Consider the following 282,422-nt stretch of genomic DNA (forward strand, 5'->3'; position numbering starts at 1 on the left):
GATGAATGAAGCTGTACTGCTTGCTGTGTTATTGTAAAATTTACTAGAGATTCAGCAATTATTACGTAATTTGCACTCACATCTGGACTGGTAATTATTATTATTAACATGCGTGTCAATCGAAAAATGTTCATTACATAAAATGACATTAACTTTTGATGGCCTTAGCATGCAAAGTGCAACATTTAACTAGGGTGTAATAGTGAAAAGTCACGCTTACGTGTAATCATTGACTTCGGCTTCGCCTCGGATTAACAAAAATTCTCGCTAAGCCTGGCTTTTCACTTTTCCTCCCTAGTTATATAAATGACTATAAATAATCCGACAGTAAAAGTTCTGCAGTGGGGTGGCATGTCATAAAAAAATCCTTTGCACCTATCCCGTATTCCGTACTATATCGACTCTTGCTACTACTTAATATGACAAAAAAAATAGATTTCCATGCATGTGAACAATGAACATAATTCAACAGTTCTTTCTGTAAATGGACAATGTATACAATTTAATAGAGTTTAATCTCATAAAGGCATCGAACCGCTCTATCAGCGACCGCTTTAAACATTTAATCTTCGTTTATTGAATGGGAAATTCCATGGTGCGATTTTTATTCGGAACAATACAGCGATAAAATCGCGTACATCAACAATACAATGTTATTTCCTAGCATATACCTTTTTATGTTGTAAAAAAAACGTGAAAAGAATTCGATGGGTCAGATGTAGGATCGGCGTGGAAAGACAGAATATGTAAGGAGCGATTGTTCAAAGACTTTTTTGTTTTAGTTAAACAGTTTAACTTAAACTCCCATTAATAAATGTTAGGCTTCACCGTTTCGGTCGTTATTACATATTGAAGAGCTAATCTTTCACTGATGGGAAGTAAATATTAGGATAGAATAGAATCTATTACTGGAATTGATCAAAGTATTTTCAACAGATTAAATAAAATCTTTTACTTCATTTAGTCTAACATATGGATTTTTCTGTACAAGATTACGGGCGTCAGAGCTCGTTACTATTTTTTGTCTTCTGTTAATAACTGAAGGCAATGGTGTGTAAGACTTTACCTGACGACTATCCAATCGAAACAAGGTTGCACCCTTTTCCTCAGCCAAAAAAAAGTCAGAGAAAGTAGGAGATAATGACTACTTTTCTGCACCTTCCGGTTAAAATGTTTATCAAGAAATGGTTACACATAACGAATAAGTGATTTACATAGCCACAAGTCTTTAAACCCTTATGTAGGACGATAATGTTAGTGCGGCGGGTCCATGGCTTTGTAAAGACATAAAAATAGTGCAAATTATAGTACTTTGAACCAGTAATTAATGTTGAAACGTAGATTTTAAAAACAATTACTAGCCCTTAAAAAACCCACCGTTAACCCCTCCACCCCTTTTCAAAGTTTTCTGTGCAGAGGCAACTTTAATGAATTATTGTGAACTGATTTCTTCACATATTATAGTGATATATATAGCTCAAATGAAATCGGAAGGTTCAAGTAAAGGTTTTTTTCAGGATCTTAAAATTTTCCAAAATTTTCCGATTTTCCACAGATTTTCCAATTTTTTTTCAGAGATAGTTTTTAATTTGAAGGTTAAATTTAAATATCTTCAAAAAAAATTTGAAAATAAAAATTTCTTTTTGGAGTATTGTTTAGTATTTAATTCGCCACCACTTTCCCAAAGAAACCACTCTTAGATTTTTCCAAACCTAGCTGCCAGCTGCCATTTTCGTGTTAAATTTGAGCCATTTTGAATGAATTTTTTTGGTCAAAAAAACTTTTTTTAATTTTTTTAAGGTCGAAGCATTATAATTTGATCGATTCTATTCATTTTTAAATAATTGTAGTTTTTCAAGAAGTCATTTCGAAAACATTACAGTATAAAAGCTTACACATGCGCATTAGAGCTGTTTACTCGCGGTATACCTGCGGGTAATCCGTTCAAATGCACGTGTCTAAGCTTTTATACTGTAATGTTTTCGAAAAGATTTCTTCGAAAACTACAATTATTTAAAAATGAATTAAATTAGTAGAATCGATCAAATTATAATGCTCCGACTTTACACTGAAAATTTTCTCAAATTAATTTTGGACCAAAATGCACTGAAAATTTTCTTATATTAATTTTGGACCAAAATGCAATAAAAATTTTCTCATATTAATTTTGGACCAAAATGCACTGAAAATTTTCTCAAATCAATTTTGGAACAAAATGCACTAAAAATTTTCTCATATTAATTTTGGACCAAAATGCACTGAAAATTTTCTTATATTAATTTTGGACCAAAATGCAATAAAAATTTTCTCATATTAATTTTGGACCAAAATGCACTGAAAATTTTCTCAAATCAATTTTGGAACAAAATGCACTAAAAATTTTCTCATATTAATTTTGGACCAAAATGCACTGAAAATTTTCTCAAATTAATTTTGGATCAAAATGCACTGAAAATTTTCTCATATTAATTTTGGACCAAAATGCACTGAAAATTTTCTCAAATTAATTTTGGACCAAAATGCACTGAAAATTTTCTTATATGGTTTTGGACCAAAATGCACTGAAAATTTTCTCAAATTAATTTTGGACCAAAATGCACCGCAAATTTTCTCAAATTAATTTTGGACCAAAATGCACCGAACATTTGAACGGATTACCCGCAGGTATACCGCGTGTAAACAGCTCTAATGCGCATGTGTAAGCTTTTATACTGTAATGTTTTCGAAATGATTTCTTGAAAAACTACAATTATTTAAAAATGAATAGAATCGATCAAATTATAATGCTTCGACTTTATTTAAATTTAACCTTCAAATTAAAAACTACACCTGAAGAAAAATTGGAAAAACTGTGGAAAATCTTTCAATTTTGGAAAATTTTAGGATCATGAAAAAAAGCTTGGACTTTCCTTTTTCATTTGAGCTATGTATCACTACGATAGGTGAAGAAATCAGTTCACAATAATTCATTAAAGTTGCATCTACACAGAAAACTTTGAAAAGAGGTGGAGGTGGGTTTTTTAAAATCTACGTTTCAACATTAATTACTGGTTCAAAGCACACAATTCTACTATAATTTGCACTATTTTTATGCTATGGACCCGCACTACCTAGTCTTGCTTTATCCGTGGTACAAAAAGCTCTGATGAAAATATAGAAAAACGTGTTCACCACCTCTATATCAACTTTGAATCACAGATAGCTTCAATTTCAGTTCCATATAACACATTCGAAGTTTAGTGGTTTTTAGTGATGTGGCAGAACATTTTCACATGTATGAAAGTCTTTATAACGTCGTCGTTAACGGTCGGTGTACCTAAGCCTGGTGGAGCCTGGTGGCTAAATGGGCCAAAATGCAGTCAGCGATTTCGACATTGCACAGAGAATTTTCAGAGACTTTGACGATACAGTAAGGAATTTGTTATCGTCTTATTCCTTCGTCAAGCGAGTCGCCACCGGTCAGCAGTGGGTTTAGATATTTTAATTTTATAAGTTGGCACACATGCATTGGTACATTACACCACCTGAAAACCCGTGGTTCCACCTACGTAATAAGTGATCTATCCTTAATCTATTTTCAACGAAGGTTGAGGCGCTTGCGGAAAAAATGTCGATACTTAGAAGAACAAATGGCACTAGAAAGTGGTAACAACAAAACGTAGCAGAAACAATATCCTTCTTATCGTTGAAAAAAAGCGAGAAAAGCGTGTTAGTTAGTTTAATGTGTGGAGATGATGCTACATGTAGCCGCCCATAGATTCATATAGCAGCTACAGATTAATTTAATTATAAAGCAAGAAGCTACATTTTGCTAATAACTTACTGTTGTCGATAACAGACGAATACTAGTACAGCGATACACAAACAATAAAGGGTGTTTGCAAATTTAAAAAAAAAAACTCGTTTTGCTAGTTTTGATCTTTATCTATACAAAATCATCCCAACGGAAAAATATTTCAAAACATTTCGAACAAAAACGGCTATATGCCCAAAGGAACGCGATTTAATTAAGAAAATTATTTTCGGTGTAATTATTGAAACACTTTGTTAGCTACCTCCAAACATGATGTTGAGTGGAAGAACGCAGCTGTGTAAAAGAAACGAAAAAGGGTTGTGAAAATGTGAAAGCCAAAAGGAAAAACTGTGGGGGATGGGGTGGTGTTACTACTGACATTAATTTAAATGCGGAAAATACGTTAACGAAAGCAAATGGAAAAAGGTTGAACGACTTAACCGAATTAGACTGTTAAATAAATAAATGTTTTTGTTTTCCATTTAATTAATATTGACGATGTTAATGATGTTTATTACGGCGATTAAAATCACAATTAAGTTTCCTTAATAATGTTTCACCCCGTACAGCAATGACACCCGCGGAAAAGGAAAGTCAGACCAAGAGCACAACTGAGATGTCACACAGCTCGAGCGGAAATAATGATTACAAAGACGATTTAACATCCGAAACATCATCACTTCACTTATATCATAATGAATGGGATGAACGGCAATTAGAACCGGTTCAGCCCACAAAATTTAATTTTAAAGACTCAGTTCCGCAAGTAAATTTCATCATAATGAGCTGAATGACCTGTTCTAAGAATTAAATTAAATTCAGAGCTTAGCCACCGGTATAGTCAATTTGGTAGTAATTCAAGCTGGATTCAATATGTCCTATTCAGCTATTCTTCTACCACAACTGTTAGATCCAACGAGCGACATTCATGTAACACGAGATGAAGCATCTTGGATAGGTAAATGAACATTGCGAACACACATGAACAAACGAAATTCCAAATCGACCATGTAACATTTCAGCCTCGTTGGTAACGATATCACTCCCAATAGGCTCATTAATCGTCGGACCGTTAATTGATCGATTCGGTCGTAAGCCAATTGCAATATTAACAACGGTACCATTTCTAATTAGTTGGATATTAATTGCTACATCGAAAAATGTTGGTACCATTTACGCGGCCCGTATATTAGCTGGCATGGCTGCAGGTATGTAAATACTTTGCAAATTAATTTAGAACCAAAATTCAGTTGCGGTTTTTTATGATTATCCACAGGACTGACGACAGTAGCTCTAATTTATGTGAGTGAAATAACTCATCCGAAAATTCGTCCAGTTTTACTCTGTTTGAATAGTGTGTACGTTTCGTTGGGGATTCTGTTGACATGTGTATTGGGTATGTTTTTTGGTTGGCGTGCCATAGCTGGGATTTACGCTGCTATTACGGTAAGCCATTCTGCAAATGAAACATTTCAAATTGTAAAGTTATTTCGGATTTTCCATAAGATTGTCAGTGGTATGCTGATGTTTGTTCTGCCGGAATCACCTCGGTGGCTGTTTATATTTCGGCCGAATAATTTTGAACGGACAAATAAGTCATTACGATGGATTTATCGACGGTATGATGTAAGCAACGATTTTTGTTTGTTTATTTTTCGTTTTCTATTTGATTGGTTTTATTTGTTATAGTGCGACCGACACTTTTTGCTTTTTCTATAAATATTTTTACTAGATTCACAGATAAAAATAGTTTGTTCAAATTCTATCAAGCAGACATTCAAATAGTATATTCGCTCATTCGGGCGAAGGGGGACTACATATGAATAGTTAAATACAGTAACGGGATGTGTCACATTAGCGAATTATAATAAAAATGAAATTTCTTTCGTTTATCTACATTTCGAATAGTCTTCAGACATGTCCCGTTTCTGCATTAAACTATTCCTATTAAGTCGTACCCTAAGCTTATTTAGCACTGTTTCACATACTTCTACGAATGGTATAACACTATCTTGTGTACAATTTGACTAGCCTCAGGTAAATCACATATAAGCTGAATAATCCCTCGTCAACGATATAAGAATGAAAAAACGAATGAATGAAGAATGAACTTTTGGCTAAAATACACTTCTACCTCATGTGACCCTGATCCCATATGAACCCCTATGTTGTAGAAAAGACAATTGTTTTGTTGATCGGCGAGCTATGATTCACTTCAGCAGGTCATACTCTTCAATGAGTATATAGAAAAGAAACGGGCAAGATAGGCTTATCCCCATGTATACCAAGAAAGGTCACAAAAGTTTACCTAGACAAATGAATTCCAGCTAATAAAACTTTGATCTTTTGTGATAGAAGCCTACTCACAAGTGTTATTTTAGGCAACAAGCCGAAGGTATTGAGGCATAGAACTACATTTGTTGAGAAGCAATTACCGAAGCATGTTGCTCAAAAACACTCGAGTGAGCTGTCTAGTATCACAAGGTTGTTTCCATGCTATTGAAATAGCAGTATCTAATGTATTCTGGCTTATTGCCTGCCCCATGCGATTTGATTTCGAGTAGTGGTGCCCGAGCCTCGCTTGTCCTTAGAAGTCGGCGCCCCTGATCATAAAGTAATTCACGTAAAACGAACCGAAAATATTCTTCAAGTAATGGATCATTTTCGCAGCGGGTAAACTGCTGTCTAATGGTCAACTTTCGCATAGGGCAGTCAATAAAAAATATTTCTTTGTGAAGCTTTCCGAATAAGTGGACCAAAGCCGAAGTTGTTTGAATTCAATTTTTTTATTGTTTTGGGAATTTTGTTAAAGTACAGCTTTTAACGATCAATCAGTACACTTAAGGGATTTTGGTCCCAACCCCATTAAGTTACAAACAATCTGAGTAGGTGTACACGGTGTACACAAACAATGAAACAAAAACATTGCTTGATTTACAGATGTACCAACAGGAATTGGAGCATGTGTATCAGCAACCATTAATAAAAGAAAATGCCGTCAATGCTCCCAGCGAATCTGCATGGTACGAAATTTATTTGCAACCTCGAGTGTATAAGCCGCTGATTATTTTACTGCTGATATTTGTGTTTCAACAAATGTCGGGAGCGTATGTCATCATATTTTACGCCGTGAATATATTTCTGGAAATTGGGGGAAATTTCGGAGAAGGCCTTAATGAGTATGGTGCTCTCGTGCTGTTGGGTTCGGTTAGATTTATTATGTCAATAGCAACATCCATGTAAATACCGTCGATGGGGAATGTTCACGAAATTTGGTTTTATTATCCCAAAATTGTAATCTTAGATTTTCACGTAAATGCGGCCGAAGACCTTTGCTGTTCATATCCGGCATTGGCATGTGTATTTGTACACTAGTTGCTGGTCTGTATATGGCAATTAAGCGAGAACTGGGTAATAAGTCTAATGAAGCCGAGGATAAAGGTGACAATGATATCATCTTACTGGTCGCCGTTTTGGGCTATGTCACATTCAGTGCGCTTGGGTATTTAGTCATTCCGTGGACATTAATTGGAGAACTGTTCCCCACGGAGGTAAAATTCGAGTTTGTCTGTCTATTGCATTTTCGGGGAGGTGTAAAATGTCAATGTTATAGGTGAAAGGTAAGCTGGGCGGTTTAATCATTGGAGCAAGTTACGTCTTCATGTTCACAATCGTCCGAATCTTTCCGTTTGCCTTGGACTGGCTGGGAATAGAAGGACTTTTTTTCATCTTTTCTGCAACAAGTTTGGCTGGTGTCATTTTCATTTATGTTTTTCTGCCGGAAACTGCTGGAAAATCACTGGACGAAATTGAACGTTATTTTGCTCATGGGCTGTAGGAGGACTACAAAAATTGATATAACCTGTGGAGATAATAAAGACAGATTGAAAAGAAGCATTTAGTGTTGATTTCAAGTTCATTTTGCGGTCACCAACAGCTGCGTCGAATCTTTGGTTTACCTTTTCTAAGAACTTTTTCTATTTATTACTGAACTTTCCTTGGTAAGGGTGGTTCTTGTCGTGTCATATAAAAAACGTTTGTCATTTTCAACAATTTAATGCGAAAGTTTTCAGTGCTTTGGCGGTGCCATACCAGTAAGATTTATGAATAATATTTGTTTGGAGTGTGAAATTGTTATGTGAAACTGCCTAGCCACACATTCAACGAATATATTGAGTTGTAACCTGCTAAAAATTCATCGAAAAATGTTTGAATTCCGGCTGTTTGCCTTCCCATTTTTTCAACACAGAAATGTAGAGAAAAAATTCTTAGGGTGGAATGATAACAGACGAACGAGCTAAATAACACTTCTTGGTTGGAACATTACATTCGGAGATATATTCAATGTTTCCAAATACTACACAAGTGAAATGAAGTTCATTTCCATCAGTATAAAAAGCATAAAAAGGGAAATGTGGTCGCTTGGTCGCTTCACCCTAGTATGTGTCGACATGTATTTTCTGAGGAATGTTTGGCAGAATTGCATGAGAATGGGAAACGAAAGTGGAAATTTGTTTTTTTTTTCTCTGAATAATTCTGTGATTATGCGTCGAGAGACATTGAGATAACACACAAAATGAAATGCTGTAAGCAATTTTCAAACTGAGACTCTGTTAAGAACAAATTCATCCATCAAGTGTATATACTCTTAACAACGTTATGAATTTGCTTGGTAAACACAAGGAAAGAAAGATTTATTTTAGTTTACTCCCTTCCTGCAGAGCCGTCGAAGGAGCTTCGCTTATACACTGGGCGCAAAAAAATTGAAGTAAAAGATTTAAAATCAACCAATTTAAAATACTTTGATCGATTGAAGTAATAGATCAAGTCCAAGCCAAGGCACTTTGCTCATGTTTGAAAATAGAAACAAATGTTTTAATAATTTCACCTTTTACACATTGGAAATATAATAAATTAAACGTTTTTGTAGATCCGGAAAAAACATAAAATTAAACGGCATCTCAATAATTTCAACTTTTTTCACCGAGTTGAGGTTAGAGTTCTCTATGGATGACGTTGCAGTTGTCAGTGTTCGGATTTTCAGTTACTCGGACTTGATCTATAGACCCGATAATAATACTGCTTTTATGTTTGCCGTCTGTAACAGGTTAATTTCGAAATCCGACCCGGTCCAACCCGAAATGCATTTTTTGAAACCGACCGAGAGATAAATATAAAGATACGACGAGTTCTACCACTTAAAACGAATGAAACCGAGCGGAAGGAGTCGCTTTTCCGCAACAACATTTGTATTAAGTGACGTTGGTTAGTTGATTTAAAAAGAAGTTCAAGATAATACTTTGGTTGAATTCGGTTCAAAATAATAATTTTAGTAAATGTCATTTATTCGTCCACTTCCGACCCTTGGCATGCAAAGGTGAGTAACTCGTTGGTCGTAAGGTTTTTTTGGAAATTTAATTTTTGAAAATTCTGAAAAAGTCGAAATTTTACGAAAGTTTTTCGAAATTTTCAGAATTAAAATTCTCAAACATCTGGTGCGATTCCAACGGTTGCTATGAATCTCGCGCCGCGTCATTCACAATAATTCACATTTCGAAACATTTTGTATAAGGAAGATGTCACTTTGTGAGTTATTGTGAATGACGCTGCGCGAGATTCCCTAACACCATTCCAACCAAAGTATATAAACACTGAAGGTAATGCAAATCCACAGTTACACACGGATCCAAACTTTCAGGTGAATTTTAGCTCCGTCATGTTGCACACGTATTGAATTCGTTTGCGTCAAGTTGCATCTAGTGGTGAAGTTGGAACGATTTAGCGGCGTTATGTTGCACACATATAAAATTTGTCAAGTTGTATTTAGTGGTGAATTGGAAGGATTTAGGGCCGTCATGTTAGACAACATACGAAAATGAATTCACTTGAAAGTTTGGATCCGTAATTTCTCTGATCCGCTAAGGGTCTGCATTACCTTCAGTGTTTATATACTTTGCATTCCAACACCACTACAATCGAACAATTTTTTTGTATCAACCAGTCTGAAAATTATGATTCCGACTATCTTATCAAATGAAGTAAAAGATTTTGAATAAAACATTTTTCGTAGCCTTCAAACAGTAAGCAGTAACAGATTCAACCAGGGCCTATTATTTGGGAATCGATTTTGGGAATATTTGGGAATATTTGGGAATTTTGGGAATATTTGAGAATATTTGAGAATATTTGAGAATATTTGGGAATATTTGGGAATATTTGGAAATTTTGGGAATATTTGAGAATATTTGGGAATTTTGGGAATATTTGGGAATTTTTGGGAATATTTAGGAATTAATTCCAAAAAATTGATACTTTTGAATATATTCTGCCAAAATGTGAGGTTTCTTTTTTTGTATTGTTATCAACCAGGCTTTATGAATCGTGTCTAAATGCCACTGACATTTAATGACATCCATCAGAAGTTTTTTTTAGAGGGTATTCTTTTAAATTTCGACTGACCGAAATCAGCCCCATTTTTTTCGGAACTTTCTTATATGTAGTGGTAGTATAATAAGAAAGTCCCGGAAAAAATAGCGCTGATTTCGGTCAGTCGAAATTCAAAAGAAAGCTAAGAGTAGCTGTTCACGAGTGACTTAGGAATATACAGCGACATTACAGCAGGTATTTTCTATCGTATACATTTCTTCAATCTTCTACTTCCCAAATATTCCCAAAAATTCCCAAGTATTCCCAAATATTCCCAAATATTTCCAAATATTCCCAAATATTCCCAAAAATTCCCAAATATTTCCAAATATTCCCAAATATTTCCAAATATTCTCAAATATTTCCAAAATCGATAACCAAATTATAAGCCATGAACGACATCTATTCGCGAAGCAGCAAAGCGTATTTATATCGGAAGACTTGATATGATAGAAAATAATTGCCGTTCTACGGACTCATCTCTACTGGATAATCTCTTTTCTAGAATCACGGCCGGCTAAAACCAGATTAATTTATCAGAAATCAATTTAGGGACTTAGATGACAAGGTTTTTGAAGTTAAAGCAAAAATTTGGAACCTCGGACGTAATGTGCATGACGTGATTAGGCAATGTCAATGCATATTCCTTATGAACAAAGTGTTATTTTCATTACATGATCAAACACATCACTTTTCCAACATGCTAATCTCCCCTAGTAGTGTGGACTGTCTCCGTTGCCCTTGTACTAATATGGCCCTGTGAATGGTGTGTTTGCTGTTGATTTTTTTTGTTTCTATGTTTGTGAGCAGTAAACATGAATTGAATATATAAACAAAATTGTGGAGTAGTTCAATCACGAAATTGGAATGGTAAAATAAATTTCTTATGGATAGCGTAGCTGCCGATTCACACAAAAGGAAATAATGTCAGAAAAAGAAAAGAAAAACAGACTCGTATAATGTAGTCAGAAATAAAGTTAAAATCCCACAACATTCTTATTCTCCATTGAATTTACCTTTAGCTGAGACATCAAGTCTGGATCTGGTCGGTTATTTTCATTTTCCTCTTTATTCAAATTTCGAGGCTGATTTCATTTCCCTCATGAAAAATGTTTTATTCAAATTAATTTTTCGTTTGGATGGACGACGATGACGGTATTTTTCGTAGCACAAAATGCAAACACAAATTTCAATTTTCTTCTTCTCAATTTTTTTTATTATTCTCTTCATACAATATCTCGTTCATCTAAACTGTACATTTGATTAAATAAAAAGCTGAAAATAGACTTTTTCTCTTTAAATTTTCTTACGTTGAAAACTTCCAAATTTATTTACATAAAGCACCCTCGAACGAACGAATATATCTATCTAAATAGAAAAACAAACAATTTATTTGCCTTTACCAACCGCACAATTTTTTTCATTTTTATTTTTTCGTTGGAGTGTAAGCACCCGTCCCATTGCAAACCATGTTTTTAGCCATGGAAAATATGCAAATCACTCGATTGAAAACCAGCACCTTGCAAAAATTCCAAAGCCAATTCGTTGAATGGTTGCGGTCCGCACACACAACAGAATGTGGATATATTTGCCGTTGATGGATCGATAAGTGTTTTGATTACATCAGAAGTTATGTGGCCGGTTCGACCAGTCCATGACGGTGATGGTTCGGATAGATAGTATGTGATTTTTAAGCTGGAAATTGAATTTTATCAATTATTTTATTATTCCATGTTGAGAGGAGGTTGAAGAATTTATTTATTTTTTTTTGTAAAATTTTATATTTTTCTTCGTTCAATTTGTTCAGTCTACAGTCAACAAATTTAAATTGAATTTTTCCTCTATTTAATAGAAGAACATTGCGGATTAAGTGAATAATGCTACCGGCGACACGACATAGAAGAGATGTCTATAAAAGTGATTCTGTCTGGGATAAGAGAAAAAAAAATAGAACGTTGGAAACGTCTGCAGGAAAATAAAATGCAAAAATTTCATTTAAGTACCACCGGTGAATGAATACATGTTTTCCCTGTGTGTGCGTTACGAAAATTGTCTTTTCTCAACTCAGTGACAAAAAGTAAAACTTTTGACGGATTTCTTGAGAAAACTGTTGTATGCAACTCGGTGCTTATTACTTTCATAACGTGTGCCTCAATGAAAATTTTGCGTTTATAGATGTGAAATTTGTTAACCCGAGGCGAAGCGTAGATTAGCAACTGAGCGGAAAGTTCATCAAGCTAAGGCACAAGTTAGGAACAAGATTTTATGGAACTCAGCATCATAAATTCGCAAACTTTAGATATCTCAGTTGCATCAAAATTGTCAAATCGTCAAAATTGTCCAACCGCCTCGAGTGAAAATTTACACAAAAAAGAGAAAATGTTTATTTGGAATCATTTGTTCTCCACTCTGAACTCAAATTTATTTTTTGTTAAACTGTCAAACTTGACAGCAGAACAAAAGAAAAATTTGAATTAGGTCTCTTTCGCGTCGCTATGTGTGGCTACCGTAACAGTTCAGTAGTTCATGATTTTCTTTGTTGATTTTTTCCATCCTTTTTTCGTAGACACATAACAATAGTTATTTGTTAATCACATTCGAACGTTGTTTTCACATACTCGCTCCTTTGCTCTTGTTGGATTTTCACATTTTCTTCCCTGGTAAACAAATAACTATTTCACCAACAGATGAAGAAAATTCCTAACTCGAGTAAATTGCGGCTTACACCTAGATCAGTCTGCAATCGCTTGGTAAACAATAACCTATTTTGCCATGTCATTATTTCTTGTCGTGCAACTAAATAATGCGCTGGATCAGAATTAAATGAAAGTGTCGTGAGCGTCTCTCACTGAAAGACGGTATATCGCAAATATTGCTAATGAGTAGTCACAGTATTAAGGGTAAGATCCACTCAGTGCCGATACAATTAATTATTCAAATTGACAACGGTTTTAGGAAATAACAGGTCGGAAGTAAAGAGCAACAGATTCATATTGCCATCAGCCAACGCACTTCAAGCATGAGTGGTACTTTAAATAGAGATGGACATGGACATCGACAGTGTATCAAACAAATGACACTATAAAAATTTGTTTAAACATTGAGACAAGTGATCAGAGTGATTTTAGATTTTAGGAACTGATTTCTCTCGTATCTTTCAAATGTCAATGTTGAACAACATATTTGCTCAAAATGCATCTGTTAACGTTAACGATGATATAAGTCTACCATTCTGTCTGATTAGTGATTCCTTGTGAAGTAAAAGGTTTCGTTGAGCAGTTTTATTCAAAATCAAGTTGCTAATTTGAACTGAAGAAGTAGTAGATTTGAAGAAATATAATCGACAGAAAACGATGAACAAAAAGCAAAATATTTTATCAACTCACCGCTCATTTCCCTCTGCTAACAAATCCAGTCTCTCACGACACCAAATGTTTTCCTCCACTTTATTGAAATAACAAAAATTTATTGCTTCACTAAAAACGACAACACTGGTTAGATGTAATTCATACCACAACAATAAAAGGTCACCAGTAAACTTACACTTTGTTGCTTGTTCGTTTGAGAAGATAATCCAACAAACTTAACATTGGTGTTATACCGCTGCCAGCAGCCAGAATACCGAAACGATTAAAGTTGCTTAGGTGTTGAAGCACAAAATTGCCTTTGGGATACGAAAGGAAAAAGGAATTTGCGAGAGGGTCACCGGTTGTTAGGAACTTCGATAGAATGCCGGTGGGGTAGGATTTGATGAGAAATGGTATGCAGGAACTCGGGCACGGTAAAGTCAGATATGACGTAGGTACTGGTGTATAGCTGCGACTCGTTTCCGATCCTAGGTGAAAATTAAAACAATTTTTTTTCGACTGTTAGTGCAGACCTTAAGAGTGAGAACATACCATCAATTTTGGCCGTTACGCTGATATGATAACCAATGGGAAAATGTTGTAAAATATTCTGTTTGGGTTTGATAATAATTGCATAAGAATCGTGCGAAATTTGTACTCTTGTAATGACATCGTATTCGACAAAGCAGTTTGTCAGCTCGGTAGTTTTCCGTCGATCCAACAGACCAAAACTAGTCCACAGAGCAGGTGCTGCTTTCGTGAAGCACAGTTCAATTTTACCTGTTGTTAATTGCACAAACGTTAGTGTGAAAATATCCGTTGATCCATCAGACACACAATCGACCGTTACCTGTTTCGCTAGACATTTTAATCGAACATGGCCACACCACCGGATGGGTGAATTGAAACGAACAGAAATGCATAACTCGATCAATAAAAATCCGAACGACCACCTCACATTCGCCCATACATTCGACGCTGAAGCCGGGATTGCACATCGATTTGGTATAAAAAATCACAGTCAAATCAGTGGTCTTTTGAATCCAATCGAATCGTGGAATCACTTCGATTGGCTCCGACATTGCATTGGTCGGTGGTTTTAGTGTCAATTGGTTCGTGGCCACCGTATGTGGTGCTTTGAACGAATCCGGTGGTGCTTTGAACGAATCCGTGTTTGTTGATGATGCATTGTCATCACCAATTGATATGGTTGCGATATTTCGTAGTGGTCCCACATAGCACTTTCCCAGCAATTGTTCGTAATTTACCCATGCATGTACTTCGTCAAAAATCTTCGTGGCATCTTTGCCGACACCTTTCATCAGTTCGTCAGTACCTGTCGGTTTGAAAATGTTATTTAAATGAGAGTTTAGTTGTTTGAATTTCCAATTATAAAGTAAAGTAGAAAATGGAAATTGAAATTACGTAATGCTTGCTAAGCAAATAATGTTCAATCCGAGATGGCATGTTGCTAGCATTACATATATACACATAGCAGCACCGAGTAAGTAACGAGTTGAATGGAGGTTTATTTGTACTTTATAATTGAATTTGTTATAAGAGTATCTCATCATGGTGAGATTGAACATACAGCCATGGTATATTAGGGTGTTCAATTTGACAATTTTGTGAAAATATCTGAGTTTCACATCGAAATAAATATTTTGTCCGTGAAAAAAACATGAAATTTCCTATTCCTACTCTATTCCCTCGGTAAACAAATAAATATTTTCGATTTGTTCCCAGTCCATTGAAAATTGTTGTATTATGAGTGAAAATTACCACACTTTATTACAGTCTTTGATAGGTTCCGAAAGAATTTTATTAGGAAGACCTTATTGTTGAGTAACTTTGAATGCAAACGCAAAAAATTTGGTAAAGTTGTTAAGAAGATACTGAGAAAAAATGTAATTTTTGAGGCTCGGTAACGGTTTTTCGAGTATCTTCGGCGGTACGTGTTAGAGAACATTAATTCCTACGAACTGTGGAAGGGGTAAAAGGTTTATGAAAATCGGCTGAATGTATACAGAAATATAAAAATCGGCCAATTATGGTCATCGAAGTGAGAACAAATCGGCGGTAGTCAAAAAACTGTTGAAAAATGAATTTTTGTAAAAAAATGAGTTTTCTTCACTTATTAGTTGCTAAGCTCAGTTACAAGCTTTAAAAAAATTCATTTTTTAACAGATTTTCGACTACCTTCCTGTTTACGACCGAGTTGCCCTACTGGTCTCACTTCGAGGACAATATCTTTGGATATATTGAACTGTTTTTCATAAACTCTTTCCCAGATTGGTATGATTGATATCTTTCACATTTCGTGGAAATTAATATTCCCGAACACTCACCGCCAAATACCACTCTTTTTTCTCAGTATCTTTGGAATAATTTTATCAAATTTTTTCGATTTGATGTTAAGGTATTGGGTATTGCTCAACAATAAAGACTTCCCAGTAAAAATGTTTCAAGGCAAGGGCTTATTATTGAGAATTTAAGCTCAGTTGAAGACTGTTCTGTAAAGGATTGCGGTAATTTTCACTCAGAATCCAGCGAATTTCAATGATGGGAAATGATGAGAAATTAAGAAAGTTCTACACAATTGTCAATTTGAGTGTCACCCTCATACATAATATTAGGATGGGTGTCTTATTGTTTACTCGCAATAATGGTAAAGATTTAAATTATCTTGAACAGGTTGTTGAGAATAACAACGGAATTGGTAAAATATAATCTCGCCTGTCTAATATAGATAATCCACTTCATACCCAGTCCATTGATCAAACGTTTAATTTAAATATAAATCAGCTAAAAATGGAGGGTGATGAGTAATTAAAAACAAAGACTACGCAGCTGATTAAGTTTTCGTTGTGCTCGAAACTAATCTGTGAGCAAACAATAAACTTTCTTAATATTACAAACTCTCGTTCATCATTCAGTCGTTCGAAATTGAAAATTTCATAAGCGAGAAAGATAATTCAATTATATTGCGCTTTTAGTATTTCCACCCAGTGCACGATAATAGACGAGATAGAGTTGATGGGATATATGCTATTTAACATGCAACTGAAATTTATTTCCCACTTTTTCATATACAGAACGTAAACTCGACGGTTTCGTCATATTTTTTTCAAAATGCTTTTAATAAATAATTTAACCTAATACACGTGCTCGTTGTTAAAGTGATTCGCAGAGAGTACACGCTTTTCCTGAATGTTCTAATAAAATCAATTATTTACGCTGTATATTTCGGTGCTGTTCGCTTAACTGTGTACACATACACCGTTTTCTGCTGGTTGTAAAATATTATGGAAATGGTTTTTATTTGGCATTTAAAAGCTCGGTTATATTATTGTTTATTCGTATATGGAATATAGATTGAGGCAACTGAGACTTCAATCAGAAATTGCAGGTATACAATTTAATGAATGAGAAAATATTAGTGTTACAATTAGTGGGGAACGACAACGAAATGACGTGGAAAATTCAGGTTTACAATTTAATTGTTCTGCCGAATTTTCTTGAATTTTTTATCGACGAATTAGTTTTGGGTTGAGAAGTTTATGATGGCAATGAGAAACGACTTTAATTGCATTAATTACATTCTCGTCGGCGTCAGCAGCTGGGAACAGATCTATGCCTCGAGGCTAATTTATTTTGCTGTTTTTGACGGATACAATTTATCAGCGCTGATATTCGCCACTGTTAACGACGGAAACCACAAATTAAAGCGATGCACTGTGCTTACTCCAATACTTTGAATTGGGTGCGAGTGATACCACTAGCTTCAAGCATATAGTAAATGACTTTTATTATTATTGAAGTAATAGATTTTGATTGAATCGGTTGAGAATAACTCAATAAAAAGACGGAGCAGATTCGAAAGCAATTATAGCTGTGATATGCTTGCTGTCTGTGTAGAGGTGTTTAACTCTAGTTATGCTACGCAATGCATTGTACAATGTACATATAGGTAATTCAGAGCAAAGAAAGAAATGTAATATTTTGTGGCACGTTTGGTTTGAAAGAGTCGATATAAAGTGGAGTAAATTTGTGTCCATAATTGCATGAACTCGGATTTGTCGAGGAGCTTTTATGAAAATAATCGGAATAACTGAAAAAAAAATGAATTTGGAATTCTTGGAATTCAATTCCAATTGGCATTGAATATTCCTGGAACCACTAAACATTTGTTTCAAACTAACAGTCAGTTATCTCAGCTCCATTGTTTGTTGTTAATTAAATTATTTAAAATTTTCCTTACTGAAGTATTCCGAAAAAGAAACACTAACAAGCGTCCCAAGTACGAACAACAAGTTGGAAAATGAATTTAGCCTGTAAAAATGTTCAAATATGTTATACCGCGATCAGCTCGGACTACAAAGCTGTCACTTGTTAAACTAAAAATGAATACAAAGAAGGACTGATTATTCTCTACTCTAAAGTGTCTCTTACTCTCTCACCTTAGAGATGTGGGGCAGCTAAACTTCAATAGATAAAAATCCAAAATGTAATCTCCAGATAGAGAAGCTTCCGATTTTCCGCCTTTGAATTTCTTTACTGTTTATAAACACATCCGTTATAGAAAAAGATGATAGAAATAATAAATGATGACCTCTTGCTAGTGTTGTATTTATAGCAAGATGAATGTTGAAACATATGAAGTACTAGATTTTTATTTCCGGTCAATTGTAGAACGAAAACTAAGTATGGTTGCAACGCGACAGATTCTGAATCATTCTGTTTTTTATCAATTATTATTTGCATGCAACAGAGAATTCATTGACCCAATTTTGTTACAAGAGTTACTCAGAGTTCACAAAAGCCAAACGAACAGAACTTATTGTCTTTGCAACGAACGAAGTCTCTTTGAAACCGAAACTGCACAAGTGCACATAAGAAAAAAAAAACGGAAGAACACAACAGAGCAAAGGGCATACAATGTGCTTTCAATTTTCGTAATTATTTATACTTCGAAGTATTAAAAAATCTCCGGGACATAATGTACGAACTCTGAAAATGACTAGAAAAGATGCATTAGTCAAGGCATCATTAGTCTTTTCGCTTTACACTTTGTTGAGTAACAGTAGCCGGAGAGTGTTTCCTTTATCTTCATCTACTTTTTAATTAAAGGATTTGTACACTGATCAACGAGCATGCTATTAAGCTCAGAAAAAAAATTAAAACTTTCCATCAAGACACAAATTAACTTGATATAATTTGCTTTCACTACAAGACGCTGAAACAAAGGCAGTTCCATTTACACAAGCAATTTCATTGCCTCAAAACGCGAGTGGGTTGATGCTCTGATTTTCTACGAGGAAAATAATATTTTTTTGGCGACAACATGGCAGGATGTAAATATATGGTAGTTTTCGCCCACACTGTTATGCATACTTGATAGGTATTATGGCAATAGCTTTGACTGCCATACATACATATTCTCCGCACTTATGCAAATCTTACCTCTTGAGATTGGTATTGTATAATTACAAATAAAAGGAAAATATACTTCTCTTACGCGGCGAGATGTGATGTGTACAGTTTCGTGTATACTCTCTCAGTGATATCAAGTTGGAAAAGGTTTTAACAGTATTCAGTGTTATGGTTGCGTAATGACTTATTTATACACAACCATTAACCGGAATGGCATGGAATGAGTTTGTAGACGATGAAATAACAAAGCTTAAATTTCATGAGATAGACGAGCCTTGAAGTTATATTTGACGCAAAAGTTTTAATTCCATTACATTAGAAGGAGGCGAAAAAGGTGATTTTTTTCACTTAATCAATTTCATGGAATCTCTCACAGTTAGGTTTCGTTCAACAAAATATGTCACGCACAGAGTACCGTGACAGGGTGTGGAGGTATAGAGTTATGTTGCGCTAATACAAACGTCCGTTCATAAAGTATGCCACCAATTATAAAGTTTTCATAATTTTACAAATCGAAACTCAAATGATTAATCAGCAAGACAACCAAAGAACTTATGGTTATTTACACAACTATAAACTGTCGGTGGGTGTGGGTACTTGTCACTAAAAATCATATTTCCTATGGGTAAAAAATAGTAAAGTAATTTGGCGCCCAAGACTACATGAAACGTTTCTAGCCCCGTACGAAGTACTAAGGGACTTATAGGATTACGATGCCGTGTGTAATTGATGGAATTCGAAGCAGACGGTAAGGGCAACATGTTCGCCTATGTTCATAGAAGACGAATCCGCAATACAAATTTTGTCTATCTGTCACGTCGAAATCTTGAGTAAATCGAATCCAAGTTTTTTTTTCTCTGTAAGGCAGTCGAAATAGTGAGGCTAAGTTCGAAGATGAGCATATTCGGGTCGTCCCTTCGTGAGTTAGTCCTAAGTTTTTTAAGGTCTTTTGGAAATATTTAAGGCAAAATAAACGATGGAAATGTAAATGAAACGGCAAAAGATAGGTACGATACCGATCCGGAAAAAAAAAAGTTTATTAAATTCGGGTGAGTTATGGTCCTAGAAGTGAAAGGATACTCGGCTCTAAGTGTATTTTGCATATAATTCGAGTAAATCTCATCCGTTTTTCCAAATTTTTGTTTCATTTGGAAGGTAAGGGAAGCCCGAATAAACTGTCGAAAAACGTTTCAAATTTGGGTCCTTTTAGCCTGAGGCTGCTCAACAGCCCTAAGTATATTTTGCATATAAATCGAGCAAATCTCTTCCAATTTTGCTAGGGTTTGACTTATATGGAAGGTAATTGAATACCGAGTATAATGCGGTGAGAAAAACGTTTCAAATTTGGGTCCGAAGACTAAGGGTGCTCCTCAATCCTAAGTGTATTTTGCATATAACTTAAGTAAATTTGATCCGATTTTCCTAATTTTTGATTCCTTTGAACACCGAATGGAATGTTGTAGAAAAAAATTTGAAATTTGGGTCTTTGGACTAGGGCCGCTACTCGTCCCTAAGAGTATTTTGCATATAACTCGAGTAAATTTCATCCGATTTTCCTAATTTTTGTTATAATTGTAATGTAATTGAAGGCCGAATAGAATGTTGTTGACAAAATTTTAAATTTGGGTCCTTGGACTAAGGCCGCTACTACTACTACGACCTACGTGTATTTATACTTAATAAATTAAAATGTTAGGTCAATTTCAAATTTAAGTTACATTTGAAAGGAACGTCGTACGGGGCTTCGTAATTGCGCTATGTGCAATTCGTGCAATTTCTAAGATGTACATATTTCATGCAGCAAACGCTCCGATTGTTCTGACGGCTCGTTTTAAAATCAATTTGTATGTTCGCACGGTGAGGCTGAACGAATTTTAAATAAACATGTCGACTTCCATATCGGTTCTTTTCATATCTGAGTTGGTTACTTCCATACCTTGCCGGTTGACAAATTTAAACACGAAACACATTGATAAAGTTAGCTTGAAGTCTAAGCTTTCCAATGATACAAAATATGTCATGTATGATTCTCAGCAAGAACTGTTTATGATAAAGATTTTGCAACGAGGTCGGGGTACTAGCAAATTTAGGGTCATTGAAAACGAAATTTACAAATATTACAAATTAATGTCTTTGAGTTATGTCTCATCGACTAACGTGAGTTATCCATTGTTTAATATCTGCTTATTTTGCCATAATAAACATAAAAATAGAAATTTCGTTTTCAATGACCCTAAATTTGCTAGTAGCCCGACCTCGTTGCAAAATCTTTATCATAAACAGTTCTTGCTGAGAATCATACATGACATATTTTGTATCATTGGAAAGCTTAGACTTCATGCTAACTTTTACAAGGTATATTGTGTTGAAATATTCCAACCGGCAAGATATGGAAGCAGCCAAAGTTCACCGAGGGTAGCAAAAAAGTGACTTTTCTGAAAATGTTCCAAAAGAGACCACTTTCAAAAAAAAAATATTACCATTCGAAAGAGCACATTAACCTTGTCTAGAAACGCTATTAAAGTGCTGGATCGAGAACTTCGTCGAGGAGGCATCACCCCTTGAAGAGGTGGAATTTTCGACTTTCAGCTTCTATTGCTCTGCGACCAAATGACCGAGAGCAATAATTTTTACATGGTTGTTCTTAGAATTTGTCCCTCTACCAATTACAGTTTCAAACACTGGTCCAGCAACTTCCACTGGGCCAGGCGACGATATTCCTAGTTCTCAGAAACGGCTCAGTGGTTGCGCCTGCAGCATGTGCCGTTGTATAGTACATGTCTCCCCTAACTCAGATATGAAAAGAACCGATATGGAAGTCGACATGTTTATTTAAAATTCGTTCAGCCCCACCGTGTTCGGCGCCTTCCAAATTTACAAATACATGGAGCGATGGCACCCATTTAAAAATTACCCTTGGGACCAAAAATCTAACTGACTTCTTCGTATGTGATTAATTTTTTTTTAGTTCGTTTATTTGTTAATCAAGAACAAATAGATCTCCTATACATGTTGTGCTATTTTTTTTGTTGGGCTACAACCATTTGAAAATATAGCATATGAACGAAAAAACAAGCAAACAAGTTAGAAATTACAACATCATCTGTTATTCACAATAACGACAAAAATAGGAGTCGATCTCTGGACCGGTGTCACGGTTGGTTTGAAACGAGATTAAATAGGGACCGCCGACCACCAATAATTTTTTTTTCATATTTATAATGAGTGATGGACAAGAATATCACACAGGAAAAAATTAGCCCGAACCCCTGAGCCGTTTCTGAGAACCAGTGGATGCGCTACCACAAGCAGACAGACACAGCCTGATCACAAATTTTAATGGGGATCGGTAGAGGGAAAAATTCTAAGATATACTGTGTAAAAAATATTTCCTTCGATCATCTGCTCTCGGAGCAATAACTGTTGAAAGTCAAAATTTCACCATTTTCGAAGAGTATCTCGAAGAGTATATCTTTGACAAAGTTTCCGCGCCAGCCAGTTAAGATTGATTCTAGACGCGGTTAGTAAGCTCTTTCGAATGACGAAAAAAAAATTTGAAAAAGTCCTTTTATGGTACATTTTCAGAGAAGTTAATTTTTCCGCTACCCTCGGTGAAATTTGGCCACTTCTGTACCTTTCTGGTAGCCTTATTTCAAACTTATTTGCCCGTAATATTGTAGCCTGAGGAATAAGCTTTTCAACGATACCAAACATGCCATACTTGATCCACAACAAGTACTGATGATGATTCAGTTTTCAATCGAAGTCAGTCTACTCGAAAATCCGGAGTCCTCGAAAACGAAATTATTAAATTTCAAGATAATATTACAATTGAATGTCTTTTACTCAATTATCCACTACTTTTCAAAAAAATCTTGAAATTTAATAATTTCGTTTTCGAGGACTCCAGATTTTCGAGTAGACGACTGACTTCGATTGAAAACTGAATCATCAACAGTACTTGTTGTGGATCAAGTATGGCATGTTTGGTATCGTTGAAAAGCTTATTCCTCAGGCTATAATATTATGGGCAAATAAAAGTGTAATAAGGCTACCAGAACGGTACAGAAGTGGCCAAATTTCACCGAAGGTAGCGGAAAAATTAACTTCTCTGAAAATGTAACTTAAAGAACATTTTCAAATTTTTTTTTCGCCATTTGAAAGAGCTTATTAACCGCGTCTAAAATCAATCTAAACTGGCTGGTTCGGTCACTTTGTCAAGGATATATCACTCTTCGAAAATGGTGAAATTTTGACTTTCAACAGTTATTGCTCCGAGAGCAGATGATCGAAGGAAATATTTTTTACACAGTATATCTTAGAATTTTTCCCTCTACCGATCCCCATTAAAATTTGTGATCAGGCTGTGTCTGTCTGCTTGTGGTAGCGCATCCACTGGTTCTCAGAAACGGCTCAGGGGTTCGGGCTAATTTTTTCCTGTGTGATGTTCTTGTCCATCACTCATTATAAATATGAAAAAAAATTATTGGTGGTCGGCGGTCCCTATTTAATCTCGTTTCAAACCAACCGTGGTGTTCTATCATATAGCAAAATTTGTGTTAAATTTATTGAAGTAAGAGCATGATTCAAAATCACTGGGCGAAAGTCTTAACAAGAGAAGTAGCAGATTTAATGATTACATTGCGAAACCTATAGCAAATGTTTATAAGATTCTTTTGGCCTCGACTTTTGCTATTGATATTGAAATGTTTGAAATGTCTTCATTCGACAGAGAAACAGAGATGCTAAAATTTACATTCTTGACTCGATTTAGCTATAAATGAAGCTTTTGCTTTACCCACTTATGAGTTTCAACAGCAATTACGTCAATTTTGTCGTTATGATACAATAGATTATTAAGGAATCTCGCGTCCATTAATTTTTTGCAATTTCGAAATTTTTAAAACGGGTGCGAAGCAGGGACTATCTTTGGCAAAACGTTTTCCTAATGTTCACAATGTTTTTCAAATACTTCCGACTTTTCTAAATTTTCTTTAAAAAAATTACAAAAATTGTCCTAGTCCCTGCCGAAGTGTTGTTATCTTGTGTCGGAGTGTGCGCTTGTCCAATATTCACATTCTCTGTACATACTCTAGATCGAGTTCGGACCCATTTTTCGGAAAACACTCTAGGTCGAAATCACAACAGAAAATGTAGTCTGAACTCAAATAACGTGTTTGAGTGGTCACCAATAGATGTAAAAAGAAGTAGCTCCCGAATCAATCGTGTACAATTTCAAATCGCTACCATTAGACTACTAAATACCATCAATTTTACCAAATGACGATGTTGAATCGAAGATAAAAATTACTTCAATTAAAATAAAAATGTCAGCGTCAGATTGAAGAGATGGAGACTAAGGAATCACCTCATCAATACACTTGATGATATACCAAATCTCAATTGTTGGTCCAATTTTCAATAAATTATCGGCAAATTGACTTTCCCAGTTTTTCATGTAGTAGAAAAACCAGCCCCGTATGAAAATTTCTGAAAATTCGAAACGATGGTATGCACCAGCACCAAAACCGTTTGAGTCAAAACAATTTGAAAACTTTTGCGAAACTTTAATGCGATTAGCAATGACTCCAGTTGTTCACGTACGAAAACACGAAAATTTTTAAACTTTCAAATATTTTGCGATTTTTCAACACAAAAAGCGAGCTATGTTCATAGACATAGCGAACACATTTTATGTCGTTGTATCTGGCTGACGATAGGAAAATAAAATTAAAACGAGAGGGAGGGTAGACCATAAGCCTGTAACATTCCTTTGTTAAATTTTGTTACGTTTTTATCGTACTTTTTACCTCCATTTTTGCCTTCTGTTCGTGTATAATATAGGGAACCGAGGGAACCAAATAAACACGGCTTGTTATAAGAACTTGTTAGTCAACTTCCTGACAATTTCCTCAGACACTGAGGTGTTGATATCTTGATGTTACACGAAATTATACTCAAATAAGTCATGCATATAATTGTTGTTGCAGGTTGATAAAACAATGCGAACACCCCCAAAAAATAACGAGCAAACATTTACCTCCAGGATGAAAGTCCATGTACCGCGTAACATTGTACACTTTCCCTCGAATGGCCAGCCAAGCGTCATCACATTTACAATTTTTCGCCAATTCCTTATGACTAACAGCCGAAACTACACCGCCAGTTCCAGCTAAATCACAACCAGAGCTACCTAATCGGATCCAGTCCATCAGCGAATGACCGGGTTTCAGGGCACATTTGTTGCGTGGATTGCCTGTAAAAGAAATGCCGGGTTCGGAGTTAATTAAAAAGTTTTCCGATCAGAGTTTATTATTGAAAAAAAAAAGTTTCCAACGAAGACGAGAAACTATGAAACTTTATGTATGTGAACTTCAGTGCCTTTTTCTGCTTTAATTTTCTTTTCGAATCAGTAAAGCGAAAGAGCAACATGACGAGCTTAGTGATAAGGTTTTTAGAGATATTACACAAATGGTTAATGTGGTATATAGTTCGCTCGGCCACTCATTCTATCATTCATATTTGAGTGTTCAACATAGGGTAAGACTACAAAATACGAGCTTTATCTGTAATACGATCCCTCTATTGTTCGTTCGAACGAAAGAAAAGACAATAGACTCTATTGAATAGAGATATCGTTGATCACAAGGGTTCGTATTTGGTAGTTTTACCCTATGCAACAAAAACTAGACAAGTTTTTCTTGCTTTCATAATTACACGATGCTGTCCGCTTCGACACAATTTTCAGAAATTGACAAATTGGAAGCGTTCCATTAAATTGGAATTAGCCAAACAAACGTTATTTTCGTCATATACATATGTACATGTACGTTTAATCATAGCTAATGTTTTATCAACGAAAATAGTGTGATTATACATCATATGCGCTGACAGAAGAAAAAAAACTGTGCGATTGTCGACCATTACACCGCTACCGAAAACTGAAATAAATGAGAAAACTTTTCCGGTAAAATGTGAAATGTAAAGCTACGTCGTTCGTTATCTAAATCGTTAGAGATATTTCAATGTTCCCATCCGTACGGTTGTTTCGAAAAATGTTCGACAACTCATTTTGTGACAGGCATACGACAGAACAACGTATGTACTGGAGAACAACTTTATAAATTTGTGTAAATTCGAAATAAATTGCAGATCTTTTTTGTCTTCATCTGTTTCCGGTAAGTACATTGTAGAAAACGTATACGACAACTTTCTCGCATCATGTTGTGTTACGTAACAAATAAAACTATGTAAGTATCCACTTCAACAACAATGCTTCTGGATAATGTATTTATATCACTGAGATGTGTAAGCAGACCGAAAAACGTTTTTGTCAGCTCCAGCAAGCTGACTTCAAGGAGCTTTTGATTTCGGAATTTTGAATTAAAACAAAAGATTAGAGACTGTAGAATAACGTAATCTTAAATTGTGTGTTTTGTGGTTTTACTGGTAAAGCCACATAGAAAGTAAGACGTGAACAGAATATTGTGTATGCAAGCACGTAACATTGCGAGAAATATACTCCTTATCCTACCTACACGTAAGCACTGTATCATAGACATGTAAAGTAGAGATGAGTGGGTGTACGATTTTCGAAACCCGACCCGACCCGAACCCGAATTAAATTTTGAAAAATCGACAAGTGATAAATACAATGTGATTGTCGCATGTGTTTATCGGTTAAAACTATATTTATCTGTTGAAAGACGTTATTGGAGTTCCATCTAAAAACTTTTATGTAAAATTCCACCGAAAACCCGACCCGACTAACTGGAAACCTGAAACCAACCGAATGAACATTTTCAAACCCAACAACCCAAAAGCACTTAAAAGGGAATTGGGTCGGGTCGGGCTTCTTAAAAACTTCGGGTAACCCGCTCATCTCTATTGCAAAAACAGCATGTTCCGTGAACCCGCTGGGCATACCGATTTTAAAAATGTTTTACTGGATACGTGCAGACAGTTTGAGGTAAAAACGCCAAGTTACCACAACTGGAAAGGTGTTTTTCAGAAGTATATGGATTGATATGAAACCATTTTACCTTTCATTTCGGAGTTAATGAATTACGAATATTTTACATGAAACGGTCCATGAATGAATAATAATGTCGGAGGTCGAACACGGCTGCAATGTCTGTTATTAATAAATCGAAGAAAAATCGTTTCAAATGAAGTAGCAATATTTTATTGTCTACCTTCTTCTCGGAACACTTAATAAAAAGCGAAGGCGAAGAACATCTTTGCGTTTGGAAATAAGAATTGTTTTACTACTAAAAGCAGGAGATTTGTTTAATATTCGTTCGTTTGGAATATCGTTTGGATTATAGCAGAAGTTTTCTTAAGATGAAAAGAATGACAAGGAAATATCAGACGATTGCAGGAAAAATAAATTGAGTGAAAGATTTGGAGAGTACCCTCTCTGACATAAGTAATATAGCGTTATATTGTAACAGGAAAACCCTTTCTCGTCGACATAACATTCCATGAATTTCCATTAAAGATTTATTGTTTCATTTATAATTTTGCTAAGCAATGCGAAAAGCAGCAATTTATATTTCAATGTGGTGTCGAAGCGATGCCAGGCAAAGTTTCAAATTGTTTGCAGACGCTTCATTGTTGTGTTTTAATCGAAAATTATTTCTTTATTGTACTATGGAACGAAAGTTTTCGAATTTTCTTATTGCTCATTCAAGTTTTCGTCACTTTTCCTTCATTCTTCTCTAAGCAGTTTAAAGACGATAAGAATCTTTTGGGGGCAGTCAATAATTTCACATAGAATCAGCTAAGTTGTTCAATCAATTTATTAACAATGCAGAAATTGTAGCATTATTTCAAACAAGTTTTCTGTTATTGAAAACTTTTTTTTGTCGTTAGTGACGTAAAAGATTATAGAAATGCTTCAACCTTTTACAAAAGCGGCAATCAGTATTATAAATGTCGATTCTACTACTTCGTTTGATCTAAGAATCTTAACAGATTTGAAACGAAATCTTGTACTTCACAAGCATTTTGAGTTATAATTAGTTATTATTAGACATTAATCGACAATAACTTCTGTGAAGTTACATCAACATTACAAAAAAAAAGTTGAAAAACTTACCTGTAGCAGGTATCTTTGTCTCCAGATAATCTAGAATAGCTGCCACAGCTGTAGCGACTCATACAAAAAAATACTGCTCTTCTAAATTTGCTGGAGACAAAGTTTCCTGCTACAGGTAAGAATTTAAACTCTTTTTTTCAGTGAACGACAAAAATTATAATTTTCACTTCTATAGTGAAGACCACAGATTGGAAAGTACTTTCACATATTTCATGACCAGGGATGAACAACTTTCCACAGTTTTCTCGAGTTTCGTACAGCGTGTGAAGTTGTACCTTTGACTGATTGACTTGACTTTGACATGATGACCTTATTCCGCTCGAGCTAATTCTCTAAAATCAATCGTTCACGAAGATAAGTAATTTTAGTTAAAATTCCTATACTGGTATAATGTTGGGGCTCTTGCCTTTGGTATCCAGTCCGACCCTGGTAATGTCAATAATTTTTCCGACCCCCACTGTTTCTGTTTTAATTGCATGTAATTTTGATCTGTTGAGTTCGCGAAGCTAAGATTACAGATAATATTCGTAATAGGTATGTTCTTCGTCCTTATTTGATCATTTTATTTTGACAAACGAAGTTTTTAGCCCGACTAGAAGTTAAGGGCTTTAAATCGATAGTTAGAATATTAATGTTCAAACAATTGCGAATAAAATACGAGTGACACTCATACGCCAAAAACACACATTGCACATGTTGAATTGATTTACTGAAGCTCTATGCGTCTGTCACGTATGTAAGAGATATCGGAGACAGGGCCTATTTTAAGGAATTTAATTTCCAAAAATTTCCAAAATTTCACAAATTTCACAAAAATTCTTAAAATTTCCAAATTTTGTTTTCTGTTAGATCTCATTCCGAAGTAATCAGTTAAGCTCAAAGACATGAAAAACAACTAAAAAGGCAGTAAAAACAATATTTATGATGCAATTTATTGTGTTTTTAGATGAAATAACGAAAAGGGATGGAAAAATTTGAGAATTTTTGGAAATTTAATTTCCTTAAAATAGGCCCTGTCTCCGATATCTCTTACATACGTGACAGACGCATAGAGCTTCAGTAAATCAATTCAACATGTGCAATGTGTGTTTTTGGCATGGGCTGCACTGATGATATTTTTACCATGGCTCCTTGTGATGCAAATAACTATTCCCAATTTTCATAGTTTGCATAAAAATAATTTGAAAATTTCCGAATGGTTACGTTTCGATTTAATTAAATTCGATTTCATTTGCATTTGTCGCAATTTCTTCTTGTTTAAAAAAAATAAATTGAGTTTTTTAAACCGCAAACATTCGAAAAGCTAACATACTTGACCCATTTGCTGATTTTTTTTGTGGATTGGGACGCTATTTTTTGTGAAAAACTTTTCGTCAACCAGACAATGGAAATAAAAATGTGACTGGAAAATGTTGCTTACATATTCAACACAATATTTACATTTAAATCGAGGAAAAAAAACTTTTCTTTTTTTAAATTTAATACACAAAATCTAGAACAAAATTCAAATTTAAAATGTATAAAATGTTTGCAGTAAAAATGTTCCTAACTTTGATACGAAGAAAATGCAATGCCGGGTGGATCGTGTATATAAGGGAGAGAATAAAAACTACAACATTGTTTATAAGATGATGTTATGAAACTTGAATTGAAGCGTATAATAAAAGATAATGTATGAGAGTATGATCTTAGCGGAATATCATGAATATATATTCAAGATTTAAGAAGAGGGCTCATCGAAACATATACCTCATACTTCAGTTGTTCCATTGCCGGTTCTAAGAAGAGCTTTTTTGGAGATACACACACCACGTATGAGGTTTTAAACGAAGCTTTTGTACAGTACTATTGATCGGAAATATTCGCAGAAAGGTAAGTGTGTATGAGAAAGTAACAAATTAGTTTGATTAATTCATAATACTTCTTATGGGCATGGTACCTATAGAAACTGTGGTTATTATATTAGAAATGGCAATCGTGTCATCACTAGTAATCATCGAATCTATTACTTCCTTCATTCCAAATATCGCTCAGAGTTTGGCTAAAATTGTGGATCTTACGAAAGATTTTGGAAATTTTAGGATCTTAGGAAGTGGTACGTAACATTAATCTTTTAAAAACGACATGTCGGTAACAGCAGGGTTCTCTCAATGAAAACATATCAATCTTTTACTCAAAAACATGAGGTAAAGTGAACTTTACTTTTGGGCTGAAAAACGTAACCTCAAGTTTTTGAGTGTAATAGCTTACTTTGCAATTGAACAAATGTTGGAAATGACTTCTTTTGTGAAGTTTACCGAGTCCAGGCGAGGCCCAGTACTGTACAGTCAATTGCTATGTTAGGGTACTTATACATAAGATTCAGAGTAAACACTGTAACCCTATCTTCCCATCCTCGAACTGGTCGAAGAACAACGAAATCGTGTACAACAAGTGAGAGATAAAAGAAATCAATTGTATTAGTACCATTAAAGACATTACATATTAAAAACATTGTTATCTGCCGCTCCCTTCGGTCATTAAAATTTTTGTTCTTTTATCACCGAGCTGTGTAAATAGCGCCCATGCTAACAAACATTGACGATATACATATCTACAGCAACCAAAATGAATTACAATGGAACGTGAAACATTCCTTTCTTGGCCCACATTTTTGAAACAAAGCGAAAAAGTGTAACCAACGAGTGTCTGCAAATAAAAGCGCTGTTACTGATGTATAGCATCGTACGTACCGTATACATTACATTGTGCTTTCCAGATGAAAAAAAAAAAACATTTTATTGGAGTGTAATACGCGAAAATTGAAAGAAATACCCTTTTCGGATGTATACAATATGAGGAAAATATGAAGTCTATCCATGTATGATGTAAATAAATATTGTATAGGGGACCCATCCACATCATCGCCAGCATAAACATTTTCAATCGATTTTCGTCTCATCTTTCACTTTATAGAAAATGTTTTATAAATAAAATGATAAAGTTAATCCATCCGTCATTATGGTTCGTTTAATGCGGGATTTGAAACACGAATGTGCTTGAGCTTCACGTTTTTAAATGGTTCAAGTGTTTTCTATCGGAATTATTTTTCTTCTTCTCCGAAACCGAAATAAATTTGTTGGGGGGGATGCAGGGATTTTCTTTCGCAGAAAATAAATCCTACTATGCGGACCGGATTGTATTCGTATATTTATAGAAATAACAAACCGATGAAGCGACCTATAACTTACTTGCTAACCGTAGCACAACAACGGTGTCATAGGTCGATAAAGAAAGCAATTTAATTTAGGATTCTGGAAAACATTTCACCTCACAATTGTTATCGAACAAAACAGAGCAATAGATCCATAATGTTTGAGCTCCAACATTCTAGCTGTATTTACTACCTCAAGCGAAACGTACTGAATCCGAACCATATCATGGATGAAAACACAGTGGAGGAATATATATTTATATATAATTGGTATGGATGGTAAGAACGTACTGTCGGTTGTAACCTTTGTGAGTTCAACAGAGAAAAGGAAGATTTTGTTGAATTTCAGGTAAGAAAGATAATAATAGTCATTTATGAAAGTACAAGGAAAAGTTATTTGTTGGAAATCGACTATTCAATGAAATTTATTTAATTTGTCTAAAGCAAAAGCAACCGCTTTCTTGTTCTTGTCTAATTCATTCTGTGGAAATCTACTGATCAATAAATACGTGTTTTATTGTATTGAGATATTTTCCTGAATCTCGAAATACGCACTCCGCTAACAGGTTATGGGCACCCAGCAGGAGATCCAGAATAAAGAATAAATGCGTTTGAGCATTTGATCGAAAAAGAAAAAGGGAAATGAAAGAAATTAAAACGAAAAAGATTTACGAGAATTATGATATCCACGCCCAAGTAAAAATAAAAGGTCTCCTTAGTATTGTGAGACGTGAGACGTCTCTTTTCGAACCTTTGAGACTTTTACTTTTACTCGGGCGAAGATTACTGTTGCGAAATTGAACTCAATGAATTATCCAACATGGAAATTCAAATAGGAGCTTTTGCTAATAAGAGACGGATTGTGGAAAGTGATAAAGGAAAATGCACCCGATCCAGTTACCGAAGCTTGGACTGAAAATGACGATAACGGAAATAAGTCGAATCAAACGATGGAAGGAAAATTTCAAGAAACGAATATACCCGACCAAAATGCTACAATTGTGGAATCGATGGTCATTTTGCAAGAGATTGTTATAAGCCGACACCACACATTTAATTTAAGAATTTTCCGACAAAAATTTGTAAATCGGTTGAGCTGGAATTTCCTAGGTTTCTTTATGTGTTTCTTATGCTGCAGTTCAATAATTTAACTTATTTGAAAAATAAACGGTAGGACTTTGTTAACTGAATTTAGAATACTCCGAATCTTGTGTCGACGTCGATTGTATGTATCATTGCTAATTCAGGTTTTAATAAGTTAACCTTTCGGAACTATCAGTAACACCAGAGTCAGCTTATATGACAAAACGGATGTTAAAACTAATAAAGTAACAGACCTTTTATCTTTAGCTCTAAAGTCAACTGAAGTAATAGATTCGACAATTATATTGGTAATTCACATGCGTTTGTTCAAGTTTAGAACACTACGACAGCGGCGACAGAAGTAAAATTTGATTTTTATCGACGCACTTCAAGCAAAAGTGCTTAAAATGACAGCTGTCAAATAAAGTACAAAAAATGTGTTTGATCACAGCAGAGTAAAATAAACCAGGCAGGAGCGGTTCATTTTCGAAACGAAAAATTCGGAAAATTTTGTTCTCAAACTACTAGATTATTCAGGTCCCTAGTCAAATCAGCGCTACTGCCTGGTTAACTTTACTGTGTCGTGGTTTGATACATTGACGATTCTCAGTGCTCTATTTAAAGTACAACTCATGCTCGGAGTGCGTCGGTTTTATTGTCATCTGCAAAACGTTCAGTAAAACTAATGAAGTAAAAGATTTCTTATCTATCTGCTAAAAATACAACGGCTTCTTTCCGAAATAAAGACTCATTCGAATACAAATTACTTTTCGGTCTTCATTTATCTTTCAAAGAAAATTATCTACAGCGGAAGCAGGCGGAACACTTAAAGTCCCAACTTTACGGAATATGCTCATCATAAATTTCCTTTGCTTTACCATCCGTAGAAATCTATAATTTTCACATAGAGTTCATTTAGAACTCAACTAAATCCGGAACTTTCACACATTGGCAATTAATCTTCGGTCGTCATTTATCTTTCAAATAAAATTCCTCTATTCTCCACCATAATACGATATCGTCTAACGATGCTCTAGCTGAACACGCCGAAAAGTCTGCCCCAGTGGCTATATTACCGGTGATTTAACATTTTTCGTTTAATATCCATTTTTATGAGCTTGTATGTATCACGTGACAGTAATAATGTCGAAAACTTGTCGTAATTAATTGCCTTGGTCCGGCAATAAATTACGTTTGGGAGCATGTCTTGCTTTAAGCTGTATGATAACGGAACGTGTTAAAGAGATGTGAATGTTGCACCAATTGAGAGTTTTCCGATTAACCAACCCATTTCATTATAAATCAATCACAAACAAATTCGATAAGGGTTCATGTTTTATAAGATGACACTTTACTGCCGGCTTATGAAAGCTGTCGTCTACAATTTTACGATTTACTTTAATTGCTTAATTTGCGTTTTAAGTGCGACTTTGGGCGGTTAAAGGTATGAAAACATTCATTTCAATGTGTTTTTTCCACCCAATGTTTTTCTTCTTATTTTTATCTGGCGTTGCTAACGAACTTTAATCGAAATATTCAGACATTATGGAAATGAGAAAATTGTGCAATTCTGAAAGCAATTTGATAAAACAAAAATTAAAATTTCAAATTGCTAATCAAAATTTGCATTTTAATTTAAAAAGCAAAAAAAATCTACATTTTTAATGAGCTAGATGTATTTGATGGAGTGGACATATTCATTGCTTGGTTTATGCAAATTTTATGTCCGTAAGAGACTGAACCAGACGGTACGATGGTCCGGTCAATGACACAACAACGAACAACGTCATGTACAATAATGATGCACGTTTTGCGCGAGATGCATAGCTTGGTTCTAAATTTTATGCGAATTGTGACGAGATTCGTATTTTTTTATTAACCTTTCTGTGCCCTCTTAGCCTATAAACATAGTTGGTATGCAAATTTGTCCAGGGGAGAAAAATTAGTGCCATGAAAGAGTACTGTTCTTGATCATTTATTGAATAATAGCTAGATTCAGGTAGTCGAACACAAATAGAAATATTACAGAAACAGACTGTGGCTATGTAGAAAAGTAGGTAAACTGTAGCCCTAACAAAATAACCAACGATAACATGTATCGAACAACTCCGCACAAAATCTTCCGCCTGAAATGTTAGGTCGTTCAAGTTTGAATTTGAGGAGGTTACGCCGACGACATTTCATTTTTCTTTTTCAAAAAGTAGGTCAACTTTCGGGTGGTAGAACATATGAACGAAAATGTCATTAAATCTATTTTATATCTACGCTGGTATTAAGAGGGTGTAAACACCTTCCAAAAATAATAATCAGTTATGACCTTCTACATTACTTGATTACCACAGGGACATTTCAATTTCGGCGTATTTTCACCTTCAACGGCTTCCCATCTGGTCGCAATGTAGACAATTTTTATCAGTGAGACATTATGTCCTGTACCCAAACTAAATTTCTTCATACAATCTATCAGAGGTCAGTGGTCGACAATCTACGACAAAGATAAGCAATGAAGCCGCTATCAAGTGGCCTAATAAATACCAAAATGTATGTTCAAACAATTGAAGTAAAAGATTTTTACATCAATCTACTAAAAATATTTGTATCAAAAGAAGTAATAGATTTCAAAATTATACAGCACTTTGTCGCTTGTGCATTAACCTAGCAAAAATTATCTTATGACCTCCACACATAAGGGTTGACTACTCTCTAAAGTCATTTAGCCTTTTCAAATAGAAATAAATTGCTGTTATTGAATTGAATGGCCATATGTACTGTAACATACGAAATAAAGAACAACTGACCTTTCCATTTTAAAACCAATTTTCTACAAATTGCCAGAAGCCATCCATGGTTCAACTGAGTAAATTTTGTAAAGGTCGCCGAAAAATAAAGGAAATTCATTTCCGACAAAACAGTTATTTTCTTCGTCGGAATCGACGAATTTTGCGATTCTTATCTCACAAACGGTAAACACCACGTATGTTAGCTTAGTGTAAAATGGAACAGTAAATTTGTGAACGTGTTATCGGATTTGGGTTGATGGATGTCAATTGCATAATTTGTACCTCCTACATGATTTTCATTTTACTGCTTCTACCGTTCTACATTGTAATGAGTGTATGTATATACCATATACCACCTGCGATATAAAAAAAAAGAATCGGAATAGATTTTGTGCTCTTTGTTCGACTAACTCTAAGTATTCAAATGAGGTTGCTGGTGAATAATCTAAATGATTTTAATGGAACACCAGTCTGCTCGGAATATAATATTTGAAATGAATGTTCGAGATAAATTCAAGGTGTATTAACCTAGTTTCCACACTTTATAACCCCCATCACTAGATTAACATAGCAAAGGGTTAACATTATTGGTTGTCCATTCTGGACAAACATTATTTTCAATGTAATATAAATGGCTGGGGTTTATTTTGAGTTACACATAGGTTACACTACACCGTAAATCTACAACACAGCTCTTCTGATAATGCCCTCCACTAGAGAATCGACACAACAGAACAGGTAAATTGAAAACATTGTTTGATAAATTATTCTATATACGTGTGTGGGGGATGAAATCACGAACAGTACGTTTCAATTTATACAACCAATGGTCAAGCATTTTCCAATTATGTTTGAGGCTTTTGTTCCATTATATAATGTGATCGGAACATACCACACATGTTATTGTTTCCTACACACAAAAACCCAATGCTGTCCAATGTGTTTAAAAAATATTGATACACGTTGCCGGTGTATAAATTCCCAATTAAATCAACAAAATAAAGTGATTCAACTCAATTTCAAATTGACTGTATAGAGGATATTGATTGGCAATAACCTTTTTTTGTCATCTCTTCAAAGCACAATAAATGCCAATAAAAGGAAAAAAAATATACTGGCGGTGGCAATGACGTTATATTATATATATTGACACGCAGAGATAACAAGGGAAAAAATGCTAAAAACTTCAAAACACAATGGGGAAAATGCAAACAAAGCAAAACTGAATTGATAACTTCCGGCTTCTATGAAACAATTTTACTTCCGCGGCTTTTTGTTTGGTTCGCATAATTTGATCGGGGAAATAAATTTGGTTTTGTGGGTAAATAGAACAGACGTTCTTTTAATTCTAATGATCTGTCACTTCGGATTTTCCAAAACCTCCTACTTCAATGAATCTGTTTAAATGTAGACTGTTGCAGTGTTTCAAAATTCGTTGCTCACTTTCTTTTGCTGGAGCTGGAATAAGTAGCCATGGTAAGGAGTTTGATAATATTACTTTTGTCACCCATGACATCTGTTAACGAGAGCGATGGCAAAAATAATCAAGAAATAGATCTGTGTCGTTTATATAATCACAATGTTTGGTTAAACTTTTGAAGTAAAAGATTTTATAACATTTTGTTGTAGATCAAAAGATAAGTTAAAGATTCAATAGCTTTGACAGCAATATTTTGATTTGTTCTTTAAGAGACTACACTAACAGCCTTTTACTGCAAAAATAACAAATGCAGTCTGGACCACCGGCTTGACGTGACTTCAGAACTTCACCTCTAAGTATGCAAATATTCTCTGAGGAAAGTTAGCTGCTTAATTGATATATCGCCTAAATGTAGGCAAGACATTATGCTCACAAATTCATCGTATTTGGTTTATGTAGTCATTCAGTGTGCAACGATGTACAGCTACTAAACACACTGCAACTACCGAAATTTTGAAGCTTCAGTGAACTTTAGGACGTTACCAATGCGATATAATAATCGATAGATAAATTCCATGTGTAATTATCTGATATGGGTTTCGAACCCAGGTCATTTTGGTGGAAGGCTAGTGCGTAACCACTGAGCCATCACGTCCGTAATGCTTTCTAGTGTCACCTCCATAGACTTTGAAGAGAACGCTTTGTGTACTATAAATTGTAGAGCGTAGATTAAAACTGGGTTTATTATTTTGAGCTCGGTTCAGGATGAAATTAGTGATCATTCATAAATTATATGTAACATTTTGTCAGTTCTGTCATAAAATTAAAACTTAAATAACGCGAAAAATGTTCTACCCCCCAATATACCCCATAATTGGACAGGCGGCAATAATAGTTTCAACTTTGCAGAACGCCTATTTCTCATAGTAATTTTAGATGCAATTAAAATAGTAACCTAAGTATGCCCATTGGGAAATGTGGCTATAACTGATTGTTCCATATCAATATTTTAAAGATAAATATTTGCTGACCTGATTGCTGCATTCAGGTATCGGATAAGATCAAAGTTGATCGTGTTAAGTCAAAACAGGTTCAGGTATGCCTAACCTGTACCAAGCTGGAATTTCTTATTCCAATCATTATTGTGTCCTTCACGAACTGTATGAATAAAAACTCAAATCGTCTTCTGTTGTCTATTGAAATTCAAAGTTTTGATATTCTACCTACACCGTATCAAAGCCATCCAAATAAGCCTCTGACTACTAACAATACAGTAAAAAAGTTTTGGCAAACTAATAATTGAATTCACGTAACAATAGTTAAAACGTTACACAATTCAAATAAATTATTATAACAATGACATCCATGTCTCCCCTACAAATACGTTTCGGTTTAACATAAGGATTTCTTTTTTGCCGGTTCCGAAAATCAGTGATTTGGTATGCAAAGCTCATCCATACACAGCATAAAACATAATGTGTTTTTCAATCGAACAAAAAACGCTCTTAAATATGCTTGTGAGGGTTGGTCAAATAGCTCGGGTTGTTGTTGTTGAAAGCTGGATGGTGGAGGGAATTCAACCGAAACAACTTTTTGGATTGTAATGATGGATTTAATGGGTGCGGATTTTAAATAATAGCTTCGCACTGATTTAATTAGTAAAACTTTACCCCGAATGCATTCTAGGAACTTTTAAAACTTAATTTACTCTGTACATTGAAAAACTACATCAAACTAATTGAAAAGCTATTCATATTATGTGGGTTTGTTTAATGGAGGAAAAAGTATAGTGAATAGTGGAACACGTATGTAAATTTACAAATGAAATGTGGATTCACAAACTGAAAGCAATTGTATGGAAATGTGAATCATAATTGTAAACAGATCTAATTAGCGAAAAGTGAAAAAAATGACGTGACACCGGTACTGTTTTTGGGAAATCATTTCCTTAAATTTTCCAACATTTTTTATTCCCGAATTTTCCTACATTTTTTCAAATATTAAAAAAATGGGAAAATACGAGAAAATCTAGGAAAATTGAAGAAAATATTGAAAAATGTTTTCCCAAAGATGATCCAAGATAATTCACATTCAGAAATATCAATTTCCTTTATGTAAAAACATACAATTTTCTTTGGAAGTGGTCGAAGTTACTTCACAATAATTTTTGACTTTCTTAAAACATCAACTGAATTTCATTAATAATGCTGCAAGAGATTCCAATAGTAAATCGAAATATTTAGGATTATCCTCGGACTTATCCCGGAAATTTCCATATTTCATTTTGCCAAAAAAAATCATCATTTTTCAAATCCAAACATATTCAATACTTTTCCGTGAATCGGATTTGTACAGTGACGTCGATTAAATGGACTGAATGAAAGGCAACCATACAAGGTAAACAAGTTAGTTACGAGTATTTCAATAGAAGATAGAGCCACACAAATATGTGCGTGAAAAAGATAGAACCAGGGGCTTGTAGAAAAAATAAATGGAGGCTCGTAATCTGATCACACGAGGCAGTCCAAAAAAACTTCGAACGTACATAAGATCAGCTGCTATCGACAACTACGACAAAAACAAGAGATGAGCTCTAGCTGGTGTTCTCTTTTAGACCAAAACGTACAGTAAAACTGGATAAGTAACAGATTTTCTCTCAAACTATACTTTAAACATAAGAAGTAGCAGATTCATAATGCGTTACATTACATAGTCCCTCAGCTATAAAAGTGGGAAATAACTTCTTTAATCATCATTTTCTCTTAAATTTATCCGACAAAATTTACTTAGGTTGACTTCTTTCTAGTACACAGATCTCCTCAGATAATATCAAGGGAAACTTGGATTTAGGTCAAGCATAGAAATGTTCATTTCACATTGTAGATCAAAGACAAAATCTTTGGAGTAAAGTTCCCAAATAATCTTCCCCCACAACAAAAGTCAAAGCCGGTACCACTGAAAATACACGATTTACCAAGATGTTTCGATTGTAAGAACTCTTTCAATTTATAGTTTCCTTGCAAAATCATGAACATCCGATACATGTGGTAGATAATAATGTCTGAACAATTTTCTCCCATTTCTTATTTCTCTTCTAAATAAATCACTGAGTGGAGCTGTTGCAAGCATTTGTATGAATGTGCGGTTCATGCACAACTAAATTGAATGTGGATTCTAGCCATAATCCGGTAACATCCGTTTATGAAATACCACCCCATTAAAATTTTAATCACCGCACAGTTTTAATGGCATAATCGCAGATTAATTAGCAAACCTGTTTCTTGGCAGGAAAAATAATTTTTGATGCTAAAAATAAAGCTTTCATGGCGCTTTAAAACGATGTAAAAATTGAATAGTAAATTATGGTGTGGGTAGGATGGAAATTAAATAACAATTTCCTTGATTATTTTGCATTTAATCATAAAAATCTGTTTTTTTCCTTCTTTCTGTTCCGATTTCTTATAAACATTGTCGACTCATTATTATGATGGCATTATTAAAACTCATCAACAAAAAAAGGTCTTGCCATTTGTAATAAAAGGTCTTCGGTAATTATAATGAATTCATTACGAATTTTAGGTTGGGGCTTCCATGTTTCAAATAAATAAATAAAAAGACATTTAAGCATGGCAAATAGGTCGAAAAGGGTACAACTTTTGACCATGAAAGGGAAATTGAAGTAGAAGCATATCCCATCCCGTGGAACTTCAAATCAAAATAGCTCGAAATCTATTAGACTTTTCTTTTTTTTATTGTTTCACTTCTTTATTAGCAAAAAAATCCAATCTAAAACATCGAACCGCATAGCTATGTTGATTATTTTATTAGACTTTACTTGGTATATTCCTATGGATTAGGTCCACTAGAAGATGAGATAAAGTTCCATGAATATTGCTCCTGGAAAAGTTCTACTGAGTTCGAGGTATTTCAAAACGAAATTTCGTTCGTCACGGGAAAGTTAATGAAATTCGTCATATATGAAGAAGAGGTTTGTGTGATGATTGGGAAGATGAAGATGTGGGATTAAAATATGTTGCCAACATTGTTCTCAACAGTATAGTGTCAAAAGACCATTGTTAAATATACAGTTCGAGGAACGAACTACTCAGAGAAGTGACAAGTCATTTGTTACCGACAACAACGACAAAAATTGAGAATAGCTCTGACCAGCGTTATATATAGCAAAATATGAAGTAAATCTAAAGAAGTAAAAGATTTCTATTCAAACAAAAGATGTGACAGACTTAAACGTAATGTAGCGATACGCTTGCCGTTTATGAACGGTTATTGAATGGATGGTAATATTCGAGCGTCATTAGTTTTTAGATGAGCGTTACTAGTATATTACTTCCGAGGTTCCAAGTTGTGTATTTGATAAGTGGGGTGTTAGAGCCCGACCCGAAGTGGAGGGCTGTATTTCCCCACTTGTCAAATAACAACTTGGAAACTCGTAAGTACAATGCTCTACGTGATTAGGCAATGTAAATGAAAATGAAACATGCCGTGACACGTAAAAATAATTATTTTACCAATATTTTCGACAAATTGGTGCCAATTCCGACCTTATAATGGTAAAATGATTTAAAATATTTGTAAAAGGAAAGTTATATTGGTAGACCGGGCAAGAAAATAGCTCGATTATAATTTCCCGTTCATGAATACAGGCTACAATTAGACCTGTAAATTTAAACTAAATAATTTCTGAAATAGGTTGCACAAAATCGATTATTTTATGTCCGGGCCAAGAGGTACAAAAACCTAATGAAAGATTCTTCTTCTACAGCCTGAAAACGCTGAAGAAACACGTTTGGATACAAAATCTATTACTTCATGAGATTTAACATAATTACAGCATACTAGTTTCTGCATGGTAATGAGCATCATTATGCGTCATGCAGAGACATATATTTCGAAAGCCAATCGATATAACATCGCTCTGTCATCAAGCGTTAAAAAATCGCCTAATTGATGATCGATCAAAACTTACCAGATTGTAAAGCTCGGATTAATAGGAGTTAGCTCTAGAAACATTGATTAGTCATCTGTGCAGTTGTGTCACGAAAATAGGGATCATAGTGAAAATGTATAAGGCAAATCCGAATTTTTAGTATGCAATCGTAGAATTGATAGGGTGACTATCACATGTAAAAAGTCCTTCATTGCTCTTCATTTATACAAAAAATAAAAATCCATTCGAGCTTCGCTTGAATGCCCAAAGGGCACATAGCCCGAACCTCAGATCATGGAATATAATGTCAATAATATTCCAGTTAATTATATGTGAAACTTTTGTGATTTTATTTAAATCCAATTTATTCTCACGTAGAATGAACTGAATTGAAGTGGTATGAAAACGACAGCAGTTATATGTCGACCTCTGTAAAAGAGGGAAATAATTTATTTATAGACATGACAGAACTTGCCGCAAAATGGTGTGTAAAATTTCAAACGTAAATGCCATCCTAAAATTCATCTAAATATTTTATTACTTTTACATTTAACGGGTCTGATTATGACCGAAAACAGATGGATCCATTAAAATGTATTACATTTGAACCGGATATTGTGGATTTGTGTCTGTGTTACAGTTATTGCTTACGAGGAAATTATTCCCTTTAACGACACCATCAAATATATATATGCTATGCTGAGAAGTAAATAATGCAAAGGCCACATTCTGTGGTTATTAGTTATAAATTTACACCAATTTGGATAAAACATCCATGGTAAAGTTTTTACCATTCATTTCAAAGCTGCCAGTGATGGCATACAAGGGCTTTTAAGGTATAATACAACACATTCATTGTGCCGAGTTTCTTACAAAAAGTTTTTCAAACTGAACTTTACCACTGGAACTTTACATCTCAAAGAAATGCTTTCCGACACGATGACAGGCGTTCCCTCAGTACATAAATCAACTTTGATGTTGATTCTTTCTTCGGTGGTTAATTTTCACAAAAACAACTGAGGAATAGAATTGTGTGTTACGTTACACCAGGAGAGTTGTTGAAAATAAAGCCATTAGAGAAGTGTGCTCTATGGTGGTAAAGTTGTAAGTACCACAATGAACTCTGCACTTTATACTCATAATAAAAAAGAACGAAAATGGACAACGAACCGTGGTATAATAGCCAACTGAAACATTACTCGTTTGTGTAGTTTGAACTCTTCATTCAATTATATTTGGACGGATGTGAAAACAAAAGCACAACGAGTATCCGTTGTATGAATAAAATATGATTCCATGAACCGTCGTTTCGAATTGTACATCAAATTTTTGAAGTTTAATTGGAACCAATCAAATATTAACAAAAGCTCAGTTCGTCGGTTCGATTTATTTATTAGTCTGTGCTATATGGTTTCGATCGTACCGTACAACGCTTTAATGGTTTTTTATTTATTGCTGAACCATCCCTATACATCCGTTGCAACTAAATTATTTATGAAATAAAAATTTTCCGAACAGTTCAATGAATTGCGGCTTTGAAAAATTCATCCGACATTTTTCGACGAATATTTTTGGTAAAAGGGTTGATTTCGTATCAAACAGCTTGAATCGCAGAATTATGAAAGGTTAGAGACATTATAACGAGGTTTAACATCGAAAATATTTATGGAAAACCTTTTTTTTATTGTTGTTGCTGTTGAGGGTAGGAGAGTCTATTATCCATATGAGAATTCGTTTTATTATCAATTCGAAGAAAAATGAAATTTACATTTTTGTTTGATTGAATTTTTGAAAATGGCAGGTCAAAATTTGATATTTGATGGATGTGTCACAAAAGTTTGAATTCGAGTTTATATTTCTGCAAGAATGAACGACAACAAATTTTCCTCCGAATCGGTAGAAGAAGTGCTAAAATGAGTATTTACTGAAATTGAACCTTGTTCAGACTTTGTTTATAATAGACATAATGTATGAAGGAATTTAGAAGTATTAACAATAAACAGGCAATAGATTTATGCAAACATTTTCCCATATTTTCCGATATTTTGAAACATTTCTCCAAATTTTCTAAAAAAAAATTTTTTATTAAGGAAAATGTAAGAAGATGTAAGAAAATTTGGTAGTTTTCCGAAAAAATCGTCACTGCCTATAATTATAGCCGCGGTGTTAGTGTATAGTCTGCCCGCTCAGCTCAACATGAAGCGATACACATGTATTCAGTTGTTTACAAAGAGTCATCTGTTATCGCCACGACGACAGAAATAAGCTTCGAGCTAGTCCATTGGTCCATCTTTATATGTTAAAACAAATGAAGTAAAAGATTTTGCATCAAACAAGGTGAATACTTTAAACAAAGTAAATTACGGATTATTCGATTGACTGTAAAGATTCAAGGGAATAAAATTCTCGATGTCAGTTCTCGCTAGAGAGTTGTTTCGGTTATTCCTAAAAAAAATTTTGACAATTTTTTAGGTTACGATAGTAAACTTGAAACAATTTTTTGTTTAAATCAACGAGCAATAAATTTTCGGAGTTCAAATTCGTATTTTCCCACTTCCTGCGATATTATGATCTCATCAACTATGACTACGACTGTAATGTATCACGACAGTAATGTATCTTTTCGCAATCTTTTTAAATCATTGCAGTGCGTTCGTGCTTGAGTATTTTAGGTCATGCAATTTTCATCAGCAGGCAATAAGACAAAAATATTTAAGTTTTGCGATAGCTCTAAAAATGTGCCACATTTTTGAATGGTCCAATTCCTGTGGTCTTATTTCCTAATCTAAGCCCTCCATTTAGAGAATGGAGTTTTGGAGTCAAAAAATGATTCAATAGAGAACTTTAGCAAATCACACAATAACGACAAAACCAATAATTCTCAACAATAACGAAAACGATATTGACACGGAAAAATTTTATCATTGTGAATGAGGCGAGATGGGTAAATATGTTCACAAATCATGGTGTGTCATGTGGTGGTAGAATTCAAACTTTCTTGTGAAAGTAGATACTTTAACAAAAATGAAATTCAAATAGAAAAACATAATTTTTCGGGTTTAAATTGTCTATATACTGCCGTATGGTCGCGAAATTACACTATTAACATAGGAATCCAGCGCTACTCTAAATTCCTTGCCAATTTGGCGCTCTAAAGGCGAGCGATGTCAGCCATAACTAAAAGGAAATTCACACTTTCTAAGTAGTGATACCGGTTTCCCTGATACAAAAATGAGTGTATTTCAATTGGGATACCGGTATCCCGGTATAAATAAAAGGAAAATCCACACTTTCTAAGTCGGTATACCGGCATTCGTGATACAAAATGCGTGTATATCAGTTGGGATTCCGGCATCCGTGATACAAAATGTGTGGATATCAGTTGGGATACCAGTATCCCGGTATAAGTAAAAGAAAAATCTACACTCGGTATACCGGCATCCGTGATACAAAATGCGTGAATATCAATTGGGATACCGGCATCCGTGATACAAAATGTGTGTATCTCAATTGGGATACCGGCATTCGTGATACAAAATGCTTGTATCTCAATTGGGATACGGACATTCGTGATACAAAATGCGTGTATATCGGTTGGGATACCAGTATCCCGGTATAAGTAAAAGAAAAATCTACACTCGGTATACCGGCATCCGTGATACAAGATGCGTGAATATCAATTGGGATACCGGCATCCGTGATACAAAATGCGTGTATATCAGTTGGGATTCCGGCATCCGTGATACAAAATGCGTGTATATCAGTTGGGATACCAGTGTCCCGGTATAAGTAAAAGAAAAATCTACACTCGGTTTACCGGCATCCGTGATACAAAATGCGTGTATATCGTTTGAGATACCGACATTCGTGATACAAAATACGTGTATCTTAATTGGGATACCAGCATTCGTGATACAAAATCCACACTTTCTAGGTTGGGATACCGGTATCCCTGATACAATATGCGTCGGTATTAGAATAAAATCTGCATCTCAAAAATATATGTGCCTGAAACGCAACTGAATCTACCGCCAACCTATCACCAAGTACTCGTAAAAATTTTCTAAATCAAGTTAGCCATTGAAAAGTGCATATATGAGTGCGAAATGTCCCTATCTAATCTCGCGCGGCGCATTGCCACAGTTTATATAGAAACCTGAAATTTTTGTTTTTTCGAATTTAATTTTTGATAAAAGTATCTACTTTCACAAGAAAGTTTGAATTCTACCACCACATGACACACCATGATTTGTGAACATATTTACCCATCTCACCTCATTCACAATGATAAAATTTTTCCGTGTCAATATCGTTTTCGTTATTGTTGAGAATTATTGGTTTTGTCGTTATTGTGTGATTTGCTAAAGTTCTCTAATGTCTGTGTAAAGAAATGATCACGATACGATTGTCGTTTCGAAAAAGGTTAAATCATGCCCCAATTCATGTTGTGCCAAACGAATTTTTATGTAGCGATTAAGGATAATTCCTACACATCTAACGATTCACTTGTTCCAGAAATAACCATTTTATCACATTTTTAAATATTTTTAGCTCAATACGCTCAATATCATTTCTATGATCAATGTATCACTTTTGCAACACTTGTGATAAGACAAATAAAGCAGGTTGATTTTCATGATTTTTTACAGATTCGTTTGTGACAAACGATATTTTGGCAAAAGTAAAATACAAATGGGTTATCGACGTCGATGACAAAAAGAAGCGATGATATCCGGATCCGGATATAACAAAGTGTATGTTAAAACAAATGAAGTAAAAGATTTCGGATCAATCACAAGGTAATACTTGAAACGAAACAAAACGAAAAATGTGAAAGACTTTAGTGAAATATTACGATACTCTTGCTGTTTCTTAGGGGTTTACCGCGAGAAAAGCTACTTCGAAAAACGGCAGCCATGACTTTCCGCGACTTGACTTTTTGATTAGATCCAGGATTATTTTCCAGACATTGCCGAATTGTCATGACTTAGTGATTTTTTTGTGAATTTACGGATTTTGTGATTTTCTGAGTAAATTTGTGAATTTTTTCGGCCCTGTGCCACGACTTTCACATTAGAAAACAAGGAAAAAAAACCCTTGAAGTGGGGTGCTAAACATGTTGTAAACTTTCGACGATAGTTTAAAACCGTCTCAGCGATATGAGGGTGATATGATTCAAAAATGTCATAAGATCTGACGTCCAAAAAGACACAGTAAACTATTGAACATTTTTGCAAATTACATTTACTTTACGATTTCTTCTACTACTTTCCTTTCCCAAAGACACTTTCTTTTGTTGTTGAACAGTTGAAATAAAAATTCTGAGAAGCAAGTTTGATAAGATCGTTGGACTTAAAAACAAAATCTTCAACAAACGAAACGAAGCATAAACAAAAAATTTTAGATAATAAAAAAGTCCAAGATTTCACAATGCAGTTCCCTTGTGTATTCAAACATTTATCCGATTTTCCTCAGCATGCAAACAATCCACAACAGAAACATTTATTTTTGCAAAAAATAAAAGAGAAAAACAAAAACATTTCTATCAATCACATCAAACGAAAAATTTGCTATTTATAACTATACGTCGATCAAAAGAGACTAAAACATACTATCCGTATCATCGATTTGTGTACCATCCATGTTAACAACACGCAAACAACCATCAAAACTTTTATCGATGGATGATAAATCTTGCCGAGGATTATTATTGCAGTAGTTGGTATTTTTTGTGACATTTTTTCGGTTTCCTTTGCGCCACCCACACAGTGGCATTTCTCTTATTTCAATACAGGAGAATGAATGGGAAATAAAAACGGTAAGCAAAATATGAACGAGATTTTGCTTAAACTGTGACTGTTAGCATAATGTTGAATGAAACATGCACACCATTCATTAATGAACATTAAGTTTATGTATCACAATTCCACAGACAACAAGTTTTAACAATCCCCGAATGGTAATAATTCCGGTTTCGCGTGTATAGACTTTACGGTAATTAACGTTTTCTCACAAATTTTCTTATTTCGGTTAAGTAATTTCGATAGATTAATTCATTTGCATTCACAATATCTGTCTGTATGTAAGGCTGTCGAACCGAGTCATGATTGATTCAATAAATAAATGAAAAATCACGGCAGAAGAGTTCGATTTTCGATCAAACGTAAATTGCAAGCAACAAAACGTAGATAAAATTCACGCTCAAAGGCGACAGACGATGTTCATCATAGCAAAAATCTCTGTTTACTAAAGTTGTAAAGAGCTTTTTTTTGCGGACAATATTGCTGGGGTAACAACATTTTCCAGAGCGCGCGCATTTGCTTGTATTATGTAAACGAATGCCGAACCGGTCCCGAACGCTAGAAGAGTGAGGGTGGTATGAGGTTTTTTGGGAGAACTTTTTTTCTTCTTCGTTTAGACTTGGGTAACTTTTCGACTAGATAATACGAGTAATACAATTCAGTCAGATTGATATCATTGATAATGCTGTGAATGTTCCATCTGCGATGCGTCATTTCGACGATACATCGTTGTCGTGATAATGATATACCATTGTTTCCGATTGATGTATGTCATTCAAATGCGAGACTATATTCTGCACTTAGTATTGTTCTATTTACAGAAAAGATACTCTCATCTGGGTACAGTAACAAAATCAATTTTATTCATCATCATTCTGATCACCGATTTCGTTTCAATTTGTTCTACAGGTACCGCTCCATACAATATTCATTTCTGATTTAATTGTCACGTCGCAGGGACCACAATTGTTGTGTTTCCTGGTATGATTATGAAAATTACTGAGTTTTTGGAACATAAAAGTTTTGTAATGTAACTGAAGGTAACATGTAACATGATATTAAATGAACAAATTTTGTTCAACGGTGCTCGTTCTATTTTCCATATTTTTTTCGTCTTTCTGTTAATAATTAGACTCTCCTCTACGACCTAAAAAAAGAATGTAGGAGGGTCAAAGTTACTGAACTACATCATAAAGTTCAGCTAATAATACAGTTTTCCATGACCAAAAGCCAACTGTGAAATTACTGTTTGAGTTTAGGTTTATTCTTACAGTATAATTTATCGAAATTGTCCATTGCGGGATTTTAACGATAAGAAGAAAGCTTTGGAAAATCTGGGTTAGTGTAGAGGGAGATAATTTCACTCTGATTGTATATTGGGCTAAGCCCTTGACTTGCGATTCGGGGTCTCTGATCTGATTCCACTAGTAGGCATAATGGCCATAATAATAGATTTTTCTAACGCATTATGAAAGTCGAGGAACAATATTTTTGCTATTGACAACTACAATATAACAGATTGTGATGTTGGTAGCGATGTCGATGAGTGGGTTTTTTCCGACAGTTTTCGCTAGTGTCAAAATCTAGGACTTCATCAACTTTTTGACATACTTTTACGCACTCGTATCGAAATGAATGTCACTTACGTAATAGACGTCTCAGGATTATATTTTTTAATCATTTCGGCATTTGTCTATTGTTTAGTAGAAGAAGCAAAACGTGTAGTATGGAAATCTAAGGACTGATGCTACAAAAAACGATTTTATGCAACACGGTGCGAAATAGTATGTTACGTCACTGTTTGTAAATATTTGTTTAGGCAAGTGTGAGGTTTGCTGAACGAGCCAAAGGCGAACATGCCTAAACAAGCATTTACAAGCAGTGACGTAACACATTTTACATGTTTGTGGACGGTAACTGCATTGCATTTTCCCTGTCACAAGCAGTGATGTAAAGTGCTCTTTACCGTGCACTTTATTTCCTAAAGAGCATCGGTAATGCGCAACAAAGTAGTGAAATAACGCTAGTTAGGAAAAGTTTTGGTCATGCACTTCAGTCCTAAGATGTTTTTTTTTGTGTTTCTGAAAGTATGCTTGCTTAGTCAGATGAATTAATCAATCGATTTTTTTTTCAGTGTGAGTTTTACGCATTTTGCATTACCTGCGTTATTGAGTAAAAATAGATTTAACGGCTTGAAACTTCTTGAAAAATAGACATTGATACACTTCCAGTCGATTATCATCTGTTATCGATAAAAAACAGAAATAAACGACTAGCTCTGACTAATGAGGTCTTATGTAGAAAAAAGCATGTTTAAATCAAATTTTGTAAAAGATTTGAAATCAACCTCTTGAAAATACTTAGATCAAGTGAAGTAATAGATTCGATAGTAAAACTGCTGATATTCTTGCTGCCTGTAAACGGTTATCTCGTTGGATCCCACTGAAATCAATAATAACGCCAACTTGGTATTTTTCGTTCAACGCAAATCTAACCGTGCAACCACACCGCGTTTGTTGTCGAAATTGTTTTTGGATAGTAAGTTATTTATTGATTTGTTTATATCCTCCTTACAACCACCATATACATCGAATCATTCTATTCAATCTTCTTTCCGCAATTTAACCGTATTTCATTGTCGATGTCGATTTAATTTGATTGAAATTAAAATTTATAAGAAATTCTATACGCGAAATTGCTTTTTTCTCCTGAATCCACAATATTTGAGGAATTTTTTTTTAGTATTTTCTTTCTTATTTTCCTCTGTTTTCTTCTCTTACTCCCACGGAATGTTGCGGTGGGTGGTTCATCAATAGGTATTGGCATGGAATTTGAAAAGATACCGAGTTAGATAATCAACGCCAGCTGGGGTAATGTGTGTACATAAAAAATGAATTAGCAACCCCCAACAAAAAAAAGACTGATGGAATGAGGGGAAAAATTCAAGCTTCAATATCGTTCCCATACATGCTATACCCGATTTACTGTTCCCTCCTGTGCTCCAAAAACGATTTGTGTTTTCGTTGAAAGTTGAAATTTATACTTTGTTTGTTTTGAACAAATTTGTGAAAAACTGACTCGTCATACCTACTGACCTGTACCTGTTCCGATGATTTTTCCTTCATAACTACTCACTGGATGTTGAACTTGATTTCGAGCTTTATTTTAGAAACTACAAATAATAAAAGTCGTATGGGGTAGAGTGATAGTATGAGTTATAAACTGTGGTACTATGAAGTGAATAAAACGTGAAAATATGATTGCGATTTAGCAACGGCTTCTCATCTGCTATCGACCGCAAAGGCCAATGTAATAGCGATGAGCTTCGACTAGCGCGCTCTTATAAAATGCAATATATGTTCGAATAACTGAAGTAAAAGATTTTGGGTCGAAAATTAACTAAAAAGAAAGTTGAACAACAGAAGTAATAGATTGATAACTGTGTTACTGAATGACCAAAATATTGCTCCTTAGAAGTGTATAATCAAGCCTAATAACAAAATAAGGATAATCAATCCCAGCTTCCAGCCAAAGTGAAGGTGTAGGGAATGAACCAGGCCAGAAGTGGCCATATTGTTAAATCGGGCATCCGATTGCGCCTCTTGGTTCTATCCATTGAAATTCATATATTGGCGCCTATCTCACATAATTTCAACACTTTTCAACTAAGATTTTGTGCTCTTAGAGTAAGATTTTGCGCCCATAGACCAAATTTCCGATGCGTCTTTTGGTAGACAGTTTGGCCCTGGAATCAACGTTACTAGGCTCAATTTTACCAGCAAATTTAGTTAAATTTGTATCAAACCGCGACCCTTTTAGAATAAATCAAGAAATCACCGAACAGTCGTTTTGAACAGTCGAACCTACCCCTGAACTCCCCAAATCACAAACTGTGAAGTATAGTCTTTCTAACTCATTTTTTTTCATGAAATAAAGTCGAATCATTTTCTCCAAGGTTTTACATTGAAAGTCATTCCAATCTACACTGACTTTCATATTCCAACACTACTATTCAGTTCAATGGAAAGACGAAGAACACCCAACGCAATGGGTAAAAGGATGATTAATATGACTATGGATTGTTTAACAGAGATTACAACATCAGTCATACGATTTACATCTAAATGTTTTCCTACTTAGGACATAATCCCGGAGTGTTTAAAAGATTTAAAGCATGTTGGCAGAATTAGCAATTAATCTTCAGCCCATTATTCGACGAGCATTATATCGAATAACTCGATTCATTTGAGATACTGCTGGCTGGAATCCTCATCAAGTGTTGTTTTTGGTAAGAGATTTTCTGCTCAACTCTATGTTTTGCCAACTTCCTATCGTTTTATGTTATTAAGCAGAGCAATTTTTTAGTATTCATATCTAAATTATACCATCCGGAACCAAGTTAAAATTTTTGTGAAAATTTTCAACTCTCAATTTTCCGATTATTATTACGGGAATTACAATGAATGTATCCTTTTGTGTAGAAGCTTATAGGCTAGGTATACTTATAATATACTTACACACGGCAAGCGAATGGAGAATGAACTTGAAATAATTTTATTGTTTTCTTGCCTACAGCCGTTTGAGTTTTACATTAATTTTGTGTCTAACGACTGAACTACACAATGGCTTTGAATACTTATGTATAATGTGCCTGGGTAACGATTCATTGATGGAAATTTTGTATTTATTTTTGTTGATCGTGTACCGTATTGTTTGCCATGAAAACAAAGTGAAACGATTACCCGGGGTGTGTTTATAAACGAGAAGACAAAATATATTTTTATGGTTTCGCATTCAACAAAAAAAGCTTTGATTTGACCTGACCATGTCACCATGTTACTTTATGGTGATACAAATTGTGGAACGGTTGTGTTGGCAATTTCGTTATCTGTACAGTCAAAGAATGTTGAGCAACGGAAAATGGAAAGTTTTCTGTATGGCAATGTGGAAACATAATTTGTGAAAACATAAGCGTCTTGTCATCGTGTACACGTACAAATTCCTTTAGGGGAGCATTTTATTTTCTTCAGTCAGAGTGTATGTGTATTGAATGGACCAAATTGTTTTTCCAAATGAATTTTTTATTATTTTTCTTTTCTCCTTCCCTTTTTGAGTCAATGAAGTCAGGTCAATTTACTGTTTATTTTTACCTTTCGTTTTGATTGTTTTTCTTGTTTTTACTTTACTTTTCTTGTTGAATTTTTGTGATTTGATGGGAGTCATAGAGTTACTATTCGAGATATGATATGGTGGCGCTGATGCTTATCGACACCCAAAAATTACATGGACCAAATATGATTTTCTTTTTTTTAGTTTGGATCGTGAGTCATCAAATTTTGCCGACTATGAAAAATTGTGTGGACAAGAGAATTCGTGAATTCATCTAAAAAAATGATTCGATTTTTCCTCAAGCGGGCTTTCTTGGAGATGTTGTTCGCTATCCAGAACAGAAAGGTTATTGAAAAATATCTGGGAAATGTTTGTGTGGTGAGTATTTGATTGACCTAAAGTTGGGGCTCAATTCACGCCGTAAGTGTGCCTAAAGTTTGATTTTTATGTGAACGATTCGACGAAAAAGTGAACCGAAAATAACTATTCAACGCTTCCTTGTATGAAAATGACGCTACGTTAGAAAGACCTCCCCACTTTCCATTTTGACCGCACTTACGGCGTGAATTGCGAAAATCAAAAGTGACCATAGATGTAACGTTTGAATCATAAGCTTAATTTTACGTTTGCACAAATTTTTCAGAGAATAGATTGCAGATGTCGCACTTTTTCTCCGTCCAATATGATAAATACTATTCGTACCGTGGACTTAAAGCCTTTTTTAGCGTATTCGATTCCATACCTCGCTTTCGGCTCTGCCTGGAAACCTCTCACACGACAAAAAAAGACTTTCAATCCTAGGTACGAAATATACTATTTCGACCACATTGTCCATAAATAGTTATTTGTATATCTGTTTTGGATGATTGTTTTTAGGCCATTTCGCTTGTTGTAGCCCGAACGAAGTGAGGGCTACATGCGAAAGTGCCCAAAATCAATCGTCCAAAACAGATACTCAAAAAAATTTTCATGTAAATGGTTAAAACCCGAGAAAAATCTCGAAACTCCCTCATTTTCGGCCCCGACACATGAAAAATATTGTTCGATGAAGTGGCAGAATTGACCGACTTGCCGACAGCGTCTATCATTGAGAGTCCTGTGAAAGATTGCTCAAATCCACAATCTATTGGGTCAGGGCAAATGTGAATGTATCAGATCAGGTCTTTAAGCATTGTGACCAGAAACTTTTGCAATCTACACAAAACGACGTCGCACAACTGCGTAGATTTTGGTTGACGTTTGGAGTATAAAAATCAGAAAATTCACGTCAGGTCAGTTCGAAGAAGGGAAGATTTTTGGGAAAATGTTTTCCCAGATTTTCTAATTATTTCCATCATTTGGGAAAATTTACAAAAACTCGGGAAAATACGAAAAAATTTACGAAAATATAGGAAAATTCTTCCCCATAAATAGTCCCTGATTCGAGGGTAATATCCTCAACTCAACTTAAAAGCTAGTGACGGGACTATTGTTAGTAATACGATTGACAAAGCGAATATAATCGCGGACGAATACGACAAAATTCACAAGCAGAACAGGGACATGGGTGATGAAGAATTTGAAAAATTGGTGACATCTGAGATACACAAGTTTACAGCGTTATCCGAGTCTACCCCACCTAACCCATTTTTAACGGATTTTGATGAAATACGATACGTTCTCAAGAGTCTCAAGAATAAAAAATCCTGCGGACCAGATGCCATTCCGAACATTGTTCTGAAGAAGCTTCCCCCCTCAGCGATAGAATGTCTGACAAATCTGATAAACCGTATCTTACGCGCAGGGCATTACCCTACGTCTTGGAAATCAGCTCATGTTATACCGATTCCAAAACCGGGTAAGCCTGCAAATGAGGCAAAAAACTTGAGACCTATTAGTCTTTTGAATAGCTTGAGCAAAGTACTTGAAAAGGTTCTGCACAATCGTATGCTGAACTTCTGCGATGTTAACGACTTGTTGCCTAACAGTCAATTCGGTTTTAGGGACAAACATTCGACAATGCATGCGCTCTTGAGATTATACGAAGAGGCAATCATTGGCTTCAACGACAAAAAGATTACAATAGCTGCTTTCCTGGACATAGAAAAAGCCTTCGACACAATGTGGGTGGATGGACTCATTTACAAATTGATAAAGTTAAATTTCCCCACATATCTTATCAAAATTATATTATCGTACCTCAAGGATAGAAATTTCAGGGTTAAGTTGGGAGAGGCATTGTCGAACCCAGTAACTGTAAACGATGGGGTACCACAGGGTTCTATACTGGGGCCGCTACTGTTTATAATATTCATGTTTGATCTGCCAACACATATGAACACTACCTTGACAATATTTGCTGACGATACGAATACTTTCTCGACTAGAGTATCCCAAAACAAAGCGAGATCAAATGTGCAAGGCCATCTTAACAGGCTACAGAACTACTATGAAAAGTGGAAGATTAGAGTTAATGCCGGAAAGTCCGAAGCACTCCTTATTTGCAGGGCCAACTACCTGAAACTTTCAGAAGGCGTATCTGCTTTGAGAATCAATGATTCGGATATACCATTCAAGAAAAGTGTTCGTTATCTGGGTTATCACATACAACCCAACCTTAAGCATAACGAACATGTGAATAGAACGTTGCTGAAAGCATACTCAGGGTTGCACAAGCTTTATCCAATTATGAGGGTGAATAATGGCATTTCACAAGCTGTGAAGATTAAAACTTATCTAACCATATTGCGACCGGTTCTCACGTATGCTATACCGATTTGGCATAATTTGCCTAAGTATCTTATAAAGAAATTGAAAGTTTTTGAGAATAAATGTCTACGCAAGGCAATGGGTTTTCGAAGGTCGGCAACGAACTTCAAGTTTATATCTACTGAAGAATTGCACAGTATCACGAAAGTGCCAAGGCTCAATCTATACCTGTATGACTTGGCGAGGAATATGCTCAATAAAACGTATTTACATGATAACATTGTCATAAGTAAATTTGGAAATTTTACAAATGAACGATTTGCTAACAGCACTTACAAGCCTCCCCATGTAATACTGAGGAGTAATGAATCCAAACTATTATCTTTGTAGACGCTCATGATAGTGTATCGAGAATGACAGTAATTGATCATAAAAATAATAGCCACTGGCATGGCATATTGATAAATCTTGATTTGATTTGGCTACTTATAGCCATTCGACTTTTGTCGTACCCCTTAGGTTAAGCAAATTTCTATATATATAAAAAACGAGAATATTGATTGTTTTTTCGAGTCTTTTTTCAATCCTCAGGTGGCAACATGCACCAAAGAAATTTCTAAGACAATAATAAATCTCACCATTTTTTCTGAATTGTCAAGTTTTAATAACTAATTAATACAAAAGTGTAAAGAAATGTCGTAACTTAAATTTGAAAAAGTCTGGAAGGCTGTAAATTTATCTTTATCTAGAATATAATTTTGTGTATATTTTTTAATTTGATTGAATAAACGAATTATATATAAAAAAAAAATCCTCAACTCAACGGGTCAACCTCACTTGACCTGACGTAAGCCTTAGTAAAGAATGGGCAGGGCAAAACCACAGCACCTAAGCAGCCAGTGGGCATGTTGTGCTCGTGCTGACGTAATCCTTGACTGAAATAGATCAATTTGTCTACAGATACTTTTTCACTGAGCTAAAGGTTTCTTCCAAATAACTTTGACAATAGGAAAGTTCGGTTAACCTGTAGATGCGCCATAATTTTTTCTGTATGTACTTCATTCTTTACGCTCTATCCTTAGTTTATAAACATCATTTCCCTATACGAACAGCAACGATTTCATCCTCCCCGACATAGCCTACCCAAATTTTACTTCCAAATGTTGATGAGGTTATGTCTCTGTGGATGAAAATTGACAATTCGTATGGCCTTGGAACAAGCCTATGCCTACACTAGTTACGGCCAAAAATGTGCAAGTAGCATGACAATAACAAAAACTCTTCGAAAAAAGAACTCACCTGTTGCAGAACTAGAAAATAACTGCAGCGGTTTCTGCAACGGTTTCAGCAGCTGTTTCCCTATTTGTGTCGGTGAACTGCGCGGAGAACGGCTTGGTGATGTTTCGTCGGCATTTGTCTTTGACTGATTGTTCAAAGCAGGCTTAAGTTCTAATAAATTCGGAGTTTTGGATGCCATTTTTGTACTGAAACAAATATAAAAAGACGAATCAGCAAAAAGGGCAAATTTACAGGATTTTCATGTATTGTACAGGTAGAACATTTTCAATTTTAGGGTAATTTTATATATTCGAAACCACAGAACCACTCACTTGCTATACAAACAATTTGTGCACAAAGGTAGACAAACTATGCTCAAGCTGTTATTTTACTGGCGATACTGTTCATCGATTGATTTCTTTATAAGAAGATTCGAGACACAAAAATCGTCAAATGAAGAACTATTCGTTCTGGTCAGATACTATCCTACATACGATGTCATAACACAATGAAATCTCTTACAAATATTCACACAAATTCGCGTATGTCGTTACCAATGTTCCGAATTTAAATTTTTCGGTAAAAATAGATATGGCTTCGACGAACGATAGCTATGCGCTGTGAACACAAACACATACTCATGACAGACATGCACTGCACACACAGAAACCAAATATTTCATTTGTTTTGAGGTAGTTGTCACTTTGTTATCACTTCAAGTGTACTCTTTCGAACGAGATACCGGCATTATATTACCAGAAGAAAAATTTAGTCAAACACGGGACCATTGTGAGTAAATCCTTATAAAAGAATGTGCGGCAATTAAGCGTTCTACACAAAGTTAGAGGTAAATTCCAATCAGTTATTCGTCGTAATTTACCATCAATCAGGGTGTGACTATGGCTATGAAAAACCGAAACTTGTTTATACAATGGAATAATTGTCAAAATGGAAATAATTTTTTGTGTAATTTTCGGCAATTACACATTTCCACGAAGTGAATCGATCAACGTTTCATTGTAGAGCAAGCACCAAAACATTTTTTTTTTATCGAACGAAAGCGACGCGTTTTTCGGGTTATCATAATTTCGTAATTTTGTGATTATCATGGTCCGTCATTATTTTCCGGTTGATTGGTTCAATGTACTACAATGTAACCATTACTTCCTCAAGCTTTCTTTTTTGTTCGGTAAACTGATAAATACACAAAAACAATTTACGATCCATTACACAAGGAACGAGAATCGATTCCCATTTTGAATTCGACAAAATTGAATGTGTTTTACCCGAAAAAGTTAATTGCTCTACAGAAATTCCGATTTTGTCCCTCTACCACAAAAAATGACCGTCACAATTTATCGTTTTATTAAACTAATTTCGATAACATCGACCCACCAATTTCACCACATGAAAATTCGGGCCGACGGAGTCATCTGCTATCGTTCTTTTTGTTGTTGAAAATTCGATTCATGAATCATGGTTAACCGCCAAAGGTATTACTTAACACTAATTCTGTTTATACAAGGAAATTGCACGCGTTTATATCGTGACCACTTATGAAAAATCAAATCAGTCACAGCAAAGTTCACATTTTACCGGTGACAACATTTTGGTTTTGTTTTGATTTTATTTGTCTTGTTATAATTGTCTAATTGAAGGACCATTTCTGCGGGTGCACACATTTGAGTTTTGTTATTCAACCATGAGACCGTACGCTATTCAAGTTCAGGGAAAACTTTTTTCACTTTCCCGGTCAGATTTGTTTTTTTAAATCGTTCCTATCATCAGAGGTTGTTGTCTCCCATTGCGTTTTACTTATCTAAAAACTATTGTGTCAGTGGTGCATGCTCACTGCTCACTACATTATTGCTTTTTTATTCGTTACATTGAAAGTACCTACCTACCTAACTAGTAATTGTGAAGCGAACATAGGCATGCAACAATGAATAATATGAGAGACCGGACAGTATAATTGGAAATTGATTACTGAAACAACGATGTACATAAATTGATAGATAGACAACTTTCAGCGACTGTGGTTGTGGTTATTTATACTAACGAATTGCTAAGGTTGTCGATCATCATCATCATCATCATTTTGTCGCGAGGGGGAAAATACGCGAGCAGATACGGAGCACCTATTGGTGACTCATACAAGGAAATGGTGCTCCAGTAGGAGGAAATAGTACGCCAATAAGCCGCCAATGGAATTAGGTGGGACAAGATTTGCTGGCGTAGTTTCCCCCTCGTTTTGTCGTGATGTTATGAGTCAGTAAACGAGAATAAATTAGTCGATTAATGTCTGAAGTGTTCAAAGTCGTCTAGTTTTTAATGTTCGAAGACATTTATTTCAATCGAAGTATGGACATATCCCCCCCCCAATGCTCACTAATCAATGATCGCCTTCATAGTTTCAAGTTTCGATTTTCTTTACAGATTTTTTTACATGCAAAAAGTGAGCTTGCACCAGCATCAAATCAATATTCATAGCCGTCGAACGTCCGTCAAAAATCAATCATGGCAGCGAAGCAGTTCCTTAGCGGTCTGCACTATGCTGTAGTAACCTTCGTGCGAATACTGTTAACAGCAATTTATGGTAAAGGACAAAGTGTAAAGCCCGTAACCAATGCGCTACTCAAAGAACCTGCAACATCACTAGCTAGGAAAATTCGTCAGAAACAGGTGCGATTTCTGACTTTAACTTTCCGGATTGAACCTCGAGTTTAAATGATTAAATCATCCCCTACAGGTAACATCAGTCGAGGTCTTGGAAGCATTCATATCGAGAATTGCTGAAGTGAATCCCTTACTGAATTGCGTGGTCGACAATCGCTTCGATTCGGCTCGGAAAGAAGCTGCCGAAGCCGATGCATTAGTTGCGTCGGGAAAGTACACCGAAGAGGAATTGGAACGTGAGAAACCTTTTTTGGGTGTGCCGATATCGACAAAGGATTGTTTAGCAGTTGAAGGTGAGAGATAAGACATGACTGCTTGATGATCGGAGAAATGACTTTTATGACATTGCATTGCAGGACTGTTGCATACGTCAGGAATACTAGCAAGGAAGAATGAACGTGCAACGAAAGATTCTGACGGTATGGCGCAGATGAGGAAAGCCGGAGCAATACCATTTGCCTTAACTAACGTGTCCGAAGCTTGTATGTGGTGGGAGAGCAATAACTTGGTGCATGGTAGGAGTCGAAATGCCTATGACACAAGTCGCATTGTTGGAGGTTCAAGTGGAGGAGAAGCGTGTTTACTGGTGAGTTCTTGAAATTGACATATTCAAATGCCGTTGGTCCACTACAACAACATTCCTTCATGATTTCAATAGTCTGCGTCCGGATCCCCAATCGGCATCGGATCCGACATCGGTGGCTCAATCAGAATGCCAGCCTTTTTCAACGGAATTTTCGGTCACAAACCGTCGAAGTTTATAGTTTCGAATGAGGGCCAGTGGCCGATGCCGCATGATGATCAGAAATCATTTTTGGGCATTGGACCGATGAGTCGTTTTGCAGTGGACTTGAGACCGGCGCTCAAAGTCATGGCCGCCGAAAATGCAGCGAAATTAAATCTCGATGAACCGGTAGATGTGTCCTCCGTCAAAATCTTTTACCAAACCGACGATCTAGGAGGAAATCTGACATCACCGGTGGACGAGTCGATCCGCATGGCAATGAACAGAGTAATCGATCATTTCGACGCAACATCAAAAACGAAACCGCAACGTAAACAGATTCGACGCCTGCGAAAGTCAACGGTTCTGTGGATGGGCAACATGAAATCGCCAGCCAGTGCCAATAAATTCGATTCACAGCTGTTGAACCTCAAGGGTCGTATCAATCCGTACTGGGAGTTGGCGAAATGGTTCATTGGTCAATCCAATCACACGTTCATTGCCATAATGACTGCGCTGACCGAAAATGCGGGCGTCAAGTACGGCAGTAGTAAGCATCAGCATCTCATCAACGAGAAAAAGGAATTGCTGAAAGAATTCGAATCGATGCTGGGCACAACGGGCGTGTTTTTATATCCGACACATCCGACTGTTGCACCGTATCACAATGAACCGATCGTCCGTGCCTTCAATTTCAGTTACACTGGAATCATCAATATTTTAGGTCTACCAGCCACGGCATGTCCGTTGGGATTGGACCAAGATGGCCTTCCAGTCGGTATACAAGTTGTGGCGAATGTGAATCAGGATCGATTGTGCCTTGCTGTTGCTGAAGAGCTCGAATCAGTGTTTGGCGGCTTCAAGGAGCCCGTTTGAGTGGATTGGAAAAGAAAAGTCAGGTCTGATCACTCAACGAACCATTTTATTGAATTTTCTTAATTTTGTCGTGGCTGTTGTGGAAGTTTGTAATAAAGGAAGCACCAAAGTCACCATATCGGGTTCGTCATTTCATTTTTCCGTTTGCAATTTGTTGATTATATCGATAATGTCGGCTCTCATTCGCTTCACTGAATCGTTCGTCACTTTGGACACACCGTCAACTGAACCTTTACTCACGACATGATGGGCTATATTTTCTGCATTGCACAGAACGTGAACGCCACAATCATAGCCATTGGTTTGCGCTAAACAATGTGCAGCCCGTAGCACAACCGCATCAACATTCAAATAGTTCTTGATTTTCCGTATAAATTTCTCGCAATGCACCTCGTTACTCGGACTCATCGAATCGAAATGATAGAATGCTTGTTCCGGCTTAGAATACACCAGCAAACTCCAATGACTTCCGCCAACCTTATCTTGGTCGTTGTCGTTCAGCGGGAAGAAAATAAACGATTTGTTGACGGCGTCCAGTGGTTCTAGGAAAACGGTGATCTCATTCTCGGATACTATTTTCAGGCATTGCGTCACTTCGGGCGAGATAAACAGCAAATCGGTGTTGTCCTCGAAGACAACCATATCAAGGTATTCAAGGTAGAATGAGATGATATGGTCATTCAGCCAGAATGGGCCTTGCAGCAGTGCAACATCCGATTGCCGTAGTAGGGATTCGTGAAAACTGAGTACCGTTGGATCGTTGTGTCGGCTCATTTTGTATGTATACTGAATGGAGTTAAAGCAGAAAAAATGGACAGTTTTCGGATGTGTAATTCAAAAGGAAAAATTTTGGACGCGAATTTCAAACGGTGACAATTGTCGTTCGTATATTCAGCAAGAGGAATTTACCAAACTCTTTATAAGCGAAATGTCACTTACCTTTTTCGGATATGAATTTATTCGATTCGATGTGTTCGCAAGTTCGTTCGCGGTTTTATTCACGTGTAATTTATAGATGCCGGTACGATAAACAGTCCGAACTTAGAACATTATCTTTATTTACACACAATAAACTGAAGGTACAAAAAACCCTGATCTTATCACAAAACATAGGAAAAAATTTTTTGTTTTTAAAATTCTTCTGACAGCCCCGACGAACCGGTCTGTATTATCACATTTTCTTTATCAATGTTTGAGAAAATAGCGGGAAATCAAATCGTAAAATTCAAATGTGACACAGTTTTTCCAAGAGGTCAATTTTGAGGTCAAGGATGCTTTTCGAGCATTTCAAGAGACAAATTCATTCATACATCATGTGATGACAATATGTAAGTCTTTTTTAAGTAGCGGTGGAAACGTCAGAGAAAATATTTTCTTGAAATTTATTGATTTTCTTTAAATTGTTAGCACTTGAGGTCGAAACAGTAATTTTTATCTGCAATTTCGCTGCACGCGACCCATGGGCAAGGGAAGAGCGAAGAGCTCTGTTCTGTTTCTCATTTTTTTTCTCTCATGACTTAGTTAGATTATTTTAATAGCTTCGCGCTGTGGGTGAGTTCTACTGTTGCATCTAGTCCGTTGCTAAAGCGTAACGTAAAAAAACCGGGCGCTGCCACTTCCAATTAAATTCAAGAAAGTTTTCAGTAAAATTCGAGAAAATCGAGAAATTTCAAGAAAATATTTTTACGAAAGCTCCGGGAAACGGTGAGATTGCCTTTTTAACTGTCTGTGCATCGTGCATGTTTGCCATTGCAACAGTTGTTTCTACAAACAATGACATTATAGACAAAAACAATTTCCCTGGGCGTTATAGCTGCTTGATATTCATAAATCTACGAGGGCTTTGAGTATTCTATTGTTACTTCCGGGAACAAACGTGCTTTCAGAGCAATGAATCTTATGATCCTTATGAGTCAGTGATCGTTTCAAGGTAAATACGAGGAATGCATGAGACAGACAATTATTACCTGACACACAAAGTGGAAAATTGAATTATTAAAGAAATTGTTGTGGTTCAAACGGCTGAAATGTTGCTTGACTCTATCACATTTCCTTGAAAAATACTAAGAAAAGCAACAGAGTCTTTTGAATCTTCTCTCCTCTACGTTTTGCTCTCGGTTTTACTTTAGTTTTCTCTTTCATTTTTCAGAAAAATAATAAAAAATGACCTAGTGGTGTCAACGTTGCGCTACCTTAATGCTTGATTTCCACTTACGTCGTTTAGCCTCCGTTTATCTAAACCACGTCTCTTTTTAATTGTTTAGAGAGTAAACGGAGTAAGTGGAAAGCAAACCTAAGTCATGGCTACGGATCATCCATAAATGACGCCTCGAAAATCTTGAAAATTTTCTAAATTCGTAAAAATCTCGAATTAAAAATCTCGAGAAATGCAGAATTTAAATTTCCTAACGAATGATTTTGATTTTTAAATTTCGTATCTCAAAAGACCGACTCGAAGGCAGTGTCATCGCTGATTTTTTGCGGTAGTGAAGAGAGCAATTTCCACAATCTATACTCGAAAATTCTCCATAGTGAAAATAACTTGCGCTGCCGGGATTCCTATTCTAGTCTAGTGTAGCAATTTAGTGTCCATACAATTTTTCAAAAATTTACGATGCATACGATAGTGTTCGATAAAGAGAAAATTTACGATTTTTGGGATAGCATTTCAAATTTTCCCTTTTTTCTGTAAGCACTCAAGATTTGGAAATTGGCACACAAGATAACAAAAGCAAATAATGTATTAGATAGCGTATTTAGTTTCCTTCATCGTTTCGATTTAGAAGAAATACCAGAAACACATACACACACGTTCACGGAAACAAAATATTTCATTTGTTTTGAGGTATCACTTCAAGTACGCTTTCGAACGAAAATTTCGTCGAACACAGGACCATTGTGAGTAAAATCCTTATAAAAGAATGTTTTCCAATTAAGCGTTCTACTGTTCTACATAAGGTTAGAGGTTAATTCTAATCTGTTTCGTCGTACTTTACAATTAATCAGGGTGTGACTCGCTATGAAAAACCGAAACGTGTTCATACAATGGACAATCGATCATCGTTTTCATTGTAGAGCACCAAAACATATTTTTTATCGAAAATTTCTCCTTTCATGACAAACGAATCTATCTTTGATATTACTAGCCAGATTAGTGCCGCATTCAAAATCGACTCCTAGACTTTTGACTCGTAAATGTCATGCCGACCTGGCTTAGCGTCGTAAAAGATTTTGCATTCTCTGTACACCAAAATTTTCGGAAAGAATTATCCACTCAGGGTGAATAATTGATCGTAAGGTTTCGTCTTCGGAACATCACGGTCTGTAAAATCTTCAAAATTTAGTCAATTTTCGGACCCAAAACTGCGATCAAGATTCGACTTTTCCGTCCTTCCGCGATTTCCAATACATCGAATACCTCCAATCGTTTTTGAAAAACGGTAAAATCGTCTTCCATTTCGAAATTTAGAAAATCTTTCAGATCTTTCGATGGAGTGGGGTGATCTTCTTTTTGTTTTCATAATCAAAACAGTTCTTTCGATCCAGAAACTTTTACAAAAGTCCTCCTTACTCTTATATACTCCTCAAAAAGTTGTCTGGTAAATAATGTTTTTGATTTTTTTTACATTTGCAGTCTTGTCCCTGAGCACTTTAACGTATCCAAATAAAGAATTTCGTCAAATCAAGCAATATGAGTGAGTTCAACGCGTTAGTGCGTGCAACGAAGTGCGTTGGTGCGTGTCCTTTGTTATTCATATATTAAATTTAATTAAATTTTCAAATAATATGAAGTGGAATCAACGGATTTTTTTTGTAGAAATGATTCAAGTTCCGGATCGAAAAGATTTTTCGACTTTTGCCAGATATAATGCATCTAACGGATACATCGCGCTGGGTCCGGCCTATCAATCATACAAGATTAAAAGGTCCACCAATTCAGTAACACTTCTGCTGCTGGGACTTTCTGGTGCTGGTAAATCACACATTGTCAACAATATCTTCAACACTCCCATTACGTCTGTTGGAGAGGGCGTATCATGCACGAAGGAGATACTGGAGTTTGTTATTGAGTTGCCTTCGGAAAACTTAGGAATATCGAACTCAGAGGTATGTTCACTCAGAAGAAAAGAATTAGAAAAAAAAGAAAGTATTAATCAAGACGGTAATAATTATGTCTTCATACAGATACACGTAATTGATACACCTGGCTTTGGTGACACCGAAAGAGGACTCGAATTCGATGCCAAAGTGTTGGCCAATGTCGATAAATTATTTAAAGAGAAAGGCTTCATCCCAAATTTCATTTTGTTGGCTGTAAACATTACGGACAAAAGGCTGGAAGGACAATTTGCTCCATTCGTAAAATTACTGCAGGCTATAAAACGACAATTATCGGGTGCAGTACTGGACTTGGAACATCCGAACCTTCTTGTAGTTCTGACGCATCTTTGTTCCATGATACCCAAATTCCAGAGAGATCCATTGTCGAAGAAAGAAATAATCCAGAGGTTGGTTCGTGAAAACATTGGAATCGCATCCGTGCACGTCGAATTTGCAGAAAATATGTCTGACGAGTATGAGCTTGAAAAGATAGGGGAATACTATCAGCTGCCGAATGGGGATTTGTTTCCACGCAACATTTATCAAAGTTTGGTCAAAATTGGAAGCGGAACGGATCCGATCGGCCACGGTCTTCTGAATGAAGCGTATCCGAAACTACAATCAGCAAAACTTCCGGTTAAACAATTCGTCCATGCGATAGTTGACGTTCCATCATTAAATTCAGTTGTTGAAGGCCTGTTGAGATTACAAATATATGCCACTACCGAGTTGGGGGACCGACTTTCCGCTTGTTGGAGTCAGCTCTGTCCAGACGAGCAGAGTAATTGCCGTTTGAAACCAACCGAATTCGCGCAAAAATTGTCAATACTTGGATATAAGAATCATCAAGATTTGCCCAGGATGAAAAAGCAGACGGTTCAGTTTTTTCGTGAAATTGCTCCTGACGATCAGATGGCGGTGTTGTTGAGACGAGCATTTGGTATTGAAGCTCCCACAATTTCTTGTGATCTTTTGGTAGGTCAGGCCTTTGATTTGACCAAAGACTGTCCAACATCATTTGTTGTGTTATCGTCTGGCGATATGAATTTGGCTACCGTTGGCTTGTACATACCCAGCTCCATTGTAGCTACTGATCACAATGAGGTGAAATTCACGTGTCATGTCACTAAATCCAAGAGAGAAATGACCGAACAACGATTAAGAGAGTTGAAAATAAATGCGAATCTTGGAAAGTGGCAGTTTAGCTTCGGTCATCGAGACGGGTATAATGTATTTTCGCAAGGATCGAATAATACACTGACGGCCGTCTACGAGAAACGTTTGATTAAGTTGGAGATGGGACACACTTCTCCGGTGAGCGAAGAGTTGAAAACTGCTGTCCAGAAATTACCGTCCAATTACGACAAGCATTCCGAGCACAATGTTAACCAATGGAAATATTTCTTTTCCACCTATGGCACACACTACATCAAGACTGCTTACATTGGCGGTAGCGTAGTGTTTCATATGACGAACATCAGTGGTTCATTGGGACAGTCGAATTATGAGGTGAATCCGGGTGGGATATCTGGATTCCTAGCGTCAGTGTTTTCTGCCAACTGTACTGGCTCCGAAACGTCCTCGTCGTCCGCATCGTTTAATGAAAAAAATCTGGAGATTACTGTTCGCGGAGGCAATAGCACAAAAGCGTCTGAGTTAGCTTCGAGTTCCACAAAAGAACAGTTTTATGAACGACTCAATGCTTGGGAAGATACAATCTGGGACGATCCCGCTGTGGCTGATTCCAGTGTGACCCTAGGGGCAATAGCAGACGTTGTTAATCGCTTTGAATCCAGTCTTGTGAATGGTATGAAAGAAGCAGCTTTAGACCTATACAATTCTCGGCTGGAGTACGAGGCAAAAAACGAACTAGTAGAACCGACGAGACAACAAGACAGTGACAATAACAAAGATGAGGGTACTAAATGTCTAACAGCACAAACACTTATTGCAACGCCAACGGAACCGAAACCTATCGCAATTCTCAAAAGTGGAGATTTTGTTTTGGATAAGGATGGGCGTCCAGCACGAGTGGTAGCAGTCAACAAAGTTTATACCTGCGGCCGTGCACTTCTTTATGGCTTCGATGAGATTAGTCCGTTTTTCACATGCCAGCACACGTTTCTGCATCCATCCGGCAGCATTTTGGTGCAGAACAAAACGATGCTAAGAGAATTCCATCCTCAAATGCAAACGGAATTTGACGTCATTGAAATGCCAACACGGAACATTGAGGTGCTTACTGTTCAGGATGGACGTTTGGTGGCTGCAACAGTACCGTTCTTAACATCGCTGGAAATGGATAACGATGAAGAGTTGTACTTCCTGGCCGTGGAAGGTGAAGGAACTTATGTTGCTAATGGGTTCGTATGTTATCACGAACTTCCAATTTTCGATGCGTGGCCACAAACCTTTCTCGTTATTTTTGAAACTGTCAAGATGCTGGATGTCCAAAATCCGCACGTTTTCACAAAGCATGAGTTCGACGGGTTGTTCAAGTTGTCGGTTGAGATCAAGGGAATATGGCAAATGCTGGTCAACAATCATGACACTACTGATAATGACCCGAACATCTCGATAACGACAAAAAATTCTTTCAATAATGCTATGCTACATCTGGCAGAAGTGCTCAATAATGCGCACCAGGCAAACTTGGGCATGATGCTATACTCCGGCTGTGGAATGATTTTGCATCGATTTATTGAAGTCGATAAAACGATGTCTCCACGGCCTTTTGTTCAAGCGGCTCAAGATGTGATGGCTGGCTGTAAGATTTGATAAATAAGTGTTACAGTGTCATCTCCGTTCCCGTTTAATGTATTAATCAATCTAATCTTTCAATAAATAAACAATTTCATTGCACTGTAGCGTCAGACACGAACACTCGAATGACCGGTGTCAATTCTGAGGACCTTGGCGCAGGCTTCCCACGCTCTAACTTCAATTTTGGACTCTTTCCTCTTCCTACACCAAATTTACATTTTACTTTCTTTTTATTCGGTTAAAGGTGTTTTTCTGAGGTATAGAGTCTTTGATAGCATATAAAAAATCAAAAAAGTGGGCCTCTTCGTGTTTGAAAAGGTAATGATATTTCGTCATACAAAAATATAAAACTTTGATAATTCCAATTGAATATAAGGATCGGAATGTTTTCCAACATATTTTACAACTAGATTCGCTTATAAACGTTTCAATGCAACAACAGATTGTTTTGTTGGTTTTGTTGTATCGGTATTTTTTATGTTTATTATTAGTCTGGCAGTGAATGAAATAGCACGACATAAATGTTGTGAAATTGTACATTAATGTAGAATAATCTTTTGATATTCAAGAATCTGCCAGTGGCTTCTTGAATCATTTTGGTTTTGAACTGTCAGGTCCTTGGGTGGAAAAATGTACTCGTAACAACAATATTCCGGGTGAATAGGCAATAAAATAGCATACATTGGATGCTGCTTGGGAGTTCATTACACTCGGAATCAATTTTGTGAACTCGCGAACTCACTCGTGGGGTTTTAAGCAACTCGCTTTGGAAACGGTTATTTTGACAAGTGTAGAGTTTGCATATCCTAGCCGAAGGATATTTGATAAGTGGGGTGTTACGACCCGAAGGGGATGGCTGTATTACTCACTTGTCAAATACACGACTTGGTACCTCGTAATGAAACATGCCGTAACACGTAAAACAGATTACGTATTCGACAGCAGATTTAGTTTCCTTTACTATTTTCTCTTCATCCTTTCGCTTTGGTAATTTACATAAATTTATAATCACTCCACCCTAAAAGAGTTGTGAAGTATTTTAGGTACTTTGATCAAAATATTTTTTCCTAATTTCTTAAAACGAGATTAATTCACATGATCTACATGACTACGTAAACGATCTTTTTTTTTGTGGTTCACTTCTAATCTGCTTGTGTGACTAGCGGCATGTGAGTGGAGGTTTCTACCGAAAATGTTTTATTCATGTTCCACCAAAAAAGCAAATTAGATAACATTTCGTAAATAACAATTCTGCATTTGTCCGGTATACTGTCCTTATCATACTCTTTTTATGCATAAACAAAAACGGAATAGATCTACCTACCTAAGGGCACGGGAATCCGGTAGGAAACTAATTATGGAACGATAAACCTGTAAATCATGGACATCGGGATCATTAGGATCATTTTTATGATTTACAGTGGTCTACCGCAGAAATAACTCCTAAACCGTATAGATATAGTTGAGCACGTACATTTTAATGAAATATGCTACGTGATTTCAATCGCATATAGACTCGTGATGTTATTGTAAATATTATTGTATTGGATGAGCGCTACTGAAGGACTTTATGTATCTCTAACTGAGTTTGTTATCACTCATGTTTAAATCGGTGGTAAAAATATCCGCTGATAGGTTTGAATGATGAAAATTTACTTTTAAAAATAATTCGTCTGGAAACAAAGTATTATGCAAATGAAAAGATCAATTGCGCGAACAGTTGAATAGTTTCACCATAAATTACACGTGTGCTGGTTATATTGTGGACCGTCATACATAAAATTTTTCTAGAAACATCCACAATCAGTCTAGTAATTTTCAACTTATACAATATTTTGACAAAGTCCCGTCAATATAATTATGGAGTCTGTTACTTCTTTTGACCCAAGAATTTTCAATCAGATTGAAGCAAAATCTGTTACTTCAAACTTTTTACCAAATGATTTGCCTATGAAATAAACCATTAGGCAGAGATCGTTGATTTTTGTTATTGTTGCTGCCGAGAACAGATGATATGATAATATCATCATGATAGTCCTCTGTAGATTGTTTTATCATTTATTTGAATTCATCAAGATTTAATGCATTTGGCGTGCTCTAATATAATTAGAATTTCTCAGTCATCATTTCCATTAAATAAGTTTAATTTCAATGAAAATCACAAACAGAGAGAATTTTCTCACACGATTTCAAGTCGGGTTTACCTCTCCGGACATATATATCGTAGCATGGAGTGTGACTCTGCTTAGTTTTCTTAGTAAGTAAATTCTTGCATTGTAGTGTAGCGTCCGACGGTCCATCAAAAACCCTGTTTTATAAATAGAAACCTATTTTTATCCTTTTTCTCACTGGTTAAAGTCCAGTTTTCATGTGAAGTTTGTTGATCCGATGCGAAGCCGTGATTTTTCATCTTTATGCAGAGTTTTGTAATGGATTTTACATGCTGTGAGCTTCTAAACCAGTCCTCGTGTTTTCCCTACTTTCGACCCTAGGGAACTCAAAAGCATATACATTACTATACCAACCAGGAAAGTAATTGATATTTAGTTTCCAGAAATAGAGAAACTGTCGAATTGACAGTTTTAATTTTCGGTTCTCTTAGCAAGCATACAAAAGTTTCCAAGGCCTTCAGCCCGACCCGAAGTATAGGTTTACTCATCGTGATATGAAATGTCAAATTCTTTCCCGAGTGTGTTCCTTTACGAGCGATGTAAAGATTCTTCTTCATAGGGAGGGAAAAGTCACTTTACATCCCTAGTAAAATCTTTTCATTCCGAAGAAATTTCAACAATTCGTGTCGCTCAGTTTATTTCGCTTAAAAGCTATCCAGATCAGGAATAATCGTACACAGTTCTTCACAGTAGGTGCGACAAGTGAGTTTTCCTTTGAATAATGCAATAGCTTTAAGACATGGGACTTGACTTGTTAAAAATGTTTGAGCAAAAATTTAAACTAATTTTTATTGTGCAGAGTCAATAGTTGTTAACTGTGTTGAACAACTGATTTTGGGCAATCCTGAACGAAGTGACTGAGGCTGCACGCGAAAATGCCTAAAAACAGTTCTATAAAAAAACGTATGCTCCAAAGAGCCCTGAAGCTCATGGTTTTGCAAAGCAAAAAGTTTTCATTTTAGAACGCGTCTTTCTTCTCCTGATAGCATGAGTCCAATTGAATCCAATTTAGAACTCTTTCTCGTCGCGAATTGTAGTTTTAATATTCAACATTTCGACAAAACAAAAAAACGAAAACCGTTTCATCATTGAACATCACACAGAATTTTAATTTTAAAATTGGTTTCTCGTTGAATATTTTGTTGTTGTCGCTGATAGCCTTTCGATAAGAGAGAGTGAATTTACTGATAACCCGCGTCCTACAAAACTGATGTGACCCCTACAATCTGGCTCATTCGTACATTCAGCATACAAACGACTAGACGCAAAAATCCACACGACTATTAACAACGAAAATTAGAATTTATTAACTGAAAATCCAAAGTGAAATTAATTTGATGGAAAATTATTTTAATGCAAAAGCAATCGAGTTGACAAAATTTATATTATCTGAGAACATTCTCCCATTTATTAGGTGAAACGATTAAAACAGTGAAAACGAAATAATAATAAAATTAAACGAGAGAAAAGTTGAAATACAGTTCTGTGTTAGAGTTACATTATAATTGCAACGAGTGATAAGTTGATTTTTTCCTTGACTGCAAAAATATTTTAATTAAAATTTTAATTACTCAGACTGTTTAACAGTGTTGTGCAGCTATTAATCCATAAAAAGTCATTTAATGGTTATTTGTAACACCACTACACCGAATCGTCTTGCAACGCCGGTTACTTGCACTAAAACATCAGTTCCATTTGGACGGTGCAATTCTTGCTCACAAGCAAAACAATTAGCCGAAATTCTGTTCGATTACTGCGCAGGTATTTCACACAAAAACATCGTCAAATTGAATCCTTACACCCATCTGCATCGTCATTTCTCTTCCGAATTTAGATTGCAACAAAATCGATATGCCGGCTCTACCGCAGAGTGCATTTGCTGTTAGCAAAATTCGTGCTAATATGGAAAAGAATATGACCGTTGGTAAGGTCAAAACCGGTGAAAAACAACCGGACAATCATCTCTATCCGAATAAGAAGCTCATGGACTATACTCCAGCCAAGTATAACAGCAAGTTCATGAATGCTATTTGGGGACACTACAATCGCTATTCACCGCATAATATTAAGAGTAAGGAAGCTGACGCCCAAGGAGATTGTAATCAGCATCAGCAGTAAGACAATTTGTTTTAAAAATTGTGAATGAGTGAACTCCATGTTCATCACTTCGTATTTCCTTTAGATATCGCATTGCTGCTGCTGGACACGACATCCTAAAGAAGGTGTCGATTAACGGTGTTGGATGGGAATTCAAAGTCTGAAAATCAATCTGAAGTGATATTTTTGTTCGTCAATTACTTATGCGGGACTTCAATTGTGTAAATTAAAGAAAAAATTATTTTCATTGTAGAAATATTGGAAATCTAGAAATAAATTTTTAGATACAAAAAATCTTCAAATTTTACAACATAGTGGAGGGTCATACAGGGCCGCACTAGCCACTCAAAAGTCCTTCGGCCGCTGAATGACAAAAATCTGTAATCGGGGCCTTAGTTTATACAAAAATTCAAAAACACTTTCGAAAGCCCATAGGTCCAGCGGTGGCCTGAAAAATAAATTTAGTCGTTTTTTCAAAAGGCTCAAAGGAGGATATGTTTAGAACCCCTATTGTAGTCGGTATCATTAGTTTTCTTCAGCGTATTACACTAATGAACTATCTGGTAACCCTGAAACTCGGAACAACTCATTTTTCAACCAGAAGTTGATGTTTTTAGTATTAGCCTGGTCTTTACGGTTGCAGAGACATACGGCATACGCATTGAAAAGCAACTGAAACCCTTTGAAAATTCAGTATCAGTTCAGTTCAGTTCAGTTCAGTATCGTGATGGGGATACTAAGCGAAAAATTGAATTCTCAAATTTCTATCATTAACGAAAAACAACAGAATATTTTTGTGTTGCTAATACGGCTCCAACATTGGTCACAAACAAATGCTTTAGTCGACAAGTTGGTTGTGATGACCATTATCATATGAACAGGTCAACTAAATTAATTGCTCGAAAGTGAGAAATTTGTAAGATAATTTTGAGCGTTGAAAGTCCAAATTAGTCCAAGCTCATCACTTGTTGTCGCTGTTGGAAACAGAGATTACGTAGTTATCAGACCCTTCCTTTCTTGTTGACCATGCTGTTGGTTCATGACGATTTAATCAATGTTATGCGTACGCCCGAACATTTGACGAATATAGGAGAGAAGAAATCGTAAATTTGCGACGAAATATACACGAAGAATAAGAGTCAGATCGAGCCAGATATAAGTACTTAATTCTAAAGTTCCAACAATAGGAGACACGATTTTATGACATGCTCATTCGAATTGCTCAGTTAAACTCGTTAGTCTCGTATCGCTTCTACACAGCTGTAACGGAAGAAATAAGAACTCTTATCTCTACGTGTACCACAGACAATATTTTCATCAACATTTTCATCTGTTGTCTTCATGTAAGTATTTTTCTACAAAACAAAATCACAACAAAAGAGCGTTCCTCTTCCTCATGGTTGTTTATTTAAAGAAATAAATTCACAATCGAGATTCTGTATTTAAAAAAATATGAGTAACTTGATCAACCTGTCTCGCGTGCACTGTTTATCATTTCAATTGTTCGTTCCACCGAAATAACACTACTTGGTATGACCAATATTTTACTACGCGATTTCGATCCGCGATCCAAACTAACATCACTTTTCCGGAGGCCAAGAACTTTCGAGAAAAATTTAATTAATTCAGTGTTGGCTTCTCCTTCGACGGGAGGAGCAGCAATTTGCACGCCGACACCTTCTTCCGTTATATCAGTAATGCAATTCTGTTTAGCGCCGGGCTTGGCAAGTATTTTTATAGAAATGTTGCCGGATTTGTTTTTACTCACTGGTGCATTAGCAACTGGAGCATCTACGCCTTTGGATGGCACTTTTTGTGTTGATTTTTTAGATTTAGAGGAAGACATTTCGCGTAAATTATGAAGTTGAACAAATCGGTTAGATCTTTTTATGAAATTCATTCATAGGATTTTAGGATTTACAGTGGGTTTCGAGAAGCGCTCTTCACGGTTGTTTGTTTACTATAATGCTGAATAAATGCATTTTGACAGACTGCACGTCAATGTCTTTTTTACCGACTGCTTTGGACTGATACAGTGATGAATATGCGCCAAACATTCAAGTCTCATTGGCAACTCTCATAAAAATATTTTCACTCGAACCCTATAAGAATGTCTCGTGATTTGTACGAAGTCTAGTAGATCAATTTGTACGTGGGTACGAATTACGAACTTTGCCGGCGAGAAAAATCTTATATAATAGCAACTGAGAAGACAAGGTAGCATCTGTTGCATCGTCTTCAAAAATCACTGATGAAAAGTCGTGTGTGTCCAAAGCTTACATGATTCTGGTAGGTTCTTAAAGAATAGGCTGAGGCACTTACGACAAATATTTTTCATAGGGACTTTTGGTACTCAAAAATCCTCTTCAAAGTTCGTGAAGTAAGAAAATAGGTAATACGAAAATAGTAAGTAGGAGTTCCTAGGTACAGTTCTATTTTCGGCACAGTGTCCACCTATTCTTGATAACATTTTGCTAGTGGCAGACAGTATCAATCCGGCGTTGATTGAGAATTTACGAATTTACGAGTAAAAACAAACTCTGTGTGGTCGCTAGAGATTTGCATTGCATTACAGTGTGCTTCACTCAGTTGATCGATTGATGGCACGACACTTTGCTCGTTTGACATTGTCGGTGGTGACGGTGCCCCGTCTGAAAAGAATGAAAATCAATGGTACAACGGCTGTGTAGATGCATTCGGAAAACTTATTCAAAATATTTCGGGATTCTTCAAAGTCCACAAGAATTCACTTACTCGAGTTATTAGCTACAAGCAGATCCAATAAATCGGCCTCTCTTGGAAAATCTGTTCTACTGCTTGGTTGCAGATGCTTTGCTGCTTATATGCTTGAAGCTCGTTGCTGCGGCACAATAGAGAGAGAGAGAGAGAGAGAGTAAGAATAAATATCAATCGATATACCAAACGAGTAGACCGATGTGCGAAATTATGCAGAATCTTAGCTACCTTTCTTAAGGAGTAAAATTCGCATGTGATCAGAATAATGGAGTACCAATTTCAGTTGTACTTTCCGCTACTAAATTTAACAATTTGTTTTCTTTTGTCGGTGTGAACAAGTGAAGTTATTGCATTTTTGACTAAAACAACAGACTACATCATCAGCTATCAAATCAAAGCCAGTTAGAAACAACATGTCCTGAGTTTGTTGATGTGCTGCTGAAGTTTGCTTTCGTTATTTTCTCTACGCCCTGTTGCAAACAACCTACAATAGACGAGTTAAACGAGTCTTCTCAACAAAAAAGCATTCTCCTAGGTACGGTCCAATTTTAACATCCACTGGGCATTTTCAGTTGGCACAGTGTCCACCTATTTTTGAGAACAATTTGCTAGTGTGTGTAATTATGCAATGACATCTACAACCTATCGAACCTATCATACAACTTTGTAAACATTAAGTAGACGGCGGAGTATACGACTGGGTAATATTCTTAATCTTATCATCACTTTAAGCTGTCATTGCAGATTTCATGACTGAAAATCTTTTAAGCAGGCAATGAATGCACTTGTTCAAAGAATTGTTTTCCGTTCGGTCACAAACTCCTTCCTTGTCATCAACGCCAAAAGCCGACTTCATTGTCCGTTTAGAGGTTTCACTAATTTTGCTTCCCAATGTTTTTCAGTTTAATTTGCTCACGTTCGTTGAACGCTTTGCAGAGTTTTCAAATTTCGGTGAAAGTATGAAACCCAGAGTGTATTTGACGAGGCCAGATGTGGCACAAGTAGGAATCGATCTGATACAAGACGAGTTCGTAACTAAAATACCTGAAAGTTGTCGTTGAAAGTGTGTGAATCTATGAATTGATATTTCAGATGTGAATTGACGACTTGGTTCGACGAGTCTCCAGTTCCACGGGAAGAGCTGCTTCGAAACGTTGCCGGGAAAGATGCTCTTTTCTGCACTCTTACAGATAAAATTGACGCTGAGGTGTTAGATCAAGCCGGACCTAATTTGAAGGTTGTAGCCACAATGTCGGTCGGGTAAGTGTTGCCCAATATCCGAAATGTAACATGTACTACAAAGCTCGATCTTCAAAGATATGAACACATCGACATCACTGAATGCAAGAAACGAGGAATTAGAGTTGGATACACACCCGACTGTCTGACGGATGCTACTGCAGAGCTAACAATTGGTATGTTTTAATGAAATTACATGTGGAAAAAGTTCCCAACTGAACGTTTTTCTCAGCGTTGCTATTAGCCACAACTCGCCGGCTAATCGAAGCCAACGAAGAGGTGCACACTGGTGGCTGGTCATCTTGGTCGCCAGGTTGGATGTGTGGTCAAAGTATAAAAAACTCAACCGTCGGAATAGTGGGCTTCGGTAGGATAGGTCAAGAAGTAGCAAAGCGAATCGTACCATTCCGACCGAAACGGCTACTATTTTCCAACCGATCCGAGCGACCCGAGGAAGCCAAACAAATCGGAGCCGAACAATGCACATTCGATGAGCTACTTCACAATAGTGACTTTGTCATACTCACTTGCGCCGCGACACCAGACACTTTCCATTTGATCAATGCTGCGTCGTTGGGCAAAATGAAGACGAATGCTGTGCTGATAAACACATCTAGGGGAACGCTTGTCAATCAGACCGATTTGTACGATTTTCTCAAGACAGAACGAATTCGAGCTGCCGGACTGGATGTGACCACACCGGAACCGTTGCCACTGGATAGTCCGTTACTGACGCTACAGAACTGTATAGTTTTGCCGCATATTGGCAGTGCGGATGTGGACACACGAAAGGAAATGTCACGAATAACTGCGTGTAATATTTTGGCTGGTTTGAAGGGAGTGAAAATGATAGCCGAGCTGTAGGTAGTCTATCAATAAAATCAGTTTTGTTTTCGTTAAACCAACACGCTTTTAAGAGCAACATTTCGCTAATGCCTATCGGTCCACCTTATCTTAGCATTATGGAATTGGCTTGCCGTTAATCAGTTGGGTGAACCATCCTACGATCATTAATCATTATCTTTCAATAAGGTGGACACCTCACCTATTTTAGCGTGTTTGATATGTCGACAACGTGTGTGTACACAACTGATGAGTCAGTCGACTTTCTCGTTTTCGATCCCATTCGTGTTGCTTGTTATCAACCGTCTGTGAACCTCAGTACGATTTTATACCTTCGAACAATCCGAACAGCGAACACATGCAGCCGAACAACAATAAATTTATTATAACGAAGACAGATCAAGCAAAACAAAAGTGCACCGCAGTGTTATTGAACTTCCTACAACATGCTCGCAAATTGGCAATAGGTCAATGCATAACCAGTCCGATTTTTGAAATGAAATGCGCGAACATCGGACACAGTCGTTGGATGTTAATTGTTTTCCCGGCTGGTCAATACGAATGCGAAAAAGATAATGGGCAGTTGAGCGTCTATTTGAAGATGATGGAATGTGAATACGAACACGAACGTCTGCTCGTCGACGTGAAGTTCTTCATTGGATCGGAGGAGAAATTCAGTAAAATTGTTCAGGCGAGTACCTTTCAGTACAGCAACAGAAGAACACGCTGGGTGGGAACGAATTTAACCAGTAGATCGGCATTTAATGCGGAATCGAGCAGTGACAATTTAATGAGAGACAACGATCTGGTTATTGGTTGTCGAATGATTCACTCAACCGTTTCGAATGATGGGTCAAACGGTGTTGAACTGATACAGATGCAGATGTCGACAGTCGAGCATACAGTTTCTGTTGGTATCGATGCACTACCGTCAGCGAAAAAATCGTCATCGCCAATTATTCAACCTCCAATCACTGTAATCGATTCCACACTGCCGTCTATTATAAGTATGTTTTCACTAGCGTTCACCTGACATTATGCTGGTTGTTCCGTTCTGAGTCACTAGGCAGCACAGGCTCTGTGCTCAAATGATGACACAGTGCCCTGAGTACGAAATACACATCCGTTGGTACCAATGACGTCCACGGTTCCATTGTAGCCGCTTCACAAAAAAGTTTAAAAAAGTAATGGGAACAATACAGTCATTGGTGCAACAGGTGTCTAGGGTGCCTTGAGTTTAAATGACCAGTCCAGTCTCCATCTATCGTTAGTGCTATGTCGAAGGTAATTTTTACCTTCATTCGATATTGTACATGATATGTAGTGGAAACCTATGGAGTGGTTATTTGAGCTCAAGGCATCCTAGATATCTGCTGTACCAATAATGGCTGTTCCGTTCCCATTACTTTTTAATATTTTATTTTTGTGTGAAGCGACTGCTGTGGAACCACAGATGTCATTGGAACCAACGGATGTCTTTTTTTTTCTTTCTCAGGGTACCTAGACCTATCCAACGCTCTATGCCACTAATTTGTGCTCATTGCAAGTGTCAAATTGTTGCCTAGTGGTATTTAGAGGGGAACCGATCCTTCGCCTCATTTCTGAACCAATAACAAAATTTGGAATCGTTTTTACAGTCACAGAAGGCAGCAGTCAACGGCTGAAGCACAAAAAAATACGCCGCATATTTTGTTGTTGACTCAATTGTATGTGGTTCATTCACTCAGCAGGTATATTCTTAACTGAAATTAACATTAAGTCAAGTGGAAGCTTAAAATTAAACTACGAATCTGGTTCGCCGAAATGTTGTTTCGTTTATCCGCCAACTCTCATCGGTGGAGACACTGTAACGATACAAGAGGTAAGAAAACGTTTTAGTCAATTTAGTGATTTTTGGACATTCTGGTGGATGTAGAACAAGCTGAGGAACAATTTTTGTATGAAAAGTGCCGCATGTCGAATCAATAATTTCGTTAATAGTGAAAAGGGCTTTCGACAAACATAGGCTAGTGTTTCAGGTCTGATCATATCTTACCCAGTATGACTCCATCGCCTCGAACAAACAGCATTGGGATTGTACGTTTTGTCGTCTTGTAGACTTCCTCGTAGGTCTCTTCATCGATTTCAACAGTTGTGACGGTTTCTTCGGCATCTCCGAGTACCATGTTCAAATGTTGATCGAATGCCTGAAAATTGATTTCTGAATTGAGTCTACGAATACAAACAAGATTTTGTACAAGTTGCCGGAAAAAGCATTCTGTTAAGTTCAGTATACTCACATGAAGTCTGCCCTTAAGTTCACGTTCATTACGCATCTTCACATAGATTTTCTCGTCCAAACTTAATCGAATCAGATCAAGCGGCTCCTTGACGGAAATAATTTGCATCTGTTCGGAACAAAAAAACGTTGTCAATAAGATTGCACTGAAAGTTTTACGACTTTCTAAAGAAACTGTTTGTTCCTGAATAAATGAAGAGCAGTCGACGTTTCTTCATGGACTGGCCGTTTCTTCAAGAAGTCTTCACTTCTTACGATCTTGTAAAAGGAAATTACCGTTTACAAAATCTTAAAGAGGTAAGAATTATAAAAGGCCTCCTCATGAAACGGTAAGTTCCTAAAGAAATATTGACTACTCGTCATTTCTACAAGAATTCTCCAATACGTATGTCGTCGAATTTCATTTGCAATTTCAATTAGAATCTGGGTCTGGTGTGTTGATTCTAAGAACCCAAATAAATACTGAGCACAAAATATTCAAATCTGTGGTGAATAGAAGGCAAATTTACCTGATCGTCTTCTGCCATTTCTTTTCGGTTGTTTCAATTCTTTTACGAAAACGTTTGCAAAAATAATCTTTTGTTTTGAGTCAGTGTCGCCGGATTCGTATGTTCAAAAGATGCGGAGCGCTGACAAAATGCTGTCAAGAATTCAGCGCATCACTCACAGTCCCAGATGAAAAAACTGTTGTAAATTTAGTTTTTTGAAATTGCAGTTACTCGAGTTACTCTCTTATGAATTATTTTAATCCCATTGACTGCATCAACTACTGAATTAATAATCAAGAAGAAACACCATCAAAAATCGCCTCTTTAAAATGAAATTAAATCTGGTTTTACCTAAATCTGAAATCGACTTCGACTGCATTATCGGCAATATATTTAAAATATTACATGGAGCTAGGGACAACACATTTGAGTTGGGCCAAAGCAAGGTAAATGTATTTACCTTGGGGCCGAAGCACCTCGGAGGATAATATAGGTTTTACTATGTCAAATAGAGTGCTTTGGTTGGACCTTTTAATTATTAAGGACAAAGTATTGGCTGAACTCAGGATATTTTGATTCTAAAATATGTTGCATTCCATTTCTTTTTGCGGAGTACTTTACGAGAAACTGTTGGAATGGTTGGAATACATTTTTATTTGAAGATACTTTTGATTTTTTTTTTCTCGAGAAAAGCAAGAGAACTAATAAAATTCGAGGAGATCGAAAAATTTTCTAGATTTTTTTTAAATTTATTTGATTATTAGAAAATTAAAAAAAAAATCGAGAAAATTCAGAAAATGCAAACAGTTTCTTCAAATTTTCTACATTTCGAAAAATTTTAGAAAAATGAAAATTAAGGAAATTTTGAGAAAATCAAGAAAAAATTTCATAAATATACTTTAAGATAGTCAGCGAATATAATAGTTCCAGAAAAACATGTCAATGAAGTTATTGACTATTAATTTTCAGCTTAGAAATACTAGAATGAATTGGATTTGAAATACAAATTTTGATTTATTACTTCTGAATATATGATCCTACTTTGTCATGTCATCGCGATCGATCATAGATGAAATCCGAGTGATAATTCAAAATAAAACTGTGGGGCGTGGACCGTGGACAGTGTGTGGAAAATACTTTGCTCAAATCAAGAAATAGATTTGAGGGATTTTTTTGAAAGTGGACCAGGCTCCGTCGGAGCTATTTTTTGCGACGGTTTGTTCATGTGCCCAGATAGCCCTTGGTCCCAATAGTCCGAAACCGCAGTCGTTTAATTTTCATGTTTGCGTCTTGGCTGGTGGTGAAGGTGCAAAAGTCGAAAAAAGGGTGTTTTTATACGTGATTTACTGCCGCTACAGACAATGGACACACATGTGTGGCGGCTCGTTGGATAGGTACTGTCCAGGAGAACCGGGGCAAGCATAGATATCTTACATGTTCTGTGCCATTGTTTGAAAATAACAAAAATATTGTGTCAGTCAAAGGCCGTAAATTTTGATGAACTTCAAAAGGTGATATCTCGCACCTGGAGAATGTTTATGGTTAGATCATTGGATGCAGACATCAAAAACAGCATAATTCGTGTATTTTTCTAAAATCAATATTTTGCTTTCGAGTGTAGGAAGACATTTGCTTTATACCCAAAAAAGTAACCTGAAACCTTTCACTTCTATGGCAATTAAGGTATAATTGTAGAGCTGGGTTAAGCCTCTATCAGGGCAACCACTGATCTGTACAACAACAGTCACCAGGTACAAAATATCACCTAATAAAGCTCATCAAAATTTCCCGCCTTTGACTGATACATACTTTTTGTTATTTTTGAATAGTGCTTGAGTACACATTTGATATCTGTCTTTGCCCCGGGTCTCCTGGACAGTACCTATCAAACGAGCCGCCACACATGTGTGTCCATCGTCTGCAGCGGCAGTAAATCACGTATAAACGAGCCGTCAGAACAGTCGGAGCGTTTGCTGCGACTGAGCCCCGTACAAACCCGTACATCTATTGCGTACGTGACCCTAGTTCGTCCGTCGCCCTACTCTTACCGTAAACCTACTGCGCCCGTAAACGTCGGTAAAGTAAAATTCTTATGAAATGTGTACGTCTTAAAAATTGCGCATAGCGCAATTACGAAGCCCCGTACGACGTTCCTTTTAAATGTAACACAAATTTCGAATTGACCTAAAATTTTAATTTATTGAGTATAAATACACATAGGGCCTAGTATCGGCCTCAGTCCGAGGATCCAAATTTAATTTTTTTTTCAACTACATTCTATTCGGTGTTCGATTACCTTCCAAATGAAACAAAAAATACGAAAAACGGATGAAATTTGCTCGAGTTATATGTAAAATACACATAGGGCCCTAGTAGCGACCTTAGTCCAAGGACCCAAACTTAATTTTTTTTTCAACAACATTCTATTCGGTGTTCGATTATCTTTCAAATGAAACAAAAATTACGAAAAACGGATGAAATTTACTCGAGTTGTATGTAAAATACGCATAGGGCCCTAGTAGCGGCCTTAGTCCGAGGACCCAAATTTAATTTTTTTTTCAACAACATTCTATTCGGCCTTTGATTACCTTCCAAATGACACAAAAATTACGAAAAACGGATGAAATTTACTCGAGTTGTATGTAAAATACGCATAGGGCCCTAGTAGTGGCCTTAGTCCAAGGACCCAAATTTAATTTTTTTTCAACAACATTCTATTCGGCCTTTGATTACCTTCCAAATGAAACAAAAATTACGAAAAACGGATGAAATTTGCTCGAGGTATATGTAAAATACACATAGGGCCCTAGTAGCGGCCTTAGTCCAAGGACCCAAATTTAATTTTTTTTTCAACTACATTCTATTCGGTGTTCGATTATCTTTCAAATGAAACAAAAATTACGAAAAAACGGATGAAATTTACACGAGTTGTATGTAAAATACGCATAGGGCCCTAGTAGCGGCCTTAGTCCGAGGACCCAAATTTAATTTTTTTTCAACAACATTCTATTCGGCTTTTGATTACCTTCCAAATGACACAAAAATTACGAAAAACGAATGAAATTTACTTGAGTTCTATGTAAAATACACATAGGGCCCTAGTAGCTTTTCACTTCTAAGGCCCTAACTCACGGTCCACTCACCCGATTTTATAAAACTTTTTTTTCCTGGATTGGTATTGACAATACCTATCATTTGCCGTGTCATTTACATTTCCTTCGTTTATTTTGCCATAAATATCACCAAAAGACCTTAAATCACTTAGGTGGCCCTAACTCACGAAGGGCCGACCCGAATATGCCAATCTTCGAACTTAGCCTCACTATTTTGACTATCTTTCAGGGAAAAAAAAAAATTTTGAAATCGGATTTGATTTACTCAAGATATCGACGTGACGGACAGACGGACAGACGGACAGACGGACAGACGGACAGACGGCCCAAATTTTTATTGCGGATTCGTTATCTATGAACATAGGCAAACACTTTGCCCTTACCGTCTGCTTCGAATTCCATCAATTACACACGGCATCGTAATCCTATAAGCCCCTTCGTACTTCGTACGGGGCTAAAAACACCCTTTTTCGACTTTTGCACCTTCACCACCAGCCAAGACGCAAACATGAAAATTAAACGACTGCGGTTTTGGACTATTGGGACCAAGGGCTATCTGGGCATATGAACAAACCGTCGCAAAAAAATAGCTCCGACGGAGCCTGGTCCACTTTCAAAAAAATCCCTCTTTGAAAACTGTCACTGTCCTGTCGGTGTTCAACAAAGTTTTTTTTTTCTATCTAGTGCATTTTCGTATAAAACAAAACATCCGATAAGAACACTAAAGCATGCATATCACCATGTAATTATCAGGTCTACTACTTCTTTTAATTGAAGAAAGTAGGTGAACTGGTTACATTAACATTGTCGAGAAGAGCCGCTATCAGTGAAAGGTTGATCTACAATTCAGTCACTTTACACTTCAACTTAGTCGATAGAAGTATCACCAACTACATGGCAAATTCCAATGGTTCATAATTCCATTCAACTTTACATTTGGTCAAGAATCAATTTGTGTCAGTCGCTGTTGAACGAACCAAAATTTACTGGTTAGATCATCACTTCTACTTAGTGTAGAAATTAGGTAGATTGTTGACTTATATATAATTTCAGTTATATTTCCGTATACAATAACATATTGAATCATATTTTATTCATTTTCAGAGGATATAAGACATAATATTGAAATAAATCATTTTGTAATGATTAATTTTTGACCAAATTTGTCCGGCAATTTGTTTATGGTTGTATAAAGTTTTGAAACAGCAAAATGTAAAACGATTTTGTGCTGTATAGAGATGAATATAATTCGTTGCTGCGAATCAATTGATGTATTGTTCTTCGACGTGAAATTTCAAAAATATTTAATGAACGGTTAATTCGGTTGTGTGTCTTTTGTCGATTGATTAGTAGCGTGAAAATATCTTCGACAAAACGATCTATAGCTTCATCTCCCGATGTTCCGAGACCGAAATAGATCCATTCTTTTGTTTTTTGTGGAACAGATCTCTTTCGTGATTAAATTTTTGGTTTATTCTTTTTGAGTAAAATCTACTGTTGATTCGGCTTCTATTAAATTTCTCGCATGGTTGATCATGATGTGGATTTCAGATGAATAACAAAATGTTGCTTCGTTATACCACAAATTTAGTGTTCTTAGTACATGATGGTCGGAATCACCGGCCATGGCACATACCTTACAGAGTAGAATGTGGCAAGGTTGTGGTTTGGGTAATGCTATCATGTTGTTGCGTTCATTAAAGGTTCGAGTTATATTTGCGCATGAACGATCCATTTTCTTATTAATTGGAGGCTGTCTTTCGATTGGACGTGTTAATTGCAGATTGACTCTTTCAAAAATTATTGAATGGAAAGCACCACTTTGCTTATTTCCGTCTCCTGACGTTCCATTGCAAGTGACTTTCAATCCTGGCGTGTATTGGTTCATTACGCTTGCTTGTAAATGTCTCTCATCTGTATTCGCAAGCACAATGTTCATGACTAAATAATCAGATCGAAGGATATCTTCCTTGAATGGGCAAACTGGACGGTCTGTGTGACATCTACGGAACATAGTATCGGCCGATGTTTGGAATTGCCAAGTCGTCTGTGGTGTCTGCAAATTTCTCCATCCGTATATTTGGTTTTTTTCAATGTTTTTATTTGTTGCGGAACCACTTCGTTTGATTTTGTTGTACACTGCAATTAGATTAGTGTTAACTTGGTACGGTTTGAAAAAGGCTAGACAATGGGATGTAATAACGTTGTTGTTTTCTTTATTTGCCGTTTGACTTATGCTGATAGCTGTTAGCAGCCTATTGACAATTCTTTGTGTTGGAAAATGTGGTGTATCTTGATGGCGTGTCTTTGTAAACCATTCAAAGAAGGCTACACTTTGATACATAAGCTTTAACTGGATGTTATTGTTCAGGACCGAAGTTAATCCAGCACGTCGGTCAGATTGTGTGTCCAGTATATTTAGCGTGTTATTACGAACTGATCTGGTTAAAATGATCAAAGCATCTTCCAGTACAAGATCCAGATTTGCGTTATTATTTGAAGGGAATGCAACAAAACACCAATTTTTAGGACCTTCTTCGAGGCCGGATTGTGGTAAGTTGAAGCGCTTAGATTGAGGTTTTTTGTGTGGTTGTCTAGTAGATGATCCAGCATAAGATTCTTCAATGTCTGTATTGCCCATGAAGTATATTCCTTTTGAATGACACGTTGTTTGTTGGGCTGTATATATGTTGAATTTCTACATCCACTCGCGTGTTCGATCTTCGTTTGCAAGCATTTTGCAGACATATAATAGCAATCATTATATTACATTTTTTGTGACTGATTGCGTTCACAGATTGTGAAACAACATTAATGACCTCTTTGAACAATTTTTGAATGAGTTGACAGAAGTCAACTTCTGCGAATAATGGTTGCTGCTCAAAGATCAATTCACTATTTTCGTACGTAGGTGGTTCATAACACACGTTTTCATTTTGGTTACTGCTAGGGCTTGAATTAGTATCTTTAACTGTTGGTAATGATTGATATGGCTGGTCTTCAATATCAGCGTGATTCATGGATACTTCACTAAATTGAATGGACAGATTTTGGACTGGATCGTTGATCCTCTTCCATTGCCATAGATGGGAACGATTGCCGTTCAGATTGTGGACTGGATCGTTGATCCTCTTCCATTGCCATAGATGGGAACGATTCCCGTTCGGATTGTGGACTGGATCGTTGATCCTCTTCCATTGCCATAGATGGGAACGATTCCCGTTCGGATTGTGGACTGGATCGTTGATCATCTTCATTTATTTGCATTACTTCATCCTCGACTACTTAAAAGTTGAGCAATGCAGGTATCTTTAAAAAAAAGGAATGGGATGAGATGTTAGAAAGTGTGAATCTATTTTTGAATATTTGCTCAGTGTTGCTAACAGGAATTATGGCTAATGTCTCTTCATTTGGAATGCCATTGTGAATGTTATTGGTTTGATAGTTATTTTAGACGATGTCCTTTGATATTCTTCTGTGTAGAATTCAATAAATTCGTCTCTCGTAAAAAACATGCAAAACATGATGACTGTTTGTTTTCGTTTTCTTGGTCAAAAACATGTGCATTTCTGCCGTTGTTGTCTCGTTAACACCGAGTATTCTCATTTGATAACTGTTTAGCTCGTTGAATTGGAATGTTTCAGATATAACACTGTGGAACCTGAAAGTAATGTCGTTGGTTCAGCTATCTTGATATTGTTCAAAAGACTGGACATTTTTGTGGCCTCGCGAGCGACATGACCGTCCGTTCTTCGTCGATCTGCACGGAAAGTGAACCAAGACGCAATGGTGTTTATGACAACATCCGTATCACAAAATGTATCGTATGCTCGGGCAATAGTCAAATTGGATGAATATTTGCTGGTAGAGGAACGAGCCAAAAGATTTCATTTCATTTCATTTATTTCATTTCTGTTTCAAGATTACAATACAAGAAAACATCTGCGTAGCTCTAGTGTGACGAAGTCAATTTGAAAGAGCAACGAAAATACATGCCCGAAATTGGTTTTTACTCGTAGGTAACATTGGTGATTTTTCGCATTAATTGTGTTAGAAGTGTTTACATTCAGCCGTGAAGGTGTTACTAACAAATTTTCTTTGTAATTTCTCAGGACGAATAATGTCCACGAATCGTTGAGACGGCAAATCGATTTCACGGAAGAGGGTTTCATGGAAATCGTGCGTAGTTTGCAACGCCCACACTACTTTGTATCATCAGAATATTTGGGCAGTTTTTTCGGCAAATTATTTCGGTACGGTGTCAACAAATATACATCGTTCTTTGTGGTGACCAAACTAAATGGGTCAGAAAAGGCAACCGACAAATGTTTGAATCTACACATCTGTGTGTATACCGTTCGAGATGTAAATGGACAACGAGATTCCATTTATTACGACCCAGCACCACCATGCCATTCCCGTGCTGTTCCCAACTTCATTCGTGAATTACGAAACCCTGAAATGAGAAGTGCAACAGTTATTTGGTAACGATTGTGTTTATCGTTGCTTCAAATATATAATTGGAATACAAACGGGCAAAGTCAAATTCGAACCCAATTTAACATGGATGTCCATATGCACTCGTAATACTCTTCATCATCTTTTCACATACGTCACATAGGTAAGCATTCGACTCCATCACAATTTTCTGCAATTGTATAGAAATATTGTCATCGTTGTAATTTTTTGACTCTGGTCAAAACAATCTGCGATAAAGTGCTTTACGTATGCCACCATGTAGACGGTTGCGCATTGGCCATAAACAAATGTGAACTTAAGAAACTGTGGTGCAACTCTCTTTACTATTTAATGAAATATTGGCAACTGTGGTCACAATCATGTCAATCATGTTTGATCAAACGATTAATTGATCTAATAAAAAAAGTAATAAAAACCAGCAATTGTGGGTAAAAAAAATCCCGTCGACAACTGTGCTCACAATCTTCCTGGAACATTTACCACATGGGAAAGAAGTGTGGGAAGACGATATGCGCCATGAATTGATAATTGCATGGAACACAATGGTCGACGGGCGTGCGTGGTGGACGATGCCATTGGTACCGTTGGACAAAGACGGTGTCTGCAAAGGTCGATCCGTCGCCAGCAGCAAGAAGTGTGAACGACCAGTGAAATCTACCATCAAGATCACCAAAGGCAAAGATCAAACAATATTCGATAAATTGTGTGAAACCGCCACCGCCATAACAACATGGTATCATCTGACCGATTGGTCAATTAAATGGACAACACATTCTTGTGCGGTGGAAATAATTATAAAATTAATTCACAATTCAGCATTCTTTGGTAAATAAATCTGTTTACTATAAGATCTATCACTACATTTGATCGAAAATTTCACAAATCTTTTACTTCATTTGCTTAGAACTTTCTTTATTTGATAACAGATCAGCAAATGGACGCAATACATTTAAGATGGGTGGTGGCCAATACTGAAACTGTTCCATTGCCGCCAAAGCGCAACTATGCCCAAAAGTTTATGTACGAAAAGTTGCCTACGTTATCTGAATTTGTTTACCGGGTTAAAGCTTGATAGGTGTATGGCAATTCGATGAATTTTTTATTTTTTTTTTATTTTTTTTTGTAATTAATTGTACGGCAATTTTGTTATTTCTTCTTTGTTAATGAATTTACATGAAGTTTAAGTAAAAAATGAACTCTAACATCTCGAACCGCCAAATTTTATTTCTTCGATGCTTTCAATTCAAAACTCGCAATTTAATACAGTAGAGACGGTAAAGTCCACTAATATCAATTATATAGCAACAAAAACACCCAACAGCCAAGGGCATAAGGTTAAATAACTAACAAAACTTGATACAGATGTGCCTAAGGATTCAATCTGATCTGAAGTTTTCTGATTACAGTTCTTCAGATTCAGATCAGGTGACAACCTAATCTGATCTGTTAATCTGAAATTTTCAGATTGATCTGAATCTGATCTAACCGGTTCAGATTGAAAAAAGAAAAAGATTTTTCAGATTTCTGATACTTGAAAACTAAGGCTTGAATTACTTCTTCTTTATCTTTTTCGACTGTACAAGTTCTTTGGTTACTTTTATGCAGACAGAAAGACATAAAATTACATTGTTGAAACATGTTTTAAAGCTTTAAAAAATTTGAGACATTTTTAAGAAATTTGAGAGTTTTGAGAAATCCGATTTCTCAAAAATAGTTCCTGCGTATAAGCCGTATAAGGCGTATGATGACTTGTTAGCAGACGAAAATAAAAGTGAGTCATTGGAGTTTTTTATAGTTAGGGGTCATACCGCCAAAAGTTCAGGTGATTTTATTAACTTTGGGAACAAGCGGTCTCCGATTTTAATAAGTGATACCTCGTTGGACTCGTCATTCAATACTAGCAAACACATATCTTTCACTTAAAAAAAATATTTTCGTTCAAAAGTAAAGACATTTCAGAGTGTGCCAAAATGCAAATTTGTTCCGTCTTTCTGGGGGCTCTACAGCTGGAACAGCATCTGGAACGTTCCTACGACAGTCATTGCTTATCGTCCACTATTCTTTTACCTAATCAATAGGAAAATGCTTCGCTATGCCGCGAATATAATGCTTCGCGCTTAGTTTCTTTTTATCATTTGAGGAGAATCAAACGAAAAAAAAATCTCAAAACTTAGTAAGGCGCTGTACTCGTAAAAGTAGTCATGAGATATTCAATATTCAAAAGTAATCGGACATCAAAAACTAACGATGCAGATCGATTCGTCTCTTCAAGCCACACACCGTACTGGTTGTGGATTTCCAACTTGGGAAAATCGACTTACCCTAGCCATGGTGCAGTGTTTTTACAAGTAGTTTCCTCCTAAATCCCGTTTGACACAGGCCTACACAATTTATTAGCTGTAGGTCCATAGTCTTTGTCCTTTCATAAATCAATAAGTGTCAGTGGTGCGGATGAAAGGATGTAAAAGGATGCCAAAAAATTCGTTGGAAATCCTTAGAAAATCTTTTTTCATACCTAGGAGTCCCGTGGTACGAATAGTATTTTTCATATTGGACGGAGAAAAAGTGAGAAGAAATAGCACTTTTTGGGTCCTAGGTCCTAGGACCCAAAAAGTGCTATTTCTTCTCACTTTTTCTCCGTCCAATATGAAAAATACTATTCGTACCACGGGACTAAAAGTCTTTTTTAGCGTATTCGATTCCAGACCTCGCTCTCGGCACTGTCAAACCTCTCACACGCTAAAAACGACTTTAAGTCGTAGGTACGGAATGTACTGTTATGGAATAAGGACAAAGCTCTAAATCCTCAGGCCTTCCGAGTAAATATTCTATGTTTAGATATATGATGGGACTTTTTTTTAATCCTTTGTCACTCAAATTTACGATTAATGCTCAGTATTTATTGTATGGAGAAATTAACGATCCAAAATTTTCAATTTAAAGCTCCAAATCATGATTTGATGCTAAATTTTTTAAACCTCACAGAATTGGCCCTCCCATTTGAAGTTGACTTATGGGTTTTGTACAAAATTCTTTCGTCTTTGAATTGGCTACACTCAATACTCTGCAGTTCAGGTAGCTTAACCCAAAAAAGAAGTTCAAAAATAGAAGCAAAATTTATTGAATAAAAATGTTGTTAGTAAGCACAAAGCACACATATTTTAGGGAAAACGTTGACCCATTACTCTGTGTTATTTTGATCGGGGTGTAAATTTCACCCAAACTCCCTTCTCCGGAATAAATTGCACTGGACTATACTTTAGTTTCATCGGAATCTGTGTCTTTTCGTTCGGTTCAAAGTTGAAATTCAACAGCAAATAATAGATGATTGTCTTCAGTTCCATCAGAGCGAATCTAGAGCCTATGCAATTGCGAGGCCCGACTCCTGCAGAATATAAAAATTTTTGGATTCAAAACACATTCATAAAACGATCCCGTTGCCGCTTCTTGGAACTAGCTTTGCCGTATTTCTCTGACTGTAGAGTAGACACACTTACCGAATGGCAGATAGGTTCCAGGGTCGATTTTGCCACGATTTTCGTCGTTGAAACGCTCCGGATCGAATTTCTCTGGATTTGGGAAATAGCGTTCATCGAAATGAAGTCCGGCCGTTGGAATGTAGAAACTTCTGCCTTTCTCGATTAAGATCTTCTTGCCATCACATTCCAATTCAAATTCTTTTGTGCACAATCTAAACAGAAAGTTTTCTTTTGCGCTAAGCGAACCAGTAGAGTAATTCCTATATACAGACCTATCGATGAATGGTGACGGCCATTTACGTAACGTCTCGCAAACAACTTGGTCCATAAATTTCATTCCTTGAATCTGATTATAATTTACTGGGCTCCCGGCGACCTTTTCGTTCAATTCATCAATTTCTTTTTGGAGCTTCGTTTGACAATCGGGATTAACCATCAATTCGTAAGCAATGAAGCTTATCATAGTGGACACGGATTCGAAGCCTGATTCAAATATATTTTGAGTGAGAAAATAAAAAAAAACTTATTTCGAGGTCAAACCTGCAAAGAAGAATATAAACGTCTGTGCAACCAAATCGTCATCTTCCCACTGTCTAGTTACAGTCGTCCTTCCGACTTGCGACTCTTCAACAGTGGCAAATCCGTCAACTGCTTTGTCCGAATCCTTATCCAATTCGTAGGAAAGTTTTCCCTTCTTCGCTTGCATCAGCAGATTTATCAAATCAGGTCGCATGATTCCTTCTTGTTCGCGAATTTTAATGGTTTCTTTGATGGCATCTTCGAAAAATTTGGTTGCCTCTTCACTGAAGAGTCTCACTTTAAGTTTGCCCATTATTTTCGGAACTAAGAAGTAGGCCATAATTTTCATCATAGTCGCGAAACTTCCGAAGCTTCCTGTCATGTTTATGGCAAATTCATGGAATTCATTCTTCGGATTCTGGAAACTATTGACTTCAATGCCCAACGCACATGAGGCAATCACATCAACGGTGAATTTTCGCGACAATTCTCTAAATTCGAATGAATTTTCGCCACCGTTCTTGATTTGATCCGTTATCGTGTTAGCAAATTGTTGACCAACCAAATTCATTAATTCGAACATTTGCCGCATTTTGCTTCCTGCATCGAAAGGGTTAACAAAAAACCTCAACTCATTCTTCTGATTAGATAAAAATCGTGCAATTTGTATGCAGTCTATTAACCAAACTACGTACCCGTAAAAGCTGGTGATAATGTAGCTCTCATGTCTGATAAGATAAGATTCCCAATTTAAACATTTGCAAGGAGATTTGTAAAAATTTAATTGTACCCACCCCTCCATTTCTGGCCACGAAGATTAAACAACGCTCTACCGAACAAAGAAGTGGGATCCCCATCTAGCATAAACTTATGATCGACGAAATGGTCGAACTCTTTGACTGCTAGTTGCTTTATAAGTTGTGGATCACGAATTACGTACACTGGACTACTGAAGTCGAAAAGTCCAGATATTCTAAGCACGAAATTGAGTTTGTTATTATCACACTATACCCAAATCACACAGATGACCACTCTTCATACTTATCATTGGGAAACTCGTCGTAGAAATCTTTAATCACCGTCAGTATGGATTTGTTTCGGAATAGGAAATCCTTTCGAGAACCAAAGATGAACATGGGTTTGGAATACGGAATTCCCTTTGCTTCAAAGTAGCCATATTCCCGGCTTAGAAACTTGTGTAGCAAGAATATGATCACAACAACTGCGCATAAGAGCACCAACATATTGATATAACCTTGCGACACACACGATATCCAAAAAAATAAATAAAAAACGTTCGACTAATTTAGAACAAAATGAGAAATGTTTTGGTGGAAACAAATAGGCAAAAAAATCCTCGATTAACCGTTTGACCACTACACCTTTTCCGTTCAGTTAATGTTTTGAACACTACGCAACAAAATAATGTCAGATTCTCAAGATTCAAATAACAAACAGTCACGTTACATGTAACAATGTTACATCCTAATCCACTCAAAGCTACGGTCTCAATCAAATTAATTGAAATTGAAATGAATTGGAAGTTAGTTTATAATGAATGAGAAACATTGAGAGAGCAGCGATGATGAATGAAGAGAATATGTAAACAAACGAGTTAACTGAAGCTAGGCCGAAAAGCAAAAAATGGTTTGTCGAAGTTAGTGTTGTATATATGGTTCATATCTACTGTGACTCATTTAATTAATTTGCTATTTTTGGACACATTCTTATGCTAATGTATTGTTTAATGCCAATTTGACTACACACTTGAAATTACTATTTCACATATAAGAGCCATACAAGAACGAACGTTAGTGCTTAACATAAATATGATCTACACATTCATACTTTGCCTTTACAACGATACACAGCAACAATACAACGAAAAAAAAAAAACGACGCACTGGACTTATATGCCTGCACATCATCAACACCAAAAATTCATTGGTTTCCGAGTTCTATTTAAATCGATGCGTACGTAAAATTCAGAGGTCATAAGCATCGGTGGTTCAGTGGTAGAATGCTCGCCTGCCACGCGGGCGGCCCGGGTTCGATTCCCGGCCGATGCAATGTTTTTTTTTATTTTGTTTTTTTCATTCAGTAGTGTGTGTGTTTTCATAGTATTGGCTATATAGTCGAACTTTTTTCAAGTCCTCGGTAGTATAGTGGTAAGTATCCCCGCCTGTCACGCGGGAGACCGGGGTTCGATTCCCCGCCGGGGAGAATTTTTTTAAAGTTTTTTTTTATTTTATTTTTATTAATATTAAGACGTTGAGCAACTCAGATCTGAAATAATGTTCATTTTATTAACCATTTCTCGCTATACATGTTCACTCATTCATTGAGATATACAACTGTGGACCGAAGATGTGCATTCATATTATGCGTGCTCTCAGAAAGTATTTGCATCTACTTCGTGCTATGAAAATTCAATACACTTTCTGAGAGCACGGCAAAATACTCAACATTCGTTTGATACATTCTCCGTTACCATGTTTCAAGGTTAAACTTATTTTTAAGTCAAGTATTGAGGGTATGGTAGCAAGATATTCCGCGACTATGAGTTATGGCTTATAATTATAATGAAGCTTGTTTGAACAATTGCTTATCATGCAATGAAAAAGTTGATAATATCGGTACATGGTACCTCGTTTTATTTTTATCCCGAAAATATTAACAACTAGTCTCTATCTGTTAACAGTTTTTTCATACATAACATCACACATCACAAGAAATACAAGAAGTAAAAATAAAGAAGAGCTATCACCTTATAATTCACTGATATTTTCGGTAAGTCTCTTTGAATCGACTCGCGCGTAAATTTTAGCGATGACAAATCACAAGCATCGGTGGTTCAGTGGTAGAATGCTCGCCTGCCACGCGGGCGGCCCGGGTTCGATTCCCGGCCGATGCAATGTTTTTTTTTCTATTTGTTTTTCCTTTGATCATGGCGTTTTCATTGTTGTTGTGTGTTTAGTCGAAGCATTTTCAAGTCCTCGGTAGTATAGTGGTAAGTATCCCCGCCTGTCACGCGGGAGACCGGGGTTCGATTCCCCGCCGGGGAGGATTTTTTTTTAAATATTTTATCACGGTTCCAGAATAGGAAGCGATTTTTATAACTTTTACTAGAAGCAAAGGGATGTTGAATATGGAAGTTGTGATATCGAGAATATTTCGGTTTAATTTTTTTAATTTTTGGATCTGTTTTCTTTATAGGACAGTATAAGTGCGCAACTAATTCTGATTAATATTTTTTATGGAAAAATTATCCTTCGAAGACCGATTCGATAAAATATTTGATGAAATGGGAGAGATAGATGCAGGTGCAATTATTAATCGAAAGACTAGAAAAATCCGAAAAATCACTAGACATGAGCAACTCTGGCTTTGTCACTTACATTTTAGCCTAGGAAGGAGTAGCGTGTTCTACTCAGAAAAATTAGGACCTGAAAGTACATGCTTTAACCGTGATTTTTTACTACCTCCACTACCTAACAAATATCTAGAAGACATATTTTGTTCCAAACTTCATTTCTATTCTAAATCTATGCATGAGAAAGGAAATCCAAAAAATCTCGTTCAATCTATCTTTGTGGAAAATTAGGTCGGCATTGGCGCCCATTCTTCTAATTTTTAGTTTTTAACTGACTGCAGCGACACGTCACTGACAAACAGATTGTTATCCGTCACTAATTTTTTTGAGCTTATCAGCTGTTCTGTCAAAATATTGTGATAAAAAGTTCAGTGCAAATAAAAATATTTTTCCATTCAGCATGGATAGCGATGAATTTGAAGACGGTTTTGGTTTAAACAGTACCGAGGATAATTATTACGCTATTTTGAATGTCAACAAAGATGTAAGTCTTCGCTAGATAGACTGGCCAAGTCTCACGTGCATTTTTCTTTGACAAATTCGGGTTCTATGCTCTCCAATCACCGTTAAACATAACCTAGAAAAAAAAATCCGAAGTGTAACACATATTGGTTGTTATGAAATTCGTTTGTTTGTTTTATTGTCCTAGGCTACCATAGAGGAAATAAATGCAGCCTATCGGAAATTCAGCCGTATGTACCATCCCGATAAGCATACCAATTTAGAATTCAAACAAAAGGCGGAACTGTTATTCAATCGAGTCAAAAAAGCCTATGAGGTCAGTGAGCGAATTTTGTTTAGTGTTAACAAGACGAACATCATAAATTTTATGGTTGACAGGTTCTATCCGATGCACATAAGCGAGCCATCTACGATGCTCTGGGTGTTAAAGGATTAGAGACGGAAGGATGGGAAATCGTTCATCGGACAAAGACACCGAACGAAATAAAAGAGGAGTACGAACGGTTGGCTCGGGAACGGGAAGAGCGACGGCTACAGCAACGAACCAATCCACGAGGAAATATCACAATAAATGTCAATGCAACCGAAATTTTCGATTCTTACCAAGATGAGTTTGAGTAAGTCATTCGGGAATGGATTCAGGAGAAAGAGCTGCTCGCTCAACGATCTGATTCTAATTGCAGCGACGATGGTCCCATCCCATTTCCCAGTATCGAAGTATCGGGAATGTCCATATCGCAGTCAATCGATGCACCGATTACAACACGAGACACGGTTACCATGTCCGGTAATTTGTCATCGCAAAATGGAAATGGTGCCGGAAGTTTCGTTATATCTGGACGTCGATTGATAAACAAGGGTTGGTTGGCTATGGATATTGGTGCAGGCAATGGACCATCCGTGGGGATCAAAGGTTCGCGCACATTAACGGAACGAATTTTTTGCAACGGCGGGACAACACTCAATTTCAGACACAATGGCATTATACCCGGACTGGTTGGAAGTAATGTTTGATAGCTCAATTGCACCGTCTAAGTTGATCGTAATTTTCGTTACTTTTCCTAACAGCTCTAGGCGTTCAGCTTGATAAGCATACGGTGGGATATTTGACCTATACAACTGGAATGCAGAGTTCAATGTCCACAGTGCTCGAATACAACACCGAGAAACAACACTTCGTTTTGACCTGCACTATTGGCGTACCTCATTGTTTTGTGTCGGCTAGTTATATGAGAAGACTGAAAGAACAGGAGCTGAAAGTGAAAGTGTCCGGAAAGTACGTAAACGTCAGTTCATTGACCTCGATCGACGTCTTTATTTTCCGTTGTCGGTTTTAGGTACGGCACATTTGGATTCATTGCCGAATATGGAGCAGAAAAGAAAATTTCTAAGTACAGTTCGGTGCACGCCTCTGTATCGGTAGGCGTACCAACTGGTGTAATTCTCAAAATAAAGTGAGTTCTCTGTTCGGCTGATAATCCGTGGCAGATTTTAAACTCTAATTTTGCTTCCATCCAACAGAATAATTCGTGCAACGCAATCGTTCATATTCCCAATTCAGTTGAGTGAAGAAATTGTGCCAGCCGCCGTTTTCTACGCTTCCGTAACACCGCTGCTCGTCTGGCTTTTGGTCAGAAAAAGTATTATCGAGCCGATGAACGAAAGTGAAAAGCAGAAAATTATCGACAAAGCGAAAGAGACTAACAAACAAAGGTTCGTGTCCATTTCTTCCATATCCATATAGAACAGAATGTCTTACCAATGAACCGCGTTTCGTATACCTTTCAGAATGGCGGAAAAGAAGAAGGAAGCAGAAGCTGCCGTTGAATTGATGGCTGCATTGTACGAACGTATTTCCACTGATGAGACGAAGAAAAAGGGACTGGTCATTACGGCAGCATTGTATGGGAAATTTTCGGATGAGGAAGTTGATGAAGGTAAATGAAATTGCGTTTTTGCTTTGACTCAATTTATAGAACAAAAGACTTGTAGAGAAAGGAATGGATGGGCGTCGCTCAATTGGATAGCTTTCATCCAACTCAAAATTCGACAGATCTTTCGTCTTTCAACCATAGGTGATTCATTAACAAATCTAATTTTCTTGCTGAGTGAATCTTCTATAGTCGCCAGCACATTAATAGACCAGAATGTTTCTCATTTTTTTTTAAATGAGACAGTCGAAACAGTTACGGTGACTATGTGATGAAAGTTACTCTACTTGCAATAATACAGCTCGCAAGTTAGAAAAGATTCGTCAACTGACCAACCTGTCTAAATTTATCTAAGAAGGATTAGAGCAGCCATCATCGGTTTCATTCAGACAATTCTCTGTCAGACATAAAATTGAAAATTGTACCAAGGCACCATTGTCAGAGGCAGCTCTCTTTTATGTCACAATACAAGACAAATGTCAGCTCCGACTCGGTGTTTTACAGCGACAATTGTAGATCATCTAATGAAATTCGTTTGATTCACTACTTTCAACGATTGCTTCTCGTTTCCTTCGCATCATTTTGTGTCGCAGTGTCAAAGAAATCATATAATATTCCTACACCTACTATGCAGATAGATCGACTTACTTCCATAGAAAATTTTTGCTTTGACAATGACCACGGCATTAATATTGTCAGACTGTAATTTAACAATAATTTCACTTTCGTTTTTGCAGATACAAATTTGGATAGCCAGGCGACTAGCTTAACTATTGATGTTACAATACCACTGCAGTGTTTAATTCGTGATAGTAAATTAAAGCTGCAGAAATCTAGTAAGGTAAGAACTGACAAAGTCATTCGAAGAAGAAAAACGGACCTTTGATTCTACAGTGCCCTAATGCTCCTTGTAGACCTTTTGTGCCAATGTTTTTTCAATTTTTTTGTTTGTTTTCATTTTCGATCAAGTTCACGGTTTTTCAAGTTTCTTCAAAAGTCTCACCGTCTTGAAGTTGTTGTCTGATTTCAACTTTGCAACTATTGGTTAAGTCTCGCAACAGGTTTGCGTAACCCAAAAGTTAAGTCCGTTTTACAAATTACGACAGGGTTGTCCTGTTAAAATCAGGTTAATCCGCAACATTTTCTTGTACTGACCTTGACCAGAGTCGGAACTGAACCTGAATTTTCAATTTCCCCGATTTAATTTGAAATTGAAAATTCAGTTTTTAGTCAGATTAGTCAGATTTTAGTCGTGACGGATCATTTCAGGTTTAGGTCAGGATTGGGGCGATAAAGATTTAGGTTCATGTGGAACCTCAAATTCTAATTCAGATTCGGCTCGGAATCAGGTTCAGGTTTTGGTCAGTAGAGCCTAGTATTTGGAAATGGTTTTTGGGAAATTTTGCGAATTTTTGGAAGTCCACTATTATCCGTAGTTTGTTGCGTTTAATGAGGCTATTTAAGCAAAGGGAGCGTTAAAGCTAGCGAATTAATTAATTTTGTGTCATAAAACGATACGGTTTCGGTTTTTCAGACAACCAAGAGAATTGGTGAGAATTGGTTTGATCCTCGGCAGGAGCAATAGAATAATTTCCTTAAAATAAAATTTAAGTTTAACACCGTCTGGCCTCTGCTCAATGAGCAGTGCTCATATTGGTTTGACAAATTGCTCAAAATTTCTTATTAATTTCGGAAGTGTAGAAGTAGATCTGATGATCTGAAAGGCAGAACCATTTGATGTTGAAATCCACAATTTGCTTTAAACTTCTTTCGGAGTCAATCGACAAGCTCGCCTTTCTTATTCCATAAATTATCCTAAATTTCTCACATTCCATTCCTCCCCTCTTGCATTTAACGTTTATTGGGACACACATCTAACTCTTAATGAATCTGTTTCAATTAACCTGTTCTCCTCATCTGATAGTACCAAATTATGGAACGACCCAAAATTGTACGTAGCTTACCGACCTACCATCAAATGTTTTATTTATTTTTTGCAGTCAGAACTTATCGGATTCTACGATCCATGCGTAGGCGAAGATAAACAACTGAAAGTCGATTATTTCTTCAACGAAATTAGTTACAGCGTAACAATTTCCGATCGAGACGAACTACAACTGCCACAGCCCAAAGGAGAACCGCAGACCTAATATTACTGTTCCGGATGTATAGAGTTCGCGCGCAGCGAAAGTGTCGTTCAGTGTTCCGTGCTGGAAAATTTGAAATTTTCAGTTGTTGATAGTTTTGTTTTACTTGATTTACTTGATTGTTAAAACGCGAGAAACCTAAAATTTGATGTAGTTACATGCAGTGACGATGGTAGTAGAAATGATAAAATAAACATTTGGAAACAGACCCAAACTGGAAAAGCTTATCAGCCATTTTCATTTAACCGTTTAGGGTTTGCGAGCTCTCAGTGTCTTTGTTCCAAATTCTCACGAGTTCTTCTACGAATCATGCTCATCAGTTCGCGAACGAGTACAAAAACGTCTGAAGTGTTAGAGGACTGGCGAACTGCAGATCATTTATTTTCAGTGTGTACGTGTACAGTGGGTACAGTCTAACTTTACATTGTACTAAACCACCCGTACAATCAAAATTATTTTCTTGATCTACTTTCTCTGGACGTTGTCACAATATCCCTTATTTGCTGAACTAGCCACTGAACGCCATCCTGCAATCCATCACCCGTTAATGCATTGCTGGAACTTATATGCCAAGGTTTGTCCTTGATCTTCTCTAATCCTAAAGCTGAAGTTAAATTGTTTTTTATAAAGATTCGGCTTTGTGGTAGTGTGCCTTTTACCTGCTGCTATCTTCACACTCGATAACGCCTCTGGATTGTCCATTTTGTTAGCAAACAATAAAATTGGAACTTTTCGATCTTGAATGTCTGGATGATGTAGTAATGTGTCCAGCTCATCTTTCACAACCACTGGAAGAGTAATGTTTATAGAAAGATCATAGTGACGTTCAAACAGAAAAATTTCAACTGGTTCGAGCAACAATAGTCATTAGATTAAATCGATAGCTTTCCAGCAAAACTTCTTTCAATATTTGTCCGCTTAATTTATGTACCTAGCCTCATTCGATCACTTGAATCGATGACGAAAACGATTCCTTGGCTCGACTTGAAATGATGCTCCCATAAACTTCGATAGCGTACAGCGCCGGACATGTCGAATGCAGTGAAATTCACTCCTTGATCTGAGTAAGAAGAAAGTTGGTTTGAGATGCTTAAAATCAATCAACGACGATAAAAATGAGCGATATACGCTGCCGCCTTATGTAGCAAAAGGTATGTTAAAACTAAAGAAGTGGGATCAATCTGTTGAAAGGATTCTTATAGAAAGGACAGGATTTGCAAATAGTCGTCTGTAAAAGGTTGAAGGGCCTCAGGGCCTCTTTTCGTGAAATTGTTCCTAAAAATTCTAGAAATTCATGAAAATTCTTCAAAATGCTCAAAACTCTTAAATTGAAGATTTTTCGAAAACTTTCAAGAATTCTTAAAACTCCTGAAACAATGATGATTCTCAAAGATTCCCAATATTCTTGAAAATTATCGAAGAACAATCCTGAAACTAGTTTAATTAATTGTGCCGCTGTTTAATCTCTGGCTAGAGTAATCTAGTCATATATAGGAAAATGCATGTTCAAAGAATTGAAGTAAAAGTTTTGAAATTAATTGATTGAAAATAAATTGATAGAAAGAAGTTCTGGACCCAATAATAACACTGTGGATATGTTTGGCATCTGTGGCAGGTTAATACCTTTACTTTCACCTGTATGAAGGTTATATTTATACTTCAATTTATAAAAAGAATCTCACCCATTCCATTCAACTATTATTATCAATGTTTCAATCGAACAAACAAAATCACATATTTGATTCTATTGAAAATCAGTCATCAGTCATTGGAAATTTATTTATAACTGAAACGGTTGTTTGAATGGAAAAGGCATTTATGGAAATTGAATTGTAAATTAATCATCCGTTGTTGACATAGACGGCAAAAATGAAACCTGAAATCTAGCGAATTTTGCCTCTCATAGCAAAATAAATGCAAAACTCTTGAAGTAAAAGCCTAGACAATACTTAAAACAAACGAAGTAATAGATTTCATAATTATACAGGTGATACAGGTGATGACACATCGTTTACAATGGTAAACGTTAATAGTAGGTTACTCGGAAGAATTCGGTTAATTGGGTATAAATGCAAGGGCAGTAATTTGATATCTCCTATCCAGATGAGTAAAATTATCCGAGGGCCCGAGGTACTTCTACTAATCGTGATACGAGATAACAAATTATTTTATTGTGTTTTACCTTACGAGTGGGCCATAGTAAGTGAAAATAGTTGCATTGAAGGGTTTACTTTGTAATTGATTTACATGTACTTCAGTAACTACGGAAAGAACGAGATGAAGGAAAGACTGATCTACACCGTCTCTCAATAGATTAAATGATGTATAAGAATCCGCTGAATATAAGACTAATATGAGAAAGATATTATAAGAGACGATACGACGATACAAAGGCCTTCCAACATGTTCGATTGTCCGTGGTCACTTCCCATCACGTACACCAATAAACTGTTACATTCGTCTACTTACTTTGAAATTTTTCCACACTGAATCCAACCGTCGGAACCGTAACCGAACTTTTCTCCTCTGGACCCTTGAAATGATTAACGATTGTCGATTTTCCGCTATTATTCAGTCCAACAACCAAGATGTTTATTTGCTCCTTCTTCAGCTTTAGCATCGATGCCAAGCTATCAAATAAACCCATGATTGCTGAACGAAACAGCTAATTCTGTCGTCTGATTGAGAGTTTAAATCGAATTCACGGTGGCTGTGCTTTCAACGCGATTAAAAATTGGTCCACCAGATCACTAAGTCACTAAGTCATTTTGAACCGCACCGTATGATTGCAGTAACGCAACAATAGATATTTCAGTCTGAGACTATTTTTCACATTAATTGAAAAACAACAAAATACGTCGATGGACGGTTGCTAACAACATGTTTTATGTTTTGGCACAGTGTAACTACATATTCGTGAGTCTGAACATAAAGGAAATCAATAATTCGTCATTACCATCATACACATTCAAAATAAAACCACAATTCAATGAGGTACCTTCTTCAACGTTCAAGGCAAATTTTTTCACGATTCGCACCTAATGAAAAATGAAGTGAAATGATTAATTAATTGGCCAGAAAATGAACTTAGAACATCAAAAGGAGTAGGTAGAAAGGCATGATTGATTGGAAAATTGTTGTAGCGTATGTGTTGGTGCTTATCTATATTGGATATTGCACGTACGCGACAGTGAGGACGTTTTGTCTTACATTTAACATTTTAACTCTTTGACTGCATTCGTGTGGAAGGGAATGCATCTGTGTAAGTTGTTATTTGAAATTAGCAAGTTCCAGCAACAATCGATATCTCTAGGATATTTCCCACTCTTTCACTCAGACGACAAGTGTATGGTTTGTGTGAATATATCAATGAGTCTACTACTTCTTATCATTAAGTATCTTCAACAGGCAACAGCTGATGCAAAATCTTTAACTTAATTTGTTTGAACATACTTTTTGCTTGATAAGACTACGCTAGCCCTGACTTGATCGCTCAATTTAGTCTTAATTGTCGTAAACAGATGACAGATGATGAAATCAAAAGCAATATCTTTTGGTATCTCGATTTTCAGTCCGCGCTCTTTTTACGGATTTGAAATTGACTTGCAACTGGACACGACATTGTCTTGGTTGTGACGTAAAGGTGACATTTGAAACATCTTGATCTAACATCTGAATTTAGGTGATACACAAAGAAAAGCTATCGTCGCAGGTGATTAATTGTCGCGACGTCACTTTCTAAAATGTTTAAAATTACCGTTTTGTGTGCCTTAATGTATTCAGTCGCTAGCTCAGCAGATAGATTACACTTTGAAGTAGAGTTGAAAAATGTTAAAAAACTGTCTCGCTTCTGGACGAATACTGGTTTCTGTCCACCGGCTCCCACTGACGACTCATCCTCTTTAGCCGAGTTTTTTCTCAGCGAAAAGTCCATGCTAAATCTGGAATACATTTCTGCGTTACCAAACAACGGTTTAAAATCCGTTCGGATTCACTGGCTCATCAATCTTATCAAATTTGTGTGAGTTGGGGTGAAATTTTCAGGTTTGATTATTCTTATCAAAATTTTCTGGTTTTAGTGGTCTTGATGATCATCACGGTTTTCAGTACGATTTTACAAATTTAGACAAAGTACTGGATCGTTTAACTGAAATGCGACTATATCCGGTTATCGAATTCATGGGGAATCCTTCGAATAGGTTTTTCAATCAAAAAAATTTCTCGCAAACGCATTTGTGGAGAGATTTGGTCTATCAGATGTTGAGTCGATATATACGTGAGTACTGTGTGAGAGCATTTTGATTTAAAGCTAATTTAGATAAGTAGTATCGACTTCTTTGTCATCCATACCTTTTATTAGAAAGATATTATTTGTCATCGACAACGACGGGAAAAATAAGCGACGACAACTAGATTGTGTTTTCAACAGTATAGTGAAGAAGGGAAGGATTCTGCAATAGACGATACGATACTTGAAACAAATGAAGTAACAGATTTACCTCATGTATATGGCAACACGCTTAAAGGGTTGAATTGGTCAGTGTAAAATCATAACACTTATTGACATATTTCTGGCCCACGGTGGGGCTGAACGAACTTTAAATAAACATGTCGACTTCCATCTCGGTTCTTTTCATAGCTGAGTTAGGGGAGACGTGTACTATCCAACGGCACATGTTGCGGGCGCAACCGCTGAGCCGTTTCTGAGGAATATCGTCGCCTGGCTCCGCGGAAGTTGCTGGACCAGTGTTTGAAACTGGAATCGGTAGAGGGACAAATTCTAAGAACAACCATGTAAAAATTATTGCTCTCGGTCATTTGGTCGCAGAGCAATAGAAGTTGAAAGTCGAAAATTCCACTTCTATAAGGGGTGATGCCTCCTCGACGAAGTTCTCGATCCAGCACTTAAATAGCGTTTCTAGACAAAGTTAATGTGCTCTTTCGAATGGCAATAAATTTTTTTGAAAGTGGTCACTTTTGGTACATTTTCAGAAAAGTCACTTTTTTGCTACCCTCGGTGAACTTTGGCTGCTTCCATACCTTGCCGGTTGAAATATTTCAACACATTTCAGCTATGAAAAGAATCGAGATGGAAGTCGACATGTTTATTTAAAGTTCGTTCAGCCCCACCGTGGGCCAAGACATTCTTTAAATGGATTTTTCACCATGAAGCCATGATGGTTCATTTTTGGCCGAATGTAGAAAAATGTAGATGGCTTTATGGTGAAAAATCGATTTAAAGAATGTCTTGGGCAGAAATATATCATTAAGTGTTCTCTCTTGCAAATTTTATAGTGCAAAGCTAGCTGTTAGGTACAACATGATATCCGCCGGTGCTATAGAGAAATATTTTTTTTTGAATTTTCTCATGTTTAATAAGTTAAAACGACGTGGTCGATTGTCATAGCAGAAAACATTGTTATCGCTACGCTGGCTGGAGTCATATTCTGTGGGATAATAGCGAGCAACTGCGAACTACACATTAATTCAATTGACTTGATGTGGTGGTGCCGAGCGGCAGATAATGCAGTCTTTGAAAACCATCAAAAAAGTCCTTAAAATTATTTAAAAAAAACCTTTGGAAACCAAAGAGACCTTGAAAAACCCGAAAAACCTCTGAAAATCAAAAGAAAATCCTTGAAAATAGCTTGAAGATCCTTTTAAATTGACAAGAAAGACCCTTGAAAATCAAGGAAAATCCCCTTGCACTCAAAACACGCAATTATCTTCCCCCCATGTGGTGTGATTGTGATCATTACTTTACACTAACCTTGTATGTACCTATGTACCTGAGGGTCTATGCTTCTCAAGACCCATAACTCTATTCTAATGTAACCGCTAGTGAAATTCCAATACGTTATTGACTTATATGCATAAATAAACTGTTTAATCGTCTGCATAAACAGCACGCAGAATTACTAGTTAAAATTTACTAGACATTTTAAGTTACATCTGACTCAAATTAGAGCAATACATTTACTGATCCATCTATTATTAGCAGCAACAACAGAAATAAGCGTTTAGCTCTGTTGCCCTATCAAAGAAATAACAAAAATTGTATGATATGAGACTAACGAAGTAAAAGATTTGAATCAAATACTAATAAATATGTGAAATGTTTTTTCAACAAATAAAGGAACAGATTTAATGATTTGTGATGATATATGTACGCATGCCCCATAGTAAAATGTTTGATCAAAATGCCTTGACTTACTCATTATTTAATCTGTACATCTATCGTTGCGGTGAGACGACCCTGAGCTTAATTTTCTATACGTAAATACGAGATTACGTAAATTGAATCAGTTACAGACTCACAGATAACATTATCGACCGTGAGTTTTATTTTCTCCGGAAATTACTGGCTCGATAGCAGTTATGATCTCAAATAACATTTCCTATTGTTATAATGAGATTGTATACATAACAATGCTAGTGCATCGAAAGACAAAGATATGAAAATTCGTTGAAACTCTCATACGTTTTCAACAGAATGCTATGAGCTATGTTCATACGTATAGGAATAACACCGGAATAATATGACTTTAGCAGCAACATGCAAAAAAATATATTGGTAAGACGCTCAACGGGATGGCAACTAGAGCCATCGTAGATCTAGGCCTAATGTTTTCTTCACCGAGTAGTATCACAGTAACAATTCTCGGAACAGGGCATGTTTGGCCTGACCTGAACTGATACGAGAGAACCTGATTTATATCAGGTCAGATTCAGGTTGAAACTGAGCCTGAGCTTGACATTTTTGTTTCAAGTTCTAGCATCCTCAGGTGAAGTTCAGGCCAAGTTCAGGTTGACCTGAACCTGACTGAAACCTTCCACAATAATGTCCAACACTAACAAATATTTGGCATTATCATTGGAAAACTTTAAGAAATAAGCGAGACAGATCCGTTCCCAAGAGAGTGACAAAAGTCTTAGATACAATTACCCACAACTTTTTTTGATATAAACTTAAACCATGCGGTATTATGTAGAACAAAATAAATATTGCGATGTAATCTCGTGATCAAAAACAAATAGTATTTTAGTTAATGACTGTAATAACAATTTTCTTATTAAAAACGAATTTATGCGGAAGATCGGAATAATTACATCCAACAAAATACTGTCTGTGGACGCTGATGAATAATTAAATTACACACCGGGTGTACTTTAGAATATTTTTTTTCGCCTAACATTTAATATTCAGAATTGTTACGAATTGATGTTAACGATTAGAATGGAGGAAGTAGATAATTTGGTAAATAAAATTTACAAACATGATATATCGATCATCACTATCTATGATATGACTTACTGTATAGTGATTGTTGGCGGTGTTTGATTAACAGATTTCTTTTTCTAATTTTTATTGGTATTGGTGGTGGATTTTGACTGTGAGCAAGACAAGAGTGGAATGTTTTAGCCTAGAAGGTATGACGAAATACCGAATCATTGTCGAATCGTTGTTGTATTAATAGACTTCAAGATTTGAGGGCCGAAAAAGCCCACTGGGCGATGCACGGCAGTCCAGTATGGCCTGGCCAGTCTGTACATGTGGAGGTATGGACCATACGGTATGGTCCGGAGTAGTAAAAATATTTGTTCATAAACGTTCATCTGGTATCGACAGTAAAAATGAAAAGAAAAAGTAATAAGTGATAATCTTCGGTCAGTGAGGTCTTATATATAGTATAGTAAATGGTTAAACAAATGAAGTACAAGATTTTGTTGCAGATGCAGTGATATACTTTAAACAATCAAAGTAAAAGATTTAAAGATTTTATCGCAGTGCTTGCCGTTTCTAAAATAATCTATAGGTTAGTTTTAGTTAGGTTTTTTTTTTTAAACAGTGAACGTTTGTGTGTGAATATGCTATAGGTACATTGAGATTACATTGAAATTTAGCAATAGGATTTTTTTCTGTTCGTCGTCCACATTTGTTTTAGGACAAGCAGACAGTGGAGTCGATAAAATATCTTTCACTTTAAACGTTTACAATGATCAACTGCTTCAACTACCCAAAAACACATGTATTGAAACAATAAGTAGCAGAGAATTAAGTCTTTCACTTCTTACTTCTTCATGTTAAAATACATTTAGAAGCAATTGATGACTTGTAAAATTTTGCATAGTCGATCGACTACAATAACTTAAAGATGGTTCGTAATTTCGATGCATACCTTAATCAACATTTTGCTTTTTGTCCGAAGAAGAATTCTTGTGAAAACGGCCTCGACAAAATCGGGGAATCAAGGAATTATATGCTTCGATAAACTATTTGTGGCTAGATATGAAGCCTGGCTTCAAGTATTTTTCACAAAATATTAAACTTGAAAACTTGAGGTGAAATATTTCCGTTTACCTTTTTTCTCAGTATGTCGATCTCTCGGGAGCCTTTTTTTATTGCAACGGTCACATTTGTTTAATATCTTCTCTTAAGACTAAAATATTTTTCATGTGTCGGGGCCGAAAACGGGGGTTTTGCAGAAATTTTCTCGGGTTTTCAGCCACTTACACGACGGTTGATTTTAGGCACTTTCACTTGTCACCCTTACTTCATTTGGGCTACAACCCGCGAAATTGCCTAAAATCTACCATCCACAACAGATACGTAAATAACTATTACTTAACCCATCAGTTGAATTTCAATTACCTTTCTCTTTTTAATACTTTGATTGTCACTGGAATCGTGCGTTCTGCCTGGGACAGTGGAATAGGATCGTACTGAGAAATATTTTATAGTTTAGAAATGAAAGATCGCAGAGTTGAAGTCAAATTTTTATTTTTCCTTGCGAAACGTATAAATCTCAAAATATTCATAAATAAAAGACAAAAACCATCACCGAACGTTTGTTAACATTCGTGGACAAAATATTACACAGAAAGTAAACCTTAAATCCCTGCACAGTTTCGATATTCAAATACCACTAAGCGATCAGCAATCCTTGTCGCTAATTCGTATCCTATTTGACCTTCTTCTAGACTCGAATTTGTTAGGACATTCTCGACGATCCTCCATCCATTTCGATACATTTTCTGCATGACCATCATCAGATTGATTGGATGAATCGATTACCAATTTTGAAATTACGATTTTAACATTAGTCAATTCACGAATCTGTGAACCGTGCGGTATCGATTGGATAGTATCGTTGCCACCATCATCAAAAACCAAATCATTTTGCTCATCCAAATCCTTTGGTTGTTTCTTAGCTTTTTTATTTGCTCGGTTAATAGTTGAGTTAAACATGTCCTCTTGGTAGTCATGCAATTGTTGACGGTACATTTTATCTTGTTTCAATGTTTTAACGAGCGTACGTTTCTGTTGTTTCAGAAATTTACTGTGTCGCGATATTCGTTTACGTTGTTTCTTATTGATTAAACTGTTTAGCGATTCCAATGTCTTCCCGATATTCATTTTAATTTTCTATAAAATTTTCTCCAATCGAACTGTTTACGTTTAATTTAAAAATGCTAAACTGTCAATTTCAAGTGCATTAAACAGCGAGTTCACTTTAACAAAACTGCATGTCTTGTATGTATAACAAGCCATCAACGCCATCAACAGTACCAGCAGTACCATGTGATGGTAAAGGTAAACGTAGCAAGGTGGCGCAGCTGTTTTTTTCAGTTTGGTTTAGCTATTTTTTATGCAATTAAGGTTTGGAGTTCATGCAAAATTAACTCGATTGATTTATGGTGATGTATTAAATAGGTCGTTTGATTCGTAGTCAACCGAACTAGATTTTCTGTTGAATACTTACATACTTACATATCTGAGCAAGTCACTTCTGATTCAACCTGCCAGTTTGGAGATTAAATCCTGAATACATTTCCTGTTGTAACACCAATATGTTCAATGGTGAGCAATTTCTTTTGCCTACAAATCATACTAACGTCGATCTATTGCCTCCTCTCTGTAAACTGATTGATTTTTTTTGCCCATGATTGGACCTGTTTCGACCCTTAAACATAAACGCAGTACAATCCAAAATAATTTACCACAGCACAGTCTACCTAATCAGGTAAATATATTTGGTAAATTGAAAGTACAGTCGACGTCATTAAAATTTAGACATGAATTCGCTTCAGCCGTGATTCAACTGGTCGACTCAAACAAACAAAACTGCTCATATAAACCAAAAATAAATTTTGCTCCAATAAATTATTTTTTAAGTAATTTAATTTGCCTAAAATTGTATAAAAAACGACATAAAGTCTCAAGAAGAACTGAAGTCAATTCGTCATGCGATTTTCTTTCGGAATCTATGCTGGTCATTGGAAATCAATTGAGAATTCGTTGAGACTTTTCGATTTGGTTTACATCGACTATTATGGGACAGGCTTCTGGAGGTACACCTGCACTTTCTGATTTTGACAAAGGAAAAGTCTTCGTTTGGTAGGGTTATTTGTGATAGTTGCGGTTTCATAACGAAGAATATCCGTGGGCTTAGTATTCATATGAGGTAGCATAGAAGTGGTTTTAGTAGTGTTGACGATGCTTCTGGAAGTAGGAATCATAGTGATGGGTGCAGAGGTGTATTTTCAAATGTAGAGGGTGATTCAGACGTTTTGAACGATTTTAGTTGGCTTGTCAATAGATGCCGACTTACTGTTCCTTTGACTAGGATTATTCAGAAATCTGTTAGGACTGTTGTTTGTGAGGAACTTACTAGGGAAATCGAGTTTTTGATAAAAAAGGATGATTTAGGATCTTGGATGAGGGTACTTTATTTTCCTTACGTTGTTCTGAGTAGTAATATCCCACACACGTCAGTCAAGGGATGATAATAAAGAAATCGTTTTCTAAAAAAAAGGAAAGGATGGGGTTAAAGTAATTAGGTCTAACTTGAGTTATTTCAGAAGTTCCACTGATATAAACGGTGCTCTGTCTGAGGTTTTGCGTGAAAAGGGTGTTCCATTTACGGTAGAGAAGTCAGTGGATAGGAATAGTGTAGCGATCAAAACTGCTACTAGAAAGGTTAGTGAAGTTAGGGGTGTCATTAGAGTTTTGTGCTCAGACGAAGTAGTAGCACCTTAAAATTTTGAGACTGTTACTAAGTTGAGAGCAAAACACCCAGATGATGATGGTGGGGTTTTTGAGGAGACCAAGTTTGAGAGCAGTTTGCCGTTGACTGAGGTTGAGGATGTAATTAGGGCCATTAGAAGTTTTCCAATGAGTTCTTCTGGAAGAATTGGTGGGTTACGTCCTAGACACTTGAAAGATCTTATATCTTATACTTGTGGCGATTGAGCGTTTGTTAAAAACAGTGGGGCCTAGTTATATATCAGACATATTATATAACCATGATTCACGATATAGAAAGATAGTTGCTTCTTCGTCCTTAATAATAAAATGTCTTAGACAGGGTTAAAACTTTTCATTCACTTATTATCCTTCCAATAGGATCAATCAACAAATTCAGAAATGACTGAGTAGAATACATCTATATTCGAATGTTTATCTCACTGATGTTTGATAACACTCGACCTCTAATAAATCGTAATAATAGAAACAAGTTTAATGAATTAGCGGAAGAGTGAAAATTAGCTGTGATGATCTAATCTCATTTCATTTTTGCTGGAATTGTTGTTTTGTTTAGATAAGCAATTAAAAATGTGGCTCGTTTTTTTCATTATCAATACATTTTAAGTTTAAGTTACCCTATCAGTTGCAATATGTGTTTGAGAACAAAGCAGAACGGTTGTATCATACGACTCTGGAAGAAGACACAGGACTTTTCTATTGTAAACGTTTTTTGGCTACAGCTTCGCCCACATAAAAATGCCCACTATCGAATTTAAGCTGTTCTTCTTAGATTCTGCGGAGATTATCTTTTCATTTCGAGATTTTATTGCTGCTTGGATAAATGCTTTTCATGTGTTTAACAAGACTCAAAACATATTGATGGTATGAACCTACAGATTAACAGTTATATTTATCCTTGTTTTATTATAAAAAGTGTTGTTGCAGTTATTTCACATAAAAGTCAAAAGCCAAAGAATTTATTCGAAATGGCAACAGGTTTTCTAAGTTTTTTTTTCTTCAAATATTTTTCGGGCACGCAAACAACCTTGAGATATGTTGACAAATTCAGGTTTTTTCTTTGCATATATGATTGTTATGACGGTAGCTAGATTTTCTTTTTGCATCACAATTTTGTTAACATAATTGAAGTAATTAAAACAAATTTAATAAATTTGGTACGACATGTATGAGTTGCTATAGTAGACTTACGAGACTTATGCATGGAAGTTATTACTTTCAAGGTAAGGGATCGATTACGTGAGCTGGCTGTTGATAACATTCAGGTATTTAGTGGTGTAGCGGTTCGATAGCGTTATTTTAGACTCGTTTTGGTGTCTGATGAGTTTTTGTTTTAACTTCCATGATTTCATTCTCATTTCATTCATTCGTCATATTCTAATGGACGTTGTCATTGATACGTATGTAATGTGGAATGAATTTGATTGAATTGGTTACACAACGCTGGAATTTATAATTCCATAACAGTACACTAGCGGAAAGGTCAAATCCAACATATTTTCTGATTTGAGAGTCGTTGTGTTTAGGATTTGTTCCCAAATTTGTTTAACAAATGAAAATCTAGATTCTTTATTTCAATTTTTCGGTACATGCTGCGTTCGCGTACGTACTTTTTCGTAAGCATCATAAATCTAGATTCTCATTTGTTAAACGAAATTTTAGTGGAATTATTTACGATAAGTCGATATCCCCATTCCCGCCGAGATTAAGATTCTTTCCTCGATTTTGCTAGTAAAATCTTACATTGTATTTAGACAGAAAATTCTTGGCTATTCTTTCGTTGTCATAAATTCGATTTAACCTGACAATTAAGTGACTCAGCTACACTTTCTCAGAATTATTCAACAGAGCCTGCGCTAGTAGAATCATTCATCATCTTATGTGATCAGTAGAATATGGAAAAAAGCTCATCGTAATAAACAATGAGTAAGCGAGTGAGTCTACAAGTGAATCTACAGAAAATCTAAAATAAAAACGAACGAACTGGTATACCGGATTGTATGTTCAACTGTTTTATTGTTATATTACCAATTTAATTCAACCTTGCGAGGAATAAAAAAACAACACAACAACGACGACTTCACAATAAAATCACATAGTTCTCACATTATAATATAATATAATTTCTGGTCCATCCATACCAATGTAAATAATTAAATAAATTTGTATTTGTTGATCATGTTTTGTTGTGTATATATACCGTCCCAATATAACGAATTATAAAGTGTATGGATAGGCAGTTAGCGTTTTATTATTGTTATTACAATTTTTCAGTCTATGCATTTAATTATGTTCAGTGTATGTGATATACTCTTCATGTAGGCATATTGTTTGTTGTAGTATGAATAAAAATCCACCGTGTCTATGGACGCGTTTACAGCACTTTTTTCAGTTGAAAATGAATGGTCCGTGAACTAAATTTTGCATTGGCAATCAATAGGTGTTTCTGCAGCCGCATTTGAATGGAAATACAAACTTTCGATTCGGACTACGATGCGATTTGATCATCTTGACTAGCCTTCCAAATTATGGTTGGCAACAAAAAAAATCTTTCCATTCAATCGATTTTTGATCATATTTCACTCAAGCTAAGAATGTCGGCATCGATTTTGTTTTCTTATTTCTTTGTACCACTAGCTGTAAACATTGATAATCATTCTTACCTGATATTACTGATAGAAGAAGAATATTGAACAACAAATGCTCTCAAATATCGCTCGAGGTTTCTGTAGAAGTTCTTTGAAAACAAGGCTAACATGAGATACTAGCAATATACTGTGAAGTTTCAACCAAAAATTGAACAAATGGTCGCAAATGAGATTTTTTTTTAACAAAATGCAAGACAAATGATGCATTTTGCGTAAATGCATTTGCCTACATTTTTTAAAAGGAAAGTGATCCCACGACTTCCGTCGCATTTTGGATAAGGAATCTCTCAATTTGTAGAATGAATTAATTTTTGGTTGAAACTTCGTTATAATGTTTAAACGTCTGAAGTAACAGATTTAACGACTGTACCGCTACTTTGTGATACGTGAATGAAAGGTGTAAGAGAGAAGGCAACGCATAGATTGGATCGTAATTAATTTAATTTAATATTTTACGGAAGATTTGGCTCTTTTTAAGTAGAGTGCATCACAAAGATGAAAAAGTTGAAAAGTCGAGTTTTCGCGTGAAGTTTGTTGATCCAAGGCGAAGTCGTGAATTTTCATTGTTCGTCCGAGTTAAGTACAATATTATACATGCTGAGGGCACCGAAAAAAATGCTTCATTGATGAAATAAACGGTTTTCGGTGCAGAAGCATGTAAAGTTATTTTTGACGTGAACACATAAGGGTACTTTTGATTGAGGTAAGAACAAGGAGACATTTTAATTTTATTGAATGTTTGGATGATGATGAGAGATTTTTAATAATCAATTAGGATCACGTTTTTTCATTGGATTTCCACTTGACAAAACTATATATTTTTGATATATTTTTGTAAAGTGAATTATCACTTCATTTGACTTATCCGTTCACTCATTTGTGGCTTCTTTAACCTCGTACAGACGGAAAGCACATGACCAGTTTTATTGTCGGGTCTATTACTTCCATCGATCAAAGTTTTTTTAATCTGTTAAATGCATTTTCCTATATCTTATATAAAAGACCATGTTACTCAGAGCTTGTCGTTATTTTTGTCCTAGCTTATCGATAACAGATGTCACGGCAAATGTACATCAATAATCCTGTCTTTTCCGGGGCAACCAAAACAAACAAAAACTTTCCGGTTTCATCGTTTTATTACAGCGATTCTTACATACAATTTTCTTACTCTAAACATCTACAAATCTGGTTACCCAATTACCCGATTGATGTTGAGTTGTAAAATTCAAATGAAAAAAAAACAGATTTTGAACCAACGCCACAAACGCTAAACAACTCGCCCACAACATTTCACACATTCATTCAACTTGCAATCAAATTCTGATTACAAAGGACTTTGTTTGTTGAGATATGAGAGGTGACAGCGCCATCTGTACCATTTCTTTAACAGTGTGCGTCAAACATGTAATACGAGTGCAATATCAATTGTCTCGTTTGTTAAGTCGTATCTGTTGAGTTATATCAATTAGTCCGCTGGTACATTCGAATCCACAGAACAATTGCATAAGATTTATTGATGTATGGATAAAAACGAAAGACGCAGTAAGTCAGTTTGGCGCAGTTGGTTAGCGCGTCGTCTTGGAATGTATTATTATGTGGTGCATGCACAAGTTCAAAATCATGTTAAATTTTTTGTTTTTTTTTTCAAAAAATTTGAAAAACTGAAAATTTAATTAAATAACAAAACTATGCGCTAATTTATCAATTGCAATTTAGCAATTATTTCCATGGCGATTTAGTGTAACCACTTGAAACGATCGGTTTCGCATATGGAAGTTTTAAAAATTGTTGAGCACCTCTCCGTTGGCGTAGTGGTAAAACACTCGTTTCAAGCGTAGAGGTACCCGGGTTCGATTCCCGTGCCGTCTACTGAACCTAGACAGCATGAGAATCGAACTTGGGGGAAATTGTCGATGGTGTGGGTGTGGTAGTGGTGGTAGGCCCTTTCACGGCGGACCAGTGTTGTAGATGTAAGATTGTACATTAATCATGTAGTAGAAATATACTGCTATATGACATACAAGAATACATACATATCGTAGAATGTAAGGACGTACCCATTAACTAGCATATAAGTGTAGATGCTTGTAGTCACTTTCATACTCCAAGCTTTCGGTGTTAGATAGGATATCAAATTGCGACTCTGATTCCGGCGTGATCGTAGACAATTTTTTGCATTTTTTTAATTTTTTTTACATTTCTGAAACAAAACATTAATTGTAAAGTCGAAGATGGTTTTCAAAGTCTGCAACTCTAGCACTCAATCAAATTTTTTTAGTCCGACTACATCAGTTCATCTTAGAAAGAACTTGAGGTTTTTACGATTTTTAAATTGACAGAATTTTGAATTAAATAAGAAAAGTCCAAAAATGATTTTATAGCATCGATTAACAAATATTTCGAGTTTTTAACCAATCTGATTGTATCAAATAAGAAACCAATTCAAATGCCGACCTTTCCTAATGCAATCACCACACAAAAGCCTCCGAATTTCGTTCACGATTTTGTCAGAGAATGTAATGTATCGACAAATCAAACTTTTGTATTTGATGAATAAAAACGGAACAAGATATGAATGTCTTAGAAGTAACTAAGTTAAAGTCAATTGATTGAGGACCAAAAAAATACTCTACAACACCGACTAAATACAAAAAAAAATCACCTTCCGATCACCATTGTGAGAGTGTTTCAACCAAAATATGGCGGAGTTGTTTTGACGCCAAGTATTCTGAAAAATCAATGATTTCACTCGTAACTTTTTACATTTTCATTATATAATGATGCTAAAACATGTAAAATTTCTGAAATTTTCTTTTGTTTACGACCTCTAACATCACTTCGTCGGCCACATGAGAACGATACTTCAAACAAGAAGATTCCACGATCGCGATGTGCTTACCCTTTACAAACGACAGCAAACAACAAATTTCGATCTCTTCCATAAAAATATCGATTTTGCCTGCTGGCACCTTCAATGTTCTTTGTAACTCTAACAGGGCGTTAACCGATCGTGGAAATTCTTGTGTACTCGCAAGTTACTTCATCTGTATGTTTGTAACATTAGTACAGTGTTAAAAATGCTAACACTATTTTCAACTAGTTCTCGCCTTCTTTTAGGCATAGATTATTCATTTGTGCATGCAAAACTTAATGGGACGGAAGCTGGTGAGAAAATATACTGCACAGTGACGGAAAATCCACTTCAAAACACTTTTTCATCGTTTAACATTATGTATTTAACTGCTCTTACCGATTGTGTATAAAATCCAATCCAATGGCTGGCTATATAAAGCCAACCATCAGAGCTTCCTTTACAGCCCAGCAAAATACGTTCGACTTATTTCGCTGCCAAAAACACTCTGAAAAATCAATGATTTACAGCACCCTTATTCAAACAATTTCTCCTTTCTTTGTTGAAAATTTCATAATGCATCTGCGCAGACAGAGTGATACGAAATACGAAATAATTTGTTTTCTTTTTGAATCGGTTCCTATACTAATCGGGGGACTTGTTAGAGGTCGCACAATAATGCCGTTCTCGGAAAATCTACAGAAATGTTTTACAAAAAGTGTTTGTTCAGTTTTGTGTAAACAATGGTCTAAACAAAGGTATTACATGTGCACGTGCAGTGTACACCATCTAAATATTTTCAAAGAGCCAACTACATCACCAAGTCCTAAGTCATTCAAGGTTTCTGTAGACAACTTTTAGGAAAACGTTTTTGCAAAGTGTCCCAATTTGAAAAATTAGAAAATTGGCAAAATTTAGGAGAATATGGAAAAATCTAGAAAAATGTAAAATTTATAAAAAAATGGGAAAATGTTTTCCAAAAAAAAAACACTGCGAGTCAAGACAATACAAAACAATAGTGATCCGGTTGTTGATTTGACCAAGAAAAAGACCGTCCGATCAAACTAAAATGTAAAATAACATCTTCTGTACTCTGCTAAAATATATCGGTCTCCCCTTGGTTTTCCCCTCCATTTTAAATTCTAACGCAATCGTCAAGAATGAAAAACTGTTACAACATAAGAGAAATAACATAAATAACATGGCGAGTTACATATGAAAAGACTTGCAAAGAGTTGCACATTAAAAAAAAGAGTTGCAAATCGGATGGTTTGCCCTTCGGTTGAAACTTAACTATAATGTTCAAACGTCTGAAGTAACCGATTTAACGAATACGTCAATGAAAGGTGTAAGAGATTGAATATCAATTAATTTAATTTAAATAGATATTTACGTCACAAAGACGAAATCGTTGAAAAGTCGAGTTTTCGCGTGAAGTTTGTTGATCCGAGACGAAGCCGAGGTTAATAACCACGCGAAAACGTGACTTATCATGTCCAAGTTACGTAAGATATCTTTCATACCTAGGACCAAAAAAGAGCGACTTCGTAAACAAAATGTACTGTTAAGATGCTGAGGGCACCGAAAAAAATGCTTCATGGATGAAATGAACGGTTTTCGGTGCAGAAGCATGTAAATTTAGTAGCTTAGAACGAAAGTTACATAAAGACATGATTACATAGGGGACTTTTGAAGTAAGTAAAGTAAGAACATCAAGGTGACATTGTAATTTGTCTTACTTTTAGTTTGATGAATGTTTGGATGCTGAATCGGTTATTAGAAGATCTTCAAGTTAGATCATGTTTTTTCATTTGATTTCCTTCTGAAATACACAATTTTCGTCCATAACATATTTTTGTAAAGCGATATATCATTTGACTTGTTCACTCGTTTGCTGCTCCTTTAAAAAACCATTTGTCACTACAAATTTTACGTGAACATTCAACGCCTTTTGTCACAGGTATAAATCAATAATCCTGTCTTTTTCGTGGGAAACAAAACAAACAAAAAAATTTCCGGTTTCATCGTTTTATTACAGCGATCCTTACATACAACTTTCTTGCTCTAAACATCTACAAATTTGGTTTCGGGGCTGTAATAAGTTGCTATGTTAACAATTACCCGATTGATTTTAAGTTGGAAATTTCAAATGATGTGACTTTATGAAAATAATAATTATTTCATTTCATTTATTTATTTCCGTGTCAAAGTGATTAAAATTAACAAAAAATAAAAAATAAAAAAATAAAACAGATTTCGAACCAGCGCCAAAAAATTAAACTTTGATCACCAAACGTACGCGCTAAACAACTCGGCCACCGGAGCTGTGGATTCCATAGTATTCTTATACAACCATTTCACACATGCAACTTGCAATCAAATTCTGATTACAAAAGACTTTGTTTGTTGAGCTATGAGAGGTGACAGCGCCATCTGTGTTATTTCTTTGACCGTGTGCGTCAAACATGTAATACAAGTGCAATATCAATTGTCTCGTTTGTGAAATCGTATCTGTTGAGTTATATAATAGAATTCTCATATACATTGGAATGCAATGAGCGGGGTTGTGATATACACATTTCGCACGTCAAACAATGACCCCAATACTACAATCGAACTTTGATTGGAATTACGTTACAATTACACAGCGCTGAATTTATGTCACCTAACATGTTAAATATGTGCATCCATACATACATGCATAAATCAATTAGTCCGCTGGTACATTCGAATCCACAGAACAATTGCATAGAATTTATTGATGTATGAATAAAAACGAAGAACATCATAAGCCAGTTTGGCACAGTTGGTTAGCGCGTCGTCTTGGAAAGTATTATTATGTGGTGCATGCACGAGTTCAAAATCATGTTAAATTTTTTGTTTTTTTTTTTTCAAATAATTTGAAAAACTAAAAATTTAATTAAATGACAAAACTATGCGATAATTTATCAATTACAATTTAGCAATTATTTCCATTTCGATTTAGTGTATCCCACTTGAAACGATCGGTTTCGCATGTGGAAGTTTTAAAAATTGTTGAAGCACCTCTCCGTTGGCGTAGTGGTAAAACACTCGTTACAAGCGTAGAGGTACCCGGGTTCGATTCCCGTGCTGGCTATTCACAGTAGACAGCATAAGTATCGAGCTTGGGGGAAATTGTCGATGGTGTGGGTGTGGTAGTGGTGGTAGGCCCTCTCATGTCGGACCAGAGCTATAGGTAGATTCCCCAGGAATACACATATCAATAGCACTCGTTAATATTGCACATAACGACTCTGATTCCGACGTGACCGTAGATAATTTCTTGCATTTTTTTTATTTTTTTTATTTCTGAAACAAAACATTAATTATAAAATGAAAGATGGTTTTCAAAAACAAAGTCTGAAACTCTGGCACTCAATCTACTTTTTTTTGTTCCATCTTAGAAAGAACTTGAGATTTTTACGATTCTTAAATTGACAGAATTTTGAACTAAATAAAAAAATCGAAAAATGATTTTGTAGCATCGATTAACAAATATTTCGAATAGATTTGATCAGTCTGAATGACATTCAGTGAATGTCTCAAATGAATGAGAAACAAAATCAAATGTAGACCTTTACAAATGCGAAAAGTTCGACGCTACACAAAGGCGTACGAATTTCGTTCATGAAAATAATTTTATCAGAGAATTGTAATGTATCGACAAATCAAATTTTTGAAATGGATGAACCGGGTATGAATGTCTCAGAAATAACTAAGTTAAAGTCAATTGATTGAGGACCAAAAAAAATTACTCTACAACACCGACTAAATACAAAAAAAAAATCACCTTCCGATCACCATTGTGAGAAATATGGCGGATCTGTTTTGTCGCCTAGTAGGTAGTATTCTGAAAAATCAATGATTTCATCGTATTTTTTACATGTCCATACTCATATTCAAAACATATGCTAAAACAAGCGAAATTCTGGAATTTTCTCGGGTTTTCGACCTCTTACATCAGTACCTATTAGCGAAAATATTTTCACGAATTTTCTCAAATTTTCGTGAATTTTCGCAATTTTTTTTTATTTGAGAATTTTCGAATCACTAATGTAGGCACTGCTTTACATCACCTCGTCGTCCACCGCAAACACTCATATTTCTATTCTATCAAACATGAGAACGATACTTCAAATAAAAAAAAGTAAAAGTAAAAGAACGATCGCGATGAGCTTACACTTTACAAACAACAGCAAACAACAAAATTCGATCTCTTCCATAAAAATATCGATTTGCATGCTGGCACCTTCAATGTTCTTTGTAACTCTAACAGGGCGTTAACCGATCGTGGAAATTATTGTGTAGTTGCAAGTTACTTCATCTGTATGTTTGTAACAGTGCACTGCAGTGTTTAAAATGCTAACACTATTTTCAACTAGTTCTCGCCTTCTTTTAGACATAGATTTGTGCATGCAAAACTTAATGGGACGGAAGCTGATGGTGAGAAAATATACTGCACAGTGACGGAAAATCCACTTCAAAACACTTTTTCAACTTTTTACAACATTAAATTATTTAACTCCTCTTACCGATTGTGTATAAAATCCAATGGCTGGCTATATAAAGCCAACCATCAGAGCTTCCTTTACAGCGCAGCAAAATGCGTTCGACTTATTTCGCTGCCAAAACCACTCTGAGAAATCAATGACTTACAGCACCCTTATTCAAACAATTTCTCCTTTCTTTGTTGAAAATTTCATATTGCATCTGCGCAGACAGAGTGTATACTTTGTGGACTATTACACGAAATAATTTGTTTTCTTTTTGAGTCGGTTCCTATACCTATACTTAATAGGGGTTGCAAAAAAATGTTTTTCTCGGAATATTTACACAAAATTTTTATGAAAAGTTTTTGTTTGTTGATTTTGTGTAAGATAGGTTTTGGTAATTTGTGGAAGAATAAATGACGATTGATTCGGATGAAGAAAACACGTCTAGTTTGATTTAATACAATGACGGAAGTGTATTCAAGTATTTCATAGTTAAAGTACAATGTTTAGCTACTGCTTTACATTCAGCAAAGTATTGTCGCATGTGAATTGATTTACGTCCCAACATCCCCTTTAAATCGATACACAAAGAATATAAAACAAAAATTATTCAAATTTCATACCCAATCCATTGGAGAACAGAAGATGTTTAGGCTTGAAAAGAGATTTCGTCAAAATGTCGGCGATCATTTGATCCGTTCCAATGTGTTGAACGTTAAGATGACCATTTTCGATGTGTTGTCTCACGAAGTGATGTCGGATATCAATGTGTTTTGTTCTTGCGTGATACCCGATTGATTTAGACAGATCTATGGCACTCGTATTGTCGCAATTGATTGTAGTTGATGAGCTCGAGTGACCATCCATCATGAATTCCCTTTCAAATTGGCGAAGCCACAATGCTTCTTGAGATATCGCTGCAAGCGACATGTATTCCGCCTCAGTAGTTGATAAAGCGATTGTTTTCTGTCGTTTGCTGCTCCACGAAATTGCACCATTTTGCTTTAGAAAACAGTAACCTGTGGTAGAACGACGGTCGTCACAGTCATTGGCCCAATCGGCGTCGCAATAGCCGATTATTTCTTGATTTCCATCCTTGGAATATTCGAGTTTCGCTGACATCGTCCCCTTAAGATAACGAAGAATCCGTTTCACGGCAGCCCAATGTGCCTTGCCTGGATTTACGTTGAATTTACTCACGGTGTTAACTGCGTAAGCAATTTCGGGTCGAGTGCCTTGTGCAATGTACAACAATCCACCAACCGCTTCCTGGTACGGGACTTTCGACATTTCGTCGATTTCGTCGGTTGTTTTCGGTGCCATATCCTTGGTCAACTTTTGATTCGGATCGGTAGGGGTGGATACTGGCTTGCAATCGTTCATGTTAAATTTGGCCAGAAGTTCTCTGATGTGTTTCTCCTGGTCCAACCAAATTTTCCCATTTTCTCTATCTCGAGTGATATGAAATCCGACGCAATATTTAGCAGTGCCCAAATCAGTCATTTTGAATCTCGAGCAAAGCTGGTCCTTCAAGTTCCGCTTCACCTTCGCATCATTCGAAAAAATCATCGAGTCGTCCACATGAATTGCCACAAAGTTGATTGATGATCCAGCAATATTGTGATAAACGCATGGGTCGACGTTCGATTGCTTGAATCCAATATCTTTGAAAGCTGCGTCCAATTTACGGTTCCACTCTCTGCTGGCTTGCTTCAGTCCATACATCGCTTTTCTCAATTTGCAAACTTTCTCGCCAACACGGAATTCTTTCGGTTGATTCACGTAAATTTCTTCGCTGATATCTCCTTGAAGAAATGCTGAAACCGCATCCATTTGTTCGATATCCAAATTGTACTGCACCGCCAGTGACATTAAATAACGAATCGAGCTTTGTCGTACCACCGGTGAAAACGTTTGATCATAGTCGATCCCCTCACGCTGTGAATATCCTTTTACGACCAAACGAGCCTTGTGACGAACGATATTGCCATGTACGTCCTTTTTCGTTTTAAAGACCCACTTGACGTCAATTGATTTTCGATTCGCTGGTAAATCCGTTAATTCCCAGGTGCCATTCTCCTGAAGTGAATTAAACTCTTCTTCCATGGCTTTCCTCCATAAATCGCATTCTGGAGAATTCATTGCCGCGCCGACGCTTGTTGGGTCGCCCATTGAATCGGCAGCATATAATCCAACCACTAAACGATCAATTGGTTTCGGTTGCCTCTCGGATCTTCGTAACGTTGGATTCGAGACCACAGTCGTCTCGGCTTCGGTGTCGGACCCATCATCGGTGAAATATTCGTCATTGCTTTCACTCGATTCGGATTGATTTGACTCATTGACTTCAGCAGTTTCGATAGCGTTTGGGCTTAAACCATCTTGTCCCACTGCACTTGAATTGTGATCGGCTGCATCAAAATTCAGAACAACTTTACTGTCATTGTCTGAAATGAGAAACGGATTATTGCGATTCTTTGAAATAAAACAGTTTTCCAGGAAAACCACATCTCGACTCTTTTGACATGATTTCGTCTTTGGATCAACAAAACGGTAACCTTTAGTTTCAGCGCAATATCCCACAAAGATCATCTCCTTTGATTTTGCTTGCCATTTCTTTCGTTTCTCTTTGGGTACATGGACCATTGCCTTGCAACCAAATATTCGGATGTGACTGACATCAGGTATTTCGCCAGACCATACTTCTTCCGGAGTTTTTCCAACAATGCCTCTCGTCGGTGAACGATTGTAAACGTATGCTGCCGTTGCCACTGCTTCAGCCCAAAAACAGGTCGATAGATCTGCTTCGAAAATCATGCACCTCGCCTTTTCGGTTAGCGTTCGGTTCATCCTCTCCGCCATACCATTTTGTTGTGGAGTGTACGTGTTACTGGTTTGGTGTCGAATACCATTGGTTCGGAGATGAGCTTCCAACTCCTCGTTGCAATATTCCAGCCCATTATCGGTTCGGATGATTTTGATTTTGGTGTCCAGCTGATTTTCGACCAACGCTTTGAATTCTGTGAACCGTTGTTTAACCTCTGACTTCGCTTTCAGAAAGTAGACGAAAACGTTTCGTGAAAAATCGTCCACGAAAGTTAAGTAATATTTGGCACCACCAATCGAAGTCGTTTCCATTGGACCACATAAATCTGAATGAACCAATTCCAAAATTGATGTTGCTCTGGTGCCCTTCTTCGGAAAGGGAAACCTGGATTGTTTGCCCTTTAGACACGAAATGCAAGTTGCGTCATCTTTCGACGGTGTAAATTTGATCCCGGTAGCCAAACCATTGTTCAGCTTCAGTAACGATTTCTGATTCAGATGGCCCATCCTCCGATGCCATAATTCATTGTCGTTATTCGTGTCAGCCAAAAAACATTGACCTTTGATGACGTTCAACTTAAAAACATTGTTGACCAACGCTGCCGTAGCGCAAATGTTGCCCTCAGCATCAATTATGCGACATCCACTCTTGTCGAAGTTAACAGTGAATCCTTTCAAAACTAGTTGCGAAACAGACAACAAATTCGCTGATAATTCTGGTACATGTTGCACGTTGTTGATAGAAATTTCATTACTGTCACCACCACAATCCACGTTCATCATCACTTTTCCTGACGCTTTCACTGGTAGCTTTGCATCATTTGCGACGATGATTTCTCTCATTTTCGGTGGCTGTTGTGTCTGCATCCAGTCGTCACGCATTGTAAAATGAGCTGATGCGCCGGAATCCACATACCAATTGTCTCTATCCGATAATCCTCCAGAAAAAACTGCTGAAAACGCCGTAGCTTTCTTCGCACTTTGTAAACTTGTTGACGTTTCACATTTATTCGCCGTGCTCTTCTTATTCGGATTTTTCTTCTGACAAACACTGGCCTTGTGTCCATATTGATTGCACTCAAAACATCTGACCTTATTTTTGATAAACTTATGTTTTGATTGATGCGACGAACGTGACGAGCCAAAAAATGCACTATTCACACTCGAACTTGCACTTTGAACATCCTGCAGAAGCTTAGTTTTGATAACGTCGCCAGTAATGTTTGTTCCGGAATTTTCAATTCCCATTATCATTGGTCCATAATTCTCTGGAAGTCCTGCCAACAGCAACGTTCCGATCCATTCATCGGGTACGGTGAACTTAATTGCATTCAATTTGTGTGCGGTTGAGATTATACGATTTACAAAATCTTCCATGGAATCGCAATCTTCCAATTTCGTTGTGATTAAAGTACGTAGTAAGCTGACACGACGACTCAAACCAGAGTCATCAAACGTTTCTGCCAGTTTGTCCCAAACTTGCTTTGCAGTTTCGCATCCTTGAATGTGAACGTAGTTAACCTCATCCAATAGTAAAATTATTTTTGTCTTTGCCTTGGAGATTTTCTTTGCGTCCGTTTCAGTGCCCAGGATGCACTTTTCCAATTCTTCGTGTTCAAGATAAGTTTTCACTGCAAATTGCCACGTACAGTAATTCTCCCTTCCAATTAATTTCTTTATCGCTGGTAAATTGTTGTTCGACGACATGACTTTCGTTTGCCCGGAGAAAATTACGGTTTTCGTTAGCAAAACACAATTTACGGAAATTAATCGTTTTAAATGCAAAACTATCCACGTGAATACGTTCTTCAATTATCGTAGGTGCTGATGACCATAACCTTTTGGTAATTTGTGGAAGAATAAATGACGATTGATTCGGATGAAGAAAACACGTCTAGTTTGATTTAATACAATGACGGAAGTGTATTCAAGTATTTCATAGTTAAAGTACAATGTTTAGCTACTGCTTTACATTCAGCAAAGTATTGTCGCATGTGAATTGATTTACGTCCCAACAATAGGGAAAGGTATATACAAAAACTAAACAAATTTACTACGTGTGCAGTGTGCACCATCGAAATATTTTCAAATAGCTAACTGCATCAGCAAATCCTAAGTCATTCAAGGTTTCTGACAAGTATTCGCAGACTACGTGTGTGAAAACTTTTTTCCAAAATTTCTAAAAGAATCTTTTGAGAAAATTGTGGTAAAATTCAATAAAATAATGGAAAAGTGTTTTCCCAAAAATAGTCAGTGCAAGTCAAGACAATACATAAACATAGTGTGATCCGGTTGTTGATTTGACCAAGAGACAGACCGTCTGATCAAACTAAAATGTAGAAAACCTTCTGCTGTACTCTGTTAAAATATATCGGTTTCCCCTTGGTTTTCCCCTCCATTTGAAAACTTCTTGAACGATTCGTAACGACAACCGATAGACAAAGTCAAATTTATCAATTCAGATGACTGAAATCTGCAGTGTCATGCCCAAGGCAGATTTTTTCAAAAACTCTAACAATCAACAAAAACCGAAAATTTAAACCAAAAATTGTGCGTTCCGTTCAACCATTCCCGGTGAAAAAGAATCTCTTACATCGACCAATTATACTGAACTAAAACAAACGCACGGTAACACTCCAATTAAAGATGTCAATGCTTAACATAGTGATGGCTATTAATTGAGATCGTTAATTATGTTCAATGATTACACGGTTCGACTATTTAGGCATGTTGATTGTCAAATTAACATTTTTCACGCTTCATGTTTCCGTTTATCGTATATAACAAAAATAACAGACTTATCGACACGGAAAATTGTTTGTTTTATCGCTATAAGTTATTTGTAAATCAGCAGCGTCAAACGGATTATAATTATAATATTTCGACTTTTGGCTACTTTTGCTTCTGTCCTACATCGGTTTAATCTCCAATCTCTACATCCGACTCTTTCATCTTGTCTTTTGCATTAAATTAAGTGCATGAGCCATGCCTTCCACATAATATACCTAAAATCATCTGAAAACACATTCAACCGTTCAAATAAATATAATCAATTCATATAACAACAAAGTGCTAATTTGCAATTTAATCAGCGTTCCATTTTAAATCTTTCACAGAGCTAATCGCAAACGTAAAATACGAGAATGAAAAAAAAATCTTTATTCAAATCATTCAAATGTATATAAAAGATCAGTTCGAAGATCCAGTCAAAGATGAAGGTAATGTGTTTCTTATTATTAGATGGTTTTTTTTGTCATCTTCCGTTTGGAGCGAGAGTATAGTAAGTATGTATATATACAGTACATGTGTGTATACATTACCGTCTAATGCATACACGAACATAAGTCTCTTGATTTTTTTATGTTTTCGTTGTAACGTAGGTTACATATAATAAGAACATGTAATCTTAACAAAATGTGCAATCAAGTGAAAATAAATAAGACACACAGTCATACACTGCATGGACTGTATACGTGCTTTTGGTTCGAAAATAAATTCTGATCTAACAAACCTTCTAGCAACGACTATTGATCTGTTCATGACCTAATGGTAATGATTTCTTTCCTAGTAAAGACTTAAGTAAAATCTACTGAAGTAATAGATTCTGTATAAGACGTTAGGCGACACTTTCCACAAAAGATGTTGCAGATGGGCTTGTCGTTCGGAAAAGATTAACTGAATTTTTCAAATATTTTTTCTCTTCGTTTTGAATATCGAAAATTCTAACGAAATTCAAAATCAATATAAAAAGGTGTCGATGGGAGAAATTTTTTTTCCGGAATTTTAATGCGAATATTATTCATATAAATCACAAAATTTGAGTTTGGTATTTAGATTCAACGTGTTAAATGGTTACCCGCACACACACACACATGGGGAATTTATCTTAATGCTGGTTTATTTCTCGTATTTTCCATTTGTTTTTCCATATCAACAAAAAAGCATTTTTAAGTAGCGTTACGGTGATTGAATGAATGATTCGAAGAAATGCATTATCAAGTGAATTCGTCACATTTAAATTGTTATTAGGTCTGTAAGTATAGATGTAGTCATTGAATCGGCAGCTGAGGTTGACTAGTCGATTAGTTTCAATTGATTTTTGCAAAAAATTAGATCGTACAATGAACTACTTACTTCTTTCAAGTCTTTCAAAAAATGAATATGGATGCTTAAAAAGGGATCGTTCATTAATTACTTAACGCTTTTTCAGTGCTGCCATCACAACTGAATCTTTAATAACTTCAAAAATATGAACTATACTAAGTTGAGATTATGTTCTTGCCCCAATACACCCTTCTAAATGAGGAGTAGAACATAATTTTAACGTCATAAAGTGTGTATTTATCGAGTGGTTCATACGCAATAATTATGATGGCAGCACTGAAAAAGCGTAACATAGTTCAGGGATGATGCCATAAACCCCAGTCTTATCAATGTTTCGGTATATAAGTGAAATGGGACAAAGTGTTAAGTTCTTCTAAATTTGAACGAATATTCCTGCAGAGCAGATTCCTTTATTGTAGTTACAACACATGCTGTAGTGAAATCGATTCTCTAACCTCCCGAGTTTCAGTCTCTAAAGTCACAAAAGTGATAGTCTTCGACATACCAATTCGTAGCATGTGATAGTGAGATGATAAAAGAAATTATGCTCTCTAGGTCTATAGGCCCTTTCGTTGATACTTCGAACGGGTATGTCATCTGTTATCAACACCGTCGACTAAGATAAGCAATCAGCTCTGTATAATGTGATACCATAGACCAAATTTTCTGTTACAACCAATGAAGTGATAGATTTTACATTGCACTGTTGAAAATACTTCGATCGAAAGTAGCAATTGGCTCTACATTAACATAGACCATAATAATGTAGAAATGAGAACATACTTACCAAGCTAACTCATTACTAAATATTTACCAAATCTACTGACAAAATTACACTCTCACTGAAGTGTCTGCAACAGCAGCTCTTTCACTAGTAGTGAGTTATTCGTTTATTCACGAATGATAAGTGCACTATATCATAAACAATAATAGCATGAACATCAGCTGATATAGGACCAGCTGTTGCGAATTCTGCACTCCATTGAAATTTAACGAGTGTATAATGAAACTAGCCAGGAACTATAATTCTCTTTTGCTTTGTTGAGAAATTAAAAACAAATCCCAACCAACTTACGGAAATTATGAAATTTACTGATCAAAGATTCCCATTAATAAGCCCTGTAAGTAGATGCAATCACTGATTGCCTACCAGAAGGGCAAAAATTCAATTTTGATGTAACAAATCTATGATGGAACGCGACATGGTATCATTAGTATGAACTTCAGGTTAACTACAATTTGGTGTCTACAATAATTGATTGAATTTAGCTAGAAAGACCAAAGGTTCAGGGTTTTCCAGTGAAAATTCGAGAAAACTGAAGGAAAAATTTCCTAAAAAATAGTCGCTGGAGTTCTCTAATAAAATGTTAATCAGTTTGGTGTTTGGAATCAGGGATTTGTTAAACTCATTGTGTAAGTGAACAATAGTGAATGACGTCCTAGCGTTGCGCTTACCTTCGCCGTACATAAATTATTTTACTAATACAACCATCGGGAAATTAGGAAAATTTCCTACGTACTTGTTTAGGACTTTGTATTTCGCAACCCTCACATTCGACATAAAGTAAAAGCTTCCAAACGAACATTGATCACTGAGTAGTGACAAGATTTTCTTGAGGATTTTTTTCAACAACTTTCCAAACTACTCCAAAATGCTAACACTATCAAACAAGGACGTAATCTACTATTATGCCTGTAAAATACGATTCTTCTAGTATGTGACGCAATGGTCAATTTGTCTTATTGTTGAAAGTACTGGTAACAACAGGTGAGCATTCATTTATTTTTATTGTTACTACTGCAATGGATTTACCTCAGAGGCTGATATTTTGTTTCATTAATGGTGTTGCATTTACTTCCACACAAAACCATTACGATTTTTTTCTCCCATACAAAGACAACTTTATTTGACCTACCTGTTGAAGGTTGGTTTGACTGTATTGTTTTGTGTGATGTGCTGTTGATAACAATTTCGATTTCGAGCTCGTGAAAGAAACAAGTGTTTTCACATTATAACTGCCATCGAATGGAATCATCTTCCAAATAAAGTTTTTTTTTTAACAAAAATTTTCGCCAATCAAATTTTTTTACGATAATTTGGGAACTGTGTGCTAATGAAAATATAGAAAAAAAAAACATTTCGTTTGAAACGTATCGACACCAGTATCGACTAACACCGTCTTAATATTGGAAACGTTGTATACTTTCCATTTCGTTGTGGAATTGATGAACAATTTTTTGTTTTTGTGTCCATTTACTTGAAAGCCGTATACGGTTTCATGTGCTACGTTTGTTCGTTCGGTGAATATTTCGGAAGATAGACAGTAATTACGTGTATATTATACCTGGAAAATAATAATAAAAAAAAACTTTTGTTGTTTTTCCATCCACATATGTGCTGCTGAAGCTGTGTAACCGTAGTCACTAGTGTGTGTCACATGTGCTTAGATCATTTTTTCATCGAAACTAGCATTAATTTTTGTGGAGAATAATAATGATCGTGTAATGAAATATCTATTGCGCGAGGAGTGTTGCTCATGCGATAAAAATTAAAAAAAAAGAAAAAATTTTAATTTGAAATTTTGAAATCGTAAAAATCAATTAATTTCGAGTGTGCTGTGCTGTGTGTTAAACAAACAATTTGATTTTGATCAAACACACACAAAAAACCCAATTCATTTTACAAAACGTTAAATTCAACAAGTGGTTCGCTGGAAGTTATTCAAATTTACGTGACAATTGATTGTTAAATAGAAATTGGTGGAAAAATATTTAAAAAAAATGTCGAAAACAGAAAATGGAATTGTGCACACCTCTAGACTGTGTCACGTGATCAAAGTGGACGATTTCGATGGATATGGTTTCAATTTGCACGCAGAAAAGGGCAAACAAGGACAATATATCGGTAAAGTGGACGACGGTTCACCAGCCGAACGGTCTGGTCTGAAACAAGGCGATCGAATCATCGAAGTGAATGGCGTTAACATTGGCAATGAAACTCACAAACAGGTGGTTCAACGAATCAAGGCCATTGCTTCCGAAGTTCAATTACTCGTTGTCGATCCAGCAGTTCCGGTAAACAAAGACAATCGCATCATCGAACAAACAAACGGCTCTTCGACCACAGTCGGCATAGACACCCCAGATAATGTTAATAGTAAAATTAAAACATCGCCGCCATCGTCGCCCACTAAAATCACCGAATCGAAACCCAGTCCGGACATAGTCATCCAAACCGTTTCAACGCCATCATCACCAAAAGATCCAAAGGACGATCATAGTGTGACCAGCGGCAACAATAGCAGTACATCATCGCCGCCCGTCAGTATCGAAACAACGGAAACGCGATCGATGCCATCCGCATCGTCGGTCCAGTCGACGCCCGAACCGACGCCGCCGGTGAAGCAATCCGATCAGAATGGCAGTGCTACCAAATCGTCTCATGGGTTAAATTTGAATATGACTGCAGCTGAACTGCGGGCAAAATTGGCCGCAAAGAAAAAATTCGATCCGAAAAATGATTCGGTTGATCTACGAAAGAAATTCGAAATCGTTCAGAAATTATAAAAAAAAAATTTAATTAAATATGCAAAAATGATGATGAAGCTGTGTAGAATTTTTAATCAAACTGGTTTGGCTCTATATAGTGAGTTTATGATATACTACATATATAATGGTACACACAACTTGCGTTTTTAGCTTCTTTTTTTCGTGTTTCTTTTTCTTATTCTTTTAAAACATTTATATAAATATTTCGTCTTACTTGAGCCAGCCCCGTGCTTGCATGTGTTGGTTTCAAAAATATAATACAAAAAAAAGAATTCAAAAAAATAATTAAAAAATTTCGTCAAGTTTGTTTGGTTTGGTTTCTTGACAAATTAAATTTCAAGACATCATCTCTCATGTGTCGTTTTCATTTATTTGTTATTTATTTGTATGCATGTTAAACTACACCGCAGTATAAATAAATAAAATAAAAATTCTACCAGGCCCGAGAGTGCGAACGTGTAAACATCACCTTTTTCTTATCACTTTGAAAAATTATAAAAAAAATATAATTTGTAAATTTTTGTTGTCGCATAGTCGCATTCTGTAGATAAAAAGTAAAAAAAAAATAATTTTTTGTTGTTTTTCTCGATTGTAATTGAATGATATGCTTAAGACGTGTTAAAACTATGTACAGCAAAGTTAATATTACCAGCGCACACAGTTTGTTATTACATTTGTTTTTGGAAAATTATAAATAAAATTTACACACAAAAAAAACAACCTGTTGGGAAACACCGCATTCATATTATCAAAATGTTCACACAATGAATAATAATTAATTAAATATTTGTTTCCTTGCCAAAATATAAATAAATTTAAATAAAAATGTACATTTTATTGAAGAAGAAAAAAACGCTGTGACTTTCGTGTGTTATGGATGTGATTTTCGTTGTTTGAATTCCCAAGGAAAACCTTTTTTTGCATTTGCACAACATCAATATAATCATGATTCATGATTCATGCAAATTTCAAACAAGGCTATTGGCATATTGTTGTCGTTCAGTTTTATCGCTTTTTTTCTCTCTCTCCGTCTCACCAACCGATATTTTTATTTACACTGTATGCCAGGGTCTATTTGTGAGAAATTAGTTTCTTGAATTTTCTTGATTTTCTCGAAGATTTTCTAAGTTTCTCGATTATTCTGCAAATCGAGAATAAATTTCTTTATTTTCTCGTATTTACCGAAAATCGAAAAAATCATTTCTGGAAAATTGAGATAAGCAAGAAAATTTGAGAAATTAGTTTCTTATTTGCCGTGATTCTGTTGAAGTTTTTCGATTTTTCCTTTTCCTGGAAATCAAGAGAAAATCAAGAAAATCAAGAAATTAAAGAAAATGATCTCTGGATTTTGTGAAATTTTTCTTGGATTTTTGTTGAATTGTACGAATCACAGAAAAATTGGAAAATTCCAGAAAATGATTTCTGGAAAACTCTTTTATGAGAACAATTTCTTGAATTTTCTCGTTTTTTATTTAAATTTAAAGAATTTCAGAAAACGTAAAAAATTTTAAAGTCTTTTCTGGTCAATTCTTAGGTATTTCTGGATTTTCTTGGAAAAATCTTGAGTTTCTGGAATTTTCTCTTTCATTGATTTTACAAAATGTGAACTTTCTTAAAACTAGTCCCTGGCCACGCGGCTTTTCTTATGCAACATCGACAATAGATTATAAAGCACCGCAAATACTAAAAAAACAACTTTTTCGTCAACAACAAAAAAATTCTCTTTTTCTTGAACAATTAGGTTTTGATGATGCAAATGATTTTCTATTATTTAAAGCTTTTTTTCGTTTTGAAATTTATCGAACGTTTTGTTGCACTTTAGCATTCATAAAGAGTTTAGTCATAGTTTCGATATTGAAATTATCGGCTAATAATTCTTGGACAATTATAACATGAATTATAACAGTTATAACAGTAGGGACGTATATAAAATCACACTATCTTTTTCGATGTAAGAGAATTACTCAATTAGAAAATACCCATTGAAATTGTAATATATGTTAAATGCCTTACCTATATTTTATGATTCTAAACTGTTTTCAAATGATATCTGTACATATCTTTTTCGTATAAAAAGTGTAGTCATTTGCGTAGTGTATTTATACACGAAGCTTAACGTAGCTTAGCTAATGATTTTGATCAACGGTTTGCCATTCTTGATTGATTCTGTGCAGCTATAAATTCCAGATCTTAAGTTTTCAAAAAACCTCATTGGCGGCAATTTCTTGTAGAACACATTTCAATAACAATGAACAATGAAATACATACTTAAAGATCAAAATGTTTACTTGGTTTGTACTCATTAGCTTTTAGGGTTACATATTGACTAAAGATGTTTGGTTTGCCATTAAAATACATAGAAATGATAACAGAGGGCGTTGCTGCTGCCTCACCGGATAGAATACGTATGACGACATTTTTGAATAAAAAAAATTGAAACCTATGGCTCCGGCTGTCAAAGAAATGTGGTTACGTCCAAGGTTCTGAAAGAACAGGTTAAGACACCCACGAGGGCGGCTGACACACAAATTTTGACAAATAGATGCTATTTATTGAACATACTCATTACAGATTGTTTGAAATGTCAACTTGAAAAAAAAAAATTAGTTTTTATCAGGTTGACATTTCAAACAATGTGTATTGAGTATGTTCAATAAATAGCATCTATTTGTCAAAATTTGTGTGTCACCGCCTTCGTGATCAACTCAGATGTGTCTTAACCTGTTCTTTCAGAAACTTGGTTACGTCATCATCAGATAAATGATAACAGAGGGCGTTGCTGCCGCGCAGTGCCATCTGTCATAATTTTTCTGCTAAAATAATAATGCATGTAAAGGAACGAGACAACTATATAAAACGTTGATGTTGATTGCATTTTAGATAGTTTGCGGTAAAATACAATAATTTCGGTTTGGTTCCAACTGAACCGATAATTTCGGTTTGAGTCAAACCGAATCGAAATTTTCGGTTCGGTTTGAACCAAACCGAAATTATCGGATTTTTGGATAACCGACTCAGCTCTGAATACCATTTCAGGGACATGAACCTCTTTCTCAATTTTTCTATACAACCGAGTGATAAACGCTTTTTAGGCACTAGGTGTGAAGATTGTCGCTCGAGGTCGTAGGCTGAGTGTGACAATACACATCGTGTGCCTAAGCAAGCATTTATCAACGTTTTTCGCAATAAAGGCAACGGAAAATCATAATTTTCGTCATTTGTTGCGAAAACGTCGTTTTTGGTACTGACGATAATAATATGACGCTTTTCGTCACTCATTTCCGTGTCAAAAAGCTCGATTTTGATGATTACGAATCAATTTATGGTCTTCAGTAATAACAGTGTTCCTTCGTTTTGGAATAAATGTTTAATAAATAAAAATTTTAGGGCTTGAATCAAGATCATCAACAATATATTTCTCGAAATTAAATATGAAACAATTAAGTTTTTTCAAAAAAAATACCGATCCACCATTCATACTAACTGATTATTTATATTCTTCGTCCTCCTCGGGGACATACGTGAAGGCTTCTTTTAAAGCAGCTCGATCAAGGCCGTTAAGTTGACCACATGCGATGCATATTTCAATATTTAAACCATCCGAATCAGAGAGGCCAGCCACTCTTGGTAAATATCCAGATGATTCGTTACCGTCGGGATAAATAATGTAATTTCCATCGCATGCGCGACTAACGATTTGCACCAGAGTATTGTTTGCAAAGCACTTCGTGCAAGACTTGTTCATTGTAACAGTTTGTATTCCACTGATTTCACAATGTGTATAATGGAATAACGTTTTGGATTAAGAAATGAGTAAGAAATAGGAAACATAAACAATAACAGAGCTTTATTTTAAGTGTCACGGATGTCACTTTTATAAAAGCTCTGAACATATCTTGGAATAATTCGTTTAATATCATGATCGAAATTGGTGGCATTTTCGAATAACCAACATGATTCATGCAAATTTCAAACAAGGCTATTGGTATATTGTTGTCGTTGAGTTTTATCGCTTTTTTTTCTCTCTCGTTCTGTCTCACCATCCGATATTTTTATTTACACTAAACAGCCCCGCTTCATCGAGGCTGTTTAATTTACACTGTATGCCAGGGTCTATTTGTGAGAAATTAGTTTATTGAATTTTCTTGATTTTCTCGAAGATTTTGTAAGTTTCTCGATATTTCTGCAAATCGAGAATAAATTTCCTCGTATTTACCGAAAATCGAAAAAATCATTTCTGGAAAATTGAAGAAAATTGAGATAAGCAAGAAAATTTGAGAAATTGTTTTCTTATTTGCCGTGATTATGTTGAAGTTTTTCGATTTTTCTTTTTTCTGGAAATCGAGCAAGAACGGATAAATTCGAGAAAATCAATTCAAAATTACTCGAGAAAACCAAGGAAATTTGTGTAATTTTTCGTGGATTTTCTTGATTCTTGTTGAATTGTACTATAATCTCAGAAAAAGTGGAAAATTCTAGGAAATGATTTCTGGAAAATTCTTTTATGAGCACAATTTATTGAATTTTCTTGATTCTCTCGTTTTTTTCTTAAATTTAAAGAAAACGTGAAAAATTTGAGAAAGTCTTTTCTGGAAAATTCTTAAGTTTTTTTTGGATTTTCTTGGAAAAATCTTGAGTTTCTGGAATTTTCTCAAATTTCATTGATTTTACAAAATGTGAACTTTCTTAAATATAGTCCCTGACCACACGGCTTTTTTTATGCAACATCGACAATAGATTATAAAGCACCGCAAATACAAAAAAAAAACAACTTTTTTCGTCAACAACAAAAAAATTCTTTTTTTTTTCTTGAACAATTAGGTTTTGATGATGCAAATGATTTTCTATTATTTAAAGCTTTTTTTTCGTTTGGAAATTTATCGAACGTTTTGTTGCACTTTAGCATTCATAAAGAGTTTAGTCATAGTTTCGATATTGAAATTATCGGCTAATAATTCATGGACAATTATAACAGTTATAACAGTAGGGACGTATATAAAATCACACTAGCAAAATGTTTTATCTTTTTCGATGGAAGACAATTACTCAATTAGAAAATACCCATGGAAATCATAATGTATATGCTTTTTTTACCTACATAGTGATTCTAAACTATTTTCAAATCATATCTCTACCGTATAAAAAGTGTAGTCATTTGCGTAGTGTAATTATATTCGGATTTGATTTTTATTTATTGTAGCCACATAATAAACGAGAGATAAACGAGCAATTCTTACAATAATTATCATTGCGGTAGAAAAGCTTAACGTGGCTTTGCTAATGATTTAGATCAAGAATATGTGTCACAAAGTGGACACATAGGGTGTGTCAGTTTTTCTTTTTGAAACTGTTATTTAGATTTTGAAACAGTGATAAATGTTTCGTTAGACAATAGATCTACAGATTGTATATAGAGGCTGTAGGTCGAGTTTGAGTTTAACGGGATCGAAAGACTATATGACTTGATATTTCAGGTCACGAATTTTTATGAGTAAACTTAATCTGACCTGACCATCTGACCTGATACCTGTCATGCCAGGTTCCAGGGTGACCTGGAATTTAAAAAAAAAATTCTTCAAAATTGTAAAAAATCTAGCTAACTTTTATATTGAAGGTACAGGTCATTTTACGACAGGTCAAAGCTATCAAATCAGATTCAGGTTGACCTGACTTGGTCAGAGCCTTAACAGAATCATCTCTGCTTTTCTAATCTTTCGTGACTGAATTTTAACCGCACTATGTAGATTTTAGTACGCAAAATCCAAGTTTAGCTGGAGGTATACTTCAATAATTTCAATTAATCACAATTAGACTTTCATAAAAGCTTTAGCATTAAGCTGTCACAAAATGTAAACGTATCTTAGGTCTGTTACTTCTTTGTTTAGAATATGGTCTAATGTTAAGTGCAAAATCTATTACTTCATTTGTTGTAACATAGTGCTATAAAAGACCGAATTATACATATATTGATAATTCGTTTATTTTTCTCGCAACTGTCGACAGCAGATGACTAACCGTATATGTACCAGGTACAGTTCATATGTACGTGAATTTTGATTATCGGCCGTTTTTTATTCTAGAACGATATGGACTGTCCTCCATCAAAAAATGGAAGTTTGAAACCTGGAACGAACCTGATCTTAGACAATACAACACATTGAATTACACTCTTGTTGGTAAGTAATGTTTTTGGGGCAACGAAATGTGATTCCAATTTTATATGATTACGACTAAACTTAAGATTACGAGGACTACATTCATGGTGTTCGGGAAGGTCTTGACAATGCCAGTGTAACATACAATAATCATAGGTTTCTACTTTACGGACCAGCCGGACTTTTCAAAAATACCGAAACGCATCATTTGTGTTGGGGAATCATTGACAAATGCAATTCAAATTTGAGTCTGTGTCCATTCGATCTTATATCGTATCATCGTAAGGGCGAGGGAAAAGCGGCAGATATTACAGACGCAACATTGGATCTGTTGCTGAACAACATTTATGTTAAATTTCCGAATTTGAAAACTATGAAAATATCCAACAGGTTGGATTTAATAAATCGTCATGCCTGCGAAGCAAGAAGAAAATTTTCTCATTTGATTTTACAGTGAAGCAGATCCAACAACCGGTTGGTCGAAACCATTACCTATGAATGCAGACGTTAGATATGCCGTCACTTTAGTCAATATCGTTCTACTGCATTGGAATGCGAAATATCATAACATTTTACCGACACTCGATTCAATCAGTCACGATAATGCATTCATAAGTTATCATCCGTACGAGTTTTACCAGCGAACATTACTGGCTCTGTTCCAATTGAATAATACAAATCCAATAGAAACGCAATTCATTGAAAAGCCTGTGTATGCAGCCATTGGTATGCTGGGTAATCTAGGTGCGTTTGCAGGAGATTTAAACAATAATTCCGAAAATGGTACGATGGCACTCTGGACAGTTTCACATCCTAATGAGTCGCTATTTTTGTGCGGTATCATCGCTGCGGAATCGAAATTAATGAATGATCGATGGAAAGTAGTTGATGTTAATGTTGCGATGATTGTAACCGATTACAAATATGATGATGCGGAAAAGTACGTTGGTTTGATCGAGTATTTGGAAGGCAATGTTACCGATCCAGTTTCTTTATGGAAATCATTTGGCAAACCATCATATCCAAATGCAGCGGAACGACAAATTATGAGAAAATCGCAGGTAAAAGTAAAATTATCTTAACTAATTGCGTTGCCTGTTTTAGTTGAACAATTCAGTAAATATTTTAGTTAGCAATTTGTGCAGCCTATAGTTATAGGTAGACTCTTTGGAATTTACAGCATTTTACAAATGGAATGTCGGAATTGAATGCTTTAGAAATGACCTTATTCGCTGTTTAATTCAGTAATTACATTTAACATTTAATGAAGAGAATTAAAAATGTTAAATAGTTAATTCACACATTAAAAGATCACTTTAAAGATAAACTTAGTTTTTTGCTGTGTAAATATAACTTCGAATGGAAGTTTTACTTATAGAAAGTCAACGGAGCAACAATAAAGCGGTGTAAAGCTCAAACAAGAACTTTGAAGATAGCATTATTAACATTTTAAAAATGACAATCGTATCCGGTATAATAATAACCAAATCTGGCATTTCTGTTGTATAAAGTATATCAATTAGTATTTCACACAAAATCTTGTACTTCTTTTCTTTTAACATTCATTTTGCTATATAAGATCATTAACTGTTGGGCAGGGCCTATTATTTGGGAATCGATTTTGGGAATATTTGGGAATATTTGGGAATATTTGGGAATATTTGTGAATTTTGGGAATATTTGGGAATATTTGGGAATATTTGGGAATATTTGGGAATTTTGGGAATTAATTCCCAAATAATATGCCCTGGTTGGGCATTTCTTAGATTTTTCATTGCTGATGTTGATAACAGATGATCACTAACTTTCTATCACTCCGTTCGATGAAATGAAATGAAAGCCTCCCACGCCACCTAAAATCTCCTATAACTCTTAAAATTTTAAAATTGCTTCTAAAATCTCCAAAATCTCCTAAAACTTCTAAAATGAAACTTCGAAAATCTGTTTAAACTCCTATAAATCAGGATCAAGATCACTAAAATCAGTGGATGAGTAAACATTAAGTGTTGCTTCATTCTGCTTTCAGATACTGCCAATCCACATGATTTTCGTAAAATATTTTTTCTAGAGAAACTATTTCGAACAGCTTTTTATTTAGCTCGATCATATTTTCAAATATCTAGTAGTGCAGTTGATAAGGGCCACTTTTATGAAAACGCATACACCCGCATATAGGCTGAACTATCATTAAAGTAGGTAGAGTTATCAATAAGGAACCCACTGATAATGTGATCTATCTTTAAGAAGGGTAGCCCAGCTTTTATACGAGTGTAAACGTTTTCATAAAAGTGGTCCTTATCAACTACACTATAGGAAAACCTTCCCGTCCTGGATTCCAGTTGTAATTACCTTTTAAATTAGCTATCACAATCACATGTCGACATACTGTCAGTCACTTTTATCAAAATTTTAATTTTTGTATGTAAGAATAGGCAGGCAAGTGCCTAAAATAACAAAAAGAAATTTTTTCGAAAGGTCAAGTGCGAATAGTACTCTAAATATTTAAAAAAACATATTTGAAATTTAACAAACGAAAACTTCTAAAAATCTCCTAAAACATAAGTCTAAAAACCTCCTAAACCCCTTCCATAGGAGGATTTTTAAAGCGTGGGAGGCTTGGTACATGCATGCTCATTTACATAACAAGTATCAATAGTAAGTAACGAATCTATGGGAGAATGGGAGAAATCAATGAAAATGGACACGAGAATAACTTTTTTTATCGAGCCCCTGAGCGAGGAACTCATCATTACCATAGACAACTATCCGTTTTTACTTGAATTTTGACAGCATGAAATAATGTGCGATTTATGTCCCTAGGGAAACACTGCATTGTTAACACTGCAATAAACACTGTTACTTGTTTACCGATGGGAAAAAGCAGGAAATTCCAACAAGAGCGTCGCGATTGCAATTTCTTATTTCTCGAAGAGGTGAACCCAACGGTTTTAATGTGCATGGTGTGATTAACAGTTTTTCTCCATCAAACTCATCAACAGGCACTTCAAGGGTACTGAAACTTGACAGTGTGTCAAACAACTGTGAAACACTTTAAAAAACCAATTCATACAAAATTGAACTCTATTTAGCTAGCAACTTTCGACTATGACAACTTTTGCTTGAATTGCGTTGAATAGATGGATAAGTGAATTATATGAGCTATGGGGGTAACTAATAGTTAAGTGGGTGAGTCAGTGAATTATGCGGGAAGCTAAAAGAATTTGAGAGAGAATGAATAAATAGAAAGAGTCGTCAAAAAAAACGCATTTTTCTCATGGTCTATTGAGGACCAAAATAAGGTTGATCACATGTTTCAGTAATGTAATGTGCACGCCTCAACACGTAAAGAATTCGTTACATACACACACGGAATTTTGAAAACCGTCACATTCTGTGTTTTGTGGTTTATCGATTTTTTGTGAATTTTGCATGCATCTTTATATGGACAAATCAAAAACTCAAGTACAACACAGAAACATAAAATGTGTCGGTTTTCAAAATTCCGTGTGTGTATATCTCCATATAGCTCGAGAGAGAAAGCTGATTTTTCGATAGTAACTGTAATATAGTATGTTATGTTACAAGTCGTATTTCAATTCTCGATGTCACAAATTGTTGTTATGTCGCATTGAGTGAACATCCAAACTTCCTGAACAAGTGTGAATTCGTATAACGATAAAAGTTTACACAAACACGTATGTTCGAGCCGAAGGCGAGGCAAAACATGTAGGAGATATATGGTTTAATTTAATACAGTCACTTTAAACCCTACTGAAGGGCCTTCAGTACCTTCAGGACATGTTAAGAAGTTTAAACGAATTTTTTAAGAAATTAAACAAGCATGAAGTAGCACCTATACCAGTCGTATAGCTGTTTTGTTACCGAATAAGACTACAAAAGCACTTCCCATTTTCCCGGAATTTAGGATAATCTTACTCACAAGTCAATCTTTCAGGGTCCTCATATTTTAAAGACTGCATCTATACATCGAAACAACAGTCATCTATCGCTACATTTCAATGCAATTATCCAACAACCATGGATAATTTCAATTAGAATCTGCGGTGAACATCAACCCAAACCCAGTCAACCAAAAAACTTGCGAATCCGCAAAGTGAATGATAACGAGGTTGTGCTCTTCTGGAAGGAAAAATTCACCAAGTCCAGGTAAAAAACAAAAAGATGACCCACAGAATCAAGCAAAATATACAGGCTCGTTGACTTCTTTGTTCAGATGCACAAAAAATTTCGAGATATTTTTTTCGCCTGAGAACTGGAACAAGAAATGGATCAATCTGACCGCCAAACAGCATGTTCCATTCTTGTCGTATCACTTTGCACCGGATGTGAACAAGAGCATAACAGTTCGTGGACAGTACAAAGTCAGAGGTGTTGATGTGTTTGACCGGAAAGGAAAATTTTCGTCGATCGAAATTTTTTAATTGGAATTGTGTCTGCTATCGAAATATATTCCGAAACCTGCTGTGTGTGTGCGTACCATATAGATATTCAATTTATAATCTCAATTACGTTGCAATAATAATTTTTTTTCTTTGCCAACAAAAAGTGATAACGGAATTAATTAAGATAAGAATTTTTCTACTTCCACGAAAGTATATCGAAATGAGCGCACACATTGTTAGGCAACATTACAACATGATGTTATTAAGCCATATATCACAGCTCCAAATTTTATTGATAAAATAATTGATTCTACAATCATAAAGTTCACATAACAATACACACGATGACGCGATTAAAGTCTCGTAACGAAAATTTAGCGGACTAAACGAGTCATAAGTGAAATATTTTTTTTGTAAGACCTATCGATTACAGATATTGTTTAGAGCCCCGTACGAAATACAGTGGGCTGTTAGTATCACTGTAGTCCAATTCCGGTTATGTTTATAGAAAACGTCAATGCATCGCTAAGAAACCACATCCTTCTCATTGAATACCAAAAATACAGAAGTTATATCGATAACATTGGCACACCACAAAAAAACAAAACACAAAAAAGAAATAAGAAAAATCTCACATCACCAAACAATTCATTGAATTTTTCTAACGTTTTTTATGTGAATTCACACTTAAATTAAGTTGATCGCAAGCATCGGTGGTTCAGTGGTAGAATGCTCGCCTGCCACGCGGGCGGCCCGGGTTCGATTCCCGGCCGATGCACAGATTTTTTTGTTTTGTTTTTTCTATTCTGGTGTGTGTTTTCATAGTGTTGGCTTTTTAGACGAACTATTTTCAGGTCCTCGGTAGTATAGTGGTAAGTATCCCCGCCTGTCACGCGGGAGACCGGGGTTCGATTCCCCGCCGGGGAGGATTTTTTTTTTAAAGAAAGCTATTTGTTTCACTGGTTGGGTTTCCCTACTTATAAAATGTTTGTAGAGTTTGGCCGTGCATCTTTTTAATAGATTTTCTTGTCTTGTCCGGTGCATCGTAATCTACGGAAGTGGGTCTACGGCAACACTTATAAACCGAAGAGGTCTAGAAGAGAAGTCTATAAAATTAACTAATTAGATTGGTAGCTATGATTCGCAGTCAAGTGGTGCGCTTGTCAACGTAAGTCCAACAGAAGGGTAAGCTGTGAAGTAGATCTTGCAATTTTTTCAGTTAGACGTCAGTGCTTCCATTGATTTTTAGCTGGTCCATTCATACCAGTAAAACTGCTTAAAGTACATCTTCATGCGAGCTTACCACCATCATACACGTGCGTTTAACTATATTAAACCTGTATAAACAAACAAGTGCATAATAAGCTTCCACTGTACATAAGATTTAGGAGTTAATGAACAGTGCTGTGGTATAACTACGGAAGAACACTTATAGAGTGTTCCAGTTCAAACAGTTAGGACAGTTTTCGAACAGTTGAGGGCTACGAGTATAAGTTGTTTTCGAACAATTGATGCTACGAGTATAAGTTGTTTTAATATGAAGTTAACAGAGTTTTCGAAGAGTTGAGGCTGCGGACCTTAATTGTGCTATAACGAACTGGAACATTCTATTTAAAAAAAAAATCTATCCGCAGCCTCAACTGTTTGAACACTGTGCTAACGGTTCTATTTACTAAGCAGCTTGTATCTATTTCTCACCAATCAAACATTTTTATAATATGGAGTCAGCGTATGGAGTCGCTCAGGGTCAATTAGTCTTTTCTCGTCCTTGTAGTGTAGAGTCCCTCAAAAGGTCACGGTTTATATGAGCCATATTATTACACGATCCAATACAAAATAGACAATATAATACACATCGTGCTATCACCGAGTTGAATACAAAGGTTTACTCAAAAAAGCCAACGAAAGTTTTACCTTTTGTCACAAAAGTAGAGAAAATGTTTGTTCCACCTCTTTTATTTTTGAGTTCTAGAACAGCCCACAGACCGAAAAATCCAAATTGGTGTCACAATTAAGAATGAAAAGAAAAGGTGAAGATACGAAAATTTAAGTTGTGGACTACGACAGATTCTCTAATCAAAATTTTATTTTTAATTGACTTCTTCTTAATTGACCAATACCTTCATTTTCACCCAATTCAGATTCGGATAAATGGAATACTAAAATGAATTCTTCTTCTTCTGTTACACTTTAATACTTCAAATTTATTGTAACAAAATAAAAGAAAAAAAATAATTCAAAATTCCATAAACTTATCATTTTGCTTAAATGCAACACTTTAGACCCTTTCTGCATCCATGGAATACGAAGTGGTGATCTTTTGGACATTTACTATAACACTTTCCCCAACCATTTCTTTGATACCCTTGATCTTGGCAGCTAATGGCATCTGTAGCAAAAGTAATTTTTTTGTAACTCAATGAATAAGATTTAAGGAAAACAATTCCGAGAAGAAATGTTACCAGTAACTCTAATGTACACCATTACAACTATGCAGAACAAAAAGTAAATTTGTAGATACTTTTTGGTGTAGCGCAGTAACTTGGTGTGAGGTGAAGCTATTCTGGCTTCCTATACCCCCTAAGTTGCTATCATGTGGACACAAATTAGAATATTGACTAATTTCCCGATTGTAATAAAAATTCGTGTTTATGACAATTAAATAGTATTTGTACAACTGCCTCTTAGAATCGTAAATGTTTTTGACGATAATAGTGAAAATAAAAAGAAATTGCGTCATATTAAATTTAGTGCTCATTGGATGAAGCACGGCAGAGTAAAATAAACTTTACGTACATACCAATTTTGCTTAACCTGAGACGAAAAGCTCAGGGGCGCAAATCGCAAGAACCGAATTTCTGTACACAGAAAAACAAAAACAAAACTCCTTTTCACATTTATTGAGGAAACATCCTTCAGGGAAACACCCTTTGGAACGAAAAACAGAGCTATAGCTCTTCCCTTTCCCGCACATCACGTAAAGTGGCAAAAAAGAAAACAGAAAAGCTGTTTCGACCTCGAGAACTAGCGGGTCACAGGTCAGAGTGGACTGACCATCTTCACTTTACTCTGTCATGATGAAGCCCAACAAACTGAAAATTTATTGGCAAGTTTATGTAAAAAGTTTCACCAAAAATCTAGACAAGAAATTATCACATTTAACAATTGACTTTATTTCGTACATTAAAATAAATCGGAAAGAGCTTGCATACCCATGATATCAACGTCAACTTTTCTACTAGATTTTCACCGAACCCTAATCATAAGGATTCAGGATACGCTAGCTTTTTCCACTAGAAAGAGCTGTGATAGTGAAATGTCTATCAATTCTATTACTTGTTTTGACCTAAGCTTAGCTTTACACTGGCTACTGGCTCTGAGAATATCTGAGAAAAGTGGCGTCTCTGAAATATCTTTGATTTTATGTTTGCGGCTTTGAAGTATAATGGAGGAGTTAACATGAAATGCTTCTTCCCTAAGCCCAACGAAAAATGGGCGAATGGTTTGCTCAACATGGACCGGAGTCGCATTAGAAGGGTGGTAGGATCGATTACTGAACATTGTGGGCTCAAGCAGTACATTAAGAAGTTGATACTTTCGGACACTCCAAGATGTTCCTGTGATCTTGAAGAAGAAACAGGAGCACACCTATCATGAGATTACTAAAAAAATTCTTCAGCGAAGACGCAGGATGCTGGGAGACTATAAGGTCCACAAGGAACCAGAAATTGCTTCGCCAGGTTGCTGTAGTATACATTGGAGTTTCTGGTAACATTTCTTCTTCGGAATTGTTTTCCTTAAAACTTGTGCATTGAGATAAAAATAAAATTTGGTTTCGCGACAGATGCCATAAGTTGTCAAGAACAGGGGTATGCAAGTAATGGTTAGGGAAAGTTTTACAGTACCTGTTCTATAGGTCGACACAGCGTATTCTATGATAGGGGATGCAAAAAGTGCAAGTGCTGCATCTAAGTAAAATTATCTGTTGATGGAATTTTGAATTATTTCTTTTTCTTTTCACAATAAACTGACTTATTTGCTTATAGCAGAAGAAGAATTCGTTTTTGTATTCCATTTATTCCCGCTTATCGATAAATTGTATCGAATATTAGGTCTCCAGTCAGTTTAGAAAAAACTACTATTGGGATCGTTTCAGAGGTCAAGCCAAAATTGATCACATCCGATTCAGGTATTTTTAAGTCCAATGTAGATAAACCTGACCTGTTCCGAGCTGTACTTTGAGCTAATGTTAGCCTTGAGCTTATTGAAATCGTAATTCGAAGTCTTCGATATCGATGCAGCATTCGTTTAAATTTATAGACAAACGATAACGATGCAATTAAATTTTTTTATTTAGAACTGTAACACACCATCCATATCACCAAAATAAGAAAAAAAACGATTGTATCACAACTTCGCTGGTGGAATCCATTCATTGGCTGGTAACTTCTCGTGATCTGGAACGAAATAATTGCTTGAATATTGACAAACATCGTCCTAAAACCAAAGACGACCGAACGGATACGTACCATTAACATGCCAGTAGAGCCTTGTGTATAAACTGCTACCGCAATCAACCTTCAATGTGGTCCCAGAAATGAATGAAGCACCAGGCGAAAGCAGAAAGCATACTGCTGACGAAACTTCTTCCGGCATACCTGGCCGTTTACTGGGTAAATGTTCCTTTACCTCAGCGAAAACATTTTCGACTTTGTAGTTTGCTGCAGCAGTAGGTGACTCTATAATGCCGGGGGCAATTGCATTTACCCGAACACCTTTGTCTGCCCACTCTATCGCCAAAGACTGAGAACAGAGTTTCGTAGTTAGATCTATCGATTCAGAGTGTATGTAAGTGGAAGTCTAAAGTCGCAATGTACTTGAGTCAAATTGAAAACTGCATGCCGAGCAGCTCCCGTATGTGACATCATTGGGAATCCCCTCCACATATCCGCAATAATGTTGATAATAACGCCTCCATTCTTCTCAAACCATTGATTGTAGGCTGACGGGAAGAAGCGGTAGATTTAATATCCTACCAAGGCTGCAACTCGGTGTATTTGATTTTTGATGAACTTACCCTCCTTGCTTAATAGAAACGTTCCCGTCAAATTAGTTTCGATAACAGCATTCCAACCTTTCAACGAAATATCCGCTGCTGCCGACATAAACTGACCACCGCCGTTATTAACCAAGAAATTCAATTTGCCGTGTCGTTTGATAGTTTCGGATACCAAATTTCTGCATAGAAATATTTGGAGAAAAGTGAAAAAATAAAAAAATAAAAAAATCGAGATCAACGCGTATCAGTTTGATATACTCACCGTACTTCATCTTCCTTCCGAATATTGCATACTATCGACGAAATCTCTCCGACCGGTTTGAATTCCTTGACACAGTTCTCTAATTTTTCCTGGTTCCGGGATGCTATGACGACCTTGCAGCCTGTCAGATTTGAGTTTTAACTTAGTTTTAGCGTACGACGCAAACGAACGAGTATCTCATAAATTTAATTAAATTTCTGATTTTATTCAAATACGAAAGGTCGTTAGCCTCTGAGTATTAAAATGGTTCATTACAGTACATCGAAAAAATCAATTCAAATCAACAGCTGAGACGTTAGTTTCTGATCATATTATCAACCAATACATGATAAACGAGTGCCAATAAGATAATGAGCTCCTCGAATTTCATTTCCAATAAATTATTGTTTGCTCCCATACCTAGTGTAAGTAATTCGTAGGTGATGGCTCTGCCGATTCCTGTACCCCCTCCAGTCACTATAGCAACACAGTTTTTAAATAATCCGGCCTTAAACACAGACATTATTGATTTGATTCAGCCAATAGCTTCTCTGGGTTCCAGCAATGAAAAACGCACTCAAATTTCACTTTTCTGTACTTTGAGTTACAGCTTTTTATCTAAAATTGATAAGATAAGAGACGCGTGTAAACAAAAACATTGGAAAGTTGTATCACATCAGTGTGATGGACCGCGGTAGCGAACCTGTGTTGTTTTTGTTTAATTTACATCACACGACATTCGCTGTTGATCGTGTCAGTTGAATCGGTATTATTGAGCTGCCGCCTACATAATGAGAAGACGATTTACCGCCATATAATGAACACACAATCTACTTAGACAGGCCAAAAATATTTTGAGGCCAGGTTAAAGCGCCTTACATCACATGTAAACATTGCGATAGTAAACCGCTTCAACCTGGCCTTAATGTCAAAGTGTTCGAAGCTAATCCAGGGCCTATTATTTGGGAATCGATTTTGGGAATATTTGGGAATTTTGGGAATTTTTGGGAATCTTTGAGAATATTTGGGAATATTTGGGAATATTTGTGAATTTTGGGAATTAATTCTTAAATAATAGGCCCTGCTAATCATAGGTCTTATCTGAATGTAGCACTTCTGAACTCAACTCTAAACTTAACTCAAGATAATTATTTACCTTTCATTGGTTCTGTTTGTTTCTATCCACATGTATCACAAAAGTCCCTCTTTGCATTCCTTCCATGCTACACATATACAATTATTAAGTGCAACCACGAGTACAAGTTGACGCATATATGGTCAACGCTTTGCAGTGCGTTGCGTGGCTTTGTTCACGAATCTGATTCAAAATATGGAAAGAAGATGAAACATCTTGGTCACAAAATATTTTTAAAATATCAAATTTTGAATGTGATTTTGCTAGAAAAGTTTTCTTCAATTCATTAGATTCACTACAAGTGAAAGCTCAATTATTTTTAACATAAATGAGGTCGAACTTCTAGTTTTCTAATTGTTGCACTCGCGATTTGGAAACATTAAATGTAATAAAAAAAAACGCGCGAGGGATTCTTTTGCAAAACAGCCTACCGAAATCGGACGTATTTTCCAGTGGACTTTAATATGTACCTAGAAAGTACTTCAACCCTAGACACCAAAACCATTTTCAAAAAAATTCTTCAAAGTTTATGTGGCAAGTGGGAGATTATCAAAACCACTTTTCTTACAAAAAATCTCTCCAGTTACACGAGCCGTCCGTACAGTGTGCGGTGTCATTAGAAAGGTAATCACCGTAATCACATGTACTATTGAGCTGAATAGGGACTTATTGGTTTTAAAATTCATCCACATTGAAATATGTGCAGTTAAAGTTTTCAACCGAAGGCTTACACTGTTCTTACAGAAATTTCTCGAGGTACACAGAACGTACATGGTCGTGTACGGGGAATCATTTGAAAGGTAATTTTAAGTATTCGGCTCAATAGTACCTTTCTAATGACACCCCCCACGACCCTGTGCGTCTCGCGTAACTGTAGAAATTTTTGTAAGAAAAGTGCTAATTTTCGATTCTTGATCACCTCCCACTAACAATTTTTTTGAAAGTGGTTTTGGTTTCTAGGGTCGAAGTCCTTTCTAGGTGTACACATAAAAAGTCCCTCACGCGGAATTCTATCAAGTTCAGCAAATATTTTACGGTTCAATCTCTCGCAGATCGCAAGCACACTAAACCAAATATTCGTGTCTTCTGTTTCCTTTGATCCACATAGTTCTAAGATTGATACAAAATCTTTCTTTGCATCATTCGTTGCACCATAATTTTTCTGTATTAACTCATGCGTTAGTCAGAGCTATAATCGCTTATTTTCGTCGTCGCTGCCGATAACAGATGACTCTGTATATATCTGAATGATATTTATTGCAATGCATCTATCGCATCGCGTTCGGTTTCGCACAGAATCGAACGACCAAAATATTTACAAATAGAAGCGAAAATTCACGCCAATGAATTGATTGTTGTTTTGTGGTTCTAATCAATTAATTTTAATCGGTGTTAACTACCGGCATAACCGTCAACAGTTTTGATGAGCGATCACCATTTTTATTAGAAAAATGCAATAACTGGACATTTAGGAAATGTAAAAATTTGTCAAAAACAAGAAGAAATCGGTCTGTGCATTGTGATGTGATTGGTAGCGAATTAATCAAACGTGTGTGTTGTAAAGGTTATCGCCACTGCTCTCGCTTACCAAACAAAAAAGTTTTTGTTAAATTTGCCTTTTTTAAAAACATTTTCATCGAGTACTTGTCCGTATTATTAGTTTTAATTCTTAATATCACAACAAATGGCAGGAATAGGTAAAGAAAAATATTTCCCTAATCTCTCAGTAACTGTACTCATCAGAACTATAAACCGAAATTATCCAAAGCTTGCCAAAGTTCATCGAATTCAATTCCAAGAAATGATCGGGAAGAACTGGTCGGCTCCAGTTTCAACATCAACTCGAGAGGATCTCTGGATTTCGACAGTTTAAATGACGTCGACGTTGTAACTATTTGGCTGTTTCATTTGACCATTATAATTGATAACACCTGTGACACTTTAACGTCCATTCCGATTTCAGATTGTTGATGTTACGGAGTCAGAACCAACGTCCATAGTATTGAGTTTTTGCCAAAGAAGGGTAACTTTCCGTTACAATATTTGTTGGTTCTGAACCGTTCCTTACAAGGTTTTGTTATCCCAATCTTTACAGTTTTTGCTGCCCTATGTAAATATTCTTGGTGTGGTGGGACTCAGACCCATAACAGTTGATTCTTCCCAATGCAGTATTTGGTTCGGTCACCTACAAACATTGTTTGTTATCGTCCTACTCCTAATAGGCTACTTAATTCAATCTTTTACAGGCTTCAGGTATATGACTGATCCATCAATGGGGCTGTCCAAAAATGATTCGAAATGACGTCCACTTTGTCACATGCAATGTTAAAGGTATTCTAAAATGGTGGACGAGAAGGAAGGAAACCAAACACAGTGGAAAAACAGTCGTTATTGGACAGCCCTTTAGAAAGTCGTTCTTTGCCATGAAAACCTTTTTTGTTTGTTTGTAGGCGAGATCGTGGAGTCACCACTCAAAATGTTATGATAACATTCGACAACTATTTGAACGAAAGCCATACCACCTTCGGCGAAACAATATTCGTTTTTGTGGTGCCGAGCCTTTTGCATTTCATTGGCTTCATTTCGGCTGTCTACGTTCTCCGTATAGCTGATAATGAGCAGCTGCAAAATTTGGTGGAACGCGTAAGTGTGGCATACGAACGCACTGCAAATCAAGCACCAGAACAGAGTGAAGCATTAGAAAAGAATTTCTGACTATTGCGTCCAGCAGGCCCCTTATTGAAATTATGTCCGTTTTGGTGCTTGGTTTGCAGCGCCATTGGCCACACTAATTGGAAATTGCGTTAGTTCTAATCGCAAGACATTTCCATCCAGGTGTTCATATTGTGTCAACTGCCGAACCGGCTGTTCTTAATGCTTTGGTTCTACATCAGCTGTGGATTGATTTGGTTGCTCTTAATGGCCTCATGCATCGTTTTCGTGGAAAGTCATTCTCCAGGGATTACCGAGAATCTGAAAGCATTTCGGAATATCTCACCGGACTTTCAATATTGGATAAGCGTAGGCTCAATTCCCGACGTTCCTATCAACTCTTTTAATTCATCCTTTGAACAGATAATCCTAATTGCATCAATTATTGGTCACGATCTTGTGCAAGTGGTCGTACTGTCTAGTTACGCCATTCAATGCTATCTCCTGCGCCATTATTTGTACATACTGAACGACAAATTGATCCAGAATACGATCGAACCGATTGATTGGATGAGGGTAGGATGATAACAATTTTACGTGATTCTTCTTCCTCAAAATGAAATTCGTCCGACAGGAAATGTGTGAATTCCGAAAACTGTTACATCATCTGAACAAAAAAACGGCGAAGCCAGTCTGCTTTTTCACGGTTCTGAACATAACATACGCCATCGCCGGATTTGCCTATTTGATCAAAACGTACGTTGAGAGCAATGCACCGATAAAGATGTTCAGTATGAATGTGGGAAACATCCTTCTATGGTTGGTCATTGCGTTTTATCCGTTCTTTCAGGTAATTTTTTCCACTTTTACCCTTTCCTTCTCTAACATGATTCTGAAACTAAAACGTACGAAAATTTTGGCTAATTAGGGAGCTGCATTAACCGAGGCATGCATGGTGGCGCGTACAAGCGGTCATCAAATACGAATCCGTCCGTTTGTACACCATAATACCTCATCCGAAGACTTGAATTCGGTGCTGCTGTACTCATCATCTTTGCAAATGTCGGCGAAGCTGTTTCGCATGCCCATTCAAGGGAATTATTTATTTTGCGTCATTCTAATTTTACTTGTTGTTATACTGGCGATGGGAATGTGTGTCAAAGTTTACCTCGGCTTGTCGTAATGTTGTAAAGTGGAACAAAATTATTCTTTTTGCTTGTATAAAGTGACTATGCATTTTAGACGATTGTGTTTCAATTCAAGATCTAACGAGAAAGTGCTTGGTCGGTAGCAAAAGGAAACGATCAACGATCGTATCAAGACAGTCAACGGCTGAAAAAGCAGCCGTAAACTCAAGGTAAGCTTGAAATTATGTTTAACTAGATATGTAGAGTTGGCGGCTTCAGGACGGAGCCACACTTTTCAATCCCACCCCCACATACGACATACATTGATCATTAGTTCTTTCCTTTTTTTTCGACGAGCTAGGCTTATTCACTGATTCATTACTCATTCATTCGACTAATAAGATGTGCATCGTTCCAGGCTAATCAAATTACATTTTTAAGTGAAGTTACATTCTTGATTCGGAAAGGCGCGGTACCAACTCCCGCCTGTTTTTATAATAGTTATTAGGAAGGTTCCGGTTAAAATTTAGCTCACGGCACACCGATTTGGTATCCTGGTTTTTCAGGATCCTCAATCTGTTCGCTATCAGTTTTAGTCTGTGTAGACCAAGAACCAATGGTATTTATCGCGAAAATTCGACTTTTCATCTTTTCCATCCTTCTGACGTAATAATATATTACGTCCTTGCTTGGAAGTTTGTTGTTCTGGCAAGTGTGAGCTTTGTGGAACGAGCCGAAGGCGACAATTTTTTTTCATGTGTCAGGGGCTTTGCGTAAATTTTCTCGGTTTTTCATGAAAAGTTGTATACGTATTTGTTGTGGACGGTTTATTTTATGTACTTTCACTTGTCGCACTCCCTTCGTTCGGGCTACAACTCGCAAAATTTGCCTAAAATATACCAGCCACAACAGATACGAAAGTATATTTTACGGGTAAAAAGATGAAAATTAAAGATTTCGTGTGAATATTGTTGATCCGAGGCGTAGCCGAGGTCAATAAACACACGAAAACGAGACTTTATATTTTTATCCCGAGTGGGATAAATATTGTATTTTATATGCTGAGGCGCTTGAAACATGAAAAGTACGGTTTTCGGCGCATGTAAAACACTGAGACTTTCGGTATTAGTACACCAACGAAGGTAGCTCCTCAGTACAGTAACAAATCGTGGAAAATCCAAATGTGTGTCAAATTGAAGGTATAGAAGTCCAATGAAGTATGAATTTGAAAATATTTTTTTTTTGGAAAATCTTGCGTGAAAAGTTGAATATTTGAAGATGTGATATGCCAGACAATATCAAACTAAACAAAAAATTTATTTTTCCATGGCACTCTTCATTGGGCTTCAATACCTTAAATTTGACACCATTTTAGATGTTCTGCAAGGCAGAGATATTTACCAGTGCCACTCTCGTTAGGGCCAATGGAGTGCAACCTAAAACGTACTTTTACAACACAGTCTGGCTCATAGGTGAAGTGCCATCTAAAGCTTTTTGGCGCCAAGAGCAAACTTTAAATGATTGGTGAATGTACATTTTGGTTCAGGTGACACAAGAAAATTTTCAAGTAGTCTAGGGAGCCCAATTCTTTTGGCCATATTAAATAGCAAGCATCGAATATACATAAATGGACTAGATCTACCTTAAAAAAATCGTTGAAAGGCAGATTAGGCCCTCATCTCGAACTTCTTGTCTTTGGGCGTAGGCAAATGAGTTTACCTTTACTCACCTTTTAATAATTCACATTTATTCCTCTGCGCTTTTTCATCTGGTATCAGGATCTGGATTGCATATTATGTTTAGCTCTACAATTAAACTCGTTGAGTGGATCTCTTAAGATAAATATAAATTGAGCGGCAATCAAAGCTTAACGAACAGTTGTTTATTTCATGAAAAATATATTAGAAGCAACGGATCACATAAATAACAGCGACTTCAAACAGTAATCCTAATTTTGTGTGTGACTTGTCCGACAACTTTTTTCTTTCCATCGGGGCTAACGGGCTAACTATCAAGAATCAGCCACTTCTCTTCCGTGTGTTCTATTTGCTTCGTCAGAATAGGATTTTTTATTCGAATTTTCACCTCCAATTTTCCACCGTTTGCTTTTCTGCCATCCATTATCTGTGCAATGGAAATTTTAAAAAAATATTAGTTTTTCCGAATTGTTAAGTCTTTCCGATCCGCATGGAATATAGACTCACGTCAAATGAATCATGAATCTCGCACGTCGTTTCCAATGGCTGCAGTTTTACCGTTGCTACTCCAATCAATGTGTCCGACCGGAAAAAGCCACTGAAACAGAGTGGGATAACGTCACAACAGTTCCATGAACAGCAGGATCTGATTGTGAGGTTTTCATTGTATTTTATGGTTAATTTTTATGAAATGCGAATGGTAAACGAACGTGAATTTAGTCAAACGAAACATTAAAGTGACTGGTAGGAAGCATTTGGACAGTGGAGTTAGTAATATGGAAGCGAGAATAGACACGATTAATATACCGTCACCGGATGGAAATCGAAATCGCTGCAGAGTGGTGCCAACCTCTCAACTCAAATTTGTTGTGACTGAGTGCTTTACGTGACACAATTTAAAGCGATAACTGCAAACTGACATTAAGTTCCAACTTACCCTTTGGAGTAAATTTCGAATTTGATGGCATGTCGCTTGAAGACCCGCTGACAATTTCGCACTTTCGGCTGAATGTCGGCAACGAATTTCTCGTTGTAATCGGGGCTGTCTGAGTCGCGGATCAATTGAGTTTTTGTTTTGAATGGCGTTTCCTGAAAAGATTTTTTTGTAGAGTCGGCTGATAGAACTGAGTTTTTCACTGGTAAATTCCGTCAGAGTATGACCTAACGAGGCTCTGAAAATTTTTGTAGCTAAAATTGACTCGAGTGATGTGAACGTTCGAACTGAAGTTTCGTAGAGTCTTACGAAATTCTCTCATTCAACGAATCTTCGAGTCCGAAGTATTTAACCTGTCAGAAACAGCCACTCATCTGTTTCTAACAGATTAAGAATCCGGAACTCCCTCTGTAACTGGAACTTACTTGCGGATACGGAAATTCCAATTTGACATACGTGTCCACATCTTTCGGATTCGCAACAACATAACTGATTCCCCGTATCACATTGATCTCCAATTCGTTATCGGTCAGATCCGTATTACACTTGACAATGTTGAACGCTTTCTTCTCGTAATGGAATTTAGGCACTGCCATCTTATTTCTTCGCGCAATTTTCAAAATGTCAATATCTTTCTGAACACTGAGCGCTAGATTTTCGAAACGATTCGTGCCGGCCACATCACCCAGCGCTTTGTGATGGTCTCGTGTTGTTTTGCACATTTTTAATTGCTTGTGTAGTTGCTCTTCCATCCTTGCGCTGATGTCACTAATGTCATCATCCACTGCATCCTCTTCGCCGACAATCGTAAATGAATCTTCCAAATTGGATCTTTGCGACGGTGGAATCGGAAGCTGGAAAAGAATTTTCATTTTATTTTCGGTAAATTTAACCTTCAAACTGTCACTGGTCGCACCGTGTTCAGATCGATTGGCAGGCCTCCTTGGGCCACTTTCAGTAAGTTCTCTAAGCCTTTGAATATCTTTAAATATTCCTTTGCCGTTTCGATTTCTCCAGCACGTTTAGCCTCTACAGCGGCTGCACGGAATTCTTTCTGTCGTTCCAAGATCGTGTTTATCGTTTTGTTCATGAGTGTGGTACTGGAATGATTGCCACTTAATCGAGACGTAGAATCTTGCTTCTGTAGAGCTGGCTTCGGGGGTGAAGGATGTTGTGGAACGGCCGGTGTCACTACTTGAGGTTTTGGTGCGACTTCAGGCGCTGGTTGGGGCGCCTAAATGTTCATTTTATTCATTAATTGTTGTCAACTAACTTCAATGTATTGTACGAACCCCAACACCTGGTATCGGTCCGAATCCCGGCGGAGTGGGAAGTTCATCGAAAGGCACAGGCTTACCAGCTTTATGCAATTTGACCGCATCTTCGTATTGCTTAACGATTCGTCCAAACCTAGCCGGAAATTCAATTTAACAAAGTGGCATTTTGACGAAATATTCCTTTGTCTTACCGTCTGGCCTTGCTGGTATTACCTTCATCTTTAGCAGCTTGTTCGACTGATTTATATTTGGCCAAACGTTGAGTTAAAGCTTCCAGAATAGTAGTTGGAATCGGTACAGCTTCTTCGACAGGTGCTGGTGCTACAATTTGCATTTTTCATTGGATTGGTTTTCATCTAATTCAAATTCGACGTTACCTGGCGGTGGATCCTCAGCAGAGTGTTGTGTTTGTGACTCCTCTTTTGCTGGCTCCGCTGGTTTTGGTGTATCCATCAGAATTTGTAATTCATTGGGCGGTGGCGGCATATCACTTAAATCAACTGGTTGCCCATCCTGTGCTGCCTTGATCACAGTGTCGAACATTTTTGAAATTTTAACGAAGTTCAAAGCTTTTTCCATGTCGCCACTCTTCTTTGCCGTCAGCGCAGCTAATTTGTATTCTCTTTGACGAGCCAAAAGTAGGTCAATCTTTTCACTGTTTACCGGCTTAACCGGTGTTGCCGGCTCATCAGTTGTCGGTTCGAAAGTTATTTGTTCCGGCGGTGAAGCAGGTGCTGCAGGAGTATTTGGAATAGCTGGAGCAGATCGAACTGGAGAAAGCACTGGTGTTTCGTTAGTATCATTCGATGTTGCAGGTGGCTTTGCTCCACCAGTAGCGACTTCTGGCGGAATTTCATCGGGATTGATAGTCTTGCCGGCGGAAGCTTGTTTAAACATTGTCTCCAACGTTTTCAGACCTCTACCAATTCTTCTGGCTTTACTGGAATCATTGGCTGCCTTAGCATTAGCTTCGGCTAATTTATACATTTCTATTCGAGCCTTTAGTAATTCCGGCATAGAATTTGTGGTCGGAAGAATAACATTACTGGGTGCTTGCGGTGTAGAAGTCAGAGTCGGTTCAGCTTCTTCTGGTTCGACTATTTCAGACAGTTCGTTCAACAAATCTGGATCATCTTCGTCGATGTCATCGTCGTCATCTAAATCAATATCTCGCAAGCTCTCCGCCACCATACGATCTAAATCAGCTGCCGGTTGAGGCTTTGGTTTTGCCCTTCGACGGGGTTGTCCAGACCCAGATGTAATTGCAGCCAACTCTGCTTCCATATCACTGTCCGTATCATCATCATCGGCACCCCCATCCAAGTTGATATCCGTTGGAATGTCGAATATTCCAAACTGCGAAAAACAACATAATAAATCGAAACGGTGAGTCATACGCATTCAGTCGAAGAGAGAGTTGCAAAACGCAATTATACAATACCTGAGACAAATCACGCCTCGGTTTCTTTTGTGGTTCTTTTTTTGCGCGACTGAACATTTTCTGTTTCCAAGTCCTTCAAGGCAAAGGATTTTAAAATGGACAAAATTTTATCGAAAACTAATTGCAGTTTTCTAATGTCTAACAAAAACTTTTTGATGTTATTTTTAAGTGTGATGACAGATGGTCTGACATCCAGCTGAGCTGAAGATGTTTTGTGGTTTATTCACAATCACCAAATGGAAATTTGAAAATTTCAAAATCGTACACTTTGCAACATTTACCCTGTAATTGTCGAAGTACGTGTGGTATCGCGTACTAACCAGCATGTATCGAAGGCGGTTGAATTGAGTTTTAATAATATTTGCATACACTTTTGATATTTTTCGATATTATTACTCACATCGGAGCCCAGAACAAGGCTCTACAAACACATTTGATTTTCAACTGAACCATTCGGTGCACCAGGAGTCAGGGCACCTAGGCTATGGAGTGAATGAATTATAATTGGTATAAGTTGTAATTCCAATCGTAACTACAGGGATCCGTTTGTCCCAAGGGTGTAGGAGAAGGCGTTGAAGACTCGAAAAAGTTTAAAACGACGATGAAAGGTGGTCTCTTTGGAGATTTACAGGTAGTCCGTTTGTTAATTGATCAAAAAGAAATGTTTGAAAAATGCCCGAGAGCTCACTCTACCTTTGAACCGTTGTGTGCGCCTAAGAAACCGTTTTAATAATTTCTTTTGCGTGGCTAGTATGTCACTGCGTGACGATAAGTAGTAACAGTAATTACCAAATGTAATTGAATCTGCAGCAAGACGTCCTGTCAAAAATCGTCATTTCTAAGCTAGGACGAGTCTTCCCTTACACCATTGGAATCACTTTTTTTGTACCATTACTATTAGAATTACAACCTCTGCCGATTGAAGCCCCAATAACTTCTCCTCCACTCACTCCAGATGAAAGCCTAGATGCTCTGTCTTTCAGTGCACCGAATGGTTTGGAAAAATTTGTGAAACCTTGTACAGGACTCCAGGCTGATCATTAATATCCAAAAAATGCCACCGCACCCACCGCAAAGATGCTTCCAACATTCAAATAATTGTCTCCAAAACAGAATGGAATCGCAGCCGCAAATTATTGTGAATGATATTTACCAATGCCAAAATACCGCAAGTATCGCATATACCGCACCAATCTGAGAACACAACACATGTCACAAAACGTCAAAGCACTTCCTTCAACAAAATATTTTGTTATTGTTCCACACCATCTCAACCGACCTATTAGCTTAAAAATCACACAGAAATCAACGCAACTGCAGCGATGGCAACAAAAAGTAGACTTTCGAAATCCATTTTGGACATGAAATTTATGAAACGGACCAAAGAAAAGGTGATCAAAGAAGAGGACGATGCCGAAGGTCGAGCCATGTATTTGAGCGAAATGACCGACAAAATGTTGACGGGAAATTCACAGTTCATAATCGAGCCCAGCTACGTGCCATGCGAGAATTTGAAAGACGGACGAATCAGCTTCAGAGGAATGAATCCGGAAATTGAACGGTTACTCGAATTGGAAGAGCAGGAGAGACAGTCGAAAGCCGATGTGGATGTGAAGAAGGATGTTACCGATACAGAAATGAGCAACTACTATGGCAATGTTGTGAAGACCATGCAGAGGAAATTCGAACCGAAGGTGAAACGGAAAATGGTATTGCCGGAACCGGTCAACACAACGTACAAACGAACGAAAGCAGGTGGTCAGCATCAGAAGCAAGGGTTTATCAAACCGAATACGGATGACTAGTAGATTGACGCGTTTGGTCTTTTTCTTTTTGGCGAAAGAGAATGGAGCAAACAATTTGGTTGGTTAAGAAATTCATTTATTGATTCTCGTTTTCAATAAACCACAAAACTGAAGTTTTTACAAAAATTCCATTTCTCTTTCAATGCCCACAAACTTGAGCTGTTCGGTAGGTCCATAACGGTAATCGAAAAATAGCTCTTCGCCCGGCTGAACGGGTCGCTTAGCAAAAATGCCAATGCGATGGTCACCATTGACCATCATTACTTTGGCATAACAATTGGGATTGATGGAATGGTTGGCGAAGCGGATCTTATTCCCTTTACGCGTTGCATCGACCACAAAATCGTTGTTCAGATTGAACAGGAAACTGCACATGTATTTGTCGTACACTTTACCGCGTCGATCAGCTTCGTCCTGCGAAATTATCTCGCCGCAATACTCTGCGATGAATTCATTCTTCTGGCAGCCTTCCTTCACGAATATTCCCCAACCGGCCACATCACTTGGTGCCATCAGTAGCCTCTTATCTGAAACACAAAAATTCAATTCGTTTAATCGACATCCGAAGCGAACATTGTCTCATAATGCTTACGCAATCCTCTCTGTACGCTGACGTTCTTGCAAGTAATTTTCGTCAAATTGAATTGACCCGCTCCACAGGTATTGCACAAGTCAGGATCACATTCCCTGACTGCCAAATAGCACGGACACTGTTTAGTGTTACATTGAGCCTTGCAACGGCACCCGGGGAATCGGTTTTGACAATCACCACTGCAATTGCAGAATTTCTCACAAAAGTTCTGCGCCTGAATGCACGAACAATTGTTGTCGCACGGTCCCGGATGATCGCATGGTGAGAAATTGTACACGTGATTCGACTGCGAGTCCTTCTTCAATTGAATTTTGCGACAATGAACCGACCATAAGCGATGTTTCTTCTTCTTCTTATTCGGCAACGTGTTGTCCTGATGCTCGACGAACGGTATGTCGGCCGCTTCCTTTTGAGCAAATTCGTAGACCTAAATGAAAAAATTAGATTGTTAATCGGTGCACCGACGACAAAAATCACTCCTGGCTACGGTCCTCACCTGTTGACAAGTCTTTGTGAGCATTGTTTGGGCGATGACGCAGTAGTTATTGAGAAAGACTTTGTGCAATGATCGGAACATTGACTGATCTGCACCGGTCCATTTGCCGTCAGCACTAAGCGTTGCCATCAGTCCGGTTAGCGGTGAAATTTCGGCCGTTGAAGATGAAACCGATGCAGCTGTGCCGGTTGCATCTTTGTTCGTTTGATTGTCTTTACTTTCACGGCTGTCGTTACTGTCGTCCGAACTAGTTTCATTGCCAGATTCCGGTGGCGTTTTCTTCTTGTCTGCTTCTAGTTTCTCCTTCATTCCGTCCTGGAAATTTTTTCTTTTTTTACTTTCGTCGACATTGGGACTTCATTTAAACGATTGAACTATAAAGGCTATACGAGCAGACACGGTCCAATTTCTAATAAAACGAGGGCTGAGAGAATCTCCAAGATTCTTCATATCGATAGGAAAGAAACGACAGATTTGATAGTTAGTCAGAAATTTAGAAATTAATCGTTACAAGGAGTGAGAGAAGTGAGAGAATCGTTTTGCAGTAGATTCATCGATTCAATTTTGGGGTACTAATAGGACTGGCTTCCAAGTAGGGCTCCAATCCAAATAAAAATGTTGCCAGTCCTTCGAGCGATACATATCGTAAAAAAAGCCAGTCCAGTACTGGGTACTAAAACGCTGAGTCGATTGAATTAAATTCCTGAAGGTTCCTAGATTTTAACCTACACGAGCCATTTGAAAATAATGAAATGTGTACTCACCATCAACATGTAGCAGGCTTCACTACATGGTTCGGTGAACGGTTTCAATTCCTGGAACCGTCTCTTTTGTAGATTCGGTCCGGGTTGACAGTTTTGCAGACCTAAATGGAAGAATTTTTGTCAGAAAAAATATCTTGAGTACCCCCTACTCGGTATATAGCGAAAACAAAAATAATTCCCGGCTCAACATCGGTACAATCAAGTACAACTCACCGGGGAAATGATGGCCTTAAATGTTAGCATTTTTTGATTTAATTTTAAATTCATTATCAGTTGGGAAACAAAAGCAGTCGAACACACTTACGATGTAAGAAGCAGTCGTACTTGAAGCATCGCCGACAGAATAACGTATGGAACGAATGCAGGGACTGTTCGCGGGAAACACTTTCGGCTTTCGGTCCGTCAATATTTGGTGTACATTCGGGTCGTCGCTCCGGATCCACATGTTCGGTGAGCTTAATGTATCTGTGGAGAATGAAAGTAACGAAATTATGCGCGATGAACTCATAAACCATTCATGTTGAGTCATCCGTACTTTTCACGTAGTTCGTCCTCGTTTCCTTTGCTCGGGAAACAGGAGCTTATGGTTTGGAAAATAATCGGTGCTGGGAATGGTTTCTCATTTTTTATGTCGTCGTCCAGGGTTTTTTCTTCCACTTTAACTGGAGTTTTCACAGTTATAGTTCCGTCCTTCTTGTCTTCGGCCAGTTTCGTAAGCACAACAACCGAATTCTTGCTAATGTTGCTCTCTGAAAATGAAAGAAAAACATTCAGGTCAATCCCGAGTCAAAAATCCTTAGAAATTGATTGTCTCCCCACACAACCACAAGTACAATTGACCGAAAAGTGCTAACCTTCTTTAATTATCTTCGGTTTCTTGTCGCTGTCTCGACTTTCATTCGACTCATCTTTGTCCATCGAGTACGACCGTTTCACCGGCGTCGACGTGTCCATCTCCTTGCTATTTTGAAACGGTATCAAAGCCTCCACGAGATCCACGAATATCACATCGTCCATGAAGTCGCCCTCTTTGTCACCGTGCCATTTACCGTCATAGTTCTTGATCAATTCTTCAATAAATGATCCGTCCAGCACCTCGTCACCCATATATGGAATATTGTGGAGCTCGGTTTCGTCTTCCACCATAAAATTCTGTTGTGTCGGTGCCCACATATACATGGTCGGAATGGGAGTCACCGCTGGGATGGGTCGAATAGGAATTTGTTGTTTTGTGCCTGGAAAAATGGACATGATTCGTCAGATCAGTTAACAATAGCGAAGTTAACCGTCTCGTTACCGTCTTGGCATGTAATTTCGGCTTTCTTCATTAGATTGACATGTGGCGGATCGATTTCGTTCGGTTTCCACACGCAGTTCAACGATTTCCACACTTCATCGTCTTTGTCCAACCATTCCTTTTGTTGGGCCCTGTTAATTTCATATAATTTACCAATAAAATTGGTTAGTGCAACCGAGAGAAATTCATTACACTCTTCAATTGGTTCATACCTGTTGGAGTTCCAGGCTTGTTTAACCTTATCGGCTTCCCTGAAACGCTTCTGTTTGTACAATTTTTCGTATTCCGTTTTTACACGACGTTTCCAATCCATCTTCGGAGCACCGCTTTTTTGCATATTAGCCGGTCCAGGTCAGGGGTAGAGGTTAAAAAGTTTAAAAAAAATATTTTTGCATGCAGACTCAAATGCACTTTTTGTTGTATGAATGAAATTTACGCGTAAATACCATCACCAAGCGCTCTTGTCAGCTGCTGCGTGTGTTACCATTGTGAATGTGCTTTTGTTGTTGTTGCCATTGCTCTGGATGAACAGTGAGCCAACACTTAAAACATCGGCACCGCACGGTGGTCCACAAACAAGAAAAACTTTTGTGACCAAAAAATTAGCATTGCTGGTAGTAAAGGGACCCTAGAGGATACAAAAACAAGGCATCAGAACAGTCGGAGCGTTTGCTGCGACTTAGCCCCGTACGACCCGTAATCCTATTTCGTCCGTAACCATAATACGTCCGTAGCCGTAATACGCCCGGAACCCTAATTCGTCTACAACCCTCTAATGCGTCTGTTACCAAAATGCAAGTCAAGTTGGGCATGGTCAAATTTACTGAAAGTGTTCATTTTTAAAATTGCGCATAGCCCAATTACGAAAGCCCGTACGAAGTACCTCTCAAATAAAACCAACAATTTACGACATTATCTTAGAAACCCAAAATTTTTTGCCAACTTTCCATTGGGTATTCAATTACCTCTCAAATGAAACAAAAACTAGCAAAATCGGATGAGATTTACTCGATTTATGTGCAAAAAACACTTAGGGCCGAGTAGCTGACTTAGTCCAAGGGCCCAAATTTGAAACTTTTTTCGCCACGTTCTTTTCGGTATTCAATTACCTTCCATAAAAAACTAAATCTAGCAAAATCGGATGAGATTTACTCGATTTATGTGCAAAAAACACTTAGGGCCGAGTAGCGGCCTTAGTCCAAGGGCCCAAATTTGAAACTTTTTTTGCCGCGTTATTTTCGGTATTCAATTACCTTCCATAAAAAACTAAATCTAGCAAAATCGGATGAGATTTACTCGATTTATGTGCAAAAAACACTTAGGGCCGAGCAACTGCCTTAGTCCAAGGGCCCAAATTTGAAACTTTTTTCGCCACGTTCTTTTCGGTATTCAATTACCTTCCATAAAAAACTAAATCTTGCAAAATCGGATGAGATTTACTCGATTTATGTGCAAAAAACACTTAGGGCCGAGTAGCGGCCTTAGTCCAAGGGCCCAAATTTGAAACTTTTTTCGCCATCATTCTATTCGCAATTGTCTCTCAAATGAAACAAAAACTAGCAAAATCGAATGAGATTTACTCGATTTATGTGCAAAAAACAATTAGGGCCGAGTAACGACCTTTGAGCCCTCACAACAAGCCCGCGTTGCATCTTACCCAAAAACAATGTTCAGTTCAACTTTGTTCTACTCGTCAATACCTTTCATTTGATAAATATATCACAAGCAGCTATTGCGTGCTTATTTCGGTAGATATCGTCGAAAGACTGAAAAACACCTATAGGGCCCTAGCTCTGGAAGGGCCGACCCTATCATGCCCATTTTCGAACTTGACCTTACTTTTGTCGATACCAATCGGAGAAAAAAAGAATTTTGAAAAAATGTTGTGATTTGATCAAGCTAGAGGGGTCACGGACGGACATTTTTTTATTGCGGATTCGTCATCTATGAACATAACCAAATGCTTTGCCCTTACTGTCTGCTTCCAATTCGACGTGTTACAAACGGCATATTAATCTTACTAGGTCCCACCTGTTGGGCGGGTCGGGTCCCTTGACTGATAATTTTTCCAAAATAATTAACCAATTATATTACACTATTATAAATATCTTAATTTATTTTAACTGATTTTTTCATCTCATATCAGATTAATCGTCTACAACGTGACAAAGAAGCGCATCCGATAAAGACACAATGAAATTCTATTGTGTTTTAAAGCCTTTTTCAGTGATCACATTTTCATTGAAAGAACGTTCGTGCCTATTTTTCAAATATACGTTGGCTCTCATCGCAATTTTACGAGTGTAAAAATCTTACCAAATCAAAATGACATTTGACACCGCCAAAATTAACTGCTTCATTTTTTTCTATTACTCTGCTTGATACTTTGCCGCAAACTGCTCGCTCGTCCGAGCTGTCTAATATTGCAATACGATACCGCAACTCGTGTGAATTACGACCCTCGCTTCGCTCGGGCCGCAAACTTCACACTCGTCAGAGTTGTCTAATATTAGGTTTGGTCTAATCGCAAACTTCTCGCTTGTCCGAGCTGTCTAATATTGCAATACGATACCGAAACTCGTGTGAATTACGACCCTCGCTTCGCTCGGGCCGCAAACTTCACACTCGTCAGTTGTCTATTGTCTAATATTAGGTTTGGTCTAATCGCAAACTTCTCGCAAGGCCGAGCTGTCTAATATTGTAATATGATACCGCAACTCGTGTGAATTACGACCCTCGCTTCGCTCGGGCCGTAAGCTTCACACTCGTCGAAGTTGCCTAATGTTAGAATTGCTTCACTTTTGTAATACTATATACTCACTGTATAGATATATGCTGCTTGATAATTATCAAATATAAAAATCAACTATCAATTATCAAATACCAATAATCGAATATCAATGATATTGTTCATTTATTACATTGCATTTCTATTTTTTGGGGTAACTTCCGAAGCGTTGATCACACATAGCTTATCGTCGAACTTAACCTTCCAAATGTCAGATGTATAATTTTAGGAACCAAAATTTTTCACTATTTTCTGCCTGTCAAGGGAATAAGACATTAAATTATCAATTGTCAACAGAGTAAAATCCTGTTTTTCTGGAATAGTTTCCAGATACTTAGGCCCACATGACCAATCTTCCAACTATCTTTGTGTGGTTACAAACATTTCAGTGAAGGGAATTATCAATTACCAATAATTATCAATTATCAATTATCAATTATCAATTATAAGCAGCGTAAAATGAATTTTTCTGGAATAGCTTTCAGATCCTTAGGCCCGACATGGCCCATCTTTGAATTCCATTCCTCGTCGATTAAAACAAATTTTATTAAAATCGACAATTATCAACAGAGTAAAATCCTGTTTTTCTGAAATAGTTTCCAGAACCTTATCCCGACATGGCCCATCTTTGAAATTAACCTCAGGAATCCCATTCCTCGTCGATTAAACATAAAACATAAAAATCGGTTATGAATTAATCAAGTTATCGTGATTACAAAAAAAATAGGTTACAAACAATTACGTTTTCCTTCACATTTCATACATTTTTAGGTTACAAACATTTTATGGTATTTTCTGGCGTAAGACCCTTGACTTTCAGCCAAGGGAACAATATTATTATTACCAATTATCAGTTATTACAGTTACATTTTATATAATAATATCACCACAACACATTAAATTATCAAAATATCAATTATCAGCACTGTATTATCAATTACAATTATCAACAATTAAAATTATCAAAAAAATCATGTTTTTCTGGAATAGTTTCCAGAACCTTATCCCGACATGGCTCATCTTCGAACTTAACCTCAGGAATTTCATTCCTCGTCGATTAAAAAAAAATCATCAAAATCGGTTAAGAATTGCTCAAGTTATCGTCGTGACAAAAAAAAAATATTTCAAACATTTAAAGTTTTGATAATTTTTCATACACTGTATGGTTACTAACATTTTAGGGTATTTTCTGGCATAAGACCCTTGACTTTCAGTCAAGGGAATAAGCCCCCAGTACTTCGCTGAGCATTGTTTTTGGGTAGGATGCAACGTGGGCTTGCTGGGAGGGCTCAAAGGGCGGGGGTAGGGTAGTCTCGCACACCACACAATTCATGGTGTGCGAGACTCACCTCTAAATAGTGAATCTCGCACAATCATGACTTTTCGTTATATGTCGTAAAAGGACGCATACTATGGTTCGCGTGTGCGAGATTCCCCGGCACCAAAGGGCGTTACCCGGCCCTAAGTGATTCACTATAAATTATCTCATGACATATGACAGATGGAATATTGGTTTCTTCGGCAAAGTCTTAGAGCTTTGAGAGTAGAAGACGGCTGTATTCATGAAAATGTCGAAAAGTTGGACATTGGTGTTTCAATTAGGTTTTTAGAATTATCTCATGACATATGACAGATGGAATATTGGTTTCTTCGGCAAAGTCTTAGAGTTTTGAGAGGAGAAGACGGCTGTATTCATGAAAATGTCAAAAACGTGGACCTTGGTGTTTCAATTATGTTTTTTGGGTTATCTCTGAACCTACAGGAGTTATATTGCTACTTTTTGTTTCGTTTGTCAGATTATTCAATACCGAAAGAAAGTTGATAAAAAAAAGTTGCAAATACGGGTTCTTAAAATTACATCGTAAACTTTTGTTTTATTTGAGAAGTACTTCGTACGGGCTTTTGTAATTGAGCTATGCGCAATTTTAAAGATGAACACTTTCAAAAATGGACAATAATGTCAAGTACGCAATAAGGTTACAGAAGCATTTTGGTAACGGACGAATATGAGTTACGGGCTTATTAGGGGCTACGGACGTATTATGGTTACGGACGAAATAGGATTACGGGTCGTACGGGGCTAAGTCGCAGCAAACGCTCCGACTGTTCTGATGCGTTGTTTTTATTCAAAGCTAACTCGTTCGTGGTGGAAATGACCGTCTTACATTTTTAAAAAGGACTCCCGAAACGCACTTTAAGCATGAGAGGTACTCTAAATAGAGTTTAGAGTACTGATACAGGGCAGTGTATCATACAAACGTAAAACACCGTAAAAACATTTTCATGTAAAATAGAATACTTTCTGCAGCTGACCACTATAGGATCACTCTTGTTTGAAGTGTGTTGACAGTAAAAAGATATCATCGAAAATAGATTTTCAATCGAAAAATGAAATTATTTTTTGTTGGGCTGGATCGATAGAACTGAAAATTTAAAGAAACTTTGTAGAAGAAAGTAAGCAAAGGTATTCACGTTTATAGGTCCAGCAAATGAATTTTCGTTTCCATATAATTCGTTACACAGCTGATTTTGAAAATATCATACCGACGAAAGTCAATCGGATGTTTACATTTAGCGAATTATATGGAAATGAAAATTCACTTGCGGGACTCCTAAATATTTTTTATTACTTTCTTTTACAAAAGTTCTTTAAATTGTCAGATCTATCGAAAAAAGGACCCAGCCCAAGAATTAAATCTTTCTAAGGAAATGGACTATTAGGCTTGGCTTTGTTGAAGATTTCCGTTAAAAAACTTTATCTCCGATTCAGTGGATCAGTGTTTAGAAGACATACATGGAACTGGATTTAATTCAATTTTACCATTAGACGTATATCTTTTTTCATTTACTACTTACTTGGTATACATGCATATGATGGATGAAAAGTTGATGTAGATTTTTAAAATTTAAATTATTGCACTCAATAACCCATCAAAAATCGGTGCGCCTGAATACGTATGCCTAACGCTATTTGCGATAACTCTGGCGGAAACGGATGACGTCGAAAATTCACCAAGAAATCAGATGCTTCAGTCAATCTAATCTCAAGTGGAGCAAAAACGACAGATTGTACGGCTGCTGCTATAAATACGGTCTTTTGTCTTTACAAAGTGATACGAGCTGTATGTTTTAACGGTTTGTATAAAGTAAACTTTAGCGCAGTCGTTTAAAAAGAAATTATATTTTCCAATATTTAGAATCAATCTGACCAAACATGTGAGTTCTACTGATACGGTTTACAACTAGTGAAAATTTAACTTGAAAATTAACTGAAATTTGAAACAGGATGCCGCGAATGATTTTTTTTATCAGTACCGCAATGGTGCTGGTGCTCAACTGTAGAACAATTGATGGAATTTACCTGGATTGTTCCTATCAAATGATATCGTTTAGAAATGTTGGTAGCAGTTATACGTGCGTTGCGAGAGTGTTATTTGATGGAACTGAAGCTGAAAACGTGAGAGGAGCATTTGGAGCTCATCAACCAGGGAGAGGACATGCAGATGTGCAAGGATTACGTGTGGACTCACAGAGCCTTACATTCTTCCCAACAGACATTGAAATTTTTTTCCCAAATATTATTGCCATTAATTTACGTTACTGCAATATAATCACCGTAAGCAACAGGCATTTGGCACCATTCCCGAATTTACAACATCTATCGCTTGCGCAAAATACAATCACGTCAATTGATGGCGATATTTTCACCGGTATGCACTTACTGAGCCACATCAATTTAGGAAGTAATCATATCAGACACGTGGGTCATGATTTAAATTTACCGATCGATGGTCAAGTATCAGTACATTTCACTAATAATCCTTGTATAAGCGCAGCCGCTACCACTCCTGACCAAGTTCTCAGTTTAAAATTAAATTTACTGCGTAGTTGTCCGCCAACGATATCGCAAATCGAGGACTCATTGGAAAGACGGCCAAATTTAATAACCCATGTCGACAGTCAAGTGCAAAATCTGACTAACGTGGTGGATGGCTTAATGAATAGAATTGCATATTTGGAATCACTTATTATTGGGAATGGACTTGAGGCTAGACCTGTCGGCAACGGTTACTAGTTGCTGCAGAAATGGACTAGAGTCAAAGAATCCGTTCAGCTCCTACTTTTCTGCAGAGACGTTTTAAATATGAAAATACACAGCTTTGAATTTGCCGAACTATTTCTCAATTTCCTTTTCGTAATAAAATAAAAAATTCTCTAACCGACTATACTAATTCCCTTGACTGAAGGCTAGGGTCTTAAGAGCCGAAAAGGAAAGTCACTCGAAATTGTCACAATATCATGTTCACATTGATACGGTAGGTCTGATATTTTAAATCCAGTAGTCCCTTTGGACACCACTTGGACGCGCGCGCGAAAAGCCTCTCTAGCGTTCCAAGAAAAACTCGGTCCACTGTTAACGGTCGAATATGTAAGTGATTAAAGTGTTTACTCAATAACCGATTAAGTTCGGTGTCGAAGTTTTCGAACGAGTGAACGAAGACACTTGAATATTTTGCCAAAAAATTATTTTGCCGACACTTGTAACCATACAATAACATAGGTAAAGTTAAGAGTAAAAGAAAGGTGCGACGATAAATCAACATCAACAAGGATGCGCACTAAAACAAACAACAATGACGAACCATCTCAACTCACCAATACTGTTGAATGAAATGCAATTTACGTAATCACTTCACGAATCAAAGGAGTCTAAATTCATTGTTCTATTTTTGTGTAAAAATCAATTCTGTTCATTCTATTAAAACCGTTGTTAAACTCAGACCTATTTTGTCTATCTTGCAAAAGTATACTTAATTAGTAGATCACTTCCTGAACCTTTTAACAAATACCCTCTCACCCATAGTTACGTGAAGACTTTCACGTAAAACTTTCGAACTCGTTTCGTGCAAAATGTGAATCTGTTCGAGCAATATCTTAAACTTTTGTTTTTGTTTTCACCTTGAGGCGATGTGGGATTTTTCTTCGAATTTTCATCACTATTTGGTGAATCGTTATCGGAATTGCCGGCCAGACAGGCCAAATCGTAAGAGTCATGTCGCTAAAACTTCAGGTGATTTTATTATCTTTGGGAACAAGCGGTCTCCGATTTAAATGAGTGATAGCTCGTTAGACTCGTTTTTCAATTCTAGCAAACACATTTCACTGTTTCTAAAAAATTATTATTTTCTGTGAAAAGTGTTCAAAAGTAAAGACATGTCAAAGGGTACTGAAAACAGTTTTTCGGCAATAACGCAAGAAAAAATTATTTTAAATTATTGTAATGTTGTACGAATGTCGGTCTTGGAAAGACAGAGTATACGCACTGTTTTGTGCGAATACATCCACGAGAGTTATGACTTAGAATATAGCAGATGTTCGGAGAGTCCGCCTTCCGTGCAGCATCGGTGTTCCACAGAACTGAGTGTATGGTGTTGTAACTGGCCTCACACTACTTTTGTGCTGCAAGCCTGCAGAAGTCTTGGAAAAAAAATTATTGCCAAAAAGCAGATTTTTCCTTCTTTCTGGGCTCTACAGCTGGAACAGCATCTGGAACGGTACTACGGCAGTCATTTTTTATCGTCTACTATTCTCTTACCTTATCAATAGAAAAACGCTTCGCTATGTCGCGAACAAAATGTCGCTCTAATGACCCGACAAATCTGTCTCTTTCACTATCCCGTTCGGTGTGAAAGAGAGAGCGCGATAGATTTGGGTCATTTCAAGCGACTGGGTTATAACAGATCAAATATTAGTAATATCAAAAGAAAAATTATTAAATTTTCTTCGGAGGATTTTTAGTATAGTAAAGTCTTATCGTACAGCACATGACCTCATGACTCCGGAACAGTAATTGGTTTTTCAATCGGACCAATATTTGCTACGCGACAGGAGTTTGGAAAACCGTTTGCTCCCACTTGATCATATCGTTTTTCCAAACTCATTAAAATCGGAGACCGCTCTTTCCCCAATCACCTGAAGTATTGGCGATGTGACTCTTAATTGTACGGAGAATTATGGATTCAAATTAGCTATAGGAAAATCGTTACACGCCTTCGTTGCTCCATTCCATCTAAACGTTCGTTCGAATCGGTTGATTTCGTGAATCGCTTAATGAAAAAATATTTCATTAGAGAATCAAAGTTTCTGATTTGAACAACGGTTTCGCCGAGATATTGCATTTTAAAGAATCGCCATTTGTATGAAAAAGTGCGATGACCCTTGTCGAAAAAACAGTTACCGAAGCAAGTAATGAAAAATACACGAGTGTATCCATAACGTTGTTTCCGAATTAATGAATCACGTAGAAGCAGTTTTCTGTTTTATCGCCTGCCCCATATATTTGGTATCACAAATTCGCCTCTTTAAGGTTTATGCGTTGTAGGGTAGTAATCAGTGCCTATATTCGCGAAAATATTTTCACAAATTTTCGCAAAAAGTTTTTTGTGAAAATTTGAAAAAATCCCGAAAATTTGAGAAAATTCGTAAAAATATTTTTGCGAATATAGGCACTGGTAGTAATGGTTAACTTTCGAATGGGACAGGCAGAAAAATACTTTTTGTCACACGAACATCCAATGTTTTGTATTTGCTACGAGGGGGAAAACTACATCGAAAAAGGCTGTACCATGAATTTGTGATTTGAATGAAGCTGAAAGTTAAGCTGAGTACTTTGACTTTGTATGTTTCGAAAATTGACTTTTCTGCTCGATCTGGTACAACTACCCGACTCGAAAGCTGCAACTGCTAGAGTGTCACAATTCTTCAAGGTATGACAAAATGATCACAGTCTCACTTACCCTAGAAGTCCCACAAAGTCTAAAGAACGCACAAAATAACCCTAAAAAAGGAGATAAGTGAAATAACTGTGAATGCTAGACTGTTCTCAGTCTCCCCAAGTAAAATATCAACGAAATGATTATGCTAACACCAAACAGTTCCAATTTAATACTCAAATAGTTTCCAACAACAAGAACCGACTAAGTCTTTTCTGTACAATCACCCGTAGTATCGTCATTGTCGCTAGTTTCATCAAACTCGTGATTTTCATATGAATTGTGTGTCGAAATGAGATCCATGATGATTTGCAACAATTTTCCTTCGCTGGAATCCCACAAAATCGACGACGATTCCAGAATTTTTTTGTTCAGCAAACAATTGAATTCATCGCGCAGTGCTACAATCATGTCAGCTGTCGATCGGTCGCATCGAAACTCAATCATATCGCCGACGGAAATGAAGTTGATATTGTCCTTTACTCCAACGTTGATCTTATCGCCGAACAATATAATACCGAATGGACTGACGTTCGACGTTGTTTCGGTTAAAAAGTAATTTGTTGTGTACTTGTTCATTTCATCGAATACGATGAATCCCGGGTCATAGTGTGCCTTTGGGTCATTGTTCACTGATGATGGCAGTAGTCTCAATCCTTTCCGTTCCACTGTCCTGATACAATCTTTTCGGCTTCTGATTTTCACAACACGATGAGCTATGTTCGGATAAACCCCGCCGGCAATAACAGCCTTGAGCAAGTCCACATTTTCCGAGTTGCGATTGTTTTCTTGACTGTCACACTGGGCGTTGCTTAGGAACCGGGAATGATGAAGTAGCTGGGCAAATTGTGACCTCATTCGATCTAACATACCCATGGTCGAATTCGACAAAAAGTTAGTGTAACAAAAGTCTTTACGGTTTCTAGAACTCATCTTCCACTCCGCCATTGCATTCGCCACAGCCAATTGATCTGAATCTGATGAAAATTTCCGTTTAGCTTCGTCGCACAACTTTTCCTTGCCCATGAGAGTGAAAAACGGAGACTTGAACGACAGTCCCGCGGATATACTTGAAATAGGGCCGAAACAACTGAAAATCGATCCGAGTAACAGCATTTTGCCAATTTTCGGATGAACGCCTAGATTGGCCAAATGCAATCCGAGTGGAGTCAATTCCTCATTTTCGGTCAGTGCGCCAAGTCTTTGAAGGCAGCTGATACTGGATTCTATCACTGACTCTTTCGGTACATCAATCATTGTCGACGCGAACCATTTAACGTTTTGAATGCACAACACTTTTAACGTAAGAATATTTTCCTCCAGTCGAACCCGAAGAATTTCCGGCTTTTCGAATGGTTTCAAATGCCTTGACCTCGCACGGGTATATAAATGATAGCATATGCCTGGCTGGGTTCGTCCAGCTCGGCCTTTACGCTGGATTTCATTAGCCTGTGTGATCCATTCATCCTCGAACACCTTCGCATTCCTCTCGAAATCGAAATAGGGTCGTCGCATTTTGCCAGCATTGACGACATAAACAACGTCTTCGATTGTTATGCTGGTCTCTGCCAGCGGAGTCGATATGATAATTTTTCGTACTCCTTCCGGTGGTTTATTGAAGATCTCACGTTGATCGCTTCCCGTTAGCAACGAATGCAACGGGTAAATGCGGTACGATGAAGGTGGAAAATCTTTCTGGAGATTGTCGTAAAGCTTGGAGATCACAGAGAAACCGGGTAGAAAGACGAGAATGGCTCCGCTGGGTTTCGTATTGGAAATGTGCATGATGATGTGCTGGATGAATGCCAAATCAATGTTTTCGGTCTCTGGCCGTTTTAAAAGGTCGATGGTTTTCTGTGAGTATTTTTGCCGCAGCGAATTCGCATAACTTTGAATAATCGGAGTGGCTTCTTGGACTGGCTTTTTATATTTCCACCACACCGGCTCCTTTCTACGTTTGGTGAAATTATCGAAGCCCGTCTCTTCCAGTATGTCTTCCAGAAAAAAATCCTGAACCGGATACGTCAGGCCGGCAATGCGAATTATGGGACAGTCATTGAAATATTCAGCGAATCTCTCTTCATTCAACGTTGCCGACATTAGAATAACTTTCAGACTCTTGCGATGTTCGGTAATTTTCTTGATCAGCGCAAGACATACGTCGGTAATGGCATTCCGTTCATGTATCTCGTCGATGATTATGTGACTGTATTCGCTTAAATTGGGCGACTGTTCCATAAATTTGAGTAGAACGCCAGTTGTGCAGAATAGGATACTAGCGATCGATCTTGGTGGCGTTTTCTCCAAACGAATTTGATAGCCGATTGAATGGCCCAATTCTTCGCCTCTTTCGGACGCTACTCGTTCAGCAATCGATGTAGCTGTGGATTGAAAAAGATGTCTGTAGCAGGCAGTCGTTAGCGAGCAACTTCATGCTTGTGGTAATACCAGCTATTCGTCTCGGTTGAGTGCAGAGAATTTTAGTTTTACTCCCTTCCATGTTCATGAGTGCGTCGTCTAATATGTATTGAGCGACTTGTGTGGTCTTACCTACGGAAAAAATTGGAAAATTTGTCTGACCTCACGACAGAAAATTGTAAATTTTTGATGCGTACCACAGCCAGTATTGCCGGCAACCAGCAGAACTTGATTCCGTTTAACTGCATCGACGATTTCGTCCTTGTGTTGAAACGAAGGCAGTCTCTGACGAAATTGAAACATTTCCTCATATTTCTCCGTTTTGGTGGTAACATTGAACTCCTCGCACAGTCGCGTATCCAAATCCGATGATTGCTGAGAAGACTGTGGCTCTTCATCAGTTTGAATAAGTTTCATGAAATCGGTTTCTCTATAACGGGAGAAGTCTGTCTGAACGGTTTGAGAGCTCGAATCCTTTGCAATGTCTGCCTGAACGTCGTCGATTTCCTTTTTCATTCGATCGACTACCTTTTCCGGTAGCGAGATTTTCGGCCCTGAAAGCTATACAACACACAATGATAAGACAATGGCATTCAATGGAATCGGGCAGCAACGAACCATGTCGTGCTGTCGTTCGCCTTTAAGCTCATGTTCCTTTAGCATTTTGTTCCGCTTAGCATACCACAGTCCAATCTCACGTCCTCTTAGGCCAGGAGGACGAACATCGTCTGCCACATTTTCGGCCGCATTCGATGAACTTGCCGATTTTCGGTTTTGTAACTCATTGCGTAGACGACTAGCAACTTGTCTGTACTTGAATGATTTACTCATCGTGGCTGTCAGTCGAATTTTCTATTTTCCTTGGTTTCACTGATTCCACAAATATTTGCAAAGTTTCACTGTTTGAATGTAAACAAACCCTGGACATACTTTCGACATGACCGAATGGTTCACAATGATTCGGGTAAAGTGACATTATTGACTGCCTATTGTGATTTGTGCATTTTTGCAAGTGACATCGATGACATCGAAGCACATGTTGTTTTGGGAAGAAGCTGTCATTGCAATCAAATCAGCGAACATTTCAGTTTTATAGTTTTTGGGCTGTGTACACCGCTAGTTAGCAAGTTCTATAAGTTTACCAGGTTTGTGTTATGTTCATTAATAACTGTGTCCCTGTTGCTACACATTAAACACTCGTGAGATCATTGCCCTGGAGTGAAATGAATGAATTCCAGATTTTCACTTGCACCAATCTAACCTTAAAAAATTCCGCTCTGCGATGTTGATCAAAAAATGAATTTCCTTTGCAGATCAACAATGAAATTGAAAACATCAAAAAAGTCGCGAAAGGCTGTCTCCGTGTCGGACGATTTTGCGGTGGAAACTGTCGAAGCTGAGAGTAAATCGCCAAATGGAAAAAAATTGTCGAAAAAGCTGAAAGCAGTCGGACTGAATGGCTCGACAAAGATCGATAAATTGTCCAAGAAAGCTGCGAATGGCCTAGCGAGTAGCAGCAAAAAATTGTCAAAAGAATCGAAATACGTGAATGGTGGAAAAAAGAAGTTGTCAAAGAAGTCAAAAGCATCTGAGCTAACTGTAGAGGACAGTGACGAAGAGCACGACATCGAAGACGAAGAGGATGTGTCTGATAAGTCCAAGAAAAAGAAAAAATTGAGAAAAACCGATGATGTTCCGGGTGTCGGAGACAAAAAGGCATCAAAAGTATCGAAAGCTGTGAATGGCAAGTCAAAGAAATCCAAATCATCCGAATTGGTGCCGGAGGTATCCGACCAGGACTTCGAAGAAACAGAAGAAATATCAGAGAAGTCCAAGAAGAAGAAAAAATCGAAAGGCACCGACGGTGCTAAAGTTGTCAAGGACCATAAGGCATCGTTGAGCAATCTGAAAACAACTGATCCGGAATTTTACAAGTTTCTCAAAGAAAATGACCGAAAATTGTTGAACTTTGAGGCAGACAATGATGGTGAAGGCGATAGCGAAAGTGAGAACGAGGTGGAGGAGCCGATGAGCGACGAGGACGATGATAATGATGAATCCGTTCACAAGCCGAACGAAACTTTAGAAGCAGCCAGTGATGAAAGTGACTATGAAGAACGGAATGACGAGGATGAGGAAGAGTCGACAGCTGCTGGCCGATCGATTACGCTGAAGATGCTGAAGCAATGGCAGATGGATTTGAATGACGAGAAAGTGAAAGCCGATACCATCAAAAATGTGATTCTGGCAGTCAATTCGGCTTTGATGAGTGTAGCTGGTGAGGACATGAATGCGGCCGCGTATAAAGTGGAAGGTACCGCAGTTTTCAACGGGATCCTCCAACTATGCGTGCTGCATTTGCATCCGGCTGTGTTGCGATTCCTGGGATTAACCAGTCGAACGTCGATAAAACCACACAAATGCAAGAAATGGAAGAAAGTCCGAACGTCGATGCGCGGTTACTTCATCGACTTAACCAAACTCCTCGAACACATTTCGTCGGCGAATATTCTGATTGTCCTTCTGAAGCATTTGCATCAAATATCGCCAATGATTGCATCGTTTTCGAACATGACCAAACCCATTCTGAAGCGTCTCGTCACACTATGGAGTACATCCGATGAAACGGTACGCGTTCTGGCTTTTCTATGCATTCTGAAGATAACCCGTGGGCTGCCAACAACGTTTTTGAATGTCATTCTCAAGGCGATGTATCTGTCGTACGTCAGAAACTCGAAATTCGTCAGTCCGGGAACATTGCCCGGAATCAATTTCATGCGACGATCCTTGACCGAAATGTTCGCCCTGGATCTAAATGTGTCCTATCAACATGTTTTCCTGTACATCCGTCAGCTGGCTATTCATTTGCGTAATGCGCTTACGTTGAAGAAGAAGGACAGCTTCCAGTCGGTGTACAACTGGCAATTCATCAACTCGATGCGCTTGTGGGCAGAATTGCTATCCGCAACCAACAACAAAACGCAACTTCAGCCGCTCATCTATCCGTTGGTGAGCATTATCACTGGCGTCATAAAACTGATTCCAACCGCTCAGTTTTTCCCGTTACGTTTCCACTGCATACAAATATTGATTCAGCTCAGCAAAGAGACCAGATGCTTCATTCCGACCCTCCCGTTCATTTTGGAAGTTTTAAATTCAAACACATTCAACAAGAAACACTCGAAAGTGTCAATGAAGCCGCTGTCATTCACCTGCATTCTACGCTTGAACAAGCCACAAATGATGGAGAACGGATTCCGCGACGAGGTCGTTCAAAACATATTCGACCTGACACTGGAATATATGGCCAATGAATCTTATTCGCTCAGCTATCCGGAACTGGCTGTTCCGTGCATCATCAATCTGAAGCAATACATCAAGAAGCGCTGCAAGAACAGCAACTACACGCGTAAGCTCAAGCAACTAGTTGAGAAATTGGAAGAGAACTCAAAGTTCGTCGAAACGGAACGCGAAAAAATCAACTTTACGTTGAAGGACACACAATTGATTACGGCTTGGGAGACCACATTGAAGAACAAGGGTACGCCACTGCTGACGTACTATAACAATTGGGTCAAGACCAACTTTACCAAGAAGAAACGTCAGGCAATACAATCGGAAGACATCAACGATTACGATATGCCATCGATTAAGCGAAAATCGCCCGGAACACAGAAACCGGCACAAGACGGTCCAGTTGAACTGTTTCCGTCGGATGACGAAAACGATGATTTGGAAGTGGAGAAACAACCGCCAGCAAAGAAAGCGAAAAAGGATAAGAAAGCAATCGAACGGGTCGCTACTGAAATGGAAGAGGATGATGACGATGATTTCAATGACGATGGTGTCGATATTGTAAAAGATTTAGACTTAGACGATTGGTAAGGAAGTTTCATTAAATACAACAAATTTGATAAAAATGATTCGGATTCGATTTTCCTATTTATTTTTCACTGCGTGCAATGCGTACGATAAATTCGCTGATCTCGTCCATTTCCATGTGTCGCGCCAGAACTCGTATTCGAATCCATTCAGAAGGATTGTCGAGCAATTCACTGCAAAAAATTGAAATTGTCTCATTTTGGGTGGTCTAAACATTTGATCCGCTTTTAGAATTTGACATCAGGTCAACGAACCCCGCATACCCAACCATCAAATTAACTTACATTGATCTAGTATACGCTGTACGTCTAGCGGTGAAATGAATTGTTCCCAGTCATGTGTTCCTTTCGGTACGAGTTTTGCTAAATGTTCCGCGACAACTACAGCTCCGAACCACGAATAAAATGTTTTGTTGAAGGTTGTGATGAATATTGATCCCCCAGGCTTCGAGAGGTGAAGAGAACAAAGAGATTGATTAAAGGAGCAATGGAAGTTCGAAGGCAAGTTTTTAGTCTCGATCACAGAAGCTATATTTATGTTCAATGGAATAGCTCCTCTGACGAACGACTCAATTACCTTCACAGTATCCAAACAATTTTCCAAAAATTTCGCTTTATTGTTCACGTGCTCCAGCACTTCTGACACAATCACTGCGTCATATTTACATTGATTCTCGATGCAATGCAGTTCGATCGATTCGTTCCGGTACGTAATTCTACTAGCCAAGTCTTCATTTTGTCGCACATGATCCCGTGCCACCTCAATAACTTCGCTTCCCGGATCGATCGACGTCATTTTAGCATGGATGCGAGCTAACTGTTCGGTTAGTATTCCTGCTCCACAACCCACTTCCAGCAGATGCAATCCATTCAGTGACTTTGATGTGTTCTTATGTTTCTCATCCACGACCCCGGTGCTGATGAGACCGTCTCGGATGAATGGAATTCTGGATTTATAGAAACAAGTAGACTTTAAACAGAGGTAGATAAGACAAAGGCAATGGATGTAAAAATCGGGTATGGTCCTAATGTCGATGACAATGAATCGGTCGATCAGCCATACATTCTCTCTCTCGTTTCATTGCTCAAAGGTTTTAGAACGTTGATAATATGTGCCGTTACCTGATCTGATTCAGCGAATGCAATGCAATCATTGGACCAGTTTGATTCCACCATTCTGTTGCTAGCTTTGCATGTCTGTGGATATCATTGTCATCTGTGGTAGAAATAGGAAATGTTTTTCAATATCCGATGGAATGCAACTGATATAGGCGGGGGTCTTAAACATTAACAATGACATACCAATTGAAGAAGTCGTCGTGTTTCCATCGTTATGAGAAGATTGGTTTGCAGCTCTTGCACTGTAGGTGCGAATAGACATACGAAAGTATCTTACAGTGGATTTAAGCATTTTTCGGGTTGTTTTTCAGTAAGTTTATGGTACGGTGACAACAAACGGCAAAATGTCAAAACAGCTGTTGTTCGTGTTTAAATCAGTTTTCCATCCCAGCGCGAAATACAAAATCAGTTGTGTAGAAGTCGTACGTAGATGGTTTGTGGTTTTTACTATGTGTTTGAATAGTTTGAATGAAGGTACCGTAGAACGCATAATCGATCACAAATCTCTAGAAACTGTCATTCGTCCCTGACGAATTCTTCGAGTGTATTGTTTCCTCATGAAATTAACGGGAGTTTTGTGAAAGTGAGGTTTGAGATCAGCGGGACGAAATCGTATGTTTTAGTTCTCTAATACAGAAGGACTTGACTTGACTCTGGACAATTTTTTTTTTCATGCTTCGGGGCCGAAAATGAGGGCAATTTTTCGAATTTTCTCGGGTTTCCGGCCCTCTGCATGAAAACTTACATGTGCACCTGTTTGGGACGGTTGATTTAAGGCACTTTCGCTTGTAAGCCTCACTTCGTTCGGCCTACAATCCGCGAATACACAAATAACCATTTTCTTCGACTTGCCTACACGGAGTTTCAGTTTCAGTACCCTATTTCAGTATGTTACGTCATTTACAAGCAGTGACTTAACATATTTTGGACGGTAAGGGCATTTTACTATGCTGGTGCATGTAATAAGGCTATTACATGTATAGGCAATAGCTTTTTACATCACTCGCATAGTAAAACGTTATACTACACACGGGAAATAAAGTGATATCTCGTATCATGATGAGTAAAAGTACCTCGGGCTACCGCCCTCGGATACTTTTTCTCATCTGGATACGAGATATCACTTTACTTCCCTTGCATAGTAATGTACTATTTCCTGTCACAAACAGTGCACTTTACCGTGCATAAGCATGTAAAGAGTACCACTCATGCTTGAAGTCCGTTGTTGGCCATCATTAATTTTTGAAAAGCCCGATATACGAGTTCCTTATTTTTCGTGTTTCTATTGAGGACATTTGACAAAAAATCGAGAATTACTCCTTTCCCTATTTACTGTACTGTTTTATACTTTACATAAAATCTTCACTCGTATTTTATCCTTAATAACGCATACGTAAAATTCAAATCGAATTTGCACTTCACATAAAAATCAGCGGTAAGACACGAGACTTTAAATTCTCTATGAAATGATTGTATTCCAACATATTAACCATGTATTGGTACAATAAAATTTCATTTGTTTTGAATCTTCTATTAGGGATAGCGCGAACGCTCACCCCTGCTAACAAAAATTTTACGACCGAGTTTTTCGCATTAGGAAAAATCGCCAGTTTCAGCCCAATCGAAGTGCAATGATTAGGCCTAGACTAGGGGAAACGACCTTGTTGATCATCGTAGTCCCGACGCCAGGTAAGTATGCTTATTCGTTGTCATTCAACAGCAAGTCTATAATACATAAACGACAATATGTGGCGAAGTATACAGAAAATGAAATTCACATTTTCGTATATGAACAAGAAGGGCGAACTGGATGTATGTGCAGTGCATGTTGTTCGTTGTCGAATATATACGAGTATATCGAGTATATGCATTGCATGATGACTAAAATATCTTAAATTAAAGATATTTTGAGATTTTATTCATTGTTTTGATATTAACTATGCCGGTTCTTCGTAAGTTTGATAGTAATGGTATGTACCGAACTGGTTGGTGATATGAATTCTAAAACTAGCAAGTAGATTTTAATGGGTCTGATCTAGGATGAGTTTATTCTAAAAATTGGACATTCTTTGAAAATGCCTTAGTCTGAGGTCCACAGTGGATGCGGTTGTTGTACTCCATTCGAAATGGATCTTCTTTCGTTGGATGATGTAGGTTCGACTTGAACCCTCAAAATAGGCAAAAAACGAAAAAAAAACTTCAGAATTTTACAAAAAGAACTTTCTTGTTCCCAAAAAACGTCTAACACAACTCAAACTTCTCATAATTTATTACTAACATCGCTCTCTATCGGTGGTAATATCTTCGCCAGCCATTCCTGTATTTGAACCAATTCTTTAACTTTCAATTCGTGCAATGTGTTCTTGACTGAAACGAACTCGCCTTCTACTCCCATTTCTTGCAATTTGTTAAACGTTGTTGATCCCCACTCGGGTCGTACAAGCGTATCCCTATCGCCGTGGAACATGAGCAGTTCAGGAAGCTTGCCGTGAGGTTTATTCTTTAACGATTCATACACTATGGAGTCTCTGTTGAGAAATGCCGAACATGCGAACACTCCGCCTACATCTGTGTTTACATGGTACCCAGTGTGAAGAGCAAGAGCACCACCCATTGAAAATCCACCTGCATTGATAGTAATTTTAGTTTCGAGAGTCTAGGTTCTATGAGTTACTTCGTGACCTACCAACCACAATACGATTGATTGGAATTCCATTATTTAGTTCGGCTTCGATCAAATCGTTCACCAATTCGTAACTGGATGCTAGTGATTTTCTACTCTCCAGTGCATCGATTGAAATCGATTTTCTATCAAACCAGACGTGCGATTTCTGTGAATCAAAGACTAGTGGTTTTGACTGACTTCGAACCATAAAGATCTGATTTTAACTTATTACCTCTCCATCTAATGGAGTGTAAGGTTGCAGAGGTGCTGTTGGATAAACGAACTTGATGTGAGGAGATTGAAGGTCTTTTCCCAGCAGAAAACGTACCCATTCAATCAAGTTAGGACCAGTGTCGCCTGAGAATAGAAACGTTTTTTTCCTTAAAATTTAGACATTCAGTCACTTATTGACTAGGTTATTAGATCCATGAAAAACTGAACCACTTTCAACCACTTTTCGTACACTGACCTGAGCCGTGAAAGAACAGAACAGTCGCTGAATGTGTTTTCCCTGATGGAGGGATAGATTTTAAGGTCAACTTCATTTTTAAAATCTGTTGAATCACTGACATTAATTACAATTCATGAATTTATTTTGAGTTTTGTGATTATTTTTATATTTACTTGCATTACATTTTACACACATACCATGATACATACGCACGTGTCAAAATCAGCTGGATGAGAAGAAAATGAGTCTAGATGACACTACCAAATTCAATCAAAAAGCGCGTCTATTTTGAACTCGCCCTTATTATGAAAAACGATCATTTGGTCAAAGCTGGACTTACAGTCGTACGTTCTGCATCCCTTAGGCCGAGAACACACTGTCAATTTTGAATTGCTGTAATCTACAATTACGCTACGTTTTCCATTGTTTAGCATGTGGGTAATATCGGATTACAATTGATCACAATCATAGTGTAATTGTCGGTTTTAGCAATCCAGCCTTTATTATATTGTTTTAACGCATCTGTCAAGCAAACTTACAGCTGAACCGATTGACTGTACAGGTTAGGCCCCATTAAGTAATAATTTCATCCTACAATGTAGCCCGACTGCCTGAGAGTGCAAGTGGAAGGACTCTGTTTGAGTAGATGAGTAAGAGAACGAAACTTTGTGGACTCTTTCTGCTTGCCGTCGATGACAAAACTCTTTTGACTCTTCAATATGAACGACAGTACAATTCCTTATAGCAGTAATGTATACAATAAACAAATGAAGTAAAAGATTTCAACGACAGTGATTATACTGTATATGACTGAATTCACCGACCTAGGCCTAGAATTCACTGACCTAGTAATCCACGGAAAATGTGCCAACTCAATGGATTCAAAATCTTTTACTTCACTTGTCTTTCTAAATCTTTCTATCAATACTAAGTTAGGTCTCAGTTGGGTGTGAATTTGACTGAGAGTTTGTTTGCTAGATTGAGTATAGCTTTCAGTCTACAGACAATCTACACAGAACTTATACAAACAGAGAAAATTGGACAACTAATCAATGAATCAACAAATTCAGTGCCCCAAAGGTCACAGTGGTTATCTGTCACTGCACGATTTTAATTTCTTTGTTAGGGTTTGTATGAATCGTCATGAATGAGTTTTTGATGAAAATGGTAACTTTGTATTCACCTTTACGTCGATCATTTTGGAATAAGAACAATGAGAAGCACTTGATTACAGTAGGTATCAAAAATTAAAAATTTATTTCACATTCCAGATTGGTCGATGTTCTATGAGAGCATTGATATGTTCGATGAATTACATCAAATTCCTTCGATTGAGCCAAAGTTATTAATTCAGTCAGTACCACTCTGTTTCTGGCAATCACGAGTCAACGTTAACAATATTTTGAGAGTTTCGATTGTGAACACAGTTGATGGCAGCAATCGTAAATGGCATCCGCTGAAGGAGTTACATCTAATTGAGCAAAAGAAAATGCATTTTCGTTGAACGTAAACTGATGAATAGTTCAGGCTTTTTAGATGTAAAATAGAACTGAATTACCTCTTGCACAAATCTGTCTCAATTCCCGAGCCAAATAACCATGGCAATAGCGATCTGATGCCGATACGATTGCGATCGATGACCAACAGATAATTATAGCACAAACAACCACAAGAAACGTGTTCTTCATTTTGAAATCGATCTTCTACTGAAATCGGGTTTCTTTGAGAAACCAGATTTTGTAATTCAATCCTCGTATGGGTTTGGTGTGACGTGACTCATAAGAGAAGAGAGAAAATTAGGCGCATGTAGTTATCTGAGTATACAAACTAAATGCACTTTCGACTGTTCGTTTTAATTCTTATTCTTGTTATTATAGTCGGGTGCGAGTTGTCCTTTCGCTCATATTGAATGTGAAAAGCGATTTTATCGCAATGTAGTCAAGCTGAGATCGGCCTGGTCTGGGCCATGGAGCCGCCGTTAGCTAAACCTTCTTTCGGCTCTATAAAATTGAATTTTGATCCGAATTGAGTGGGAAAAAAATCCTGTGTTCCTTGAACCTTTCAACATACGAGAAAAATATAAGTATGCAGGTGGCGCTGTAATTCAAGATGGCACCCATCAATACAAAAAAGTGTGCAAATCTGGAAAATCCGAGAAATGCTTTTTTTAAAGTAATTAATGTTTTTTATTTTTTAAATAAATTTTCAAAAATCTAAATCTGATAAAGCGAAAAGAAGTGTTGGACAACGTCGGCTCCCTAGACCAAACCAAGCCGATCCTTGCTTGCCAACATCGCGATTCGAGTTACTGGTCGATCCAACTACGATAATCAACCATAAAATCGCTTTTCACATTCAATATGAGCGAAACGGATTTTTTGGACAACTCGCACCCGACTATTATGTGAGTTATTGACATGGGTGCGTATTATTGTTGTAGTCGACCAATGGTACAAAACTTCATTTTACCTGGAAAACACATTAAGTCCAGGAAAGACGTTATCTAATATGCAGAACAAACAAAAACAGAGCACACAATTATTAAAAACTGTTATTGGTGTGTAAAAACAGGTAAAATAAAGTTTTGTACCATTGGCGAGACCATTGGTCGATTACAATAGTTTTTTACTATGCTGGTGCATGTAATAAGGCTATTACATGTATAGGCAATAGCCTTTACATCACTCGCATAGTAAAACGTCGTACTACACACGGAAAATAAAGTGATATCTCGTATCACGATGAGTAAATGTACCTCGGGCTAAAGCCCTCGGTTACTTTTACTCATCTGGATACGAGATATCACTTTACTTCCCTTGCATAGTAATGTACTATTACATGACTAGGGATAAAAAGATGAAAAGTAGAGTTTTCGTGTGAATTTTGTTGATCCGAGGCGAAGCCGAGGTCAATAAACACCCGAAAACGAGACTTTTCATTTTTATCCCGAGCTATGTAATGGACTTTACATGATAAGGACGTCGAAAGTAGTGCTTGAAACATGAAAAGTACGGTAAAATAAAGTTTTGTACCATTGGTCCATTGGTCGTACATTGTACGGATAACGGTCTCATCGTCGAAATGTACGTTTTATCCGTACAACTTTTTTTTTGCGTGAGGCTGAGGAGTCATTGTTTGTTAGTGTGAATAAAAACGCATAACACACGAGGGGGTACGCACTCTAGAAAATCTTATGAAAGATTTTAAGACATCTGAAGAATCTTCTTGTTGTAGTAATGTGGAAAGATCCTTTAAACATCACTGAAGATTTTCAGACGTCAGAAAAATCTTATTTCTTTGGAAGGAGACTTTAATTTGTCTGAAGAATTTTCTAATTACCGTTTACTAAATGAAAATTCTTCTACAAACATTTGTCACAAGATGTTTTTAGTAACATATTCTCAAACATCAAAAGTTTAAGGTTTACATACGTTCTTTATTCGCCATAGCAATACTCTCTCTAGCAAACAAACTCTCAGCTCTCTGTATCAAATTCACATCTTATTTCTTTGTATTCCACAAACACTATTCTACATTTTGACTAACTACGCTGTAATGTACGTACATGTAAATTCCAAAGGCTACTTCATTCTTTCAACACCTTAATAAAAGTAGTTTGGTTGCTAGAGAGGGTATTGGCCATGGTCAAAACAAGGTTTTTTTTGTTTACAGTAAAGGAAGCTTTATGAAACTTTTATAACACTCATACACTGAAGAGTGATTTTTTCTTTTATCAAAGATTTCTTCTTCCTGGTATCACTCAAGGACTTTTTTTTGCTATGATAGAAGAATCAAAGACATCACAAGACTTTTGCGACTCTAGAAATACAGAAAGATTTTTCATTTCGAAAATTTTGTAACATCAAAGATTCCACCTTCCCCTAAATTACACAAAGAATTTTTTAGCTATGAGAGACGAATCTAAGACATTGTAAGAACTTTCCGTCTCTGGAATTACAGGAAGATGTTTTATTTAGAAGATTTTCAATCATCAAAGATTTCTCCTTCCCTGAATCCCACAAAGACTTTTTTGTTTCGAAGATTTTTAAATATCAAAGATACTTGCTGCCCGGAATCACACAAAATCTTTTTGTTATGATAGAAGTATCGAAGCCATCACAAGACTTTTCCGGCTCTAGAATTACAGAAAGATTTTGAAACATCAAAGATTCCACCTTCCCCTAAATCCCACAAAGAATTTTTTAGTTATGAGAGAAGAATCTAAGACATTGTAAGAACTTTCCGTCTCTGGAATTACAGAAAGATGTTTTATTTAGAAGATTTTCAAACATCAAAGATAAACCGAATATATTTAAAAAAAAAAACTATCCGTTTGCTGTTTAGCTGATATATTCCTTTCGAATGTAGTGAAGTAAAGTGATTAACTAGTTAATCGCTTTATATCACTTTTCGGAGAAGTTTTCCTTCCACAGAAGTACCCAATTATTGACTAGCCTGGGTAGGGTTAGAGGAAAAACTGGTGGCAGGTGGGATCGAACCCCGGTATTTTGCGTGGAAGTCAACCACGCTACCACTGTGCCACCAGGTCCTACTCAAATGCATGATATTTTGTAAAGACGAACACAGTAAGAGAATGACATTGAGTTAGTATGGGTGGAAGAGGTGTATGAAATGCACATAATGTAAATCAATGGTGAATGGTGATGTTCTGTCGGTAAAATTTCTAATCTTTTGCGATAAAAGAAACTGAACATTCGACAACATGCATTTTCCGTACCACTTAATGGTTAATAATATATACAAATAAAAAAAAAATAAAAAATGGCCCGACCGAGAATCGATCTATCGACCCTCGAACCTTCGAGAACGCATCATTCCACTGCGCCACTCAGCTTCTTACAACGACATTACAATTGTTACTATAAAGCCATACACAATGTATTCAGAGAAAGAGAAAAGGTCTCTCAATTGTATTTCTCTTTATTGTTGATAGGCAAATTCATTATGCACCCCAACACAACGATAAAATGATAGCCTACATTTGTGCGTTTTACATTTACATGCTATTTCTTCTTAGAATCCGAAAACTCTTAAAACTCAGGAAGAGATTCTTTGCCTTTTTTAGGTGAGATAAGTTATCACCCACAAACCAAAATTCCTTCAGAGGTAACATATTTTTGCGTGCTTTAATGGTTTTACTTTTTCGAAAAGAGATTTTGGTTCAAAGAACTCATCAAAAAACGAATATTTTTCCGCCCAAATGTAGGCTACAAATTTGCAAAGGGTTGAACGCTCTTAACGAAATTTTCATAAACTGCTCAGTTTTCTCAGGGGTGGGTCAAATTGTTACAACCAAAACTTATTTTTATTTAAAGCTACCACATTCGTGGTCGTTATCGCGGTCGTAGATTTATGAAGAAGGATTCTGGTGGAAAGATATCATCAAAAGTAAACTAAAATCAAGTATTTAAAAAACGCCCAAATGTATGCTTTTCAGCAAAGCATCGGTGCCTCTTAAACAACTATAGAAATTAGTAACATATTTTTGGCCGAGAAATTCTTCAAATCTATTTTTTACCATGATGGCTCATTGCTGTGTAAACGTACAAAAATGTAGATCGTGTCGTCCTATTACATTTTTTACATTTTACACTAAGTTCTATTGGTCTTTCATTCTTCATCTGGCACCATTATGTTCGTTTTAACAAAATTTTGATTTTCTACTATTCGCGACGGCTGAGATTTCACCAGGTCAGCCTTTGTTAGGGCACTTTAGAGCTCAAAGTCGCTGAACAAATGTTTTTAATGTCAGTCAATGTAATGGCACACGTTTCAAACCATGACCTTATCCGTCGTTTATTTGTGCCATTGTGGTCAATTAGTGCTTATTGATTAGAGCGGGAATAAATGAAATACAAAAATTCTGTTATTGGCTACTGATTCAATTTATTGAAAAAAAAATAAAAGAAAAAATCGAAGTTTCCACCAACAGATCATTTTACTTAAATGCAACACTTTTTACCATTTCCGCATCCGCTATCATAGTAAACGCTCTCTCGACCTTTAGGACATTTACTATAACACTTGCCCCAACCTTTACTTGGATACCCTTGATCTTGGCAGCTGATGGCATCTGTAGCAAAAGTATTTTTTTTGTATCTCAATGAATAAGATTAAAGAAAATAATTCCCAAGAAGAAATGTTACCAGAAACTCCAATGTATACCATGGCAACCAGGCAAAACAAAAAGAAAATTTTTAGATACATTTTGGTGTAGAGCAGAAATGAAACTTGGCCTGATATGAAGTTATTCACGCTTTTTATACCCCGTCAGTTGCTATCATGTGTTCACAAATTAGAATATTAGAATGCAAATTCGCATTTATGGCAATTAAATATTTGTACAAGTGCCTCTTAGAATAGTAAATGTTATTGACGATAGATAATAGTAAAAATAAAAATAATCGTAATCGTTGGTAATGGTCACAGAGTGATTTGTTTGCTTTTTCTTGTCATTATGGTCATTTCGTCTTAAAAAAAACGACGTTTGTCGTGAGTCGTGATGAAAGCGGAATTTTTTAAGACACATTGTTGTCAGCTTGTCCTGTGCGGATATTAGGTCAACCTCCCCGTCAGCATACAATCAATGGTTTGCGAAGAAAGGAGACATAATTGTCAACATTATTGCGGCTTTTGTGAGCGGCTTTTCAATGATGTCGCACACGGGATCAGCTCGGAATGCAATTTTCAATTTGACTCAAGTACACCGCGCTTGAGTCCATCCACATTCTCTTTGAATTGATGAATCGAAAGATGCTCTCATCCAAGGTTCTTTTTATTAATTTAATCTGATGTGACCTGACCCACTTTCGACTACGGTTGAATTTTGTTGCCGTATTCCAAGCATTAGTTCAAAGCTTATATAGATTTATCAGGTTAGGTCGATCAGTGAAGATCTCGAAACACAAACCTGTTGATCCTTTGTTTCTATTCCCGGTAATCCTTGCGGTAATCATGTAAATCATGGTAGCCTCCCTGTTGCCGCTAGGAACCTGTCTAGAACGTCAGGTCAACTTGATCGTGTGCCGATTCAGCCACATCGATCCATGTTGAGCACACTTTTTGCCGATTTTTCGTTGGGCTTAGGGAAGGAGGATTTCGTGTGAACGTCTACATTATTCTTCCCTCTTCGAAGCTTTGTTTAACCATAACCAAAAAATCAAAGATATTTCAAACACGACACCTTTTGTTAGACACTCTCAGAGTCAGATTAAAGCTAGGCTTAGGACAAAACAAGTAATAGAATTGATAGATTTTTGACGGATAATACTAGCGTATCCTTCTGATCGTGATTCGGTGGAAATGTACATAAAAGAACGTAGAAAAGTGGACGTTGATATCATTGGTATGTAAGTTCATGCCAATTTGTTGAAGTCAATGATGAAATGTGATGATTTCTTCTCTAGATTTTTGGCGAAACTTCATACGTAAACCTGGAAATAGATTTTCAATCTGTTGGGCTTCATACAATTAGCACTAAATTTAATAAGACGCAATTTCCTTTTATCTTCAATAACATTTACCTCGACATTTACTATTCTAAGAGGCACTTGTACAAATATTATTTAATTAATTTAATTTAATTTAATAAATACGAATTTGTATTTTGTATTGCAATAGGGAAATTAGTCAATATTCTAATTTGTGTACACATGATAGCAATTGAGGGGGTATAGAACGCCAGAACAGCTTCACCTCACACCAGGTTTTGTAATTATAAATAACAAAAAAAATCTGTTTATTTTGCATCGCTGCCATGGTGTACACTGGAGCTTCTGGTAACAATTCTTCATTGGAATTGTTTTTCCTAAAACTAATTTATCGAGACAAAAATTTACTTTCGCTACAACTGCCATTAGTTGCCAAGATCAGGGCAATGGTTGGGGAAAATGTTATAAAAAATGTCCTAAAGTGTCTATACAGCGTATTTTATGATAGCGGATACACAAAGGGTCTAAGATATTGCATGGTATTTTGTTGGATTCGGGTGTGAATACCACCTATAATAACGGTGCCACTGTTGGCACCTTCATAAGAATAGTCACTATTCTGAGACCATCTGTAAATATATTATTTCGATTGTCATAAATTCAAATTAGTATTCCCATTGTTACCGGGAAATTAATCCATTTTCTAATTCTTGTACACATAGTAACAACAGTTTCAAGGCTGGGGACCAAACTGATGGGTATAAAAAGCCAGAATAACTTCATCTCAGACCAAGTTTCATTTCTGCTTTACACCAAAATGTATCTAAAAATTTTCTTTTTATTTTGCATCGTTGCCATGGTTTACATTGGAGTTTCTGGTAACATTTTGTCTTCGGAATTATTTTCCTTAAATCTTATTCATTGAGATACAAAAAAAAATCTTTTGCTACAGATGCCATCAGCTGCCAAGATCAAGGGTATCAAAGAAATGGTTGGGGAAAATGTTATAAAACATGTCCAAAAGATCGGCACTTCGTATTCCATGATAGCGGATGCGGAAAGGGTTATAAGTGTTGCATTTAAGTAAAATGAACTATTTCTTTTTCTCTTATTTTGAAACAATAAAGTTGAAGGATTAAAGTATAACAGAAGAAGACGAATTCGTTTTCGTGTTCCATTTATTTGAATCCAAATTGTGGGCAAATGGAGGTATTGGTGCCAATTAAGCAGTAAATTAAAAATAAAATTTTGGTTAGAGAATCTGTCGTAGTCCAGAACTAAAATTTTCGTATCTTCAATTCGACTTCTCATTCTTAATTGTGACACCACTTTGGATTTTTCGGTCTGTGGTCTGTTCTAGAGTACCAAAATAAAATAGGTGGAACAAACATTTTCTCTACTTATGACGAAAGGTAAAACTTTCGTTGGGTTTTTTGAGTAAAACTTTGTATTCAACTCGGTGATAAATGCTTTTTTAGGCACACGATGTGTATTCTATTGTCATTCTTGTATTGGATAGTGTAATAATATGGCTCAGACTTCAAACCGTCTTTTGAGGGACTAATTGACCCTAAGCGAATATTACACAACGCTGACTCCATATTATAAAAATGTCTGATTGGTGAGAAATAGATACAAACTGCCGATAGCCAATAGCCAATAGAGTGTTCCAATTCGAAACGTTAGCACAGTTTTCAAACAGTTGAGGCTGCGTATAGAATTATTATAGCACAATTAAGCCTCAACTCTTCGAAAACTCTGTTAACTTCATATTGAAACAACTTATACTCGTAGCATTAATTGGTCGAAAACAACTTATACTCGTAGCCTCAACTGTTCGAAAACTGTCCTATTTGTTTGAACTGGAACACTCTATAAGTTAGCACAATTCCAATGTTGAATAGCCTGACGACTTCACCTATGGTTTCTGAGCCAAACGATCATTGCCCATAGAGAAAGGAAGTTATCCGCGTCCAAAGGCATCGAAAAATTCTTATGAAATTCTTCGTTCTTACAGAGAAATCGTGAATGGAGTGAAGAAGAGCCCGTGAGGAGAGTGGAATTAACATTGACGGACGTGCTCGAATTTTGTAGGAATATTTTTTAGTCAAACTCAGGGAGAAGTTTAACTAATCAATCTATCCATGGTGTGTTGAACGTAATTTTAAACTAAAACAATAGTTTCATTTTGGATATCATAGCTCTACGTTTAAGTTGACCAAGAGAATTGATGCCTTTTTTCGTTTCTTTAGTGTAAAATCAATTGAATTGGCACTTTCTGCTAAATTTGTTAATTTTTTTCCACCATTTGCCAATCATGCCAATCATGCGAGAACATGATTCAATTTGAATTGTGAATGTTTCTAAAATTTTGTGGATTTGAGCACTAAAAAATTTACTCTCACTGCAATTGAACCCAGATTTTTTTGGAGGAAGACACTACCACTGAGTTAATACATTCCCTGTGTCCCTAATCATTAGTCTCGGGCTGTATAACTACCGACGGGCTTTTGTTGTGGAAATGGTTCCAACAAAATCAAATAGAACACTCCATCCGTGACCATAAAGTTGATAGCGCTACGCTGTTCAGTACCGCACTTGACAAAAGGCCTTTTGCATTTTATACATATTAACGGACCTTTCCCCAAATATTTCCGATGGTGTTTTGCGACGCTATTTGATCAGCACTCAACTCGGGCTTACATGGTCTTGTGTATAAAAATGTATATTGAAGTGACACGGTTTGTATCCACCAGTACAGTTACCTTGATCAAAAGACGTAGTAGATTCGATCAATAAAATGCAGCCAACAGTCTGCAAAAGGTTAGAGGAATGAAGATGTGAAAGGTTCGAGAGATGACGGTGATTAATGACGGTGCTTCTTAAGACTGCGAACAAAAAATCGTAATTTTCATTAACAGCCGACTCGTTTAATGTTCAATTCTATCAAAAAAATTTTAAATTTTTTTCCATCTAGCAACAACGACTCAATTGCAGTTCAACAACGTCGCAAATTTATTATTCGAGTCCGTGAATTGAATATCTCCATCTTTCAGCTCCTCCGTCTCCACATCATCGAATGCTTCATCGGCAATCTTCCCGTCCTGTCTATTGCCTGCAACAGTTTTCAATTTTTGTTTCCGACGATTGCGTCTGTAGTTTCTGGTAGCCTTGCCTTTTTTCGATTTATCACACACGGTATCCGTTAAGCACGGTATCATCGATTTACAAACTGTTAGTATGCTCGCGTAGAAATGATAGTATCGGTCACAGTCGGTGAACACATGATGGCGAATGAAGTGATCGATATTGGGACGATCTCGCAGATTTACGTACATGTTGTAGAGAAATGTGCCATTAAACGATTTGGACACGAATATCGGTCGGAACGGCTTGCCGAGTAGACTGTTCAGGCAATTTAGATTGAAAACGATCGCTTGAAATTCGGCGAAAGTGTGAACGATCGTACTGGAGAAATCGGTATGCTTTTCGCGTATCTTGTCGCTGATCTGAAACAGTGGCAGAACGTTTCGTAGGAAATGAACGCTGTCATCGGTAGTAATTGTTTGGCCGGTACTGTCAGCTACTGTTTCCATACTTTCGTCAGAACGATCTACCAGTTCTTTTATAGGTTTCTTAGGGGTGCCACTCTCCGTTAAAACTGAACCATAACGTTTCTGCAACACTCTTGGATCTCTAGTAACCGGTTGAACGTCCTCATCAGCCTTAGACATCAGTAGCAATCCGAGTAATAAGCTGTGATAAAACGGCTGCGCTACACTCGAATTTCTCTCAGACATATAGACCATTGCCAAGACAAACAGTCTCATATTCTCTGGCAGATCTGCGATGAGTTCGAATTTTCTTTCAAAATTTTCGATTATTTCCCCGAACATCTGAATATTGTCTGACTGTGTTGGATCGAACGCCGTTCGCAGTGGAATCGACTCGATTTTCTTGCTATATACATTGCTGATTCGATGAACTCGTGTCAGATACTGAAAGTGATTGGGTTCCGGATAATGCAACAGCGTGAAAATGAGCTCCAAAATTGGCAGTGCAATTTCGTTGCTGTCGTTCAGCACGAAATTTTCGATTTGTGGGGAATTTACGTACAATTTCAAATGAAGTAGATCGATGATGAAGCGTGGAACGTCAGCCGCTAAGACTTTCTGCAAAATCCAGTCGGGTGGCTTGAACTCTGCTGACGTTTCACTCGGTAATGCATTTTCTTGAAGTTCTTCGTTGTTGTCGGTCATAGCTTGTTCTTCTTCAACTGATTCGGCATCATCTCCGTCTTCATCTTTGTCGCCTTCACCCTCCCCAACCATTTCATCGTCATCATCATCTGTTTCACTGTCAATGAATTCATCAATTTCTTCCTCATCATCGTCCACGTCCATGTCGGATGAGATCTGGTAGGTGTTCTCGATTGAGTTACACAGTGGCGAAACGCCTTCCAGCGCAAAGAAATCGAAAGCTTTGCTATCTTCACGATTGTATCCACCCATCGCTGCATCGATTTGTCGTAACATCCACGGTCGCTTTTCCTTTTCGAATCGACTCAACACTTTCACAATGGCCGAATCAACGGTTTCCTTCTGTAACCAACGCAATAGGCCAACGATTCGCCGTTGTTGTGGAGAGCTTCGTTTACCAATGTTCTTCATGCTAACGTTGGCATAGAATTTGCGAAACAGCCGACCATTGATGTAATCGTTCCCCAACAGTGTGGCGAACAGCGGCAACATATTCGCCTGCAATTGATTCCGTACCAAATTGCTGACAGAATAAATGCAACAGTCTAAGAAGTTGTAGGTGGCTGGGTTCTCTTCATCCGGCGAAATTTTGTTGCGAATCTTTTTCGGTATTTTCCTTTTGTGCACACGAAACGATACCGTAATGGACGGGATGTACAGTACGTTGTGTATATAGAAATCTGAATCGTAGCTCAGCACCGGGCACTTCAACTTTCTGGCCAACACCGACACTTCGTCATCTCCTTCGAACAGGCATCTCATTAAACGACATCCAGTCGTCTTAACCGCTTCAACGAATACTTCGCGCAACATAAGCGGAAACAATGGAATACACCGAAATGGATTGATGTGCTTAACAGCTCCGATTTTGGATCGCAATCGTTGTCGAACAGTCTCAAGCTTTTTCCTCTCGTAGCCACCGTCAAGAAGTACGTACGGCGTTACGTTACACTTTTCTAGCATGGCAAAAAAGTTCACAACACACCGAAAGTACTGGTCATAGTCACCACCGAATGCTGAATTGCATTGAGAATGCCAACTGTACAGATTTGATGCCAGGGAATCGCCGTCGATAACCAGATCGCAGTCATGAAGCTCATAGGGTTCTAAATATTTTTCCGCATTCTGTGCTATGTATGACGTCAGGCCTCGAACACCCATAGTGACGATGGCAGTCTGATGAATTAAACAGAAAATGAGTTTCAAATAAAATAATTCGGAAGTCCGCTTACATTTCTGCTAGTTAACCGTCGCTATACTAAAGTTTTCATAGAGAAATAGCTCCAGTTGACTGGAGCACGTTTGTTTACAAAATTTATATTTGACAGATATGACAGCAATAGAACGAATATGGACAAGGTTGAATGCGAAAGGTGTAATAGTAAAAAGTGAAAGGAAAAGGTAGTACTAAAAGTAGCAAACTTTTGAAATTGACTGGACGCACATCGCGAACTTCAAATTTAAATACGAAAAAGGCTCATCGAAACCGCAGAAAATACTATTATAAAAAGGTCTATTGGTAAAGATTGAAGTGTACGAGTCCTCTACGAGTTACTCAAAAAGCTTTAGATCGAACTGTAACTCCTAAGACATTAGTAGATTCAAGGTTCTGAAAGATCTTTCAGATAGACATTCAGAAATTTGAGTAGATTGTGGAAATTGTTTTCGTCGCTCTCGCGAAAATCGGTGATTGCACTGCCGTCGGGTTGGTCTTTTGAGATACTAAATTTAAAAAACAAAATCATTTATTTGGATGATGTTAACAATATCTTCTCGCATGCTTTTTCGTCAGCTGGTGTCCCTAATGTTTTGCAACCACCAGGGATTTCGAGGGACGATGGGAAGAGGCCAGATGGAATGACGTTAATTCCGTGGAGTAGAGGAAAGTCACTGATATGGGACGTGACAGTTCGAGATACCTTAGCTCAGTCTTATTTGTCTATTTCGTCGACTAAGGCTGGAGCTGTCGCTGATCAAGCAGAGCGTAGGAAACATAATCATTATGTCGGTCTGAAAGAGAATCACTTGTTTAAACCAATAGCGTTCGAAAGTTTGGGTAGCTGTGGCCCAGAAACGAAAGCGTTTCTCGTAGTTTTAGGAAAGATGATGAAGAAGGCTTCTGGAGAGAAGAAGTCTTTAGATTACTTGCTTCAGAAGATTTCTATATCGATACAGAGGCGGAATGCGGCTTGTATATTAGGAAATTTTGGAAAAAGAGTTGATGATTTTTATTTACTCTAGTTTTAATTTTTAATTTTTGTTTTTTCGTAGACATACTAATGTTTTCTTTTTTTTCTTTTCCATGTTTTTCGGGAATTAACTCGAGCACAAGATATGAAAATTTAATGAAGAAATTTTATTCAATTCTTGTTTCTTTAGTTTTTAGTTTTTTCTTTTGATTATTTTAATTATTTTAATGAAATGATTTGTAATGAAACTTAATTGTAATATTTAAACATATTTTTTATCGGAGTTTTAGTGCGGGAGAGGACGCTTTCTCCGACAATAGATATTTAAAAAAAAAAAAAATATTTGGAAAATTAAATTTTCGATCCATGAAACTTGGCGACAGCGTCAATCATTGACGGTCCAGTGAAGAAGTGCTCAAATCCACAATTTTCGGTATTTTTTATCGTTGCGCTTTACAGTACATGTGAGGAAAGTCTTCAAATATATGAAATTCCAAGTGCTATGATTTCATTTTCATATAAACTGGCCGAAGCACAGTTTTCATAAACTCGTTTTTAATACTCTTCAGTGTCCGGAAACTTTGTTGCGTCCAAGAATCACTTGGGACAAATTGTTTGGTTGCGGAAGTCTTGAAAAAGACGTAGAAGGGTTTAGAGTCGAGTCTGGAAGATATATGAGTCAAGTTTCTAATAGTCAACACATCCAAATTCAAACTTGAAGTGATCAAGCTCGTAATTGATTGAATATTCCTGTGTAGATCAAACGTTGCATATTTCCTTCAAGAAATTGTCATTTTTGCTGCAGCAAAATATTTATTTTCGCATTACTATATTTTCAACATAATTGTATGAGTTCGAATGTATAACACCGCTGCCATAACCGCTGGGGCTGTACATATTACTATACAGATTTGGATTGCCTGCAGTTCCAGCTTGCTGTGCCAGACCAGCGAAAGGTTGGAAAAATGGATCAGGCTTTGAAACAGGTGAACCATAAGCCTATTATTACATTGACAAAGAGTTGTGGCTTAAGTTTTTTTTTTTGCGTTAATTTTGTTCGACTTACACTTCCCAAACAGAGCAATGTAACACAAGCGAACACCAAAAAATATTTCATTATTAAATTTTCAACGGTTCTCGGCGCAAAATGAACTGATCTGAAGAGGCGTTGGATACAGTATATACAGCAGCTGGAGTACATCATAAATGAAAAACAGCGATTCGTTTAAATTTATATTCGAGTTCTTGTACAGACACAAACTCCATCCGATGAATAATTACGATTCTTGAGTCTATTTTCAAGTTCTACTATTCACACAAAATGCACTTGAGTCAACAAGAAATGATAAAAAATATAATACCGAAAATATCTTCAGATCTTCCTTTATACTCTCTCATGTTATGACGGTTATGACGTCAGTAAGTTTTTAGCAATATTTTGGTTTGAAGTTTTTACGTTACCAATTGGGGTCTATTGCCATCTATTGGTACAAATTGCAAATAGCACCTGTCCCAGTATTTTCTCGCGTAGTTTCCTCCTCGGTAAAGTATTAACCATACCTTTTTTTTCTAAATGTCATTGCAAAATTATCATTAAGGCTGCTAATGGTATTAATGGTATCAAAATACTACTCTATTCGACGTGTAAAAATCTCTATTACCCTGCTAGGTGCTTTGAATTCACTCTTTGGAAATGCTCTTCTCCTCTAAGCGAACTAATGTTCTCCTATATGATTTTGAATGAATGACTGATTGAAGTGAATCATTATTTTTGTGCTTTTCGTCAACAATTTTGCAAAATGTCCATATACTGTATAGAGCCTATGATAACGCAAAACGTTAAGCAAATTTAAACGAAAATATTGCTCGAAACCTAATGACGTCCTAACATGAGTATAATGGAAGATCTGAAAATATTTTTTATCATTTCTTGTTGACTCAAGTGCATTTTGTGTTCATAGTAGAACTTGAAAATAGACCCAAACGAATCGTAATTATTCATTTATGAAGTACTCCAGCTGCTGTGTATAAAGTATAATTCATCGAACGCCTCTCCAGATCAGTTCATTGTACGACGAGAATAATGAATCTATGAGCAATAGATTAGATTCACTTCAGGTTTTGCTCTTCATTATGGAAGTAAAATGTGGACGAGGTAGGCTTAGACCATCATCGACCTCAGACCGCCACTGAATCCTGAGGTCGAAACAGCGTCCATCTTCTTATTATTTTTTCACTTAACGTGAATCCCATGGGTAAGGGAAGAGTTTGAGACTTGTTGGGAGTTCGTTGTTTGATGTATAAATGAGGAAAGGAGTTTGTTGTTTTTGATGTATGATTGGAAATTAAATGAGATAGTTATTAGATACGTACTGTTGTGGACGGTATATTTTAGGCAATTTAGCGAGTTGTATCCCGAACGAAGTGAGACCCATTTTCAAAGTTTTTCACAACAATTTCATACATTTCGATCAAAGTTAATACGAAAGGTGTAATAAAAATCAAGGTTCTGAAAGAACTGGTTAAGACGCTTTCGAGTTGATCACGAAGGCGGTGGAATCTTTTTCCTGTAGCACCAACTAGGTTTGGAAAATTTTATATGACGATTTCCGTCTACCAAAAAAAAAAATTTGTCGAGATTTGTGTTTCAACCGCCTTCATAAGTGTCTTAACCTGTTCTTGTTGTTGTTGTTCCAAATGGGCTTTGCCCATATAATTTGTGGCGTGGATCTACTGATCCGTGTACAGCCAATGTCTTCTATTGCATTCGATAATTCCGAAAACTATCTTCACACGCGCTTATGTCGAATAACTCGTTTATTTGTCTTTCTAAGGTGGCGTTTCCACCATTTTGTTACGAAATCGTAACGTTCTAATTTCACTGAAAACTCCACTACATACGCCCTATTGTGCAATACTGTTCTTCTATCAACGGCACAAAAACACAAATTTGAGCTCGCTCCAATCTCCAGACTGGCTGAAACGAACTCCCTTGCCCTCCTCACGGAACCTGGGAACCCAAAGTATTTACCAGGGGCCGAACGTCCTTCCCGGTTGAAGGCTGAAAGCGAACTCGTAAACTCGTAACCTCTTCTTTCTGAACCTTGATGAAAAGTGACGGAGACGGACGTACTAAAAGCAGCAAACTTTTCAAATTGAATGGGCGTCATATCGCGAACTTTAATTAATTTTTTCATACGAAAAAGGCTTATCGAAAACCGATCAAAATCAGTGATGGTAGTGCCATGCCGTCGAGTCGGTCTTTTGAGATACGAAATTTTAAAAACAAAATCATTTATTATATTGGAAATTTAAATTTTTGATCACATTGTTCGTGTGTAGTGACAGAAGACCGACTTGCCGTCAATCATTGACGGTCCTGTTAAGTAGTGCTCAAATCCAAGGCTGTATACTTTGGGGAGGTCACGCAGACCGCCATTTTATTAGCCATTTTATTAGATACGCGGGAACACACCACTTTTGATGATTTTACATGTAAAAAATTTCACCACATCATCAAGACGACGAGAATCATCAGAGTAGGTGAATTTTTGTATGAAATCGGCCATTTTATCATCAACTGTGGTGTGTAACCCGCGTATCTGTAACTGCGTGACCTCCCCAAAGTATACAGCCTTGCTCAAATCCACAATTAAATTAGAATTTTTCGGTATTTTTTATCGTTGCGCTTTAGCAACGGACTATTATAGTACATGTGAGGAAAGTCTTCAAATGTGGTAAATTCCAAGTGTCATGATTTCATATTCATATAAACTGGCCGAAGTGAAGTTTGCTTAGATCAACCCGCACTACACTCCAAGAACAGGCACAAGAACAGAATTTAAGTTTTTGGAGTGCGTTGCGTAAATTCACTTTTAATACTCTTCATTGTCCGAAAACTTTTTATTTGAAATCAAATTTTGATGGTCATATCGTTGCGTCAAATAGTATCCAAGAAACGCTTAGGACAAATAGATTGGTTGCGGAAGTAGAAAGTTGAGACTTCCCATAATCGGAAACATGATAAAATTGGATTTTTTACGTGTCATCTTGAAAAAGACACACAGGGGCTTAGAGAGTCTAGGAGATATATGAGTCACGTTGCCAATAGTCAACACATCCATATTATACATACTTGAAGTGATCAAGCTCGCAATTGATTGAATATTCCTGTGTAGATCACACGTTACATCCTTCCATTCAGAAATTGTCATTTTAACAGCAAAATGTTTATTTTCGAATTACTATATTTTCAACATAATCGTATGAGTTCGAATGTACAACACCGCTGCCATAACCGCTGTACATATTACTATACTGATTTGGATTGCTTGCAGCTTGTTGTGCCAGACCAGCGAAAAGTGGGAAAAATGGATCAGGCTTTGAAACAGGTGAACCATAGGCCTATTACAACATTGACAAAGAGTTGTGGCTTAAGTTTTTTTTTTTAATTTTGCGTTAATTTTGTTCAACTTACACTTCCCAAACATAGCAATGTAACAAAAGCGAACACCAAAAAATATTTCATTATTAAATCTTCAACGATTCTCGTCGCAGAATGAACTGATCTAAAGAGGCGTTGGATACAGTATATATACAGCAGCTGGAGTACATCATAAATGAATAATAACGATTCGTTTGAATTTATATTCAAGTTCTTGTACAGACACAAACTCCATCCGATGAATAATTACGATTCTTGAGTCTATTTTCAAGTTCTACTATTCACACAAAATGCACTTGAGTCAACAAGAAATGATAAAAAAAATAATACCGAAAATATCTTCAGATCTTCCTTTATATTCACTCATGTTGGGACGTCAGTATGATCTTAGCTTACGTTTGAGTAAGTTTTTGGTTTGACGTTACAATCTGTGCTTTATTCGAAATGACAATGAAAATAAAACGATTTCTCTCCTAGGTAGCCCTAAAGTGTCCAAACATCAAGACGAAATAAGGTAAATTACGAGATGAAACTACGCTAGTAAATCTTGTCCTATCTACTTCTATTCGTGTCTATTGGCATCTATTGGTACCAATTCACGCCGTAAGTGCGGTCGAAATTTAAAATGGAGGCTGCGGAGGTCTTTCTACCGTAGCGTCATTTTCATACAATGAAGCGTTGAAATCGAAATGTATTTTTCGGTTCACTTTTTCATCGAATCGTTCACTTAAAATTCAAATTTTGGGCACACTTACGGCGTGAATTGCAAATAGCACCTGTCCCAGTATTTGTTCGCGTAGTTTCCCCCTCGCGTTGTCACTTTCTTTGATGTTTGATGAACGTGTGAGCTTTGAGAGGAAATACGAAATGCACATTTACTGCATTCACTCTTTGGAAATGTTCTTCTCAGAGAAGACTAGAAATATCTAAAAATTAAGCTAACTAATGTTCTCCTCTACCCTTTTGAATGCCTAGTTGAATCGAATTATTTTTGTGTTTTTCGTAAACTTTTTTTCAAAATGTCCACTGCCCTTGAAATATTATAATTTACAAATTTTGAAGTCTCGTGAGTAATGAGTTACAACATCTGGAAGTCTTGTATGACGTCGCTCTCGAGATTCTTTATTAGTTTTGAAGGTTGGACGCTCCAGGGCTACGCGAGAAATAGTTTTATTTTCATTGGTAACGCGAAATGTTAAGCAAATTTAAACGAAAATATTGCTCGAAACTTATGACGTCCTAACTTGAAAATAGACTCAAATGAATCATCATTATTCTTCGGATGGAGTTTGCGTCTGTAGTAGAACTTGAATATAGACTTAAACGAATCGTAATTATTAATTGATTGATTATATGATTGAAGCTGTACTCCATCTGCTGAATAAATACTGCATCAAACGCCAGATCAGATCAGTTCATTGCACGACGAAAATAATGAAATAATTTTAGTTCTCCGCTTGTGTTGCAGTGCTCTGTTTGAGAAAAGTGTATGAATAACATATTAGAATGGATTCATTTCAGGTTATTCTCTTCATTGAATATATAGAAGTAAAAGTGGACGAGATAGGTTTGGTCCAACATCGACTTCAGACCGCCACTGAATCCCGAGGTCGAAACAGCGTCTGTCTTCTTATTATTTTTTTTCACCTAACATGAATACCCTTGGGTAAGGCAAGAGTTTGATACTCTGTTCGTTGTTTGCTGTATAAACGAGGAAAGGAGTTTGCTGCTTTTGATGTCTCATTGGAAATCCCACCATTTGAGATAGTTATTTACAGCAGATGGTATTTACTTGGCTGCATATTTGCGATGAAATGCAGTCACTTGTGACGAAAAGTAAATCAGCGAGAAACGACCATACGTACCAAGGTTCTGAAAGAACAGGTGAAGACACATCTGAGTTGATCACGAAGGCGGTGACACACAAATTTTGACAAATAGATGCTATTTATTGAACATACTCAATACAGATTGTTTGAAATGTCAACCTGATAAAAACTATTTTTCTTCCTGTAGTACCTGTAGTACCAAAACCGTCACATTCACTCACCAAATTTAGTACCGAAAGAGCAACATTCTCCCCTACTATTTTCTCTCAATTTTCATTCCCGCTTATGTCTTTATTCTTTCCCAAATGTGTCAAGTTGTTGTATGTACGCGAATGTAATGTTTTTAGTGTTTTGTGACAATGCATTCATAAGGATTGCTTTCAGCATTCATACGGACTGCTTTCGGCATTCCTACAGATTGCTTATTTTTCGACATTTGTGAGAATACATGCACACGGAACGGACTTCTTTAGGCATTCATACGGATTACTTTCGGCATTAATATGGAATGCTTTTGCACCGGTATGTTGTTCAGTTTTGTTGTTATGTTTTGTTCCGAATGTGACTTTGGTACTCCAGGAAGAAAAATAGTATACAAACCACGGATCAAAAAGGTGTGTTTTAGACCACGGTGGTGAAAACGTCCTTAGTCTCCGCTCCGCTTCGCGTCGCTCCATCCCTGGACGTTTTCACCACCTGGGTCTAAAACACACCTTTTTGATCCTTGGTATGTAACATACTATTTTTTCTTCAAGTTGACATTTCAAACCAGGCCCGGACTGGCCATACGGTGAATTCGGAGGATTCTCGATGGGCCTTTTGGATTTTTGTATGAGAATTTTTAATTTGGGGGCCTTTTTAAATTAAGTTACATGGACCCTCGTGGGTGTCTTAACCTGTTCTTTCAGAACCTTGATACATACGTCACCCAAATCAGACATGAGAAAGTTCACTTTTCGCAGAGCCGCAGCAGAAAATTTTTCTATCGATGCCACTGTATAAATCAAATTCAGAAGAACCATTTCGGAAACAGCGAAGAAAGATGCGCTAGGTTGGTTGCCTTAGCTATCCTTTCGAAGTTGTAAGTCTAATGTAACTATTCTATTGAGACTGACCGGTAAAAATGTGCTGGAAGAAAAAATCCTAAAAATGCCATCTGATTGGTTTACAGAAACGTTCAAATGATCGCGCCAATCAAGAAGTACATCGGTGTTTTAGTACATTTTCACGTCAATGACACAATATATTTTCTTTCCACAAACGTCAAATGATATTTTCGTGAGGTTGTGTGGTAATTTCTCAAATTCTGTGTGAGAAAATCCCTAAAATATGCGGATAACCAGTGCACTGTTCAGGCAACATGGTGACTTTATGTTTAAAAAGCACTGGTTGGTAGCTGGACAAGGAATACCAACAGTTCAAGACACCGGTGCAGTAACTGCTGCAGAAAGTCATGGGTTGCCGGTCGTGGATGCTGTTGAATATATGAATAGGAAACCTCGAGCAGAACGGTAAGAACTGCTCTTATTTCAAAGCGCACATTCCCATAACCGACCCGGAATAATTGTTAGCTTTGTTATCGAACGTTCGTCACTAAACCCTCCCGGGGAAGTATTCGATCGTACGCATCCACTGTGGAATGAACGGAAATGGTTCACATTTTGCGACCAGAATGTGCTTGTCGAAGGGATGTCACAGGCACAGGTATTGACGAAATCGATTGTCGTCGATGGGTTGCCATCAAGTGTTGAACAGGCCATTGATAGCATAAAGATCCCTGGACGATCTGATGCCTTTATGCAAGACATGGTTCGATTTTCGTTTTTATTCGAAGCTGAGCAGCAGAAGTTACCTAAACGAAGAGATCCGGACAGGCCAGCACATATCTTCAAAAGAGACTATGGAATAACGTCGTTCAGGCGAAAGTAAGCCATTGGCCAGCACTTCATCCATCCATACCTAATAGTTCCGTTTTTCAGCCGTGTCCTCATAGACAAAACAATCCAAGAATGTGAGAAACTTGCGGGCAGATCAGTTGTGTCGGATCGCAAAGTCGAAAGCGACGTTCTGTTCGCTTTACCAATTGAAACAGACGGAGGCTTTTTGCAGATGGAAATTACTGCTGACGCATTTGTGACATCCAAAAAACCAATAGCACCAGTGTCAGCTGATAGAACCGAATTTTCTGACAGTCAACTTCCCGATTTGTTTCCTTTAGCGCCTACCGTTGGCATGGACACAATGGACACAACATCGACCCCCGTTCTGGGACCGCTGTTGACCGAGGAGAAATTCTATGTCAAAAACAGAATTGTCAAAGAGATGCAGCCGATCAACAATTGTCAGATAAGGGACTCGTATCGTGAGTAGCAATTTCTTGATTTCTCGCCAAATCTAATAATTTCTTCCATCGTAGCTGTCCCCAGAACGTCTCCCTATTATCATCCTCACACAATCTTCTTGCGCTTCACCAAGGAGGATGTGCGAAATTTGAGTGAACTACCGATAACCGAGTCACAGTTTCAATCCCGGTCTATGCTGAAGGCGTTTGCGGTTGCCGCTTCAAGTGCCCGATCACTGTATGGGGTAAGCAAACTAATCAAATTTCCTGAATCGAACTCGATAACCAGAAACAATGCACTGCTCTCCATTCCAGGTGAACGTCACTGACCTGGAAAAACCAATCGTCGTACAAACGATTCAATTCAATGATAAATCAATCCAATTCGGACTGTTCCAGTTGAACACACTGAACTTGAACGGAGTGAATGGGACGAAAAATGTCTGGTTCCATGGTCCAACGTTAGAACTGTTTTCGGAGTGTCGGTATAGGATCTCACGTCCTGAGTTGACTGGTTACAATCCAGATGTTTTGCGTTATATTTACGGATTTTATAAGACGAATTGAACTGATTCATTGAATGGTTGGTAGTCGCATCGCTTTGATCGAATATATGAATTTTGAAAATTTACCAAATCTTTAAGTTATTGTAAAACCAACAGATGCAACCACCAGCACTAGTGTACCTTGTGGTATTTAGTGTTACTGTCGATCTATGTATTTTCAATACTTAAGGCGTCACCTCACTGAAATTTGGACATGAATTTTCCTCCGTGGTTTTTCTTCTGGTACAGGTACAGTACACCCACACAATCGTTGTTCTTAATCGTCTCCATAAGGTATGACTTGTACGTGTAACTATTTCATCCGTATGAAGGCCTATAAGCAATCTTATTTGTATGAAAAACGGCTGAAGCAAATTCAATTTAAATCTCACTTTCGTCCCCTCAACCTACAATGTAAATGTAGGTCCTACATCCATTCACAAAAGTAAAATCAGCCTGTCTTTCAACAGCTTAACTTAGTCAAGCATCCAATTTTGAAATCCCCTGAGATTGTGGAAGGATTTTTATAGGTCTGTTGGAACTACTTAGACCAGAAGAAGCGATGGACTCAGTGGTATGCGCGATAGGTGATGTATTGACTGCAGAAGATTAAACTTCAAGAATTAGATGTTACTCACAAACAGAGACCATGAACGATTTGGTAGAAACGATAGTTTATTTATATCAACTGCATAGAATTACAGTCATCGGTCTGTTTGCTCAACCCTTTTTTTTAAGATTTCATTTTCATTTACAATGTAAATTATTTCAACAATTGTCCGGAAAAACGGCTAGAAATACATTTTCGTTCTGTACGGTCTAACAGTCCAATTCGAAGGCGTATACGCCACGCGCCAACGGCACCATATTCTTCACCTCAAAGATCGTATTTGTCGAGAAGAACTTTTCGATTTTAAATTTTGTCTCGATTGATGCATCATCAAAGTCTGGAAAAATCGAAAATAAAAATGTTCAGTTAAGTTTCGGAAGTTTCGGATTCGGTGTCAGTTAAGGTCGGTTAAGCAAGTACTATTTTCAGTAATTTTTTTGAGGATTTCGAGAGAATTTGAATTTTATAATTTCCAGAATGACTATCACGAAAATATGCCCTGAAAACCTGAAGCGCCTGAAGCTCAGTATTCTATTATATAGCAAAATATGCGGCGTTGAACTAATCTGAAGTAAATAATCAAACACTAGGCAATACTCTGAACAATAGTAGTAATAGATTCGCTCTTTATGTTGATATGCTTCATTTTTCCAAGTAGTTATCAAGGCCGTAAAGTATTAACTGAAGTTCGGAGTTGACACTCTTGAAATTTGAATAAAAAAATTGACTCACCTCGGATGTAACACTTGTTCACCAAACAAGGATGCAAAAATTTTCGTGGCATCTTTCGAATGTTTTCGCTGCATACGGTCGACGAGTTTCCGAAGTCGATGAAATTAATTTCAAAATAATCCGCATCAATCGTGTTCATGACAACAGCCCGATACCATTCGTTGTCCTCATCGAACAAGCACAGACATACCTCGCCGGTCTGTGGGCGATAAAAACCATTTGTTTGGCTCACGCAATATTCACCGATTTTGGAACTCATGCGGTCAATAAATGCAACAGCTTTTCCGTCATTGAGACACGCTGACACGTAACCTTCCTCGATGTGGCTGGCGTCCAAGCAGACAATTTTTTTGTCGGGTATTAGAGGGACAATTTCAATGTCATTCACGGTGAAAATCTCTTTCTTTGATTCGACAGCTTGTTCTGTCTCGACCACTTCTACTTTCTTTTCGTTCAACGAAAGATTTTGGAAAGAATCCTGCGTAATGATTTCTGCTTTCTCGGTTTCATCGTCCACTGACGATTTAAGAGCAGCAGGAAAAGCAGTTTCGCTTATAATTGCTGGCTTATGATCGGACTCTCCAGGAGTTGGTTGTGCTTCTGATTTCTTAGTTTGATTTGACGATGGTATTCTAGCAGCAGGACACGAAAGTCTGTTCTGGTTGTCATTGGTATTAAATCCGATGTTCTGACTGTTCCGCTTGAAGGGGTTGTCGAACAATGATGTCGCGTCTTTGGTGTCGGCCTGCGACATAATATCACTCGGTAGTTTGGTTTTTGGTGGTCTCAATGTCGCTTCTTCTTCAGGAGCTTCTTGCTTGGGTTTCTGCAACAGATTCGATTCTGGTACATTCCCTTGTTGCTTCAGTGTCTGCTCCGAATCGTTTTCGTAGCGCTTCAGTCTTCGCGACACGCTCGAGACTGATTCGTTCAGTTGGTGCTTGGAATTCGACGACTCGGGCTTTTTCACAGCAACCAGAAGTCTCAATGTCGCTTCTTCTTCAGGAGCTTCTTGCTTGGGTTTCTGCAACAGATTCGATTCTGGTACATTCCCTTGTTGCTTCGGTGTCTGCTCCGAATCGTTTGCGTAGCGCTTCAGTCTTTGCGACACGTTCGAATCTGATTCGTTCAGTTGGTGCTTTGATTTCGGCGACTCGGGCATTTTCGACTCTGATACATTCCCTTGTTGCTTCAGTGTCTGCTCCGAATTGTTTTCGTAGCGCTTCAGTCTTCGCGACACGCTCGAGACTGATTCGTTCAGTTGGTGCTTGGAATTCGACGACTCGGGCTTTTTCACAGCAACCAGAAGTCTGAAATATGAAAGATTGGTATGGTGAAGAGATTTCCATTTCCATATTGCACGGTACGGTACGATCAGAAATTCAAACAAAAATCCAAAAGCAAACGTGACCGTTCAAGGTCAGGGCATTCATGCATCCTGAATATTATGTGACATAATTTTCACTTACGGCATGGGAATGCATGTGGCTTTGTGTTCGGGCCAATCTTCAGCTTGACATCTTCTCGAACAATACGGAATTCTGCATCGCTGACACAATAGTTCCGACTCTTTGTAACACACTGCGCATTCATTCATTTTTGCACGCGGCTTTAGTGTCGAGTTACTTTTAATAAAAAATAATAAAAAATTGGAATTTTCTTCGCTTGAAACTCAAGAACTTTATGCTACACGAACCGGAAAGGTCAAAGCTACACTGTGATGACACGTTATTACGCGGAGAATTGATTTTTTTCCCTTAGCTTTCGCTGAAATATTGCGTTAGAATGATCCGTTTCTCGATAGTCAAGTAACAGCTAACTTGTGTAAATACTTGCGTCTCTTTCTATTTCGGCTGTTCGTCATGCGCGTTTTCATTATGCCTCAATTGTGTCTGCACGTTTGTTTTCAGTTTCAAATGGTGGCTTAGTCCAGTGCAACACGACGCAAAATGAAATGGGTTCACAGATTCGTATGGTGGCCCTCAAAATTTGCAAAACTTTCTTGGGTTCCATAAATGATCTCATATTCCTAATAAAATCGGAGCAACATTTACTTTAACAATCTGACCAAAGTAGATTTACAGCTGTCCGCAAGAATTACTAGCACAACATCTGAGTAATCAATGGATCGTTTTGATCTATGCATTTTCAGAAGAATCCAAAATGTTCTCTTAAATACGAGTCGAAGGCGAGTTCAGGACTCGAATTCGCTAAACAGGCAATTTAGCATAAGTTAGGAACATCGCTTTGTCTATAGGTTGCCGAAATGAGCCAAGGCATATAACATGCCAAAGGTACAAAACTTTATTTTACCTGGAATTCCAGGGGTGGCGCCATCTAATATGCAAAATTACTTCTCTTGATCAAGTGATGCAAAACAAACAGAGCAAAAATACTCTTCCCTTTCCCATGGCTCGCGTGAAGCGAATAAAAAGACAAAAATCCTGTTTCGACCTCCGGATCCAGTGGCGGTCAGAGGTTAGCGTGGTCTAACCATCTTCAGTTAAAGTTTTGTACCTTTGGCATGTTATATGTGTAAAAATGTGTTAAATCAGTTCCAATTGTTAAATCAGTTCCAAGTGTTAAATTAATCCCAAGGGCATGGTAATTCAAAGTGCAGATGGACGAATGAACGGATTAAGGTCAGATTAATGCTATTTGAATAGATTTATCTGATGATTGTGTTGTTGTTTGACTGAAGGTGAATGATTTTTGAAAGTTGAATGAATTTTCTCTTCGTTGGGCTACGTTTTTTGGGTAAATTTTCATAGTAGCTCTCCGCTAAGCTTCGAATTTTCCATCAGAAGATGGCAAAACGTTTATTGTAAATTTTCAAAAAACTTGTTCAATTCGAAAATTTACGGCTGTCTCGTGTAACGGACCAGTGGAAACGACTGAAGATGGTTAGACCACGCTAACCTCTGACCGCCACTGGATCCGGAGGTCGAAACAGGATTTTTGTCTTTTTATTCGCTTCACGCGAGCCATGGGAAAGGGAAGAGTATTTTTGCTCTGTTTGTTTTGCATCACTTGATCAAGAGAAGTAATTTTGCATATTAGATGGCGCCACCCCTGGAATTAGTATATTTTCCAGGTAAAATAAAGTTTTGTACCTTTGGCATGTTATATATATATCCGCCAAAAAACCCTAAAGGGTAAAAGTGTGACGCAAGTCCTTGTTTCTACTTACAAAATAACTGATATCGCTGAGGGTGACGCATTTTTCGCCTCAACGCAAAAGTGTTATCAACAAAAAATTGAACCAAAAAATTTAAGATAGAAAATTTTAGAAAAAAATTGCGTCACAAGTGGCAGATGATTCAGGACATTATTTTCTCTATTTGAACTATTTTCCTCAACATCTACCACTTGTGACGCAATTTTTTTCTAAAATTTTCTATCTTAAATTTTTTGGTTCAATTTTTTGTTGATAACACTTTTGCGTTGAGGCGAAAAATGCGTCACCCTCAGCGATATCAGTTATTTTGTAAGTAGAAACAAGGACTTGCGTCACACTTTTACCCTTTAGGGTTTTTTGGCGGATATCAGTTCTTTTGGAAGTTTAGGTGTAAGGGTAACTAGTTTTGTAAGCAACTCATGTCGACAACAGCTGAAATCCAACAAAAAATCCGATGGAAGTTTGGAAGTGCCAGAGGAATCATCTTTCATCCCAAAATTTAGGAACCAACCTTGGAACACCTTACTTATATTGAAAATATCCCAAATTCATCGAAAAATCCGATGCAAGTTAGGAAGTGCCAGAGGAATCATCTCTCATCCCAAAATTTAGGAGCCAACCTTGGAACACCTCACCTATATCGGAAATAACCCAAATCCATCGAAAAATACGATGGAAGTTAGGAAATGCCAGAGAAATCATCTGTCATTCCAAAATTTAGGAACCAACCTCGGAACACCCCACTTATATCGAAAATAACCACAATCCATCGAAAAATCCGATGGAAGTTAGGAAGTGCCAGAGGAATCATCTGTCATCCCAAAATTTAGGAACCAACCTCGGAACACCTCACTTATATCGAAAATAACCCAAATCCATCGAAAAATCCAATGAAAGTTAGGAAGTGCCAGAGGAATCATCTGTCATCCCAAAATTTAGGAACCAACCTCGGAACACCTCACTTATATCGAAAATAACCCAAATCCATCGAAAAATCAGATGGAAGCTAGGTAGTGCCAGAGGAATCATCTCTCATCCCAAAATTTAGGAACCAACCTCGGAACACCTCACTTATATCGAAAATAACCCAAATCCATCGAAAAATCCAATGGAAGTTAGGAAGTGCCAGAGGAATCATCTGTCATCCCAAAATTTAGGAACCAACCTCGGAACACCTCACTTATATCGAAAATAACCCAAATCCATCGAAAAATCCAATGGAACTTAGGTAGTGCCAGAGGAATCATCTCTCATCCCAAAATTTAGGAACCAACCTCGGAACACTACAATTATATCGAAAATAACCCAAATCCATCAAAACACTTTTTCCAACATTTACCAATCATAATTCATAATTACTAGCTGAAAAAAAATTATTTCTTTTCACACACACACACACAACACACGCTGTTATATGGCATTGTATGGAAACTTCCGGGAGTCCTAGCTCCCAAAAACGCTTGCATACCCACATTTTTTAAAATCTTATTTTGATCTAGGGCCCGAGATTGACCTATAACCAAAATTTCAGGAAAATCGTAAGAAACGTTTAGAAGTTACGAAATCGTCCTTTTTCATAGGAACTAACTAACTAACTAACTAACGTAGACAATTTGAGTTATCTGAAAATACGAAATTTTGCTTATTTTCAAACAAACATCAATATTTCGAAGTTCAATATCTCGGCCAATTTTGAAGCTGCAGTAACGTGTGATAGCTCGTTGAACTCGTATGGATTCCAAGATTCCAGATATCCTAGTTTGAGAGTCGTTGGAGTTAAGGGGGAGAAGTCAAAAAGTTGCTGTAAATATGCTCCGCCGTCCTCAAAAAAAAATTTGTTAAAACATTTTTGGTAGTGGACTTGCGTCACGCCCGCTAACTAACGTGCGGGCATGATGACTGTTGTGACGCAGACCGCCATTTTATTAGATACGCAGGAACACACAAAACATAATTCATCATGAAATTGTCAAATTTGAGAATCTTTTCGCGTGAGTTTCCCAAAGTTTACAGCCTTGCAATTTTAGACCTTACCTTCCCACTCAACCTTATGGAAGTCAGCACAAGGTTCTGAAAGAACAGGTTAAGACACTTCTGAGTTGATCACGAAGGTGGCTGACACGCACATTTTGGCAAATAGATGTTTTTTGTTGATTAAATCTGTAAAATCTGAGATACATGTAGGTAGTCTTTGAATGGGTGATACTACTTTTGCTGCGCTTCAATTCATGTGGGTTATTCGAAATTAGACTTCTTAGTCTCAATTTCTTCTCTGATTCGAAAATTTGTTTCACTGATACATTATAATTGCATCCACTAAGTCCGCGGTAACGTTCAAAACGTAGTTCGAGATCGTTTGTCTGACATAAATTATTCAAATATGATCTGAACACGGCAGAGTAAAAGTAAACCTGGCAGGAGCGGTTCATTATTGAAACGTCAAATGAGGGACCTAATACACTGTGTGAAAATGAACTCAAATGAACACTGACATAAGTTGAAAAATTTAATTCGCAAAAAACATACGGCTACTAGATTATTCGGGTCCCTAGTCAAACAAGCGCTCCTGCCTACGTCAAATGAGGGACCTAATACACTGTATGAAAATGAACTCAAATGAACACTGACATAAGTTGAAAAATTTAATTCGCAAAAAACATACGGCTACTAGATTATTCGGGTCCCTAGTCAAACAAGCGCTCCTGCCTGGGTTACTTTTACTCTGCCGTGATCTGAATAATGCCACTGCTGCAAACAGTTGTTGGAGTCGATGTGTCATTGGTCAATCCGCCGACATGTACTTCTTTTGTAATATTACTCCAAGCTCTTAACCACTCGACAAATTTTTTTAAAAATTCAACTTGATACACATCTGAAGACTTTATTGGTTCTGTCCACCGATTTCTTTCTTTTGTTCCTTTAACCACGGACCGATTGTTCATGATCGTGAACCACACATTAAGTACTTACTTACTTGCAGCTATTGTGGTTGGATGAAAAACGTTCAACAGAAGCGACACTCTTTGCCTATCAAACTTAGTTGGATACAGAGATCTCAAATTTAACTTCGGAGCTTTTTTTTATCATTTTATGCTTCTCAGAGTCATACAGATCACGAATATCTTTGAATGTCGCTTGTTGAATGGTCGTTAAGTCGAAGAAGCTTGGATAAAAAAAACTTTTATCTACATCCTTCAGATTCAGCCAATTGTTCCGTATATTCTTGAAAACGTGAATTGAGTCATAAATGAGATGAATCGTCCGCCCCTTGTACGACGGATTTTCAAAACGATACGATCCATCCGGAGCAAGCAATGACTATCACCGATAGAACAATCAATCCTAAAGTTGAAGAAGAGGGTTAAAGCGAAATTAGCATATAAGACTTTCAATAATTACGAATCTTTAAATTCTAATTACCAATTGATTGAAGACTGTTGCTAAAGTCCTTCACGTAGCGTTCCAAATCAATGCCTAATAGATCTTTTGAAGGTATAAGGTTATTAACCTCTTTCATTCGACCGAAGCTGGAACTTACAAGAACCCCCCATTACGGTTGTTCTCACAAACGAACCGTCCACTGCAAAATTAAATATCCGTGGAATCGCATCCTTCATCAACCACGGTGTTTCCAATTGGAGTCCAAGTTTATTACGATATATTTTCTCTCGAAATGTAAAATACATACACCAGAGTACTCGGTGGTGAATGTATCGTCTCTAGCGATTGCTTTTATCCATTCTTCTTTTCTTTGCTCATCAGATGGGAATCTGAAACAACTTCCAGTTGTCTTTGAGCTGGAATTCGTCGTGCAACCCGGAACGCAACATTTTCTCACCATCTATATTGTGTAATTGGTATAATGGAAGATCTGAAAATAAGTAGAACTTGAAAATAGACTCAAACTAATCATCATTATTCATCGGATGGAGTTTGCGTCTGTAGTAGAACTTGAATATAGACTTAAACGAATCGTAATTATTAATTTATGATTGAAGCTGTACTCCATCTGCTGAATAAATACTGCATCAAACCACGGCAGAGTAAAAGTAAACCTGGCAGGAGCGATTCATTTTCGAAACGTCAAATAAGGGACCTAATACACTGTATGAAAATGAACTCGAATGAACACTGACATAAATTGAAAAATTTAATTCGCAAAAAATATAGGGCTACTAGATTGTTCAGGTCCCTAATCAAACCAGCGCTCCTGCCTGGTTAAATTTACTCTGTCGTGATCAAACGCCTCTTCAGATCAGTACGACGAAAATAATGAAATATTTTTAGTTCTTCGCTTGTGTTGCAGTGCTCTGTTTGAGAAAAGTGTATGAGTAACAGAATGGATCAGAATGGATTCATTTCAGGTTATGCTCTTCATTGAATATATAGAAGTAAAAGTGGACGAGATAGTTTTAGTCCAACATCGACCTCAGACCGCCACTGAATCCCGAGTTCGAAACATCGTCTGTCTTCTCTTCTTATTATTTTTTTCACTTCACATGAATACCCTTGGGTAAGGCAAGAGTTTGATACTCTGTTCGTTGTTTGCTGTATAAACGACGAAAGGAGTTTGTTGCTTTTGATGTCTCATTGGAAATCCCACCATTTGAGATAGTTATTTACAGCAGATGGTATTTACTTGGCTGCATATTTGCGATGAAATGCAGTCACTTGTGATGAAAAGTAAATCAGCGAGAAACGACCATACATACGTCACCCAAATCAGACATGAGAAAGTTCACTTTTCGCAGCGCCGCAGCAGACAATTTTTCAATCGTGATGCCGCTGTATAAATCAAATTCAGAAGAACCATTTCCGAAACAGCGAAGAAAGATGCGCTAGATTGGTTGCCTTAGCTATCCTTTCGAAGTTGCAAGTCTAATGTAACTATTCTATTAAGACTGACACCGGTAAAAATGTGCTGGAAGAAAAAATCCTAAAAATGCCATTTGATTGGTTTACAGAAACGTTCAAATGATCGCGCCAATCAAGAAGTACATCGGTGTTTTAGTACATTTTCACGTCAATGACACAATATAATTTTCTTTTTGCAACTAAATGACGGAAATCAACTCTTTCTAGCGTAGTAGTCGATAGCATAAGAGTCCACTTTTTTTAACAATGCGACAGATGTGCGAGAAAAGAGTTTGTCGCCCGACAGATGTGCGAGAAAAAATTTTTCTCGCACTGTTTTTGTGAACATTGATCAATGGAACAAGGCAATAAGAGTAGTCGACAAGTCAGTTTCAATATCCATTCATTTAATGAAATTCCATTATTGCATTATAATATCTCGAATATTACAAAATTAACAGGCGAAAGTTAAGTAAATGATCCTTAAAAAGGCTTGCCGTGAAACGTACGATAAAAATTGAATGTACAATTGTTGAATTCAGATTTTGTAAAATTTGGAAGGACAGGCGTTTCAGGAGCATCCGAAGAATCTGCACCAGCAGATGCGCCCTCAATTATTGTAATTGATTGTGACATTGTACGGCTGGTATTGCCGGTCGTATCGGAATCGGATGCAGTTCCAATCATCCGAATTTGTTTTGAAGCGAAACTAGCACCATGTGCATCCTCTCGATCAATATTTTCGATGAGCGCAGCCGAAATACCGTCACTTAAACCGGTGATGTTGAGATTAATTTCTTTGGGAGCTGAATCACCCAAATTAGCGACAACGTCATGAGAAGTGGTACTTGTAGATGGAAAAACGGTGTTGCTTGCAGATGGAATAGCGGTGGTGCTTGTAGACGGAAAAACGGTGTTGCTTGCAGATGGAATAGCGGTGGTGCTTGTAGATGGAATAGCGGTGTTGCTTGTAGATGGAATAGCGGTGTTGCTTGTAGATGGAATAGCACTCATCGCATTGCTCGACGAAGAACGTTGAAAAGGTACACCTCCGAAAATTTGTGCAGAAATTTTGCGTTTGCTTGTTGCAGATGACTGCACATATCCGGCTGCAACTTTGTCCGATCGCCAACCAAACTGTCGTTTAATGACATAAAGATCCGCACCAGCATCAGCCAACAATGTAGCTGAACTCCGTCGAAAACAATGTCCTGTGTGTCGCTCCAAACACAACATCACGTTTTCTGAAATGACTTTCACTCTTTTTTCTTCACACCAACCACAAAACTTTTTGTACACCTTTTCATAATTCAATTTGGATTTTTTCGGCAAAGTTTTTTCAATAGCCTCTGCGGCCGACCGCTCAATATCTGAGCATTCCGATTCATCGCTGAATGCAATATCTGCATCAATTATTATTTGATTATTTTCGCTGTTGCTGTCCGCCATGACTCACACCTCGCGTCGTTTGATTTACACTGAAATAAAACGACGTTGTCGCAGCTACAACGCCGTCAGCATAAAATAAAAGATTGCTGCGGTCGGAATAGTGTAAAATGATTATATCACATTATGGTCGAGTTGTGGTTCAAGTGAAAATTATTATAAAACGACAAAATGTTCCAAATAAATTAATCATTTCGCTTAGAAAGAGTTGATTTCCGTCATCTGTTGCAAAAAACGTTGTTCCTAACACGGTAGATATGCCGGTATTTTCTCGCACACGATGTCTTCTCGACCTCGGCTTCGCCTCGGGTCGAGAATCGACATCTAGTGCGAGAAAATACCTTCATATCTACCTTGTTAGGAAAATAACTATTCCACAAACGTCAAATGATATTTTCGTGAGGTTGTGTGGTAATTTCTCCAATTCTGTGTGAGAAAATCCCTAAAATATGCGGATAACCAGTGCACTGTTCAGGCAACATGGTGACTTTATGTTTAAAAAGCACTGGTTGGTAGCTGGACAAGGAATACCAACAGTTCAAGACACCGGTGCAGTAACTGCTGCAGAAAGTCATGGGTTGCCGGTCGTGGATACTGTTGAATATATGAATAGGAAACCTCGAGCAGAACGGTAAGAACTGCTCTTATTTCAAAGCGCACATTCCCATAACCGACCCGGAATAATTGTTAGCTTTGTTATCAAACGTTCGTCACTAAACCCTCCCGGGGAAGTATTCGATCGTACGCATCCACTGTGGAATGAACGGAAATGGTTCACATTTTGCGACCAGAATGTGCTTGTCGAAGGGATGTCACAGGCACAGGTATTGACGAAATCGATTGTCTGTCCGCCAGTTTCTCACATTCTTGGATTGTTTTGTCTATGAGGACACGGCTGAAAAACGGATCTATTAGGTATGGATGGATGAAGTGCTGGCCAATTGCTTACTTTCGCCTGAACGACGTTATTCCATAGTCTCTTTTGAAGATATGTGCTGGCCTGTCTGGATCTCGTCGTTTAGGTGACTTCTGCTGCTCAGCTTCGAATAAAATCGAAAATCGAACCATGTCTTGCATAAAGGCATCGGATCGTTCAGGGATCTTTATGCTATCAATGGCCTGTTCAACACTTGATGACAACCCATCGACGACAATTCATGGATTTTCAATGAATATAAAATGAAAAAATTGAATTGAAACAAAATTATTGATAATTTTACGTCCGATGTAGAGTAGATTTTAGGCAGATTGCTCCTATCTCTAAAATATTTGTATTTGTCAATTTAACTTTTAGCTTTTTTGTGCCTTCTCTTCTAGCGCCTTTTCCTCAGAGGAGCGCCTTTTCCTCAGAGGAGCTCCTTTTGGTAGACAGGCCAGCTTTGACATATGGGCTAAATCTTACATGGAATTGATATAGTGACACGTCTTCACTTTACTAAGTTTAAGCGTCTTTTGGTAGCCAGTCCTTTCCCAGTAGCAACTGAAGTTTATTAGGGCAGTTAGTGTATACCTAATAAACTAAATGAATTAGTTTAGAATAGTTCTACTTTATGTCCTATTGGAAATATTCTTTGAAAACAGTTGACTCCAAAACACTATAAAAGGGGACTCACGGCCACAATTCACACACCATCATCAGTCTCAGTGAAACTTATAACGTGTTCATCAGTCTTATAACGTGTTTTTAAAGCTATTAATTGAGACTGAATACACCACTCGGATACCCCACAGCGAAAAAAACTGCCGTGTTGTTACCAATTAAACACAAGTAATGGCCTTCTGAACCAGATCCATTTGCATGATGGTAGAATTTTGCTTCATTTTTTTTCAACTAATAATCTTACCGCGTCATAGAGAAATCAGGAAAGGTTAGTCATTAAATTAAGTGTGTTTCCCAGAATTACACTCAAACATTGATAAGCTTTGTCCGGTGTATAATGAACGTGTTAACATCCTCATTAAGATTAAAATGTAAAAAAAAACACGATATACATCAGTATCTAGTCTCACCATCAACACCAGCTCGAACAAAAGGAAAATTATTTTAATTTGGTATTGGTGGTAAAAGTTTACGTCTGATATTCTAGCTGATTACTGCGGACATGTATATCGATCGCAAACTGTTGATTCGACATTGAACCATTAAGTTAATTAAGTACCAAAATGATAAGCTGCCCAGGTATATAATGGTCAAAAATGTAAATCGACCAGTTAGTTAGTTGGTAGCAATATAGCTCAAAATAAGGAAATGAAATTGTTAGCAATCGTTTTGGTTGCGTTGACCTCATCGGTCTGCGCAACGCCATCGCCAAAATGTGGACTGAAACATGTCAGACGTCCTGCCGATGGTGATGACTTCAAAGTGCCAATTGTCGAAATTGATCAAAATTTCCAGGAAATTCTAACGAACATCCAACAGAGCGATGACTTCGAGGATAACTTGAATATTCCGATTGACTCGCCAAAGGACCATATGGGACTACATTACATCGATACGTTGGAAGAAATGCAAGAAATGGGAGTGAACACACAATCCATTAATCCCGATTTGATTGAGGATGCTTTCTTGTTGGTGGTGAGTAATTTTTGGTGGAAATTGATTACCTGCATGAGTTGGTTAATGTAATGCTCGCTAAACAGCCAGAACTTATCCGCAAACATGGATATCCAGCTGAACGGCATACTGTACGCACGAGTGACGGTTATTTGTTGGAAATGCACCGAATTCCATTTAGCCCTCACAACACTACTGCAGAAGGTAGACAGCCAGTTTTTCTGATGCACGGACTTCTTGATTCGTCCAGTACTTGGGTCATTATGCGACCAGGCAATGGATTGGGTATGGGACATGATCTTTAGCTAGTTGTAGCCTGTTGTAAGTCAAATAATTTTAGCGTACCTTTTGGCTGATATGGGATACGATGTCTGGATGGGTAATGCTCGCGGTAACAGATATTCAAGGTAATGTTCCCCTATATAGTCCACCGAATTCATTAATTCATTGACTGTTGACTATTCAAGGAATCATGTTACTTTCGATCCCGATGGTCGTCGCTCTGACCGTAGACGTTTCTGGGAATTTTCATGGCATGAGGTTCGTGTCCCTTTAAAAAGATCTGCAAGGCCGTGCCCCTAAATATTGCCCTTCGAATTTCTACAGATTGGTACAACTGACTTGCCAGCTATGATCGACTACGTTTTGGCACAAACTGGATATGAAAAACTTCATTACATCGGTCATTCACAGGGAACAACATCGTTCTTTGTCATGGCCTCTGAACGACCTGCGTACAATGACAAGATTTTAAGTATGCAAGCTCTTGCCCCAGTCGCTTTCATGTCGAACTTGAGAAGTCCATTCGTTCGAGCTGCCTCATTGTTCCTAAACACTTTGGATGTAAGAATCTGAGGGCTCAAAGGGCTTTCCCTTATTTTCAAATTTTATTTTTCGTTTCGTCAGACTGCTACTAGCGTTCTTGGCATCTACGAATTCTTACCGACTAGCGAATTATTAGCACTTGGCGGTCAAGCTGCGTGTCGTGATGAGGTATTGCAATTTTAATGATGAAACGCTGATTGACCAAACTGATTTTTTGTTTGCAATTACTTAGGCATGGACACAAGCACTGTGTTACAATGTTCTTTTCTTGATTGCTGGATTCAATTCTGCCCAAACAAATACGGTAACTTTGTAGAAAGTCCACGATGTTCGCCTTCCATGAAGACCCACACAAAATCTCTCGTATTTCAGACAATGATTCCAGTTATGCTCGGTCACACACCTGCTGGAGCTTCAGCAAATCAGTTGATCCACTACGGTCAAGGTGTCCGATCAAGACGCTTCCGTCAATACGATTGGGGAATGGTCTCAAACTTATGGACATACGGCAGTATCAATCCACCAGCGTACAACCTAAGAAACATTCGAGCCCCGGTTGCTCTGCATTATTCAGCCAACGACTGGCTAGCTGAACCAGTTGATGTGGAGGAATTGCATCAAGGACTACCGAACGTGATTGGAAAATTCTTGGTACCAGATCCGTTGTTCAATCATTTGGACTTCGTTTGGGCTATTGACGTTAGAACTCTGTTGTACGATCGTGTTTTCCAAATAATGCGATTGGTTGAGCAGGGTGTGTTACCAATCCGTTAAAGTTGAACTGCTGTTGATAGAAGAGAAGAAATAAAAGAATTTCCCATCATTTAAAACTGTTGGTTCGTATTTGCCTGTTCTCTGTGCGACTCCTATTTTTAAAGTTGATCCATTAAATACTTACCTCGTCCATTATCAAATTGCTCTTTTGTTAAATGATCTGCAAAAAATCTGTGCCTAAGCCTACAGACCGATTAATATTCGACACATTTCCCCACAATTCCCTTGGTTCTCTATAAGGTAATTTTTTGACCTCATTCAAAGTCATTTTTCAAATAAGTAACAATGAAGAAATAGGGTCTTCAATATTCCGATATTCGTCAGATCTTCATCTGTTATCGAATTTGATGGTAGACTTTAAAATAAGTTCTAGCTTGGTCTGTTTTATATATAGAAAGAGTTTGTTAAAACAAATGAAGCAAAAGATTTTGTAAACAAGTTGTTGAAAATACTTCGATCAAAATAAGTAGTAGATTCGAAAATTATTCTGGTCAGCCTCCATAGGCTCCAAATAATTCTTTTCGTTTATTCCACATTGTAACTACATGGTTCATCCTTCCATATTTCGTTCGGTGAGGTTGTTAAATAAATCCAATTTCAGCAGGCAATGTATAACAACATTCAACGTCCGTCATTTTGTGACAATAATAAATTCCCGCAGAAGTAGAAGAATAAAAATCTACCTCGTTAAGTTAAAGGTGAACTCAGAACCCGATCCGATCACATGACCTCTCCAAATTTTCTTGATGAAATTCAAGAATATATCGAAAGATATGTGGGAGCATCAGCGGGCGAAATTGTCTTAAACGCTTTAATCGGTGGCATCGCCGGATACATTGGCATAAAATTGGCTAGATCATCAGCTGCTATCATCGGCACCGGTTTGATAATTGTCGAAATAATAAGCGAAAATGGGATGATCGGATTCGATCGCGAAAGTACGATGGACAAATGCCGAAGAACTTTTATGGATTGGTTTTCGTTGGAAGAATTCTATCGACGGTGTGCTGAAAGGGGTTTTTTGGGTGGTATGCTGATTGGTATGAGTGTAGGATAATATGAATTGATTCTGTTGTGTACAGTCGTGGTAAATTGTCGTGGTAGAGCTTTCTGCAAGTGTAAATTATATTTCACGTCAAACCAACCTTTGTTTCACTCAATAATAGTAATGTTACATCTGGTAAGCACCTTGCTTCAAACAGTGATGTAATATGCACTTTACCGTGCGCCGGCATGTAAAATAATGGAATTTGAACCAATAAGTTAGGCAAATAGGCCTTTCGGTTTAATGTTTAATTGGTTGCAGAGACCTAAGTCATTTTGAGAGTTGTAAGCGAACCACATTTCTAAGCCCGCCTCGATTTTCAAAATGACAACGCTCGCGTATCAATGGGCATCAGCCATACGATTGGATCAAGTCAGATTAGTGTTTTGGGAGGCTTCATCTTGAAGAAGCAGAACCCCATACCAAATATATCATTTTCTTTCCCTAGCCTTATTCATCAATCACGGAAAGTCCTCAGTTTTCGATAAGAAGTCGTTAAAGCGCTTGTCATTTAAAGATAGTAGATTCTGATCTAGGAGTTCATAATATATTATACCAGAATATGTAATGCCTGACGCTGGTGGAAAGTGGACAATCCCCAAGGATAGGTCTCAGATGCCAAGCCCCAAGAACAGTTTTAGGGTCACTAGACCGTTATTTTCTGTTTAGATGATCGTTAAGGTTGCACCAACTACTCACACAAAGGATTCACCATTTTATGTCTGACGAGGTTCTTTAGTTTCAACCTTACAGTTACATGCTTTACGAACGCCCCCTGCTATTATATTGTCTTAGACGACCTTTTGATTTTTTTTTACTAATCGACAATTCAAAACACCAATAGAATAGAACCAACCAAGTTTTAGCGCTAATTAATTTTCGATGTTAAACACCATCGAAAATCGATAACAAATTCAGAATACAATTTGGCGGTAATGTTTAATCAGAAATAGTCTTACGTACGTACTGATAAGGAGATTATACGTTCCAGAAAAAATTTATCTTACAGCTGGCTATAAATAAAAAATGGTTTTTTGTAAAACGTTTCAGTTGCATTCACACATCACAAGCGATTCAAAGCAATAGCAAACGAAAATGAAAGTAATATTCCTAATTGTAAGTGCTTTGGCATTCGTGGCCATTAGTGCCAATCCCATCGATGATGGAATCGAAGGTGTTGAAGGCGTTATCGATCCTGGATATACCGAACGAGACGCTTTACTCGACATGGGCATGGGCATTCTCCCATGGGACGGTATGATTGACACTGGATCGACAGAACGTGACGGAATTATGGAAGATGCACGAAAAAGTTATGAACATGTTGGTATGTTGGATGATGGTTCAGCCACATGGGTGGGTGCTCAGGAATAACTTACATAGCAATGTGCCGAGACCCGACAACAATAAAACAGAAAACTTTCAAATGCCGTCAGTTAGAACAGTAAACGCAAATTAATATTTTATTTTTAATCTGATTTATCAAAACTTTTTTTTTTATTGCACAAGTTTGGAATATACATTCGAGAAATGACGAAGATGTTTGTTAATTTAATTATTTTTGTAAAGGTTGTGATGAATGATCTGGAAAAAAATTGTTTCCCGTAATAAATCGTGTGGGAGGATTGTTTAAGTTTGTAAGTTTTTTCTTCTATTGTAAGAGCTATAAGTACAGATGGATTTGTGACCATAGGGGACAATAAGTCGTATTATTCGGAATTGCAATTCTTAAATTCTTAAAAATTCCCAAAAATTCTTAATTTTTTTAATTTTTAAGTATTTTCTTGAATATTCCTAAAAATAAGCTTTGACCTGATCCACAAAGTACATTCTCTATAGACGGAACCGGAACTGAACCAAAAAATGGATCAATTGTTAAGGAAGTCGAAAGAGCAATTTGTGAATAGATTAAGATTGACTCGCTCGGTATGTGTTTTTAATGTAGATGGTAGCACGGGGTATCGGTGGGTTTTGAAATTAAGTTTCTTTATGTGTCCCACATTGCAATGTGAAACTATGTCCAAGGTCTTTAATTTGTGCTACGTCAAGTCCTTTTTCACCAAGCTATCAGCGTAACCTTCCAATTGAAATATATTGAAATTGTCAATAACGTGTGGCAACGTGTAAAAAACAAAAATCAAAACCCACCAGAAACCGGTGGCGATCCACTTGTCAACGGACAATACATAAACAAATTCCTTAATCCATAATCTCTTAGATGAGGAGGATCGATTTAAGGTCATTCGCAAGATTCTAATTGTCTATTTGAAACCGATCAGAATTCAGATTCTTTAACCTGTCACGTACGGCTATTCATCTGTTATCGATAATGACGACAAAAATAATGTCAAGCTCTGGGTAATATGGTCCATTATATAGCAAAATGCATGTTATAAAATTGAAGTACAAGATTCGAAATCAATAATAAATATTATGCACGTATGACAAAGCGGTCGAGGCTTGCCGAGACGGCTTGTCATACGTGCATATTCTTTTTTATCGCATAAGCGAAAACGAGACAACGAGATATGCGAATGACACTTTGACAATTTACAGAAGTATAATGTTTGTTTATATATCCTAGGTGAATAATTTTTTCGGGGAATCACACCGCGTATGCAATAAATTAATATATACACAGTTGTCACGAAGAACAATGAACGTCAACACAAGGTATGGTCGAATGTCAAACTTTGTATGGAGCGGAGGACATAGCGATTTCATATAAAGAAACTCACTTCTCATGAGAGGTGAGTTTGTTTATATTAAATCGCTATGTCCTCCAGTTTGTATGAATAGTCCATACCTGGCGAAAACGAGACAAAACGAGTAATATTTTAAGGAATTTAATTTCCAAAATTTTCACAAATTTCCGAGGGGTCACGCACTTCTTCAAATTTAATCCATTTAATACATTTAATCCAAGAAATACATGGGATTAAATGGATTTAAATCCATTTAATCCCGAGTGCGTCACCCCTCGCAAATTTCACAAATTTCAAAAAAATTCTTAAAATTTCCAAATTTTGTTTTCTGTTAGATCTCATTCCGAAGTAATCAGTTAAGCGCAAAGACATGAAAAACAACTAAAAAGGCAGTAAAAACAACATCTACGATGCAATCTGTTGTGTTTTTAGATGAAATGACGAAAAGTGATGGAAAAATTTGAGAATTTTTGTAACTTTAATTTCCTTAAAATAGGCCCTGGGTTAAACGCCGATAAGAAAAAACCTGACAAATGTTTTGGTCCGAGGTTCGATTCCCGCGTCTGACAATTCCACGCGGAATTTTTCTCACTATTATATTGCATTGTTAACGTCCTAAAGTTCACTCAACGTAACTTTGGTAGATGCAGTGCGTTTGCTGGCTGAAACCATAGACTAAAATATTTAGTCTATTTTTAGTTTAAGGCTGCAACGATGTAGAATGTAGACAATAAATAACTCGTACGACGTAACCCAAATACGATGAATGTGTTGAGTGTACATATTTAAGATAAATCTACACATGCCTAAATTGTTGCCTACATTTCGGGGCAAAATTATTATTATTTTGATGATAATTTTGGACTCGCATCCTTTTTCGAAAAAGTACGACTATTGTTTGGTGTTAAAATGTGTTAGTTTTCACATTGTGTCAATTTTCGTGAAATATTGAGAGGGATTCTTTTGAATTTCGACTGACCGAAATCGGCGCTATTTTTTCCACGACTTTTTTATATATGCCTAGTTAGGCCTTGGTGCCTAGGCCCCAAAACCAGTCTCAGATATTTTTGATCTTTCTTACCTGGTTGGTTGTAAGTGGCCAAAAGTCGAAAAATGGGGTTTCGTAGTCCGGATTTCATTTCCGAAAGGTGACGAGGACACGGGCGTGTGTGGGTTCGTTGGAAAGCTGAGGTCAAGTACTCCTGGGGCAAATATTAACTTCATAAAATTTGCTGATTATCGGACGAAAATATGACTTCCGGAAAATTTCTCAAAATCAATGTAACCTCGGTGAACTTTGATGAGTTCTGTGACCTCACTAATGCAATTATTTGATTAAATTATTACTTATTATGAATGTGGAGGACCTCAGCTTTACAGCGATACCCATATTTAGTAGTTTGGAACGTGACTACGTAACAGATAAAAATGTGTGTTACACTTTGGAATTCCATATGCACCGATGCTTTGCTGAAAAGTATACATTTGCGCGTTTTTAAATACTGGATTTAAATTTATTTTCGATGATATCTTTCCAACAGAATCCTTTTTCAAAGTTATAGGACCTCAACAGACCACGAATTCGTGGTCGGAATTGCAGTCGTAAATTTTTCAAAAAGGAAAACAGACAAAAGGCAACAGATCCAATAATTATATGGAAAAACGCTTGTTGTTTCTAAAAGATCAAAATAGTTATTAAACAGACAACTTGTTGGTATGTTTTCTACGGTTATTACCAACAGATACCAACGACCTTCCATAAATTATATGCGAATCGTTAACCCTTCAACAAAATTTATGAGTGCTACATAGTAAATATACGTATACGTACCGCTATAAAATGAACGGTTCAGTGTGTATAAGTACACTCTAGAACAATGTCAGTAATTACGAACTTCCTTAATCTCATTTATTCTGTCTCAAAAAAATAATCACCTCTCCCCCCCGTACACACAGAAAACTAATCCATAAACACAACACAGGCAGCGTAACACAAAATTTATGTATATATGCATTCAAACTCAGCACTTGATCCGAAAGGATATATAAGTAAAACCACCCTTCACGTTCACATACCATAATTTTGACGTGTTAAAACCTTGGCAAAATATTTACAAAACTTTCCTTATTTCTCGGATATGGAAGCGATGTATCGGAGAAAGTAAAGGAAAATGACCCTATCACGTCTCCGGGCTATATGTACAGTAAATATTCTCGCTTTCTGTACACTTAACATTGAACACACTTATGTACTTGTACACAGAACACGTATAACTACAAAGTCATCGTGCCAAATCATCGGTAACATTGGTAAAAGAACATTGGGTGCAGGAAATGAACTTTAATATTTAAACAAGATTTAAACGCTCCATTCCCAATTTTCTATGCTTGCTGAACGACAAACCCTTTTTCATATCCGTTCATCGAAGGCCCATAACTTAATTTTATTCATATACAAACATCAACACTCTTGTGCGGACGATATGCCCTCTCATAATAATTTACACGGTCCGACAGCATAAACAAATTTAAAGTCGGACAAAAAAGAGAAATTCAAATAAAAATTTGACAACAAATTACCCCCTTTTCAAAATGAATTATCTATAGGATAGGAACGGACCAACAACGTGATACCGGCCAAGTGTGCAAAATAAATGTCCATTGTATAACTCAGACTATAAAATGTGTTTTAAGTAAATGAACATTGCAGATTAGTTCGGTTCATGTTTTGGTTTGCTTTTCAGTCGAATTTATTACTGAGTGTAATTTTATGGCTCTAATAATTTATCGGTCCGATAACAGATATGATCTATTTATTTGTGTGTAAGAAGCAAGCTTTATGGCATGGCCAGTGTATCGTTTTGGTATAGTGTATTGTGTAGCAGCCCCTTTTTAATTGGATGTTTATTTGCTTTCCCTATTGGTATGGTCTGCTTTATCGAACGATTTCGGTTTAATGTTTCTGAAATTAAATTTTGAATTATTCGTTAAACAGAATTATCGCTCTGAGCGTAAGGTTTTAGGAGTGCAATGTATCTTCAAAAGGTGTTGTTTGGAACGTCAGAATCTGGAGAGAATGGTATGTGTACAAAGTCAATTTGAAATAAGTACTCGTTCGTATCATGATATAATCTGTAACACCACTTCTATCGTCTCGTATTCGATAGGAAATTTTTAAATTTTCTAGTTTTACCAATCATTTTTCTATATTCAGAGAATATTCTCTGGAGGTGGAAAGGGTTGCTTTGTCGTCTTTGATGATAACAGACAATGGTTGTTCCTAAATAGTGATTGACTCTTATCTCTTTGATATTCCTTATTAAGGAATACTAAATGAGGATCGAGATGAGTTAATCATGTATTTTAAGTACAAAGGGGATTTTGATAATTTTAAATGGTTTTTCTAGGATTTCCTTTTGATTTTCAAGAGTTCTTCCTTGATTTTCAAGGATTTTTCTTTTATTTCCATTGAATTTTTGAGAATTTTCCTAGCAGAGGATTTACCGAGGGGCAGATATTTGTAAATTTTGTTGACAAAGGATTTTCGACAAGACATTCCTTTGAGGATTGCCGTGGATTTTTCTATCGTTTTCGAAGAATTTACTGATTCTGGATGAATTTTCAAAGGATTTTTTTTTCAATTTTCAAGGATTTCCTCTTTTATTTGAGCTTTTTAAATGATTTTACGGATTTTATTGACGATTTTCTATGGATTTTCTATGAATTCGAGTATTTGACTGTCAAAGGTTTCACTATGAATATTTGACCCTCCCCCGACACCTCATCCTCCCTCATCCAGGGATAATCCTTACTTTTTATATTCTAAAGTTTTTGTTGATTTAAAGGACATCTTATTAATTTTAACATATGTTGAATAAAAACATCTTACCTACTTTTACGGACGGAAAGAGAACCAAGGGCCTATAATCGTATATAGGATTTAACAAATAAACAAAGTTGTAGTGAAGAAAGTCTGCGTGTTTTATGTTTAAACTTCAAAAGAAAAAGAGCTGAAAACCCAAGCTAAGTTTTTACCTTTGATCCCAGTGAATTTGAAGAAGCTTGCAAATGTAGTAGTTCAAATTTCAGAAAGACGTTAAAGAAACCATAGTATAGATATTTTGAAGAACTACTCGAAGTTAAAAGGGTATTCTACACGAAAATACTGGCTTCTAACAGTAGTCAGATTTCAAATTAATTTCTTAAAGGACTTCATTTAGTTGATTTTCGTGATACTGCGATTTTCAAGGTACAGAGAGACTCTAAGAGAATTTTTACAATATGATTTTAGGTAATGCCACCCTTGAAATTAATTTATTTTATAATGTAGGGCTTTAGGGTGTTGTATGTACATACCATTACATTTAATTGGACGGAGTGAGAGTATATATCTCCATGTGCCAAGTCAAAAAAGTTTTAAATCGAACCAAAATTCGCCGTCGCATTTCCACGACCTGACCAACAAGAATAGCTCGGTGTTTCCCTTTAAAATAATATCATTTCCATTAATAAATAAACTTTTTAACAAACGATTCTATCATTAATTTCATAAAGAAAACATTTCACTACACACGAAAACTCCATTCATAATAAACATCAATGCCATCTACTGTCGCATAGCAAAGTGAGCAATTTTTATCAACAGCTCTACTCTCTCTTCATTACTCTCTTTACAGATATGTTTCCCTTTCACAACATCATTCTACTGTATTATTTTCCACTCATATCATGTCAGTCGTTGTTTACCATTCGGTTGGGAACGTTGAGTGTTCGTCGTGATTTGATATATAATTTGATATTTATACAAAAGCTAGGGAAGTGTTTATTCCTCTTTTCCCATTGTTTGTAACAACATTTGATTTTAGTATGTGGAAAGGATTTCAATAAACCGGTCGCGGAATTTACGCGAGGTTTTTTTATATGTATAAATATTGTAGCTGTGTGTGAAACGTATGCACTGTGAATAAAAAAAATCGAATGCAGTGGTATATTATACGTGCTAGGTGAGTGAAAAAAATAGTAAAAAAAGAGTTAAACCCGGGAATATTAATGCAACATAGCCATCAATGGAATAAATTCGAGACATCACTGGGGATTAATTAGTGAGAGTGTTTTAATAATAATTCCGTAATTTTCTGCAAAGTGTTTTTAAAACCGCATAGATTTTCAATTGTGGAAACGTTTTATGTTGGTATACAAGTACGAAGTGTTCTAGCAATCTAACCACCAATAACGTGCGGTGTTGTATTTGAAATTGCCGATAATTCAAGTGGTGAGATAAGATTCATACGTGATTTTGATTGCATTCGAAACGGTGTACGTTAGCGGTCAGTATGTTCTGATACTCACATTGTTTCTAATACGCTAAGAGTATGGAGGAAGAGTTACGGTGCCCAGTTTGCAAACAATTGTACGCAAATCCTGTTTTGTTGCCATGCTATCATTCCCTATGCATTGCATGTGCCATAGACATTCAGGTACCGTCGTCAACAACACAAGTTGTTACCGCACAAGTACACCATCATCATCACTCGTCATCGTCGTCCGGCAACAGTACTGGTAGCTCAAGTGCCACCGAAAGTGTGTCGTCCGATCAAGACCAGGCCGATAAGGTCAGCATTTTGAGTGAGGCCGATTCGGGTGTTATATGTTGTACATCGCGGCCCGGCTCATACGCTGGTACGCCAAATTTACAAGGACTGCTATTCCCACCATCGTGTGGTGCCGCCGTATTTTCACTGTCTTGCCCCGTATGCCGTAAAATCGTCTTTTTCGACGAAGCCGGAGCACGCAATTTACCAGCTTATCGTACCATGGAATCGATTATAGACCGATTTTGTGAACGTGAAGCATTACGTTGTCAGATGTGCGAAACTGAACCGAAAGTGGCGGCTGTTGTGTGCGAACAGTGCGAGATTCGTTATTGTGATGGTTGTCGCGAATTGTGCCATCCAGCACGCGGACCACTAGCTAAACACAATTTGGTAAAACCGCGCGGTGCGTCGCTAATACGTGACTCGGTGTGCATTGAACACAGTGAATTATTGTCCATGTACTGTTTAACGTGCAAAGGGCCAACATGTGAACAGTGTTTAAAGGAGAATCGACATCATTCGCACGATGTACAGGCCACTGCTTCGATGTGTAAAGCACAAAAGGTAATTTCAAGAATTGATTCGATTTCATCAATTAATTGTTACGTGGAACTTGTTAAGATGGGACACCAATGTTATATCGATTTAATATATATGGGTAGGGGGCACACAAAGCTCTTTAACATCGCATTAACTTCATAAAATCGAATTTATATCGCTCTGAATCTATTTCTGGAATTTAGCCGACTGTGTAGCCTTTTCACTGTATATATGATGTTTATTGTCATATTACGAAGTTTCAGTGGATGGGGCTTTTGTTGTCTGATCTTCCTTGTCCTCAAAACATTGCTCTCTGTGTTTGTTATATTATTTGCTCGGCTCCAGTGAACTGTAAATCTAATTTCGAATAAATTGGAAAAGTGTTTATGGGGTTTTGTCAAATGCAAATTCGATTCCACACAGAAATCCACAGAAATGGCCTTTGGTTAAATACGATATTATGCTAAATTCGTTCCGAGTGGGGATATTGATTTTCGTTTCCAAAATTTTGATTCGAAATTGGTTTTTGTATTGAGCTCAAATTTACATTACACTTTGTTTGTTATACTATACCGGGGAAGTGGAGACATCATAAGGCTGGGTTGATTCGGTTGAAATTTGTCACACGAATTTTGGAGGAAATTAAATTGCATTTCGTTCATTTACACGATTGTCGAGTAATTGGATCGAGAGGAGACGGTCACGTTCCGATAAATTGAACTGATTTGGCAGAATTTTTCGGTTGGTGGGTTCAGAATTTTTGGAATTAGAGGAACAATTGGAAGTGGTTTTGGCACTCGGAAACTTTTTACGGACTTTATTTGTACGTTGAGACCGAGAAAGAATATAGGACCTGTACTGTAGGTGCATATTGTTTGATGACATATTTAAGAAGATATTAAAGATTTAAAACATGCATGGCAACACTGTACTACTACCGTATTTAGAACCTTCGCTGTTATAGTTCAAAAAAGAGTGTTAAAATATGGCACAGAGGTTTCAAGCCGTAGATGACATTCAAGTTGGCTCTGTGCCTATTTTAACCAGTTTGTTTATCTACCTGTGTTAGATTCCTACAGCATCGAAGTCAGATCATATTTTTAACGTTATCGTTGGCCTTATGGGACCAGTGGGTTGGCCTGTAGAGGCGCCACCTTTTTTTCATAGTACTTCATTCTCTGCGGCTTATTTCATGTGAACCAACTTCACATTTGTCATTACAGAACAAAAATGTCACCAAGTTGGTTCAGATGAAAATAAGCGCAGTGCCAGCAGTAATTTTATGACAGAATGTACTAACATATGGGAAAACTCTAGTACATTTCTTCTTAGTTTCTAAACATCATTCTCCTATCGTAATAACGCTCACCGACTCAGGGATTGTTCATGAAGTATGCCACGTTTGACGACTACTTTTATTTCTTTCTATCACATGTTAAGCCATATCTTCCATCTCTTTCACTAGTGTGACATACTTAATGAATGAATTAAAGTTCGTCAAAGTTATGAAAAAAGTAACAATTTTTAGGAAACTGAGTGAGTTTATGGTAGGAACAATAGAGATTTATGCGTTCACAGTCACTATAACTTTGAATGTACACCCACGTACCATATTAATGTATTTACGTTGGTTTTTTTTGTCGGCTTTCCGAAAGCTTTTCCACTATATAAACACTACAATCGCATTGAAACAAAATCATCTGCTCAGTCAAAACTGAACTAATCGATTTAACATTCATGGTAAAACCAAAACCGAGCAGACCAATAATTCTAGCCGCAAATTTGTGGTCGAATTTTGATCGATAATCTCATTTGTGAAACTACGGCTGGCCGAAAAAAAGCTCCATGTTGCCTCTAAGTTTATGCAATTTGGAGTAACATGAACTGTCTTCACAAGTTTTCGAAATTTTGTTACGTAAATAGAAGTCTGGCTGTGTGAATGGTAAATTTCCCTGACTCCCCTCAATACTTTCAAATTGCCGTTGGCACAGGGAAAGCACTAAAGATGATTAAATTTGCAATTTAATTGAACATTTTTCTTGCATCAAAAATATAAATGTTCGCCCTACGGTGAAATCCTAAAAAAACATATTGTGAATGTGATACCAGACCTGAAGAAAGAAGGAACGAGTCACAAGAGGTTTTTTTTTTACTAATTTCCATTAATTTCCCTGCATCCCATCAACGAAATGAGAATATCCAGAATGCAACAATGTAATTGCGTTATGCTGTAGAAATTTCGTTAGCTTTTACATTTTATAAATTCGCTACGTGACATGATCCACTGAGTTATTTCTAGTTATTCAAAACTTTTCTTAGCATTGTCGGAGAAGAGAATAAGAAATTGGCGAAGTTTCGAATAGAAGTGCTTGAACGAAATGTTTATATAGCGGTGGAAGTGTTGGTAAAATTATATTTGTCTGTAAACAACACTCGTTTCATTGTTCCACATTTTCGTTTATCTTTATCTGTCCTTTGATGGAGCTAATTAACGTACTTCGGTTGAAGTATATTGTAGGTTAGAAGATTGATCCATTCGTATTCATTAACGTTGTTCTTACAATCGTACTAATTGTTTTTGGGATATTTCCATTAGCAGACCTGGTAACCTTGCGTCTCGCCATATAAACAAGGCATCAGAACAGTCGGAGCATTTGCTGCGACTTAGCCCCGTACAACCCGTAATCCTATTTCGTCCGCAACCATAATACGTCCGTAGCCCTAATAAGCCCGGAACCCTAATACGTCTACAACCCTCTAATGCGTCTGTTACCAAAATGCAAGTCAAGTTGGGCATTGTTAAATTTACTGAAACTGTTCATTTTTAAAATTGCGCATAGCGCAATTACGAAAGCCCGTACGAAGTACCTTTCAAATAAAACCAACAATTTACGACATTATTTTAGAAACCCAAAATTTTTTGCCAACTTTCCATTGGGTATTCAATTACTTCTCAAATGAAACAAAAACTAGCAAAATCGGTTGAGATTTACTCGATTTATGTGCAAAAAGCACTTAGGGCCGAGTAGCGGCCTTAGTGCAAGGGCCCCAATTTGAAACTTTTTTGCCATCATTCTATTCGGCATTCAATTATCTCTCAAATGAAACAAAAAATAGCAAAATCGGATGAGATTTACTCGATTTATGTGCAAAAAACACTTAGGGCCGAGTAGCGGCCTTAGTCCAAGGGCCCTAATTTGAAACTTTTTTCGACACGTTCTTTTCGGTATTCAATTACCTTCCATAAAAAACTAAAACTAGCAAAATCGGATGAGATTTACTCGATTTATGTGCAAAAAACCCTTAGGGCCGAGTAACGACCTTTGAGCCCTCCCAACAAGCCCACATTGCATCTTACCCAAAAACAATGTTCAGCAACTTTGTTCTACTCGTCAATACCTTTCATTTGATATATCACAAGCAGCTATTGCGTGCGTATTTCGGTAGATATCGTCGAAAGACTGAAAAACACCTATAGGGCCCTAGCTCTGGAGGGGCCGACCCTACCATGCCCATTTTCGAACTTGACCTTACTTTTGTCGATACCAATCGGGAAAGAAAAGAATTTTGAAAAAAGGTTGTGATTTACTCAAGCTAGAGGGGTCACGGACGGACGGACGGACGGACGGACATTTTTAGCCCCGTACGAAGTACTGGGGGCTTATAAGATTAATATGCCGTTTGTAACATGTCGAATTGGAAGCAGCCAGTAAGGGCAAAGCATTTGGTTATGTTCATAGATGACAAATCCGCAATAAAAAAAATGTCCGTCCGTCCGTCCGTCCGTCCGTCCGTCCGTCCGTCCGTCCGTGACCCCTCTAGCTAGAGTAAATCACAACCTTTTTTCAAAATTCTTTTTTTCCCCGATTGGTATCGACAAAAGTAAGGTCAAGTTCGAAAATGGGCATGGTAGGGCCGGCCCTTCCAGAGCTAGGGCCCTATAGGTGTTTTTCAGTCTTTCGCCTATATCTACCGAAATACGCTCGCAATACCTGCTTGTGATATATCAAATGAAAGGTATTGACGAGTAGAACAAAGTTGCTGAACATTGTTTTTGGGTAAGATGCAATGTGGGCTTGTTGGGATGGCTCAAAGGTCGTTACTCGGCCCTAAGTGTTTTTTGCACATAAATCGAGTAAATCTCATCCGATTTTGCTAGATTTAGTTTTTTATGAAAGGTAATTGAATACCGAAAAGAACGTGGGGAAAAAAGTTTCAAATTCGGGCCCTTGGACTAAGGTCCCTACTCGGCCCTAAGTCGTTTTTGCACATAAATCGAATAAATCTCATCCGATTTTGCTAGTTTTTGTTTCATTTGAGAGATAATTGAATGCCGAATAGAATGATGGCGAAAAAAGTTTCAAATTTGGGCCCTTGGACTAAGGCCGCTACTCGGCCCTAAGTGTTTTTTGCACATAAATCGAGTAAATCTCATCCGATTTTGCTAGATTTAGTTTTTTATGGAAGGTAATTGAACACTGAAAAGAACGTGGCGAAAAAAGTTTCAAGTTTGGGCCCTTGGACTAAGGCCGCTACTCGGCCCTAAGTGTTTTTTGCACATAAATCGAGTAAATCTCATCCGATTTTGCTAGATTTAGTTTTTTATGGAAGGTAATTGAACACTGAAAAGAACGTGGCGAAAAAAGTTTCAAATTTGGGCCCTTGGACTAAGGCCGCTACTCGGCCCTAAGTGTTTTTTGCACATAAATCGAGTAAATCTCATCCGATTTTGCTAGATTTAGTTTTTTATGGAAGGTAATTGAACACTGAAAAGAACGTGGCGAAAAAAGTTTCAAATTTGGGCCCTTGGACTAAGGCCGCTACTCGGCCCTAAGTGTTTTTTGCACATAAATCGAGTAAATCTCAACCGATTTTGCTAGTTTTTGTTTCATTTGAGAGGTAATTGAATACCCAATGGAAAGTTGTCAAAAAATTTTGGGTTTCTAAAATAATGTCGTAAATTGTTGGTTTTATTTGAGAGGTACTTCGTACGGGCTTTCGTAATTGCGCTCTGCGCAATTTTAAAAATGAACACTTTCAGTAAATTTGACAATGCCCAACTTGACTTGCATTTTGGTAACAGACGGATTAGAGGGTTGTAGACGTATTAGGGTTCCGGGCTTATTAGGGCTACGGACGTATTATGGTTGCGGACGAAATAGGATTACGGGTTGTACGGGGCTAAGTCGTAGCAAACGCTCCGACTGTTCTGATGCCTTGTTTTTATTGCGGATTCGTCATCTATGAACATTACCAAATGCTTTGCCCTTACTGTCTGCTTCCAATTCGACGTGTTACAAACGGCATATTAATCTTATAAGCCCCCAGTACTTCGTACGGGGCTAAAAATATTAAATCTGTTACTTCTGTTGTTCAAAGTACGACTCAGTGTTTTATACAAAATCTTTTGGTTCATTTGTTTAATGTACATGTCATTGTATAAGACCATGTTAACAGGAGTCATCGTTTATTTCTGCCGTTGCTGTCGACAACAGATTATTTCAGTTACCGGTTACCATTAATACACTGATAAACGTTATTTCTGTCTATTGTTAGTCTGAAAACATTGTTCTGGCACAATCTGCCTCTAGCGTTATGAAGGGCTAACAAAGTTAGATTAGATTAGAATAGAAGGATGGAGTCAATCCTGCATTGAAGCTAAGATGGACCTGTTGTATATTCCCATGAAGTGAAATGTTACATTTTTACTTGAAATCTAGTCAAAATGAAAGGAAACAAGGCATCAGAACAGTCGGAGCGTTTGCTGCGACTTAGCCCCGTACGACCCGTAATCCTATTTCGTCCGTAACCTTATTACGTCCGTAGCCGTAATACGCCCGCAACCCTAATACGTCTACAACCCTCTAATGCGTCTGTTACCAAAATGCAAGTCAAGTTGGGCATGGTCAAATTTACTGAAAGTGTTCATTTTTAAAATTGCGCATAGCGCAATTACGAAAGCCCGTACGAAGTACCTCTCAAATAAAACCAACAATTTACGATATTATTTTAGAAACCCAAAATTTTTTGCCAACTTTCCATTGGGTATTCAATTACCTCTCAAATGAAACAAAAACTAGCAAAATCGGTTGAGATTACTCAATTTATGTGCAAAAAGCACTTAGCGCCGAGTAGCGGCCTTAGTCCAAGGGCCCAAATTTGAAACTTTTTTCGCCACGTTCTTTTCGGTATTCAATTACCTTCCATAAAAAACTAAATCTAGCAAAATCGGATGAGATTTACTCGATTTATGTGCAAAAAACGCTTAGGGCCGAGTAGCGGCCTTAGTCCAAGGGCTCAAATTTGAAACTTTTTTCGCCACGTTATTTTCTGTATTCAATTCCCTTCCATAAAAAACTAAATCTCGCAAAATCGGATGAGATTTACTCGATTTATGTGCAAAAAACACTTAGGGCCGAGTAGCGGCTTTAGTCCAAGGGCCCAAATTTGAAACTTTTTTGCCATCATTCTATTCGGCATTCAATTATCTCTCAAATGGAACAAAAACTAGCAAAATCGAATGAGATTTACTCGATTTATGTGCAAAAAACACTTAGGGCCGAGTAGCGGCCTTAGTCCAAGGGCCCAAATTTGAAACTTTTTTCGCCACGTTCTTTTCGGTATTCAATTAGACTCCATAAAAAACTAAATCTAGCAAAATCGAATGAGATTTACTCGATTTATGTGCAAAAAACACTTAGGGCCGAGTAGCGGCCTTAGTCCAAGGGCCCAAATTTGAAACTTTTTTCGCCACGTTCTTTTCGGTATTCAATTAGACTCCATAAAAAACTAAATCTAGCAAAATCGGATGAGATTTACTCGATTTATGTGCAAAAAACACTTAGGGCCGAGTAGCGGCCTTAGTTCAAGGGCCCAAATTTGAAACTTTTTTTGCCATCATTCTATTCGTCATTCAATTATCTCTCAAATGAAACAAAAACTAGCAAAATCGGATGAGATTTACTCGATTTATGTGCAAAAAACACTTAGGGCCGAGTAGCGGCCTTAGTCCAAGGGCCCAAATTTGAAACTTTTTTCGCCGCGTTCTTTTCGGTATTCAATTAGACTCCATAAAAAACTAAATCTAGCAAAATCGGATGAGATTTACTCGATTTATGTGCAAAAAACACTTAGGGCCGAGTAGCGGCCTTAGTCCAAGGGCCCAAATTTGAAACTTTTTTTGCCATCATTCTATTCGTCATTCAATTATCTCTCAAATGAAACAAAAACTAGCAAAATCGGATGAGATTTACTCGATTTATGTGCAAAAACACTTAGGGCCGAGTAGCGGCCTTAGTCCAAGGGCCCAAATTTGAAACTTTTTTCGCCACGTTCTTTTCGGTATTCAATTACCTTCCATAAAAAACTAAAACTAGCAAAATCGGATGAGATTTACTCGATTTATGTGCAAAAAACACTTAGGGCCGAGTAACGACCTTTGAGCCCTCCCAACAAGCCCACGTTGCATCTTACCCAAAAACAATGTTCAGCAACTTTGTTCTACTCGTCAATACCTTTCATTTGATATATCACAAGCAGCTATTGCGTGCGTATTTCGGTAGATATCGTCGAAAGACTGAAAAACACCTATAGGGCCCTAGCTCTGGAAGGGCCGACCCTACCATGCCCATTTTCGAACTTGACCTTACTTTTGTCGATACCAATCGGGGAAAAAAAGAATTTTGAAAAAAGGTTGTGATTTACTCTAGCTAGAGGGGTCACGGACGGACGGACGGACGGACGGACGGACGGACGGACGGACGGACGGACATTTTTTGTATTGCGGATTCGTCATCTATGAACATAACCAAATGCTTTGCCCTTACTGTCTGCTTCCAATTCGACGTGTTACAAACGGCATATTAATCTTATAAGCCCCCAGTACTTCGTACGGGGCTAAAAATGACGTTTTGTTTTATGACAGTTCAGGTGGGAAAATGTTTTTTTTTTATTTTGACAGGTGAGAAAATATAAATTTTCTCCTTCAAACTGTCCCATTTGTTTTGTTTTGAAAAATCGTGTAACAATTTGCATACCTTGTTTCGCAAATATGAAATAGCTATTTACGTATGCTTCGAACGAAGTGGTACAAGCGAAAGTGCCTAAAATCGTCCAAGACAGTAGGACTTTCGATATTTTTAACGTTGGGAATTGGCAACGGACTATTAGAATATCTACAAGTAAGTGTTACATACAAAGCGAAGGCAAAATCATCTTGTCCAGCCGACGTATGTTTGATGCAAAACTAGAGAGAAAAATCGAAAATTGACTTCATTTTCGTTCCCGATGCTTGAAAAACATTTATGTTCGCCTCTAAAAGAAAGTACTCCAACTCAAGAGTTCGCAACACTCGCTTCGCTCTGACCCTAAGAGTTTTGCTATTTTTTCCATGTTTAAGCTAATAACTATTTCTCCACAACATTATTAGGTCAATGTAGCAGGTAATTGCAGATTCGACAAAAAACGTTTAAAGAAAAGCATCAGAATCAGATTTCAATTCATAAATCATACGAAAGCTTAATTAATTTCTATTATTCAATTATCCATGTTCCATAATTGTATGCTGTGATAAGTTGACACATCACTTCATTGCTGTCTGTTAAATAGACTGTTCAAACTATCGTAATGCGGTAGTACAATATTGCCACTCGTATTTTCCCTTGACATCCTTTTTAAATACAATTTATTTATAATAATAAACTGGATGTGATGCATAATGCAAGATGCCCTGTTGAGATTCTGGTATATCTGATAAAATATTATTTCAGTTTTGCTTTTAACAAAATAATTTAAGATTTTCGATAATTTCAAGAGAATACGGGTAGGGTGCATCTATTATAACATACGTACGTATATATAGTCACAGACGATCGTTAAGTAGCTGGAGGGCGGTTTTGTCAATCTCGAATGTTATTTGATTTGCTGTTTGTGGGTTTAAAATAACATTTCGTGTGTTGATTTCATTATCTTCAACATGATTTATGTCATATATTCATTCCGTACGGTCGTTAAGTCGTTTGAAGATTTTCAATCACGACAAACGTAACTAAGTGACTGGATAAAATTCAGTTTCGAATCGACTGTGTGTGTGTACTTATTCCATTGAACTCGATCACGTACGAAACATTACATTCGAAATGATTTACTGCAGTTCAGTCGAATACCGCCAGCAATATACCTCATAATCCTCATGTGAACACTGACATACCTATCGTAATTTTCACCTATATAGCCGACCATAAAAGATAAATGCTAAGACACACACCGTGCATAATTGAATAATGTTAGGAACTGACAATTATTTATAGTTGCGCTGTATAACCGAACATTAAAACGTCATAGTTTGAGTGCATTATATATTTGAAAGGTAATTTACTGATGTGTCGTCTCTTCATTAACGTTGTGATCGATAGAGCTCTGTACGTAAATACACTCGCTCGTCAGATTGCATACAAATCGAATGATGGCCATATTTTGTCAGAACTAATTATCAAGAAAACCTCTTGTGCATATACACATCCAATTTGAATCAAAGTTGAACGTTAATTTGCTAGCATAAGTAGTTATCTCTTGCACCATGTTATTTATCACCATATGGTTATACATATGCATGCATGTTCCATGCAGCCACTTATATTCCAACAATCATTTTATCTCATTTACGGTATGAGATAACAGAGAGAGAATGTAGCTCCTTATCTGTTCATCTGCAACCACCAGCAAAAGATGTTTTAAGTGTGTCTTTCGGGTTCGTTTTTCTTTTTCCTTTCAAACACAAACTCGTTAAGTTTCGTGAGAACCATTTCTATACCATTCAGTATCTTTAATAACACAATCAACGCACTAATTTACATGCCAGTCTCTTGTACGTATATTTATCGTTCATTTCGATTGTAAACTACCATTCTTTACCGTACACTTAAACATGCCATTCTTATTCCCCATTCAATTTGATCGTTTTTTATGGTTTGTTGTGTATTTATATCTCAAGAGTACCTGCGTGAACTTGATGAAAATATCACCACAACACTTTATGCGAACGGATTGATGAAACGTCTGATAAGTCACAAAAAGATGTACATTCTACCAGGATATCGCATTAACACTAATCGTCGTCATATGTTCGAACATAAAACTATCTGTTACTAACTCTTTCATGTTATAGCACATATAGGATGTACAACTGTCGAGTGAATAATAACCATCGATAATATCGTAGGCAGTGGCAGATGCTAAGGATTTTAATTCTTGCAAATTTGTAAATCAAATGTTCGTTCGGCTTGTTTTTTTACCTCAGGCGTACAAAATTTGAAAATTAAATATTTGCGCTTGTGTTGGGGGGGTTAATCGTCGAGTTATGTTTTGGGAATAGATATGTTCTGAGTGAACGCCATTTTCGACATATGTTTTGCATTACAATTTTCCATTGATAATCGTGTTAAAGTGAAACGAATCGATCGGGATGTGTACACACAATGGTATAATTGGCATATTGCTGAGGAACAACAATTATTAGAATTTTTTTTGAAGAGACCTTAAAACCAGGGCCTATTTTCAGGAGTTTTTTTTTCGTAATTTTTTTTAGGAATTTTCGAGAATTTTTAAGAATTTTGAGTTTCAAGAATTTTGAAAAATTTCAAGAATTTACAGAACTTTTAGGAATTTTTAGAATTTTCAGGAATCGAATTCACGAAAATAGGTCCGTTTGAGGGCCTCAATTTTAGAATTTGAATTGTTTTTGAATGTGGTTAACACAAGACATACATACCAAGTAGATCATAACCCTTTTTAAATCAAAAGAAAATTTAGAATTTGTTGGGGTTCCACTTATTCGGTCTGTCCAATTCTTTTCCACTATTAAAATCTGAACTTTTTCCCCTTTTCTTTGTTTTACGACCTTTTTGCGCTGAACATCATAAAATCACATGCGAAATTCAAAATGCATGTTAGCGCACACACTTTACAGCTCATACGATCATTAAACTAAACGAACACAACAAAACCGAGGGCTATAGCGCCGAGCTAATAAAAAATTCTCTTTCAATTTTTTTTTTAGTTTATAAAATGCAGCCGCATTTCGGTTTATGGGTTTTGAATGGCGAAACTAGACAAATAAAATGTTGATAGAAGTAAATGGAAAATGTAAGTCGCTTTGTAATGTGTATGCGATCGTAAGAGTCTTCTTCGATTACCATGTGTAAAAGATGATTACAAGTAATGTAAGTGCTGTAACCCACAAGCCATTAAACAATTTATAGCATAGAAAACAGTTTAGCGAACACCACCCATGGCACAGTGACAATAAAATTTCCGTTCAGGTACAACCGATAGATCTCTTACACGAATTTGCAAATCAATTTCCTCATTTTCTGCATAATTTCTTGCACGTCCCTCCGGTTCTTTTTTTTACCTTTTGACTTTTTATTACACCATGAAGAGTATACCTTTGCCTTACCACACTATTCCTTGTAAAAAATGGAATTTACAGGAAAATGTAAATTGCAAATATTGAAGTTTCCCTTTCAAATCCGAATTTTTATTGACGTCAGAGCGAAAATTTAAATTGAATTGTTTCTTAACCGGTCCCGATGGGGATGCTACGGAAGTATTTTATTAAATTGTGTTGCTGTTTTGTCTGATTTACAAGTATGAGTCTAATGTATTATATTATAAGATGGGATAGCTCACTGGTTACGTACTAGCCGAAATGATGCGGGTTCCATTACCGTGTCAGACAATTCAACATGGAATTTTCCTAACGATTCTATTGCATTAGTAACGTCCTAAGGTTCAATCAAGCTTCATAGTTTGGATAGTTGCAGTGTGTTTAGTGGCTGCAACGATGTACATGCTGAATGACTCGTATAACATTACCCAAATACGATGAATCTGAGTTCATAAGTGTAGTGATATCAATTAAGCGCCCAATTTTACTAAGTGAGTATTTGCATACTTTGAGGCGTGGCTTGGAAGTCACCAAGCCGGTGGTTCAGGCTGCACTTGTTATTGGCAGTAAAAGGCTGTGAGTGAGATCTCTAAACGAATCAAACCAAATAATAGGACACATGAAACAAGCAAGGTAGCCTAGAAGCAAGCCTTGATTAGATTTAACTTCTAACTGTTTAGAATATATCGCAGATGTGATGCAATTATTAAATCTGTTACTCCTTCTGTATGTTTGCCACAGAATCTTCTACTTCAATCGTTTTGACTTTTACTTCACTATATAAGACAACAATACCAGAGACTTTGTCGCTTATGTTGATAACAGATTATTAGCCGGTTTAAAAAAATACTGAATTGTCGAGTCTGTGTACTAGTCAATAAGTGCCCGTCAGTTTCAACCTTCTATTCAGTATAATTGAAGGTTCTTTTGAGATTTAATTTGATTTTTTTTTCAAACCTTTTCTCCAATCCCCAGCTTCGACAACAACATTAAATATTTAGATTCAATAAATCGTTCACGTATAAAATAGAATGAATAAAAAACCATTCTAAGAATTCCTCAATCATATTTTCTTATGATTTTATTCATGAGAAAATGTACAAACAAAACAAAATGTCGATTGAGAGAAAAATATAACGAGGTAAAAACAAAAACAAGAAAATAATTTTGTGTTCTTGACCGTTCATTGCACTGTTCGGAAGATAATATTATGTCAGTAAGGAATTTCAATCAATCTCAATTCATCTGAAAGAAATCGAACACAAACGGCTATTAATATTAATGTATTTTGAAACAGGCAGAGAGTAGAAGACAACCAGTGTGTTATACGTACACTCACATTGTATACGTATTCAGTTGTAATCGTTCCGATTTTTAAGTGAGTGTACGATTCTATTCGTTGGAACTTTATCAATGATCCATTCATATTATCAATCATAAATAATAAAATAAATTACATGTATCGACAGCAAACAAACAAGCATTATTCTACCAATTTTTCCAAGTCATATAAATTTTGGGAAGCGAACGGAGCAGCATATAATACACTCCAGTCCGATATGACCGATATAATACTGTTAATGGGTATGATGGATTGTGCACCTATTTTATTCATATAAAATGTTTGTGTGGTACTTTCAGTGAAAAATTAAATTTTATTACATTATTAGAACCGGCTGTCGTTATGAAATCGGTCGTATTAATATCGATGCAGCAGATGGTTTCTCTGCTAAATTCATTATTGTACGATGTTGTGTAGTGAGCTCTGCAATAATAAATTATGTTTGTGATGTTGTTGCTGCTTTTTTTTTCTCTACAGCATAAACATCGTTATCTGGTCCGTGAATTTATTGTTTTTAATTATGTTTAATAGTTCATTAATTATCGGTTGTTCTATTGTTTTCGATGATAAATTGATTGCTGCGATAAATAGCGTAAATTAATGAAATTTCACCCTTGAAAAATGAAATTTGCAATTTGTGAGCGATAGGAAAGTCGCAGGTCGAGGTCAATGGAGAGTTGTAAGGGGAGTATTTTTTGGAATGCTTCCTTGGTAGTTTTACGAGAACGTTTCTGGAGCTGTCGATTTTGTTATATAGACAGATACATAGATTGGAGATCAGGGAGGCTTTTCAATATGTGAAAGCGGAAACCCAGATCAAAGATTCTTTTTTTCCTACCCCCAACCCTAATTCCTTCTTGTACCACTGAAATTTTCCTGTTTTCAGTAGGAAGTCATTAAGGTGTCTTCCATCCAGGGTTAGTAAATCCTCATTTACTAGAGCCGGTGTAAAGAGTACAATCCCTAACGATATGTACACCGGTTTCAGGTGCTAAACCTCAAGAACACATGGAGTCAATAGATCTATCTATTCTGTGTAGGTGATCGTTAAGCTTGCACCACACGTTCCTCTGACCCTTACCACTGCCTTGTAAAGTTGTATGAAACCTTGAAAAAATCTGTGGACTGTTAAGCGAGGCCTGAACACCCACCCTACAAATTATAACCAAGACAGGTTTTGTTCACAAGTGATGGCATAGTGCGTTGGATAGGTCACCGCGGCTCTAAGTATCAGACACGCATCCGTTGGTTGGTACTGCAACCACAAAGAAACAAATTTAAAAAATATTGGGAACGGGACAGTTATTGATGCGACAGGTACAATAGATGCCGGGAGTTCAAAGTTCTCCACAACCTATCGTTAGTAAAATGTCGAAGTAATTCAAAAATTAGTCAAAAATAATGGATACTGTTACCTTCTATGGGTTGTGGAGACCTTTAAAGTTGTTATTTGAAGTAATTGCAGCCTGTAAATATCTGCTGCATCTAAAACTAGTTCATTGACAGCACAATGATTGAAATTTTTCTCGTGGACAATACTATTCATAAATACTTATCGGCTCCACTGGAACCGGCAATTTCATTTCAATTTTCTTAATTTATGCCATATGCGTTGCCGTACGAGACAACTCAAATAGTTCAAATAGTCAATTCTTATAATTCTCTGCCAGTAATTACCCTTAATTTCGTTAAACTTCACTAAATTCTCTAAAAATCTCAAACAAAAACTAAAGCTATTTCAAGTAGTAAATCCTATCGCTAATAGTTGTAAATTCCGCTAATGTCACATCATTCCTAACACGAATCTAATAGAAAAAAAGCTCTTCCCGTTTCCCATTTCCTTAACTTGATGTTCATCTCCTGTTTATTCGATTTTTACTAACGTTTTTAAAGCAACATTTAAATGGTAAAGAAAAACGAATCAAATCTAAAATTGCATTTATCATAATGTATAAACGACGACAACTCGTTCAACGTTTCAACTTAAAGTAAATACTACACAAAGTTGCTTACTTTTTTGCTGTTGCTGCTCGCTGCTGCTTATTTATTTATTCAAATTAGGACTTTCATCGTCGTTTTATTTTGATGCATTTTCGAAAAACGTAGAGTTTCCTTTTCAGCAAATAAACTTTCCGGTAGAGCAAAGAGACAGAGATCTAATTTGTAAATGCCAGTAAAAGTTGGGATTCTTATAATTGTATTGATACAGCTGCAAGATTGGGACGGGTTTTCATGAAATGGTTATTAAATTGTTATGACGACATAAATAAGCGGTGAGCTTTTTCCAGTGTCCCTTATTATTATAGAGCTTTCGTTAAAATTATTGAAGTAAAAGATTTTGTATATTAAACAAACACGGTGGGGCTGAACGAATTTTAAATAAACGTGTAAGTTTCCAACCAGTTTTTTTTCATAAGTGAGTTGGGGGAGGGAAGTGCTATTCAAGTAAACAAGTTTTAGAAAAATCCCCAGAGCTGTTTCTGAGAACCAGCAACAGCGTCAGCCAGGGCTTGTGAAACAGTAAGGACTGAAGATATACATTGGAATTGGTAGAGGGACAAATTCTAAGATTTACAGTGTAGAAATTATTGCTCTCGATAATTTCTTCATGGAGCAATAACAGCTGAAAGGCAAAATTTCACCATGTCGAAAGACAGATATCTCATTAACGAAGCAACCGCAGAAGCCTGTAAATAGTGATCCTAGACTAGTTTTGCAAGCACATTCGAATAGCAAAAAAATTATTTTTGAATCGAAGTTTTCTGTTACGTTTTCAGAAATTGCACTTTTAAGCTACCCTCGGTGAACTTTGGCCGCTTTTGTACCTTACTGGTATGAGTGTTTCACATCAATGTGGTAGCTCATGTGATAGCTTGTAGTCTCAGCTTTACAACGATACCGAATATGCCATGCTTGATCATGTACAAGGAATATTGATGAAAGAGTTTTGCATCGAGGTCGTTCTACTCGCAAAAATAGAGCTATCTAAATAAAAGTATCTATTTTCAAGACGATATTACAAGTAAATGTCTTTTTTATGTCTATCGATCATTTAAATTCATTTCTAAATTAAAATGTTTTTTTTTTGTTCATGAAAATAGATAATTTCACTAGATAGCTCTATTTTTGCGAGTAGAACGACCTCGATGCAAAACTCTTTCATCAATATTCCTTGTACATGATCAAGCATGGCATATTTGGTATCGTTGTAAAGCTGAGACTCCAAGCTATCACATGAGCTACCACATTGATGTGAAATACTCATACCAGTAAGGTACAAAAGCGGCCAAAGTTCACCGAGGGTAGCTTAAAAGTGCAATTTCTGAAAACGTAACAGAAAACTTCGATTCAAAAATAATTTTTTTGCTATTCGAAAGTGCTTGCAAAACTAGTCTGGGATCACCATTTACAGGCTTCTGCGGTTGCTTCGTTAATGAGATATCTGTCTTTCAACATGGTGAAATTTTGCCTTTCAGCTGTTATTGCTCCATGAAGAAATTATCGAGAGCAATAATTTCTACACTGTAAATCTTAGAATTTGTCCCTCTACCAATTCCAATGTATATCTTCAGTCCTTACTGTTTCACAAGCCCTGGCTGACGCTGTTGCTGGTTCTCAGAAACAGCTCTGGGGATTTTTCTAAAACTTGTTTACTTGAATAGCACTTCCCTCCCCCAACTCACTTATGAAAAAAAACTGGTTGGAAACTTACACGTTTATTTAAAATTCGTTCAGCCCCACCGTGCAAACGAAGTAATAGATTCAATGATTGTATCGTGACACTCTTATTGGTTAAAGATAATTGAATTTACAAATATTTTTTCTTAATTAAAGGAACATTTATTGAACTTTGTACTCAGCTACTATACTATTAGGATAACAAAACACTAACTACACATTATGCCATTATAAAATATTGAATAAGCTTTAATATTCCCATCAAAGATTCATTCAAAATTGAACGCTACTATAAAAAAGACTCACAAGGAACTCCGTACTGTAGCTACCTTGTTAACGAAATGCATAAAACTAAATTTGAGCACCAGGAACACGGACTGTATTTCATTAAATATGGTTCGAATAAATAGTGTAGCCAGGTAATTAAAAATTGAATAGCGAATAGCGTGTGAACTAAGGGACTGGTAATACATTCACCGAACAACAAAACTTTAATTAGGCAGAGGAAAAAGTGGGTAAGTTTTTCAATTCCACTCTGAACAAAGAAATCATTTTAGCTGTTAATTAGGCACGGGGGAAGTTACCTTCAAAATAGTTTAGATTATTTCACTACCACAAAACTAGGTCAAGACTCAAAGTACTTTCCTGTACATTTCCATTATAGGTAATTGTTTACTTAATCGCATAACCATCGCCCCATGTCCGTACTGTGTGGTAAAACAATCATGAAAATCAAACAAAAACGGAACTATAACTAAATAGAACATCAAAGAGCAAATATGACGAACCCGAGGACGAACCTATATCTTATTGAATTTTCTACGAACGAAATGGTCGTTCCATTTTTTTCCCACCTATTCATTCACATCCGTTTCTGTGCTCTTCGTTGGCTGTATAAAAGCCTAATCAATTCAGTGCTTCCGATTAAAGCTGCATGCTACGCCAATTTCAATGTAAAACGGACCATTGAAGAAGTGGAGGAAAAAGAAATTTCTTTTTTTTTATATCTCCGCACTGAAAGTATATGAATTGGCCATAAAAATTTTGCATTTCATAAAATAAATGAAATGTTTCGGAATGTATGTCCTCAATAAAAGTAAATTATGGCGAGTGTTTCGCTTAAAAGAAAAAATTGCGACGAATAAATTCAAATGCTGTAAATACAGACGAACGGATACGGAAACATTCATTGGATGTATGTTATGTTTGCAAAGATGTTTAATTTGAATATTTCAAATATTTTTACTTAATATTCATTTTGAAATGGGGTGGAGATGCTTCCATTTTCCGCATTTTATTTGCTTGGGCAAAGTGGGTGCTACGATTTTATAACTCGTGAAAGTTTTAATTTATCAGAGTGTATGCGTTTTATGTCTGTTATGAAATGTTGAAAGCAAATTTTTGAGTTGAAAAAAAAAAAACTTTCGTGGTCCATTTGTAATTTATTCAACTTTTTTATTAGCCGACAATCGTTAGAAGTTAATACTGCCAGAGAATGGTGTAGGAAATGTAAGTTCGTATCATATCACGTATCCTCGTGCATCTCTGTTACTTAATTTTTTAATGTACCCCAGTTTGATACGCAATCTTTTACTTCATACGATTTAACAAATATTTTGCTACATACGACCACATTAAGCGACGGTCATCGCTTCTTCTTGTTGTTGCTATTGATATCAGATGATCGTGACATATAATGTTTGAAAAAAAGGCATTTTTGAGAGGATCAGCTGAAATAAAATGCGTCACCTTTTTTTTCAAAATTTGTACAATCCGACTGTATAATCGCCGACTTACAGTATAGCGATTACAGAGCATTGTGGGCTGAATCTTAATCGGCACATGAAAAAGATGAGACATTCGGCGACCTCCAGATATTCTTGTGGATTCGAATTGTACTTTTTGTATGAATTATAGGTCGTATCCCACGCACGCTTGTATAAGGGATGATAATGAACGGATTTATTTAAAAAAAAAAAGAGAAATATTTGAGTGTCCTAAGCTCCTTCAACGAAGACGCAGTTAGGAGACTACAATGTCTGCGATTGCCGCCCTGGGACCAGTCACTCTAGCCAGGTTTCTAGTAACAACAGATAGGCTGGAAAGAAAACAATGGATCGTTAGATGTGTGTAGAGATCAATAATTGATCCGACTCCACGCTCTATTGCGAAACACAATTGCTTTACAGGAACTTTCATAACAGCACTTAAGGCGTACATTTAAAACACTTTGTCGGCGTCCATACACATGAAATTATTCTGAATTTCTTAGATAACTTCATTTGGAAAAAGGGTATAACTTTGTCCAAATATAATCAATGGAGTTGTTATCGTCAGGGGTGGAAATGGTAATGCCTACCAGGTGGTAGTAGAATATCGAAAGCATTTCTCTTTCTTTTTTTGGTGTAAGCACCTTCTTCTAAACGGAAGTACTAATTTTACGGAATCATGTGCTTATTCACCATCAAAATGAAAATTAATTGCACCAAAGCCAACGACCCCATTCAAACGCTGGCTTTCACCATCCGTAGACCTGATGGGAAAAATGTTTTGCTTTACGGAATGGAATTATACGTTCACCCCTCTTTTGTTATTCTAATAACGGTATATTATATGGAAGAGAAAATGTATATCTAGGCAAAAACACACACCTTTTCCATTTTCATATTTATGGCTCAACGATTTTCTTTATTTCGAAAAATTTCTATTTTCCATTCAGAGATAATTGCGTTTTCTTTCACATTTCCTCGCGAAGAGCTTCCTTATTTATCCAACCGGTATGTTAATGCAACCGGATTTAAAGACGACATGAATTTTAAAACAAAATCAAAATTAAAAAATAATCGCGCTGGGAATATAGGCGGGAAAAAGCTTTCACTGTTTGAGAGGCATTTTTCTGGCTGCTTTGTGAATGGAAATTTTTTACCCGTGCGATTCCACGATCGAGAGAACACACCAAATCCAACTTTGGTGTTAATTTAAAATCTCATTTAATCATCGTCATTGGATTTCGTTTCGTTCAACAGGGTGGCAGCTTTATAACTTCTGAATGAATTTTTCTTGCAAGTCATGTCCTCCAGTCCATACAATAATTAACGTTCCTGTACACTGTCTGACAAAAAAAAAATATTTTTCTATTTATATCCAGTTAACTGCTAGTCGCTGTATTCATAAAAAGTTAAGTAACTGTAATTAGATAAGTCAAACTCAAAGTATAATCAATCATAAGAGGCATGTATAACGGAACATGCATGTATATATACACCATATAACACATCCAGTTCCTAAATATAAAGTCCCTCCATAATATAACATATTGCAGTTCGCCAAGTACAGCAATTTCGTGTCGGCAAGCATCATTTCAGTATGGTGCTAACCTGACTATCACTCCTTCATTAATTATTTTACCAAGGCATGTAATAATATAAAACATGATATCAATTTGATGTTGTTTGTTGTGCAATGTGTACGAGCAAGAATTGTGTTGTTGTTGTTGTTGTGCTGCACAGACCGTGTTTGTGCGATGTAGCACGAAAATGATGCAATATATTAGAATTTGCCTTTTGTTTTGATTATAGCAGCGGTATGTAATAAAAGGACGAAGGTGTGGGTGGCTGTATGCATATATATATGGTGACTGTGAGGTAATAATGTTAATGGTAAATATAAAAAAAAAACTGTACGAGTTGCTGTCACAAGTTATTTATATCATTATTTTCGATGTAGCAACGCAACGAAAGAATGACTGGGGAGAGTTATATATTGCTATAAAGTTGGAAGTATTAAGCGTAATTTAGTTGGCATTTCGATATTAATTTCAAAAACCTTTACCACCATGGTGCAGTAGAATTCTTTATCCGTTTTGCTTGCATTCTTTTACATTTGAATTTTGTAGGTAGCAAAAAATAAACTTTCCTATGAAAACGAATTAAAATACGAAAATAACTTACAGAATTGCTTTGGGGGGTTGAAATTTAAGCCGTAGGCAATTCCATTAAGGAATATGAGACGAAATTTTATTACGTTTTTTTTGTGTTGCAAAGTTGCAATTAACGGTACGAAACATGGAAATTTCTTATTTCTATATTTCCTGAGGTATTCTGTAAGTTTAGCCAAACTAAAGATAGATAAAGAGTAGATTACATCATGTAATCAATGTGAGGAATAGTATAAGTAATACAGGTTGGGTGACTGAATTGCCAAGTGTTTATTTAGACATCTCGTCCCCGTCGTTTCTTGTAACAACTAGGAATTTAAACCCATTGTTAACTATTTCACTCGTCAACTGTGGTGATAATGAATACCTCTCATAAAGCAGCCGACGTATCACGATCTAATAATCAAATCGATTACTTGAGTCGTTTCAAATTAATTTCTAGTGATTGTGGACAATCTTGTACTTCAGTTAACTTAACTTATTATCTGTTAGTATATAGAGAACACAAACTAGTGTTCCACGGTTATTTTTGTCATTGTTATCGATAACATGAAGGACATTCATATATGGTGTCCGAATTTCAGTGGTGACAGGCACAGTTACAACTTGAAGTAAGGGTGGTAATTGGGGAGGTCGAATTAGCTCCAATACCTGTATCTTGGCACCAATTTGGATTTTCTACGATGTGTGACTGACGAGATATATAATACCCTCGTTCTAGCCCTTCTAGCGCTAAATAACGAAAAGTCTTTTCGTATCAGGAAATGTAACAATTTGGCACAGGTTTCAAACCGTGACCTAATAAGAGACTCAAAGTGCCGTGGAGCACTGGTCTATCTTGTAAGCATGAAATAGTACATTTTTGTTACGAGTGATGAAAAATTCAGCTTTCATCACGAGTCACAAACGACGATTTTTGTGCTTGAAAACTGAAATGAGACGAAACCACAACACCATTAACAAAGAAATCACTCTACAGCCATTTCAACAACAAAGCATGCACACTTGATCGCGGCCGGAAAAATATATATGAAAATCCATTTTCGGCCGGAGAGAGCGTCCGAGAATAGTACATTTCGTACCTATGACTAAAAGTCATTTTTAGCGTGTGAGAAGTTTCGAATTCGCTAAAGTACTTTGTGCCACCGATAATTGAAATACGACTCTTTTCAGCACTCATTTTAGTGTTGTAAAGTGACTTATTTCAGCACCCGTTTGATGGGATATTTCAACACTCAAAGCAGTGTTGTTATGGAATTTGTATGAGTTATTACAACATTCGTTTTAGAAAATGCAAAGCAATGTGATCGATCAAATTTGAAGAGTGATTGTTTACCATGAAAATTATGATTTTTTGGGCATTTGTCTATTTCAATTCTCGGTTGGCACAAAGCATGATGTGTTACACGTATTGTAATGAGATTTTTTCAGCACACGACCCAAGTTTTCCTTACTCGCTCCGCTCGTAAGGAAAACTTGGGTCTAGTGCTGAAAAAATCAACATTACAATACTTGTAACACAACATACTATTATTGGCCGCAAATACCTCTCTCTGAGTAGTACAGAAAAATTGAACTTTTCGATCGTAGAATGCGTGTCGAAATCCGTCGAATTTCAGTCTTCAAGCACAAAAATTATTTTGTGCCACCGAGAATTGAAATACGACGGATTTCAATATCGATAACTAGATTGAAATGTCCAAAATTACAACACCCGTTTTCATGGCTTATTACAACACTCAAACCAGTGTTGAAATGAAATTCGTATGAGTTATTACAGCATTCGTTTTAAAAAAATGCAAAGCAACGTGATCGATCAAATTCGAAGAGTGATTGTTTACAATGAAAATTCTGAATTTTTGTGCATTTGTCTATTTCAATTCTCGGTTGGCACAAAGCATGATGTGTTACACGTATTGTAATGAGATTTTTTCAGCACGCGCTTCTGGTGCTGAAAAAATCAACATTACAATACTTGTAACACAACATACTATTGTTTATAAATCTATGACCTTCTTCGCAAATAAAGTTTAATTGTCTTGTTTACATTGGCTGATAGGAAATTTTGTTAAATATTTAGTGTTTGTCGGATCATGACTCTTCATGCGTTCAGAGAATACTTTCTCCCAAAGTTCGTATTAAAATTTTACCTTACACATGAAAGTTAACCTTCATTTAGCAAAAATGCGTGAACCAAATAAAGTCCTTAAGTTAAGGCACACTTAACACCTTACGCAACCTTTTTAATGTCCATGTTTTTCGGCTTTCTACAAAGATGTCAAAAAAATCAATTTACATAAAAGCAAATATTGTTGAAAAGAGTCACATTTAAAATCAAGTTTGCTTTTTATTCCAGATTAATATTTACTCACTTATAAATCAATAGCACTTTTTGCTGATTAAATAAAGAGAAGAAAAAAAAACTTCTAAATTGTGTGCGAGTTGCGAGTTCAATTCGACTGATGACTTGTAACCACTAAAAGATTGGTAATTTTTTTTCTTCTTTCCTTTTAGTTTTTAACGATAAGAATTTGAATATGCAAATCGATTTAATGAACTGCTCATTAGCTGTGTAGTAAAAGATATTAACAAAAATGTTGAAAAGTTTGCTCGTTTTCGAAAAAATAAAAATTCTTCTTGCCATTGGATTAGTCAGTACAATGCAGATCGGTTACATGGATGCTACATGTATTAAGTTCAGCCATTCATCTATTCAAAGCTTTCTGGGCTTATAGATAGAGTTGCTTTTAATGCAAATTGTAAACAAAATTTTCCATGTGCATACGTATACCAGTCCACATGGAAACTTTTGTGACTCGCATTGTTAGCTGGTATTTGAATAAGAAAATGAATGGCCGACAGAGTTTTACACATATTTTCGGGTGCTTTGAGTATGTACACATTTAAGTACGTCTATGCACGCAAAAATGAATGGAAGAAAAACAAAAGTTAATTAAACATAACACAGGGTACGGAATGTGTTCAAATTCATGGTTAGTGGTTGTATACAGTGTACGTACAATGTACACCTTTTATAGAAATAAATCATTACAAAGAGATTGTATAATCCACTTGCATATTCAAATTCATATAGTCGGAATAAGTAGACGATTAATTATTTGAAGATTTGCCAAGCATATGAAACGGTTATATAGATAGTCTGAGCTTAGTCATCATTGTTCATTATTCATGGATATAAAATCGTGCTACACTTCAAAGAGAAGAATGGAAGCAGCAAATATTACACAAAAGTTTTGAATGCAGATAAAATGTTGACTTACCAGTTCATAGATAAATCGCTCATCTAGCCAGTTAGCCTGAAACATTTTTGATTTTTTAGTTCAAAAAGATATAAAGCTCAATTTGTTCAACAATATTAGTCTTTGTGTGCAATTATAGTTTCTCTGTTTAAGTGGTTGAAACGTCGGAGAAATCCAATTTAATATTTATCTTACCATTGTCAGCTGCAGAGTAGATCCGACAGATATTTCGTTAACACAAGTACCATAACTCGAGCTAAATTTCGAATATGAAGAAAGGGTACATTTGATTCAATATTCTTACTGAAGGTATGGATCGTTTCGTTATTTGGTTAGCGTTTCAGTTAGTATCTTGGAAACAACGATAACAAGAATATCCTTTGCGTTTCCATGCGACTTGTGATTTTGAGAAATTAAGTCGAAAGCACCTCAACCAACTCTGCAATTGTCCAATCAACACGAAAATGATCAGAATTATAAGGGAGAAATTAAGTCGTACTTTTTCTGGCTGTTGTGAAACGAAATCATTTGTGGAAAAGTTGTTCAGACAGATTCTGTTTTTTAACAATCTCCTTATAAAGGAAATATCAATAGGCTGTTGTGTGATTTACTTTGATCAATTTTGTTTCCTTTCACAAACAGCAATCGTATCAGCGTATACACGATATAATCAGTAAATCTTATACTTCATTTGTTTAAAGCTTTATATTGTGTTTGCTGCAAAATATTTTACTTTATTGCTTTTCACACACATTCTGCTACATAGGAGAATACTATCTAGAGTTCATCGCTTACTATTATCATCGTTGTCGATAACAGATGAATGGCCGTTTACTGCGCTTAGTGATTCTACTATGCTAGTTTTTACTCAACATATTGTTTCCCTAGGGTGGTAAATAAGAGAACATTTCTTGCTGTCAAAATTTATTTGATTTTGTTGAATAAAAAAGCGTAGATTTCTATGAGTTTATGATGAGAAATAGATTTACTCGGGTGAATGTGTTCCTGGTACAAGGGTTTGCGTAAATTTTCTTGATATGAGGCGAAGCCGAGGTCAATAAACACACGAGCAGAGTTATATTTTTTCGTAAGGACCATGTGCAGTTTTAACTTGAAGATGGTCGCAATGGTGACATTACAGAACAAGATAATATAAAAGGACATTAAATCAATAATTAAATGCTTACTATCGTATTCTGTAATCTTTTTTTACCGAACAACATATAAGCGAAGGTTTCACTAACCAGTTGAAGTAGGATATTGCACGGGTCTACCAAATGCGGTAACAACTCATATTTTTATGTATACGAGAATAAAATACATTCGTTCAATAACGCATTTTGTAGACCAGTTCAATAATCTGCTATTATTTCCACATTGAACCTACAGGAACGGGCAATCAAAATTCATCTTAAATTTGCTTCAGCTGATTGACGAACCCGTGAACGAATCCATATAAACATTCATAGCCAATTTTGTTTGATGAGTGAGACCGATGCAAATCAGCTGAAGCAAACTTATGTTGGATTACCATTTCGAGTAAAACAACTACAACTAGTAAAAGAGAGAAATGTGCTGTTTTTTTCCAGCTGAATTCACCATAAACTCACACTATTCTTATAGTGAAAGGGGCCAGGAAGAGAAGCTACTCTGAGTAACTCAGAGTGCCTCTACGACGTTGACGTCATTTATGTCAATGAAAGTGTAAAACAGGTATGGTCTATTGTCCGCCCGGAGGACATAAAAATTTTCGTACTTAAACGCACTCATTTTCATATTATTTTGACATAAAATGTGAGTGCGTTTAAGACGAATTCGCCGATCGACCATACCTGTTCTAGACATTCATTGATTTATGTGCGCCCATAACACGTATCAGTGGATCAAAAACAATGTTTAAGTTGTGTTTTGACAGATACAAGGAAAGTATGTTTGTGGAGCAGTTGTAGCTTTTAGGTTTTTAGGAATTCATTCATTTTTTAACGTGTGACCGTATAGAAATACAGAGTTTTAAATACTCATGAAAATTGGCAAATTTGAACGTGCTACACATATAGCACAGTTGCCTTTATCACAATCAATGATTTTATATTTCCAATTTCGGAAATAACATTTTGATTGCCAATAACTAAACGCAAGTTAAGCCAACAGTTCAGTTGAGTTGATAAGGAGTTGATAAACAATTCAATACAAAAATTACGTTTAGTTTCGCTCCGAAAAAAGTACAAATTTGAATATCGCTAGTTACTTCAAGCAAAAAAAAAAACGTTCTAAACACCATCGTCACAAATCACACTGTACCTATAGTATAATGGTGTTACTGCTCGTACACATAATTTTGTTATCTGAAATTTATCAGGCATGGTGCATTACGACGTGTTACATAAAATGCTTCATTTGTTTTCAGTTTACTTCGTACACATAAAGGCTAAGTCCTATGTTGTGTAATAATTTGTATATACACAGATATACAACTGTTGGCAGCGATATAATTTATGGTGTTCCATGTTCAATATGTTTTGTTTAAAGCAACTTAAACAGCAAATCCTTTGAATAAAATTTTACGGTTGGGAAATATTATTTTCCATGGTAGGATGAGATTAATTCTCAAGTAATTGAGACAGACTCGATTCGGTATAATTCGAACAACAACAAACATATCGCTACTGTATAGCAGACACCCTCCACCCTGTTTCGATCTTAGAATATATAACTTAGAACAATGACTCCCGATTTAAACAAACCTGTTCAAATAACTCTTCTCGAGAGAAATGGAGAACTGAAATATTTATGAAATTCGTTGATTAAATAAACGCATCCATCACAAATCGGTGTGTCGTTTCCTCGGGGTCCGTATATTTATCATAAATATTTTTTGTCTTTGAAATTAAATACACTTACAAACGCGTAGAGAGACGGGAGGGTGTCAAAGCAAAGCAATTCATCGTTAATTTTAATCTCACTTTCCGGAACGGCGTAGCATATTTCAAGCGATATGCCTTTTGTGCAATATGAAGAATGTGAAAGAGAAGTGGAAAGGAAAATATTTGTTTACCACCTTTTTTTTGTATTTATACACCAAAGGTACTTTAAATATTTAACATTACCAACCCATATTATTGTGCTCAATTGAAATTTATAGAATCTACAAGGAATTTATTCAAATGATAGATCTCTCTCTGCGCAGTATATATATACACATCTAAACAGCTATACGAAGGAATAAATCCTTTATTTAAACGAAAACGTATACTGTAGATATGTGCTGTGTATTTGTCGAATGAATTATATATTCTAAAGGAATGCAAGATATGGGATATTCCCCAGTGTTGGTGTCTGTATAAATCCATATTGAACGTGGGTACGTATGTTCGTTCCTAGCTCCATGTCTAACTAATACGTGTGTTTATACGCTTACTTCCTTCCTATGTGTAACTCCGTGTTACAGTTTGTTTTTTTCCTACTACCCGATCTATTAATATGTTTGTGCGGAAGCGAGAGCAGGAATGTGCTGCGATGTTGCTGTGTGTGAAAGAAAAAAATACGTGAAGTAGTTGACATCGATTGAGAGAAATTGTCTTGTGAAAGTCCCCTTTTCCTTTATTCTGTTTTTTTTTTTTTACCTGGCAAAGAATATTTATCTGTTCTCGGTGTCGAAAATGTTTTTACAAAGGGTCACAATCTCATACCGTTTAGTTTATGGATTTGATTCGGCAATAAATACAATAAAGGAAACGAAAACCATGACTAACTTAAGAATCCATTTGGTTGTGGCAATGTCGAGGGCAATGTCTCAATTTGGATATTTTTTTATTTTATTCAATATTTACGTACAGCTCCATTGAGAAATTATTTTTGAACTGTCTCTCCATGGCTGATCATCAAAGGCAAATGTCACAGCGACACATCACTCGACCATGTCAATTAAGACGACCCGCACGATTGCACGCAATTAACAACGATTTATGTTGTGTAATTATGTTGCGAGACTCGACGTAATTAATCGGTTGATGAGCTTTCGTGTTTGCTTACCTAAAAATTTAAGCGGATATAAGCGGCAGCTAATTTCCATTTGGTGTTTTAGTTGGAAAAGAGCAAGGAAAGTATACAATGTGAACTATAATGTGAGGCAAATTGAATGAATTTAGAGAGGAATGTTTGAACGAATGAAATATATGGAAAACTCGAAGGTTCGCCCGACTGTAATTAATTGAATAAGGATCAATGAAGTTCGGTTGTCGGAAACTTATGGATTGTTAGTTTTTTCCTCCACTGGAACACAACTTGGTATTATTCAAAACCGTCGACATTCACTGATTGTTCTACTACTTCTGTTGTTTAAACAATTCTCATGCAAAATCTTTTACTTCATTTGTTGAAACAAACATTTTGCTATAAAAGGAAAATGAACAAGATCTTATTTCGCTTATTCTGATCGTTGTTGACGGTAATAGATGAATAAAGTCGTAGGTCGTACGATATCCATGTATAACCTTTTCCCTATGAGGAACGAAATGACCTTTCCTTCATCCATATGATTTTTGAAATCTTTTTCTACAATTTATACGACCCACCGCCCACTTAAACTGTTTCGTAAACTCACTTAACTTATGTTAATGCACAATAACAAGGTGTCTAGCAGTTAAAAAGCAACCATAAACAACCATGACTAGAACGTGTGTCGTTGCTTTTAATAAAAACCGATTTGTAATTTTCAGTTAACGATTCAGCATACAACTTGGATACTTTGTGAGAAAAGTATAAAAAGAGTTCAAACGATTGAAAAAACTGCTCACGATTCGCAATCAAGATCTCGCTTACTTTTTGTGTGTTATTCACTAAATATTGAAAAGAAAACGTGTGTTCGGGATATGTGATAAGAGTTGGGTACAATGTAATATGTATATAGGGGCCTCCGTTGAAAGAATAAAAGATTTACAATCTAAAAGGTGTACTTAACACCGATTAATGAATTCAATCGATATGTGGAAATCACATTGAATTTTAAACGAAACTCTGCCTTCAAGCTGCCATGAACTTTGTTACGCGTTCTACATCCAACGTTTGCGAAATGGGAACTGCACAGAATTTTACAGAATCCCATAAGTGTAATTGATTATCTCATTAAATTTGCATTTCTTCTCAGTCCATTGTGTTCCGTATATCGCACGGCTCGTTGTTTATAGTTAAAATGTCTGATAACGTATTTGATGCAATTCGACAATACCATTGTTGAATGATTTTCGTATAGACATTATGTACTACACACGTTTTATGTTCGGAATGAATTGCAAAAGTACCTAAAAACACAGTGAAGAACCTTTTCAGTCGTTGATGGAAATTAATTTGCAAACGTTCGCTTTGATTCTAGAAAATTGAAATTATATTGAATCGTTCAACGATTCGGAATTCAATCATCGGAAGGGTCGAACTATTTTGTTTTTATTGATTTAGAAGGAAAATAACGGCAACAACAACTGAGAATGGGGGTTGACTTGTAAATGATGCTGGATTCTGATTCCATTCAACCCATTACTCTGCTGCAAAAAAAATGTTTCTCTTTATGGGTGGAAAAAATTCGATTTTTTTCAAAGGGTCCCCAAGATACGTTTTTCATTCGTTTTGTTCGTTCCATTCGCTCCACTTGTATTTCATTCATTTTTGGGAGAGCATACATTTACTAGTTTTTCCCACATTTTCCAGAATTTTTCCAAATTATACCAAAAATATTTCGAGTGAAAAGTAAGGAAAATCTAAGAAAATTAGGCAAAAAGTTTTCCCAAAAATAGACCTTGTGTATCACATAACCGTATCTTTACATTTCTTCTTCTTTACACGTACGACTGAGTGCAATGACATTCTTTACGCCTCTTTTGTTGACAACATGTGGAACGATGTGGGGCGTAAAACAAATAAAATATTTTGGTGTGATGATTGTGATCTGAAAAATCAATTTTCTTTATCGATATAATCATTAAATCTGCTACTTCATTTGCTCAAAGTGTCGCTTAGTTTTTGATTCAAAATCATCTTTTACTTCATTCGTTTAAACACACATATTCAGAGCACGGAGGTCATTTTGCCTAGTTTCGTCGTTGCTATCTTTAAGAGATGATGGTTCTGAAAGGTTTATGTTAACAGTTGTTATAAACAGGCATCGCCTCGAAGAATTTTCAAATTCAAATTCTGCAACAATTGAAAATGTTTTCTGCGAAAATGGTCCTGTCTAATTATAATACCTTTTGTTACATGACTAGTACATACCGTAAATAACTTAACATTTTCTTAATTTTTAAATTAGCTTTGTAGAGAAAATTTGCCGAATCCCAACGAAACGGAACACAGAATTATTTAAATAATTTCCCGGTTATTAACTGTGTATACGTAACGTACAGCTCTCGTCATAATCTTGATATTATTAAAATAAAAACCAGAGTAATTTCATGTTAATAATAAGAAAAAGTCGAAAGAATTTTTTGTTGTTGCTGAGTCGAAAACCCTTACTTGTTATGCATAGAATCCCACTTTCTTTTGTGTTTAAAAACTTGTTATTTTAATGTTATATGAAAAGAATGGGGAATAAAGGGATATTGCTTCAACATTATGAACAAGTTTTTTTTGTTGTTGTTGCTGCTTTCGTCTTCTACTCGTCTTGTTTGTTATTATTTTTTGTTATATTTTTATGGATTTGCGTTTCCATAACGAAATTTTATGGCAAAAAAATATGTTAAATGAATTTTAGAAAAATTATTCACTTTTTAAGACTCATAAACGATGTAATTTATTGTCAGTGTGGATACTTACATTATATTGTAAATATTTAGGACATTGCCGACAAATTTTTATTATGATATGCATGGATAAGTCGTCAATTTGTTTATGCTTTTAAGGCGTACTCATAAAAGAAACTGTAAGGAGAGTAATCTTTAATTTATGACTTTTCTTGAAAGAGAAGATAAACGAGAGATAAAACATTGCGTCGGTGGATCTCCCAGCTATTTTCTTTTGCAAAATGGCCCGGATCATAAAAAAATGTTCTTACTTCAACTATCTATTGCTGGTACTTGAGATTGAAGATCTGCTTTTATAGAGTAGTGGTAGCTATCTTACGGAAACTGTAAGACAGTTGGTCAAGACCTAAGACTTGTAACTGATGGCATACCTACCATTCCCAGGGGTGCCATTTTCGCTTTACGAATAGTTTTGCTCAAAATTACAATACACACATTTTCCATTGAATTGGATTGGTCTTTAAGGATTCATAACCTACCGCCCATGCAGTCCATACAGCCCATACAGAATTTGTATCCGTAAAAGTAATTCTTGAGCTGAGCTCATCATATTTCGGAATTAGAATAGTTTCGTGTTATTAGTGAGAATGGATTTCCATTTAATATTTAAAGTCGATTTAATTGATTGAGATGTCATTAACTCCATCATCGTGAAAAAGTGCAATGATATCGATTTCTTTATCTATGGAGAGTTGGTTGTTAGAGTGTTAAGTGAACCGTGCAGAAGTTCGAATCTACTACTTCATTTAATTTGAGAATTTCAACAGATTCAATCCGAATCTTTTACTTCATGTGCTGGAATAAGCAACTTGCTATAAAATACCACATTTGCTGGAGCTCAGTTTACAGTCAAACAATCAAACGTTGTTATAGTTTTGGGTATAACACCTACAAGGCCTCTGACCATGCCTACCGTTTCGAGAACAACAATATTCTGGAACGTTTCACTACTTTTTTACTGTCATCGACGGTAGCTTATGCTCGATAAATACAAATTCTAGCGAACTACGACAAATCGTCAAATTATAGCCCACAAAGAATTTCTATCCGTAGAAGTAATCACCACGTCAATTATTGACACTTAGATCACGATAAAAAACTAAAAGTGGGATTTGTCCGTAGCGCAGCTCTATTATTACTCTGCTGATACGCTGATTTTCCAGGAACAACTAATCCATTAATGTTATACAAGAAAGTATGGGTAAATGAAATGTTTTCTAGAGATTCATCGAAAATTCACCAGAGACTCATCGGAAATTCTTTGGTGATTCACCGGAGATTCTTTGGCGATTCACCAAACATCTCGCACAAAAATGGCGAGTTTTAGATCTTATCAATCTGTGTAGACGTTGAAATTTTTGGTATAAATTAAAAGCTTGGAAAATTGAGAGTTTTAAATACATGTCTTGTGATTGCTGATTCCTTCCTTTCGCGTTTTGCGATTTTTTTTGTCTTTGCTAAAAAATGATTGACTTGAACCCCAATTCCCGAAATAAACCTCTCATTCCCCTAATAACTGTCTGAATCGAAATTGTACGTTGATTTGTCTTTTTTAACCAAAAAATGAACCCACTTCCTCCTAATAGGCTTAATAAGCAAAATACAACGGCTGGGGTTATTTCAATTATTTCAGTGTATTTTGTAAGCTTCTTTCATTTCCAATTAGTATAATTCGATGTTTTCAAATTGCTATGACCCATTTAACTAACCGAGTATCGTAAAGCATATCAAAAACACCGAACACAAAAAAACAACAATAACAGCAACGTCAACCAAAACCCCGGAATCAGTCTCATTAAATTACAACCAAATATTCCAGAATTTTTCGTTTAAATCCGTTTTCCAAGCCAAAAACGTTGCATGTGACATTTTTATTTAATCATGACAAAAAAAAATAACTTTTTAACCCAGCGGTAGCAATTTAATATAATTACAGTATTTTATATACAGAGAACCATCTGTTTTTTATTCGTTCCATAAATTACCGATTATAAAGAGGATCATAATTTAGTCACCATTTAGCCATATACAGTGCGATAGGCACGTGACGATATAACACACAACATAACGAAATTGTCTAATTTTTCCTCTAAACAAAAATATGTTATAGGCGCGCGACCAAAGAGCTATAATATGTTCTAGTCGCCATCCGACCTATTATCTAACGATTGTATTTTTGAGCACATAATTTCTATGCTATGAATTATTAATGATATCGCGCGGTCGCCTATTTTTATTTCATTAGATGTTGCCCGAATATTCAAACATCAGGAAATTGTTTTATTGACATAAAGCCATTCATCAATATTCCATGAAGTTTATATTACGTGGATATACAACTAACTTAGAAGCATTTCAAATATTATAATGAACCATAGTTAGCAAATCAAATACAATTCTCAATTAATGGGCGAACCTATTAGGTCTTGAGCTGAGCTGACCATAATTCGGAATTAGAATAACGAATAGTTTCGTGTTATTAGTGAGAATGGATTTCCATTTAATGTTTAGGATAACCAACGTCGATTTAGTTGGTGTGTTTGATAACGAAAATGTTTCTTAATTGATTGTGATGTCATTAACACCATCATCGTGAAAAGGTGCCATGATATCGATCTCTTTATCCCTAGAGAGTTGGGTGTAAGAGTGGTAGGTGAACCATGCCAGTAGAATGCCGTTTAACATTTCACAGACGATGATTTCATCTGTTTTAGTCTTATCTAATCTACTACTTCTTTTGATTTAAGAATTTTCAATGGATTCGAAGCGTATCTTCCACTTCATGTGCTGGAACAATTGGCTTTAAAAGGCAACATTAGCCAGAGCTCATCATTTATTTTATCGGGTCCGATACCTCACTAGGCACATTATAAAAAAGTCCACTGGAAAATGGTTACTTCCGATTTCGGTGGTCTGGTTTTCAAAAGAATCCCTCAGGCGAGATTGCCTACGTTATGTTGTTCATTAAAGATGTTTGCTTTTCAGCGGGTGAGGAGTGTAAATAATTGATTTAGGCAATATTGAAAATATAATTGTTATGAAGATATGAAGTGAAAGAAGTCCAACCTGCCGGTCGACCAGTGATAAATCCTCGCTCTATAACACGCAATTGCTCCAATGTTATAAATATACGAAAGACACACTGTCATAGGGAAAGAATGATGTAAAACTATAAAATAGTTGGACACAAGAACGGATAATCTTTCAAGCGTTACGAACTCAAAACCTCTCCTAAACTGACCAATTCAAAACGAACACCAAATTAATTCACATTGTTGAATGGCTTGTATGGTTACAAATACACCACAACATTTTCTTCATAAACCTTGACTCTCGAGTCCATCCAAGCTCAACAATATTAAAAGTGCAAAAAAACACTTACGTTCATCCCAACACTTTAATGAATCCAACCACAACTCGATTCGCTCCAGATGTCTCCAATTTAAATTTTGACCAAAAAACTATATTGTACACTGTGTCGTCTGCCACATAATACTTTCATTTCATTAATGAAAAACCCATTTCCATTCACTCTGCCGTAACGAACATGCATATATGTACACACAGGGCACAAAAAAAAACCTCAGCAAATTCCCAAGAGAATCCATGAATTTTGAAAGTAACTACATCGATGTATGTGTATATGGTGCTTCTCCTGCTCCACCATTCCCAGTTACATTTCCACAATACGTTCGACTGGGCTATAAATAAAACACACTAGGACCATGTATCCTTTTTCTCGTACGATTATTTCGTACGTTAAATTATCATCATATGTGTAGTAGATTCGGTATGCTCGTTTGAACGCGCACAGATATGTGTGTATAATATATACGGGGTACGGGTACATTATACACACGCGAAGTGTATAAAGACAAGAGCATATTGTACATCAAAAAATTTGCTCTGAAAAATTTATTGGCCAATATTCACGTATACGTATATAAAACAAGAGGGATCAGCACAAATTCTTATTTTGTACACGATTTACGGGCGAGGGCGAGAATAGGGAAATGTCAGCATTCAATGTACATTTTTATATTACACACTCGCACTCCCTGCATTTTTATTACCGAACATAAATTACGCAAATGTTTTTCGAATTAGCATATTTTTATGCTTAAATATGCGGTCTAATGTTTGATTAGCATTGGCCCGAAATGGAGAACGTTTTTTTTTTGCTCTCCACCAGTACTGTCGGAATTTTTGTTTTATTCGATAACATTTTTTCCTACATATTATTAAATGCGTCTGTTCCATACAAAGCGACCGGAGCTAATGCGCTTCGATGTGTTCGATAGGCAGAGTTTTTATTTTCCTCTTTGTTTTAATTACATTACATAAATTACTTGATAATGTTTATACGAAAACATAATAAACAGAACCCACTTTTTTATGTACATTAAATGGGAGATTTATAAGGCTAATAAGAAAGAAGGAAAAAAAATTACAATAAATCGCAAGAGAGAGATTATGGCTGGTCTTCTTTCTTCCAAAAAAAAACACGAGGGAATAAGAAAATTGACAGAGAAAACGCTGTAGTAATCTGACTGAAATATCTTACTATCACGGTTGGTCAATACAATAAAGTGGTTTGAAATCTGACACAAGGAAACACTTTCTTTGGAACGACAATGTGTAAGAAATGAAAGAAATCTATTTGGTTTATCAGAAAATAAGGTTTAATATTGGGAGATGATATTTGCACCCAGGTACAAATAGTCTAAAATGCACTATTTGTACTCAATTTCCGAAACTTACAAATTGGAAGTTCCAATAGAGTAAGGAATTTGTTCTCTCATTATCTGTCCGTCAAGCGAGTCGCCAGCGGTCACCGGTGGGTTTTTATTTTTTTATTTTTACATGTTGACACACGTGGATTATACCCCCTGAAAACCCGTGCTTCCACCTTCGTGATAAACACATACTAAACGAGCTAACCTTAATCTATTGTTAGGCCAGTTTGTCCAAGGAAGATTTAAGTTGCTTCTCACGGAACACTCAATTGTTAGGCCAGTACAAGGTAGATTCAAGTTGCTACTTACGAAACATTCAATTGTTAGGCCAATTTGTACAAGGAAGATTCAGCTACGAAACACGCAATTGATAGGTCAGTTTGTACAAGGAAAAGTTGACTGTTGGTGTATGGGTGCAAATAGTGCATTTTAATATATCTTCAAGATTTTTTACAACCGGGTGCAAATAGTCACTTCGTTTAATAATTCGTCTGCCATGAAAACATCGTACCGCTTTTTCCGAAACATTATTTTGGCGCATATCAGTCGTATAGTTTTTGTAGCCCTTCTTTCATCGTATTCTTTTACGAACGAACTACTCTCGAATTCAACTTTTTTTCTAAATTATTTCTGATAAATTGCATTAGAAAATTCAATCTAACTGAAATTGGCTAAAACATCTCAACTGATTCGATCTGCACCGTTTCGTACATGTTCCATAACTTTTGAAATTAGGGAATCAAAACCCTCTCTTACCGTATCACCGTGCAGACTGTGTACAACTTATATAAACTTATGCCATATACACCCATATTTCACCCCAACTTGACGGGTTTTCATTCGTACGTTTTATCTAACAATTTCATTACACTCGAGTGTGTAGTGAAATTGAACGATGAACTCAATAAAACAATCAGATGCAACAGGAAAATCTAGCGGTGGGTAATGTTGCTGAGTTTCGTTGCGAATTACATTTGTAATTAAGATTCGTAGTTACATTTGTTGTATTTGCTGACACAGTTTAGGAAAGATTTTTTGGTATTAACAAAGTCCTCAACAAGATAAAATCTTCCATAAGATGACTTAACATTTCTGCAGTTAAATGAGAATAACAATGAGAATCAAGAATGACAATAAAAGACAAAAAAATACAATCAAAGAGGAACAACCTCTGTGGAAGACAACATCTTTTAGTTGGCGCCCAATAATTCTACAGATAAAGAACTAAACTTTAACAAAAGTTCCAAAACGTAGAAGATATGGAGAGAGAGAGGAGAGAGAGAAGAGAGAGAGAGAGAAGAGAGAGAAGAGAGAGAGAGAGAAGAGAGAGAGAGAGAAGAGAGAGAGAAGAGAGAGAGAAGAGAGAGAGAAGAGAGAGAGAGGAGAGAGAGAAGAGAGAGAGAAAGAAGAGAGAGAGAAGAGAGAGAAGAGAGAGAGAAGAGAGAGAGAGAAGAGAGAGAGAGAGAAGAGAGAGAGAGAGAAGAGAGAGAGAGAGAAGAGAGAGAGAGTTCGATCCCAGGTTCCTTTAAATGATACCTTTGAAGATGAAGAACCAGTCATTCGGTTTCGTGGTCATTCTTAACAATGGCTGTGTGAAGGTTGAATTCCAACATAATTATAGAGACTGTTACTTCTTTTGATCCAACCTTCTTAAAACAGAAACAAAATCTTTTACTTCATTAGCTAGAACATACGTTTTACGATATAAGCAAACAATTAGCTAGGGATCAAGCTTATTTTGTAGTCGCAGCCGATAACAAATGACATAACCAGAAGTTATTCAGAGTTCGTCTGATTGATTTAGTCTGTCATTTTGACTTTGTGTGTGAATGTATAAGATTAGAACTAAGAGTTTCTACCATTTCCAATTGAAGAGGGAGGGACTATCTTTGGGAAAACAGTTTCCGATATTGTCTTGAATTCTTCCTCATTTTCATTTTCCTGAATTTATAAAAATGTAAAAAAAATTTAAAGGAAATATGGGAAAACGTTGTCCTCAAAAGTCCTGCGTGTATGTGAAAAGAAGTCTTTTGTTTTTCACTGCAAATAATTCTTAAAAAGTCTAAATTTTCCGACAAACGATTTTTCATAATTTTTTTCTTTCTATTTCCAGGTAAGGCAAACTTTAATCTCTGCAAACATATTACGTAAGTATGCTGCTTGCTCAACACTGTGACACTATCACTGTATTTTCAAACGTGTAACCAGCTCCAATCAAAGCACGAAGTAACACTAATTTGTCCACTTTTTATTCGTTTTCAATTATTTATTCATAATAGACTTGTCCTCTGACTGTTAAGCATTTTAAGCATTTAACCAAGAACAAAAAACGATTCCTTTGAACATTACCGGTTGTTTAATTATGCTTGGTTACCGAAGAACAACGGTTGCTGACTAGCCAAATTGAATTTGAATGGAAAAAATCCCCAACAATTTTATTCCGACTATCAAAGATAATTAATCAATCAGACCCCTAACTGAAGTTCCCCCCGAAAGTAATAGAATTATGATTAATAGTACAGCCAGTATTGCCTCGTCAACCGTACCTAATTTATGATTTTTTTTTTCTTCTCTAACATCACCGCCATTATTGAGCCATAAAATGTAATCAAAAATGTCGAAATAGAAAAATTTGATTCGACAGACTGGAACATTAAATTTTATACGATGAGTCGATGCGAATTGAACTTGCAACCTTATCATTTCAATGAAAATTCTGCATCTGTTTCTAATTAGTCTTCATTAATAAAGACGCTAAGTGACGCTTTTCTAAACTGTAACTAAACACACTGTTGCATTATGAAATTGCATTTCACCTATGTTGTCGGCTTAACGTTAAAACTTTCGGTGTGTTGTCTCATTGCATTTTCCCTGGCAAGAAACACACAAATTACGTATTTCAACCTGCGCCAAACACACCGTCACAAAGGTTAAATACCATTCATTATCACCCTTTACGTTTACATAATGAAGTGACATGCAATTTCACTTAGTGATGTATACCACAGATTATACGAGCGTTGTTGGCACGGAATGAAAATTTTTCGAATGGAATATATTTGAGGTGAAGCAAATTTTTTCCCAATAAAATCCGTCGTTCTGAACTATTTATTTACCACTTGTTCGGTGCCTAGTTCACAACCTATTTTTTTTTGTGACATTCACCAATTTCGATTTCAATTAAAACCTTTCCCGTTTGAATTTTCGTTACCACAACACAGAGTGCACGTGTTCGTTAAACAGTTGAATAACATTTCGATTCAATATTCCCCATCAAATGCAAGATGAATGCGAATTTAAAAAGCTTCACAAAAATTAATCAGCAAGAGATGAAATTGTCTTTTACTGTTCAGCAAATATACACATCGTTTTAATCGACCCCATCAATGTCATCATTACCAAAATGTTAACATTGGAAAGCGAGGAGCTGTGTATGCAATGGAGTGGGTAAAAGAAACCGAACGATCATAAGAAAACACAAACGAACACAATTCATTCTTCTTTTTAGACCCGTGTGACGTGTTAGGGGCTAATTGGTTTATTGTGCTATTGAAAGTTCTACATCTGAAAAGTTCATAAATTGACAAAGAGTAAATTTGAAGCGGTTTTGAGCATTTTTTCATCTTCCAAAGGGTTTTTGTACGAACATCGAACACCGAAAAAAAAATATTACGATGACAAATGCAACGGTCAATTCTATTACTTCTTTTGTTTCAAATATAGATTTGATTTTAATGACGAATATTTAACTTAGTTAGTTAAACCTTCAATTATTCTGTATAAAATGAACATTCATCGGAGGGAACGATTATATCTCTCATCCCTGTTGATAACAGATGACTAGCCGTTCCGAAGGAGTAGCTTCACAATTGAGGCCCTTACCGACTATTTTTCGAAGTAGGACTTTTTGTGATTTTTGGGATTTATAGTGGATAAATCGTATATTTTGAGTGCGATTTTCCGAAGATTTTCTCTTATTTCCAAGTATTTTATCAGTTTCAATGAATTTATTAGAATTTTTTAATTCTCAAGGAGTTTTTGAAGATTATTATCGAAGAACTTTAGGAATTTCTTCGCAAAGGATTTTTTTGAGCGTAGAAGGATTTTCTATTTTTATCTGCCCCTCGACGTTAGCACTTGTTAATCAAGTCTGCACGAGAATAATCTAAATTTCAAAGGCATTTCAAGCATTTTTAAGGATTTTCTTTGATTCTCAAGAATTTTCCTAAAATGTGAAGGATTGTTTTGAAGATTGTCGACGAATCTTAAGGGTTTCCTAATTTTCTTTTGATTGAAAAAGGATATTTTTATGTTTATCTTCCCCTCGACGTTAGCAATAGGCAATCGTACGAGAATAACGTCACACTGTTATGAGGATTTTCCAATATTTCCTTTCTTCAATCTTCAATTTTGTCTATTTTCAAGCATTTTAAGGATTTTTTTAAATCTGAATGATTGCCGACAAATTAGCATTAGGTACACGAGTTCGTACGAACATAACGTCAAAGCGTCTGTTACGTTTTCAACTGGGTTTCTTCGATACGAGATTCATGTAACAGTTAATATGGTTTCTTTTCTACCCAAGAACGTATTTAAAAGATTGGGAGAGTAGAAAGGAGAGAAAAAAAAACTTTATTTAACTTTTATCACGCAACCTTTATAAACATACACTGAAAATGGATGTATAATATACGAATAAAAAAAAAATATTCCTTATACCATGTATTCACCCTAAGGACATAATATTTTGAATGAAATCACCATGGCATATAATCGCTTTGTGACTTTGGGCAAGTGGGAATGGTGATCACACACAAAATATAATGGCATTTTGTTATACACATCTCATTACAATATATATATATATATATATATATATAGTTTTGATAAAGCGGAATTAATAAATTTCACTTTATTTGAGATTAAAGAATGTCCGTTTAATTTAATTAAAGATCTCTTCAGTATCTCTTGCGAATGTAAGTATTCAATATTAAGTATGACAATATGAATCAAGGGGAATTACGATTATGACCCTTCTTGGTTTTCACTATCCAATTAAATAAAGAAATGCGTTTTAATTCTTTATTGTTTCAAACGAAGTTAACAGTTCAAATGTTAATTTTACACTGGTGTCTTAAATGTTAAAGTCTTACTTATAGTCTGATCAAAACAACTTATGATCAGAGTTTTATCAGATGTTATGATTTAAGTATTTATCTTTGAAAATAGTTTTAATGCTGAATTGCATTTTGGTATTCTTTTAATTAAATGCCAAATTGCATTATGGTGAATTTGATCTTTATTTACTTTAATCTTATCTGCTTTATTTTTGATATTCTCAATCATGAGAATATTTTATGCGTGGGTTCGCCAAATGGATGCGTTGCATTTGGTTCTTTGTTTTCTTCTTGCTTTGGTTCGGTTATCATAACTCTCCCTTTCTTTAATTCAACTACAGGTTGATAAATTTGTAGGGGAACTTTACGTTGTTTACAATAAATGATGCTAGAACCAATAATCACACATAGCAAAAGTGATATAATGATAAATGAACTATTCCTGTATTGAGTTTGTACATACTGTACATCAGTTATTTTGTCCAGGTTATTTATGTTTTGAAAATGTATTTGTTCAAGAGTCATGTTAGAGACATCCACTAACTTTTTCATTTCTTTAAGTACATTTGGTAAAATTACATGATTTACATATTTTTTATTTGAAATTATTGTTTGATTTATCTGAATCTGACAATTTTCGAATTTTAACAGATAAGTTCCGTTTAGTTGAATATTTTGGGTGTTGCAGTTTTGTATTAAGACATCTTTACTATTGACTATCAAGGCCGTATTTTCTGTTATTGTCTTTATAAATGTTTCGCGATTAATCTCGAAGTTACATTCAATCATTGGATTCTCAAAGATAGTCTGGATACATTTGTCATCTATTTTGTTTAATTGATTTTTGTATTTAGTGGGGTAGTATAAAATGTTATTTAGAGAAAGTACTCCTGTAATTTCTGGTTTCAATTGTAGATGACCATTTTTATTAGGGACGGGTTCAATGATGATATTAGCATAGAGTGTTGTTCCATAATTTGGTACACTTAAAATTAGTAGCAGAGTGCTGTTATACATGGCTATTCTTAATTGAATTTCAGAGAATTCGTCTAGGGTGATATTATTATTGATTATCTCATCATAGGTGAGTATGTCTCTACTGAGAATATTTAATCTAGACATTAAAATTATTTCTTTCAGTTTTTCAATTTCACTGATCAAATCATTCATATTTTTTCGTATAAGTATTTCAAAATGAAGTTGATACATTTCTTGCTCGAATTGTGACATAGCGTGAAAGAATTCATCAATTTTGCTCATTATTTTTTTATTAGACTGATTGATGGATGAGGATATGTTTTGTAATTGTTTTGTCATTTTGTCGTTGATAGTAATTTGTTTGTCATTATTTTTTATTAATTTAGTGTTGGTCAATTGTAAATTTACGAAATGATTTTCAATGTTCTGTCTGTCGTTATCGTCCATCGTTCCATAGAGATATTTAAATCCTGTACCAAACGCGTTTACTAGTCCTCTTTTGACACGAGAGTGAGGGATTAGGGTTAGGTACTCTTTTTGTAATCGGTCAAATTCTTGAAGTAACTCGGGGGAATGGTTATTAGTACGATCGAGGCTTGATTTTATCAGTTCAATATTTATTTCGTATTCGGTTAGATTAACCGTGTGGATAATGTATCGATATGAAGACACTAGTTGAGTGTAATTTGTTTGGATCAATGTGAAACCGTTGCCGTGTGTCAAGTCATGGATTTCCAATGTTTGGGATTGTATTTGTGATAGTGTCAGGAGGATCCCTAGGAGGAAGTTCTTCATTAAATTCTTGTTCAAATTTCTTTTTTCGTTTAAATTGATCCTTATGTGAAATTATTTTTGTTGCAGTGTTTTTAATTTTTGTCTTCGAAATGATTTGTCCTTTAATTTTCTTGTATTTGTTTTTCTTATTTTTAGGTCCAGGAATAATTTTCAATAAAGTTGGATTAACGTCCTTGTCTGCTCTATTTTTATTTAATTTGTCAATAATTTTTCTCTTTCTGTTCAATGTCAATTCGTATGTGTCTTGGAAGGTTTGTGGGTTTGAAGAGAAGTGTAAATCGGAGGGTTTCGATTGCGTGGTCAAATGAAGAGTATTGTTATAATAGAAGAGGGCTTCGTATTCAAAGTCGGTATAATATGTGCGATCGTTAGCTCTTTCAGAGTTTCGAAGAACGATTATTTGCTCGTTCAGAGTTCCGTGTAGGCGTTCTATATCCGAATTTCCGGTGTGCCTATTGCTAGTAGTGGAATGATAAGCAATGTTTTTTTCTGTCAGGAATGTAAAGAATTCCAGGCTATTGAGTCCTCCTTCGTTGTCGAAAGTGACATTTTTTGGAGTACCCAAGTAATGGAAGATACGAATAGTAGCATTTAGAAGTGATTTCCATTCTCTTGTTTCTATAGGTTCGATTGCTGCAAATTTTGAAAATTTGTCAATGCAGCTGAGGAATTTTCTTTCGTTTCCTGAGAACCATATATCCATGTAGAAGCTTTGCCTTGGCTTATTAGGTGTTTGCGTTAATTCAAAAGGAAGTTTCACGGGTTGTCGATCGATTTTGGATATTGCACAAGTGTTGCAATTGTTTATCAATTTTGTAATATAAATTTTTAAATTTGGATAATAGAAATCTTTCTTTAAAGTTTGATACGTTTTTTCGATACCTGCGTGATTGCTTGTTTTAAAATGAAATAAATTTATTTTGTCCAGCAGATCTGTTTCATCGAGATTTATCAGATTTTTAGTACATACTTCTAAATTTGTTTTTATTTGGATGGATGCAGTATACGTTTGGAATTGATTATGTAATTCCAGGGTGTCAAATATTATTCCAGTTTTTATATCAGGGTGAGTGGAGATGCATTCAGATAATATTCTGTCAAAGATTTCGTTAGTGTAATTTATTTCTGAGATCGTAATGACTGTGTGGTTATGTACGAATAAATTCGTTTGTTCTGACGGTCCAATAGTCATTTTTATTTGACGAGTGAAATAATTTAAGGGTTTTTCAGAAATAGGAAGGTAATATAGATCGTCTGATTCAGCGCTGTGCTGAGTATCTAGAGATGATTCGTTATCATTAATTTTTAATTGAGACGGTGGGAAAGTCAGCGTTCGTACATTTTGTTTACAAATGTATGAATGGGAATAGAGACTTTTTTTAGTTTGGTAGAAGCGTAAGCAATGGGGACACTGTACGTCTGTCGCGTTTTTTCTTTCTAGAGCATTTATTTCTTCAGTAGGAAGTCGAGATAGAGCGTCAGCTATAACGTTGTCTTTTCCTTTTATGTGTGAGATATCAAAATTGTATTCGTTCAAACGAATTTTCCATCGTTGGAGTTTAGCATTTGGTTCTTTCAAATTAGATAGCCAAATTAATGCTTTATGATCAGTTTGTAATTTAAATTTGACTCCATAGAGATAATGTCTGAATTGTTTACAAGCCCATATTATTGATAAGAGTTCTCTTTCAGTAGTATCGTAATTTTGTTGGGCTTTATCCAAGGCTTTACTTGCATAAGCAATGGGTTTGCCTTTTTGGGATAGGACTGCTCCAAGAGCGAATAAGCTTGCGTCTGTAGTTAATGTAAATATTTCATTAAAATCGGGGTAGACGAGTATAGGGTCAGAAGTTAATAAAAGTTTTAAAGTTTCGAAGGATTTCATACTTTTTTCATTATGAACTATCTTCTCCGTTTTTCGCGTAAGGTTAGTCAACGGTTTAGCTATTTTTGCATAGTCTTTGATAAATTTGTGATAATAGCCGGTCATTCCTAAAAATGAACGAATATCCTTTAGAGTTTTGGGTAGAGGAAGATTTAGAATGGTTTTAATTTGTCCGTTTTCCAACATTTCTTTTATTTGCCTATCGACTTCTTCTTTCAATGCATAGGGGTATCGATAAATTTTAGTATAGATAGGTTGAGAATTGTTTGTTTGAAGAGAATGTTTTACGTCATTTGTAAATGTAAGGTCGTCGCCGTCTTTATAAAATATGTCTTTAAAATTTTGAGTTAATGTTTTGATTTCTTGGATTTCAAATGGTTTGAGGTGATCAAAACGTAGATCTTCTTCGAAATTAGTAGAACTGTATAGTTCAGGTTGCGGTTCAATTATACATGAATTGATTTCTTCTGATGGTTCTTCATCAGGGTGGAAATATAATGGGGCAATTTGTCCATTGATACGGATGCATTTTTCCGAGAAGCAGATGTCTGCATCATTGGATATCAAAATATCATTTGCGATTAAGCCATCTAATTTTTCATGAAATGGTGTGACGTAGAAGGTAACTTCTTTTTGAGATATGGGGAAATTAAACAATTCTTTTGGGATAATGGCTTTATGATTGATTTCACGATTTCCAGTCATTGTTTTAATATGGAGAGGTTTGTCTAATTGTTGTAAAAATTTAGTTTGGCAAATGCCAGGGTTAATTACAGAAGCTGTTGCACCTGTATCTATAAGAAATCGCATGTATCCTATGCGGGATTTGATTTTTACATATGGTAATTTGTTTGTTTTTCCGAGGCTTCCAAATGAAAATTTTGGATTTCTTCGGGAAGTGAGCTCTCAATTTGTTCGGTTTGGGTTTCAACACATTCTTGATTTTGGTCTTCATAATAATCATTTTCATAATTGTCGTAATCATCATGTTCATCATTAGTGTGTTCGTTATGGTAAAGTCTTCGTACTTGTGAAGAACGTGGATCTATATCCATAGGTTCTGGTTTGTTTTGTTTAGAAAATTCCAAAGGTTTAGGAGGATAATTGTTATTTGGAGGATTGGGATTAAAAGGTCTTGATTGAAAGTTGCTATTTCGTTGAAAATTATTGTTTTGAAAGGGTGGACGTGGTTGAAAGTTTTGTCTTTGAACAAATGGTTTAGGACTAAAATTTTGTTGAACTTGTTTGGGTGGAGACGTTTGGTTTTGTGGATAATTTGATCTTGGATTAACAGTTCTTTCAGGATTAGAACGGTATTCATTCATGGGATTGAATGTATGTTTGTCTTCCACATAGCGGTATTTCGTCAAAATTTCTAACGCTTGGTCCAATGTCTGAACAGTGTTATTTGAAATAACAGTTCGCATATCATTAGGTAAACCCATAGCGAATGTTTCTAATGCTTTTTCACGATACACTTTCAGTAAATTCAATGAATTTGTTTGTTCACATTTTTGAATTAAAGAGCTAAGAATTGCTCTAACTTCGTTATAAAAATTGTATGCGTTGCCTTTAAATTTCAACTCGATCATTTTTGTGTAAAGTCTAGATTCTGAATCTAAACCACCAAAATGTTTGTATAAAATTTCTTTGATTTGATTCCACGTATCAGTTTCACCAATATAAATCTTAATCACTTCGCGAGCTTTCTTAATTAATTTTGACTTAATTTTATTCATGATGATTTTTTGACTATCATCGTCATATTTCAAAATAAAAGGTAAAATATCTTCGATTTCTTGAATGAACGTGCTTAAATCTTTTGTATCACCATTAAAACTTTCTATTTCTTTAATTGCTTTTACAGCGAATGGGTGAGTAATAACATTATAGTTACCCAGGATTCCTGGTTGGATGATGCTTCCTTGAGTCGGCATGATTGCTGTTTCCAGGTTGATTTTTCTTAAGTTTAACTGGTCTTCAAACGGCCCAAATGGTATTCTGCTAGTGCTAAGCCCCAAATTGTGTCGTACTGAAGTTATGAAGAACAATCGGCGTTTGAATAATTCTCTGGAGTTTTATTCAACTTAGGTGATGTTTCTTCACTTAATTTGTGAATCGGGATTCACGGTTTTCTGCCAGGTGCAGTGAGTCACTTTTGCAATTTGTTACGAGTGGTAAGTCCGTAATACTGGATTTACTTTATGGTAAAATTAATTTAATTTTCACTTGGTAAATCCTTCCTGCTGCGCCAGTTTTGATAAAGCGGAATTAATAAATTTCACTTTATTTGAGATTAAAGAATGTCCGTTTAATTTAATTAAAGATCTCTTCAGTATCTCTTGCGAATGTAAGTATTCAATATTAAGTATGACAATATGAATCAAGGGGAATTACGATTATGACCCTTCTTGGTTTTCACTATCCAATTAAATAAAGAAATGCGTTTTAATTCTTTATTGTTTCAAACGAAGTTAACAGTTCAAATGTTAATTTTACACTGGTGTCTTAAATGTTAAAGTCTTACTTATAGTCTGATCAAAACAACTTATGATCAGAGTTTTATCAGATGTTATGATTTAAGTATTTATCTTTGAAAATAGTTTTAATGCTGAATTGCATTTTGGTATTCTTTTAATTAAATGCCAAATTGCATTATGGTGAATTTGATCTTTATTTACTTTAATCTTATCTGCTTTATTTTTGATATTCTCAATCATGAGAATATTTTATGCGTGGGTTCGCCAAATGGATGCGTTGCATTTGGTTCTTTGTTTTCTTCTTGCTTTGGTTCGGTTATCATAACTATATATATATATATATATATATATATATATATATATATATATATACGTACAACAAACAATGGATGGATACACTGACTCTTGCTCTCTTTCTCTTTTATATATATAAATGTTGTGTGCTGTAAAAAAACAATTATGTATGCAAGAGATAACCATACCACATGTAAATATAACATTATCAAAGTTCTATATTAAATGGCAAACCAACACACAAACTTGAAAATAGCTTTTTCATTTCAGTTTTATACCAATCGACGGTATATATGAAATGAAATTCGCCTATACGGCAAATACACGTTTGTATATATATAATGTGAGTGATTGGGAGAACATAGCTTTCCATGAAATTAATTCCAGCACGCAATTTTCGAATAACCAGAGATAAAAATTGTACAATATTACAGTGAAACATTATAAATAAAAAAAAATTGTAGTACATTTATACTGAGACTCGTCGCTCTGTGTGTGTAGTTTTTTTTCGATTTTTTTTCTGTATTTTGCATAAATGGATTTTAATCTATTTAAGCTTTCGAATGGTCAGGCGAAATGAAATCCAGAATTCAAAATACGAAGCGAAACAAAAAAATAGTTGATGGAAACCATTTTTGTCATAAAAACTAACCGCTTGGTCGGAAACACTTGTTAAATTATGTACAATGACTATTTCAATTTACCACATTAAGTGTTTTTCAATTGTAGCACTGTGTGTGTATCGGGTGTGTATCAAAAAGTCGTTAGCGGCTATTGTTCCACGTATGCATATTAAGACTAATTATTTTAATCTTGATGGAGCTTTTGCTTTATTATGCTGTTGTTCGGTCGTACCAGCACACACCATACTGAACGTAATTTTTTCCGTGAATTTATTTACCAGCAGCATGGTTCTGAGCAAAATAATGTTTTATTTCACTTAGTTTTCGGATTTATGGTCAATGTCAATATCATGACCATTACCAACATATCAACGTCTTTAATAGAAAATTGTTACAAGCATACACTCATTACTCAATCGAACAAATGACTGGGATATTATTGGTCGTTATATTCTTTCGAAGCCCAGTCATTTGTTTTGAACTGTGGTCGGTAACAGTCTATAACGAGTGTATGGCATTTTAACCATTTAATACTTACACTGCAAATTTGAGCAAAATGACCAAAAGATAAACAAAATTTCAATCCAAAGTCTAAACACACGTACGCGAAATTAACAATAAATAAACGTAACAATTGAAGCGCAATTTTTAAATTGAAAACAGGACCTCAAACTAAAGCATTCAGCTGGTTTGTTTCGTTAATTTTTAGCATTGAATGTGGACAAGAATTGAATTTTAGAAACTCATACAGCATCGGTAATCGAGCCATTACGCCACTGTATGTTAAAGAGCGATCGCTAAGTGAGGTTCTTACAACATAAGTATGACGAGACAGGATCGTTTGAATAGATTCACTGGTCGATATTGTCGAATGTTCGTTTCGCAATATAACCGCGTTCGTATAAGTTCCTTGCACAGATTCAATCATTGTAATGTCAGTTGGGCAACTACGATTTAATGACTATTTCGAAATTAAAGTAATGCATTAACGAGAAAATAATTATGGAGCTATAAATGAGGGTCAGTTTGTGGTGGACAAGGTTACCCTTTGCATTTATGTTGAAAGTCCTGACACGTGGCAAGTGATGAACTAATTCAGATAATAAAGGCCACGTCTAATGCTACGTTTTCAATATTAATTAATGAATAAGAATAGTCTCAGACATCAGTCGTAAGTCTTCAGCACATGGAAAGTAAATTTTCTTATTAGTCTTGAAATCCTGCCTTAGAGACGCAATTTAATGTTGTTTGTTTCGGAGGGACTCTTCTAAAAAACAGCAGACCGTAATCGGATGCATTTTCCATTGGAATTTTTTATATTTGCACGACCAAAAACTCGCGATTCTACGCTTCGACGAGTTTATCGAGTCTAATATTTTAACAATCTTAATTTTTTTTACAAAATCTAGTACCTCATTAATTTTATCGTTAATTTTCCTATGTACAACACTAGCTTCAGCTCATCCGTTTATTTATGTCGATGACAGATGGCTAGACTAGCCGATTCAAATATAATCCAACGGGTTGCTTCAAATTGTCCTATCGAATCAATAAATCCGTTCTTATCTTAGTTTCGAAAATAGCTCCCATTTTATGTACCGGCTAAAAAGAAACCCAAACACAAAAATGAAATGCTTACGTTCAATCGACTATTAAAATGCATTTACCGGTATAAATAAATCAATTCAACCTTATGAATCCCTCAAAAAAAAACTTGTAAAAAAATATTTTCCGATAATTTCTCATTCACTTTCCATGCATATGGATCACCAACCACGATTTCGTCGCTGCTGTACCTTCCTCAACATAATGTGTCTGATCTGAGGATGAACCATTTATATTGAATCAAAAATTTCACATTTATAAGGATTTTCGACTATACAATGGCTTAATCCGTTTTAAATCAAATTTATTTCAACATGGAGTCAATACGACATATCTGGAAAAAAAGCCCCCCCGATGTGTGGTAAACCATTTTCGAATAATATTTTGTATTAGATTTCCCTGGTTATATTTTTGTGAAGTTTATACCATGTATGTTCCATCATCATACACACGGTACATGTACTTTTACTTACTTTCATTTATATCCCACATTACATAAACATGTTATAAGGGAGGATTGAGGCGACATATATAGGTACATTTGGAGGAAAAAAAAATTGTACATTCATTCGAATCCGTTCAATGAATATTTTGGTATATGACATCGAATTTACTTTTCACAATAAATTTTCATGAATTGTGAATATAAATATTTTTAAAGGGATAAAAACACAAGGTTTTTGTGGCGGAAGAGAACGGAGTGGAAATAAAAGTGAAAACGAAAATTGTTTAGTCAATCTTACCAGAAAATTCCGCAAAGGCGTCGAAGCGATACCGAATTATTCGCGGTAAAAAAAACAGGTATTTTATTCGATAGGATCGAGCAAATTGTTCTGCTCTACAGTAGCAAGATTTATGCTTTGCTGTGTTTTGTTGTGATTCTATTTTTTTTTGTTTGTTTGCACGAGACGAGTTTTTGTATTCCTATTTATTTGCAATGTTCTTTGTGAAGTAAAAACTTTTCGGAGAGATAAAAATGTGAAATGTCTGTGACACGATATGATTTGTTGGTAGTTAAAGAAAATTGAAAATATTTTGTTATCTTTCGGATATTGCCGCCAAGAATTTTCTTACAGAAAACGTATACATTAGCCCTACTCACGTTAAAAAAAGTCCGTTTCAGAACATCAACAGGAATATCGATTTCATTTCTCCGTATCAACGAGAAAAATACTACTTTAGAACATCATAGTTCACAAGAAAAAGTATTTCTGAGTCGCGCAACGCAATCAAGTTTACAGAAAACGCATTGTAACGTATAGAAACGTATGGTAACGTATAGGAACGTATAGAAACGTATGGTAACGCATAGAAACGTATTGTAACGCATAGAAACGTATTGTAACGCATAGAAACGTATTGTAACGCATAGAAGCGTATTGTAACGCATAGAAACACAAGGTAACACAAACATTTTGGATAGCGTTGCGTCACTCAGAATCATTTTTTTTTTACCAATTATGGAAGTTCTGAATAGTATTTTTTGTAACCAGTGGTGAAAAATTGTCATTTTTTCACTTCGTTAGGACAAGCTTACGATTTGTCCGAAAATAGTATCTTGCAGAAACAGATTCTGATTATCTAGTTGCGTACAAAACATTGTTCCTAACTTATACCTCTTAACATGCGTTAGGAAAAATACTTTTTTTAACGTGAGTAGGTCTAGTATTCATGGCTATGGTGTCTGTTTCCTTCTATTAATTTTTTGTTGTTGTTGGTTACTTCTTTATCCACCATCTATAAATAAGACCAACAGATTGGCCAATGTGCTGCTCAACACTTTGTACTGGTTACAAATGTCTATTATAATAATAAAAAAAGAAAATATGAGAAAAAGAAAATAAATAAACGACACACACAGCCAGTGAGATAAAAGGAAAATGTGCGGCGCCAAATCTTTGTTAAACTTTGCAATCATTTTCATTGTTTAGTCACTGTTTTTCGAGACATATGTTCCAGGGTAATAATAACATCACATCACCCAGTTGAGTTTTATAATATGAAAATGCCACAATAGGAAGGAAAAAAAAACGATGATGACGATCTCTATACACACAGCACTCATTCTCTCCTCCGATATTCCACACAAAATATGTTCGGTTGGATATTCACAAATAAATGGTGTGTTGTGGCGTGCACAATACAATATGATGACGACCCTATTTGTACAAATCGCTGAAGCAAGACAAATCTCTTTTCGTATACGTTTATATCTATCCGAAATGTGTGCTAGTGGTATGTATGGTTGCTAACATAATGGAAACGAGTAGAATTACTCTGAATAACAAAATTGAAAATAATAATATCTATGGGGATTCAGGAGGTTGTTAGTAGTATCTGGATTTGCTGATATTGCTCTTTTGTCTATGCTTTGTGCATAGACGGTCTATTATACAACAAATTTTTATTTTTTTGATTTTGCATGAATAAAAGATGTTTTATTTTTGTGTGCCATGGTTGCTCCTACATACGAAAGAAGTTTCCATTTTAATGAGAACTATTATGATTTTATTATACAACGGAATAGTAATTGGTAGGCTTTTACGGATGGGATTCATACAATAAATAAATCAAGACATTTTACGACTCAGAAAGAATATTATTCCGGCGAAAAATTGCATTATCATAAAGTTATTCGGCTCCGAACATTACGAATGGAACATCAAATTTTAATGAACCAATCGGTATATTAGACATCCTTTGACCTCGACGGTCGACGAATTATAGCATCAGACATTGATGAAGTCGACAGGCAAGTGCAGGAAGACTATTTTTTCGATCATTTTTGCAATTAACAGAAGTTTTATGGGTAATATGGATGTGCATAACGGAGGGTGTGTATATATAGAACGCTAGAACGTCCCATTATAATAAAAAAGATATTAATTACAGATGAAGTGAAGTAATTTTCGTAATTTTCTTGGTGCCAGTGGAGATGTGCTGCTATTAGTATCGTTTTGAAAACGAAGCCAAATCTCATTAGACGAGAAGGATGAAATTTTGTAAAACATTTTTTGTCATCTTTGTTCTATTAGATCCCTTCAAAGGGGCCCAAGGCGTTGCTGAAATGAAGAGCTAACGATTCCTCGCTGAAAAACCTACATTTTAGCCAAATTTTGTGCGATTTTTTGTTGTATTGTCATTGATATCTTGCTACCAGAATCCTTTTCAAAAAATGTAAGACAACAATAACGACCAAAGTTGTGTTAGAGTTCCAATAAAAATGGATCTGTTTGTGGCCGTTTGACCAACTCTAAGAATAGATGCCAGTTTACTCAAATTTACATTTTAACTTTTGATTAACACCGTTCAGAGCTGGTCTAGCTAGTAGCACAATACAGCTGCCTGAAAATCTGAGTTTCACTTATTAATCCCAATACTTCAGACGGTGGCATCTGCGTCTCAATTGGGAGTATTTTGGTCACATATAACATGGATGTCCGCTTTATCCTCTTCGGATTTATCCCAGAGCCTCACTTTGCTAATGTGCGTTTGGTTTTGGAAGAAAGCATTTAGTGTGCATTCCTCCGCTGTACTATGTCCAGCGCTTTGTGGTGTGTTTCACTTTCACCTAATCCCTTAACACTCTATAGCAAAGTCATTGGGATTTGTGGATCAGGTGATTACTGAGACATGAGGTAGCGATAGTATTGCGAATAATTAATTCTTTTAGAAACGTTTCACAGTATACGGTGTGGTCGAATGGAGTTTAATTAAACATGTCGTCGCAAATTTGATATTTTTGGATATTCTTAGTCTGCTTGTGACCCTGAACAACGTTCCACAAAAATTTTTGATTTTCATCCGTGCAGTCCGGAGCCCCCGGACCAAGGCTCCCTAGAGTTTTCTGAAGTCATGCTTAAAATTTCGTCGTAGATGAACTTACCTCATTAGGCAATCAATAGACCGGCACTGTTGAGATATTGCAATTGGGGTG

General features: G+C 36.5%; 30 protein-coding genes, 6 long non-coding RNA genes and 7 other non-coding genes across 59 annotated transcripts in view; 24 read left to right on the forward strand and 19 right to left on the reverse strand.

Moving 5' to 3' along the window:
* Positions 1-7,690, forward strand: part of LOC119078743 (facilitated trehalose transporter Tret1-like) — an 8,770-nt gene extending 1,080 nt beyond the window's left edge. The window contains exons 3-10 of the mRNA XM_037186439.1: positions 4,363-4,559; positions 4,616-4,751; positions 4,816-5,001; positions 5,070-5,239; positions 5,300-5,419; positions 6,734-7,032; positions 7,098-7,344; positions 7,407-7,690. Of these exons, the coding sequence (XP_037042334.1) occupies positions 4,365-4,559; positions 4,616-4,751; positions 4,816-5,001; positions 5,070-5,239; positions 5,300-5,419; positions 6,734-7,032; positions 7,098-7,344; positions 7,407-7,631 (1,578 nt within the window). The 5' untranslated portion in view covers positions 4,363-4,364 and the 3' untranslated portion in view covers positions 7,632-7,690. The remainder of the gene's footprint in view (positions 1-4,362; positions 4,560-4,615; positions 4,752-4,815; positions 5,002-5,069; positions 5,240-5,299; positions 5,420-6,733; positions 7,033-7,097; positions 7,345-7,406) is intronic.
* A 3,729-nt stretch (positions 7,691-11,419) lies between these two features.
* LOC119078736 (cytochrome b5 reductase 4) lies at positions 11,420-69,984 on the reverse strand. Of its 3 annotated transcripts, none has more exons than XM_037186418.1 (8): positions 69,980-69,984; positions 56,421-56,605; positions 25,040-25,255; positions 14,417-14,902; positions 14,119-14,346; positions 13,763-14,054; positions 13,606-13,695; positions 11,420-11,914 (listed from the first exon to the last, which is right to left on the reverse strand). In XM_037186418.1, the coding sequence occupies exons 2-8, from the start codon at positions 56,596-56,598 to the stop codon at positions 11,695-11,697; spliced, it is 1,710 nt and encodes a 569-aa protein (XP_037042313.1). In that variant the 5' UTR covers positions 56,599-56,605; positions 69,980-69,984; the 3' UTR covers positions 11,420-11,694. The 3 variants fall into 3 exon arrangements, with proteins under 3 accessions (XP_037042313.1, XP_037042315.1, XP_037042316.1); XM_037186420.1 differs by lacking the exon at positions 69,980-69,984 and adding an exon at positions 57,795-58,403; XM_037186421.1 differs by lacking the exons at positions 56,421-56,605; positions 69,980-69,984 and adding an exon at positions 47,136-47,755.
* On the forward strand, positions 57,060-60,789 carry LOC119078744 (fatty-acid amide hydrolase 2-A). 3 transcript variants are annotated; one of them, XM_037186441.1, is made up of 5 exons: positions 57,060-57,188; positions 58,836-59,081; positions 59,149-59,368; positions 59,432-59,661; positions 59,734-60,789. In XM_037186441.1, the coding sequence occupies exons 2-5, from the start codon at positions 58,917-58,919 to the stop codon at positions 60,673-60,675; spliced, it is 1,557 nt and encodes a 518-aa protein (XP_037042336.1). In that variant the 5' UTR covers positions 57,060-57,188; positions 58,836-58,916; the 3' UTR covers positions 60,676-60,789. The 3 variants fall into 3 exon arrangements, with proteins under 3 accessions (XP_037042336.1, XP_037042335.1, XP_037042338.1); XM_037186440.1 differs by having other exon boundaries at positions 57,089-57,246; XM_037186443.1 differs by lacking the exon at positions 57,060-57,188 and adding an exon at positions 58,596-58,613.
* On the reverse strand, positions 60,702-61,844 carry LOC119078780 (sentrin-specific protease 8). The gene is made up of 2 exons (XM_037186492.1): positions 61,615-61,844; positions 60,702-61,461 (listed from the first exon to the last, which is right to left on the reverse strand). The coding sequence occupies exon 2, from the start codon at positions 61,447-61,449 to the stop codon at positions 60,808-60,810; it is 642 nt and encodes a 213-aa protein (XP_037042387.1). The 5' UTR covers positions 61,450-61,461; positions 61,615-61,844; the 3' UTR covers positions 60,702-60,807.
* On the forward strand, positions 63,229-67,722 carry LOC119078725. The gene is made up of 4 exons (XM_037186402.1): positions 63,229-63,573; positions 64,310-64,409; positions 64,493-64,782; positions 64,861-67,722. The coding sequence occupies exons 2-4, from the start codon at positions 64,367-64,369 to the stop codon at positions 67,552-67,554; spliced, it is 3,027 nt and encodes a 1,008-aa protein (XP_037042297.1). The 5' UTR covers positions 63,229-63,573; positions 64,310-64,366; the 3' UTR covers positions 67,555-67,722.
* Positions 69,985-70,927: 943 nt separating the features above from the next.
* On the forward strand, positions 70,928-72,091 carry LOC119078784. Its single transcript, XM_037186496.1, has 3 exons — positions 70,928-71,471; positions 71,545-71,824; positions 71,893-72,091. The coding sequence occupies exons 1-3, from the start codon at positions 71,333-71,335 to the stop codon at positions 71,969-71,971; spliced, it is 498 nt and encodes a 165-aa protein (XP_037042391.1). The 5' UTR covers positions 70,928-71,332; the 3' UTR covers positions 71,972-72,091.
* A 906-nt stretch (positions 72,092-72,997) lies between these two features.
* LOC119078753 (glyoxylate reductase/hydroxypyruvate reductase) lies at positions 72,998-76,683 on the forward strand. Of its 4 annotated transcripts, XM_037186456.1 has the most exons (6): positions 75,139-75,244; positions 75,316-75,412; positions 75,480-75,570; positions 75,636-75,803; positions 75,861-75,958; positions 76,015-76,683. In XM_037186456.1, the coding sequence occupies exons 2-6, from the start codon at positions 75,319-75,321 to the stop codon at positions 76,644-76,646; spliced, it is 1,083 nt and encodes a 360-aa protein (XP_037042351.1). In that variant the 5' UTR covers positions 75,139-75,244; positions 75,316-75,318; the 3' UTR covers positions 76,647-76,683. The 4 variants fall into 4 exon arrangements, with proteins under 4 accessions (XP_037042350.1, XP_037042353.1, XP_037042352.1 ...); XM_037186455.1 differs by lacking the exons at positions 75,139-75,244; positions 75,316-75,412 and adding an exon at positions 72,998-73,150 and having other exon boundaries at positions 75,446-75,570; XM_037186458.1 differs by lacking the exons at positions 75,139-75,244; positions 75,316-75,412 and adding an exon at positions 74,110-74,119 and having other exon boundaries at positions 75,439-75,570.
* Positions 73,254-73,872, reverse strand: LOC119078787 (UPF0235 protein C15orf40 homolog). Its single transcript, XM_037186498.1, has one exon. The coding sequence runs from the start codon at positions 73,705-73,707 to the stop codon at positions 73,273-73,275; it is 435 nt and encodes a 144-aa protein (XP_037042393.1). The 5' UTR covers positions 73,708-73,872; the 3' UTR covers positions 73,254-73,272.
* On the reverse strand, positions 75,567-92,499 carry LOC119078741 (probable cytochrome P450 9f2). Of its 2 annotated transcripts, XM_037186437.1 has the most exons (9): positions 92,023-92,499; positions 91,776-91,954; positions 91,677-91,709; positions 91,003-91,581; positions 90,735-90,945; positions 90,481-90,674; positions 90,140-90,368; positions 75,661-75,664; positions 75,567-75,578 (listed from the first exon to the last, which is right to left on the reverse strand). In XM_037186437.1, exons 1-7 carry the CDS (start codon positions 92,223-92,225, stop codon positions 90,175-90,177), a joined length of 1,593 nt encoding a protein of 530 aa, XP_037042332.1. In that variant the 5' UTR covers positions 92,226-92,499; the 3' UTR covers positions 75,567-75,578; positions 75,661-75,664; positions 90,140-90,174. The 2 variants fall into 2 exon arrangements, with proteins under 2 accessions (XP_037042332.1, XP_037042333.1); XM_037186438.1 differs by lacking the exons at positions 75,567-75,578; positions 75,661-75,664 and having other exon boundaries at positions 90,076-90,368; positions 92,023-92,498.
* LOC119078777 lies at positions 76,726-78,403 on the forward strand. The gene is made up of 2 exons (XM_037186487.1): positions 76,726-77,632; positions 78,263-78,403. Exons 1-2 carry the CDS (start codon positions 76,984-76,986, stop codon positions 78,322-78,324), a joined length of 711 nt encoding a protein of 236 aa, XP_037042382.1. The 5' UTR covers positions 76,726-76,983; the 3' UTR covers positions 78,325-78,403.
* On the reverse strand, positions 78,313-79,569 carry LOC119078791 (U6 snRNA-associated Sm-like protein LSm3). The gene is made up of 4 exons (XM_037186504.1): positions 79,413-79,569; positions 78,905-79,012; positions 78,661-78,811; positions 78,313-78,469 (listed from the first exon to the last, which is right to left on the reverse strand). The coding sequence occupies exons 1-4, from the start codon at positions 79,428-79,430 to the stop codon at positions 78,441-78,443; spliced, it is 306 nt and encodes a 101-aa protein (XP_037042399.1). The 5' UTR covers positions 79,431-79,569; the 3' UTR covers positions 78,313-78,440.
* Positions 86,042-87,099, forward strand: LOC119078783. Its single transcript, XM_037186495.1, has 3 exons — positions 86,042-86,388; positions 86,493-86,519; positions 86,617-87,099. Exons 1-3 carry the CDS (start codon positions 86,291-86,293, stop codon positions 86,990-86,992), a joined length of 501 nt encoding a protein of 166 aa, XP_037042390.1. The 5' UTR covers positions 86,042-86,290; the 3' UTR covers positions 86,993-87,099.
* A 480-nt stretch (positions 92,500-92,979) lies between the features above and the next one.
* Trnag-gcc lies at positions 92,980-93,050 on the forward strand. The gene has a single exon. It is a non-coding gene; the product is annotated as a tRNA-Gly (tRNA).
* Positions 93,051-93,132: 82 nt separating this feature from the next.
* On the forward strand, positions 93,133-93,204 carry Trnad-guc. Its single transcript has one exon. It is a non-coding gene; the product is annotated as a tRNA-Asp (tRNA).
* A 620-nt stretch (positions 93,205-93,824) lies between these two features.
* Trnag-gcc lies at positions 93,825-93,895 on the forward strand. Its single transcript has one exon. It is a non-coding gene; the product is annotated as a tRNA-Gly (tRNA).
* Positions 93,896-93,974: 79 nt separating this feature from the next.
* Trnad-guc lies at positions 93,975-94,046 on the forward strand. Its single transcript has one exon. It is a non-coding gene; the product is annotated as a tRNA-Asp (tRNA).
* Positions 94,047-94,684: 638 nt separating this feature from the next.
* Positions 94,685-99,121, forward strand: LOC119078737 (dnaJ homolog subfamily C member 11). The gene is made up of 10 exons (XM_037186422.1): positions 94,685-94,838; positions 95,004-95,132; positions 95,195-95,433; positions 95,500-95,819; positions 95,885-96,092; positions 96,154-96,270; positions 96,338-96,529; positions 96,605-96,753; positions 97,485-97,588; positions 98,748-99,121. The coding sequence occupies exons 1-10, from the start codon at positions 94,755-94,757 to the stop codon at positions 98,895-98,897; spliced, it is 1,692 nt and encodes a 563-aa protein (XP_037042317.1). The 5' UTR covers positions 94,685-94,754; the 3' UTR covers positions 98,898-99,121.
* A 174-nt stretch (positions 99,122-99,295) lies between these two features.
* LOC119078782 (ADP-ribosylation factor-like protein 6) lies at positions 99,296-101,763 on the reverse strand. The gene is made up of 4 exons (XM_037186494.1): positions 101,364-101,763; positions 99,826-99,954; positions 99,554-99,682; positions 99,296-99,498 (listed from the first exon to the last, which is right to left on the reverse strand). Exons 1-4 carry the CDS (start codon positions 101,539-101,541, stop codon positions 99,347-99,349), a joined length of 588 nt encoding a protein of 195 aa, XP_037042389.1. The 5' UTR covers positions 101,542-101,763; the 3' UTR covers positions 99,296-99,346.
* A 787-nt stretch (positions 101,764-102,550) lies between these two features.
* Positions 102,551-141,131, forward strand: LOC119078732 (alpha-L-iduronidase). The gene is made up of 7 exons (XM_037186415.1): positions 102,551-102,915; positions 102,974-103,170; positions 136,514-136,609; positions 136,675-136,978; positions 137,043-137,649; positions 140,544-140,755; positions 140,823-141,131. Exons 1-7 carry the CDS (start codon positions 102,638-102,640, stop codon positions 141,028-141,030), a joined length of 1,902 nt encoding a protein of 633 aa, XP_037042310.1. The 5' UTR covers positions 102,551-102,637; the 3' UTR covers positions 141,031-141,131.
* Positions 113,707-115,980, reverse strand: LOC119078795. The gene is made up of 3 exons (XR_005088054.1): positions 115,840-115,980; positions 115,252-115,317; positions 113,707-114,789 (listed from the first exon to the last, which is right to left on the reverse strand). It is a non-coding gene; the product is annotated as an uncharacterized LOC119078795 (long non-coding RNA).
* LOC119078799 lies at positions 117,649-120,118 on the reverse strand. Its single transcript, XR_005088057.1, has 3 exons — positions 119,994-120,118; positions 119,252-119,311; positions 117,649-118,770 (listed from the first exon to the last, which is right to left on the reverse strand). It is a non-coding gene; the product is annotated as an uncharacterized LOC119078799 (long non-coding RNA).
* LOC119078772 (Na(+)/H(+) exchange regulatory cofactor NHE-RF1) lies at positions 128,797-131,003 on the forward strand. The gene has a single exon (XM_037186482.1). It carries the CDS (start codon positions 129,666-129,668, stop codon positions 130,449-130,451), a length of 786 nt encoding a protein of 261 aa, XP_037042377.1. The 5' UTR covers positions 128,797-129,665; the 3' UTR covers positions 130,452-131,003.
* Positions 141,132-141,698: 567 nt separating the features above from the next.
* On the forward strand, positions 141,699-141,769 carry Trnag-gcc. The gene has a single exon. It is a non-coding gene; the product is annotated as a tRNA-Gly (tRNA).
* Positions 141,770-141,846: 77 nt separating this feature from the next.
* Positions 141,847-141,918, forward strand: Trnad-guc. The gene has a single exon. It is a non-coding gene; the product is annotated as a tRNA-Asp (tRNA).
* Positions 141,919-145,276: 3,358 nt separating this feature from the next.
* On the reverse strand, positions 145,277-147,059 carry LOC119078769 (peroxisomal trans-2-enoyl-CoA reductase-like). The gene is made up of 6 exons (XM_037186476.1): positions 146,712-147,059; positions 146,313-146,433; positions 146,069-146,229; positions 145,869-145,993; positions 145,521-145,794; positions 145,277-145,448 (listed from the first exon to the last, which is right to left on the reverse strand). Exons 1-6 carry the CDS (start codon positions 146,812-146,814, stop codon positions 145,399-145,401), a joined length of 834 nt encoding a protein of 277 aa, XP_037042371.1. The 5' UTR covers positions 146,815-147,059; the 3' UTR covers positions 145,277-145,398.
* Positions 147,060-148,688: 1,629 nt separating this feature from the next.
* LOC119078748 lies at positions 148,689-151,319 on the forward strand. Of its 2 annotated transcripts, none has more exons than XM_037186450.1 (9): positions 148,689-149,123; positions 149,195-149,310; positions 149,390-149,449; positions 149,522-149,679; positions 149,877-150,069; positions 150,262-150,447; positions 150,502-150,654; positions 150,713-150,928; positions 151,007-151,319. In XM_037186450.1, exons 1-9 carry the CDS (start codon positions 149,111-149,113, stop codon positions 151,259-151,261), a joined length of 1,350 nt encoding a protein of 449 aa, XP_037042345.1. In that variant the 5' UTR covers positions 148,689-149,110; the 3' UTR covers positions 151,262-151,319. The 2 variants fall into 2 exon arrangements, with proteins under 2 accessions (XP_037042345.1, XP_037042344.1); XM_037186449.1 differs by having other exon boundaries at positions 148,690-149,123; positions 149,195-149,313.
* Positions 151,320-153,050: 1,731 nt separating this feature from the next.
* On the reverse strand, positions 153,051-156,757 carry LOC119078806 (coiled-coil and C2 domain-containing protein 1-like). 2 transcript variants are annotated; one of them, XM_037186510.1, is made up of 9 exons: positions 156,555-156,757; positions 155,491-156,469; positions 155,305-155,434; positions 155,129-155,246; positions 154,753-155,070; positions 154,262-154,690; positions 153,840-153,991; positions 153,410-153,500; positions 153,051-153,329 (listed from the first exon to the last, which is right to left on the reverse strand). In XM_037186510.1, exons 1-9 carry the CDS (start codon positions 156,609-156,611, stop codon positions 153,210-153,212), a joined length of 2,394 nt encoding a protein of 797 aa, XP_037042405.1. In that variant the 5' UTR covers positions 156,612-156,757; the 3' UTR covers positions 153,051-153,209. The 2 variants fall into 2 exon arrangements, with proteins under 2 accessions (XP_037042405.1, XP_037042404.1); XM_037186509.1 differs by having other exon boundaries at positions 153,410-153,548.
* A 988-nt stretch (positions 156,758-157,745) lies between these two features.
* On the forward strand, positions 157,746-158,485 carry LOC119078808 (M-phase phosphoprotein 6). Its single transcript, XM_037186513.1, has one exon. It carries the CDS (start codon positions 157,877-157,879, stop codon positions 158,357-158,359), a length of 483 nt encoding a protein of 160 aa, XP_037042408.1. The 5' UTR covers positions 157,746-157,876; the 3' UTR covers positions 158,360-158,485.
* On the reverse strand, positions 158,414-161,980 carry LOC119078807 (histone-lysine N-methyltransferase E(z)). Of its 2 annotated transcripts, XM_037186511.1 has the most exons (10): positions 161,721-161,980; positions 161,509-161,639; positions 161,066-161,446; positions 160,747-160,960; positions 160,516-160,676; positions 160,425-160,439; positions 160,212-160,312; positions 159,448-159,762; positions 158,952-159,378; positions 158,414-158,886 (listed from the first exon to the last, which is right to left on the reverse strand). In XM_037186511.1, the coding sequence occupies exons 1-10, from the start codon at positions 161,843-161,845 to the stop codon at positions 158,477-158,479; spliced, it is 2,280 nt and encodes a 759-aa protein (XP_037042406.1). In that variant the 5' UTR covers positions 161,846-161,980; the 3' UTR covers positions 158,414-158,476. The 2 variants fall into 2 exon arrangements, with proteins under 2 accessions (XP_037042406.1, XP_037042407.1); XM_037186512.1 differs by lacking the exon at positions 160,425-160,439 and having other exon boundaries at positions 161,721-161,978.
* Positions 161,981-171,194: 9,214 nt separating this feature from the next.
* Positions 171,195-174,431, reverse strand: LOC119078810 (ATP-dependent DNA/RNA helicase DHX36). Its single transcript, XM_037186514.1, has 4 exons — positions 174,106-174,431; positions 173,685-174,048; positions 173,518-173,619; positions 171,195-173,450 (listed from the first exon to the last, which is right to left on the reverse strand). The coding sequence occupies exons 1-4, from the start codon at positions 174,316-174,318 to the stop codon at positions 171,274-171,276; spliced, it is 2,856 nt and encodes a 951-aa protein (XP_037042409.1). The 5' UTR covers positions 174,319-174,431; the 3' UTR covers positions 171,195-171,273.
* LOC119078811 (nucleolar complex protein 2 homolog) lies at positions 174,418-177,410 on the forward strand. Its single transcript, XM_037186515.1, has 2 exons — positions 174,418-174,632; positions 174,801-177,410. The coding sequence occupies exons 1-2, from the start codon at positions 174,433-174,435 to the stop codon at positions 177,370-177,372; spliced, it is 2,772 nt and encodes a 923-aa protein (XP_037042410.1). The 5' UTR covers positions 174,418-174,432; the 3' UTR covers positions 177,373-177,410.
* On the reverse strand, positions 177,358-178,842 carry LOC119078812 (ubiquinone biosynthesis O-methyltransferase, mitochondrial). Its single transcript, XM_037186516.1, has 5 exons — positions 178,671-178,842; positions 178,491-178,584; positions 177,946-178,315; positions 177,654-177,813; positions 177,358-177,542 (listed from the first exon to the last, which is right to left on the reverse strand). Exons 1-5 carry the CDS (start codon positions 178,777-178,779, stop codon positions 177,427-177,429), a joined length of 849 nt encoding a protein of 282 aa, XP_037042411.1. The 5' UTR covers positions 178,780-178,842; the 3' UTR covers positions 177,358-177,426.
* Positions 178,843-180,020: 1,178 nt separating this feature from the next.
* LOC119079172 lies at positions 180,021-180,184 on the reverse strand. The gene has a single exon (XR_005088126.1). It is a non-coding gene; the product is annotated as a U1 spliceosomal RNA (small nuclear RNA).
* A 513-nt stretch (positions 180,185-180,697) lies between these two features.
* LOC119078813 (lysophospholipase-like protein 1) lies at positions 180,698-181,801 on the reverse strand. Its single transcript, XM_037186518.1, has 4 exons — positions 181,622-181,801; positions 181,385-181,509; positions 181,174-181,318; positions 180,698-181,112 (listed from the first exon to the last, which is right to left on the reverse strand). Exons 1-4 carry the CDS (start codon positions 181,722-181,724, stop codon positions 180,748-180,750), a joined length of 738 nt encoding a protein of 245 aa, XP_037042413.1. The 5' UTR covers positions 181,725-181,801; the 3' UTR covers positions 180,698-180,747.
* A 1,039-nt stretch (positions 181,802-182,840) lies between these two features.
* On the reverse strand, positions 182,841-183,392 carry LOC119078814. Its single transcript, XR_005088064.1, has 2 exons — positions 183,162-183,392; positions 182,841-183,074 (listed from the first exon to the last, which is right to left on the reverse strand). It is a non-coding gene; the product is annotated as an uncharacterized LOC119078814 (long non-coding RNA).
* A 470-nt stretch (positions 183,393-183,862) lies between these two features.
* LOC119078815 lies at positions 183,863-188,065 on the forward strand. The gene is made up of 3 exons (XR_005088065.1): positions 183,863-184,011; positions 186,213-186,217; positions 188,054-188,065. It is a non-coding gene; the product is annotated as an uncharacterized LOC119078815 (long non-coding RNA).
* A 3,954-nt stretch (positions 188,066-192,019) lies between these two features.
* Positions 192,020-194,777, reverse strand: LOC119078816 (protein asteroid). 2 transcript variants are annotated; one of them, XM_037186519.1, is made up of 2 exons: positions 194,546-194,777; positions 192,020-194,489 (listed from the first exon to the last, which is right to left on the reverse strand). In XM_037186519.1, the coding sequence occupies exon 2, from the start codon at positions 194,472-194,474 to the stop codon at positions 192,042-192,044; it is 2,433 nt and encodes an 810-aa protein (XP_037042414.1). In that variant the 5' UTR covers positions 194,475-194,489; positions 194,546-194,777; the 3' UTR covers positions 192,020-192,041. The 2 variants fall into 2 exon arrangements, with proteins under 2 accessions (XP_037042414.1, XP_037042415.1); XM_037186520.1 differs by having other exon boundaries at positions 194,562-194,578.
* Positions 194,778-199,715: 4,938 nt separating this feature from the next.
* Positions 199,716-200,124, reverse strand: LOC119078820. Its single transcript, XR_005088066.1, has 2 exons — positions 199,980-200,124; positions 199,716-199,906 (listed from the first exon to the last, which is right to left on the reverse strand). It is a non-coding gene; the product is annotated as an uncharacterized LOC119078820 (long non-coding RNA).
* Positions 200,125-203,022: 2,898 nt separating this feature from the next.
* LOC119078819 (39S ribosomal protein L37, mitochondrial) lies at positions 203,023-204,747 on the forward strand. The gene is made up of 5 exons (XM_037186525.1): positions 203,023-203,286; positions 203,347-203,700; positions 203,755-204,137; positions 204,192-204,361; positions 204,432-204,747. The coding sequence occupies exons 1-5, from the start codon at positions 203,105-203,107 to the stop codon at positions 204,681-204,683; spliced, it is 1,341 nt and encodes a 446-aa protein (XP_037042420.1). The 5' UTR covers positions 203,023-203,104; the 3' UTR covers positions 204,684-204,747.
* A 566-nt stretch (positions 204,748-205,313) lies between these two features.
* LOC119078817 (tudor domain-containing protein 6-like) lies at positions 205,314-207,806 on the reverse strand. 4 transcript variants are annotated; one of them, XM_037186522.1, is made up of 4 exons: positions 207,700-207,806; positions 207,473-207,628; positions 206,004-207,313; positions 205,314-205,608 (listed from the first exon to the last, which is right to left on the reverse strand). In XM_037186522.1, the coding sequence occupies exons 2-4, from the start codon at positions 207,598-207,600 to the stop codon at positions 205,481-205,483; spliced, it is 1,566 nt and encodes a 521-aa protein (XP_037042417.1). In that variant the 5' UTR covers positions 207,601-207,628; positions 207,700-207,806; the 3' UTR covers positions 205,314-205,480. The 4 variants fall into 4 exon arrangements, with proteins under 4 accessions (XP_037042417.1, XP_037042419.1, XP_037042418.1 ...); XM_037186524.1 differs by having other exon boundaries at positions 206,004-206,836; positions 207,044-207,313; positions 207,473-207,804; XM_037186523.1 differs by having other exon boundaries at positions 206,004-206,794; positions 206,993-207,313; positions 207,473-207,804.
* Positions 207,807-217,700: 9,894 nt separating this feature from the next.
* Positions 217,701-219,690, forward strand: LOC119078821 (lipase 3-like). Its single transcript, XM_037186526.1, has 8 exons — positions 217,701-218,056; positions 218,122-218,320; positions 218,376-218,442; positions 218,503-218,575; positions 218,642-218,878; positions 218,942-219,028; positions 219,093-219,164; positions 219,233-219,690. The coding sequence occupies exons 1-8, from the start codon at positions 217,730-217,732 to the stop codon at positions 219,632-219,634; spliced, it is 1,464 nt and encodes a 487-aa protein (XP_037042421.1). The 5' UTR covers positions 217,701-217,729; the 3' UTR covers positions 219,635-219,690.
* Positions 219,691-228,132: 8,442 nt separating this feature from the next.
* Positions 228,133-282,422, forward strand: part of LOC119078824 (E3 ubiquitin-protein ligase TRIM9) — a 123,334-nt gene continuing 69,044 nt past the window's right edge. For both annotated transcript variants that reach the window (XM_037186531.1, XM_037186532.1), the window contains exon 1: positions 228,133-229,542. In XM_037186531.1, coding sequence (XP_037042426.1) covers positions 228,757-229,542 — 786 coding nt within the window. In that variant the 5' untranslated portion in view covers positions 228,133-228,756. The remainder of the gene's footprint in view (positions 229,543-282,422) is intronic.
* Positions 250,792-272,815, forward strand: LOC119078832. Its single transcript, XR_005088068.1, has 3 exons — positions 250,792-250,999; positions 257,286-257,293; positions 272,805-272,815. It is a non-coding gene; the product is annotated as an uncharacterized LOC119078832 (long non-coding RNA).

The sequence above is a fragment of the Bradysia coprophila genome, unplaced genomic scaffold (assembly GCF_014529535.1).
Source record: "Bradysia coprophila strain Holo2 unplaced genomic scaffold, BU_Bcop_v1 contig_297, whole genome shotgun sequence".
NCBI classification, from domain to species: Eukaryota; Metazoa; Arthropoda; class Insecta; order Diptera; family Sciaridae; genus Bradysia; species Bradysia coprophila.

What these genes read in the sequence shown, in the direction of transcription:
- LOC119078736 (XM_037186418.1), bottom strand. Translation starts at nt 56,598, where the DNA reads ATGGCATCCAAAACTCCGAATTTATTAGAACTTAAGCCTGCTTTGAAC. An exon ending in CATGGACTTTCATCCTGGAG is followed by an intron (nt 14,903 to 25,039) that starts GTAAATGTTTGC and finishes TCAAACCGACAG; the next exon opens with GTACTGACGAACTGATGAAA. An exon ending in AAACGAACAAGCAACAAAGT is followed by an intron (nt 13,696 to 13,762) that starts GTAAGTTTACTG and finishes TGTCGTTTTTAG; the next exon opens with TGAAGCAATAAATTTTTGTT.
- LOC119078744 (XM_037186441.1), top strand. Translation starts at nt 58,917, where the DNA reads ATGGCAGCGAAGCAGTTCCTTAGCGGTCTGCACTATGCTGTAGTAACC. An exon ending in GGATTGTTTAGCAGTTGAAG is followed by an intron (nt 59,369 to 59,431) that starts GTGAGAGATAAG and finishes ATTGCATTGCAG; the next exon opens with GACTGTTGCATACGTCAGGA. An exon ending in GAGGAGAAGCGTGTTTACTG is followed by an intron (nt 59,662 to 59,733) that starts GTGAGTTCTTGA and finishes TGATTTCAATAG; the next exon opens with TCTGCGTCCGGATCCCCAAT.
- LOC119078780 (XM_037186492.1), bottom strand. Translation starts at nt 61,449, where the DNA reads ATGAGCCGACACAACGATCCAACGGTACTCAGTTTTCACGAATCCCTA.
- LOC119078725 (XM_037186402.1), top strand. Translation starts at nt 64,367, where the DNA reads ATGAGTGAGTTCAACGCGTTAGTGCGTGCAACGAAGTGCGTTG. An exon ending in GCGTGCAACGAAGTGCGTTG is followed by an intron (nt 64,410 to 64,492) that starts GTGCGTGTCCTT and finishes TTTTTTTTGTAG; the next exon opens with AAATGATTCAAGTTCCGGAT. An exon ending in TAGGAATATCGAACTCAGAG is followed by an intron (nt 64,783 to 64,860) that starts GTATGTTCACTC and finishes GTCTTCATACAG; the next exon opens with ATACACGTAATTGATACACC.
- LOC119078784 (XM_037186496.1), top strand. Translation starts at nt 71,333, where the DNA reads ATGGTTATTTGTAACACCACTACACCGAATCGTCTTGCAACGCCGGTT. An exon ending in TCTGTTCGATTACTGCGCAG is followed by an intron (nt 71,472 to 71,544) that starts GTATTTCACACA and finishes TTCCGAATTTAG; the next exon opens with ATTGCAACAAAATCGATATG. An exon ending in GATTGTAATCAGCATCAGCA is followed by an intron (nt 71,825 to 71,892) that starts GTAAGACAATTT and finishes TATTTCCTTTAG; the next exon opens with ATATCGCATTGCTGCTGCTG.
- LOC119078753 (XM_037186455.1), top strand. Translation starts at nt 73,013, where the DNA reads ATGCTCATTCGAATTGCTCAGTTAAACTCGTTAGTCTCGTATCGCTTC. An exon ending in ATCGATCTGATACAAGACGA is followed by an intron (nt 75,571 to 75,635) that starts GTTCGTAACTAA and finishes TTGATATTTCAG; the next exon opens with ATGTGAATTGACGACTTGGT. An exon ending in GTAGCCACAATGTCGGTCGG is followed by an intron (nt 75,804 to 75,860) that starts GTAAGTGTTGCC and finishes CGATCTTCAAAG; the next exon opens with ATATGAACACATCGACATCA.
- LOC119078787 (XM_037186498.1), bottom strand. Translation starts at nt 73,707, where the DNA reads ATGAATTTCATAAAAAGATCTAACCGATTTGTTCAACTTCATAATTTA.
- LOC119078777 (XM_037186487.1), top strand. Translation starts at nt 76,984, where the DNA reads ATGCAGCCGAACAACAATAAATTTATTATAACGAAGACAGATCAAGCA. An exon ending in CACACTGCCGTCTATTATAA is followed by an intron (nt 77,633 to 78,262) that starts GTATGTTTTCAC and finishes TCGTTTTTACAG; the next exon opens with TCACAGAAGGCAGCAGTCAA.
- LOC119078791 (XM_037186504.1), bottom strand. An exon ending in AACTTAAGGGCAGACTTCAT is followed by an intron (nt 78,812 to 78,904) that starts GTGAGTATACTG and finishes ATCAATTTTCAG; the next exon opens with GCATTCGATCAACATTTGAA. An exon ending in AGGCGATGGAGTCATACTGG is followed by an intron (nt 78,470 to 78,660) that starts GTAAGATATGAT and finishes GTATCGTTACAG; the next exon opens with TGTCTCCACCGATGAGAGTT.
- LOC119078783 (XM_037186495.1), top strand. Translation starts at nt 86,291, where the DNA reads ATGGTGTTTATGACAACATCCGTATCACAAAATGTATCGTATGCTCGG. An exon ending in GTAGAGGAACGAGCCAAAAG is followed by an intron (nt 86,389 to 86,492) that starts ATTTCATTTCAT and finishes AGAGCAACGAAA; the next exon opens with ATACATGCCCGAAATTGGTT. An exon ending in CCCGAAATTGGTTTTTACTC is followed by an intron (nt 86,520 to 86,616) that starts GTAGGTAACATT and finishes GTAATTTCTCAG; the next exon opens with GACGAATAATGTCCACGAAT.
- LOC119078741 (XM_037186437.1), bottom strand. Translation starts at nt 92,225, where the DNA reads ATGTTGGTGCTCTTATGCGCAGTTGTTGTGATCATATTCTTGCTACAC. An exon ending in TCGTGGCCAGAAATGGAGGG is followed by an intron (nt 91,710 to 91,775) that starts GTGGGTACAATT and finishes TTATCTTATCAG; the next exon opens with ACATGAGAGCTACATTATCA. An exon ending in TGGAACCTATCTGCCATTCG is followed by an intron (nt 90,369 to 90,480) that starts GTAAGTGTGTCT and finishes TATATTCTGCAG; the next exon opens with GAGTCGGGCCTCGCAATTGC.
- LOC119078737 (XM_037186422.1), top strand. Translation starts at nt 94,755, where the DNA reads ATGGATAGCGATGAATTTGAAGACGGTTTTGGTTTAAACAGTACCGAG. An exon ending in AAAGAGACTAACAAACAAAG is followed by an intron (nt 96,530 to 96,604) that starts GTTCGTGTCCAT and finishes TATACCTTTCAG; the next exon opens with AATGGCGGAAAAGAAGAAGG. An exon ending in GGATGAGGAAGTTGATGAAG is followed by an intron (nt 96,754 to 97,484) that starts GTAAATGAAATT and finishes TCGTTTTTGCAG; the next exon opens with ATACAAATTTGGATAGCCAG.
- LOC119078782 (XM_037186494.1), bottom strand. Translation starts at nt 101,541, where the DNA reads ATGGGTTTATTTGATAGCTTGGCATCGATGCTAAAGCTGAAGAAGGAG. An exon ending in CAGTGTGGAAAAATTTCAAA is followed by an intron (nt 99,955 to 101,363) that starts GTAAGTAGACGA and finishes CTTCTTACTCAG; the next exon opens with ATCAAGGAGTGAATTTCACT. An exon ending in GAGTGTGAAGATAGCAGCAG is followed by an intron (nt 99,499 to 99,553) that starts GTAAAAGGCACA and finishes ATTTAACTTCAG; the next exon opens with CTTTAGGATTAGAGAAGATC.
- LOC119078732 (XM_037186415.1), top strand. Translation starts at nt 102,638, where the DNA reads ATGTTTAAAATTACCGTTTTGTGTGCCTTAATGTATTCAGTCGCTAGC. An exon ending in ATTGAATTACACTCTTGTTG is followed by an intron (nt 136,610 to 136,674) that starts GTAAGTAATGTT and finishes ACTAAACTTAAG; the next exon opens with ATTACGAGGACTACATTCAT. An exon ending in GAAAAATTCACCAAGTCCAG is followed by an intron (nt 140,756 to 140,822) that starts GTAAAAAACAAA and finishes TTCTTTGTTCAG; the next exon opens with ATGCACAAAAAATTTCGAGA.
- LOC119078772 (XM_037186482.1), top strand. Translation starts at nt 129,666, where the DNA reads ATGTCGAAAACAGAAAATGGAATTGTGCACACCTCTAGACTGTGTCAC.
- LOC119078769 (XM_037186476.1), bottom strand. Translation starts at nt 146,814, where the DNA reads ATGTCTGTGTTTAAGGCCGGATTATTTAAAAACTGTGTTGCTATAGTG. An exon ending in CGGAAGGAAGATGAAGTACG is followed by an intron (nt 146,230 to 146,312) that starts GTGAGTATATCA and finishes ATTTCTATGCAG; the next exon opens with AAATTTGGTATCCGAAACTA. An exon ending in GCTCTACTGGCATGTTAATG is followed by an intron (nt 145,449 to 145,520) that starts GTACGTATCCGT and finishes ATTTCGTTCCAG; the next exon opens with ATCACGAGAAGTTACCAGCC.
- LOC119078748 (XM_037186449.1), top strand. An exon ending in CAATCTTTTACAGGCTTCAG is followed by an intron (nt 149,680 to 149,876) that starts GTATATGACTGA and finishes GTTTGTTTGTAG; the next exon opens with GCGAGATCGTGGAGTCACCA. An exon ending in ACTTTCAATATTGGATAAGC is followed by an intron (nt 150,448 to 150,501) that starts GTAGGCTCAATT and finishes TCCTTTGAACAG; the next exon opens with ATAATCCTAATTGCATCAAT.
- LOC119078806 (XM_037186509.1), bottom strand. Translation starts at nt 156,611, where the DNA reads ATGTTCAGTCGCGCAAAAAAAGAACCACAAAAGAAACCGAGGCGTGAT. An exon ending in GACCGATACCAGGTGTTGGG is followed by an intron (nt 155,071 to 155,128) that starts GTTCGTACAATA and finishes ATGAACATTTAG; the next exon opens with GCGCCCCAACCAGCGCCTGA. An exon ending in TGCCAATCGATCTGAACACG is followed by an intron (nt 154,691 to 154,752) that starts GTGCGACCAGTG and finishes ATTCTTTTCCAG; the next exon opens with CTTCCGATTCCACCGTCGCA.
- LOC119078808 (XM_037186513.1), top strand. Translation starts at nt 157,877, where the DNA reads ATGGCAACAAAAAGTAGACTTTCGAAATCCATTTTGGACATGAAATTT.
- LOC119078807 (XM_037186511.1), bottom strand. Translation starts at nt 161,845, where the DNA reads ATGCAAAAAAGCGGTGCTCCGAAGATGGATTGGAAACGTCGTGTAAAA. An exon ending in CAAGCCTGGAACTCCAACAG is followed by an intron (nt 161,640 to 161,720) that starts GTATGAACCAAT and finishes TGAAATTAACAG; the next exon opens with GGCCCAACAAAAGGAATGGT. An exon ending in AAGCCTGCTACATGTTGATG is followed by an intron (nt 159,763 to 160,211) that starts GTGAGTACACAT and finishes AAAAATTTCCAG; the next exon opens with GACGGAATGAAGGAGAAACT.
- LOC119078810 (XM_037186514.1), bottom strand. Translation starts at nt 174,318, where the DNA reads ATGAGTAAATCATTCAAGTACAGACAAGTTGCTAGTCGTCTACGCAAT. An exon ending in GCGAACGACAGCACGACATG is followed by an intron (nt 174,049 to 174,105) that starts GTTCGTTGCTGC and finishes TGTGTTGTATAG; the next exon opens with CTTTCAGGGCCGAAAATCTC. An exon ending in TCAACCGAGACGAATAGCTG is followed by an intron (nt 173,451 to 173,517) that starts GTATTACCACAA and finishes TTCAATCCACAG; the next exon opens with CTACATCGATTGCTGAACGA.
- LOC119078811 (XM_037186515.1), top strand. Translation starts at nt 174,433, where the DNA reads ATGGTTCACAATGATTCGGGTAAAGTGACATTATTGACTGCCTATTGT. An exon ending in AAGTTCTATAAGTTTACCAG is followed by an intron (nt 174,633 to 174,800) that starts GTTTGTGTTATG and finishes TTTCCTTTGCAG; the next exon opens with ATCAACAATGAAATTGAAAA.
- LOC119078812 (XM_037186516.1), bottom strand. Translation starts at nt 178,779, where the DNA reads ATGCTTAAATCCACTGTAAGATACTTTCGTATGTCTATTCGCACCTAC. An exon ending in CATTCGCTGAATCAGATCAG is followed by an intron (nt 178,316 to 178,490) that starts GTAACGGCACAT and finishes CTATAAATCCAG; the next exon opens with AATTCCATTCATCCGAGACG. An exon ending in ACAGCGTATACTAGATCAAT is followed by an intron (nt 177,543 to 177,653) that starts GTAAGTTAATTT and finishes AATTTTTTGCAG; the next exon opens with TGAATTGCTCGACAATCCTT.
- LOC119078813 (XM_037186518.1), bottom strand. Translation starts at nt 181,724, where the DNA reads ATGTCAGTGATTCAACAGATTTTAAAAATGAAGTTGACCTTAAAATCT. An exon ending in TCTGTTCTTTCACGGCTCAG is followed by an intron (nt 181,510 to 181,621) that starts GTCAGTGTACGA and finishes TTCTATTCTCAG; the next exon opens with GCGACACTGGTCCTAACTTG. An exon ending in AATCAATCGTATTGTGGTTG is followed by an intron (nt 181,113 to 181,173) that starts GTAGGTCACGAA and finishes CTATCAATGCAG; the next exon opens with GTGGATTTTCAATGGGTGGT.
- LOC119078816 (XM_037186519.1), bottom strand. Translation starts at nt 194,474, where the DNA reads ATGGGTGTTCGAGGCCTGACGTCATACATAGCACAGAATGCGGAAAAA.
- LOC119078819 (XM_037186525.1), top strand. Translation starts at nt 203,105, where the DNA reads ATGCGGATAACCAGTGCACTGTTCAGGCAACATGGTGACTTTATGTTT. An exon ending in ATAACGTCGTTCAGGCGAAA is followed by an intron (nt 203,701 to 203,754) that starts GTAAGCCATTGG and finishes TCCGTTTTTCAG; the next exon opens with CCGTGTCCTCATAGACAAAA. An exon ending in GTGCCCGATCACTGTATGGG is followed by an intron (nt 204,362 to 204,431) that starts GTAAGCAAACTA and finishes TCTCCATTCCAG; the next exon opens with GTGAACGTCACTGACCTGGA.
- LOC119078817 (XM_037186522.1), bottom strand. Translation starts at nt 207,600, where the DNA reads ATGAATGAATGCGCAGTGTGTTACAAAGAGTCGGAACTATTGTGTCAG. An exon ending in GCCACATGCATTCCCATGCC is followed by an intron (nt 207,314 to 207,472) that starts GTAAGTGAAAAT and finishes TTCATATTTCAG; the next exon opens with ACTTCTGGTTGCTGTGAAAA. An exon ending in GAACAAGTGTTACATCCGAG is followed by an intron (nt 205,609 to 206,003) that starts GTGAGTCAATTT and finishes CGATTTTTCCAG; the next exon opens with ACTTTGATGATGCATCAATC.
- LOC119078821 (XM_037186526.1), top strand. Translation starts at nt 217,730, where the DNA reads ATGAAATTGTTAGCAATCGTTTTGGTTGCGTTGACCTCATCGGTCTGC. An exon ending in AAGCTGCGTGTCGTGATGAG is followed by an intron (nt 219,029 to 219,092) that starts GTATTGCAATTT and finishes GCAATTACTTAG; the next exon opens with GCATGGACACAAGCACTGTG. An exon ending in ATTCTGCCCAAACAAATACG is followed by an intron (nt 219,165 to 219,232) that starts GTAACTTTGTAG and finishes CTCGTATTTCAG; the next exon opens with ACAATGATTCCAGTTATGCT.